The 288,358-nt window shown below is 36.7% G+C and overlaps 1 long non-coding RNA gene across 1 annotated transcript; it reads right to left on the reverse strand.

The window, feature by feature from the left end:
• Positions 1–108,875: 108,875 nt before the first annotated feature.
• On the reverse strand, positions 108,876–117,053 carry LOC130849378 (uncharacterized). The gene is made up of 3 exons (XR_009052728.1): positions 116,926–117,053; positions 112,550–112,693; positions 108,876–109,141 (listed from the first exon to the last, which is right to left on the reverse strand). It is a non-coding gene; the product is annotated as an uncharacterized LOC130849378 (long non-coding RNA).
• Positions 117,054–288,358: the final 171,305 nt, after the last annotated feature.

The raw sequence follows: 288,358 nt of genomic DNA on the forward strand, positions 1-288,358 counted from the left end.
TATTTCTCTTTCTGACTCACTTCACTCTGTATGACAGTCTCTAGGTCCATCCATGTCTCTACAAATGTCCCAGTTTCATTGCTCTTTACATCTGAGTAATATTCCCTTGTATGTATGTACCACATCTTCTTTATCCATTCATCTGTTGATGGACATTTAGGTTGCTTCCATGTCCTGGCTATTGTACATAGTGCTGCAATGAACATTGGAGGGCATGTATCTTTTTGAATTATGGTGTTCTCTGGGTATATGCCCAGCAATGGGACTGCTGGGTCATACGGTAACTCGGTTTTTAGTTTTGCGAGGAACCTCCATACTGTTCTCCATAATGGCTATATCAATTTACATCCCCACCAACAGTGCAAGAGCATTCCCTTTTCTCCACACCCTCTCCAGCATTTACTGTTTGTAGATTTTCTGATGATGCCCATTCTAACCAGTGTGAGGTGATACCTCATTGCAGTTTTGATTTGCATTTCTCTAACAATTAGTGATGTTGAGCAGCTTTTCATGTGCCTCTTGGCCACCCATATGTCTTCTTTGGAGAAATGCCTATTTAGGTCTTTTGCCCATTTTTTGATTGGATTGCTTGTTTTTGATATTGAGCTGGATGAACTATTTATATATTTTGGAAATTAATCCTTTGTCTGTTGATTCATTTGCAAATATTTTCTCCCATTCTGAGGGTTGTCTTTGCGTCTTGCTTACAGTTTCCTTTGCTGTGCAGAAGATTTGAAGTTTCATGAGGTCCCACTTATTTATTTTTGTTTTTATTTCCATTACCCTAGGGGGTGGATCAAAAAAGATCTTGCTGTTTTTTACGTTGAAGAGTGTTCTTCCTATGTTTTCCTCTAGGAGTTTTATAGTGCCTGGCCTTACATGTAGGTCTTTAATCCATTGAGTTTATTTTTGTGTATGGTGTTAGGGAGTGTTCTAATTTCATTCTTTTCCATGTAGCTGTCCAGGTTTCCCAGCACCACTTATTGAAGAGGCTGCCTTTTCTCCATTGTATATACTCGGCTCCTTTCTCATGGATTAGTTGACCGGAGTTTATCTCTGGGCTTTCTATCCTGTTCCATTGACCTATACTTATGTTTTTGTGCCAGTACCATGCTGTCTTGATCACTGTAACCTTGTAGTATAGTTTGAAGTCAGGAAGCCTGATTCCACCATCTCCGTCTTTCTTTCTCAAGATTGCTTTGGCTATTTGGGGTCTTTTGTGTCTCCATACCAATTTTAGGATTTTTTGTTCTAGTTCTGTGAAAAATGCCATTGGTAATTTGATCGGGATTGCATTGAATCTGTAGATTGCTTTGGGTAGTATAGTCATTTTCACAATGTTGATTCTTCCAATCCAAAAACATGGTATATCTCTCCATCTGTTTGTGTTGTCTTTGATTTCTTTCATTAGTGTCTTATAGTTTTCTGAGTACAGGTCTTTTACCTCCTTAGGTTTATTCCTAGGTATTTTATTCTTTTTGTTGCAATGGTGAATGGGATTGTTTCCTTAATTTCTCTATCTGATCTTTCATTGTTAGTGCATAAAAATGCAAGAGATGAAAACCGCCAGAGTAACGCGAGGTGAGAATTCCACCAGCCCTAAAAGTTCTCTCCCCTAGAATCTCCAGAAAGGAACACAGCTCCTCCAGTACCTTGGATTTAGCCCAATAAAACATCCAAACTACAGAAAGACTGAATATTCGTCTAATCCAATACTTGGACATTAGTCTGAGGCTTGGACAGTCTTCTATAAACACCTCTATCACCAGGACAAGCAACCCCAAAAGCTTGGACAACCATGAGGAAACAAAGAAACACCATGCAGGCAAAGGAGCAGGAAAAAAACCCACAAGACCAAATAAATGAGGAGGAAATAGGAAAAATGCCTGAAAAAGAATTTAGAGTAATGATAGTAAAAATGATACAAAATCTCGATAACAAATTAGAGAAAGTACAAGAAACAGTTCATAAGAACTCAGAAAAACAAACAGCAATGGATAACAAAATAACTGAAATTAAAAATACTCTAGATGCTCTAACCAGCAGAATGACTGAGGCAGAAGAACGAATAAGTGAGTTGGAAGATAGAATGGAAGAAATAAACGGCACAGAGCAGGAAAAAGATAAAAAAATAAAAAGACTAGAAGACAGCCTCAGAGACCTCAGTGATAACCTTAAACGTACCAACATTCGAATTATAGGCATCCCAGAAGAAGAAGAAAACAAGAAAGGGTCTGTGAAAATATTTGAAGAGGTTCTAGTGGAAAACTTCCCCAACATGGGAAAGGAAATAATTCACCAAGTCCAAGAAGCACAGAGAGTCCCATACAGAATAAACCCAAGGAGAAATACACCAAGACACATATTAATCAAACTAACGACAATTCAACACAAAGAAAAAATATTAAAAGCAGCAAGAGAAAAGCAACAAACAACATATAAGGGAAAACCCATCAGGATAACAGCTGACCTTTCTACAGAAACTCTGCAGGCCAGAAGGGAATGGCAGGATATACTGAAAGTCCTGAAAGAGAGAAACCTACAGCCAAGAATACTTTACCCAGCAAGAATCTCATTCAGATTTGAGGGAGAAATCAAAAGCTTTCCAGACAAGCAAAAGTTAAGAGAATTCAGCACCACCAAACCAGCCTTACAACAAGTGCTAAAGGAACTTCTCTAAGTAGGAAACACAAGAAAAGGAAAACACCTACAAATACAAACCCAAAACAATTCAGAAAATGGTAATTGGAACACACATGTCAATAATCACTTTAAATGTCAATGGATTAAATGCTCCAACCAAAAGACACAGACTGGCTGAATGGATACAAAAACAAGACCCTTCTATATGCTGCCTACAAGAAACCCACTTCAGACCAAGGGATACATATAGACTGAAAGTGAAGGGATGGAAAAAGATATTCCATGCAAATGGAAGTCAAAAGAAAGCTGGAGTAGCAATACTCATATCAGACAAATTAGACTTGAAAGTAAAGACTATTAAAAGAGACAAGGAAGGGCACTACATAATGATCAAGGGATCCATCCAAGAAGAACATATCACAATGGTAAATATCTATGCCCCCAATATAGGAGCACCTCAATACATAAGGCAAATGCTAACAGCTATAAAAGGGGACATCGACAGTAACACAATTATAGTGGGAGACTTGAACACCCCACTTACATCAATGGACAGATCATCCAAACAGAAAATAAATAAAGACACACAAGCTTTAAATGACACATTAGACCATCTCGACTTAATTGATATTTATAGGACATTCCATCCAAAAACGACAGACTACACTTTCTTCTCAAGTGCACACGGAACATTTTCCAGGATAGATCACATCCTGGGTCACAAATCAAACCTCAGCAAATTCAAGAAAATTGAAATCATATCAAGCATCTTCTCAGACCACAATGCCATGAGACTAGATATCAATTACAGGAAAAAAACTGCAAAAAATACAAACACATGGAGGCTAAACAATTCACTATTAAACAACCAAGGAATCACTACAGAAATCAAAGAGGAAATCAAAAAGTATCTAGAAACAAATGACAACGAAAACACAACAACCCAAAACCTATGGGACGCAGCAAAAGCAGTTCTAAGAGGGAAGTTTATAGCAATACAGTCCTACCTTAAGAAACAAGAAAATGATCGAATAAACAACCTAACCTTACACCTCAAACAACTAGAGAAAGAAGAACAAAGAAACCCCAAAATGAGCAGAAGGAAAGAAATCATAAAGATCAGAGCAGAAATAAATGAAAAAGAAAGGAAAGAAACCATAAGAAAAATCAATAAAACTAAAAGCTGGTTCTTTGAGAAGATTAACAAAATTGATAAACCATTAGCCAGACTCATCAAGAAAAAAAGGGAGAAGATGCAAATCAACAGAATTAGAAATGAAAAAGGAGAAGTCACAACGGACACCTCAGAAATACAAAACATCATGAGAGACTACTACAAGCAACTATATGCCAATCAATTGGATAACCTGGAAGAAATGGATACATTCTTAGAAAAATACAATCTTCCAAGACTGAACCAGGAAGAAATAGAAACCATGAACAGACCAATTACAAGTACAGAAATTGAGGCAGTGATTAAAAATCTCCCAACACACAAAAGCCCAGGACCAGATGGATTCACAGGCGAATTCTATCAAACATTTCGAGAAGAGTTAACACCTATCCTTCTCAAACTCTTCCAAAATATTGCAGAAGGCGGAGCACTCCCAAACTCATTCTATGAGGCTACCATCACCCTGATACCAAAACCAGGCAAAGATGTCACAAAAAAAGAAAACTACAGACCAATATCACTGATGAATATAGATGCAAAAATCCTCAACAAAATACTAGCTAACAGACTGCAACAGCACATTAAAAAAATCATACACCACGATCAAGTGGGGTTTATCCCTGGGATGCAAGGATTCTTCAATATACGCAAATCAATCAACATGATACATCATATCAACAAATTGAAGGATAAAAACCATATGATCATTTCAATAGATGCAGAAAAAGCTTTTGACAAAGTTCAACATCCATTTATGATAAAAGCTCTCCAGAAAATGGGCATAGAAGGAAATTACCTCAACATCATAAAAGCCATATATGACAAACCAAAAGCCAACATTGTTCTCAATGGAGAAAAACTGGAAGAATTCCCTCTAAGAACAGGAACAAGACAAGGGTGTCCACTCTCACCACTGTTATTCAACATAGTTTTGGAAGTGTTAGCCACAGCAATCAGAGAAGAAAAAGAAATTAAAGGAATCCAAATTGGAAAAGAAGAAGTAAAATTATCACTCTTTGCAGATGACATGATACTATATATAGAAAACCCTAAAGACTCTACCAGAAAACTGCTAGCACTCATTGATGAGTTTAGTAAAGTAGCAGGATACAAAATTAATGCACAGAAATCTCTTGCATTCCTATACACGAACAACGGAAGAGCAGAAAGAGAAATTAAGGAAACTCTCCCATTCACCATTGCAACCAAAAGAATAAAATACCTAGGAATAAACCTGCCTAAGGAGGCAAAAGATCTGTATGCAGAAAACTTTAAGACATTGATGAAAGAAATCAAAGATGACATAAACAGATGGAGGGATATACCATGTTCCTGGATTGGAAGAATCAACATCGTGAAAATGACTGTACTACCCAAAGCAATTTACAGATTTAATGCAATCCCGATCAGATTACCAATGGCATTTTTCACAGAACTAGAGCAAGAAATCTTACGATTTGTATGGAAACGCAAAAGACCCCGAATAGCCAAAGCAATCTTGAGAAGGAAAAATGGAGTTGGTGGAATCAGGCTTCCTGACTTCAAACTATACTACAAGGCCATAGTGATCAAGACAGTATGGTACTGGCACAAAAATAGAAAGGAAGATCAATGGAACAGAATAGAGAACTCAGAAGTAAGCCCAAACACATATGGGCACCTTATCTTTGACAAAGGAGGCACGAGTATACAATGGAAAAAAGACAGCCTCTTCAATAAGTGGTGCTGGGAAAATTGGACAGCAACATGTAAAAGAATGAAATTAGAACACTTCCTAACACCATACACAAAAATAAACTCCAAATGGATTAAAGACCTACATGTAAGGCCAGACACTATCAAACTCCTAGAGGAAAACATAGGCAGAACACTCTTTGACATACATCAAAGCAACATCCTTTTTGACCCACCTCCTAGAATCATGGAAATAAAATCAAGAATAAACGAATGGGACCTCATGAAACTTAAAAGCTTTTGCACAGCAAAAGAAACCATAAACAAGACTAAAAGGCAACCCTCAGAATGGGAAAAAATAATTGCCTATGAAACAACGGACAAAGGATTAACCTCCAAAATATACAAGCAGCTCATGCAGCTTCATACCAAAAAAGCAAATAACCCAATCCACAAATGGGCAGAAGACCTAAATAGACATTTCTCCAAAGAAGACATACAGATGGCCAACAAACACATGAAAAGATGCTCAACATCACTCATCATCAGAGAAATGCAAGTCAAAGCCACAATGAGGTATCACCTCACACCAATCAGAATGGCCATCATCACAAAGTCTGGAAACAACAAATGTTGGAGAGGGTGTGGAGAAAAGGGAACTCTCCTGCACTGTTGGTGGGACTGTAAGTTGGTACAGCCACTATGGAAAACAATTTGGAGGTTCCTTAAAAAACTACAAATAGAACTACCATATGATCCAGTCATCCCACTCCTGGGCATATACCCAAAGAAAACCATAATCCCAAAAGAAACTTGTACCATCATGTTTATTGCAGCACTCTTTACAATAGCCAGGACATGGAAGCAACCTAAATGCCCATCAACAAATGAATGGATACAGAAGATGTGGCATATATATACAATGGAATATTACTCAGCTATAAAAAGGGATGAGATGGAGCTATATGTAATGAGGTGGATAGAACTACAATCTGTCATACAGAGTGAAGTAAGTCAGAAAGAGAAAGACAAATATTGTATGCTAACTCACATATACGGAATCTAAAAATGGTACTGATGAACTCAGTGACAAGAATAGGGAAGCAGATACAGAGAATGGACTGGAGAACTCGAGGTATGGGAGGGGGCGGGGGGTGAAGGGGAAACTGAGAAGAAGCGGGAGAGTAGTACAGACATATATATACTACCACCTGTAGAATAGTCAGTGGGAAGTTGTTGTATAACAAGGGGAGTCCAACTCGAGGATGGAAGATGCCTTAGAGGACTGGGGCAGGGAGGGTGGGGGGGAATCGAGGGGGGGGCGTCAAGGAAAGGAGGGAATATGGGGATATGTGTAAAAAAAACAATTGATTGAACCTGGTGTACCCCCCAAAAAAATAAAATAAAATAATAAAAAAAAAAAAAAAAAAAAAATGCAAGAGATTTCTGTGTGTTAATTTTGTATCCTGCAACTGTACCAAATTCATTGATTAGCTCAAGTAGTTTTCTGGTGGCATCTTTAGGATTTTCTATGTATAGTATCATGTCATCTGCAAACACTGACAATTTTACTTCTTCTTTTCCAATTTGGATTCATTTCATTTCTTTTTCTTCTCTGATTGCTGTTGCAAGGACTTCCAAAACTATGTTGAATAGTAGTAGAGAGTGGACATCCTTGTCTTGTTCCTGATCTTAGAGGGAATGCTTGCACTTTTTCACCATAGAAAATGATGCTTACTGTGGGTTTGTCATATATGGCCTTTATTATGTTGAGGTAGGTTCCCTGTACGCCTACCTTCTGGAGAGTTTTTATCATAAATGGGTGTTGAATTTTGTCAAAAACTTTTTCTGCATCTATTGAGATGATCATGTGGTTTTTATCCTTCAATTTGTTAATATGGTGTATCACATTGATTGACTTGCATATATTGAAGAATCCTTGCATCTCTGGGACGAATCCCTCTTGATCAAGGTGTACGATCCTTTTAATGTATTGTTGGATTCTGTTTGTTAGTATTTTGTTGAGCATTTTTGTGTATAAATTTATCAGTGATATTGGTCTGTAATTTTCTTTTTTTGTAGTATCTTTGTCTGGTTGTGGTATCAGGGTGATGGTGGCCTCATAAAATGAGTCTGGGAGTGTTCCTTCCTCTGCAATTTTTTGGAAGAGCTTGAGAAGGATGGGTCTTAGCTCTTCTCTAAGTGTGTGATATAATTCACCTATGAAGCCCACTCATCCTGGACTTTTGTTTGTTCGAAGATTTTTATTCACAGTTTCAACTTCATGACTTGTGATTGGTCTGTTCATATTTTCTTTTTCTTCCTGATTCAGTCTTGGAAGGTTATACATTTCTAAGAATTTGTCCATTTCTTCCAGGTTGTCCATTTTTTTGGCATATACTTACATGTAGTAGTCTCTTATGGTGCTTTTTATTTCTGTGGTGTCTGTTGTAACTTCTCCTGTTTCATTTCTAATTTTATTGATTTGAGTTCTCTCCCTCTTTTTCTTGATGAAAATTGTTAAACGTTTATCAATTTTGTTTTTCTTCGCAAAGAACCAGCTTTTAGTTTTATTGATCTTTGCTATTGTTTTTGTTTTGTTTTGTTTTGTTTATATTTCATTTATTTCTGCTCTGATCTTTATGATTTCTTTCCTTCTACTAACTTTGGGGTTAGTTTGTTCTTCCTTCTCTACTTTATTTAGGTGTAAGGTTAGATTGCTTATTTGGGATTTTTCTTGTTTCTTGAGGTAGGATTGCATTGCTATGAACTTCCCTGTTAGAACTTCTTTTGCTGCATCCCATAGGTTTTGGATCATTGTGTTTTCATTGTCATTTTTAGGTATTTTTTAATTTCCTCCTTGATTTCTTCATTGATCTCTCGGTTACTTAGGAGTGTATTGTTTACCCTCCATGTGTTTGTGTTATTTACAGTTTTTTTCCTGTAATTGATTTCTAATCTCATAGTGTTGTGGTCAGAAAAGATGTTTGATATGATTTCAATTTTCTTGAATTTACCAAGGCTTGATTTATGACCCAAAATGTGATCTATCCTGGAGAATGTTTCATGTGCACTTGAGAAGAAAGTGTAATCTGCTGTTTTTGGATAGAATGTCCTATAGATATCTATTAAATTTATCTGGTCTATTGTGTCATTTAAAGCTTGTGCTTCCTTATTAATTTTCTGTGTGGATGATTTATCCATTGGTGTAAGTAGCGTGTTAAAGTCCCCCACTATGATTGTGTTACTGTTGATTTCCTCTTTTACAGTTGTTAGCATTTGCCTTATGTATTGAGGTGCTCCTATATTGGGTGCATATATATTTATAATTGTTATATCCTTTCCTTGGATTGATCCCTTGATCATTATGTAGTGTCCTTTCTTGTCTCTTGCAACATACTTTATTTTAAAGTCTATTTTATCTGTTATGAATGTTGCTACTCCAGCTTTCTTTTGATTTTCATTTGCATGGAATATCTTTTTCCATCCCCTCACTTTCCATCTGTATGTGTGTGCCTAGGTCTGAAGTGGGTCTCTTGTAGACAGCATATATATGGGTCTTGTTTTTCTATCCATTCAACCAGTTTGTGTCTTTTGGTTGAGGCATTTAGTCCATTTACGTTCAAGGTAATTATTAATATGTATATTCCTATTACCACTTTCTTAACTATTTTGGCTTTGCTTTTGTAGGTCCTTTTCTTCTCTTGTGTTTCCCACTTAGAGAAGATCCTTTAGCATTTGTTGTAGCGCTGGTTTGGTGGTGCTGAATTCTCTTAGCTGTTGCTTGCCTGTAAAGCTTTTGATTTCTCTGTCAAATCTGAATGAGATCCTTGCTAGGTAGAGTATTCTTAGTTGTAGGTTCTTCCCTTTCATTACTTGAAATATATTGTGCCACTCCCTTCTGGCTTGCAGAGTTTCTGCTGAGAAATCAGCTGTTGACCTTATGGGAGTTCCCTTGTATGTTATTTGTCATTTTTCCCTTGTTGCTTTTAATAACATTTCTCTGTTTCTAATTTTTGTTAATTTGACTACTATATGTCTTGTCATGTTTCTCCTTAAGTTTATCCTCCCTGGGATTCTCTGTGCTTCCTGGACTTGGGTGGCTATTTCCCTTCCCATGTTGGGAAAGTTTTCAACTATAATCTCTTCTAGTATTTTCTCAGGTCCTTTCTCTCTCTCTTCTCCTTCTGAGACTCCTATGATGCAAATGTTTTTACCTTTAAAGTTGTCCCAGAGGTCTCTTAGGCTGCCTTCATTTGTTTTCATTCTTTTTTCCTTATTCTTTTTCACATCAGTGATTTTCACCATTCTGTTTTCCAGGTCACTTATCCATTGTTCTGCCTCAGTTAATCTGCTATTGGTTCCTTCTAGTGTATTTTTCATTTCAGTTAATGCATTGCTTACATCTGTTTGTTTGTTCTTTTATTCTTCTAGGTCTTTGTTAAACTTTTCTTGAAATTTTTGATCTTTGCATCCAGTCTTTTTTCAAAGTCCTGGATCATCTTCACCATCATTATTCTGAATTCTTTTTCTGGAAGATTGCCTATCTCCACTTCACTTAGTTGTTTTTCTGGGGTTTTATCTTGTTCCTTCATCTGGTACAAAGTCCTCTGCCTTTTCATTTTCTCTGTCTTTCTGTGGCTGTGGTTTTCATCCCACTGGTGCAGAAGTGTAGTTTTCTTTGATTCTACTATTTGCCCTCTGGTGGATGAGGCTATCTAAGAAGCTTGTGTGTACTTCCTGATGGGAGGGACTGGTGGTGGGGGGTAGGGCTGGGTGTTGTTTTGGTGGGCAAAGCTCAGTAAAGCTTTAATCCACTTGTCTGATTTTTGGTGGGGTTATGTTGGTTGTTTGGCCTTAGGTGACCCAGCACCAGAGCTTACAAGTTCTTTGGCAGGGCTAATGGTGGACTCCAGGAGGGCTCATGCCAATGAGCACTTCCCAGAGTCCCTGCCGCCAGTGTCTCCATTCCCATGGTGAGACACAGCTGCCCCCCACCTCTGCAGGTGACCTAATGCTAGCAGGATATCTGGTTCAGTCTCCTATGGGGTCACTTCTCCTTCCCCCTGGGTCCTGGTGTGCACAATACTTTTTCTGTGCCCTCCAAGAGTGGAGTCTCTCTTTCCCCTAGTCTTGTGAAAGTCCTGCAATCAAATCCCACTGGCCTTCAAAATCTGATTCTCTGGGGATTCCTCCTCCTGTTGCCAGACCTCCAGGTTGGGAAGCCTGATGTGGGGCTCAGAACCCCCACTCCAACAGGTGGACTTTGATGGTATAACTGTTCTCTAGTTTCTGAATTGCCCAGCCAGTGGTTATGGGATTTGATTTTATCATGATTGCGCCCCTCCTACCATCTCATTGTGGCTTCTCCTTTGTCTCTGGATGTGGGGGTGTCTTTTTTGGTGAGTTCCAGTGTCTTTCTGTCAATGATTGTTCATCAGTTAGTTGTGATTCCAGTGTTCTTGCAAGAGGGAGTGAATGCACATCCTTCTACTCTGCCATCTTGAACCACCTCTTCTATAAGTTGCTTTCAAGTGCAGTGAAATGTCTGTGAATGCTGAATATCATCAAGAATGAAGCTGACACCATGTTATGTTTATAGACATCTGATTAAACCATTGTGAATTTCAACTTGGCAGATTTGACTTCATATTTTAAACTAGCAATTTGATTGTTTAATTCAAGACATATATTTTCTTGGTCTTTAAAAAGTTCATGGGCCTGAGCCACTGTGTGTATAATGCCTAATGAGTGCAGCTTCCTAGGTCATGTTGCTAGTTATCATATGCCATTCTCTGTGTATCCTGTTACATTGAGTTCCTCAGTGTTTGATGCTATCACTGTTATCAGTATCTGACACATAATAGTTGTTAAATATATTTACATATATATTAATAGATATAGATGACTTAGGTAGACATGGACATAGATATAGATATATGACATATGATATATGACATATGACATAGGCATGACATATGACTGAAACCAGCCAGTCTAGTCTACTGCTAACTATTGGAACCCAAAGGTTCTTGATTTCTATTTCCAGCTCTAGAAACTACGAAGCCCATTTTTTGCTCCCTAAAAATTCTTCATTTGTTTCCTGTGTTGTGTAGATTATTTGCATTATGTCAATCAAAATTGTTTTTGATCATTCAGTTGGTGCTTTAGAATGGGGCAGTGAACTCTATGGATTTGAATGGATTATTTTCTTTTGACATAGTATTCCTTCAAGAATTGCATGAGAAAGTATATTTTAAAAGGTTCTACTTGATGAATGATGTGTTTTTCCTGTCTTATTATCTTTATACCCTGAAAACATTTCCAGGAAATTTTTCTTCGAGTACCACATGAAACTGATACACAACATACGCATTCTCAGATTTATTGGCCTTATTACAATGTGATTATCCATTACCATCCTGTAGCCTTTTAGCAATCAGTGACGTGTCAAAGCAATAATTTAGATGATTAGCTTACATTGCTATCTTATATGGAGTTACATAAAAATTTGTCGTATGGTCCCTGCTAATTATTAGTGAAGTCTAAATGACAGAGTTCATACTTTGACATCACGTTTGACAGTAAAAAGTAATTGCAAATCCTATGACATCGAGCCTAGGTACTATTTACTTTTTCCTATCATTTAAATATGATGTCTATAGTTTTTATGTGGTAAACTTGTATACCTTTTTATAGTAACATGCAATGGGTATTGGTTTACAATCTTAAATTTATCTTAATTGAGCCAGACTAAAACTTGAGGTTGTATGCTAACCCCATTTTTACCTGAAAGAAGTGAGTAGAAAATTCAGTATAGGTCTTGGTATATTTTTAGAGTTGGTTGTGGGCTGCTGGATTATAACATTAACAATACTGGGATTGGAACATCTAAATTCCTATAAACAGTGATAAAATGATGTTCAGATCTGCCCAGAGTATGTTATTTAAGACTTAGCAAGCAGGGCTGTTCATTTCCCAGCAAGTTAGCCAATTATGGACAGGCTTGGCTGTGTTATTGACTGCTGCATTGCATTTATCAGAACACTTATATCCATTAAGCGCAAAAAAAACAAAGACTAAATAACATTATGGTTCTGACACAAATGAATGAAAGAAATGTGAGATCATAGCCAATGATCTGTACTTTTATGATTTGCTGGCATAGACAGAGTAAGTGAACAAGGTAGCTTAAATTGAAGGCAGAATTCCTATTTTGACTTAGTGTTTCTGCCATAAATTATGGTCCTTTCAAGGGGAAATTTAGGTACGTATGTGCCATACTTTCATTTAAAGGGGGCTTTAAACAATTCTCCATAGGAAATATGACTGTGAGGGTATAGACTACAAGATCCATGAAGGCAGGGAATAGGTCTGGCTTAAACGTTACTCTATTCCCAGAACCTAGTCACAGTAGAGACTCCATGAGTATTGGTGGACTTATAAATAATTCTATAAACATATACTTAGTCACAATGCAACTTTTTACCCATGTATTTCATCATGTGATGCACAGTATTAAGTGCTAGACATGGAGGATGCAGCAGTGTATCTTATTTCAAAAATAAGATTTATTTCTGCCCTCATATGACTTCCAATCTAGTAAGGTAGGTAGTCAGAAATCAAACAAATAATGATCACAAATTGTGTAATTACAAATTGTGAGGAGCGTGCCATAGAAAAAGAATTGGAACTTTGAAGGGTTATTACAAGGGGCGCTTATTTTCACTGAGGAATCAAAAAAAACTTTTCTGATGAAGTGTCATTTACCCTCAGGCCTGAAGGATAACTAGGAGATCACTTATTCCATGGTAGAGACTAGAACATTTCCAGCATAGGGAAATGCCTGTGCAAACATTCTGTGGTTGGAAAGAACATGGCATGTTCAAGGAATTGAAGGAAAGCAAGCCAGTATGTCTGGAGAATGGTGAGGGGGAGGGTGGCATGTGTAGAGGATGCAGGGACATGAAGAGGTCAAGGACGTGCGTGTCATGCCCAAGTTTTGGGATTGATTCCAAAGTTTCTGAGCAAATATAGAATGGCTTTCTGCAAGTGCCTAGGAGTACTACGACCTACAGTGGATTTTATAAATATCCTTCTGGAAGCTTTGTGGACAATGGAACAGAGGGAGGCTAGAGAAGAAAATAGGTATCACTTCGGAGGCAATCATGGCACTCTGAGAAAGAGATGATGGTGGCTTGGACCAAGAAAGTGAAGTTGGAGATGGAGATAAGTAGGCAGACTTGAGTTATAATTAGAAGGTAGAATCAATAAAACCTGCCCATGTTGGTATAAGAATGTTGAAAGAGAAGAAAATACCAAGGATAACTCATAGATTTATGATGTGATCATTTGGATGAATAGAAGTTAGTTTCAGTTGAGAAGAGGTACATGTCTGTGAGAGGCAGATGAAGTCTGTGAGATTTCTTTCCAAGTATACATGTAAAGGAGGCAGTTGGAGGTTAGGAGAAAAGACTAGGTAGGCTAAAGATATACATTTGGAAATAGCAACATTTAGAGACATTTAGAATCACATTGTTGGTGCAGTCCCTTAGAGAGGCAGTAGCATGAAAAGATAAGGGCTCTCAGGATTGAGTAATGACATTACCCAGGTTAACACAGGAAGAGGAGCTAGAAAATAAAAATTATTGCCAAAAGGTTTATATATTCATAGACTATATGAGCCACAGGCATTCCAATTCAATAATCGTAACTTGGGGCTCAGGGTACCCAGGGAGTGTGTCTGTGAGTAGGCATCAGGGAGGCTTAACCATGTGACAATTCTATGAGAAATTCTATAAGTTTGGACATGGATACTTTTCTGAAACTAATATTAATCCATAAAAGCTCTTTAGGTTTCTGTTGAAAACTAGATTTCATTTATTTAAACCTGGATTCCTTGATTTCATTTATTTCCCAAATCTTACTTCTTTAAATTTTTCATCCTTCAAAAACAGAGGAATTCTACATCTTATGTATTCTTGTCTACAAAGATAATCTGCACAGCACACTTGTGAATAAACATACATATTTTTATGCTGAGTGATGGATTGGTAACTTATTAGGGAAAGCACCCAGACCCCAGGACTTCTGCTTTAAAGAAAATTACTCAACTATACTATTCATGTAACTTTATAAAACACAATTTTAAAAAACTCCCAGCACTGTACTTTCATCATGGATTGCAGCATATCACATTCTAATATATATATGTATAATATAAATTAGACGTATATGATATATATGCATACATATGATATGTAGATATGTAGAAATCACCATTGCATTTTTTGCAGAATTTTCTAAATGCTGCTATATTTCATGAAGCTACAGTCAATGTGTCAAATTGAACGACTCCTGTGTGCCATGATATTGTTCTAGATTTACTTTAAAATGTTGACTACAAACAAGATAAAGCAGTTTTAACTTTTGGTACAATAGTGTTGATTTCCTTAATATGGCTGTCCTAACTCTAGTAAAAGTTTTGAATGAATTAAGGGTTAAGTAAATCAGTCCTTTCCAGGCACAAAATGACTCAAGGAAAAAGGGACCAAGAGTGAGGTCCCATGGGAATTCGATTAGCTCTCTTAGGAGAGAGGAAAATCTAGAACAGAATTGAGAGTGTGGCTATAGGCATATGAAGATGACTAGCAATAAACAAATAAGTAAACAAACCAGACACTAGCTAGCAATGTATTTCAGCAGATTGAACTATCAAAGGTGCTGACAGCCTGGATGCAGGCTTTGAACAGATTATTGCTGTTCAAAATGTAAAACAGCCTTTCAGTATATGCTCCTCTACTGGACTAAGAAAGGGTTAAAGGTACATTCTTATCCATATATGGCTGAGTAGATAATGAGATACGAAGACTCTCCCAGACTTCAGAACTGCTTTGGACCAGCACTGCTGCATTCTTCAAGGTCTTCTCCTTTCTAAAAGAGAGTGGTCTTGCTTTTGTTGTCCCTTTGTGGCAAATAAGCCTCACATACATGATGAACACCCGTTTTTTGTTTGTTATTTTCAATTCACAGGACTGTGAATTAAATAAAGCCACATTTATGCATTTTACAGACCAAGAGATCTGAGAATTCACCCCAATTCTGTGACTGCATAAGACCTTGAGAGTATATTCCGCAAGTAGAGGTTGAGTGAATTTTGTTTGTGGGAAGGCAGCCAATATTCCTTGTGTAAGTAGACTGCAATAGATCATATTGTTACTCATGATGATTTGTTACTCCTTTCCTTGTAAGATGATTACATATCCTCTTCCTCAACAATTGCCCTTTATGTGGGAAAGTGTACAGCTTTTCCCACAGATGTTGGGAGTGGCCAAATGGTATGGGTTTTTTAAAAAAATTATTGGATTATAGTTGATTTACAATGTTGTGTTAGTTTTAGATGTACAGAAAAGTGAATTGGTTATGCATATACATATATCTACTCTTTTTAAGATTCTTTCCCCATATAGGCCATTACAGAGTATTGAGTAGAGTTTCCTGTGCTACATAGTAGTTTCTTACTAGTTACTTATTTTATATATAGTCATGTGTATATGTCAGTCCCAATCTCCCAATTCATCCCTCCCCATCCCTTACCCCCTGGTAACCATACGTTTGTTTTCTACACCTGTAACTCTATTTCTGTTTTGTAGAGAAGTTCGTTTATACCTTTTTTTAAGATTCCACAGATAAACCATATCATATGATACTTGTTTTTCTCTGACTTACTTCACTCACTATGACAATCTCTAGGTCCATCCATGTTGCTGCAAATGGCATTATTCCATCCTTTTCATGGCTGAGTAATATTCCATTGTGTATATGTATCACATCTTCTTTATCCATTCATCTGTTGATGGACATTTAGGTTGCTTCTATGACCTGGCTATTGTAAATAGTACTGCAATGAACACTGGGGTGCATGTGTCTTTTTGAATTATGGTTTTCTCTGGGTATATGCCCAGTAGTGGGATTGCTGGATCATATGTTAGCTCTATTTTCAGTCTCTTAAGGAATCTTCATTTTGTTCTCCATAGTGGCTGTACCAGTTTACACTCCCACCAACAGTGTAGAAGTGTTCCCTTTTCTCCATACCCTCTCCACTATTTATCGTTTGTAGACTTTTTGATGATGGCCATTTTGACCAATGTGAAGTGATACCTCATTGCAGTTTTGATTTGCATTTCTCTAATAACTAGTGATGCTGAGCATCTTTTCATGTGCTTTATAGCTAGCTGTACGTCTTCTTTGGAGAAATGTCTATTTAGGTCTTTTGGCCCATTTTTTGATTGGGTTGTTTGTTTTTTTGATATGTGTTTATGCTGCATGTGTTCTGGCCAGGCAATGTGAGCTGGTTTGATTTAGGCCACATGCCAGCAGAGGCTTTTAGAGGTATCTCAAGTTTCCTCCAACTATCCTGCTCTTTTCCCTTCACTGCAAGAAATATATATCCTAGCAAGAGGCTGCTTGTTCACCTGGATAATGGAATCAGAAGACACATGCCATAGGGACACAGTCGCTGACCCACAGCCACTAACATGGGAAGTGAGTGAGAGCTAAATCTTTTTTGTAAGTTCTGGTGTTTTACATTGGTCATTAAAGCAGACTAATGGAAATGGATTATTCTTAGGTACCAGGACAGAGGATAAAATTTTTGAGCCTGAAAAACACTACTTGAATTTTAAATATCAGGAAAGGAAAAATTTCCCTATGGAATAGATGCCTTTTTCCCTCTATGGTATTCTAATCTTGCACTGTTTTCATTTAGGGGGTTTTATTTATTTCATTTTTATTTCTTTCTGGACACATTCCCCCTCCCCTAGAGTTTTACACAAGCTTATTTCCTTTGACATCATTTGCTTTCTTTTTTCCAGTATTATATGGAGGAAATATTTGTAGGCTTTAGACTTGGTTTTAAATCCATTTCTGCTACTTGCCAGCAGCATGACAACTGGGCAAGCAGAGGGCAACACTGAGCTCACTATAAGGACAGTATCACAATGAAAGGTGGTTGATCCATATGTGTAATTACTATTTTTCTTTCTCTAGGGATAACTTTGTATGCTTTGTAACCCTGGTGAACTTTTAAGCATATCCCAAACTGTCTACTTTTCAACAATCATTCCTATTGTAAATATTATATAAGGAGCATTTCAAGACGGTTTCTTTCTGAACTAACCTTTTTAAAGTGATACCTCTTCACCTCTATTCTCAGTATCTGATCTCCATTGTTTTCTTCAGCCCAGTTTCATTATAAGAAACAGTATGCTGGTGGTTCCTAGCTGTTTGGTGAGTTTTGCTCTTAAATTTAAAGTCCTTTTATTTCTTCCCAATGAAGGCTTTTGTTCTGGGGTAAATCTTATTCTATCAAGTCCCTGTATATCCATGTTTCTTTCTCTTTTTTCTTCTCTGCTTTATTAGCTCTGGAGACTTCATGACTCATACCTGTCAATACTCCCTGGAGGTTTTTGGTGAGATGCACAATGTTCTTGTATCAAGGCCTCTTTCCAGTGAGATAGCATGAAGATGCACTGTTGGGGGCGTGGGGGAGACATAAAGCCCCTAGTTTTTTAGCAAGATGGCTATTAACTCTGCTTTTTTCATGGTTTTTCTTATCTGTTTTTACCTCGGTACAATGGATGAGTCCCAGGATTTATGAGACTGAAAATAAATTTTTGGAATAACTTACTTAAAAATGTAACGTATGTATAAGAAGGCTTTATTTTGACTTAATTAATGACAGATTGTCTGCCTCAGGGATTTCTTCACTTAATGGGCAAATCATATTTTCCCTCCTTTGGCCTTTCTAAGAAGAACTTAAATTATACGTTCATTTAACTTATGTGAAGTCTGCTATTCTCATTCAGCAAGGAGAGACACAAAGAGATGACACACAGACAAGACGGAGATGAATAAATGCCCTTCATCGATAGAAGCGACAGTAATATATTTCAATGCTTGGATGTTGCATTTGCTGAGAGGTGACATGTCAACAACTTCCTAAAGGAATTTCAAGGGTAGTTTTTAACTTCTTGAGCTTTTTACCTGCTGTCCTAGTGCATTTGGGCTGCTATAACAAAGTAGCACAGACTGAGTAGCTTGGAAACAACAGAGATGTATTCCTTACAGTTCTGGAAGCCGGAAGTTTAAAATCAGGGTAGTCAGCATGTTTGAGTTAGGGTTCTCTGCCGGATCGCACATTTCCTGTAGCCTCACATGGCGGAAGGGACACTAATCCCATTCATGACCTAACTGGCCTCTTAAAGTCTCCACCTACAAATACTATCAGCTTTGGTGGCTACGATTTCAACATATGGATTTGAGGGGAATGCAAACATTCAGACCATAGCACTTGCTCAGGATAGGCCTCAACTCTATATAGGATATAGGTCCTCTGCACTTCATTTGGCACCAATAGAACCTTGGGCCTGTATGTGTCCTCTATTTCTCTCTCACTATGTATTTTGTAAGAATAAAGGTCATTTGGGTACTTCCTAGGTGACACAATGGTTAAGAATCCGCCTGCCAATGCCAGGGACACGAGTTCGATCCCTGCCCCAGAAAGATACCACATCCTGCGGAGCAACTAAGCCTGTGAGCCACAACTATTGAGCCTGCACTCTAGAGTCCATGAGCCACAGCTATTGAGCCCATATGCCATAACTACTGAAGCCCACGTGCCTAGAGTCTGTGCTCCACAACAAGAGAAGCCACCACAATGAAGAGTAGCCCCCGCTCGCAGCAACTAGAGAAAGCCTATGTGCAGCAAATACATAAATAAATAAAGCAATAGAGGTCATTTGTTGAATGTCTACAAGGTACCATGAACTTACACATATACATACATCATTGCTTGCCTTATAATGTAACTTATTTGTTCCCCCTAATAAAATTGAAACAAAGATATTTAGTAGCTTGCTCAATGTCACATGGAGCAAAATTCTTGCTTAAATGGCATCTTTCAAACTCACATATCATCATTTTCAGGTCCAGCAGGTTAAAGTGCAAGTCTTTTTGTGTGGCATACAAGAATCTTCGCAAACTCCTATTCCCTGCACTTGCACCCTCATCACCTCCTCTAGCTACATCCCTGACATATCTACTGCTGAGAAATATTCATCTTCTTTTCCCATACCAGGCTGACTCTGTCTACAGGACACGCCTCATTCTGCATGGGTCACTGCCACACATCCTTTCAGGTTCAAGACATTGTAGATGCAATTAAAGTGATTAAGAACACACTCAGTTCTGCCACATTTTAGTTGTGTGCCTTTGGGCAACTTATTTAATTTCCCCATGTCTCAGCTCCCCTGTTTGTAAAACAGTCATAAAAGCACACTACAGGATTATTGGGAGGATTAAATGAGTTAGGATATGCAAGAACCTGGAACAGTGTGTGGTATAGGGTAAAGCATTATGCAAGTGTTTGCTCTTATTAGATTTGCTTCAGACATCACCTCCTCCAGGAAGCTTTCCTTGACTCCTACTCTTCTCTCTACCCAAAAGGGTTTGGCGCTTCTTTTATAATCATCTACAATATTAACTTGCTTTATAATTGTCTCTTTAGATGTCTGTCTCTACCATTGTATATGAGTTTCTTGAGGTCAGGGAACAACTTATTTTTGAGCAGTCAACATCTAGCATATTAACTGATACATAATAGGTATTCAAAAATGATTGACAAATGAATTAAGTAATTATTAATATTCTTCAAATAATTATTCATATTCTCCTTCTTCTTCTTCTCCCTCCTCTTCTTATTATTAAAGCTAACCTTTATTGGCTACCTACTCTGTGTTAGGCACTATTTTAAGTACTTTGCATGCATTTTCTAATTTAACCTTCATACAAATCCCATGCAGGAAGGTATCATGATTAATTCCATTTTACAGAAGAGAATACAGAGTAATTAAATAAATTTGCACAGGGGCAATCCCTAGTGTACATGAGGATAAAAATTTAAACCAAGTAATCTGATCCAAGAATCCACATTGTTAGCTACTTTTAGTGGCTGCCTCCAAATGAATTTAAAGAGGGAAGGGAGGAAAGGAGGGAAAAATGAGAGAAAGGAAGAAAAGAGAATTGAACGCCCATAGCATTGGCAGGCATCACCTGGGTCCTTATGGAGTTGCCTTCATTGAGTTGTGAATTTATGTTACATCCTTGGCTTTTCACAGAAGTCACTACAAAAATGGCCGTGTGGAATCTACTTCTCCATTTGATGTGAAAAATTATTTGTGAGTTTTGCCCATTATGTTATTTAATTCTTCTGCATAATACCCCACATAGGAAAAAAAAAAAAACACTTCCAAGTTTGTTTCTGGTAAAACCCTAACATCTCTTGAGGCACTAGCCTGTTTCCTTCTATCTGATGATTAAAGTTGTGTAACTATCTTTGCTTTGGCTGCTGGGAAACTTAGAGCCAGGTTTTATGCTTAATCACAGAAATTTTACTGACCTTCTGATTGGAATGATTTGCTTTTCTCCTTCGACCGTCTTCCCATTCTAAACTTTTATTCCTATATAATTAATTGTATTATATTTCTCTCTTCTGACAGTTGGCTATTATTATTATTATTAGAAAGAGCTGGATATAGTGCAATTAAATACATCGAGGTAAATATCTGTATGAGATGATGACTTCCATTCTGTCACCTGTGGCTTGATGTCAGGTAGAACAGTACATGTGATATCCAATACACTCTTTGTAACCATCTTAGTAATAATTTGATGATAAAAATCATTTGTAGATAAGGTTCAGAGAGTTTCAGGACTTTGCCCCAAATCACAAAACTAATTAATAAGTTGCAAAGTCCAGGGACAAATTGAGAACTTTCAACCCTATTTTGCTGCCATCATGGCCATTATTTCTGGTCTCTTGAGGGCCATATCAAAGTAGGTGACTATGCTTCCTACAACATATTAAAATTCACTGTTAGAAATGGGGTGGTTGGTTTGATGGGACCATATTATGGCTTAGTATAGTGATAGTTAAGCTCTTACACAGTTTAAATATATTAGTTAACTAATTTAATTTCTACTTTCAGTTTTTTCAAAATTATTTTTGTATTGAGATATAATTGACATATAACATTGTGTAAGTTTGAAGTGTACAAGATTTGGTTTGATACATTTATATATTGTAACATGGTCCTACTTTTAGCTTTCAAAATTAAATTTATATTTCCTCTATCACAAAAGTTGTGAATGCCTTTTATAGAAAATATAGAAATCCAGTAAGTTAGAAAGAAGAAAGGAAAAAAATTACTAAAGCTTACCATTTAGAGTAAACCAGTGTCACACTGAACATTTTAAGTTTTTTTTTTCTATGTATAATTATTTTTAAACTCTTCGTGGTTTTGATCATTCTATTTTCTACTCTTCTTTCTTCCTTAAGATACCATAGATACTTCTCCATGTTATTATCAGCGCTTTACAATAGAATTTTAAATAGCTGAAGACTAATTAGTAAAGTAATTCATGATAATTCTCTTAGCCTTTCCTCTATTGTTCACCTTTGAGCCTGTCTTTAGTATTACTCATAATGTTGCAGTACCTGTCTTGGTGCATGTAAATTTTTTTGTATTTATGCTTCTATATTAGGTAAAATTAGCAAAGATCTAAGTACTTTACCAAAAGTGAGGCGGTGTGTTGTGGTGGACAAAGCATGGGTTTGGTGCTAGAGAAACTTGAACTGGAATCCTGCTTCTGTTTCTCTACTGCCCTGTGGCTTGCACAGACAACTTGACTCACAGATCCTTTGGGTTTTCATTTATAAAATGGGGATACTCATATCTGCTTCATAGTGTTGTTTTAAATATTACATGAAATAACGTACATAAAGCTCTTCAATAGCATGTAAGCTTTTGATGCCTATTATTGAATTATTCTCCAGATGGTTGCTCCAAGTTACATTCTTACAAGTAAAGTATGAAAAATTCCCATTTCATCATGCTTTTCCTGGCATTTGTTTTACAATAATTCTATAGATAGAAGGATTGTCTTGTTATTTTTCAAGTCCTACTGCTTTGCTTCTAGGAGAGAATGAAGATATCCCCGTAGACTTGTTACGAAGTTGATTGGGGTCACTTACTGACTTAGGAGAATTTTTTCTTCCTCAGAAAAGAAATTTTATGTTTGAAAGTATTATTCTTGGTTTACCTTTTCCTTTATCATGAATTTTAAAAAGTCTATTCCTTAACATAGTCCACATTTTTTCTTCATGTCTTTCTGTAAAGCCTTTTGATTACAGGATAACTCAAAGGGCTGTTCCTCTCCATACATGAGACATTTCATGTCTATGCTTAGTGGGACCTACAGGTGGGATCTAATGAAATCTTACCTTCATGATTCCAATCTTATCAGCTTACTAAGAGTCATTCACTATATGCAAGAAATTCTATCTAATACTTTGTGTCTACAGTATGGTTCTTTCGTCATGTTTATTTCAGTTTAGTGAATATTTATCGAATGTATACTACTTACCAGCTGTTGTGTTGCTTTCTAGATCAGGAGTTCCATGGACCCTGAACACTGTGGATAGAAACCAACATGATCTGTGAAACTGGGTAGGAAAAATAAATCTCTTTTTGCTACAAATTTCTTACAAGCTAATCATTAATTTTCCAGGTTGCAAATGTAAAGCAGCAAATTCCAGCAATATTAGCAGTATCTGTGATTTTTGTCATTAGAAATCACGAATATTTTATTATCAAATTACAGTTATTGTTGAGATCTAGAAATGTTACCTTTTTTACCATAGTTGACTTTTGAACAACACGGGCATTAATCTGAGTGTAGCTTATAGTCAATCCTCTGCATCTATGGTTCCTCTACATCCAAGGATTCAACCAGCCATGGGTGGTGTGGTACTGTAGTATTTACTATTGAAAAATATCTGTGTATAAGTGAACCTAAACAGGTTAAACTTGCCTTGTTCAAAGATCAACTGTATTTTAAAATTATGTCGGGGACTTCCCTGGTGACACAGTGGTTAAGAATCTGCCTATCAGTGCAGGGGACGTGAATTCCATCCCTGGTCCGGGAAGATCCCACATGCTGTGGAGCAACTAAGCCGGTGCACCACAACTACTGAGCCTGCACTCTAGAGCCTGTGAGCACAGCTACTGAGCCCAAGTGCTGCAGCTTTCGAAGCCTGTGGGCCTAGAGCCTATGCTCCACAACAAAAGAAGCTATCATGCGGAGAAGTCCGCGCACCACAACGAAGAATAGCCTCCGCTCGCCGCAACGAGAGAAAGCCTGTGCGCAGCAGCAAAGACCCAACACAGCCAAAAATAAATACATACATAAATAAATAATAAAACCAAAAACCTACTTCTTCTAGGCAGCTCCTTAAAGAAGAAGTACAAATGAGAAAACAAAATGAAACACATCAACTCCACCAGTAGTTAAAAAATGGATAAATAAATTAAAAAAAATAAAATTATATTGGTTACTTGATTTGCAATAAGATTTTATTCTGTAATGTATCACTAAAACAGAACACACATTACTGTATCATAAATTTTTTCTGTAATTATTTCTATGACTGGTTAATATAAAATATGCAAATATTTCCACAATTGTTTTTGCTTTTAATCCTATAAATTTTACTTATGCATTTAAAAACTTTATTCTGAGAATGTTATTTTCCACAGATTTCATCGGCTTGACAAAGGCATGGCACAGAAATGGTTAAAAACTCCTGATCTGGTGAATATAGTATTTATAAAAATAATGTCATCATAACTTAAATTCTTTGGGTTTTTCACATGCCTTTGTACTTAATACAGAGTTTCTCCTAGGGAATGGCGTTTCTTGGATATCCTTTACCCTTTCTAACATGACTTTTAAAGTCATAAACGTCTATTGGACTCCTACCATGTGTGTCAGATGCTTCACTTTACCTCCGTTATCTCATTTGATTCTTCAGAGCGTGCTATGAGATGGATACTGTTACTTCCCTCATTTAACCAATGATGAAACTGAGGCTCAGAGAAATTAAGTAACTTACCTATTCATGGTGTTGTTGAATGGAGGAAACTGCTTGGGCAGGTTCTGAGGTCCATGGTCTTAAATGTGGCTCATTAAGCCGAGTCACTTCACATAATTAATTTTAATCAAAGGCCACTGAATAATATGTCTTATCCTATTACCATGAGAATCCCCAGAATTAATAGGAGAATGACATGCTTCCTTTCTTCATCATGTAAAGGAATTTCTATGCTGGTCATTCTTCATTTTCCCTCCAGATTCTTTTTTTTTTTTTTTTTTGGCCCTTCTCATCCTTGTACTCTGCCCCAAAAATCTGAGCTCAAGAATGGCATCATTTGAGGTCCACTTTTCTCTGCTCCTAATTGGCTTCTGCTAAATGGGAGGCAATGGCAAGAAAATGGAGGAAGGACCGGGGGAGGGCTACCAATATTTCTGTCTCTACTTTCCCCTGCTGAGCCATGGTTTTTGTGTTCTTTGTTCCTTTTTCTGTCTACATATCCCATGTAGAGTTTCCTCTTCTTTTGCTATGACTTTTTTTGAGTACCAGTAACATCATTCCCTCCTCTGCCCCTTCAGGTCTCAGTTGATAACGGCTTCTTACTATTGCTAGTCCCTGGGTGCTCCATCATCTCTTGTTGTTAAACTTGACCTTCTTTCCTCTTTGGAAATAATTACTTCATTGAGCTTTCTCCAATTAACCCTTTGAATGGACCATCTGATTCTTAGCAGCACTGCAATTGATACAATTTCCTTTTGTAGGTGGAATGGCCAATACTTGCCCATAGTTCAAGAAAGTCAAAACCAGTTTCTCTTCACTAAACATCTGCATTCCTCTGCAGGAGGATTTTCACATGTGATAAAAGTATGTTTTGATGGATGAGCAGTTGGGCAGGGGAGAAGGATCAGTGGAAAGATGCTAGACTAAATGTAAAAACTATGTCTGCTTATTGTATCTGTCCATCTTCCTAATGTAAACTTGGACAAATTCTAGAACCTCAGTGAGACTCAACTTCTTTATCACAGCAAAGTCAATAAGGATGCCTGTCAGGAAGCTGTATGAGAAACAAATGAGATGATCCAATGAAAAGACTGTCTTCTATAATGATATGTATAAAGTAAGGTATTTTAAACTTGACTAATTGCTCACACATCGTGTTCATTAGAAAAAGATAATAGATATGGGAGCACTACAATAATTGGGCATTTTATAAATGTGACTTAATTCTGTATATTGTACATTTCAGAAATCTCATGGCTTATCATATACATGGGTATCCTTGACTCTTTCTAACATGACTTTAAAATATAAATGTGTATTGACCTCTTACCATGTGTGTCAGATACTTCACTTTATTTCCATTATCTCAATTAATTCTTCAGAAAGTGCTACAAGATGATTACTGTTACTTCTCTCATTTATCAGTTGATGAAACTGAGACTCAGGGAACTTGCCTATTCACAGTGCTCTTGATAGGAGGAAACTCATACCAGAGCTAGAATACTGCCTGGCTCGTATTAGCTGCTCAGTAAATATTTTGAGATATTCACCAAGTACCTAAGAAATGATGCCTAGTCTCAAATATCTCACTATCATTTTTTTTTGTCTTGCAAATAAAAAAGAAAAAGAAAAAAGGCTGACTGACACACACATGTAAAAAACAAGTTACCAAAATAATAGGGCACTTTTCTGACCAGGCAGAAGGAAAGACATGAGAGAATAAGATAGAATGGCAAATGGAAAATGATCTGGTGTGACTCTAACATAGGATGATTGTGATAAAGAGGTTCTAGAAATACTGCAAGCTCAGGCAAAGGTACTAAGGTGTAAATAGGAACTTAGATACAAAATAGGCTTTTAGGTCAAGATGGAAAAATTGGGTTGACTACGTGTAGGTGAGAAGCAGATGTTATAATCAAGGAGAAGTTCTCAAAACTTCCGACTCAGATTACTGCTTAGCACTCAACTGGCACAAGGATAAGCATTGAGGTTGGATGTCATCATTTGAGTTTGGATGTCATCATTTGAGTTCAGACATGTAATAAGAAAAATCCCTGGGATACATAAACAGAGATGTTTACAAACTCTTAAAAATCTGTATCTAAAAGTTAGGAGACTGGTCAGGGCCACAGAAATAGATTGATAATATGCTATTTTATGAATACTGCAAAGAAGGTGTTATTTTTAAGAGTTGAATTTTTTGAATAATAAGGGTTGATTACTTTAAGGACTAAAACTTTAAAAAAATCACTTAGTGATCTTTCTAAAATTTTATATTGCACATTTTTCTGCTACCTTAAATGATGCATCTTGAGTCAAATTTATTATTTTCTTGATGCTTAGGGTCTTAACTATAATCATTTGTTATGATAACATGCTATAATTCAGCGATCCTGTTAGAATAATTGAGATAGATAGAACTGTTTCCCCTTGTTAAACAATTTCAGATCATTATTGTGCTTTTTTTTCTAGATTTTCATTTTTATCATTTTTTTGATTTCTCATTTGCTGTCAGCTGTCATTTGCTGAGTTATCAATGTGTCACCATGAACTGATATACTGTATCCTTTCAATCACTTGCACTTCAACTAACAGTAGTTGGGAAACCTAATAATCGTATATACTCTAGCTATATCCAGGGCCTGCCTAGACAGTGTCAGAGGGAGGAACAGAGCAGCTCCCCAAAAGACTACATGAACTTTAATGAAATAGATTTGGGATACATCTTTTGACTCTTCAAAGGACTTCTGTATTTATTTTTTAGCTCTCAGTTGTGTTTTACAAAGATAGCATGGCCAGAATTTGAGTTCTGGATTAGTAAAATGTTTTTGTATGCATCCCCCCAAAGGATAAGATAAGCCAATAGTTCAGGACAGTACAGTTTAATGCATAGTTTTAATTCTCAGACATAGAATCTGCTCTGATTTTCATCAATTATATGGGATTAAGTTTTCATACTATTATTTTCAATTCATTTGCTACAAGAAAAAAATGTAGGCTCTATTTGATTAGTAGGTCTTTGGTGGTGTTTAAGATTGTGTAAGGTCAGTAATTTAAATTAGAATACTTTTTAAATTTTTTCAAGGTGACTAGATCAAAACCAGCCTATTGAATATTGCAGTGTTTCTGCAGGCTGAACTCTCACGTGTTGGTCCATGTGATTTTGCATTGTTTTCTAGGCAGGTTTTATGGATTTGTTGCCTTGTGTTTTCCTATGCTAACACCCTGGAACACGTGGTGGTTTCTTTCTCTAGTTAAAGTCGTCCTTCTCCATTCGTCACTGTGTGTCACCATAAATACTGCTTTGCAGCTCTTCTTCTCTCCCACGTGCACATTTGTTAGCAGTTTCTTGGTAGTGTCTACTGGGTTATTTGTCTCTGAGGAATATCATTTTCGGTTTATTTTCTCTGATATTCATTTAATGACTTGTCAATTTAACTCAAGCTATAATTTCCTGTCAATTACATTGTAAGTTTCTCACGCATCAGTCAGCATGTCTCTTGATGTTCCTCCTGTTATGTTGTCTCGTCTGCAGAAATTTTCTGCCCCCTCCCCCAGTGACCTTTGATTTCCTGAGAGTAGCTCCTTGTCCTCTCTCTACTGTATGGCCAGGAATCTACTGCCGATTTTTCTCTGGCCGTTAAAAAGATAGCAAGGCACATATAAGCATATGAAGCAGCTCCCCCCACTCTCATCTTTTGTATCTTTCAGTATCTAGACAGACATGCATGACAGAGAGAATGCCATGCAAAGATTGGAGTTATACTGCCAAAAGCCAAGGAACTAGCAGAAGTGAGGACTGAGGTCTAGAACAGACCCCTTCCTGGAAGCTTCAGAGGGAATACGGCCCTGCTGACACCTTGATTTTGGATTTCTACCTTTCAAGACTGTGAGACAAAACGTTTCTGTTATTTAAGCCAGTCAGTTTGCTGGTACTTGTTACAACAGTCATAGACAATTAATCCAACCCCCATTATCTGACTTTTTTTAAAAAAGGCACATACTATTTCAAAGAAAGATCCTTGGAGAATCTGCCTTGCACACTTCAAGAGAAAGACTCTATATTTTTTGTATTAAAAAATGAGGAAGGGCTCTCCATTCAGCTCAAAGAGCAACTTTCGAAGACAGTGGTTCCCAAACCAGAGACACTTGGGGAAACTTTTAAAAATGCAGATGTCTAAGTTTTACTTTCTGGAGATTCAGATTCAGTATGTTTGGGAAGGAAATTGCTTATCTATTTTGAACAATCTTTCTGGGTAATTTTTATGATTGGTTAAGTGTAGGAAGCACTGATCTACAGGGTTGAGTAATGAAGGAGATATTTCAATAATTGGGCATATAATTCTTGGAAAAAGAGATCATCTAATAAACTTTCCACTCTTTTGCCTCCAATTTCATTGATTTTAAGATGGAATAAGCTAATCAGAAAACCTCTACCCTGAACTTCATTCTTGTGAAGCAAAAGAGATGGGGACCTTGGAAGAGAGTGAATATAATAAACTTCTAGGAGCTTCAACAGCCAAGGAATGAAATTTGGGGGAAAGTTGAGTACTTTAGGAAATCAGATTTCATTCACTATTCATTCAGCAAAGTTACAGAAGCCCTACAATGAACCAGTTAATATAGTATAGACTCAGGCAAAGACGAGATATGCTCCTTTGACCAGAGCTTCCAAAAAGAGAGATGGCTCAAGAAGTAATGACAGCAATTCTGAAAATAGGACCTCAGGTAGGTACAGAAACCAGCATGGCTACATAAGGAGGCCTCTCATGCATCCGTATTCTAAAAATCACGTGCAAAAGATGGGAGAGGGACACACAAACAACAATACAAAAGAAGAGCAGGGAGCTATGAAAATTAGGTCAGAAAAGCTTGTAGTATCACAGCAGGTAATATGGTTTCCATTTATAGATAAATAAATGAAAACTAAGGAGGCTTAAACAACTTGTTTATCTCTTGGACCAAGACAAACGGTAGTGAGTCCCATTCTTCCCTTCCTCCATTACTCTGCTGCTCAAAGCTAACTCTGATGTTCCCTGTGGCATAAACCTAAAGCAGTCAAGTGGGGATTTTTTTTTTTTTTTTTGCAGAGAATAAACCCAGAATTGCCACTTCACTTCTTATACACAAAGACCTCCTATCCATAAAGGAAAAGGGAGTACTCATAAGTCTTCAAAATAATATTTCTAGCTAAAACCTGCCATAAGATATTCTCTTAAGAGAAAAGGGATGTCAATGTTCCTTTTTCTGATGCCCCAAATCAGGATGTGTCACTATGTTTTTGTTTTTTCTAAGTCAATTTTTATAACCTTCCGTATTTTTTTGAATCACCATAGTAAACTCCCTGATTTTGAAAGTGTGCTTGAATGTCTTTTAGTCCCATGGCTTGAGGGTCCAGGGATGAATCTCTTTTCATGACCAATTTATGACATCCTTTTTCTGTCCAGATACGGTTATAACTTAGGCTTTTAAAGATAAGTTTTAGTTTAGTTTTGATGAAAATGATTGACACCACACTGAATATAGATTTTTGGCTGTAAATGTCCCATTCTGGGGCTCTTAAAGACTTCCAAATCATTAGTTGACTGTTTGGTGTATATTGGACAAGATTAAAAAGTTTGGTAATTACCTAATCAATACTTCCAAGAAGTCTTTGAGATAGGGAGCTAATACCATTGAACTCATTTTGCCAGTGGGAAACCAAGGCACTTGGAGAGTGTACATTGTTGCCTTTTATTCCTGTTAAGAGCAATTCTGGGAAAAAAAAAAAAAAAAGACTTGCTTTCTTTCCCATCTTCCATCACTAGTCTAGAACAGGCTATTTTCCAACACATTATGGGAATAAGAATGAGAGAGAAAATACTAAATAGTAAGAAGCTAACACACAACCTGTTGGACTAAGCTTGAACATAGAAGTGAATTTTCTTTTTAGAAAATCCTTCTATCATCACAGATATACTTATAACCCTTGCCTAAAACATCAGAACTGACTGACATACTAAATTGTTGAATCATGGTCTATTTTTGAAGGGAGAGAGAGCACAGTCAGGATGTCGACAAAAATGCAAGTGGATGTTCTGTCCTATTTGAAAGGAATGATGAGGGTCATGACCTATAACTTACAGAGAGCTCTATGCACTTTTGTAAGAACTAAATGGCCAGCAGAAATACATCACAGGGTGTACAAGCAAAGAGCAAGGATATGCAAAAAAAGATCTTTCTCAGGAGATGTGAGATCTGAACCCAGTCAAGACAGTCAAGGGGACACCTGGGTGAGGCTGAAGGACCAGGTGGTTGTAAGGAACTAGTGACAGTCCTTAGCACGTCATTGAAATTCCCTGCCTGCGTTAGTCAGTTGCAAGCGTGTGTAAAAATGCTGTGGCAAGGTCTGATATTCACCACCATCTATATCAGGTGGCATGAAAATCACATAGCATCCTCTATGTGGGAGCCCACAGGGACCTTAGAGGTCATTTAGTTCAATACTGCCATCATACAGATAAAGAAATCAGGCACAAGTGAAAAGACTTGCCCAAGGTCACAGAGCTCATTAGTAACAGCCTATGGACCAGAGCCAAAGTTATTGAGTTTCAAAGTTTTTATTTCATGTGCACTACGTTGTCCCTACTTTTTATCCATTCATTCCTTCATTCGACAAACATTTCTTAAATGATCAATATGTTCCAGGCATGCTATGAGGCACTAGAGATTCAAAGAGTAACAGCACGGTTTTTGACATAAGACCTCATAGTCCACAGGAACAGCCACGTGTGTGTTAAGATATGGCAACAAAATGATGAATATCATGAGAGTGGCTATGGGGACAGAGAAGAGGGATGAATTTAGAGTGACGCAGAATACTTTTTCTTTATAGGCCTGATTCTCCAACATCGATTATTTATTTTGGAATTCTAATTCAGATCACTGATCTGAAATGAGAGCCTTTAAGAAAACTTAAGTTTAGATTTTTCTTTTCTCATGAATGTGAATCAGAGCCATCGTATTTTTGGAGGCTTGAATTTTTTTTTTTTTGGCTTTTATTATGGGTTGAATTGTGTCCCCCAAACAAGATATATTGAAGTCCTAACCCTCTAGTGCCTCAAAATGTTACCTTTAATGGAAATTAGGGTAATCAAGTTAAAATCAGGTAATCAAATGAGGTCCTCAGGATGGACCCTAATCCAATATGTGGATTATAAAAATGGATGTCCTTACAAAAAGAGGAAATTCGGACATGTGCAGAGGGAAGATGTTGTGAAGACACACTGGGAGAAGAGGGTGACTGACTGGTGATGTATCTACAAGCCAAGAAATGCCAACAATCCCCCATTAGAATTCCAGACATTTTTGATTTTGGAATTCCAGCTTCTAAAAGTGCGGGGCAATAAATTTCTGTTATTTAAAGTTACACAGCTTTTTTGTTTGTTTTTTACTTCGTTACCGCAGCCCTAGGAAACTAATACAGCTTCCTGGACAGTGATCAAAGAGCAGGACTGATTTCTATTTGTAACACCTTTCTCCAAGACTTAAATAAAAAATACCCTGCAGCTGTGCAGCCACAGTTATGAGGACTGTTTACTCTAGATCCAGTACAGTTAGACACTTGCACAGGGTTCTCTGAAGGCTGAATAGGGATTTGGGGACATTCACATCCCCCTACTTCACTCAAATCATTATTTGTATTCCTTCAGTAAGCTTTTAATGTTGGATTCTCTTTATATTTTTTTTATTGAAGTATAGTTGATTTAGTTGTGTTAGTTTCTACTGTACAGCAAAATGATTCAGTTATACATACATATATTATTTTCTTAATCTTTTCTATTATAGATTATTACAAGATATGGGATATAGTTCCCTGTGCTATAAAGTAGGACCTTATTGTTTATCTGTTTTATATATAGTGGTTTGTATCTGCTAACCCCAAACTCTTTTTTTTTAAGAACTTTTATTGAGATACAGTTAACAGACAATAAACAGCATATATTTAGAGTGTACAATTTGGTATCCCAATCTCCCAATTCATTCCCCCCCAACCCTCCAAACTTTCCCCACTTGGTGTCCATATGTTTGTTCTCTACATCTGTGTCTCTATTTCTGCCTTGCAAACCGGTTGATTTGTACCATTTTTCTATAGCCCACATATGTGTGTTAATATACAATATTTGTTTTTCTCTTTCTGACTCACTTCACTCTGTATGACAGTCTCTAGGTCCATCCATGTCTCTACAAATGTCCCAGGTTGTCTACTAACTTTGGGTTTTGTTTGCTCTTCTTTCTCTAGTTTCTTTAGGTGTAAGTTTAGATTGTTTGTTTGTGCTAACCCCAAACTCTTAAGAGGAAAGGGGAGAGCGATAACATTGGGTTCTTAATGTAGTCTCACAACTATCTCAGGTTCAGAAAAATTATAAACAACTGATCAAGCTAAAAAAGCTTCTTCAGCTCTCTAGCTTTAGAAAGTCAGGATTTTCACACTGAAATGACTGGGCTTCCAAGTTTCCATCAAAAACTTCTAATATGGCAATTGTGGTCAAAGTAAGCTGATATTTTAAAAATAGTTTTGTTGATCATGACTGCAGTACAGGGCACAGGGCTTTTTAAAACATATAACCACGACTGCAGGTGGCATTTCAAAGATATACTCTTTCCAATGTAAAAATATCTATGAAAGTTATTAGATAGCATCTTTGAAAGCTGTATAATTTTACATAGAAGGATGCTGCAATGGCTTAAGAACTAAGTTGCTTGCAGGTTAGGTTAGGAACATCAGTTGTCTATCCCTCTGCAATTGACCCGCTATGCACCTTATACAGTGCACTTCTCCTCTCTGAGCTGCCGTTTCATGGAGCAGAAAACCTGGGCAATGATATTTATTTCCTCCTTCCTTAGAGTATGTTGGAGGGTTAGACACTTGTGTCAGGGGTGCTTTTGGAACTCAACAAATGAAAAAAAAAACACTTAAAAATAGTTTTCAAAACATTCTCAGACTTATTTTTAACTGATGAGGGAGGGGAGTGAATCCTTTCTTGAAAGGCCTGTTGTATACATCCTCATGAATGTCACAAACTCATGGTGGGAAATGCTGGTGAGCAATATGTCGCAATGAGGTCACAAGAATAGACTGGGATCTAAAGCCTTGGTCCCCAGACACAGCCAAAAATTGTGCACAGCCCGTCCTAGAACTTGGAGACTGAAGCCTCATGTTGCTATAAGACCTGGTTATGTGATAGAGTAGAATCAGAATGTCTATGTTCGTACACTGGGACATGAATAGGAATAGAAAAGCAAATCTGGGAATACAATACTATTGAAGGTCTTCTTGGCTATATTACACAACCCCACAGAAGATGACCCTCTTAGAAATTTTTAAAAGTTAATTAGTTACCTGTTTTACACACAGTGAGCATCAAAATCTTGATTTCCAACTTCAGGTACAGCTCATCCTTTCCAGGTATATACCTATTTATATCCATAGATAATAATATTTAGAGTGGCATGTTAACTTGAGACTTCATAAAGAAAAACGTTTATTGAGAATGAACTCATCCCTATGGTAGGGAACTGTGTGTGGCTTATTCCACATACACATAAGGAGCCACACAGGGTGTTTCCAAGTGTTCTCATGTCAGTATCGAATTCTTCTTCACTAGCAAACTGGTGACGGTGGTTACCCAGTGTAAGCAAGAATGGCGTCTCTCTTCTGTCCTTGTCAGGTCTACATTCTTTTGTGGGCATTCCTAGCCTTCCTTGCCTTCTGCTTTCTGCCACGGGGCACTGTTTCTCATTTCAGTTCTCTTGGTACTAATCTCTTAAGCTTCTCGACCTCAAGGGTTGGCTCCCAAGTCTGCCAGATGCTGCAGCTCTCTGCCTCTTTAAACAGAGTGTACAGAGACCAGGTTCTCAGGGGGCAGTTGGAGTCTTTTGGTAGGAATGTTATTTGCTCTGTGCTTAGAGGCATTAAAATGGAGGCAATTAAGATTTATGGTGGAATTACTTAGGTTATGATGCTGGCCATGAGACAGTCCCAAGCGACTCCCAAGGCAGCACTATTGAATTCCCACTCTATCCCCTTAACAGCTCAGGGACATGACAATTCTGTGTTGCATTATAGTTCCTTTCCTAATAAACCTCTTCTGTTTTCTTTCTTTCCTCTCTTCTTCTCCTTCTCCTTCTCTTTTTCCCTTTAATTCTCACTGAGCATTTAGTACATGCTAAACACTCTACTAAGCACTAGGCAAACAAAGATACAATAACCATATTTATTGCATCCTACCCCAAGCTCACAATCTAGTGAAGGTGATATTCAAGTAGACAAACAGCTATAAAAGCGTGTGGTACATGCTGAATGAGTTACAAACTACCATGGAGATAATTAATATTGTTGGAGACTCAGGGATCTTTCACGGAGAAGATGTTACCTGAAATGAATATTGAAGAGAGAGTACATTTTTCATCAGAGACAAGGTGTTAGGCAGAATAAGAACAAATTATAAGGGTACCTCTGTATGTGATGTGCTCTCCACTGCTACTTTTCAGTCCAAGTCATCATCAGTCATAGTTATGGCAGGTGACTGACTACATTGTGTATATTCCACATAAAAAAAAAGTTTTTTAAATATGCACTCTAAATTTTCTTGCTTCCAGGGTACTCATTCCCAATTTTTTATCTCTTTTTCATATGATGGTTTGTCTTCCCTCTTCCTCTCCACACCCCACAAGTACACGTACATTCTCATTCTCATGCTCTTTGTGAACACGTTCAAGTTTGTCAGCAGCCTTTGTCTGAGAATGTCTGTGAAGCGAAGAGAAGAATAATTCCACTTGCCAGCCTACAGAGGACACACTAGCCTTCTTTACAGAAGTCTCCAGATAGACACTGATGGATCCTTCAGGTCAGTGCAATCCATTGTGCCAGAGAGCAGATGGATAGATCCATGGGCTGTTACTAGACAGAACTGTAAGAATATATCCTGCAAAATTGCTGCATTTTGCTTGCTGCTACAAAACTGTCTCCAGCTCTTCACTTCTTAAATGTTTTTAGGTACTTAAGTCTAGAATGCAGGTGGGGTCACTGCTAAGGGTCTCCATAGTTCATCATAATTAAAGTTCTTATATTGGTTTTAAAAGTTCTTTTTATTCAAAATAGAGTATAACAAATATTTCACTTTTGGTCTTGGAAGAAATTCAAGCAGGTATCATTTGACAAGATGCCTCAGACTATTACAAACTTTACTATAGCAACTAATTCAATGTAATTCAATAAATATTTGAAGATTATTACATGCATAGGCACTGTGCTAGCCTCTGAGGAAAGAGGGATGTAAAGATGAATGAGGCATGGTCCCTACAGGGAACTTATACCTACAAGGAGCTTATAATTTAGTGGTTAAAATAAATATTCACAGAGCAAATTGTATCACAGATACATAAAGAGCTTCCTATAGAAAATAAGGAGACAGAAACATTATTACACTTAGTAAATGTGTACAGGAATCAACAAAATTACACCATTTGAACTGAGAACATTCCAGAAGACTAATACTCACATTACAATTCCAATAATCTGTGGATATATTTGCCTGAAAAAGGAGAATTTGAACCCTGACTTGACCGCTTATTGCATGGCCTAATAAAAATTGTTCAACCATTCTTTGCTTTAGTTTTGTTTTACTTTTTGTCTATATCTTAATATGGAATAATAATATTAACTCATAGGTTATTGAAAGGATTAAGTAGGATATATGGGCAAGAGTGTTTTGCCAACAATAGAGAAGTTAAGAGTTTGTAATTATTATGTTTTTTTTGGTTAACCTTCATGAGTGAAATAAGAAGCATCTTCTTATAGAATACTATAAACAATCTACTTAGTTAAGAGGTAGAATTCATTAGAATTGCAGCTCTAATGTGAACCAGTGCCTTCTCCATGGCTTGTCTAATAGTAGAACAATGGTTGAGCCTGGATGGTCCAGTTCTTGGCTTTTAATGGTGTGATACAAAAGCAATCAGCTGTATTCCTCAGATTTCCTGCGATGTTTCTGAGGTTAGCTGTGTTGTTTGGAAGGACAAATTATACCCTGGTACTAGATACATTTATTTTATGCAGCACCTTCCAGAGCTCTACAAAGCACTGCACACTGAGAAATGGAACACCATGTTCTTAATCACTAGTGGAGATACCCAGGTCGGTCTCTGTTCACTTCTTATTCTGCAGGGGCAAACCAGAGCTCTTTTTATTCTCTCCATGATGATCATCAGAAACAGAGGCCTTTAGTAACTTTGCTGAAGATTTGTGACTCTCTGTATTGCACACATATTACTGAAGCCTGCTTGCTTTCCAAAGTGAGCCTGTGGTGTTGCTCTGGAGTCTCAATTATCTCCTCTTGCTATAGAACAGAGATGCCAGGTAACATTTCACTGCTTCTTGCCACCGCTCAGACAAATGAAGAATCAGCATAGCAAAAAAGGAGCGTCAGATTCATGAATGGGCTTTGAGGGTCACCAGCTGAAATACTACCTAAATCAGTGGGAGGACGAAGAGGATGAATTATAAGAAATGGGATGACATGCTGACGAGTCCCATCTCCATGAAAACAGATGATTCTGTAGGTTTCTGAACAGATGGACATTCATCTTATATTTTCCTGAGGCTATTGGCAAGTCACTCTGGCTGAACAGTTTAAAATAAAGGTAAAAAATCTTTCCGGTTCAGTAAAATCTCTGCACCGACCTTTCTTGGTCTTCTCCAAAGAATCACTTTGTGAAAATACAGACTATCAGTCCCTTGGGTCTTCGACCACTGAAAGTCTGGCATAAGCCAGGAGGGGCTCTGATCCCAGGAAATAATACTTACATGTGAATACCTGGCCTTTGTTTAGTTTTCTTTTAGTTTTATGCTTGCGGAATTAAAATCAACATCGGGGGGATTTCCATTCTTCTGTCTTCACACCCATGCAAACCAGTAGATTTTTCTCCTTTCTACAAGTGGATAGTTCCAGTTAAAAGAGATAATTTGGTGCCCTCCAGTGGCTCAACCTGACAGCCTTTCTCTTGACCTCTCAAGCTCTTTTATGCCTGTGGGAAGGATGCATCTTTGGAGGGCTCCTTGTTTGCTTACATGTAACCACCACCCTTAGGAGAGGAGCCCAGCATCCCCTTAATACTGTGTAATTCTCAGAGCAGAAGGAATCAGAGAACAAAGACAAACTTTCTAGGCTTTTCTTTGTAAAAAGAGCTGAAAACAATTAAATTCAAGTAATAAAACAAATCCCAGTCCTACCACCATTACTTTTAATCATATGGTCTCATAAAAGCTACTTACCCTTTTGGCTCACGTGTATTCTATGGAATCGTGGGGCTAGATGATCCTTGCCACTCAATGTTTCTGAAATCTTATGGAAGGGAAAATGTTTCTAGATGACTTTTACTTTTCAGCACTTGATAGAATGGCTTTTATTATTTTGACAACTTAATTTGCTTTAAGAGTTTAGAAAAGAAGTTGTGATAAAATGCCCACGTAAGCCATGCATGGTACACGTGAGTATGCATCTAATATAGCCAAAGATGCTTGTTGCTCCGGCCCTTTAGGATGATTAGACAGTATCTTAAAAAAGCATCAAGAGAAAGCATTCTGAAACATTTCTTCGTTTGATGAGAATGGAGAATATATAATTGCGTTTTTACTGCACTAAGTTACTGCGTGGTCCATTGTGATCAATAGATCACTAAATTAATGAACAAATGAATAGCAAAAAAAGGAATATTGGTCTTAACTCCTGTAATGCATAAACAGAGAAAGAAACTATATTTATGTTATAAGGAACAAGAAAAAAACCCACCTAGGCCTTAAATTATCCTTTTTCTTTCTTTCCCTGACCCCTAATTCAGCTGGAATCTTACCATGAGAGGTAAATTTATCCCTTAGGGGAACAACAGTCTATTTTCAGTGTTCCTCTTTATAGAAGCAGTTGTCTGGGAAGAATAACACTATGATGGGCAGCAGAAGCTCAATAAAATATTGGTGAATAAATAGAGGAATGTATCAGGGATTATTAGTCATGAACATTCTTGCAAGAATTGATTTGGAGATTAGCAGATCAGTCCTACAAAGAGAGGTACAAAGTGAGAAGAAGGTGATGGTAGTAGTGGTTGTAGTAGTGGGGGCTTGATGGTGTTGGCTGTAATCCCCTAGAGCGTGACAACTTATTTAAGGCAAGCAGCTCTGTTTGGAACTTTAAAATGGGGACATTGGTTAGGAAGGAGAATACACTTTTATGCTAGACTTTTGCTGCATAATACAACAGCTACTCACCACGTGTAGCTATTGAACCTTGAAGTATGACTAGTTCAAATAAAAATGGCTAGTCCAAATTAAGATGTGCTCTAAGAATAAAATACACACTGAGTTTTGAAGACCAGGATGTAATAATGGTAAGAAGTGAATGGATTCTGGGTACATGTCGAAGTTGGCACCCGCAGGATTTGCTGAAAGCTTGAATGTGGGATTTGAGAAGTAGGAGGCAAGAATGGACTCTACGGGTGGACTTACTATTAATTTAGATGAGGGAGTGTGCTCCAGAGTAGCTATGAAGAGAGTCAGGCTGGAGATGTTAAATGATTTCTTCGAGGTTACGCTGGTAAGTCATAGAGAAATAGAGTTCCTCAGGCTGATAGGGAACTCAGAGATCTGTTGTTTCATGTTTTTATTTTTAGATAAAGAATTTGGGGTCTAGTGAAGGAAGTGACTTGATCAATGTCATACAGCAAATGAAGAACAGAGCTTCTGAGGTAGATTTCCTGAGGATAGACTAGTGATTCTTTTCTTGCCATTATACTACATCTATAAAAATTAAAATGAAACCAGGTTTAACTATGTCTTTAAATACATGAAGAAAAGAAGAATCACTAAAGACACTTTTAGGGAGAACCTTAAAAATCTCCATGTAAAGCAAATTCCAAACTCTTGGTTGTTAGTACTAGCTAGGTAATTGGCTAACCCACTTGATTTTGGGATAAATGAATTACTCCCTCTTTAACACAAAGTCAAGGAGAACTTATCTCTTGGGAGACAAAGTCTTCATCAAGAGTAACAAATTTCTGCAATTCCCTGGTGGTCCAGTGGTTAGGACTCTGTACTTCCACTGTAGGGGCACTGGTGTGTTCCCTGGTTGGGGAACTAAGATTCTGCAAGCCATGTACCATGGTCAAAAAAAAAAAAAAGTAACAAAAATAATTCATCCTCAGCCCTTAGAACTCTCATGGCTTACATCAAAGCAAGGGAGACAGAAAAATATAATAGATCATGGACTACAAAGCCATATTTTTTAAATCCAGAATGAGAGCTCAATATATATTAAAGTGGTTCAGATTATTTATCTGCTTGAATATGAGACCCAGATGTGATTGCCTCTTCATCTATTCCTTATCCCCATTGATTTTTCTTACAAAAAATCAAACCAGTATAGTATTTAGTGTTTTGTTTGTTTGTTCGTGATGGACTTTTGGCATCAGTTGGCTATTGCCACAACCATGATGCGTAGCAAACCACCTCAAAGATTCAGTGGCCTACTGTGTAATGAAGAATTTGGCTGGCCTTTGTCCTCAGTTCCTAGGAGGTCAACACTAAATCCTTGCAATCTCCGGAGGGATAGGAGTGTCTCTGTTAGTCATGGTAGGTCCTGGTAGTTTATGCTAAGTCAGGATGGGGTCTGGTCATGTCAAAAAGACCAACCATGTGATTAGAGGGGTGGGGAAGCCATGTTATTCCAGCCGGGACTCTGGAGAGAAGAGAGAGACTGGTGAGTGAGTCACACAGGCAATGATTCAGTCAATCATGACTCTGTGAACATCAGTTTGCCTGAGCTCCCCTGGTTGGCAATATTCTGAGTATTTTCAAATATCCATGTGCCAGGAGGGCAATGTGTTCTGACCCGTTGGGCAGAGAGGACAACGAAAGTTTCATGTTTGGAAACCTCCCAGACCTCGCCCTATACATCAATCCCTTTGGCTGATTCTGATTTGAAGCCTTTTGCTCTAATAAAACTGTAATCATAAGTATAGTGCCTTCTTGAGCTTTGTGAGGAATCTTGACAAATTATTGAACTTAAGGGAGTAGAGGGGACCCTCAAATTTATAACCAGTTGATCAGAAGTGAGGGTATCCTAGGGATCCTCAACTGTGTGGCAGGTGTCTAACATGAAGGCCATCTTGGGGAGGAGTGTGACCTTAACCTGTGAAGTTTGGCTTAACTATAGATAATTGGTGTCAGAAATCATAGCATTTACAGATAGAAGCATTTTCATTTCTTGTCAATCGCGCATCTGAGGGTCACCTGGGATGGCTCTGCTTCAGAACTGTGGATTGTTCAGATTTAAGTGGCAGGTCTGACCCATGTACCTCATTCTGAATTTCAGGCTGAAGGGCAGTGGATACCTAGAGTATGTTCTCCTCATGGTGATGGCAAAAGCACAAAAGAAAAGCCAACTGCACAAGCATATTTTAAACATTTACTCATATCATGTCTAATAACATTACATTGGTCTAAACAATGTGGACCATCCAAACATTAATGGGTGGGATATACACCCAAGCCTATGGTGAGGCCATGGCAAGCGTGTGGGTGTGTAATTCTGCTATGAGGAGGGTGATGAATTGAGACCATTGTTTGACATTCCACACACTTACTGAGGATGTCATGGTGAGAGGAAGCCTGCACTGCATACTCACAGCAAACGCTCTCCAATGCTGTGCCATCTGATAGCTCTGATCTCAAGTTTATCCTCTCCCAAGGCATTGCACATGTCTTTTCTTAGGAGTTCCCTCCCACAGCACTCAGTGTCTCATTTGCTGCCCTGAGAAACTCTCTTCTTATTTCAAATATGCGTATTCCAAAACAACAAAAACAACAACAACAAAGACTCAAAGCCCTAGTGCTAACAGGACTCATCTTTCTTTAGATACAGTTTTGTGGTCATTTTGTGCCTGTTGTTGACTATCAACTCTTATTCCTATGCTCTCAAGCAAGTATATAACATTCTTTTTTTTTTTTTTTAACTTCTTTTTTTTTAGTTATTTTTTTGGGAGTACACCAGGTTCAATCATCTGTTTTTATACACATATCCCCATATTCCCTCCCTTCCTTGACTCCCCCACCTCGAGTCCCCCCCACCCTCCCCACCCTAGTCCTCTAAGAAGTATATAACATTCTTATGCCTTGGCTTTTTTATCTGTGAAATGGACATAATATTACCTACCTCACAGGATTGAAGTGACAATACAATGAAATAGTACATTTAATCTGCTAGAACCATGATTGAAACAGTCATTGTTTATTTATTATTATTCTTAATAATAAAAAGTAAAGTTTCCATAGAACTTATGTTAGACATTCTTCTAAGAACTTTACATGTGTGAATTCACTTAATCTTAAAAATAACACTATGAGATAGGTATATTGCATTTTGAGCTTCCATCCTCATTTTACGCAGGATGAAATTGAAACCCAGGGAAATTTAGTGATTGGCTTAAGTCACATAGTCTGTAGAAGGTAAAGATGGAATTTGAACTCAAGCAGTTAGGTACCTGAATCCACACTCTTAACCTCCATACACTATGCTGTCATCTCGAGAGTTCAATGAGTGTTGTTGCTGATGTCTTTATTTGAGCATGACCTTTAGATCTTGTGCCTGCAGGAACAGGCTTATAAAAGAAGTTCCTTCAAGCACATGCAGTGATATTCTTAAGAATACCTTAGGTAAATACAGCTTTTCCCCCATCTCTTTGCATTTATTTATTTCCACTTGGTTATAAGCAGGGTTCATGACTTTGAATATAAAAACATACAATATGACAAGAAAAACATAAAGAACTTTGGCTTAGAAAGGGACTAGTTTTTTCATTTAGTAACAAATTCAACTAAACTTCTTCCATGGGTTCTCAAAGGAGGATGTGTGTGATGTCTTGTAATATGCTGTCAATGACACAGCAGTACAAAAACAGTGGCAAGTTGTGATTGAACTTTTCTTACAGTGTCTGTCAACCCAACCCTCCAGCAAAGCCAAACACAGTATTGTATAAACAATTCCATGAGAGGCTAAATCATAGCTGAGGGTTGTGAAGCCTGGCAAACTGGTTTGAAGCATCTAGCAGCAATTCTCCTCAAGTTCCAAGTGTAATTATAAAATAGTATGATTTATTTTTTAATAAGGACATTGGAATTGTACATCCAAATGAGTGCTATCATTCCAAGTCATCACCTTGGAAGGTTGTGAACCCGTGCTAATTTTGCAACTGTGGCTCAAAACTGTTTCTGAAAATATGCATTCAATGCCAGCATAAGGAATCAAACAAAGCATTGGTTTCAATTTTTTATAGTCCAAAATTGCAACATTCAATTTTGTTCCCAGACATCTGACCCATCACACTCATCTCAAAGATAAAATATCTTTGACTGTTTCAAAATATAAAGACATCCTCAAAGAAGGTAGATTTGCTGCCAATGAAAATGACCAAAATAACTTGGTTGGAATTTCAGGTGCCAATATATTGCATCCCTATCTTCCATTGCATTGAATTTGGAAACAGCTTAGAGACGGATGTAGGAGTTACATAGTTTGAGAGCAACTTTCCACATTTTACAGTGTTAATGCTGATCAAAACATCTGACTTGAGATCTCTGGAAATGGACTGCCTTGCTGACCCATCAGCCCTGGTACAAGACATGATGATCCACCCGATCTGTGACTGACGGGGCAGAAGCAGATGTCTGGTGCTGGGGCAGGCCCCTCACCCACAGGGACCAGACCTGTATGCACATCTTGGGTTGCTCTGCATTAATGTAGGGAGGAGAGAAAAGAATAGGAAGACAGTTTGTAGGGCCTCCAGATTTTTATTAGATTCATTACAGCTACATGAGAAACATGGACCAATTTAATGGCACCTAACAAACAAGGAACTCACCCATCCTCCTAGGAGACACCACACTAAGGTAAGCAGCCAGCATTTTGACTCTAGCTGAGGTTGCCTCATGGAAACATGGGTCAAAGGAAAGGAGGGGAACCCCTAAATAATATCCTTAAGATTGTGAATGCAGAGAGATTGTGAGAAAGGTTCTAATTCTAGAATGAATATAGACACTCTCAAGGTGACCATTCTAAAGGGAATAAATTTATCTGTTTGAATAGAGTTTAGCATTTTAGTAAAGTGATAATTACAATGGCCTTATAGACTCTGTTTACAAAATCTAACACATCGTACATGTATACCACAGGTATGAAAGTCACGTTCAAAGCTTGCAAGTTGGCTAGGCTGATGTTGTGCAGGACCTAAAATGATGCTCCAGCAGTGAGGGGTTCCCATCACCTGAAAAGAGTCTCAGGTATTCATCCTCAGACATTAGCTGGCCTAATCACTTCAGGGCACAAGACCATAACTCTAGAATATGTTGGAAATACACAGAGAGGTTTCCTAGTCTGGTGAAATCAATGCTGGCAGGCCTCCAAATGTTTGTTTTTAACCCCATGGACAAGGTTATTGAACATGATGTAATGATTTATGAAGATTCAAAATACAATTATAAAAGTAAAGGTATAGAGGAAGAAAAAATGAAAAATTATGAGAGAAGGTATTTCTCTTGTATAAATATTTTTAATGCATCCCAAATGGATAAACACATTTGATAACTCCAGCAAATATTTATCTACACCAATATACAGTAAGTAGAAAAGTAAAATTCTTGAAGTGGATATTGTTTAATAAACTATAAAATTAAGGTCAAGATATATGTGTTCTAAATTGACTTCTGGCAGTTTAAGACATCTCCTAGTGTTAACAAATATTGTAGTATTTCTGAATATTTGAAGACTGGTTTACTGATCACCTAACTATTGCCAGTCCCTCTCTCCAACCACTGTTTCCCTCTATCTTTACCCCTATTTTACTGTTTCCATTTAATCACACCTACATGAGCTCCTTTGCACTTCTGATTTAGTCATTTACAGGTAGATATGGTGTAGTACTGTTTAGGTGATATAAACCTGACTCAGAAACAGGTAATTCCTTTACTGAGAGTCTAATCTCGAAAGGGAAAAGAAGAATAAATTACTCTAACCTAAACAGAGCGTGGCCAGTGCTATGGACAAAACCAGGAAATATGCCATAGAAATTTGGAGATGGAAGTCTTATTTCCATCTGGTAACATCAGGGAGGATTTCACGGAGGAAGCAATGTGTGAGCTGGATCTGAATGGGTCAGGCCTGATCACGAACCCATGGGGAGAGGGAGGCAGAGCCAACAGAATATACTTAGGTTTGGAAACATAAAATTGTAAGACATTCCTTAAGATTAGGGAATAATTGGTTTGCCAATGGGTAAAATGAGAAATAAAATTGGAAAGAGTATAGGGTCAGGTTTTAGATGATGTTGAATGCTTAATAAGTACCATTGAGCATAATCAAATAGGAGAGCAGACCTGTGTGGTCAGACCAGATCTGTGGTCCAGGTAGAATAATCAAGCATCCATGAGAAAAATGCATGGAGTATCAAAAGAATGAAAATGAAGGGTAAAGTTTGGAAGCTGTTGCAAATGTCAGGTTTAAGATAATAGTTTTACTCAGAATTCTTTTTTTTTCCACTTATGGCTTGCTTCACCCAACATGTGATAACCCACACAACTCTTTTGTGTTTCTCCTTCAACGTAATTCAGCTCCTCAGTGGCTGCAATGTAATCAGCCATCTGTGTACTGAGAGCCTCCCACCACCCAACATGCATATGTGTGCACACATCCACGTACATGTGGACAAAACCGGCTTTCTTCCAGTCCTATGGATGTCTGCAAGAAGACAGGCAAGCACTTATTCAGTTAGAGCATGACTTGAATCAGACCTATGATCTTTGTTTTAATCTTTACAACTTGCAAAGTTTATCTCTCACCAGTTTTTCTTGTTTTGTGTCCCTTCTTTCCTCTTTGAAACTCATGGCATATGCAAGTTACACAGAATGCCAAGCATAGGTCAAAAGACATCCTTATTTAAAACAAGATAGAGTCTGCTGTTTAATGCAAAGTAGTTTAATAGTTCAAATAACATTTTGATTTTGTAGTGGAGAGGCAATATGAAATGACTCTTGAATCTCTTACTTCTACTCAAAAAATTTGATCCTAACCAAGGTGTCCAATTCCATTTTTTTTTTTTTTTTTGAAGGAAAGACCAGGCCTATTCATCTTCATATTTCCAGTGTCTGGCACTGGCCTGGTAACACAGTAGGCACCCTCCAAACACTGGCTGAATGAATGGATGGATGAATGAATGAATTATTGTTTTTCATTATATTTTATAACATTATAAAAATAGCATTTTGTTGGGCTGTTTATACTTTGGTTTGGGCCATAGATTCTTTCCAATTCTCTGTTTTATTTCCTTATTATTATCTTGAACCATTTATTCACTCCTTTCCTTTGTTTTTTTTATAGGTGCATATATATATATATATATATCCACACTAAAATGCATATATTTACAGTGTACAATTTGGTATCCCAATCTCCCAATTCCCCCCAACCATCCCCACATTCCCCACTTGGTGTCCATATGTTTGTTCTCTACATCTGTGTCTCTATCTCTGCCTTGCAAATCAGTTGATCTGTACCATTTTTCTATAGTCCACATATATGTGTTAATATACAATATGTGTATTTCTCTTTCTGACTCACTTCACTCTGTATGACAGTCTCTAGGTCCATCCATGTCTCTACAAATGTCCCAGTTTCATTGCTTTTTACAGCTGAGTAATATTCCACTGTATGTACATACCACTTTTTCTTTATCCATTAATCTGCTGATGGACATTTAGGTTGCTTCCATGACCTGGCTATTTTAAACAGTGCTGCAATGAACATTGGAGGGCATGTGTCTTTTTGAATTATGGTGTTCTCTGGGTATATGCCCAGTAGTGGGATTGCTGGGGCATATGGTAGTTCTATTTTCAGTTTTGCAAGGAACTTCCATACTGTTCTCCATAGTGGCTATATCAATTTACACTCTCACCAGCAGTGCAAGAGCATTCCCTTTTCTCCACACCCTCTCCAGCATTTACTGTTTGTAGATTTTCTGATCATGTCCATTCTAACAGGTGTGAGGTGATACCTCATTGTAGTTTTGATTTGCATTTCTCTAATAATTAGTGATGTTGAGAAGCTTTTCATGTGCCTCTTGGCCATCTGTATGTCTTCTTTGGAGAAATGCCGGTTTAGGTCTTCTGCCCATTTTTTGATAGGGCTGTTTTTTTTTTTTTTTTGATATTGAGCTGGATAAACTGTTTATATATTTTGGAGATTAATCCTTTGTCGGTTGATTCATTTGCAAATATTTTCTCCCATTCTGAGGCTTGTCTTTTCGTCTTGCTTACAGTTTCCTTTGCTGTGCAGAAGCTTTGAAGTTTCATGAGGTCCCACTTATTTATTTTTGTTTTTATTTCCATTACTCTAGGAGGTGGATCAAAAAAATCTTGCTGTTTTTTACGTCGAAGAGTGTTCTTCCTATGTTTTCCTCTAGGAGTTTTATAGTGTCCGGCCTTACATGTAGGTCTTTAATCCATTTTGAGTTTATTTTTGTGTATGGTGTTAGGAAGTGTTCTAATTTCATTCTTTTCCATGTAGCTGTCCAGTTTTCCCAGCACCACTTATTGAAGAGGCTGCCCTTTCTCCATTGTATATCCGTGCCTCCTTTGTCATAGATTAGTTGACTGTAGTTTATCTCTGGGCTTTCTATCCTGTTCCATTGATCTGTATTTCTGTTTCTGTGCCACTATCACACTGTCTTGATCACTGTAGCCTTGTAGTAGAGCCTGAAGTCGGGAAGCCTGATTCCACCAGCTCCGTCTTTCCTTCTCAAGATTGCTTTGGCTATTCGGGGTCTTTTGTGTCTCCATACCAATTTTAGGATTTCTTGTTCTAGTTCTGTGAAAAATGCAATTGGTAATTTGATGGGGATTGCATTGAATCTGTAGATTGCTTTCAGTAATATAGTCATTTTCACAATGTTGATTCTTCCAATCCAAGAACATGGTATGTCCCTCCATCTGTTTGTGTCATCTTTGATTTCTTTCATTAGTGTCTTACAGTTCTCTGAGTACAGTTTTCTTTTACCTCCTTGGTTGGGTTTATTCCTAGGTATTTTATTCTTTTTGTTGCAATGGTGAATGGGATTGTTTCCTTAATTTCTCTTTCTGATCTTTCATTGTTAGTGTATAGAAATGCAAGATATTACTGTGTGTTAATTTTATATCCTGCAACTGTACCAAATTCACTGATTAGCTCAAGTAGTTTTCTGGTGGCATCTTTAGGATTTTCTATGTATAGTATCATGTCATCTGCAAACAATGACAGTTTTACTTCTTTTCCAATTTGGATTCCTTTGATTTCTTTTTCTTCTCTGATTGCTGTGGCAAAGACTTCCAAAACTACGTTGAATAGTAGTGGTGAGAGTGGACATCCTTGTCTTGTTCCTGATCTTAGAGGGAATGCTTGCAGTTTTTCACCATTGAGAATGATGTTTGCTGTGGGTTTGTCATATATGACCTTTATTATGTTGAGGTAAGTTCCCTCTATGCCCACCTTCTGGAGAGATTTTATCATAAATGGGTGTTGAATTTTGTCAAAAACTTTTTCTGCATCTATTGAGATGATCATGTGGTTTTTATCCTTCAGTTTGTTAATATGGTGTATCCCATTGATTGATTTGCATATATTGAAGAATCCTTGCATTCCAGGGATAAACCCCACTTGATCATGGTGTATGATCCTTTTAATGGGTTGTTGGATTCTGTTGGCTAGTATTTTGTTGAGGCTTTTTGCATCTAAATTCATCAGTGATATTGGTCTGTAGTTTTCTTTTTTTGTAGTATCTTTGTCTGGTTGTGGTATCAGGGTGATGGTGGCTTCATAAAATGAGTTTGGCAGTGTTCCTCCCTCTGAAATGTTTTAGAAGAGTTTGAGAAGGATGGGTGTTAGCTCTTCTCTAAATATTTGATAAAATTCACCTGTGAATCCATCTGGTCCTGGACTTTTGTTTGTTGGGAGATTTTTAATCACAGTTTCAATTTCATGACTTGTGATTGGTCTGTTCATATTTTCTATGTCTTCCTGATTCAGTCTTGGAAGGTTATACCTTTCTAAGAATCTGTCCATTTCATCCAGGTTGTCCATTTTACTTGCATGTAGTTCCTTGTAGTAATCTCTTACGGTGCTTTTTTTTTCTGTGGTGTCCATTGTAACTTCTGCTGTTTCATTTCTAATTTTATTGATTTGAGTCCTCTCCCTCTTTTTCTTGAAGAGTCTTGCTAGAGGTTTATCAATTTTGTTTATCTTCTCAAAGAGCCAGCTTTTAGTTTTAATGATTTTTGCTATTGTTTTCTTTGTCTCTATTTCATTTATTTCTGCTCTGATCTTTATGATTTCTGTCCATCTACTAACTTTGGGTTTTGTTTGCTCTGCTTTCTCTAGTTTCTTTAGGTGTAAGGTTAGATTGTTTATTTGGGATGTTTCTTGTTTCTTGAGGTAGGATTGTATTGCTATAAACTTCCCTCTTAGAACTGCCTTTGCTGCGTCCCATAGGTTTTGGGTCATTTTGTTTTCATTGTCATTTGTCTCTAGGTATTTTTGTATTTCCTCTTTGATTTCTTCATTGATCTGTTGGTTATTTAGTAGTGTATTGTTTAGTCTCCATGTGTTTGTGTTATTTACAGTTTTTTTCCTGTAATTGATTTCTAGTCTCATAGCATTGTGGTCAGAAAAGATGCTTGGTATGATTTCAATTTTCTTGAATTTACCAAGGCTTGATTTATGACCCAAAATATGATCTATCCTGGAGAATGATCCATGTGCACTTGAGAAGAATGTGCAATCTGCTGTTTTTGGATGTAATGTCCTATAGATATCTATTAAGTCAAGCTGATTTATTGTGTCATTTAAAGCTTGTGTTTCCTTATTAATTTCCTGTGTGGATGATCTGTCCATTAGTGTGAGTAGGGTGTTAAAGTCCCTCAATATGATTGTGTTACTGTCGATTTCCTCTTTCCTAGTTGTTAGCATTTGCCTTATGTATTGAGGTGCTCCTATATTGGGTGCATAGATATTTATAATTGTTATCTCCTCTTCTTGGATTGATCCCTCGATCTTTATGTAGTGTATTTTCTTGTTTCTTGTAATTTTTTTATTTTAAAGTCTATTTTATCTGATATGAATGTTGCTACTCCAGCTTTGTTTTGATTTCCATTTGCATGGAATATCTTTTTCCATTCCCTCACTTTCCATCTGTATGTTTGCCTAGGTCTGAAGTGGGTCTCTTGTAGACAGCATATATGGGTCTTGTTTTTGTATCCATTCAGCCAGTCTGTGTCTTTTGGTTGGTGCATTTAGTCCATTTACATTCAAGGTAATTATCAATATGTATGTTCCTAGTACCACTTTCTTAATTGTTTTGTTGTTGTTTCTGTAGGTCCTTTTCTTCTCTTATGTTTCCTGCCTAGAGAAGTTCCTTTAGCATTTGTTGTAAGCCTGGTTTGGTGGTGCTGAATTCTCTTAGCTGTTGCTTGCCTGTAAAGCTTTTGATTTCTCCACCGAATCTGAATGAGATCCTTGCTGGGTAGAGCATTCTTGGTTGTAGGTTCTTCCCTTTCATCACTTGAAATATATTATGCAACTCCCTTCTGGTTTGCAGGGTTTCTGCTGAGAAATCAGCTGTTAACCTTATGGGAGTTCCCTTGTACATTATTTGTCATTTTTCCCTTGTTGCTTTTAATAACTTTTCTCTGTCTTTAATTGTTGTCAATTTGACTACTATATGTCTTGGCATGTTTCTCCTTGGGTTTATCCTGCCTGGGAGTCTCTGCGCTTCCTGGACTTGGGTGGCTGTTTCCTTTCCCATGTTACAGAAGTTTTCAACTATAATCTCTTCCAGTATTTTCTCAGGTCCTCTCTCTCTCTCTTCTCCTTCTAGGACCCCTTTAATGAGAATGTTGGTGTATTTAACATTGTCCCAGAGGTCTCTTAGGCTGTCTTCAGTTCTTTACATTCATTTTTCTTTATTTTTTTCTGCATCCGTGATTATCACCATTGTGTCTTCCAGTTCACTTATTAGCCCTTCTGCCTCAGTTAATCTGCTATTGGTTCCTTCTAGTGTATTTTTCATTTCAGTTATTGTGTTGCATATCTCTCTTTGTTTGCTCTTTAATTTTTCTAGGTCTTTGGTAAACTTTTCAATCTTTGCATCCAGTCTTTTTTCAAAGTCCTGGAACATCTTCACCATCATCATTCTGAATTCTTTTTCAGAAGAGTGCCTATCTCCTCTTCCTTTAGTTGTTTTTCTGGGGATTTATCTTGTCCCTTCAACTGGTACAAAGTCTTTTGCCTTTTCATTTTCTCTTTCTGTGGCTATGATTTTCAGTTTCACAAGATGAAATACTGCTGCTACTGCTTGATTCTGCTGTCTGCCCTCTTGTGCAGGAAGCTATCTAGGAGGCTCGTTTGTGCTTCCTGATGGGAGGCACTGACAGTGGGTTGGGCTGGGTGGGTGGAGCTCAGTAAAACTTTAATCCAATTTGGTGGGTGGAGCTCAGTGACACTTTAATCTGCTTGTCTGCCAATGGATGGGGCTGTGTTCCCACCCTGGTGGTCCTTTGTCCTTAGGCGACCCAGCACTGGAGCTTACAGGCTCTTGGTGGGGCTAATGGTGGACTCTGGGAGGGCTCACACCAATGAGCACTTCTCAGAACCCCTGCTGCTAGTGCCCCTGTCTCCTCAGTGAGCCACAGCTGCCCCCCACCTCTGCAGGTAACCCTCCAATAGCAGCAGGTAGGTCTGGTTCAGTCTCCTATGGGGTCACTGCTGCTTCCCCCTGGGTCCTAGTGAGCACACTTTTTTGTGTGTCCTCCAAGAGTGGAGTCTCCATTTTCCCCAGTCCTGTGGAGATCCTGCAATCAAATCCTGCTGACTTTCAAAGTCTGATTCTCTGGGGATTTCTCCTCCCATTGCTGGATTCCCAGGTTGGGAAGCCTGATGTGGGGCCCAGAACCCTCAGGACTTCTGCAGTATAACTGTTCTCCAGCTTGCGAGTCACCCACCCAGCATTTATGGGATTTGATTTTAACGCATTTGCCCCCCTCCTACCATCTCATTGTGGCTTCTCCTTTGTCTCTGGATGTGGGGTGTTTTTTTTTTTTTTTTTTTGGTGAGTTCTAGTGTCTTTCTGTCAATGATTGTTCAGCAGTTGTAATTCTGGTGCTCTTGCAAGAGGGAGTGAGCACACATCCTCCTACTTCACCATCTTGATTCTTCTCCTTTCCTTTGCTTTTGTGTCTCCCTCAATTTTCCACTTCCCCTTTAAGGAGCATGATAAATATTAGTTATGTCTTAATATACAAAAATAGCACCCTCATTGCCTTTGATTTTTCTTTGACTTGTCCTTATTCTTTCCCGTGTCTCTTTTGATTTTCCATTATTTTTGTGAAGCTAAATCAATGAGCCCCCTTTTCTCATTTCATCTTCTCACTTCTTGCCTTTGAAATTGCCTTTTCTTTCTCTTTGCTTTAACTATTTTATTGTTCTCCTTGTCTTCAAGTTGTTTGTGGTCATATCTGTCACTTTATACAGGTAGCATCTAAATGCAAATATTCTCCCAGAAAAATTACAGAGTGGCAGAGGAAAGTAATGCTTTGAAACAAACACTGTATATTCAATTGGTTTCCAAATCAGCACCAGCTAAGCAAATGTCTAATAGCAGTCCTTAGAGAGACAAGATTAGTATACTTTGAAATCAAAATTTATCTTTTTCTCTTTCTCTAACTTCCTATCTTTTTTTTTTTTTCTTTTACAATACCATAACGGATTCTTCAAAATGAGTAAGGAGATTTCAGTTGAAACTTTTGACTTCTTATCACAGAGTGCATGTGTGTCTTTAGATGCACAGATAAAAAATGGAATCTGTGAGGGGGAACGTTAATTTGACTACCAAGTAAGTAAGTCATTTTAGACCAAAGAAATGAAGATTTTGTATGCCATTCAGTCCTTTTGTGTTGTATGTGACTCATGAAAATATTCTTAAAAAATTCAAAACCATGAGAATCCTCAGCTGTACTTGACTAATGTAAACCCCTGGTTAGTTAATGATGGAGTCAATGTTGCCTAAAGTCAGACTGGATGTATTCTTATGGAAAGAGAACAGGTGTGTAGACACCAAACTAACTTAAATGTCATTTTGGTATTTACTAGCCCTGTGGCTTTGGGCAAGATGTAACCTGTTTGTGCCCAAACTTCCTCATCTAGAAAACAAGGTGAATTCTAGTGACCTCAAAAGGTTTATGAGTGAAATGAAACATTTCCTACAAAGGGCTTAGTATCTACCACTCTTTGGAGCTGTAATGTGTAACAGTTGCACCACTGCTGTTACTAATAAGATACATGTAATAACTTTAAACACTCACTCTTCTTGAATATGCAGTGATCTTTCTCACATTCTTGCCTTTGCACACGCAGTTCTCTTTTCCTAAAATGGTCTCCCCTGAGTTCATCATTTAACATAATGAACTTTGTTTTTGGTTGGGGGGTGCTGCACCATGTGGCATGAGGAACTTCCCTGACCAGGAATCGAACCCATCCCCCCTGCATTGGAAGCATGGAGTGTTAACCACTGGACCCCCAGGGAAGTCCTATAGTGAACTTTTATTTGTCCTTCAAAACCCATCTGTTCATGGATCATCTCTTCAGGAAGTTTGTCTTGGCCTTCTTGAGGAGAACTGATGACTTCACTCACGGAATCGTTCAGCTAATATTTACTCAATGCCTTCTACTTCCACACAATATTCTAGCAAATGTGGATATGGTTGTGAATGAGACACTTAAAAAAAAAAAAATCCCTGCCTTACGGAGCTTACATTCTAGTAGGGGAAATAATCAAAATAAATAAGTGAAATATATAGAATGAAAGATAGTGATCAATACTATGGAGAAAATAAAGCAGGAAAGAATACAAGAAGCTAAGGCTGAGGGGAGGGGTAGTTTCAATTTAAACAGGTTGATCAGCAAAGACATGTGAAGGAGGAGAAAGAATGAACCACTTGGAAACTAGGGGAAGAATGTTCCAGACAGAGAAATAGTAAATGCAAAGGCTCTGGAGAACCATTTTTTCTTCATGCTACCCCTGTACTGTATCTACTTCTATTAATACAGTGATTAAATTTTTTGTGATTATTAATTATTAAGATTTTAATTACATATATTTTACATTATTAAAAGTATATATTTTAAAATTATGTATTTAAGTGTCTGAGGCTATGAGGATTGTGTCTTACGGATCTCTTTATTCTTATTATGTGGTGTAGGATCTGGTCTTCAGCACATGCTCCAAAATGTCCATTCAATTACATTTAATAATGGTGCGAATCTTCCTGGACAGAGTGAGTGCAGCATTTCAGTCGCTGACTGATCAGGTCAGGAAGTTTTATCATGAGGTGGTATTCTGCTGTTGGTTACAAAGAAGTGGAAATATCCCTTTGGCTTCTCTTGCATTTTCTTCCCTCTTTTGTGAAGTAGCTTCCTGGAAGTTTACTCAGGAGAAAGGTATTTGGGATGCAGGGGCAGCAATTGGCGTTGTACGATAGAATAAACAATTGATAGATTTTAGCTTTTTCTGTAGCAGTTATCACTAGTTTTACTGTTTGCAGTAATTAAATAGGAGGCATGGCATCTTAAGGATGGAAGGGTCCTAGTAGCAGCTAGTTCAGGCGTCATGAACTCCCATGCCTACGGTCAGGTAGGTGACACATAGGAATGGCATTCTGGCTAATGGAGAGTGACACGTTGCTTAAACATGACAACTGTATCTCAGATCCAGGCATTTGGCCTCACGCTTAAATGAAGTTTGACCATCTTTAAGGTGTTTTGAAGCAGCTGTAAATCTGTGTGTTGTGTGAAATCTCTTAATTTTTCAGTGTTGGCCACGTATCTAATTTAAAATATACATATGTGTGTGCTAAAACAAAATGCAGACAAAACATGCTTGAGTCTTGAATCCAGTTGTTTTTAGTCTTATATTTAGTTAAACTCCCTCATTTTATTGGTAGGGAAAATGAGATGTATAAAAACCAAGTTTCTTGTCCAATCACAGAGGTAGGGCAGGGGCAGAGTCAGGACTGGAAAGTCCCAAAATCCATTCCACGTCCTCAAATGCAGATCATGTCTACTTGTTTTAAAATAAACATGCAGCTCTGATATTCAAATGCATTCATAAACCTCACATATCCTTTTGCTTTCAGTTTGTTTGAAGGCTTAGTGCAGAAACAGCTTCTGTTACATCAAAGATCAAAACATCGGGATTTGGAACATTATATGCTCATTAGAGTTAGTGTCAAACCTATCCTCCAGGCTCACACCTACCTGCCGTTGAAGGGAAAATGTTTCATCAACTATTTAAGAAAGACCCCAGGGGCTTCCTCTTGAGAGAACCTGCATGTGTAATTTTCACCACTGCATGGCAACTGCCACATTTCCTCCACCTCTGCCTCTGCTCTCAAACAACCCTTTAATAGTCACTGATATTAACATTGATGTAAGTTTGACCTACCAAATTCATGATTGTAAGATTGGCTCCCTTAATTTTGCTCAAGGCCAGTGTCTCTCCACTAACAGTATATTACAGAAAAAGTGAGAATCCGGTCCCTACTCACACATCCATCATGTCGTTTTTTGTTGTTGCCGATACTAAGGAAATATTTGTTTCCCTTCCAATGTTCCAGAAAACTGTGTGTCTTTACTTGTGTGTGTGTGTGTGTGTGTGTGTGTGTGTGTGTAACACAGAGAGACAGAGAGAGACTGATCTTTCAGTTTTAATTTATAGACTAGTTATCAAGGAATAATTTACTGACATGAGAAAATAATAATGATACAATATCAAATACTAATTAAATGTTTTTCAATAACTTCAGTTTTCATAATCTGTAAATGTTTATTAGAAGTTAATTGTTTAGTTAATTTGATTAATTAATTAATACATTTCTTGGTCCTTTTTTTAGAAGTTACATTTTTTGAAATATAATTTACATTACTGTAATTTACCCTCTTAAGTAGACAGTTTGATGAGTTTTGACATATGCAAACAACCTATAACTATAATCATAATCAAGATTTGGAACAATTTCTTCTCCCCCAAATTTGCCTTGAATCCTTCTGCAGTCTATCTCCACCTCTCACCCCAACCCCTGGCAACCAGTGATGTATTTTTTATTCTTATAGTTTTGTCTTTTCTAGAATGTCAAATAAATGGACTCATACAGTGTGTGGTCATTCACAGATGCCTTTTTCCACATAGCAAATGCTTTAGAGATTCATACACAATGTTGTATTACCAGCAGTTTGCTCTTACTGTTGAGTAGTGTTCTATTGTATCAATATACCCCAATTTATTTATCCATTTACCAGTTCATAAAAATCTGAGTTGTTCCCAGTTGTTGGCTGCTATGAATATCACTCTTATGTGCATTTGCATGCAGGTCTTTGGAGACACAATTTTTTTCATATCTCTTGGAGTAGGATTGCTGGATTAGATGATGAATGTACGTATAACTTACAAGAAACGATCCCACTATTTTCCAATGTGGTCATATCATGTCCACCAGCAATGTATGTGACTTGGAATTGCTCCACAAATTTATCCACATTTGGTATTATCAGTCTTTTAAATTTTAGATATTTGGGATGGTTAATTTTATGTCACATTGATTGATGGGGCCACAGTGCCCAGATATTTGGTCAAACATTATTGTGGGTGTTTCTGTGACAGTGTTTTGAATGAGATTTACATTTAAAATGGTGGACTTTGAGTAAAGCAGATTTTCCTCCATAATGTAGGTGGGCCTCATCAAATCAGTTGAAGCCTGGAGTGAAACAAAAGGCTGACCTTCACTGAGCAAGAAAGACTGTCTTCATCTGCAGCATTAGCACTTCTTGGTTTTCCAGCAGCCTGCCTTTGGACTCAAACTGCAACCTCTTTCTGAGTTTTGAGCCTGTTGATGTTCTTCCATCAGATTTTGGATTCAAGACTCCACAATTGCAAGATAAAATTTCTTAAAATAAATCTTTTTATCTATATATATGCACATCCTATTGTTTCTGTTTATCTGGAGAACTCTGACTAGTACAATGTTGTGGTACATTTATGATGATATATTATTATAGTTTTAATTTGCATTTCTCTGATGAGTAGTGATGCTGAACATTTTTAATGTGCTCAGGGTCATTTGTATATTATCTTTTATGAAGTGGCTCTTCAAATATTTACCTGTATATATTTGGGGGGAAGGGAGAGAGCAGGATTGTTTGTTTTCCCATTATTAAGTTGCAAAACTTCTTTACAAATTCTGGGTACAAGTCCTTTATATTATATGTTCCTTCCAATTGTTTTCTCCTCATGTGTGGCTGGTATTTTCATTTTCTTAGTAGTGTCTTTAAAGGAACAAAAGTTTTAAATTTTGATGAAAGAACAAGTAATTTTCTTTTATGGTTCATGCTTGGGTCCTATTTAAGGAATTTTTACTTATTCCAAGTTTGCAGAAGCCTTCCCCTATATTTTCTTCTAGGCTTTTTATAGTTTAAGCTCTTATATTCAGGTTTATGGTTCATTTAGAGGTAATTTTTGCATATGTTGTAAGGTAAGGATTGAGAGCATTCGTGTGCACACGGTTATCAAGTTGTTCCAACACTGTTGTTGAAAAGGCTACCTTTTCCCACTGAAAGACCTTTTATTTTTCAAAAGAAGCAATTAATTGATATTTGTGGTCCTACTTATGAATTCTCTATTTTAGTTCATTGATCGGTATTTCTCTTCTTATACCAAGGATACTGTAGATTTATAGTGAATCTTTTTTTTTTCTGATCTTTATTGGAGTACAGTGGCTTTACACTGTTGTGCCAGTTTCCACTTTTCAATACAGTGAATCAGCTATATTTACACGTACATCCCCATATCTCCTCCCTCTTGAGCCTCCCTCCTTCCCATCCCTCCCACACTCCCTAGCCCACCCATCTTGAAGTCACAGAGTATAACTTTTCTGATTTTTTTCATTTTCAAAATTATTTTGGTTATGATAGATCTTTTGTATTCCCATAAAAATTTTATAATCAACTGGCAATTTTTGCAAAAACATGCAGTGATTATCACTGAGATTATGCTACACATGTAGATAAATTTGGAGAGAATTGATGTTTTAATAATAAATCTTCCAGTTCATGAACTCTGTATTTCTCTCCATTTCTCTAGGATTTTTAAAATTTTTTTCATCAATTATTTGAAGTTTTTGGTGTACAGATCTTGCACATATTTTGTTAAATTTGTCCCTAAATGTTTTAAGTTGTTAATGCTATTGTAAATGGTATTTAAAAAATTGATTTCCAAATGTTCACTTATTGTGTGGGGAATTATAATTGACTTTTGAATATTGATTCTCTATTCTGCAAACTTGCTAATCTCATGTATTAGTTTTAGTAGCTTTATAATTTCTTAGGATTCTCTATATAAATGATTTTGTTGTCTGCAAGTGACAATAGTTTAAAATAATCTTTAAATTAATTACTTAATGTCTTTCACCATTAAATATAAAGTTATATGTGGCTTTCCTGAATATACTCTTTTTCAAGCCCAACAAGTGCTCTTGTATTCTTTTTTTTTAAATAAATTTTATTTATTTATTTATTTATTTATGGCTTCATTGGGTCTAGAAAATTATAGTATTAATTGCAAATTGTTCTTTTTCATATGAATATTTCATGCTGCAAAATGCTCGTTGAGCGCTGCTTTAGATGCATTCCCACAAAATCTGATTTGTTTTCATTTTCATTCAGTTCAAAATATTTTTTAATGTTCATTGTTATTTTATTCTTCAAAATGCTTATGTGTTATTAGAAGTGTGTTTATTTTTTAACCATTTGTTTTTTGGAGACTTTCCTTGCATTTTTCTGGGAATGATTTTTAGTTAATTCCATGCAGGCACAGAACATTTGTGTGTGAGTGTGTGTGATTTCAATTTATTTATATTTATTAAGGTTTGGTTTATTTTTCAGAATATGGTCTATTTGAAGGTCTATGGTCTATCTGAATGTCTATAGAATGTCTATTTACAGTGAAAAAGAATATGCATTCTACTGTTATTGAGTGGCATGTCTTATAAATGTCAATTAATTCAAGTAATTTTTTAGTATGGTTCAGGGACTTTATATCTTTATTGACTCATTGTCTACTTATTCTTTCAAATACTGAAAGAAGAGTGTTGAAATTTCCAGCTACAATTGTTCATTTATCTATTTCTCCTTTCAGGTCTGTTTTGCTTTATGTGTGCTAAACACTCAATATGTATTATATTATTTATTCTTTAAGATAATTCTTTGCATAAGACCACTATTGTGGATAAGTATTATTATTTCCTCTTTGCAGGTAAGAAAACATATAGAATGAAAAGTTTTATAACTTGACAAAATAACATACAGCATTTAAATGGTCTAGCTAGGATTTGAACCCAGGCATTTTGACTCCAGGACTTACTTATACAGTAAAATATTAAGTAAAATTATAAAGCTAAATAACTATGTTAATTGTTTGAAAGAGAACAAGGTAGAGCTAGGAAGCCAATATTGGATAGGTCTCTGTGGTGGATTATGGGTGATTTACTTCTTTGTTATATAGTTCTGTATTTTACAAGCTTTCTACAATGAGCCTATACAACTGTTACAAAAAGAAAATGTAATTAAATCATTATTTTATTTGTTTTTACTTACTAGAATCATTATAAAGAAGGCAAGCCATTGGATTTTAGTAAATTACCATGATGTTTATTTGCCTGGTAATTTGCCATAATCCATTTAACTATATCCTTAATTTTCTCTTTAAAATGCTTCTAATTTTGTTGTAAATAATGCTGTGCTAAATACTATTGCATATAGTATTTAACTATATTTCTGATTGTTTCCTTAGTATAAATTCATAGGAGTGTATTAGTGGCTCAACTGCACAAATGGTACTATAATTTTTTTTAAGTTTATTGAGCCATATCAAGGAGTAGATACACAGAATAATTTCCTATCTTAAACACCAGAAGTTACACTGTTTTCATAGTTTAAACTGAAGGACCTATACAAGTGAACAAGAAGAAAAAAATAGAGATTCTGAGATCTTGTTATCTCTTAAATATTTAACTCATAGCCATGCTTTGAGATTTTATACAATTACCTGAAATATTTTCTTACAACATTTGACACCTACACTGACATAGGGTTAGATGAAATGATCTTCAAAGCAGATTAAAAAAGAGGCTATATATAGTAGTGATCTCCCTTATCTCCTTGAGCTTCGAGGGCAGGTGGGCTAGGGCTTGTGAACATCACAAGAAATAAAAGAATACAAACAGTACTTACTCTGTGAAAACAAGATTGAAGATTCCTATGCTTACAGGTATTCAAAATATTCAAATTAAGGGTCACCTGTTGCATTGTGTGTGGATTAATCCAGTGTTCCTGAGATTTCTTCAGATTTTCTCTTTCATTTATGAAGTTTTTACTCTTTTTTTAAATTTAAGTATAGATTTACAATGTTGTGCCAATCTCTGCTGCACAGAAAAGTGACTCAGTTATACATATATATATATGTTCTTTTCCTTTATGGTTTATAGAGATTGTGAGATCAACCACAAGTCTGATCTTTATGTTTGTGGGTCTGCTTCTGTTTTGTTAATAGGTTCCTTTTGTGCCATATTTTAGATGCCACATATAAGTGATATCATATGGTATTTGTCTTTCTCTGTCTGACTTACTTCACTTAGTATGATAATCTCTAGGTTCATCCATGTTGCTACAAGTGGCATTATTTTGTTCTTTCTTATTGCAGAGTAGTATTCCATTGTGTGTGTGTGTGTGTATGTATACCATCTTTTTTTTTTAACTCTTTATTGGAATATATTGGCTTTACACTCTTGTACCCGTCTCTGAGGTACACCAAAGTGAATCAGCTGCATCTACACATATATCCCCATATCCCCTCCCTCCCGTGACTCCCCCCCACCCTCCCCATCCTGGCCTTCCAAGGCATCTCCCATGAAGTTGATCTCCTTTTGCTATACAGCAACTTTCCACTAGCTATCTATTTTACAGCTGGTAGTGTAAATATGTCTATGCTACTCTCTCATCTCATCCCAACTTCCCCTTCGCCCCTCACGGCAGCCCCGTGTCCTCAAGTCCATTCTCTACTTTTGTATCACCACTCTTTCCTGTCACTGGTTTCATCAGTACCATTTCTTCAGATTCCATATATATGAGTTAGCATACAGTATTTGTTTTTCTCTTTCTGGCTTACTTCACTCTGTATGACACACTCTAAGTCTATCCACCTCATGACATATAGCTCAATTTCATTCCTTTTTATGGCTGAGTAATATTCCTTTGTATATATGTGCCACATCTTCTTTATCCATTCATCTGTCGATGGGCATTTAGGTTGTTTCCATGTCCTGGCTATTGTAAATAGTGCTGCAATGAACATTATGCTACTTGTTTCTTTTTGGATCATGGTTTGCTCTGGGTATATGCCCAGTAGTGGGATTACTACGTCATATGGTAGTTCTACTTGTAGTTTTTTAAGGAACCTCCAAACTGTTTTCCATAGTGGCTGTACCAGCTTACAATCCCACCAACAGTGCAGGAGAGTTCCCTTTTTCCACAGCCTCTCCAACATTTATTGTCTCTAGATTTTTTGATGATGGCCATTCTGACCGGTGTGAGGTGATACCTCATTGTGGCTTTGACCTGCATTTCTCTAATGATTAGTGATGTTGAGCATCTTTTCATGTGTCTGTTGACCATCTGTATGACTTCTTTGGAGAAATGTCTATTTAGGTCTTCCTCCCATTTGTGGATTGGGTTATTTGCTTTTTTGGTATTAAGCTGTATGAGCTGCTCATATATTTTGGAGATTAATCCTTTGTCCATTGCTTCATTAGCAAGTATTTTCTCCCATTCTGAGGGTTGTCTTCTTGTCTTGTTTGTGGTTTCATTCGCTGTGCAAAAGCTTTTAAGTTTCATTAGGTCTCATTTGTTTATTCTTGATTTTATTTCCATTATTCTAGAAGGTGAGTCAAAAAGGATCTTGCTTTGATGGATGTCATAGAGTGTTCTGCCTATGATTTCCTCTAGGAGTTTTATAGTGTCTGGCCTTACATGTAGGTCTTGAATCCATTTGGAGTTTATTTTTGTGTATGGTGTTAGGAAGTGTTCTAATTACATTCTTTTACATGTAGCTGTCCAATTTTCCCAGCACCACTTATTGAAGAGGCTGTCTTTTTTCCATTGTATATTCTTGCCTCCTTTGTCAAAGATAAGCTGCCCATATGTGATTGGGTTTATCTCTGAGTTCTCTTTTCTGTTCCATTGATCTTCCTTTCTCTTTTTGTGCCCATACCATACTGTCTTGATCCCTGTGGCCTTATAGTATAGTTTGAAGTCAGGAAGCCTAATTCCACCAACTCCATTTTTCCTTCTCAAGATTGCTTTGGCTATTCGGGGTCTTTTGCGTTTCCATACAAATCGTAAGATTTCTTGTTCTAGTTCTGGAAAAATGCCATTGGTAATTTGATCGGGATTGCATTGAATCTGTACATTTCTTTGGGTAGGATAGTCATTTTCACAAAATTGATTCTTACAATCCAAGAGCATGGAATGTCCCTCCATCTGTTTGTATCATCTTTGATTTCTTTCATCAGTGTCTTACAGTTTTCTGCATACAGGTCTTTTGCCTCCTTAGGCAGATTTATTCCTAGGTATTTTATTCTTTTTGTTGCAATGGTAAATGGAAGAGTTTCCTTAATTTCTCTTTCTGTTCTTTCATTGTTAGTGTATAGGAATGCAAGAGATTTCTGTGCATTAATTTTGTATCCTGCTACTTTACTAAATTCCTCGATTAGTGCTAGCAGTTTTCTGGTAGAATCTTTAGGGTTTTCTATGGATAATATCATGTCATCTGCAAAGAGTGACAATTTTACTTCTTCTTTCCCAATCTGGATTCCTTTTATTTCATTTTCTTCCCTGATTGCTGTGGCTAACACTTCCAAAACAATGTTGAATAATAATGCTGAGAGTGGACACCCTGTCTTGTTCTTGACTTTAGAGGGAAAACTTGCAGTTTTTCACCATTTAGGACAATGTTGACTCTTGGTTTGTCATATGTGGCTTTTATTATGTTGAGGTAATTTCCTTCTATGCCCATTTTCTGGAGAGTTTTTATCATAAATGGATGTTGAATTTTGTCAAAACTTTTTCTGTGTCTATTGAGATTATCGTATGGTTTTTATCTTTCAATTTGTTAATATGGTGTATCACATTGATTTGCGTATATTGAAGAATCCTTGCATTCCAGGGATAAACCCCACTTGATTATGGTGTATGATCTTTTTAATGTGTTGTTGGATTCTGTTAGCTAGTATTTTGTTGAGGATTTTTGCATTTATATTCATCAGTGATATTGTTCTGTAATTTTATTTTTTTGTGACATCTTTGCCTGGTTTTGGTATCAGGGTGATGGTGGCCTCGTAGAATGAGTTTGGGAGTGTTCCTCCTTCTGCTATAATTTGGAAGAGTTTGAGAAGGATAGGTGTTAGCTCTTCTCTAAATGTTTGATAGAATTCGCCTATGAAGCCATCTGGCCCTGGGCTTTTGTTCGTTGGGAGATTTTTAATCACAGTTTCAATTTCCGTATTTGTGATTGGTCTGTTCATATATTCTATTTCTTGCTGGTTCAGTTTTGGAAGGCTGTACTTTTCTAAGAATTTATCCATTTCTTCCAGGTTATCCAATTTATTGGCATGCAGTTTCTTGTAGTAGTCTCTCATGATCTTCTGTATTTCTGCCGTGTCCGTTGTTACTTCTCCTTTTTCATTTCTAATTCTGTTGATTTGCATCTTCTTCCTTTTTTCCCTGATAAGTTTCACTAATGGTTTACCAATTTTGTTTATCTTCTCAGAGAACCAGCTTTCAGTTTTATTGATCTTTGCTATTGTTTCCTTCCTTTCTTTTTCATTTCTTTCTGATCTGATCTTTATAATTTCTTTCCTTCTGCTCACTTTGGGATTTTTTTGTTCTTCTTTCTCTAATTGGTTTAGGTGTAAGGTTAGGTTGTTTATTTGATATTTTTCTTGTTTCTTGAGGTAGGACTGTATTGCTATAAACTTCTCTCTTAGGACTGCTTTTGCTGCATCCCATAAGTTTTGGGTTGTTGTGTTTTCATTGTCATTTGTTTCAAGATATTTTTTGATTTCCTCTTTGATTTCTTTAGTGATTTCTTGGTTGTTTAATAGCATATTGTTTAGTGTCCATGTGGCTGTATTTTTTACAGATTTTTTCCTGTAATTGATATCTAGTCTCATGGCATTGTGGTCAGAGAAAATGCTTGATATGATTTCAATTTTTTTGAATTTACTGAGGATTGATTTGTGACCCAAGATGTGATCTATCCTGGAGAATGTTCCATGTGCACTTGAGAAGAAAGTGTATTCTGTAGTTTTTGAATGGAATGTCCTATAAATATCAATTAAGTCGAGATGGTCTAATGTGTCATTTAAAGCTTGTGTGTCCTTATTTATTTTCTGTTTGGATGATCTGTCCATTGATGTAAGTGGGGTGTTCAAGTCTCCTACTATTATTGTGTTACTGTCAATGCCTCTTTTTATGGCTGTTAGCATTTGCCTTATGTATTGAGGTGCTCCTATGTTGGGGGCATAGATATTTACCATTGTGATATCTTCTTCTTGGATGGATCCCTTGATCATTATGTAGTGTCCTTCCTTGTCTCTTGTAATAGTCTTTATTTTAAAGTCTAATTTGTCTGATATGAGTATTGCTACTCCAGCTTTCTTTTGGTTTCCATTTGCATGGAGTATCTTTTTCCATTCCCTCACTTTCCATCTGTATGTTTGCCTAGGTCTGAAGTGGGTCTCTTGTAGGCAGCATATAGAAGGGTCTTGTTTTTGTATCCATTCAGCCAGTCTGTGTCTTTTGGTTGGAGCATTGAATCCATTTACATTTAAGGTGATTATTGACATGTATATTCCTATTACCATTTTCTTAATCGTTTTCAGTTTGTTTTTGTAGGTCTTTTCCTTCTCTTGTGTTTCCTGCTTAGAAAAGTTCCTTTAGCACTTGTTGTAAGGCTGGTTTGGTGGTGCTGAATTCTCTTAACTTTTGCTTGTCTGTAAAGCTTTTGATTTCTCCATTGAATCTGAGTGAGATTCTTGCTGGGTAGAGTATTCTTGGCTGTAGGTTTTTCTCTCTCAGGACTTTCAATATATGGTGCCATGCCCTTCTGGCCTGCAGAGTTTCTGTAGAAAGATCAGCTGTTATCCTTATGGGTTTTCCCTTATATGGTATTTGTTGCTTTTCTCTTGCTGCTTTTAATATTTTTTCTTTGGGTTTAACTTTTGTTAGTTTGATTAATATGTGCCTCGGTGTATTTCTCCTTGGGTTTTTTCTGTATGGGACTCTCTGTGCTTCTTGGACTTGATTAATTATTTCCTTTCCCATGCTGGGGAAGTTTTCCACTATAACCTCTTCAAATATTTTCTCAGACCCTTTCTTTTTTTCTTCTTCTTCTGGGATGCCTATGATTCAAATGTTGGTGCACTTAATGTTATCACCAAGGTCTCTGAGGTGGTCTTCCATTCTTTTTATTCTTTTTTCTTTTTCATGTTCTGTGGCAGTTATTTCCCCCATTCTATCTTCTAACTCACTTATTCGTTCTTGTGCTTCAGTTATTCTGCTGTTTATACCATCTAGAGTATTTTTAATTTCAGTTATTTTGTTATCTAGTACTTTTTGTTTGCTCTTTAGTTCTTCTGATTCCTTTTTAACTGTTTCTTGTAGATTTTGGATCATCTTTACTACCATAACTCTGAATTCTTTTCAGGCAATTTTCCTATTTGCTCCTCATTTATTTGGTCTTGTGTATTTTTACCTTGTTCCTTCATCTGTGGCATATTTTTTTTTCATCTCATTTCCCCCCCACTTTGGATGGGTGGGATTGTGTTCCTGCTGGGTCTTGGTGTTAAGTTGAGAAACTCTGAGAGACCTCATGGTAAAGGATATTTCCTGGGAACTGGGTTTCCCTGTTAGTCCAATGTTTTGGCCTCAGATCTCCCACCTCAGAATGCAGGCCTGACACTGGGCTTGTGTATCAAGTTTCCACAAGCTGTGTGGAGCAGGGAAAAAAAAGAAAAAGAAAAAAAAAAAAGAAAAAAGGTAGGAGAACAGGAGAACAATAGCAAGCTAAAAAATACAAAGTAGGAAACTAACAGATGTGTTAGAAAAAATTAAAAAAAAATGATGGAGAAACAACTGGATAGTAAAACAACTGCAATATCCTAATTGAGGGGGTGGGAAGGGAAAAAAAAAAGGAAAAATAAAGAGAAAAAAAAAAAACAAAGTAAAAAGCCAGAAAAGGCTTTGACTGTGGGGGGTCGGGGCTTAGACAAGGGTGAGGGTGGGGGGGCCAGGGCAGGGAGTTAGGCAATGGGCAGAGCCTACCCTTAGAGGAGGCCCTGGGGGTGGTGCGGAATGGGGCTTAGGTTCAATGAGGTAGAAGGGCCCAGAAATGCCTCTGGTCCTGGGAGCAAAGGACCAGGTTAAGGTACCCAGCGGGCTCCCTGGGCCCAAGTTGGTGGGAGAGATGCAAGCACCTCCCCTAGTCCTCCAGCCTCGGAGGATCCCTCCCCCTTGGGTTCTCTTTTTTCCCACCCCCTCTCTCCTATTTCCCTAGAACCCTCACAGCTGCAGGGGGCACTGAAAGGCAGGCAACCAGACTCTGACGCCCAACAGGCTTCCCAGGGCCAACTGGGCTAGGGTAATGCCTCAGCACTTCCCCAGATCTCCCCGTCTGGTAGGGTCCCTATCTGCCTCTCTTCCTCTCCCCCACCCCCCACTCTCCTAGGTTCTAAGCAGCTGGAGGGGGCCCAGAGAATGAAGGACCAGGTCCAGGAGCCCAGTCAGCCTCCCTGGCCAAGAGAGCAGGTGAAACACCCTCCAGCCTCCCCCAGCCCCTAATCTCAATGCTCCCACCCCCTCCTGCCTGCCTCTCCACCTCCTCGCCCCTCCTCCTTCCTTCCCACACCCCCAGGACCCAGGCAGCTGGGAGGGGGCCTTGGAGGGTGGAGGACCCAGCTGGGGAACCCAGCAGGCCCCCAAGCCAGGGAGCTCAGCAGGCCTCCTGGCCTCCTGGGCAGGAGAAACCCAATCGTGGTTTCCCCAATCTCCCCAGCCCCCAGCAGTCCCTCCAGGCAGGAACCTCTCCCCTCCACCACCACCCCCTCCCCTCCCCCCCCCCCCCCGGGCACCGGTCCGGTCAGGCTTCCCCTTCCCCACCCCCCTGACTTCTCCCAGGTCCTACCTGGTTGCTGCGGGGTTCCTGCGGTCTGCTTGGGCCTCAGGTACCCCACTGGCCTCCGGTAACTGTTCTATTTGTGGAGAGACACGATCTCCGTGTATCCCCACATCGCCATCTTGATTCCGCCCCTATACCATCTTCTTTATCCATTTGTCTGTTGATGGACATTTAGGCTGTTTCCGTGTTTTGGCTATTGTGAATAGTGCTGCTGTGAAAGAGAGACTCATGTTTCTTATTCCATATTTATTCTTTTTAGTAAGGAGCCTTTTGTTATCCTGTTTGTTAGAGAATAGTTGAAGACTTAGCAGAAAACAATTTTCTAATTGTTCTGTCACCCAAGAAAGTGCATGCAAATTTTGCCATATTTTCTTCCATCTTCCTTTATTCCTTACGCACGCTCTGCTCCCGGCCAGGTGGCATTTGTTTGGTTTGCACAGGGTTGTAATGACATTTATCTATACTTCTGAATCTGACTCTAAAAGAGAGAACTTTTAAACGTCTACTTTCTTTCCATTGTAAGTGTTCTTATGGTGACAGAAAATGAATCAAAACAAAATTCTTTTCACTTAGACTTTTTCTTTCCAGATGGTGTTGTGAGATATTATTGGTGCCTCAGTATTCTTGAAGATTCATTACTGGGGCCAATCCAGTCAAATTTATTTTATAAATTGATGTTTTTTGTTAGAACTTTGTAGTGAGCAGGTTAGTTTTTGAACTAGTGGATATTCGTACAGGAAAATCTACAATTTTTTATACTAAAATTTATTCACTATTCAGGTGTTAATTTTGTTCAACTTTTGGTTGGCTGATCAGTCAGCTCAGGCTGCTATAACAAAATACTGTTGACTGGATGGCTTAAACAACAGATATTTATTTCTCACAATTCTCAAGGCTGGTAAATATGAAGTCAGGGTGCTGGTATGGTCGGATTCTGGTGAGATCTCTCTTCTTGTTTTGCAGACAGTTGCCTTCTTGCTGTGTCTTCACAAGGCAGAAGAGAAAAGAGAAAGTAAGTGCTCTGATCTCCTCTTATGAGGGAACTAATCCCATCATGAGGACCTCACCCTCATGACTTCTTCTAAACGTAATTATCTCCGAATGTAACCCCTTCCAAGTAACATCACATTCACAGTTAGGCCTTCAAGATATGAATTTGGGGGGGACATAAATGTTCAATCCATAAGACACACATACATGAAGATACATATATGCAGAGAGAAAGATACCTATGAAGATATACCAATAGACAGATAAAGATACAAGAACTAAGGAACCATTTTCAATATATAAAATAAAATGTATATATATAAAATGTACCTATACATTTAATCTATTTAGTATATAGATATACATATTTATTAATATAATAAATATATGTTAATGTATAAATATTTATATGTAAATCTATTTAATATATAAATAATATATATATAAAATGTATCTATATATTTCGAAAATGCATATATGTGTATATCTATATCTTCCTATATATCTTTACATGTTTATCTGCAACCAAAAGTTGAAATATATACCCACACAGTCATATGTAAATATAAATGTAATGGTTTCTCAGTTTTCATATAACTTAGAATGTATTTTTCTTTCAAGCACAAAAGGGAATGTGGTAGAAAACTTCTTGTAAAAATCTTTCTCCTGTAGCCCTGTAAATGTTACCACATTGCCATCAGACTTTCAGCATTTCAGATGAGAAGCTGGAGGTTAATTATTTTTTAATAACTAAATTTAGTTTTTATTCCTATATAAATAATCCCTTCCCCATTTTGTCTGTGTAGCACACTTAAAAAAATAATTGCAACAGAAAATTTCTCCTGGAATGTAATACAAAAATTTTCCCAAAGAAAATATGTTTATTCTTTTCATTTTTCGTTTGTTTTGCCAGTAACTTGATAAGCCAATACCCTTGTATTAGTTTTCTATTGCTGCATAACTAATGACAAACTTAGCATCTTAATACAATGCCCATTTATTATGTCACAGTTTCTGTGGGTCAGGAGTTTGCACACAGCTTGATTGGATCCTATCTTACGGCCTCACGAGACTACACTCAAGTGTCGACCGCTTCCAACTCATTCAAGCTGTTGGCAGAATCCATTTTCCTACAGTGGGATGACTAAATGCTCAGGATTTTTGCTGCTTTTAGGCTGGGGGCTGCCCCCAGCTTCTAGAGGATTTTTGGTTCCATAGGCCCTCTCCCAACATTGCAGCTTGCTTCTTAAAACTAGCACAGAGAACCTCTCTTCATCTGCAAAAAAACAGGATTTTATATTATGAAGTGTAATCAAGAGAGTGTGACATTTCATCACCTTTGCCACATTCTTTTGGTTAGAAGTAAATGATAGTTTCTGCAAGTACTCAAGGGAGAGGAATATAGAAGAGTCACTTTAGGGTGTGTCCACCACAAACCCACTTAGGAAATATTTTCTTTAAGTCTTATGACTGGTTCTCCAAATATTTCATTTTCTTCCTTAGCAACAATAGTAATTCATAATTTTCTTTGGGATTCTAAATTTTAAGGACCTTTTAGATGCTAGTGACAGAATTTCAGTTCTAACCAGTTTAAGCAAAAACAGGAGTTTAATACAAGGGTCCTGGGCTAGGTTAAGGACCACAGGCTAGGCAGAGTTGAGAAGAGCAATGGAAAAAGTCAAAAAGTAGCAGAAACAATGGAAACGAGGAAGCTCTGTTCTTTCAGTGGTTCTTATCTCATCTCTGCCTTGCTCTACATGTTGCATGTTTGTTTCTCTCTCTTGCTCCACATGCTTTCTGTGCCTCAGTTCTCATGCTAGACACCAAAGGACGAAATGAGTTAGCAAACATAAAGCCATTGGAATACTGTTGGTACACGATTAGTGTCCGGTAACTGTTTTGTTCTCTTAGTATTGTTAGTTTTATTATTGTTGCTCCTTACATATTCTGTTGCACCTGGGGAGAAGCTCCATTGCTAAGTAAGGTTGGAGAATGCTGGAGAGGCAATCTCATAGCTCTTCAGGGGAATTTCAACGTTCTCATCTCTTCAGTAAACTTAATCTTTGTCTTTTTCTCGTGCATCCTCTAAGATCTCAAATCTCTCTATCACTCACTTTATTTTCCATTATATCAATTATACTAATCATTCATTTCAATTCAGAATTTCTGCAGTTAACTCCATCTTTATTTCTCCCCAAACTTTCTTTTCCAACTGTTTCCCTTTTCTTCACATGCTTTTGGTCTTTCTATCACAATCTATTCTCGCCTATGGATTTCTGCTTTGCTTACATAGAGGCCATACTGTTTATATCCTCCTAAGAATATAAAACATTTTCCAAAACATGTTTCTAGCTATCATAATACATATTTTTCAGAGATATGTTTCTCCTCTGTGCTGTTAAGATGAATTTTTTTTTCCCTAATTTCAAAATTCCCTACCCCCATGAGGTCGTGATTTTATGTTGAGTTCTCTTATGTAATGAAGATAGACCTCTTCACAATAGATACATAAGAGATGCTGTTGTATCCCTTCACTACTCTCTCTCTGGGCAGGCAAGTAGCTTCCTACCACAAGTATCTGGGATTCTGCACCTGTGGCTTCTCCAACATGCTTGGGTACAAAAGTGCCAGAGAGTTGGCATCCCTGAGGGTAGTCTTCATGTGGGTAGCCCATTTAACCCTCTATCCAAAAGAGCAGCATCTACAGAGAGATGGTCTGAGACCTAGTTTTTTAATGCATTCAATTCTTCATGAAAATGCTGTGTTCTGAGGTTGCTATGGTCAAAAGGAAAAACAGCAATTCTGCTCGAAAGAGATGCACAATCTAGTATTGCTTAATATGTAATCCGTAGACCAGCTGTGTCAAAATGATTTGGGGAACAGATTCCTGGCCTTTATCCCAGAGCTACTAACTCATAATTTCAGAAATCTGGGTACTTCTTGTGAACTCTAAAGTTTACTAAATGACTGATCTGGTGGTTAGTGTAGACTTTTTATTTAATTAAGAGAAACTCAGAAAAAGAAAAAAATTATCTTCTAAGCAAATCATTTTTTGATTCATTTTCCACTCATGTTAAATCATTTAAATTCAATGTTTAAATTAAAAAGAGTAACTATCTCCGTTCTCGCCCCATGTTCTTTGAAGAGACCATTTTGGTATCAGTTTCTCTGTTGGTGTAATTCTACGGCAATATACTCTCACGTAGCTTCTAAAAGTGGTGTGGGGCAAGAATTTCCTGAGTCCTTGATTGAGAACATTTTACTTCCAAATTTTATGGATAATTTGGCTGGATATAATACTCAAGGTTGAAAATAATTTTTTCTTAGTATATTTGTGGCACCGTTCTATTGTCTTCTAGCATCTGGTGTTGCTAGAAAAATGTCAGTCTGATTTTTCTTACTTTTGTGTGATCAGTTTTGTCTTTCTAAGAACTTTCAGGATTTTTCTGTTAACTTTGGGGTCTTAAAATTTTACAAATTTAAAAATCTGATGTGGTTTTCTTTTTATTCATTGTGCTGGCACTCAGTAGGCCCTTTAAGTTTAATGCCCTATATCCTTTTGTGTCTCTGGGGAAATGTCTGTCTCTTATTGCTCCAATAATTTATTTATTTCTGTCTTTTTTTAAAAATCCTTTTATTTTGGACATTGAAACATCTATATTTGTATTGTATACATCATACCTTTTATCACATATTATCTCTCTCTTATCTATTGTTTCTCCCTAGAGTCTGAGGATTTCTGAATTTTATTAGTCATTCTTTATATAGAACTTTGTTTATTTTGGCTTTTTCTTCTTCATGTTGCTGCTTTGGAAATTTTTTATTTTTAGCTCATATTTTTAAAATGCCCTGTAAATCCATGTGCATTTATTTTTCTTCTGTTGTATAGTGTGTATTCTTATTGACTTTAGTTAGTATTAATTCTTCTAAGAGTCTAGCAATAAGTTGACTTTAGTTTTAAATTTTGGTAATCTTGTGAGACTGTTTCATGTCTCTAATTGGAAATTTTCCTAGGAAACTTGGAGTGGCTACCTCAAGAGCCACTGGTCATATGCCAATGAAAACTAGAATCAGATCCTGTGTTTTTCAAATTAAGTTTACAAACTTGGCTCTTAAATTAATAAACTATGTAATAACATTGTCAGTGTATCAATTCCTCCCAACTTGTGTTAAGTACTCCCTCACTGGTGATTTCCTTGTCCACATATTAGCCCTAATTTAAAAAAAGTTTCTAACTAACAAAGGTGATGGGCTCATACTTCCAAGCCATTATTTGTACATCTGGGGGCAGTGGGGGGGGGGGGGGGTCTTTTAAATCAGAGGCTTAAAGCCAAGTGGTTTTAATCACCTGAAAAGGAAGTTATCCTGGGGTAATTTATTAAGTGTGTGTATGTGTTTTTTTTAATCTGTTTTTGTCCACTGGAATCCTTAAATAGAAGAGAAACCATCCAAGGCAGGTATTTTCAGGCTAGAATACCATAACGCACATCTGCCTAATAAAGTTGTTGTTGAACCCCTTCCTGTTGACTTTTAACCTCGGGGTCTGTGTAAAGTCCCTCATTCATTAAGCAGTTGATTCCATTAGCAGCAGGCTGTGTCTGGGATCCTGGGGACCCTGCACCTGGCCTGCTTTATTGCTGACAAATCATCTGATTTTATTGATAGCCACCTGGAAAATTACATTTAGGGCAGGGGAGCTCAAGCGCATAGCCTTGAACCCACTCCTCAGAAGAAGCTGCAAGAGGCAATCCACCCTGGTCACCTCTGCAGCCAGTCCATAGAAACAGGCATTTTTGAAGGAATGACTCAATATTACTTTGCCAAGTTCACTCTGCTATTTCTTCCTCTAAGGGGTATTTTAAATGAGGCAAGGTTCTCTTCCAGTTTGCATCGCAGAGGGGGCAAGGACAGGGCCCAGCCTGCCGTCAGAAGCCTTCAGCAGCCCCTTTACTGGAGTCTCTTGCCAACTCCTATATTATTCTGCCCCCCAGGCCTCACATGGTGCTTGTGGGGCGGTGCCTAGCAGTTCCGGAATAGCAGTGTTTCTGACCCCATAGCAAGTCTTCTTTCTGGCTGCCACATTAGATCAAAAGCTGTGTGGGATTATCCCTTCAGGAGGCAGTTCTCCTTTTTCAGTTGTTAGCAGGTGTTGCTGAACAGATTCACGCTCTCTGGGGAGATGGGAAACATGTCGGTGTCAGAGGGAGAGATTTGCTTTGGGTTAGCAGCGAGGATAGCACACCTACACACATTTCATGCAGCTCTCCGAGTTTCATCCAGAGCTCAAAAATGGCAGAGGCAAAATTGGTGAAAAGTGTTTTCCTTTGGGGGCAGAAGGAGCCAGAAACCTCCTAATTACTCCAGGGAAAGGAAGAGGCTTTGTCAATTATTTTCCCAAGAAGATGGAAAGCTTGAGGGCACTCCCTGAAGTTGAGTCAGGAAACTTATTTCGAACAGGAAAAAAAGAAGATTGCACATCGTCTTAGAAATGAAACCATCTATGATCCCGTTTCTTCAGGTTTGAAAAGAATGGAGTTTTATGTTTCTGTGGTTTTTCTAGCAGCTTAGATCTTAGGAGCTCAAGTCCTCAAAAGTGTGCTTCTCCAAAGCACTCTACAGTTGCATGTAACGAATCATCACTGACTGGAGCCGGGATTGACTTGGTGAGAAATCAGGGTGGTTAAATACTACCAAGAAACAGTAGCTTTTGCATAGATTATGCAGCCTTACTGCTTTCAAGAGCAAGCAATTACTCAAACTAGACCAAGTAAAGTATTGCAAAGCAGATCTCTTTTTTTTTAAACATATAACTTTAAAATGTTTATAATTCATACAACAAATAGCAACAATAAATGGTGTGATCCTTGTTTGCTTGCCCTGGCCTCTTGGAAAGAGTTTGGAGGGGAAGAAATGATACTTTCTTTGGATTGGGTGGACCTGGGTTGAAATTCCTTTTACACTACCTGTTCATTCTGAGATTTTAAGCCACTTAGCTGCTTAAAGATGTGTTCCTCACATCTCAGTTTGACAAAACTGTAACTATTATACATTACAGGGGTGTTAATAGGAGCAAATTTTTTAAAAGTACGTCCGTAATGGTTGAAAACTTTTAAAAATGCAAGTCAGATTCTCATTGCACTTGGAATGAAATCTGAACTCCATGCTACGAGCAAAGGACCTTACGTGCTCTATCTCCTGCCTCCATTTCCAAGTCATCCACTCACTCACCCTTTGCTTAGCTCCGCGTCCTCCTCAGCTTAGTTGATTCTACTATATTCTTCTGACATCAGTATCAATGGTTTCTTTTTATATAGGCACTGCAATATGGTGGTTCAGAAGAAACATATACTTGGTCATGCAGGTGATCGAAATATGTTTCTCATAGATATTTGGTCTTAGTCTACCGTTCTGGTTCACAGTTCCCAAAGCCCTTGGAATTTCCTTTGAAGAGAGTAATAAATGTGTCTTCTGTTATGTTAATGAAGTGACTTTGGAACTGTACCTGGGGCTGGGGGGATGATTGCGATTGCGAATCAACTATGCATTTTAGGGGCTTTGAGAGGAAGGAGGGGCTGGAGATAGAGTCAATCACCAATGGCTAATGACTTAATCAATCCTGCCTATGCAAGTAGGCCTTCATAAAAAGCCAAAAGGAGAGGGTTCAGAGAGTTTCAGGTGAACATGTGGAGATTTGGAGAGAGTGGACAGATGCTCAGAGAGGGCATGAAAGCTCTCTCTGCACCCTTTCTCCATAGCTTGCCCTATGTATCTCTTCCATCAGGCTCTTCCTGAGTTAGAGCCTTCTACAATAAACTGGTAACCTGGTAAGTAAAATGTTTCTCTGAGATCTGTGAGCTGCCCTAGCAAATTAATCAAATGCAAGGAGAGGTTGTGGGAACCTCTGATTCATAGCCAGTATGTTGGAAGCACAGGTAGCAATCTGGACTTGTGACTGATGTCTGAAGTCCAAGGGGGGAATCTTAGGAATCTCTAATTCATAGTCTGTAGTTCAGAAGCACAGGGGATCACTTGGACTTGCAACTGGCATCGGAAGTTGGGAGAGGGCAGTCTTATGGAAATGAGCCCTTAGTCTATGAGCCCTGATGCTCTCTCCAGCTAGATACTGTCAGAATTTACTTGAACTGTAGGGCACCCAGGTGGTGTCCAAGCATTGCTTGTCGGTATAGGGGAGCCACCTCCCACCCACATGCATGTTGAAACTGGGGACCAGAATTCAAATTAGATACCTTCCCTTACCACTTGTCTCTATGTAATATGGTGTCCACCGGCACTACCTCACTGATTCATTCATTTAACCATATTTATCAAGAACCCACTACATGCTGGGCCGTGTTCTAATAGAACAGTACTCAATAGTACTGTACTAAACAAGCCTCAATAAGTCCTTGCTTTCATGGAACTTTCATTCACATGGGGTAGACAGATAAAAAACAAGTAAATCGTAGGATGATTTTTACATAGTAAAAAGAACTATTAAGAGAACAAAATGAAGGATGGAGCCGGTATAGTTCGGGTAGTCAATGTCCCCAGTGAGAAAGTGATTTTGAGCTGAGACGTCAGCTCAAGCCAGAATCTGTAACAAATAGGGGGTAAGTCCCCATAAAAAGAGGAGTTTCGTATCCTGCTCTATGTTAAAGGCGCAGGAGGTTTTGTGAATAAAATAAACCTGGATAAAAATGTACGTCTGCAAGAAAAACTTGAGCTGTCACATCACTCTTTCCCACTGAGTTCCTTGACTTTAGGTGGGCAATAAAACTTTCCCAGGAAACCATTGTGATGGCTGGGAGAAAGGACCTATAATAGGGTCCAAATTTATGAGGTTTTACTATACACCATCTCAAAGGGGGAACTTTTAAAAGCGCAGAATTGGATGTGCAGCTATTGTTCTTCTCCACCATGAAGAAAATTGCACTCGCCTCCCCCTTTTCCTTGGGGGAAAGCAATCATTACGTGGCCAGCAGCAGGGACCTCCTCACTGAGTGCAGATGGGCTGTCCCCGAGGTCCAAGGCTGGTACCACTGCTTCTGGGTTCATTAGGCACTTATTCAGTCAGAGCCATCCCCATCCTGACTGTTTCCAGCCAATGGATCTGTCCACTGTGGCTATTTCTCTCTCTCGCCCTTAAAATCTCTCCCGCATTGCTTTAATATGTCTTCAGGGAGTTTCTTCTCTTCAGTGTGCTGCTGGGAGAATGTTTTTCTTGAGTCCTCACTTAAAGAGAATTATGAACCACTGGAAAAAAGCTCTTCTGTTGATTAGGCTTTTTTTCTCCATTTTGGGGAAATCAAATGACTGAAGTATAAATTTGATTTGAATAGTTCTTAAATATCTTTTTTTCAACATTGACAGGAATTTTGCCTCTGCATTTTGATTTTGTACATTTAAAAAGTGAGCCAGAAAGACTCTTAACCACTAAAAGTAGAAATTGCAAGAAGCAATCTAAATACAAACCAGCAAAAATGATTATGATAAAATGTTTTTTGCATGTCTAATCTGTAAACACATTTAATAGCCCACTCAGAGGATGATGGTATTATTATTGAAAGGAACATATTCTTGAAAGGTGAGTCCCAAATTCATTTTTTAACTGTTCCAAAGATTCGAAAAGTCTGTCAAATACAGCTTTAAAAATCGTAACACTCACATAAGCCTGCATTTTATATAAATGTAAAATTTGGAGGAAAAAAAGAGAAAGATGGGAAAGTATTTATACTGTTGCTAATGGGCTAGGCATGCATAAATCTAAAGAAATATTGACATATTTCATAAAAAACATAATACGGTGTTGCTCCAGATTTGTGGTGAGTTTCAAAACTGTTCTGTCTATTCTCACATTGTTCAGGAAATAAGAGAATTCTTTTCCTATGCCATCATTCCTACAGTATTCTAAATACTCTCATCCTCTGAGTGGTACCTTGGATGGGTTCCTTTCCACACAAATTAGTTTGTGGAGAGCCCTGTATAAGCGTCAAAGCAAGACACATCCCTCCAAATGAGGTGATCAACATGAGAGGGACTGCTGAGGATGAAACTTTAAGGCGACTGAAAGATCCACTAGAGATGCTTCAGAATGCAGCCAGTTCCCTTGAACTGTGCTCTACTTCTCTCTCTGCAAAATCTCACTGTTTTTCAGTGTCATCTTTTCCCACCTGAGTGCCTTCTCTTTTCCACTTTCCTCCATTTTACATCTTAATATCTAGACACTGGGAGTGAGGGAAACTAGCTCTGCCAGAGTACATGGAAATCATTTATCTCCCTTACATAGGCACCAACTGAACTTCGTAGTGGAGTTTCTGGTTGTTGTATATCTGATTCTAAGCTGTGATACTCACACTTTGCTCTTTAGGTTTGGGGATTGGCGGTAAGCAGGATGCAGCTAAGCAGAAGCCTTGTTGTCTATGGTGTTTACATAAATTGTAGGCTCCCCAATGATACTGTGTCAAAAACTGCTATTCTGTGTAAAAATAAGAAGAGATAGTCTGAGGACCTATAGCCGGGGGCTCACATACAAAAAGAGTGAATTAGATTCATTCGTCTCAACCTATTTAGCCACACTCTGTTGGTAATATTGCTACTAGATAGGTCATTTCTCTTTCTTGAAATTCTAAACTGTCACCTCTGAAACCTGACTGTTTATTATTACATGCTATGCTTCAAGTCCAGAACAAATCACAAGAGGAGACATATGAGACATTCTTTTAACGCTAGGATTTACTATAAATCACAATTTCTTCTTTTCTCTGGAAAAAGGAAGGGGCAGAAGACAACGATGATGGGGGCACCTGTGCTTAGTTACATATGATTCGAGACTAGAGTTAATAGCATGAAATATATTCATACAGTGAACTTCTGCAAATGTGAAATTTCTGTGCTTTGCAATCGAAATTCATTACCCATGGAAAGGTTTAAAACCAGAGAAAATGACTGGGGAAAACTGCTTGAAAACATAACAGGCTTGAAAAACAAGAGAAACGCAAGGTAGAACTAAAAAGAATGATCTGACATTAAGAGAGTTTAGTAAAATTTTATATATATGTACATGTATAAAACATCCACAGATGATCATGAATGTATGGATGAAACTATGATAGGAAAACGTAAAGGCTGAAATTATACACATATTAAAAGAAAATAATGGCAGCATTTATAGAGGAAAACTCTGTACAGGTTCAAATCTGTGTTGGCACTACCCATAAGACTTCTCTCCTTCCACAAATGTCACCATTTCAAAATCTTGGTTCAAATTCTCAGTACTTTAATTCTGACATGTAAACTAGCAAAAAAAAAAAAAGTGTTTTACCTTAGAGTACTTTGCAAATGATCTAATTAAAGAAACAGAAAACAGGGGCAATTTTATGACTTTTAAATTCACATAGTCTTGAGAGTCAGGCTAACATGTGTCAGCCCCCTCCCCCTGCCTTTCATCTAAAGACATTTATCGATACAGTTGGCACTGTCTCATGTTCATTCATTCACTCAATTGTTTACTCCATAACTATTTTATCAAGTGCGTATTCTGCGAAAGGCATCACAGAAGGTGCTCGTGAAGCCACAGTAAGAAAAAAACAGACTGTGTCCCTGTCTTCATGAAACAGACAATCTAGTGGAGGTGATGGACATTGATTAAAAGTTAGAACAGTGATGCATACTCTGAAGAAAAGGGACACAACTGCGCAAGATGATAGGAGAACTGGACGTGAGAAATCAGGGACGACTTCCCTGAGGCACCAGGCTCCTACAGCAACAGAAGGGTTAATCCCTGTGAGGGAGGGGTGGGCAATTCACCAAGAAAGAGTGTCTCAGGCTCAGAGGACGTCATGTGCGAAAGCAGGTCCTGTGATAAGAGGGGGAACTGTGTGCAGGGTGAATTAAGAGGAGAGGATGGCTGCCACTTGGGCTTTCGTTGGGATCGTAGAATCATAAACTGTTCAGGCTGGAAGCGCACTCAGGATGCTCTAGTTCAATCTCTTCATTTTACAGGTGAAGAAACAGACTCAGAGGGGTTAAGTGACTTGGCCAAGGCGACCCTGCTGATGAGTGGTGGGCCTGGGATCAGCGCCCAGGGCTCCTCATTGCCCTTTTAGTGCATCCTCACCACACCGTGCTGATTCTTTGTATCTGTGTTAATGAACAGATCAAGGTGCTGGGAAATTAGCATAATAATTATTTGTATATAAATACTGCATTTAAAATACTGCTGTATAACAGAGCTTACCCTTTACCACCCACACCTGCAGACTGTCAATGTATTAGTCCTCAATAGGTGGGTAATAATTGACGTTTCATCATACAAGGGGACAGATCTTAACCTAAGCTTGAGACTTGCGCGAGTTAACACAAATCCTGAGTTAAGGGATTCCAAATTAATGATATTTTACTGTAATTCATTACGTTACTCAGTACCTATAGGGCTGGGGCCTAGGCATTTGTGCTGGGGCTGAAATGGTCTCATTTTAGTGAACAGGATCCAGTTACTTCGTTCAAGGAGTTTGCAATCCAGTGACAGTACTGACACACAACTCTTTTTTTCTTTTGCATGTGATATCTGACATCAGTGTTTTGAGGTGAGGCCTGGCACCATAAGGATGAGATTTCTGGTCAGAATTTTGAAAGACTACCTCTCAAAAGAAGGTTGAGGGCCGATAACCATTCTAAGATGAGGGAGCTTCCAGCTTTGGGGTGGGGAGTGGGGGTTAGGGAGAGGGGCGTGGGAGGAGGTTGCAATCGTTGCTTAATTAGACCTTGGTTGGGTCTCCAGATTGATATTACCAATTGTATTCCTGTGACAGATTGCACTACATTGGAGAGCTGGTGATGAAACCTGGCCATTGAATGACGCTGAACTATAAACTTCATCTGTTCTCAGGTGTGTAGTGATTTGCTGTAATAATGATCACCCGTGAGCTGGACAGCTGAGGTTTTTTAAAAGCTTGATTGCCTTTGGCCTTGCACTATTAATGTCCTGGAAGAATGCAATGCATTTGTAGCAATTCTCAGTTTGTACAAGCTAGAATATCCATCTCTTACAAATGCTGGCCATTTAAGACCCGTGTGTCAGACCTCTGTGTTTTTCCTGGTGATTCCACATCAGAGCATATACTTTGGTTTTTCATTAACATAATTAGTAATATGCACATTGCTAAAATTTCAAGGGGATTAATTTGAGCTCTGTTTTATGGACAGAAGGGCCAAGAAAAGTCCCCAATGAAGGGTACATGCTGTCGATTTTCTTTGGTAAATGAAAGCCAAACGATTTCAAACAAACTCCTTTCTAAGAAATGCACTGCATACATCTATCCAAACACTCATCTGATGAGAGTCTAAAACCCCTCCTGAATTACACTGGATGAGAACCTCGATTCTTTCAAGATCACTGAAGAAATCGACTCTCATCTCTGATTCTGATACTTTTTAGTCCATCCATCTTGAAAATGTCTATGGAATGATTCTGTTGTACCTTCAGAAATGAAATTCATAGGCATGGATTTTCTCACACAGCAACTTTATATACAAAGATGAGAATAGCAGAAAGGTCATTTCCAAAGAAAGTGACATTTATTCTGTATTCACTGAAAAGCCAAAAGAGTTTTCTCATTCACCCACACCGACTGAGCCCTGCATCTCGCCCAGAAGAGGTGAAAGAGGCTGCCCCTATCTGCTCTCGCATCGAACTTCAGGCTCAAGACCTGTCCAGATGAAATGACTTCTTTCAAGAATGAACCCGCTGTGTTCATCAGAGGCTTGATTCAGTTTATAGTTCAAGCTTGTTTGACAGGTTTTGTTTACTTTGTTCAATACAACTAAGCAAAAGCCTACCTCCTTTCTAGATTTGTTTTGCAATAGTGTTTCCCTCCACTATTTCCTCTTATAAGGTAAGGCGTTAGCTGTGCAGATTTATACATATATATTTGGTATGCATATCCTATATATGGATATATGTCCATGTATGTTAGTGTGTATACACACGTGCACGTGTATGTGTGCATACACACGTACCATTCAGAGTCAGTGGTTTCAAAAGAAATGTAGCCAGGCATCAATTATTGATGCTAATGGAGACCAAGACCAAGAATAGTTGCATAAAGTCAAATCAACAAAGACGGTCCGAACCTCCTGTTCACCATGGTTTTGACCTCATTTGCAACAAAATCTTTTCCCAAACCTCTTGCTACCCAGACTACCTGCCTTGAGTTTGGAACAGCAAGGGCTGCAGAGCAGCTGCACCAGTGTGCGCGTGCTTTCCATGAACTTGAGGGGCGGTTCCCCCTGTCCCCAGTGCTGCTGAGGACGGGGCACGTGGGCGCTGGAGCAGAGAAAGGGGGAGAACGCCAGTGGGGTGGAAAGGTCTCCTTGCACCCTAATTTTTCCCAAGTCAGAGCTTTATAACCTCTGTCCCACATAATGAATAATTAAGAGCTTATTGTATTTTCCTCAGTCGAAACGTATTGCACTGGCAGACAGCGCTGCAGAAAGATTTAGCATGCAGACTCTGAGTGTGAAGCATGGCTGTGTACCCACCTACTCGCTGTGGAACTTTGAGCACACTGCTTCGCCTTTGTGCTTTTGAATCCTCATCTGTGAAACAAATCTCATGGTGGTCCTGCCTTATTGGGTTATTCTGATGATTAAATGAGTTAGTACGTGTGAAGGAACTGTAACAAGTCTTGATACATAGTAAGTGCTCAAAATGGTGACCCATTCGGGAATGCCCCATCAGAGTCAACTTAGGTTACTGGGAAATTAAAAAGTCTGAGAGGTGAGAGACCATGTTTTTAAATTTAGGACTATGACTATAAATCTGGCTGTTAAAATAATAAACAGAGTAATTCTTAGAGAATTAACAGCAACTCTTATGAAATTACATTTAAGACTTGAACCTTGCTTGAACTTCTTGAATGTTTAAGACCTGTAAATGTCAGAGCTCACTAATTTCTTTGGCTTTCAATAAATGCCAGTGACTCTGAGAATTTCTCTCCTTTGGCTTATCTGGCAAGAGCACACGCATAAAGGGTATACACGGGGGCAGTGGTTATAGTGATGACCCAACCTCTTCTCAGTAGAAAATACGGGTTACTGAGTTCAACAAGACTTTCAGGCCAGAGACCTTGTGGGGGAGATTTGTGTGGAGTCACTTGAACTAGGTGCTGAATGGGATTTCCAAGGGCAGAGAAGACACAACCCCTTCTGTTGAGTGCCCTATTTGCTAGGAGAAACATGGAGAAATATGTTGATATCTATAGATACACACACACACACACACACACACGTCTAATTCCTCTGGAATCTGCAGAGAACAAGATAATTTTCTCCAGGAAAATGTTTCAAGTAACCAAACTTGTCCCATTTGGGCCCCCAGAAAGTGATTTAAATATTTCAGCTGGAAATCTTCCTAATAGAAATTGAATACACTTGAGCGGAGACTCCAGAGAAGAATTTTGCATTCACTTAATAACGCAGGATCATCATTACGGACATCAATGATTAAACTGTGCTGTAGTGTAGGGGCTACTGAGGTATGAAGGACTGGTTGCCCCTGTCCTCAGTGACCCCAGATGGACATCCTTTTTATGATGGCCTTCTGTTTCTTTCCTTGGGGATATGCAGTTAGCTTGCTTTCACTTCCTTTCTTTTCCTAGTGGGTTGGATATCCAGAAAAGAAAAAGATAAAAAAAAAAAAAAGCAGATTGTCAGAATTCTGCCCAAAAGAAATTAATTAGGTCTACAATGTTGTGTTTTTTTTTTTTTTTTTAATACAGGTAAATGCAAGGAGACCATTATCTCTTGAGCACCTCCTGTGTGCTAAGCATTTCCACATACATCATTATCATTTAGTCCTCTCACAATTTTTGCAACATAAAGAAAGTTACTGGGGCTCAAAGAGTGTCCTAATTTGACCTAGATGGGCTTCTCAAAGTTTAATGTGCATAAGAGTCACAAGAAGAGCTTGGTAGAGCAATTTCCTGGACTCCATCTCCAGAGGCTCTGATTTAGTAGGTCTGGGGTGGGGCCCAAACATTTGCATTTCTAACAAGCTCCCAGACGATGCTACTGTTGAGGGTCACTGATTAAAGCTGCCCTGGATGATACAACTGGGAAGTGTCAGATGGAATTTCAGCCAACAAGTGTCTAACTTCAGAGTACATTGTTTCATAAAATCACACTGTCTTGAACAAGTTGCCACAAATTTTGGCTAGGGAGACATATTTTTGGCTTGGAGTCTGAATTATGCTACAAATAGGTCCATTTGGTAGAAAAGTCAATAACTCCAGACTCAGAGATCTGGTTACCTAATTAGCTCCTATGCTCTTATGCATATGTCAACATTTATTTCATTTCCATAAATATTGTTGGCCAGATGTTGTAGGTGCTGGGGATACAGCAGGAAACAACAGATGCACAAATTCTTTTTCCTCATGGAGCTTACATTCTTCAAAGGGGTGTTAGACATAAAAAGAAAAGCAAATAACAGAATAAGATAATTTCAAAACTGATAAATCTAGGAGGAAACTAACAGGGTCTGGGAGGACAGACAACAGTGACTGTGGGCAAGTTACTCTGCACGGGGCAGACAGGAGACGCCTCTCTGGGGAGCTGATATTTGAGCTCATACCTTAGTGACATGAAAGAAGCAGGACACTTGAAAATCTGTGAGCAAATTCTTTCAAAGTGAAAGTTTTCTGATTTGGGGCATTAGTTTAATGTGTTCAAGAGAGAGAAAAAAGTCCAGTGTGTTTGTGGGCTGTGCTGGGGGTGCGGGGTGAATAAGTGGGGGCCAGGAGAGAATTCGAGAGTTGGAAAACTAATCTTTGCACGAGTGCAACCTGGTGGGAAGGAGGAAAGATAAAGTCATGACTATGAGTAGAATTACAAAGAGATTGGGAGGAAGGCTTTGAGAAGGGCTACTCATGAATGAGGACCTGAAGTTTAGTAGGAGTATTTATTTGGTTGATGTAGGTATGAAGGAAACAACTTGGAGAGATTCATCCAGAAAAACAAATGCATAATGGCACAAGCAAAAGATTGAAGGTATTAATTCCATTAGATGTTAATATCTATTTATGATCAGCACTTATTAACAGAGGCCTGGCAAGAGTTAAGGGCAAGAGGAATGGCCTGAAATTTAGTTTGGTTATATGTACATATGTATTTAAATAGGGGTTAATGACAGCTACAAATTAGAATCAGCTGATGCTTAACGGATACAGCTGCCTGGACCCCTTTCCGGATAAATTAAATTGGAATCTGTGGGTAGTTGGGCCTGAGGTGATGTGTTTAGTTGGGAGGCACACACCACCCCCATTGGAGAGTCATTACCCTAGAGCAGGTGTCAGCAACCTTGTCTGCACGTTAGAATCACTTGGTTAAGCTTCAAAAAATAACCCATGCCCAGGTCTCACCCTGATCAATGGATTCAGAATCTTTGGAAGTTAGAGGGTATTAAAACAATGACAACAAGCCTTCTGGGTGATTCTAACATGCTGCTGCCTTAAGGGATACTGTCTAGGGCTACAAAGATAATGAAACCCTCTCCCTGCCCTCTGAGTTTACACTCTTGTAGGGAAGATGTGAATCAATGCAATGTAGTGTGCCCCTCGCAGAAACATTAAAAATAAAAAGTGCAGGAAAATTAGAGGTGAGAAATTAATTATGTCAACAGTGCTAAACCAAGAATTCTCCTGGTTTTAGCACTGAAATTCTGAGTCCCTGCAAACCTCATAGTCCTGTGCAAACTGGGATGGTTGGTCACCCTATGTGGTAGGTAGTAGAAGGCGCAGATGAGAGATTTGAATGGTTAAAGGAGCCATGTGCCAAGTGGGCCACATGGAGGTACAGGTTGGGGGGGGTTGGGGAGTCAGTTTCAGACTGTGTGGGCAACGTGCAAAAAGGCACAGTATCGGTTGAGGGCTTGGATGCATAAGGAGTTTAGTTTCCTTGGTAGAAACGTAGGAAGAGGGTGTGGAAGATGAGTCTGAAGAGGTCATGCAAGATCATCAAGGGTCTGCCTTATATGCCCAGAAGTTTTCCATTTTATCCCAAGGCATTGAGGGGGTCACTGATAATGTTGAAGAAATTGGTGGGAGAACGTCGTTGCAGTTTTTGCTTTTTGCTTTTCATTTTAGAAAGATCCCCGGATGAGGCTTTGGGGTTATGTGTTTATTTCCTTTGAACATTGCTGACTCATTGGGGGACTAACTCCTTTAACCCCTGTCAACATGCAGACTCATTAGGAAAAGGCAGGGGTCACCCTGGCACAGGGCAAACTTCAGATGAAAGCAGTTTTCATCATGTCTGTGGATTCTTCAGATGAAACAGCTTAGAAGCTGCCGAGCAGTCAGACACTGAATCCATGAGCTGGGTCTCAACCCATCCTGGCTTAGCCACATGCCCATAAGCTCATCAAGCTGAGTCTTCAGGCAGCAGCTCTGAAGAACAGAGCTTGTCCCCTAACACAGATCTCACTGGGAATATTAATGAAGGTTAGTTTCAAAGGGTTTTGTACTCTTGGAGGAAATTTCCTACATAGATGTTTCTTCTACAGTACAAATAATAGTAGAATTGCAGCAAAATGAAACATAATTAATTTTCCCAAATCAATGTATTTCCTTGCTGGGAAAGGCCACACCAATAATAATCCAATTTTAATACCTGAAGTATTGCAATGCAACATTAATGTTTGGTGGATGATTCATTTTGATGTCACTATTTTACCAATTTCTCTGTTCCTTCTCCACGCACCAGCCCATTTAATGGAATGGGTCTGGGGTTTATTTTTTGTTTATTTTTTTTTCTTCAGATCTTTATCAGAGTATAATTGCTTTACAATGTTGTGTCAGTTTCCGCTGTACAACAAAGTGAATCAGCTGTGTTTATAAATATAACCCCACATCCCCTCCCTTGTGAGCCTCCCTCCTACCCTCCCTATCCCACCCCTCTAGGTCATCAGCTAGCATGGAGTTGATCTCCCTCTGTTATGCAGCAGCTTCCCACTAGCTATCTATTTTACATTTGGTAGTGTATATGTGTCAGTGCTACTCTCTTACTTCGTCCCAGCCTCCCCTTCCCCACCTGTGTCCTTGAGTCCATTCTCTACATCTGCATCTTTATTCTTGCTCTGCCACTAGGTTCATCAGTACCGGTTTCTTTTAGATTCCATATATGGGCGTTAGCATACAGTATTTGTTTTTCTCTTTCTGACTTACTTCACTCTGTATGACAGACTCTAGGTCCATCCACCTCACTACAAATAACTCAGTTTTGTTCCCTTTTATGGCTAAGCAATATTCCACTGTATATATGTGCCACATCTTTTTTAACCATTCATCTGTTGATGGACATTTAAGTTGCTTCCATGTCCTGGCTTGGAATGGGTCTTGAATACACTCTTTGTTGACTTTCAACCATATCTCTTAGCTTTGTTACTCTCACCTAATTTAAAACAAAATAAAGAAATAGTGTACCATGCCCTTAGTTAACAACGATATGACAAATCGCATAAACAGCAATAATAAAAGTAAGTAAATAAATAATACAAAATTAAACTTTAATCCTTGAAGGAGATATATCTACATAATACAAATTATTTGGAATGCTTCTATATGAGAGATTTATTTCTTTTCCCCACTTACTTATGTGTTCAATCACTATTTATATCAGAATGGACACGGGTGTTTCTTTTCATTTCTTTGGTTATGTGAACCAGGAATCATGAGTTCAATAGCTAGGTGAGGCCAGTGGCTGTCATATTGGACTGAACAGTCACAGAGTCATTCCATGATTACAGAAAATTCTACTGGACAGCATCTGCTAGAATACCAGCATCCTAGGAAACAAGCAACATCCTTACGCAGGAGGTCAGCTTCTATATGCTACCTCCTTCCCACATCCCAGTTGAAGCTGTTGACTCCTCTTAGTATAACTGGACACCTCCTAAGAGAAATATAGCTCCTGCCAATACTTGCCACGGCATGCCAAGGATGCCCAGATAATGCCTTCCTGCATAAGTAAGAAAAGCAACCCATGAGCCCAGGTTTCGCTCTACCTTTTCCTTCAGCAGCAACGTAGAGTGGATGCATTCTGCTTTTCATTCTTGTCTCAGAATTCTTTCTTGTTAGTCTTGTAATATGGAAGCTTATCCAATTTACATCTGCCCTTTGAGGGCTTGTATTTGGTTGAGTTTTTTTTTTTTTTTAATCTCTAATTTGATCTGGGACAGATGTCAGATCATTTTCTCACAGCTCCAGTATATACTTCTTGTAAACGCACATCACCCACATCTGAAGACGGAGACAAGGGTGCATCTTCTTGGATAATGCAGACAGAGGTTGCTTGTGCAGTTGTTCGAGTATAGAGCTATCCTTTAACGAGAAGACGCTCAGTTCCTGAGTCAGAGCTTGTACAAACACGGGGCTTATTCAGATATTCGATGGAATCTGAAATGCTCTCTGAATTTCTAAATAAAAGCCTCTCTCCACAGAGCTGTCCTTTGGGGGCAGAGAAGAGGCGTATGAGTAGAGGGAGGAGAAACCATATATGGGCGGGGTGTGTCTGTGTGTGTGTGTGTGATCACATGTCCAGGATCCAGGAAGCAGGCAGGGAGCAAGAAGCCATGTGCCTCACTCCCTTTTACTGTTGTTATGGTTGTTGTGCTTTCACATTTCTCTTTTAGCAACACTGTGGCCAGAAGGCTGTGGGCTCACACTGAGCATAAATAGCAGAGCGGAGAGTGGTCAGTGTTGTAAAGGGCCTTTCCTGTTACGAGAAGTAGAGGAGTGAATATGCTGGATGGACTTGAGGAACGCTAGTGAAATGCCCTTGGAAGCTGAAAATGTTCAAGCCAGCTCACTTCCCGCACCTCTCTTTAGGGCTTAGTAGAGCTACTGAGATTTCCCTGACATGATAGTCAAATACGAAGTGATTAGAAGCAAAGGAGAAACAACTACAGCCAAAAAGATGAATTGCCTCAAGGAACTTAAACAGAACAATGAAGAAAGTCTCAAACATCATATCAGAGACCTCGGTCTCTGAGTGCCCTTAAAGCACCGGTTACCTGAGGTGAGAAACAGAAACCCAGGAGTTTCTTATGAACAACTTAAAGCAATGCTCAGACCCCTTTATAAATCTTCAATTCATTCGGGGCTTTCACTCTGAGGTGGAGTCCTGTGTGACTCTTTCCCCTGCTGATACTGAAGAAGACCTGCTTTGGAAACACCGCAATAAAACGAACTCAGATTCCCAAAGCAGAAAATGCAGAAGCAGACATTTATTTCTTCTTCAATATAGTGGAGATTTTCTATAAATTTAACTTCTGATTAGAAAACTTCTTACACTGGAAAATGTCAGCAATGAAATTTCAGTAATAAGCCAAATGCAGGTCTGCTTGAGGTCGAATGAAATTTAGATGAAAAGTCTGGGATTATCAAAAAGAATGAGGGAACTTCAAGTTTCTGTACATTCAAGGTCAACGGGTTGGATTCTTTCATTTTTGATTTTTATGGCAGACATAATTTCGGTTCCTAGTTGGCTCCCTGCTTTTTATAAGCAATAAATTTTGGGTTAAGATAGTAAACCTCACTTGCAGTGAAGCCGGTACCTCTCCCTATCTGAATATTTCTATAGCACCCATCCCTTTAGCACGCCAGGGATCACTTCTTTTTACAGAAAATAACAACAAGTGTAACATGATCCTTTGATTTTCTGGTAATAGTTTATAGCAGGATGTTATTAATTCAGTCATTTAGCTACTGAAAAACTGAGACATGACGAAGTAAGGTCAATAGTAAACAGCTCCTGTTGAACTCATCCTCCTGTAAAATAGGTTGCAGTACTCATGAAACATCAACTTCTACACATATTTTGTCATTTAATTCAGAGCACATAGTCTGTGTGCCCACTGTTGGAAAATCACTCTGGTACTGCCTGTGTTCCTTTCTATATTGTTGCCTTGAATTCTGATGTCATCACTGTACCTTTCTTATTTGCTCTTTTCAATCTGTTTGTGAATTAGTTAAGGGCAGAGATAGTGCCTTGTAATGTGTGTGTTTCTCTGTCATAATGCCTAGCATAAATACTCAAACACTGTCCAGTCCAAATGACAATTGTGACAAGAGATACCCACTGGACCATTGCTGGAGACCTCTAGTTTTTACTCAAGGGACCTCGCTTGTTCTGTGCCTTTACAAAGGAATGAGTAGAGGCTGATGATCTGGGGGGAAACCAGAGAGAATTCTCACTCTGCAAGACTTTTCCTGAGATGGGTGATGTATACATTGTTCCTCTTGTGGGAGACTTACCCTTTATTCATTCCATATTGAATAAAAGGAAGGACTCTACAGAAGGGATTTATGGCTGAAAGCTTCCTTAATTATAGGCTAGTAAAATAAGTCCTTCCACTCTCTTAACGATTGGGGAAATAAGAAGCTCCTTAATAGAAATTGACAGGATCCATTGTCATTGTGAAGAAGGTTCTGCTATGGTCTGGAGTACCCTGCCAACCATCCCAGGATTTAGGGTTCCCCAAAGGCTCTTTAACATCTCAGACCATAAGGTCTCCGAAGGAGGCACTAATGGTCCACCTCGTTATGTTCTGAGGATAATGACTGCATGACATCCGTATCCATTGAGATGATAATGGCTCTGTAAAAACTGTTATGATGTCAGCAGAAGAAAGAAATCTCATTTGCATTTTATAATCTTTGGTTTCTAATATACCATAGTATCTAAATTATACTAGAATTATTTTATAAATCTGTCTTAATAGAGGCAATGCATATGATGCTCTGAAAAAAAATCAAAATTCTCTCTTAAAACGGCTGTTATCACCCTTATATCACTGCATAAATGAAGGGTAAGATTAGTAATGCTCTCATAGTACTGAAATAGTTATGAGTAATGGAATAAAAAACAAAGACTTAAATTTCTCTAATCTACATACTCATTTACTCCTGGGAGTGAAACGCAGTTCTGTTTTTAGAACACCCCAAAACAGCAGAGGGCAAAGCCCATAGTAGGAATAATACTAATAGGAGTGACTCTCGACCCATTCTGAGTACTTACCATGCATCAAGTCCTATGCTAAGTAATTTTCCTGCAGCATCGCCTTTTTATCCTTGCAAACACCTCTCTGAGAGGGGCCTCGCCATCACCCTTACTGTACAGATGAGAACTGGAAAGCGGTTAAGCATCTCGTCCATGATCATCCAGACAGCCTGAAATCAAGGTGGGAGTCAGACTCCTTCAGCCAGACGTCAGAGTCCTGCCATGGCTGCCGGGACTGTGTGTTAGGAAGCGCTGTAAATCTCTGAATCAGGAGAAATGGACTCATGCTTGGCCACGAACTCACTGTGCGACTTTGGACAAGTGATTTCACCCCTCAGGACTTTTGAACTAGTAAATCTTGGGAGCATTTTTCAATTCCAACATTTTTACTGACAAGGACATCACAACAGCAGAGCTGAAATCAGAATTTTTCACATCATTCCCACAATAGCTGCCGCTATTTATCAGTGGGAACATCGTTGTTTCCCATCATAATCCAGCTTAACTGGACGGTTTTTCCCTTTGGTGCCAAATTGTGGATTTTAACATAGCCTAACTGTTTACGGCAAGCATATGAGAAAAGCTATCCTCCGTTATTGTTTAACTCTGTAAAGTATACAACAAACCATTTTCCCAATCAATTTCTATTTGACTCTAAACAAGGGGAAAATGGAAATGAATATAAACAGAAATCTATTAGTCAAATGCTAGTATTGCCTGTTTATAGCTCTAAGCATTTTCCTGTGTATAAACATAAGAAAGCAAATTAACATTTTAAAGACATTCCTCTATTGGGTTATATTAAATAAAACCAGCAGAAAAAGGGGAATCTTACCATTAAAAAAAATGTCTGCAGGTATTCTTGTAGCCTTAAGCTCAGTTAGCTACTTGTCAGTGCTGAAGCTGCAATACCCAAATCCTTCCACTAGAGGGGTGAAGTGTTCCTAATGAATGAGGCCTCAGTGTTTGGGGAGGGGACCTCCGAGGGCTGATAACTTGTTGACAATAATATTGTGGGCTCCAAAGATACACTTGGAGTGGCTTTCACTATAACATACCTACTCAGTGATGCTAGCTATAGGATAGAGAGTTCTTGAAAAGAGATTTTATATAGCAAGACCTAATGCACGTATAATCTCTTTTGATATGAAATTATTAAAGCGATGGATGGAAAGAATTTGATCATTATACCCAAGATGTACCAAAAGAAGATAAATTGGCTGCATGATGACATGTGAAGATGGGGACTGCAGGGGACCGTAGGGTAATTCTGAATATCTGAGGAGAAGCTCACTGAGAACCCCAAAACATTTATGGCTTCTAGGATTGTTTTGCAGCCAAAGAGTCATTACAGTTTTCACACAAAACATGATTCATTAGGACAACAATAGGTCTAGGGATACAGTCCAAGATACTCTACTTGGTTTTTGAAGGTGAAGGGGATGCCCTACTGCAGTTTATATCCTATTTGCTACTGTGATCGCCAGAGACGTTGAGCCTCTGACTGTAGCACGCAAAACATTGAAGGATAGACGTGCCCTAATCTGAAGGAATGGTTAAAAATGTATATTAGCATATTCTGACAACCACTGTTTAAAAAGTACAAGCCAAAAAGTAGTTTCTAATGTTCTGGCCAAAGCAGAAATGCTTTAAACAGATTTCAAGGTCTTTCCAGTCCAGTGTCGTACTTTGGCTTTATGTGCACAGAATGCAGTCATCCTTTTGACATTCTGCTGTTGAAAGAGATGCAAAGATATAAAAATTAACGGAAAGAAGGCAGTTCAAAGGAGGCATATCGTTAAAAGAAAAAAAAGTAGTATAAATGTTAAGAGTTTATTCTCTAGTAGTTCCCAAACTTCACAAGCTTTTCTAAGGATCCTTTCTTGAGGAAGCTTCACATGGAACTTTCCATCAGTACACGGTTCTCTCTGTTTGCGGCATAGCACACATACATAAAGAAATATTAGCTGGCACTGGTGATAGCTTTTAAATTTGTGACAAACACACACACAGAGCCAATCTTCATTATTCACGAATTTTGTATTTGTGAACTTGTCGACGTGTTAAAAATGTTGTTCAAACCTCACAATCAATACTGACGGCATATTTTGGTCGTTCACAAACCTGCACAGAGTGAAAATGTGAGTTGCCAATGTTCCGAGCTAAGTCTAATGTGGTGATGCTTTGTTTCCTTTTTTTAACTCTCATACTATAAGTAAGTGTCCTTTTTGTGGTCTATTTAGGTCACATTTTTCACATTTTTGTGTGCTTTTTTTTGGTGATTTCACCATTTAAAATGGTCCCCAAGCATAGTGCTGTCTAGTGTTCATACATGTAAGAAGGCTGTGATGTGCCTTAGGGAGAAAATCCATGCGTCAGGTCAGCTTCGTTCAGGCAGGCGTTACAGTGCAGTTGGCTGTGAGTTCACTGTTAATGAATCAATGATACTATTCAATAAGGTGTTTTAAACAGAAATACACATAAAACATGGTAATATATTAATGGGTGGACAAAAATATTGTGACCAGAGGCTCACAGGAACCCAACTCTGTATTTCTCCTAGGAGCAGTGGTTCGTAATTCATTGATTCAATTTTTATGGAGATGTTATGGGACACAGCGACTGTGAATAATGAGAATGCCCTGAAAAGAGAGGGGGAGAGAGAGTGAGAGAGAGAAAGGAGGGAAGGGAGAGAGAAAGGAGGGAAGGGAGAGGGAGGGAGAGCAGAGAACAGAGAAAAGAATCATAAATGTGAATATTAAAATGGTATTAAAATGTCTTTTGTTTTGGATATTCATCTCTGCTGACAAAGGCATTTATTTTAATTTTTGCATTAAAATCGAACTCAACTGAAGTAGATCAAATACTTCACAACCGTAAGAGAAGAAAAAAAAAAAAACAACACAACAACAAAGTCTGGTTTGAAATCAACAGCAGTTCAGTGTCTATTTCATAGCTGACTCTGAAGGAATTCCCTTAAATATGAGTAGTGAAATGTCAGAACAGAGAAGAAAGAAGCTGAAATACATCAGCAGTTATAAAACCATGGAGATGTGGATTCCACATTAAGGCTATGTCTGCCAGTAGCAGAGACTTAGGCTCTACGCTGAACTGAATTCCATCCCAGAGCTGCCAGTTACTACAACCATGATCTTGGGTGACTGATATAGAATCTTTAGCCTCAGTTTCTTCATATAAAAAAATGGAAATAATCATACTCTACTCAGGTAGTTTCTGTGAAGTTTATATAGTTTATGTAGCATGTAGCATAATGAGTATTTTATCTATGAGAATTGCTTCCCTTTTTTCCTTTTTCCTAATGCAGTGATTTGTTTTGTTTTGTTTTTTCATGAGTCACATTTGAAGGAAAATGAGACCATGATTCAAAACGTTTTATTTAGCATAAGTCACTTATGGTGTCCAGCCTCATCTAGGTCTGCAGCAATTCCCTAAAATTCCTGTGTGGGTCCTTTGTCAGCTCCTGTACACATTTCCTACAATAGCTATGTGAAACTATCTCCACTCTCCTCCCACATCTCCCCTACCACTTCCTCTGGTCCTCTGTACAGATAGCCTGGGTGCCTACTTCAGAGAAAACAAAGACTTTCAGAAGAGACTTCCCTCAGCTTCCCCTACCCCATCTCTTACGACCAAATTATATGCATTCCCCCCTATCATTTGGTGTGTATCTTTTATTAGGTTCTGGCCAATTTCTGGATGGTATGCTAAGTGCTTCACATATTTATCTTGTTTAAACCACATATCAGGTCTCTGTAGTAGTTATGACCCTTGGTGCTCCAGGTATGCTGAGTTGAGGAAGAGTCTAGCCTAAATCAGAGGATGAAGTGAAAGAGGTCTGTGCTAAATTACTATGTGTGCCGTGGCACGAGAATAGGTTTTGGTGGTCCTTATGCCACACAGCGGGCATCTCAATTCTTGCCAATGTTTCAGCCTGCTAATGGAACTCTTCTCTCTCTGCCTGCCCCTTAAAGGTTGGCATTACCCAGTGTCATGCAATACCTTTCCCTCTGTGACTACCACCTCAGTTGCATCAATTGACTCAATCAGCAGTGCCAGACACTTGCAGTCGTTCCCAAATTCTAGCTTCCCCATTACCCCACGTAGTCAATCACTCAAAAAGTCCTGTTGATTTGATCCAGGCGTTATCTCTGAGATCTGTCCTTTCTCTTCTTTTTCTCTGCCATCAACTTACTTCAGATTCATATCATTTCTTACCTGGCTTACTGTCACAGGCTTCTAATGGGTCTCCCAGCTTTTTATCTTGATCCCTGCAATCCATTCTCCCCAGTGCTATCAAATGTGAATCTTTCTAGAACAGAAATCTGATCATACCACTGCTCTACTTACCTTCCCACAATACCTCTTTATGACTCTTGCCTAAAGGAGCATCTGCTTGGCTTAGCTCATAAAAGTCTTTCTGGCCTGTCCCTTGCCTACCTCTACAGGTTTTCTTCTCATTATTTGCCTCTAATGCTCACTCCTTTTTTTTTTTTTTTAGGCACATCTGATCACTTCCAGCTCCTTAAACATGATAGCATACTGTTTCTTGCCTCCCAGACTTTGTGCTTATAATTCCCCCTTCCTGGAAACTTCCATCTTTTGCTTGTCAGCTAACCTTGTCATACTTTCAAAAATGCAATTCAAGGAGACTTCCCTACCGGTCCAGTGGTTAGGACTGTGTGCTTCTATGGTAGGGGCCCAGGCTCAATCCCTGGTCGGGGAGCTAAGATCCTGCAAGGCACATGGTGTGGCCAAAAAAAAAAAAAATGCAACTCAAATACCACCTACACCAGGAAATGCTCTTTGAAAAAAGCCCCTTGCAATCTGTGTTAAATACCAATACTTCCATAATATCCCACTCAACTTTTCTTTATATATGTATTTTTAATTTATTTTATTGAAATATAGTTGATTTACAATGTTAACTTTCTTATAGCATTTAACATATTGTTTTGTAATGGTCTATTCACGTGTCTGTCTCAGTCTTTGTTTGAGTTCACTCAGAGGCAGATGCCGACACAAGAATATAAGTACAAGCAGTTTATTATGAAGCTGAGTCCAGGCAACCCAGATAGGAGAGTGGAGACATGAGTCAGGGGGAGGGAGGAAAGCCAGTGAGGTGTGCGTCATCATACAAGTCACCATTGTGGCAACTAGAACATTAACCAGCTGAGAAACTCCGGGGACTCAACATCAAACATACGTCTCAGAGTTGTCTCCAACAGAGGGTGAGGGAGCTGGGGTATTTACACACCAACATCCACTCATCACTGGCGTGAGAGGCTGTTGCTAATGGTGTGAGGGTGTTGGTGGGCAGGAGATAATTCCAGGGCATCCTCAGTCTTCTGTGAACACAAGCACTTGGCAAAAAGGTGAAGATACGATGAGTTCGAAGTTAGGTAAGTGTGCACAGAAATATAAGGCCTGAGAGCATATCGACAGAAACTGATAACACGCAAATGTCTCACCAGGCAGTACAATAACCTACTTGATGACGAGGGCCAGATAACTGAATGCTTAATGTTATAGTATTAAATTCTCCAATATAGCACCTGTCGTAAAACGCAAGTAAATATCGCAACCCAGTTTTGTCTGACTTCAAATTCTGAACTCCTTTGCCCACAGCAGACAGCCACCCATCCCAACACCAAACAAGAGAGAGGATGAAAATGAAGGGTGTAAATAGAAGCTCACTATATAAAACAGGTACGCTTGGCAGCTTTAGGGATGCTAAACTGTGCTTGGAAAATTTCACTTCTGCTTAATTATGTGCAAGGACCAAGGTTCTTTTCTGTGATATCACAAGAATTAAGAGATGGCCTCATCCTTCATATGTCATAATCATTTATACATGTTTGTATTTGTGTATATGAGTCGGTAAGTGTGTGTGGTGGTAGAGTAGGCAGGCAGATAAGCCAGTTCAAGAAAATTTTCAAGAAAAGGGTGCCCACCCCACCAACTCAATTTCTTTTTATCTTTTAATGCTTCACCATGGACATAGACATTTTTCTGGGATGAAATTTGTTATCAGGGGCAAACCATAGTATAGTGAAAAAAGCAGTCAGTCAGGTGTCAAAGCCATGGATTCTAAGCCTGACTTGGCACCAAGTTGCTGTGTGGCTTCGGATTAATACTGATTTTCCTGGCCTCAGTCTCCTTATCTGTGGAATGGAGTGGTGGTGAAGGGACTTTATTATTTGAGGAGCTCTAAGGTTACTTCCAGATTTACAGCTGTCATGCCATGCCTTAAAACAAGCTGGAAGCCAGGCAGCATCAAATGAATATTTTTTCATTTCTTTTTTTCCAAATGAGTTTGACGGTTTAGTATTTACTTTTTCAAAGAATCTTTGCATTTTCCTTGTAATGATTAAAAGTAACTCATTGATATTCCAAACAGGACATTTGTTAAGCTTTTATTTCACAATATGACCCCTTGCACATTAATAGTCAGAAAACTAAGACTTAAATAAATAGAAATTACTGTTTGTCCCAAGGATTAAAGGAGAACAAGTTTGTTATTGTCAAATAGTTTTCACAAAGAATATTAGAAGGCCATGCATAGGCTTTATAATAGGACAGAACAAATTCAATTTTCCAAATTAAGGCCTCAGAAGAGAAAGCTTAATGTATAAATAATATACATTTTTAGAGTACATATATTAATTTGTAATTAATTATGTGTACATTTATATAGTGTATAAAGTTTTTAAATAAAAGAATACACACATATGCAAATATATATGCCGCAAAAGATGAATATTTTGGAGATTCAAATATGGCATCTTATGTTTGTCTGGTTTATTTCAGACCACAGAATAGCAATAAATGTTTAGTAGGCTCACAAAAATATTGTTGATTATTGATTGATTTTTTTTCTGGTGTTAGGATCACCTCTCCCCCCGCCGTGAAAAAAAACCCTTTCTATAGTAAGTTCACAAACTTTTAATTTCTCAGCATCTTGAGCTGAAAACAATTCAAAAATGAAAAACATAGACTTAGTCCCCAGAAAAAGAGAGGGCATATATATGACTAGAAATATTGAAATTATTTATATCATATATTAATTGTATATTTAATATATATTATATGTTATACATATTTTAGTATATTAAAAATGTATTAGAGGTGTTACGATTGCTCTCATGTAAGAGCCAATCTTATGTAAGGTCTTCTCCCCAACCTGTTTTCTGAAGGTTGCCTTTCTTTCTCAGAACTGCTCAATAATCATTATGTTTTAATTGCATTAGGAGGTCCCAGCTGGAGGCTACCTGTGTTTCCATCTGATAAACTGGTGGGTAGGGTCCATCACCAGAAGCTGATGTGTATTTTGCTTCCTTTGGCAGAGAGAGCCCTGCCTGGGAGAAAGAAAGTTTGGGAGACATAAACATGGCTGCTGAGGCACTAATTTCTGCCTTAGACCCTAGAATTCTGTTTAAACTTTACAAGAGAAGAAATGCAGACAGAAATCTAAGACAGTGTTTTCACATGCTACTTCCTCTATTGAAAAGAGCCCTTCCACAAAATCCCTGATCTCCTATCTCTTAGGTAAAATTATGCATAATTCAGGTGTAAGCTTTTGGGGCCAATTACTATGGGAAGTATTTCCCTACATCCTTCCCAATTTCTGATCAGAACAGGTATTTATGTAATTCACTCTGTAAGTTGCTACACTTCTCCATAATACTCATCACACTTATAATTGACTTTTAAGAGCCTTCCTCCATGACAGCAGCAATGAGGCTTATCTTGTTCCCTGGTATATCCTCAGAACCCAACATGATGCTACATTATGTTTGCTGAATGAGTGATGAATGGTCTAAGCCTGGCCCAAGGAAGAAATCCTATCAATTGAATATTTAATTAATCTTTGACCATTTCAAAAACAAGGAGGTCACTAACTTGTGAATAGGTCATTTTGATTTTGAATATTTTATAAAAATAGAAAGCAAAGAAAAATATAAAACCAGACCATCAGGAAATAAATTTTATAACAATTTAATTGGCAAAAATTAAAAGTCTGCTAATATCGAGTGTCAAATAAATTATAATTCAACAGGATCTCAAAGACATTGCTGATATAGACATATTGGAAGACAAGTTGGCATTATCTCTCACAGCCCAGTAGTTCCATTCTTACATACAGATGCAAGAGAAATACTTCCACATTTACCATAAAAGGCATGTATGAGACTGTCCATAAAAAGTGCTATGCATAAAAGCAAGAGACTGGAAACAACTAAATGCCCACTAATAGAAAGAATAAATCAATAAATTACAATATGTTTATATAATGAGATATTAAACAGCAGCAAAATAAATTCAGTCACATGCAAAAACATTAATGAATTTCAGTAATAGAATATTGAGCAAAAAAAGTCCCAGATGACATGCTGAATAATACCATTTATCGTAGTTAAAATTAAGGACCTAAGTAAACACATTTAATTGAGATATATCTGTGTACATATTAATATAATTCTGAGAAACAAAAAAACCCAGGATAGTTCTTACATCAGAGAGTGGGCAAGGCAGTCAGAGGGCATGGGGAGTGTTTCAAATCTTAAGCTGGATACTGTGTTCACAAATTTTCATTATAAAACCACTACAATTGGATGAATGAATGCACACATGAACAGATGAATAAGCCAACAAACAAATGAGCAAACAAGCAAATAAATGAGTGTGGAACATGAGTATACTATTATTCACAATCCAAACATACCAAGGTTTATGATTAACAGCACTTCGTGTGTCTGAAATCCATTAATACTTAGAGCAAATTATGAGAGATGTCTTTTTTTCTACTTTAATTGCCAAGATTTGATTATTTTTCTGATAAAGACCAAGACCAATTACCAGTCTATCAAATAAGCGGAAAAATTCCTGAAACATGATCTCATTCTATTCTTTTGGTTTATTCATTCATTTATTCAACCTCATTCTAGAAATGTTGACTGAGCATTACTATGCACTGGCAACTATATTCAGTATACTACCATCAAGAAGTTTATAAACCTAATCCCTAAGACACAAACTAAGGTTCCATCCCAGAATAGGAAGAAACCAATAATTATCATCATGGTAAATGCTTCAAAAGTAGAAGTAAAGCATGTCTACTGTTGGAAAATTCTGAATGCTTCCAAAGTGGAAACTCAAAGGTTAAAAATGATCTTAGCTATCCGAGGGAACTTCTCAGGTGAAAGAACATTTGAATTGAAACCTGAAGAAGGCGTAAAAGATATTTAGGTGAAAAGGAAAGTATTTCAGATAAATAAACAAAATGTTAGAACACCTGGAAATGAATTATCTGAAATAGAGTAAGTCTGGTATGGCCGGAGACAATGACAGTAGCAAGAGATGAAATCAGTGAGATAGGCTTAGTCATATTGATGAAAGCCTTGAAAATTATGTTATAAAGTCTGAACCATATCCCAGGAGAAATGAAGGTCCATTTAAATTTTACAGCAGAAATATGGTAATAGTGGATTTCCACTACTTAAAGATCTTGTTTTCTTATAGATGAAGAAAGAACTGGAAGAGGGACAGGAGGGGAAGATAGGAGATCAGTTAGGAATCTAACTGTTTCATGGGAAGGATAACAGACACTTTGATTTAGGCATTTGTGATGGAGACAGGAAAAAGTAGTCAGCTTTGAGAGATATATTAAAGGAAGAATATATAGAACTTGGTTTCTAATTAAGATTATTCTTTAGTTTTGTTTTTCTCTTATTATTTTAGTCTGATGTACATAAGTATTTCTAATTTCCATGCTTAAGATTCACTGGTTTTCCTGAGTCTCAGTGTATTAGCCAGGGTAATTAACACTAGCTGCTGTAACAAATAACCCCCAAAGTCATTGCTTTAACAGACTCCAAGTTTTATTTCTTGCTCATGCAAATTTCGATGCAGATGTTCTTGGGTAATGGATTTCCTAGGCTATTATCCTGTAAGTAAGAACTCTGAAATCCAGGTTTCTTCAAGTTTGGCATAAGTTCATCATGTTTAGTGAAGGGAAGGAGAGAGAGAGAGAGAGATCGGGAATGGAAAATGTGCACCTAATTGTAACTATATAAGTCAGAAAGTGACCATTTCAATTTTTTCTGCCTACATTCTTTTTCTGAGAATTATTTGAATGGCTATCCTAAATGCAGGAGGGCTTGAAAAACTAGTTTACTGCGCCAAGAGCACAGTCTCCCACACTGAAAATTAGAATCTTTGAACATTTCACAGCTATTAACCCTTCAAATATTGTCTCTATCTATTGTCTTGTCTCTATTCTTTGTATTCTCACCTTCTGAAACTCCATTTAGATGTATATGACCTCATTATCTTCCATATTTTAAAACAATGTTTCACATTTGACATCTTTGCTCCTCTGTGCTGGATTTTAGGTATTTTTTTTTCAGGTTTCTTCCAGTTTATTAATTCTCTCTTCAGCTGTGATTAATCTTATATTTAATAATTGTATTGAGGTTTTTAATTTTAATGATTTTATTTTTTATTTGGAGAATTTCTATTTTTTTCAACTCTGTTTTTGATAGTCTAATTTTTGTTATGTTTCATTGCACTTTTTATTTTTTTAAAAATGCTTATTTAAATTTTTTAGCTGGAAATTTCAGTATTAGTAGTTCCTGGGAAGTCTACTTCTACTATTAGTTGATTCTTCTAACTTTTATTCTGGTAGCCTATTTCCCTTTGTGTTATTAATTTTGAATTACAAATTCTTGTTCAAATAGTTGGGCTTTATCTGTAGAAATTCTGCAAGCCTTGTGTTAGAGTACATTTTCCCAGAGAATATCTATGTTTGCTTCTGCTTGACATACTAGAGTTCTACTAACCTGAAATCATTTTGAATTAATTATTTTTTAGCATGTAGTTTGTCAGATTATATAGATAGTACAAATAATTCCAACTCCACTTGAAGGAGGCTAGATTTAATAAATTCTCAGCAGAAACTTTTGTTTTCATCTAAGTCTGGGCTAAAATAGATGTTTCCTTTGTTTCTCCCTTTGCTTTCAGGCAGATGTTTTTTCTTCTGGTCCATACTTTCACATGGTCCCTTAAGGACTCTGGCTTCCAATTCTAAATCCTTAGCTTGAGTGAGCCCAACATAATTGAAACATAAGTCTCTGGGTGACAGAAGATTCATACATGCATTCAGAGTAGGTATAGCTTCATCACCCCACTTATTTTCTTATTTTCATCTTCTTTTATGATCTTGTCCCCCTAGAGAAACCTCTTTTTACTTGCAAGCTAAGCTATGTATTTTTTTAAATGTTTATTATATTACAATTCAATACTTCTAGGTGTTTCATAGCAGAAAAACTTTGGGGTATTTAGCTAACCATGTTTTCAGGAGCGGCAGTTCCTTGTCACTAATCAGATATGTAAAAAAATCCTCACAATATACTCCCACAACTTCATTTATATTGCTGACTGCCAAATCTGTGTGTTTTCCTATTTTTCTAAACCACTGACTAGTATTCCCAATTTCATAACAGTTACCTCAAACTCATTATATTTAAAATAGTATGTCTTGTTTTCCTCTTTTCCCACTTTGATTCTCCCACATCTGTCATCTGCCTCTCACATCTCATTCTCATAGCTACATCCATGAGAGCAAGCTCAGTTCTGCCATGTTCTTTGACATTATCTAGACTGAGCACTATGTATTTCTGGCAATCTAAGTGCCACCATCCAATGAAAATCATAATTATGCCACATTTCCGAGTCTTAGGATCAATAGTTCATTGCTAATGAAAGAACATTAAAGACACCCCTACCCTATGAATTAGCCTAAAACACTGAGTTAAATTTTCTCTTAGTATTCATTGGTAATACTGGGTAGGGATGCAGACAGAGGGACCCTTTTATTTCAAAAAGAACCATTGGTACTGACAAAGGGAGTGACAACAATGTGGGAAGTGATAGCAATGTCAAGTTCTAGCAGCAATGTCAAGGTCAAGTCACAAGGCAGAAAAGCAGCAGATTCAGGATAGTTGGTAGAGATGAGGTCGGCACTAGTAGCTTTATCAGAATTTGAAAGGCTGCCAAAGAAATCACATGAGGTACTTGGGACTCTGCCTAAAGAAAAAAGGAGATAGAATACTTATATATTTAGAAGTTATGTTGAATGGAAACTCAGAGTCACAGACCATATTTATGACTATCACGGATATTCTCTTTCAGGCTGGAATAATGAGTTATCTAAATATTACTCAAGTACACTTCAAGAGGAAAATTGCAATATAAATAAATAGAATAATACAAATAAGTGCTGTAAGAATATAGTGAGCTGGAGATGTAATCTGTGGGACCCTGAGAATAGAGAAAATTGATGCATTTTGGCCATTTCAACATGTAATATGAAGAATTAAATTACATGTATATAAAAACCCTTGGTTGGGGATTTCTCACATTGAGACAATTTGAAATGGTTATTCAAGGTAGGATTTTCCTAAAACAACAGTATGAAGATAGACATCATTATTTTGTAGCAGCCAAAAAAAAAATCAAAGTCTCAGAGGCTAAGCTCAGCTAAGTTTATTACTCGCTCAGGCAAAGTCTACTGCAAGTCTATCACATTTTTAAGGGCAGCCTTTCACAATTGAACTGTTTTTTTCAGTTCTGCCTGGGATGGTACATGTGATCATCATGCTAGATGCGTAAGAGAGAAGTCAAGTTGCCTTCATAAATTAGGGCTTAATTGGCTTTTAGGGCCTCAACTGTGGAACAACTCTCCTCCACTTACTAAGGCAGCGGTCCATTCTGAGGAAGATCCCATCATCCTATACCTGCATAGAACACATGACCTACTCAGTCAATGTGGTAGAGGAAGAGACAGTTGGAAAGGTATAGACCAGCTCTTTTATACTTCTGCCCAGAAAGTCACATGTTGTATCTGACCATAGCCACTGGCCAGATCTAGTCTCAAGAATTCCTCCAACTGCATAATGGCTTAAAATTAGAATGAAAGAAGAACCAGATATTGGTAATGTCTACAAAAATAAATTATGGCAATAGTTAAGAAATAATGAAGTCTGGCTCTGATTTGTAGAAGAAAAAATATCAGATATTAAATGCTTTTCAAAAGAATCATGAGAAGGAAATTCTTTAAAGATAATGGATTTTTGTACCAACAGAGAGAAGGCAGTCTTAGGATTTTAATTGTATGATGGGAATACATAATATGGCTACAAACTATTAAAAATACTTTGTGAAACCACATTTTTAGAATTAGTATGTAAAATGTCAGTTTAAAAATACATTCCGAGGCGAGTTACTAATCAACAAGTATAAAGTTTCAGTTAAGCAAGTAATAGGGTTCCAGAGATCTGCTGTACCACATAGCACATGTGATTAACAACACTGCATTGTACTCTTAAATTTTGCTGAGAGCTGATTTCATGTTAAGAGCTCTAACAACAAAAAATAAAAGAAAAAGAACAAAATTTGAGGGTATATGTCAAAATATTGTCAATGTTTATTACCTCAATGATAGGATGAATTTTCTTCTAGTTCCTTGGTATTGTCTAAATTTTTGTCAATGTTCATGTATTTATACACATACAATGGATTTCTGTAGGTAATACTACAATGTATATGTATTTCTATTATGTATATGTTTTACTTTTGCAAAGTGAAAAAAAAAGAAAAAATAAAAATTAAAAAATACATTCTTGATTCAAAAAATTAGCAGTGTGCAAAAATCTTTTAAAATATGGTTTAAATTTGCTTTTATTGGACTTTGCTGGTAGCACAGTGGTTAAGAATCTGTCTGCCAATGCAGGGGACACGGGTTCAATCCCTGCTCCAGGAAGATCCCACAGGCTGCGGCGGAGCAACTAAGCCCATGGGCCACAACTATTGAGCCTGTGCTCTAGAGCCTGTGAGCCACAACTATTGAGCCCACATGCTAGAACTACTGAAGCCTGCGTGTGATTTACCCGAGACCACACAATGAACATGCAACAAAGCCTGATGAAAATCTCAGTTAATTTTGACACAGAAATCTTTGCTCTTTCCATTATAACATATATGTATAGAGTAAATTAAAATATGTAATTACTTTTTGTAATTAAAAAATTCTGTTCAAATTAAATTATGTACATAAATGCACTTCAAAAAATTTAATACTGTATTAAAGACAAATATTATTCACATATTCACATATTCCTTTGTTGCTAAGGAGCCTAATGGTATATGAGAAGTCAGACACAAAATAGTCCTTGATTCCTCTCTTTCCATTTATTTTCTCGATTTATTCTGTCTTAAATCCAGGTTCAGCAATGATATTTCTTTATGGTCCCAAGATGGTTGCCTGCACCTCCAAGGGCTACTACATCATTTGTATATATGCAGAAAAGCAAAGTGCATCTCTTCTCTCAAGCATAGAACCAAAGTCTTGGACTTCATTTTGATTGGATCTTAGGTCATGTATGTATCACTGAAATAATTTTACTGTGGCCAAATGGCTGAGATTTTACAAGGCCCACCTCTATGGCAGGAAAAAAGACAAATTCTCTGACCCATGTGGGCTGTGAGGCGGAAGTATTAATATCTGAGCCAAAAGTAGAGTACTGTACCAAGAGCAGGGGGATGGATGCTAAGTAGCCCAAAGTGGCCAATATTAGTAATACAGGTGTACTGTGACGAGGACCTAGACTATGACAGGAAAGTGGGAAGACGGTGATAATTAATACACGGGTTTTGATGATGGCTTGAAATAAGAAGCAATAAAGACACCAGACTTAGTGATTCATAAAAAGCATTTGATAGCATAAAAATTAGGGAAGATGACAATGTCCATCTGCAGATTGGCAGATGTGTCACCTTGAAGGCGCTTGAACAAGAGTGAGAACAGGTAGCAATCATGCCCCCACTGGCCTATCATTTTTAAAGTTAAATATCAATTTTCTAAGCAGTCGGAGTTTGTAAATGATAGATTGTATAAACTAGTTTTAATGTAAATCATTATAAAAATGAACTATTCACCTACTTATCTTCCTATGAAGAGTTGCATTGAGATGTAATTTAAATCTTTCTCCATGATTTCAGGCCACCATTTCTAAGAGAAAAGGATATTGTATCTCTAAGAGACAGGATATCCTCTACCCTGTATTAGTCTGTTTTCCTTTGATTTCTCTGTCTCACTATGAGGCATCTGCTTTCTCTTTTTGCATCTGTCTCATGCAGTGTCCTACTCTCCTAATTTTCTGCCTCTGATATGGTACAAAAGAAAAAAAAATAGCCATGCTTGTTAAATTTTTTGTTAAACCAGTCAATAGACAGTGAATGAGGGTCAATAAAGACTGGGTTTAGGGTTGGGGCTATGATACAGCTACTATGAGAGCCTTGAAATATCGTAGACTTAATTCCAGATTCAAGCCTGCATTTGAAGATTAAGATCCTCTAAGACTTCTAATCAGATAAGCAAGAGATTGAACTGAGTTAGTACTGATTAATAATTAGTATTTATAACTGGGAATATTACTTCTTTCTATACCTCTACTGGATATGTAGAGAGGAATCATGCCAAGGAAAATATATAGGGTGTAGGAAAGACAAAAAATAAAAATATAGAAGAAACAGGCCTACTAGGTTTCAAACACGGCTTTGCTACTTGCAGGCCGTGTGGCCTTAGACAAGTCACTTATCGTCCCTAAGCCTCAGTTTCCTCTTCTGTAATGTGGGGAAACTAGCAACGTCTGCCTTATAAAGATGTTAGGAAGATATTAGGAAGATACAGAGTACATAAAAACATTTTAAAACTCATGCTCAATGAAAGGTAAGGTGCTACATGCACTCAGCCACCAAAACACTGTAGTGGCTCATGATATACTATCCTAGGTAATAAGAACACGGAGGTCAATGAATGCCCCTCATCAAGCTTACCTTCTGCTGTAGAAAACAGATATAAATGACAAACACAGATCAAAAGACAAGTGTCGGCAAATATGTGGAGAAATTGGAGTCCTTTCACACTGCTGATAGGAATGCAAGATGGTGCAGCCATTATGGAAAACATTACAGAAGTTTCTCAAATAATTAACAATAGGACTTCCATATGATCTAGCAATCCTGCTTCGGGATATTTATCCAAAAGTATTGAAATTGGGATCTCAAAGAGATAAGAGCACTTCTTTGTTCACTGCAAGAATATTCCCAATAACCAAGATGTGGAAACAACCTAAATGTCCATCGACAGATGAATGGATAAAGAAAAATTATTTTTGTATACATACAATGGAACAAAACCATTCAGCCTTAAAAAAGAAGGAAATCCTGCAATATGCAACAACATGGATGAATCTGAAGGCATCCTCCTAAGTGAAATAAGTCAATCACAGGAATAGAAATACTGCATGATTCCACTTATATGAAATATCTAAAATAATTAAATTCACAGCAACAAAGAGTGGAATGGTGGCTGCCAGGGGTTGGGGGTCAGGGAGGGAGAAATGTGGAGCTAACAATCAATGAACATAGCATTTCAGTCAAGCAATATGAATAAACTCTAGAGACCTGCTGTACAAAACTGTACTATAATCAACACCACTGTATTGTACGCTTACAAGGTTAAGAGGGTAGGTCTCATGCTGTGTTCTTATCACAATAAAATAAAATTTTAAAAATAAACACAGATATAAATATAATTGCAAACTGTGATAACTGCTATGAAGTGTTAGATTTTCTATGCAATGTTAACTATTTGGGGGTTGGATGGAAAGAGAAAATTGTATGTAAGACATGATTTTGAGATACAGATGAGGCTTCCAAGTGAAGATATCATAATATTTCAGAGAAAAGGAAAAGAAAAAAAGCTGTTGGAAAAATTAAAAATAAACTGTCTAGATGCAGGAAATCAACTTTTAAAATTGTAGTAGCCTAATGCACCATTTTCTCTGATTTACATAAATGCAAAAATCACAATTTTATTAAGATAGAAATTAAAACAAAGGAGGAGGAGGAGTCATTTTTTGGAGAGATTTAATGCTCAAGAGGTATTCTGCAGCTGGGGGTGGATATTACAATTTAAAGAACTTTTCAGGAGATTCTAACTAATGCATTCGTCAAATCATTCATTCACTTAACAAATATTTATTAAGCATTTAATATATACCAAACACTGGAATAGAATAATAAACAAAGCAGATGAAACTCCCTGATTTTCCCTTGGGGTGGGCATAGAGGAGGAAGTGACAATTAAAAATATATAAATAAAAAATAATATAGTGCATTTAAAAATTGTAAGTGTTATGATGCAAATGAAAGCACGGACATATTGCCTTGCATTCAAGTTCTCCCATATTAAATAGTATTCCATCATCAGTGGGATGGTCCTGAACAAGTATTTTATATTCTAATGCATCAAATATAAAATTCCCCTTCACAACACTCTGTAAATGCAAAGTGCAAAGACTTACTTTTCATTATTTCTCTATGGCTGAAATAAACTTAGTTCTCAAGGCTCCATTTCTCTCACTGACCTAAAACTGAATTTTGTCAATTCATGATCAGTTTAGGAACTTCCACTTAATGAAATCTCTCATTCAGGATTCTCCTGTCTTTCTTCTTTTTCCCTAAATTCTGTAGCAGAGTTTACCTATTATTCTGGCAAAAATGGAGGGTTGCGTTCATTTTGGTTGCCTCTGGGTTGGACCTGCTCTGGTGAAATTTGTTTTCTGTCACCAGCAGAGCTGGGTGAGGAGCTCACTCTCTCCCCCTGACGGCTGGGCTTCTGCTCTGGCTGACACTGGTTCTCTGAGATGCAAATCCCTGTGAATTTCATCTGGCACCAGGCAGGAGTTGTTCATCCCAAACCTTATCATAGCAAGCCCATGGGGCAGCCACTGAATCTCAGTTTTAACCACCATCTCCGCCACTCTGGATATGCAGGAACTTTTGTTAAATACCTCCCTCAGGGCAAGTATTCTTAATAAAAAGTATGGAGGTGATCATTTAACTAAAATAGGAAAGAATGATTCTTAGAGAATACGTTTTGAAGAATATCTTAATAAATTGTCTGAGTCAGTGATATTGATACTTGGAATATCCTCTGGGGTGTTTCATAAAGTAGGCCAGGCTCTTCTTTGTGAAGGGAAGTCATACAATTTTGGTGCTCTTAGTAACTGCTATTACGTTATTATTTTTGAGGAGACATTTCCCAGTGCTGTTGGAGAGAGTCTACATTTAAAGTTTATTTTATGTTGCAGGTATGAATAATTTTCAGATCTTATTCAAAAAAGAAAAAAAGAAAAATCAATGTTATATTTTTGAAATCTATCAATAAGTACAGATTATATGCCAGTGTAAATAGACAAAATTATGTTCATTTTTTTTCTTCTGATGAATATAGTTAATAAAGTGTAATGGAAAATATGAATTGATTTAGATATATGTAAAATGAAATTATTTAAAACGAGACAAGCTGGTTTTTCCCATCAGTTTGAGTCTGAGAGCTGGAAAAGTTTCTACTCAAGAGAAATTGCCTGAGTTGAAAGTTTGCCTGTGAGTAGTTATAATTCACATTTGTATTTTTGAAAGTCCCTCACAAAATAAAGTCATATTAATAACTGAGAACTTAGTTTCACAGTTCTCAAAAATAGAGTCTTGGGATACCTGTGAATCCCTGATGCTTTCAAGAGCACCAAGAGATCAACGGTATTTTTCATAATAGTACTAAGGTAGTATTTACCCTTTTCACTCTTCTTTTTCCATGAGTGAATAGCAGAGTTTTCCAGAAGCTGCATGAAATGTGATTAAAGGCATATACACACATATATTTTAGTATTTTAAAACATCTTTTTAAATTTCTAAAACACTAAATATTGATAGATATAATCCACATAAACAAAAACTTTTGCAGGTTCTCATTAATTTTTAAGAGTTTAAAATCTGATCAAAATGTTTGAAAATTAATGAATCTAATTCACTGAGTTGACATATATTTTCCCCTTAAATTAACAGTGATCACATATTTTCTTTAGAGCTGGTAACTCAGGGTTTGTTTTTGTTGTAGTTGTTTGCTTGTTTTTCTTTCTTTTCCACTCCATGTATCCTCTAGGCTGTGTTGTTTTTCTCTAGCTTTTCTCCTTTGCTTGGTGTTTCAAAATACAAAAGTGGGATCCAAGGAAGAAGTTCTTTTTCTAAGGAAGACAATATAATAGTTATAAAGAATTTTTAAAGGTGCTGAATTATTAAAACAGAGATTTGGATTAAGATGGGAACTTGTACATATCAGGTAATATCATGAGATGTGAGACTGAGCATCAGATAGAACTTACAGTAGCATCTAGGGAACAACCAGCAAACTCTCCCACCCATTACTTGAGGTATACAAAGGCATCAGGGGAATAATGGAGATGGGGAGCAAGATGTCTTTGAGAAACACTGTGGTATGAGGCCCATGCAACCCCCCAGGGTGAGAGGTGGGGTTACTTCACCCTTCACCTCCAGTCAAGAGAGAGCATCTTAATGGATGCCTAGGAGCCTTATGGGAAACTCCTGCATTTTGAAGAGGATGTATGATAATCTGACTTTCATAAGAGAAATGTGCAAGACTTGAGATTGATTAACCACTGATATCCTGGTGGATGGACCAAAGCAGAGATGTTCAAGACGGAGTGAGCCTTCACACCTTGGGGGAAGAATGTGTGAGTGATTCTATTGGCCCGGATATGAACATGCATATGTCACATATATGATCTATTATACTATGATATGCTATATTACAAAGAAAACAAATCTTGATGATAGAGTTTGACGGATGGAAGCCTACTCCAGAACAATTGGGCAGTAGACTAATATGAAAAATAACATTTCAGTTAAACTATGAAGAACAAGAAGGAGTAAGCCATGCAATGATCAACACAAAGCACATGCCAAGCTGAGTGAACAGCCAGAATGTGAATGGGTTCTGCATGCTCAAAGACCAGAAAGAAATGCATGGAGACTAGAGCCTAAGCTGACTTGTGCAAGATGAGATTGGAAATGGAGGCAAGGACTAAATCATGCAGGATCTTATAAGCCAAGGTAAGACGCACACAGCTTTGCTGATGTATTCTTCATGCTTTCTGTAAGTGCTGCAATAATTTTCCAGACCCTCAGTAAATTTGAGTTTCCATATACTTTTTTATCTTGGGGTTTTCAAGGAAAGTCACATCAGCTATAATTTGATGGGTTATGGGAAGGCTAAGAGTATCTGCCTCTTAAGTTTTATTAATATCTAGTTAATACCATAAAGTCCTCCAATGATGGTTCAAAATATTAATTTTAGCAAAGGCTATATTCATTACATGAATGCCCCAAGTAGCAGTAGAGATTTGGGGCCAGATTTTATCATTCTTATTCTATTTTTATTTTCCTGATCACCATCCAGTACATTTGGCCAGTACATCCAGTTTGGAAAACTTAATCCAAGTCAATCAATTTCCTTGGTAATATCATGATTATAACTTTACATTTTATATTGAAGGTCTTCTATGTAATATTTTTGAAGGATTTGAAGCACTCTTCATTTGGTATTGTTTTATCCAATCAGCAAATATCTCATCTATTTTTTCAGGTGATATTAAATACATATTAAATATACATATATAATATATATCAAAATATATATCAAATAAATATATATATAATATATTTATAACTATATAAAATAATTTAGTATAAAGTTATAAAGATCAAGAATACTATATTTAATAAAACCTGTAGAAACTGAGAGACAATGGAGCATCTTCCTTGAGGAGGAAAAATTTGAACTTGGCCTTGAAGGAATGATAGGCTTGGAATAAGAGATTGTGAGATGGATGAAGCATGTAGGCATGAGTTGATATAAAGGGTGAAGATGGAATCATATGAAGCTTATTTTGGTACACTGGGAATGTCAATTTGGAAAGATGAATATGTTGGTGAAAAGAATTGTGAGTAATAAAAAAATTGGAAAGGATGTTTCAAGCAGAAATAAGTTATATTCCCTGCTTTAACTGGGATGTGACAGAACATTCAGAAGTTACTCTGAAGAAATATTTTGGAACTGTTTGGAAATTCCTCTTTTTTAGTAGTATGTCAGTTACCATGAACAGCTTTTAAAATGCTCAATCAAGATTTCCCATTTACCCGTGACCTTTCTGAGAAGCCTGTTCACAAAATAACATTTAAAAGATTATGGACCATACTACAGAACCGGCAAAATTCTGTGGGATGATTATTTCAGCCCGACCATTATAAAGTAATGATTCAGCTTTGGAATTCACCAGAGTTATTTACGAGTGCCACAGATATTAACACCTGCTCTCAAGGCAATTCATCATTAAATGTCACATGAGGAGAAGAAGGATGAAGAAGTCTTGTTTTCTTTAAAGTCAACATATGTCTTTTTAAACTAACATTTTTGAATTGACAGAAAAGTCTATAACATGGTCATAAATTGGAAGAAAATGATACTTTTAAATTTAGGGTCCAACTCTCCAAGCTAGACTTGCAAGGACAATCACACACAGCTCTCTACCTGTGTCTTGCCTCAATTCTTGGCATCACAAAGTTCAAGCACTATTGTGTCTCCTAATATTCCTGATGAAAATTAGTTCCATGTGTTTTGTTTTATGAGGAACATTAATGTTGCCTTTAGTGTTGCTCTCCTTCAACTCTTTCTCTGTACTTTCAACAGAATGGTCTTTCTAAAATCTGCGGCAAATGCAGATCTGATTATGCTATATCTCGCTTAAAATCTTCCAGTGATTCTTGATTCTTTTCAGGATGAGAGTTAGACTAGTCATGGCAAAAAAGATCACCTCATTAGCTTTTAGATTTCAGCTTATTTATCACATCCTCAGGAAGGTTTTCCCTGATCTATTCAACCAGATCAATTTCACAGCACCCTGTATTTTTTTTTTACAGTTTTATCATGTATCACAGTTGTAAACATACAAGTGTGGCCGTGATTAATAAAATGCCTGTCTTCTTCACTAGACTGAAAGTTCCATGAAGGCAGGAACAAAATATGCTTTTCAAACCCATCCCATGCTTAGCCACTAGCACAGCACTTGACAAAGTGAAGGAACTCAGTACATATATATTGTTGGTGATGTTTCGTGAGTGAGTGAGTGGGTGAACCTATGACTTGTGTGGAAACTATAGTTATCATCTATTGCATTCACATCATCATAATGTGTTTGGGAAGAAAAGTACTTTTGAAACCTTTCATTTGAAATCTCTCACTAGTTAGGGAAATTGAAGCCTAGAAACCAATGACTTGCCTAAGATTGCACTGTTAATCACAATGACATAACTGGACTTAGAATCTAGGTTTTCACTACTACTCTGAATTCTCTTTATTATGTTGTAGCTCATCTCATCTAACCTATTCATCTAACCTATTCATTCCAAAAGAGCGAGCTGAGAGCCAGAATCACAGGTAATCAGTGCAGGAGTTGGGTGGCTTCAGTGTCTCCATTCTCCCTTACACTCAGGGGCCATCAAGCAGATATTTGAATGTTGGCAGTGTGGTGAAGTTGTTTTTGGCTTACTCAGTTCATGGTTCCAGGAACTCTTACCCTATGCTTTCTCAGTCTGGTCATTCCTGATGTACATATATCATGGTCATGGAAGAACTAGGAAACCGAGTCAGAAAAGAACAGGGCAATATCCATACTTCCAGCCAAAGAGCTCAGGTCCAGTGATGGTAATCCTAGTCCAGCCTGTTCACATTCAACGAACAACAGTCATACATGAGAACCTGGATCTATTAATTCACATTTTCAGCTTTAGTTTATCCATCTCTAAATACATTAACAATGTTCTTAATTTTAAGATGCTTCGATTCTGAAAATGTTTCAAGAACTTCTCTTCCTCGTCATTGCCTTTTTTTTTTCAACTTTGCCTTTTCCAGGTCAATTTCCATAAATCTGTGGCCTCTTAATTACAGCAGTGGAGCTCAGTGTGAACAGAACACCACTCAGTGAGTCCCCCATTCATCATAAGGTCCCATTACTGTGAGGGTCAGATCACCTAATGTCTTCGCTCCCTTGGGAAGCTCGGGGTTACCCTTAGGTAGTCAGGTAGAGTAGGAGGTTGGCCATTTAATCTCCCCCCATTCTCCATTTCACTCCCTTTCTTGTGAACACAAAGGAACTTTAAGCGATCTGTCCGCGGCATTGAAATGCCAACCTTAGTTGGTACTTTGAAAACTCAAAGCCTTTTACAAGATGAATAGCAAACTGTGGATGACAGCTCCTGTGGAGCCATTATTGAATTGCAGCCCTGATGACTGCATTACTTTGGATTTAGATAAAAGACTCCATACAAGACAAATGGTGGGAGGACATCAAACAAGACTGTGTCCATACAGTGACAGAAGCAATCCAATTGAAGAAGCTGTTGATTTCCCCAAGGCTCCATACTATTTCTTCCTGAGTAATTTATATTAAGGAAGTAAAGACTGTATATTCATCTTCTACTTATATTTTTCTCTAAAAATACGAAAGTCCAGTTGTCAAATCGAAATCTCACTTCTGCTCTTGCCTGGAAGTGAAATATCAATATAGGAACATGTTAATTATTTTGTATTGTGTTTTATTTAACCACAATAGAGTGTGTGTAAAGGTTATAGACTGAGAGTTACAATCTATAATGATCAGATAAAAAGATTAGTCAGCAAATCGATAGTTCCCTGTACCAACAGGAAGCTCGGTATATTCAAGGCAACAATGAGTACAATAAGTACAGATAAACACTGGGCACCTTTATTGAGATGAAAACTAATTCTAGAGAACTTCCACTACCTCATTAATTATGTACCAAGCTTCAGGAGGCTGAATTGGGTGAAGTACCATTAGGGGCTTTCGGAATGTGTTGAAAATGCTTCTGGCTCTATAAAAACTGTGTGAAATAAGAGCTTTTCTTTCTGTTGGTCTGGCAGATGTTCACACAAACCCAGTTCCTCAAAAGGGCACAGGTTTCATGGATAGAGCTTGCATACATTTTTTACATCCTAAACCTTGGGAACAAGAATGCACCAGGCTTTATCTTCAGAAGTACCGTCAACATTGTTTAAAACAGAAATTTAAATGTTAGTCTACGTAATAAGCAAATAGCATTCTTCATGTAAGTTTTATCCTAAAAATGCTATGTTGACATCTTTTTATTTTTAATTTAATCTTATGCTTTTGTGATGACACTGCTCTCATGAACTTTTACACTAAGTGTGTCCTTTGCTTTTCCTGCTTTATTTGGGATTATCTGCCTTTCTCCTACCCCTCCATTATGTAAAAGCTAATCTACAGATAAGTGGACTTGGGTTTGCTGAATTGTGGACTTTGAATAGAACGTTTGCTGTGGAATGGGGAGAGTTGTTTAAGATCTCTTCTGGAATTACACGTAACTTCATTCATTTGCATAACCACGTGTTTTGAACGGGGACTCCCTCCTTAGCATCTTTGACTTTGAGTATTTTCCAAAATCAGACTTGCTCTCTTCTGGACAATTATTCAATTACTGAGTAATTCATCAAGATGAAAGGAGAATGTCATTTGTTTGGAATAGGGTCACATAAAAGAACACGTTTCAAAACCTCAAAACTTAAAAATAGCTTCAGTGGTGTCTAAGAGGTGATTCCTGCTTGATATCAGTAATTAGTAAAAAAGAGGAAAGAAAAGGAAAGAAAAAGAACTGAAGAACTGACGTAATTGAGCTCATGAGAACAGTTTGGTTCTCTTGAAGCCATCTTCAGATATTACTTTGCATGATTGCTTTAAAATTTTTTTTTTCCATTTGAATTTTCCATGTTAGAATGGGCATGTATTAATTTACTTCTTCTGGGTCAGAATATACCTTAGATGTGCTCCTGAAACTCCCTCAACTGAATCTACTATGAAATACAGCCTATATTATGTTCCTTAAATACAAAATTCCAGAAGTGTGTGTATGTGTGTGCTGTCAGTCTCTGGGAACTTGTAAATAAACCCAGCTACTGCTGGCTGTCAGAAAAGAAACTGCACCACCTTTCCTGTTTCCTTTTGGGTGTGTATTTGGGAGCATGTTCTGTTCAGTGAGCTCACCTGGGCTGTGGCCATTTGTACAGCAATTGAACCACTGAAGAAGGGTTCTGATTAGTTTTCCGTAGAACCAATCAGCGGCCATCTGGCTGATTGGCTGGGACATGGCATACTGGGAATCCTATCACACCTCAGGGCAGACTAGCAGTTGTGATTGTAGTTTAATGAAACACTTTGACTTCAAATGTCTACTTAGCTGAAGACTCAATTCCTCTGTCTCCCTTCTCTCCCTTACTGTTTTCCTTCTGTTTCCCTCTCTCTCTTCTTCCTTTTTTTCCCCTTTCTTTTTTCTTTCCCTCCTTCCTTCTTTCCACACCTCTGACATTTTACACTCTATAAAGTAATTTTGCACTCTGCCACTGCCGTGCTTCAGGTCCTCTTTGTTTCTTGCCTTGATGGTTTCCGAAGGCTTGTAACAGCTCTTGTTCCTCCCCCGACTGCCTCCCACCACCCACAGGATGGCTACACCCCAGTGTTCCATCCTCCACCATACAGTCAGGGTGATCTTTCTAAAACACAGATCTGCTGACAGCGTCCTTCTGCTAAAAATACTGCCGTGGTTCCACACCTCGCCCAGGGTAATGATCAGACTCCTTCACGAAGCATCCAGATCCTTTCCTGGTCTGGCCCTTGCCGACCTCCCTGGCCTTACCTCCCGTGCTCGCACATGTACACGTTGCCAGGTGCACACAGCCTTCCCACACGTCCCTCTTTTACACTTGCGGTGCAGGGTCCCTCTTCCCTCCCTCATACCTTACCCTCGCCTGACCTTCTATTTGGCCGGGCTAATTCTCACCCCTCTTCAAGGCTGAGCTAAAACATTATTTACCACTGAGATCTTCCAAGCCTGACCTCCCCAAACTGCTCTCCCCAAAATCCCCTTTATACAGAAACACACACACAAGTACGTACACACACACACACACTGACCCAGACTGTGACATCATTCCTACCACAACATTAACTATACTGCTGCAGTAACATTAATTATAATGTATTGGAATTGCTGATTGACTTAAATATCACTTTTTCTAGAGCCAGGATTCTTAGCCCTTTCATACCATGGACCCCTTTGACAATCCGATGAAGCCCATAGACCTATCATCAGAACGTTTTTAAACACATAAAACAAAATAAATGTGATTAAAAACAAAACAACTTATAATGATATAAAGATACCAAAATATTAACAAAATATATTGCAGTATTTTATATGTTTTATATATATTTAATAAAAATATTGAAGTATTAATTAAGAAAGCCTAGCAACAAGTCCACTAACTATTATACTTTGGAAGTGGTGGTGAGTTAAAACAATACTTCAGGATTCTTCTGCCATTCTAATATGATATTTGTAATTTCTACTTGTGACAAAGTACTACTGTGGTTTATTGTCTAAATTCCTAATTTTTTAAAAATGCTAAATTTTACTAAAGGTAAATGAAACTAAAGAGATAATTACTATTTCAAACTAGGTTCATAGAGAACCTCAATTCTAGAATCTTTGTTTCAGTTTTAAATCATACGTTTTGAAAGGGTTTCATTTTAATATACCCAGGCCTTGTATAGTACTGGAACATGGTAAAAACTTAAATGTTTGTTGGCCAAATGAATGAAGAAACAGTTTAACATTTCATCTAACTTAAACTTTACAACCCCTCCCCCCATTAATTAGGCTTTATTCTTCCAATCACATATTCAGACATGGAAACTCAGAAAGGTTAAGTGTATTTCTCTAGTTCACAGGACTTTACAACATCTATTCTACCATAAAGTTGCCTCCCAGAATGCTATGTCCAAGCTATCAGATAATCAAGAGAAAGAGAACAAGGGTAGAAAGCTTATGCTATGAGTTTCTACAAGAAGTGATTTCATACCTTTGATAACTCTTGGCTTCCATTATAGTAATGTACCATGAAGTTGGCCAGTGGACTATGTGGAATTCATCTGGACTCGATGAGAAAGGCTGAGAACTTGGAGAAGATGAACTTGTCATCCTAGAGAGTCTGTCTCACCAGGAGAAATGCTTACTCGGGCTCAGAAACAATCTAAGAATAGCAGGGCTAAGGATGGAAATGCCACTTCCCCCACAGTGTGCTCAGAGAGCAGTGCTTGTGTAGACCTCCCTTTTTGTTTCATTAGCTCCCTTTGAGCCAAAGGATAAAACCAAATGACTAAAACTAGGACAACCCGTTTCACATTTCAGGATATGAATAGAGGACAGTTTGGGGCACTCTATTCTGCCCTGTGCATTGAAATACTCAGACTGTTGTGGGCCACAATGGCTCTCCTTTCAGGAAAGTAGCTTGTTACTGTGTCTTTCTGTTGCCCTGTTTCTCTCCTATCCTTTTGCCTGCTTTAGTTTTTTTCAGTGTCTAGTCTACAAAGAAACCACTCAGTAGCAATGCCTGGGCAGGCTCCTTAAGGAAAAGAGAAAGAGAAATTCTCTCTCCACTCCCCAACACACATGGGGGAAAAGAAAGAGAGGGAGGCAGTGTCAGCCCTGGGATGTACAAGCTATGTGCATCCAGCAGTACAAAGTCACTTTAACTACTCCAAGCCCTTGTTTCCCTGGCAGTGAGAAATCAAACCAAACAAGGAACAACTTACATTGTCAAGCTCTGGGAACTTGCTGTAAGAAGAGGTAAGCTTTTGACATCTGAAATGTCTCTGGTTTAGATACTTCCCGATCCTTTATTTTATGCCTATATGTTTGATGAGTCAAAATACGTATTCCAGGACTCACACTACGGTTCCTGGGGGTCTGCAACACTAAGATGTGTTGTATAATATTATGTATATAAGGCAGTGAGAACCTGAATCATTAAGATACTTTAGAACAGCACTAATTTAATTGTGAGGGCTTTGTAAACTTGTTTCATTGTGATCTGTCTTCAAATGGCATGCCCAATAAGGATTATCTAATATTAAGTACAACTAATATTTTGCCTACACTTTACTGTTTACAAAATATATTTAAATACATCGTTACCTTTAAGTCTCATAAATTCCAAGAGGTAGGTACCACTATCTTTCTTGTTTTATGAATCGGGTGGCTGAATCTTAGGTAGGATGCGATTTCCTGAGGGTCCAAGCTAATAACGCAGTACAGTAAGAACAAAAATTATCTTTAGGATTCCACTTAATTGGTTCTCGTTAATGGAAGTTTTACCTTAGATACAATCGAATCTCTGATGCGTAGAATTATTTTTCTTTTCTCATTTCTTGTAGTCACTTACATGGGCTATGAAAGGCTAGAGCTTTAATGTGCAGAATGGCGGTCTGGCAAGCTAAAATACAGATTTTTCTTCCCTTCCTCGTCAAGACCCTAGGAATTCCAATTCTAGAGATCTGGGATGGAGCAGAGCATTTGCATGCCTAGTAAGCTCTCAGGGGATGGAGAGCCCCTTGTTTCAGGGACCACATCTTCAGCAGCACAGCCACAGGTGATTTCACCATCAGCGGATATCTTGAGATATGTTTATTGCAATCCAGAAACCCCTTTGTGGAAAAAACTGCACAGCCATGCTGCATTGTGTATATATGTTATGTTTTGTGTATCACAATGCTTTGCCGTATTAGAAACCCTTTCTGGCCGGGGAGAGACTGTCCCTCCTGAGGCCAGCCAGTGCTTATGGAAAGCAAAGCACTCAGCTGGGAACATACCTTTGATATGTAAACTAACCAGTCCAGAGCCAACTCTCCTCTATCTGGCCCATACACCCCAGGAAACAATGTTCCTCTGAATGAATCATCCCAGGGTTATGTACCAGGCAGCTAGAGACCACCATTATTACCCAAAGCCCACCAAAAGTATTCAAACTAGCCAATCCTAACTGTTCTCTCTACCCTGTTCTGACTTTCGCATGGAAACACCAAGAAAGCTCCTGCCTTCTGCTGCTTGACCAAAACCTGGCACTTCCCTTCTGACTCTGCATGGCATGTGGGCATCCCCTCTTTACGATCTAGTGTTGCAGAAATCGGTCCCTCGAGAAACCAAGCACCACACTAGGAGGGTTGGAGAGCTCAGGTTTATTAAGCCGGCGGCACCAGACGAGCTAACGCTCCAAAGCTCTGGGCACCGAGCTCAGGGTGAGTTTTACTTTTATAGCGCACATGTTTACAGAGCATGGAAGTTTCCAAACAGAAACTTACAAGAGCAGGTGCAGAACATTTCATTTTTCCATTTTTTAGCAAACCATCTTAAAGTTACATTCGATTGTTAGGTCATCCTGTTTTTCTGTTTTTCTCAGCGCAGCAAGCATATTTCACAAAAGCAAAACAAGCATGGAGTTATTTTTAGCTGAGGGTAAGTTTCTAACTTTCCTCCTCACTAGGACTAGACTAAACTTGTTTTCTTCCCTCTCTTCCGTGTCCCCTCTTGTGGCTGCACCTAATTGACCGTTAACTGAAAGAACACGAAATACACACTATCTTCAGGCAAAAAGGAAGTTGCAGCTCTCTTTTCCAAATGAGTTATCCTGAGTTGTGCGTTTCTGGCAGTCATTCTGTCCAGCTCATAATCAGGCACCTATAGAATAATGTCATTAGGACACTGGTGGTCAAATCACTTCTGCAGATTTCAGGCATGTGTGTGGGACACAGCACTTTCCATTGTCTTCTGATGGCAATTTCAGCCTCCCGCTGCCCAGCCCCTGACTCTCTCTCATTAAAGCTCTGTGAGCAGCCCTGCTGCAGCCATGAATCATACACTGAGGGCTTCACACAGGCTGGGTTTATTGAGCTGCATTATAGGAGACTATATCTCAGATGGCCCCAGTGCAGCCAAAACAATCTGTCACTTTTAATTCTTCCTGTCACCTAATTAAGTATATGGCAACGTTAACAATAAAACACATTTTCACGCAGACACAACACACGCACTATCCCCAAAATATAACATTTCCTCCTCTTGTATTCAGATGTGGTTGTAAATATCCAGTCATGGAAAGATTCAGTGAGCAAACATGTGTGCCAGGGTACTGTATGCAACTGACAGAGGCAAAGAACAGTCTCTACGGACACATAAAGCAATTAAAAATAACTGTGCTTCAAAGCAGGCTACTATAATACAAAGGTCAGGCCCATAAATATGAACAGGATGGCAGTAATGTCTCTATCCAAATATACCCCCAAACACACAACTACAACAGGTCAGAACTCAAAGGTTAATGTAAAAAAAAAAAAATCTGAATTTATGCCGTCTTCTTCTTATGCCTTTTCTTCTTGTCTTTTCATCAAAGGTTAATATATGTGAATCCAGTGGAAAAATTGTATCAGGGCCAAGTGTGTGTCATCAGCTAGTATTTTATCCAATTCAAAATATTCATCCTTGTACACATGACAAAATGAAGGCGCTCTAGCAAATTTTCTGTGGAAGGTAAATGTCTATTGCTTTCTCTTTCATTTACTAGGTTGCTTGTTTTTACATTAACTGCACTGAACTTTGAATTCCACTCAAAGCTGTAGAGAGACTGTTCTGAGGACCGGGATAATTTTTGCAGTAACACACTGAGTGTGATAATAAGGTTTATGCGTGGCTGTAAAGAATGTGCTGACAGATGGAAAAGGAGCCACCTCGGTCTGCACAGTATTCACTTTTATATGTATTGAAAAAATCGTACTACACCTGACTCTGGTTCAAACAGCAGTTCTTCCTCCTGCTGTCTTCCTGGAACAGAAATATTTTAGTGTATATAGAAAAATTCCAACCCCCAGTGGACTGATGCGCTAAAATTTCAAGTTCTGTGCACATCAGAGTATCATAGGCTCCTGTATTACCATTCCAGGTGTCATGTGCAATGAAAAACTTATTCCCTTCAACAGGAATATCTGTGTAGTAAGTGCCTTACATAGTGAGCAAGTAAACGCAGCAAGGAAAAAGGGTGTGAACAGAATGGCTCCCACAATGAAGAGGCGCTTCCCCTCTGAAAAGCAAAATGCCGGCTGATTTGTCAAGGGTTAGTTTTCATCAAAAGAAATTAAAATATGAATGCAGATTGTATTCGAGAATTCAGGTTGTCTTTAGCCCTCCACCACATTGTGACATCTGAGAGCGTATTGATTAAAGTAAAAGAGCACAGTGAGGTAAATTCCTTACTCCTAAGGATGAAGAAGCAACAGTGATCACCCCATCCAGTCCCACCTCTTGGATTCTTTAAGGTATGGTGTCAGCTTTCTAGGGGAGAGAAAACCACCTCCCACTAGCTCTCTTCTCTTTCTTAGACCTTATAACTATGTTCTTGGAAAAGCCTATGCCATGCTAAAAAAAAAAGGAAAAAAAAAAAGGAAAAAAAAAAAGGAAAAACAAGAAACCCAACCACTTTCCATTCATCCTTTTAAATGTATCCGTATTTTCTAGGGCTGCCATTACAAAGCATCACAAATTGAGTCTCTTAAACAACAGAAACTTCTTGTCTCATAGGTCTGGAGGTCAGAATTCTAAAATCAGGATATTGGCAGAGTTGGTTGCTTCTGAGGGCCATGGAAAGGGAGCTATTCCATGCCACTCTCCTTAGCTTGTGGATGGCTGGCATTTCCCTATGTCTTTTCACATCATCTTTCCCCTGTGTCCAAATTTCCCTTTTTCCATAAGGATGTCAGTTGTATTGGATGAAGGCCCATCCTAATAGCTCTATTTTCACCTCTGTAAAGACCGGAGCTCCAGATACATTCACATTCTGAGGTATTGGGGGATTAGGACTTCAATACGAATTTGGGGGACACACCAAGTCAACCCATAATGACTCCTGGATGCCAGGTTAGTTGTGAGGGTGGACCACCCAATGACCTTCAACTCAAGTGACCTTCAACTGCAATCTGCTTGCACTGCCTAATCATTTGCATGCTCTGACTAGCCTGCACTTTGTATACATCCACCAGGTCTACAAATGTAAGTTCAAATGCTCAATTCTTTGACCATTATCTGCTCATATCAGTTTTCTCATTTCTCTACTTCCTTTCCATCATCAGTTACAGCTTATGCTATTGCATGGCATGGTAGTGTTTTAGTATGCTAACAGTGCACAGAGGATGATAAAATGGTATGTGGTCAAATACATTTAGGAGAATAGGGTTAATAAAAGAAACATTTCTTTACTGAAGGAATTTAGTACACTAACATTTATTCTGAATAACCAAGATTTTGTGACAGCTTTAACCAAACTTACATGAGCAACTAAAGAGTCATGAGACCTAGTGATCCACAGGACATCAGTTCACAAATTAGTGGATTACAACTGTTCTTTAATCCAGAACCCCTATTCCACTCTTTCCCTTCCTCCTAGTTATCTTTCTCCTCCTTAGGATTCTTGGCTATATCGCTTACTCCATTTGTTTGCTAAATAGTCCTTCCATCTAGTCTTATTTTCAAATCCACCAAGCAGCTCTGGGCTCTATTACCATATGCACATTCATGTTCTCCAAATTTCAATGGGCCTCCAGAACTAGAAGCAGGAGTATCCATGCTACATCCTTTTCCCCTCAGATAGAATATGTTTATTACTATTTAGTGAGTCGCCTGCTCACCTACCTCGCTCTCATCTCCTACATCACAGGGAAAAACGACAGCACTCATTGCTGTTAGGGTGGGATTTGCTCAGCTCACAGACTTCTCACTTTCTGTTGATAAAGAGTAAAAACAACATTCGGGACACATAGCTTCTTCCACTGCCCCCTCCATTTTCAGTGAAAATCATTCCTTCCTGAAGGCAAATGAATTCTCCCTGTCTTTATCTCTATTCCTCCTGCCACCTCAGGGATAACCTCCATCTTTTCCCCCTCTTTTTCTCCTGTATCTTCAGCTTGTACCAGTTCTTTCTCCTAGTGTATTAAACCACATCAAAGGGTCTTGTTTTAATTTTGTTTCCTTTTTTTTCACAACTTCCTTCTTGGGTTTTGATTTTATCTCACATTTTTTTGTTGTTTTAATTTTTTTTGTTTTGTTTTTAAATTTCTTTTCTTTTTAAATTTTTTTGTCTTTTGAAAGATTTTCTATTTTTTTGTTTTTATTTTTTGGTCTTTTTATCTACCTTTTTTTTTTTTTTTAAGATCTACCTTCATAATTTCCATGTTCTCACCTCCAATAACTTTCTCAATTTTCTGAAAAATCTCAGCTTTTCCATCAGCACTAGAACTGTTTTCTAAATATGTCTCTTATTTGCATATTCACTGGGCACAGAGAAGAGAGGAAAGTGTGCACCTCGGGTTTACAGTCTAGAATTTCAGTTTATTTTTAGCTTTTTAGCACTGTGATCACTGGCAGTTTTTTTAGACCCCAGGTTCAGTTTTTCCTTCTTTTAAGGGGCAATGGTCCCGCTCAACTTCATCTGAGCAGGATCTCTGGAATAATAAATTAGATATTATATGAAAAGCTTCCAAAAAAGAATGAAATAATACCATTTGCAGCAACATGTGTGCAACTAGAAATTATCATACTAAGTGAAATAAGTCAGAAAGAGAAAGACAAATACCATATGATATCATTTATATGTGGAAACTAAAATATGACATAAATGAGTATATCTACAAAGCAGAAACAGACTCACAGACATAGAGAACAGGCTTGTGGTTGCCGAGGGGGAGCTAGGGAGGGAGAACGATGGACTAGGAGTTTGTGGTTCGTAGATGCAAACTATTACATTTAGAATGGATAAACAACAAGGTCCTACTGTACAGCACAGGGAAATATATCCAGTCTCCTGGGATAAACCATAATGGAAAAGAAAAGAAAAAAGAGTGTATATATGTGTATAACAGAGTCATGCTGTTGTACAGCAGAAATCAGCATAACACTGTAAATCAACTATACTTCAATAGAAAAAAGTTTAAAAAAAACAAAACACCACTTCTACCAACACCACCAACAAAAAAGGCTACCAGGAGGTAGTCAGCAGTGTTAACTCCTTCCAGGCGACCCCCTTCTCCCTAACCCTATGACATTGTTTGTTATAGGCTCACTGAAATTCTCTCTCCCTGTTCATGGAGCTCCATCATCTCTTGAGTCTCTTCTTGGTGTTTTCATTGCTCTAATCTGTCTCCTTTCCTTCACACTTAATATGGATATCTGTCAAATTTTTTCTCCCCTGAGTTTTTTCTCCTTCTTAATCTAAATTTTCACAAAGTTTCAACTATCATTTTCTAAGGATTCACTCAAAAAAAAAAAAAAGTCTGCAACCTGAGCAATTTGTCTAACTCCAAACTAGTATATCTAATTATTTACTGAGCATCTCCCCTTGAATGTCCCATAGGAAATTCAAATATAAAATGTGCAACACGGAATCCATTGTCTGTTTGCACTAGAAAGCTGTCCCCTTCCTGTCCTTTTGTCTCAATAAGTAACGCCACTCTTGGTATACATAAGATAATTCTACGTGCTATACAACCATAGCAATAGAAACCATTTAATTACATAATAAAAATAGTACTCACTTCATTTTTGAAATTCAAATCCTTCAACTATGTCAAGGAGAAAGTTTTTGTTTTGGACTTAATATGTCTTTAGTGGTTCTATAGTACTCCAGAAATTCCCATTTTAACAAATAGAGATGTTTCCGAAACGTTAATGTGTTGGGCTTTGAGAGAGTTGACTTTGTCAATTTTATGCTTAAATTCTATTTATGCTAAAGTATTCTCATTTTACACTTATCGTATAGGTATGTTTTTAACCTAAATGTATTTCAATGATAGTCAATTTAAAGGAAAATATTAAATACTAATGCATTACTATAAGAAGACAGGGAAAATCTGAGGAGGATATGCAAATGATGGTATTTGGGAAACACAGTATAACTCGTCTTTTTCTCCTGAGACCCCCTGCTATTGCCTTAGCTTAACTTTTTAACTCCTGCCTCAACTTGTCATAAGTTTTTATATGAGACACTGCAAAGATTTTCTACTTGGAATCCTTTCCTCTTGTCTCACTTTCCTCCAATTTACCTTCTAAGTCACTGCCGGGGTAAATATTGAAAAGCCTGGATTACAACACCATGCTTTCTGTGATTAATATCCTTCATTGAGGACTTATTGATTTTCTTCTCCTCAGCACCCTACAGCATTTCAGTCAGACTGCTTCCTGCACTTGACGTGTCTTTACCTCCCAATGTGTCTGCCTGTCTCTTACTAGTTCTTCAGTGGTTCGGTCAGAATTCCTGAATAAAGATGATGGGATAAATACGTCCATATCGTATTTTATCCCACTACAGATTCTCATTAAAATGGTAAAAGAAAACCTAAGTAGAAAAGTGTGTTATGGTTGTTGTTGGAGAATAAAAATAATTGGAAAATACATAAAGGTCTCAGAAAATAAACACCACCCCCAGAGGTACCCCAACTGACAAATGAACCACCTTCCTCAAGACATAGTATTAGCTAAATAGCTGTGAGCAATAAACCAATAGTTTCCCAAACAGCTACTTTAATATGGGTTTTAAATTGCAAATATGAAAATACATTCTTGAAAGAGGCAATTTAGATACTGTAAAATGTCAAATAATAATCATAATCTAAAACACTAGATTATAAGAGAAAAAGAAGGTAATAAAAGAAAATGATTTTGTTTTAATTATCAAGGGATAGTGATTAGAGATATATCATTTAAAAAAATAACCTTTTTATTTTAAAACAGTTTATACTTACAGAAAAATTATAAAGATAGTACAGAGGATTTCCATAGAATCTGCATGGTTTCCTCTATTATTAGCATCTTACATTTCTTACATTTAATGGTGCATTTGTTATAACTTATGAACCAATATTGTATATTATCATTTAAGTCCCACTTTTTATTCAGATTTCCTTGAGCATTACCTAATGTCCTTTATTTTTGGGGGAAGGGGGGCATTCCAGGATCCCATTCTGGTACCATATTACCTTTACTTATTGTGATTGGGATAGTTGCTAAGATTTTCCTTGTTTTTGAAATCTTGACAGTTTTGAGCAATACTAGTGAGCTATTCTGTAGAAAGACGTGTCTGATGTTCCTTTTCATGACTAGATTAGGGTTGTGGGTTTTGGGGAGGAAGACCACAGAGCAAAGTATCATTTTCATCACATCATATCAAAGGTATATTCTATCAACAGGACTTTTTTAACTTTGGTCATCCAGCTAAGATAGTGTTTGTCAGGTTTCTCCACTCTAAAGACTTTTTTCTTCCCTTCATTCAATACTATATTCTTTGAAAGGAACTTGCTATGTACAGCCCTCAGTCAAGACTTGGGGAGTTATCATCCACTTACTTAAGTGTGGGTAATCTACATAATGTATGCAAATAAGAAAGTCATTTAGGTGGTTGGGAGAATCCCAGGATGGAATGCAGAATATGACAAAATCTGACTGTATTAAAAATTTAGGAAATGACCTCACTACAGGAGATGAGAGAAAATGTGATGATCTAAGTAACTTTGGAAATTAGTGGAATCTGTAAAACCAAAGTCAAAAACAGTACATAATTACTGTAATTTAGTTGATAATGTTGCTTCCTAAAGGGCTATTAGTTAAAAATGATCATACTGCTATACACGTATACAGGAATTGAACAATTAAGCAAGTGGATGGTAGATGGTGAAAGCCAGGTGGGAAGTGAGAATTTACAGACAAGCATGTTTTAATAGATTGGAGTTGAGGACATCACTATGAACTCATGTTTACCTTAATATACACAGATTATAGCATATAGAAATATTTACAGATATGTGTACATACACTGGTTAGTATACACATGTATATATTTCCTTGTTCTGTCAGCTGAGACAGTCTGGAAGCAACAATATCCCAGTATCAACAAGTATATCTGGTACCCAGGTCTTAGTTCTTAAGTATCATTTTTCAATAAAAGAATGTAGAGTTTCTTTGGAGAAATGGCTGTGTGGGGACTGGGGCAGGAAATATAAAAGATGAACCTGAAATATTTTGTAGCACCAGAGGTAAGGAAATGCTAAGAAAAAAAATTTAAAAACCCATTATGATGGGACCACATCAACGAACACAAGAGACATTGAAATAACTCCCAGTGGCCAAAGTTGCAACAATGTGAGCAAAGAAAATGTTGGGCTATAAAATAAATATCTGTGAGTATGCATTGGTATAAATAAAGTTTTGAATAAATAAATAAATGGGGAGAAGAGACAAGTCTCCTAAACAGAAGAGTTCCAAATATGTGTTATTTTGGTATTTGTAATTTTGTGAAAGAAAAGTCCAATGTTTTTTCTCAAATATTTTAAAGTTAACCTGGAGGAAAATATATGATGAAAACAAGATTTCCCAATTTCAAATCAGCATTAAAAATAACAAAAAAGCAGATCACAGGCAGCAAAACAGAATACTCATACAAGAAATTTAAAATGGAGGACAAAAGATCAAATTTATTATTCATTTTATTTTCCTATATCAAAAATATTAATTCACTAGTTTTATGATTGAGCTCAGAGAAGTTTATATTGAAAACTTGTCCAGGCTGTTACAAAGTATATTGGACATTGTGAGCTGCTGACATTAAGAAAATGTTGACAGATAATGAAGACAAAGAGATAAAGCACTTATGTCACATAGGAAATAAAAGGAATGCAGCCTCAACTACGGAGGGAACTAAAGATAATTTAAAATTTTATACATTTTTGAAAGTATCAATGAAATAGAAAACTTTCCAGAAAATAATTTGTTATAAAAATTGATATTTGATGAAGAAGCTTAAAAATAATCTCATATTAATGAAATAGAAAATATTATCTAGGCAATAATTGCCAAAAGATTATTCTTACCAATTTTATGTTGAGTTCTTTGAAACCAGTTTTAAACTATTTCTTCTTACAGTAGTTGATGAAAAGATTCCCAGTTTCAACTATGAACCAAGCAAAATTCTCTACCAAAACATGAGAAAAATGAGTCAATTAATAAAAGACTAAAGATCTTTAAAGCCATCATTGTGAAATATTAGCAAATCAAATGTAGCTGTTTATTAAAAGATAACACACCATGACCAAATAGGTTTTTATCCCAGGAATCGCTAATAATTCAATATTAAGAAGCCAAGTAATAACTCATGACAATAATCGATCAATGGAGAAGAAAGAAAAATTTTATCTTGATAGGTGCTGAAAAAGCATTTTAAAATAATTCAGCATCAATTATTGATAAAAAATGTTAGTCAGCTAGGAATAGGAGATAAGAATAAATCTCCAAGATGATGAAGGCTATCTATTTCAAACAACATTATAGCTAATTGTGAAAAAAATAGAATCTTTCTGCATAAAGTTAGGAATGAGACAAAGATCATTGTTATTGTTTTTTAGTTAATTTTTTAAAAAGTTGAGTTTATTGATGCATATTTTATAAAAATAAAATTCACTCTTTTAAGTGTATAGTTTGATGTGTTTAGACACGTAGTTATATAATCATCAATGATAAAAAAGAGTATTTTCTTCACTTCATAATGTTTTCTCGTCTCTTTGTTTTTCTCCCTCTGCTCCCAGACCTGACGACTACTCTTCTACTATATGTCCCTGTATATTTATCATTTGCAAATTCCCTGTAGATGGAATCATATAGTATATATCTTCTCATCATAATGCGGAATGCTTTTAAAATTCATCCGTGTTTTTCACCCATACATGACTAGTTCATTTTTATTGCCTAATAGTATTCTACTATATGTATGTATTACAAATTATTTTATTCATCTGTAGGTGATGCATATTTGTGTTATTCTAGTGTTTAGTTACTATAAATAAAACTGCTTTAGACATTTGCATACACGTCTGTAAGTGAACATATATTTTTAATTCTCTCTGCTAAATATCCAAAAGTAGGATTGCTGGATTTTGTTTTATTTTATTTCTATCTCTGCCTCTGCCTCTATCTACCTATCTATCTGTCTGTCTGTCTGTCTGTCTATCTGCCTATCTATCTATCTATCTATCTATCTATCTATCTATCTATCATCTATCTATCATCTGTCTATCTATATCTATCATCTATGTCTATCTATCTATCCACTTTATGAAAAATTGCCAGACTATTGTCTAGAGTGGTGTACTATTTTACATTTCACAAGCAATATAAGAGGAGTTCTAGTTTTCCACATCATCAACACTTAGCATTGTCAGTCTTTTTAGTTTTATTTCAGTAGGAGGTCGTGATATCTCATTGTGTTTTTAATTTGCACTTCCACAATGACTAATGACGATGAGCGCTTTTCATGCAAGTATTTGCCCTCTGTGATTTCCTGTGTCCACATTTACCCTAATTGTGAATAAATATAGTTTTTTTCCCCTTACTGTATCTTTATCTTAAAATCTTGACATCAGGTGGTGAGAATTATTTTTTTCTTCTCATTGAATTTCTGTATAAGTTTTAGAATCACCTCAGTTTCTCAAAACAAAACAAAAAAACCCAAGCCTGAAGTAATTTGAATTGAGATTGCCTTGAATCTATTGATCAACTTGGCAAGAACAGACATGTTAACAATATTTAGTCTTCAGACCCATGAATGGTATATTTCTTCATTTATTTAGGTCTTTAATTTTTCTCAGTAATGTTTTATAGTTTGTAGTGTACAGGCTTTGCACATATTTTGTTAAATTTATCCCTAAGTATATAATGTTTTATGATGCTACTAAAAAAAGTACTCAATTTTCTTTTTCAGTTTCCAGTTATAGACTGTGAGTATACAGAAATACAATCGCCTTTGTTCCTATCGACCTTGTATCCTGCGATCTTGCTAAAGTCAGTCATTTCTTCTTGGAACTATTTTTTTTTTGTAGATTTGTGGTGGTCTTCTGTGTAGAAAATTAAGTTACTTTTGAATAAAGAAAGTTTTTTTTTCTTTTTGTGAGCATTTTGTTTCTTTTTCTTACCTTATACTTTTTGCTAGAACTTCTGGTTCAATGTTAAATAGAAGTGGTAAGGGCAGACATAATTGCCCCTTGTCCATGAACTTAGGGCAAATCAGTCTTCCACAATTAATATAATGTTATCTGTGGATTTTTAATAAAAGCCAATTTTTAGTGTTAAAGTTTCCAACATTAAATATGAATTCAAATATAGTTTTTATAATTCTATGATTTTTATGTATTTAGTTTAAACTCAGAACTTTTATTATATTTTTGTTATATTTCCTTGATAAATTCAACTTGTTATTTTTATGTAATGTAATATTTATTTTTCTCAAGTCTAGTTTGTCTGATATTAATAAGCCACTCCAACTGATTAGAGTTTAGGAGGTATATTTGTTCATTCTTCTACTTTTCACAAATTTGTGTATTTATATTTAATGTTGACCTCTTTTAAGAAATTTTTGTCTTTATATTTAACAGTAGATCTTGCCTTGTAATCTGCTCGATAGTCTGTGTCTTTTTTTTTTTTTTTTTTTCTTAAGACTTTTTTTTTTTTTTTTTGATGCAGACCATTTTTAAGGTCTTTATTGAATTTGTTACTTTTTTTTTTTTATTTTATTTTATTTTTTTTGGGGGTACACCAGGTTCAATCAACTGTTTTTATACACATATCCCCATATTCCCTCCCTTCCTTGACGCCCCCCCCCCCCTCGATTCCCCCCCACCCTCCCTGCCCCAGTCCTCTAAGGCATCTTCCATCCTCGAGTTGGACTCCCTTTGTTATACAGCAACTTCCCACTGACTATTTTACACTTGGTAGTATATATATGTCTGTGCTACTCTCCCGCTTCTTCTCAGTTTCCCCTTCACCCCCCGCCCCCTCCCATACCTCGAGTTCTCCAGTCCATTCTCTGTATCTGCTTCCCTGTTCTTGTCACTGAGTTCATCAGTACCATTTTTAGATTCCGTATATGTGAGTTAGCATACAATATTTGTCTTTCTCTTTCTTAGTCTGTGTCTTTTAATGCAGTGTTTATACAATTTGTGTTTAGTATAATCTATGATCTGGCACCATTTTTTCTATTTGTCCCTTCTGTTTTTTGTTTCTCATGTTCACTTTCTGACTTATTTTAGATTGAGCCCTTTTCATATTCTTTTTATCTTCAATGTTAACTTATTTATTATACTCTTATCAGTTGCTATCATATTTACAATATATGTCTTTACTTTATCATAGTATGCTGCCAGATCATATAACTTCACATAAAGCACAAGAAACTTAAAATGGAGTATTTCAATTTAATCCCTCCCACATTTTGTGCTATTTTTTGTCATATATTTTATTTCTACATATGCTATAAGCTCCGCAATAGTTTGGTATTATATTTACCTTAGATAGTCACTTATCACTTAAAAAGATTAAAAATAATTTAAAAACATTTTATATTTACCCACATATTTGTTCCTTTTCAGATGCATTCTTTTTTTGTAGATTCATATAGTCTTCTGGTCTCTATCCTTCTGCCTGAGAACTTACTGTAATATGTCTTCTAGTGCAAGTCTTTTAGCTTGCACATCCTTTAACATGTCTTTATATCAGCTTTATTTTTAAAATTTTACTAATAAACTTTATGTTTAGAATCATTTTAGATTTAGAGACATGTTTAGACTTATAGAAAAATTGAGTGGCTGTATAGAGATTTCCCATGTACTCTCACACACAGTTTCTCCTGTTATTAGCATCTACATTACTTTGCTACAATTGGTATGATTCGTGAACCAATATTAATATACTGTGGTCCATAGTTAATTCAGATTTCTTCAGTTTTCAATCTACTATTCTTTTTCTGCTCTAGGATCCCATCTAAGAGCCCACGTTACATTTATTTGCTATGTTTCCTTAGACTTCTTTGGGTTGTGACAGTTTGTTGAACTTTCCTTGGTTTTTGATGACTGACAATTTTGAGGAGTGCTGGTCAGGTTTTGTGAAATATCCTTCAATTGGTTTTTACCTGATGTTTTTCTCATGATTAGTCTGAGGTTGTAGCACCTGGGGAGGAAGATCACCGAGGTAAAGTGCCATTTCATCACATCATTTCAAGAGTACATTCTATCAGCATGACTTCTTATCACTCTTGATGTTAGCTTTGATCACCTTCCGACATAGTGTTTTTCAGCCTTCTCTGCTGTAAAGTTACTTTTTTTTCCCCCTGTTTTCATACTGTCCCCTTTGGAAGGCAGTCCTTTTGTGCTGTCTACACTGAAGTAGTGAGGAGTCAGGATCCACCTCCTTTAGAGTGGACTATCTACTTGGAATTCTTCTGCATGGGAGATGTTTATCTTCATTCCCATTTATTAATTTATGCAATCATTTATTCATATGTGCATAGATACATTTATATTTATTTTATACCTTGGTTTATACTCTAACACTATTTTATTTTTTTGCTCAAATTATTCCAAATTTGCCCATTGGAAGCTGTTTCAGATAGCTCCAGTGTCCTTTTGACATATCCACATTAATTAAAGTTTTTATTTTAAACACTTTCTTACTTTTTACCATTATAAGATTCTCCAGGCTCATTTTGTACATTTCCTATGCCAGTCCAAGTACCAATAAGCCCTGGTTCCTTTTATTGAAATGGCATTAGAAACCAATATCTGAAGGCTAGATGTGCTCATTGCTACTAGAGTGGGTTTTTTCTTTTCTTTTGTGTTTTTTTGTTTTTGTTTCTCCCCCCCCTCAACTGACAAAGCAAGGAAATATATGTGTATATATGCTAACCCCTGTATGCACACACACCTATAAATATTCCCTTATGTAGGCATTTGTACCTGTATTAAGTTAAACATGAGTTCATACAGATGGCTCCAAATCTATTAAAACATGGATTCCAGCTTCCTCCCTTTGCTAATCTAAATTTCCACTCTAATAGTTACAAATCTAGCTTTTGCCATCCCCCATTCACTTACATCATTGTTCAATTCCAGTATACATTTATAGTAGTATCATATTTGTTAATATGTACTTCCATGGAAAACTACTTTGTCTACTAAAGGACTTATGTACAGTTCCTTTTGCCTTTAGTCTTGTGGACTCATTCATTTCCAATGTGATTTAAGTCAGCACCCTTCCCCTACCTTCTTCATTAAGGTCATTTCATACATTTGTCACATAATTAGATTCTCTTGTCATCCTCTGTACTCTCTACTAGGATTCTCTGACCTCTTAAAAGATTTTTTTTAATTTTCATACATTTTTTTGTGTGTGTCTTAAACTATTGTTGGTTCTGATAATGTATAATGTCATGCGTTCATGACTACAGCATCTTACAGTTTCACCACACTAAAAATCTCCTGTGCTTCATCTATTTATTTCCTCAAATTCAAACTCAAACTCCTGGCAACCACTGATCATTTTACCAACTCTATACATTTGCCTCTTTCAGAATGTCATAAAATTGGAACCATGCAGGTGGTAGCACTTTCAGAATGGCTTCTTAACAGTGACTTTAAGGTTCCTCCATATTCTTTTATGTGGCTTAATAACTTTTTATTTTACTATTTAATAATATCTTATTGTATGGATATATCACAATTTGTTTATCTGTTTGTTGGAGAAATATTGGTTGCATTAATTTTTAGCAATTACAAATAAAGCTGTTATTCATGTGCAGGCCTTTTTGTGGACTTGATTTTTCAACTCATTTGTACAACTCATTTGTACAAGGAACATGATTATTGGTTCCCAGGTGTGGTACAAATGTGTTTAGCTTTGTAAGAACCAGCCAAACTGTCTTGGAAAGAGGCTGCATTATTTTGCATTTCCACTGCTAGAGTTCTTGTCATGCCTCATCCTCATCAGCATTTGGCATTGTCAGTATTTTTGGATTTTAGCCATCCTAATAGGTGTGCAGTACTACCTCATTGCTGTAGTAATTTGTGGTTCCATACTGTAGGTATTTGAAAACTTTTTTGCATGCTTAATTTTTTTTTATTTATTATTTTTTTGGGGGTACACCAAGTTCAATCATCTGTTTTTATACACATATCCCCGTATTCCCTCCCTTCCTTGACTCCCTCCCCCTCAAGTCCCCCCCACCCTCCCCACCCCAGTCCTCTAAGGCATCTTCCATCCTCGAGTTGGAGTCCCTTTGTTATACAACTTCCCACTGACTATCTATTTTACAGTTGGTAGTATATATATGTCTGTGCTACTCTCTCGCTTCGTCTCAGCTTCCCCTTCACCCCCTGCACCCTCCCAAACCTCAAGTTCTCCAGTCCATTCTCTGTATCTACGTCCTTGTTCTTGTCACTGAGTTCATCAGTACCATTTTTAGATTCCATATATGTGAGTTAGCATACAATATTTGTCTTTCTCTTTCTGACTTACTTCACTCTATATGACAGACTGTAGTTCTATCCACCTCATTACATATAGCTCCATCTCATCCCTTTTTATAGCTGAGTAATATTCCATTGTATATATATGCCACATCTTCTGTATCCATTCATTTGTTGATGGGCATTGCGGTTGCTTCCATGTCCTGGCTATTGTAAATAGTGCTGCAATAAACATTATGGTACAAGTTCCTTTTGGGATTATGGTTTTTTTGGGGTATATGCCCAGTAATGGGATTACTGGATCATATGGTAGTTCTATGTGTAGTTTTTGAAGGAACCTCCAAATTGTTTTCCATAGTGGCTGTACCAACTTACAATCCCACCAACAGTGCGGGAGAGTTCCCTTTTCTCCACACCCTCTCCAACATTTGTTGTTTCCAGATTTTGTGATGATGGCCACTCTGATCAGTGTGAGGTGATACCTCATTGTGGCTTTGACTTGCATTTCTCTGATGATGAGTGATGAGCATCTTTTCATGTGTTTGTTGGCCATCTGTATGTCTTCTTTGGAGAAATGTCTATTTAGGTCTTCTGCCCATTTGTGGATTGGGCTATTTGCTTTTTTGGTATTAAGCTTCATGAGCTGCTTGTATATTTTGGAGGTTAATCCTTTGTCTGTTGTTTCATAGGCAACTATTTTTTCCCACTCTGAGGGTTGCCTTTTAGTCTTGTTTATGGTTTCTTTCACTGTGCAAAAGCTTTTAAGTTTCATGAGGTCCCATTTGTTGATTCTTGATTTTATTTCCATGATTCTAGGAGGTGGGTCAAAAAGGATCTTGCTTTGATGGATGTCATAGAGTGTTCTGCCTATGTTTTCCTCTAGGAGTTTTATAGTGTCTGGCCTTACAAGTAGGTCTTTAATCCATTTGGAGTTTATTTTTGTGTATGGTGTTAGGAAGTGTTCTAATTTCATTCTTTTATATGTTGCTTTCCAATTTTCCCAGCACCACTTATTGAAGAAGCTGTCTTTTTTCCATTGTATATTCTTGCCTCCTTTATCAAAGATAAGGTGCCCATATGTGTTTGGGCTTACTTCTGAGTTCTCTATTCTATTCCATTGATCGTCCTTTCTATTTTTCTGCCAGTACCATACTGTCTTGATCACTATGGCCTTGTAGTATAGTTTGAAGTCAGGAAGCCTGATTCCTCCAACTCCATTTTTCCTTCTCAAGATTGCTTTGGCTATTCGGGGTCTTTTGCGTTTCCATACAAATCGTAAGATTTCTTGCTCTAGTTCTGTGAAAAATGCCATTGGTAATTTGATCGGGATTGCATTGAATCTGTAAATTGCTTTGGGTAGTACAGTCATTTTCACAATGTTGATTCTTCCAATCCAGGAACATGGTATGTCCTTCCACCTGTTTGTGTCGTCTTTGATTTCTTTCATCAATGTCTTAAAGTTTTCTGCATACAGATCTTTTGCCTCCTTAGGCAGGTTTATTCCTAGGTATTTTATTCTTTTTGTTGCAGTGGTGAATGGGAGAGTTTCCTTAATTTCTTTTTCTGCTCTTCCGTTGTTAGTGTATAGGAATGCAAGAGATTTCTGTGCATTAATTTTGTATCCTGCTACTGCATGCTTAATTTTTATCTGTTTTTCTCCTTTGCAGAAGTCAGTTCAAATCTTTTGTCCATTTATAAGTTGAATTGTTTTCTTATTGTTGAGTTTCAAGTTCTTTGCATATTTTGGACATCAGTCCTTTACCAAATCTGTTTTGCCAATATTTTCTTATACTCTGTGGCTTTTCTTTTCATTCTCTTAACAGTGTCCTTTGCAGAGCAGACATTTTAAATTTTGACAAAGTTCAATTTGTTAATTTTTTTCTATCATGTTTTATACTTTTGGTTGTATCTGAAAAACGTGTTAGGAAATCTTAAGTTCACCTAGATTTTATTCTAGGTTTTTTTCTTGAAGTTTTAAATTTTTACATTTTTAAATTTAGGTCTATGATTAATTTTGAATTAATTTTTGTAAGAGGTTTAAGTTATGTATCTAGATTAGGTTTTTGTTTTTGTTTTTTTGGATGTGGTTATCCAGTACCATTTGTTGAAAAAAAAAAAAAGGGAGTCTTTCTTCATTGTATTACCATTGCTCCTGTATGAAAAATCATTTAATTATATTTAATTCAGACAAGTTCTAGGCTCTCTATTCTGTTCCCTGTTCATTTGTTAAAACCATGCTCTCTTTATCACTGTAGCTTTAGAGTAAGTTTGAGGTTGGGTAATGTCAGTCCTCCACTTTGTTCTTTTTCCTCAGTATTGTGTTGGTTACTCTTGTTCTTTTACATTTTCATATAATCCTTAGAATCATTTTGTCAATATCCACAAAACACCTTGCTCTTATTTTGTATGGATTGTGTTGTATCAATAGATCAAGTTGGGAAGAATTGATATCTCAAAAATTTTGAGCCTTCCAACCCATAAACATGGACTATATCTCCATTTTTTTAGATTTTAAAAAATTATTTCATCAGAGCCTTAACAATTTTCACATATAGATCCTTTGTGTCTTTTGTTAAATGTGTATCTAAATATTTTATTTCTGATGTTAATGTAAATGGTATGGTATTTTACATTCAAATTCCAATAGCTCTTTGCTGGTATAAAGGAAAGCAATTTAGTTTTGTATATTGACCTTATATCCTATGACCTTGCTATAATCACTTATTAGTTGCTGAATTTTTTCAATTAATTGGATTTTTCTACATAGAAAACCTGTCAGCTGTGAAAAAAAAAAGAGTCGGTTTTCTTTCTTTTCGATTTGTATACTTTTATTAATTTTCCTTGCCTTATTGCTCTAGGTAGGACTCAGTATAATGTGGAAAAAAAGTGGGGAGAAGAAGACATTCTTGCCTTATTCCTGATCTTAAGGGGAAATTATCCTGGTAACTCACTATTAAGTATGATGTTAGCTGGTGGTAGTTTGTAGATATTATTTATGAAAATTATTCTCTCTTCTTACTTTTCTGAGAGTTTTTGTCATGAATATATGTTGGACTTCATCCAATGCATTTTCTGCCTCAATTGATATAATTTTTCTTTCTTAGCCTACTGATGTAGTAGATTACATAAATTGATTTTCAGATGTGGAACTGGCCTTGCATAGCTGGAATAAATCCCACTTTGTCATTTTGTATAATTCTTTTTGTACATTATTGAATTCAACTTGCTAATATTTTGTTGAGGATTTTTGATCTATGTTCATAAAAGATATTGACACGTAGTATTACTTTTTGTAATGTCTTTATCTGGTTTTGGTATTAGTGTAATGCTGGCATCATAGAGTTAGGAAATCTTTCTTCTGTTTCTATTTTCTGGAAGAGATTGTAAAGAATTGGAATTGTTTCCTTCTTAAATGTTTGGTAGAATTCACCAGTGAAACCATCTTGGTCAGATGCTCTCTGTTTTAGAAAGTTATTAATTATTTGTTCAATTTCTTTAATAATTATAGGCCAATTCTATGATCTATTTCTGCTTTTGTGAGAGTTTGGGTAGTGTGTGTCTTTCAAAGAATTGGTCCATTTCATGTAAAGTATCAAATTTGTGGGCCTAGAGTTGCTCAGAATATTTCTTTATTGTCATCTTTACTGAGAGGGAGCCATGGGATCTATGTTGATGACACTTACTTCATTCATGATATTAGTACATCTGTGCCTTCTTCCTTCTTCCTTAATCCACCCAGAGGTTTATCAATTTTATTGATCATTTCAAACAGCATTTGGTTTTGTGAACTTTATTCATTTCTCTATATTGATTTTCTGATTTTAATTTCAGTGATTTCTACTCTAATTTTTACTATTCATTTTCTTCTATTTGCATTAGGATTAAATGGCTCTTCTTCCTTATTGATTTTAGATTTTTCTTCTTTTTTAATATATGCATTCAATGTTATAAATTTCCCTCTAAACACTGCTTTTGTTGCATTTCATAAATCTAGATACATTGTATTTTCATTTCATTTAGTTCAAATTATTTTAAAATTTCTCTTGAGGATTTTTTTTTATTTGACCTATGTGTTATTTGTAATTGTGTTTTTTAAACCCCAAATATTTTGGGATTTTCCAGCTGTCTTTCTGTTATTAAATTCTAGTTTAATTCTATTGTGGTCTGAAAATATATTTTGTATGATTTCTCTTCTTTTAAATTTGTTAAGGTATTTTTATGGCCAAAATGTCAACTACCTAGGTGAGTGTTGTTTTTGACCTTGAGAAGAATGTGTATTCCACTGCTGTTGACTGAATTATTCTACAAATATCAAATAGATCCTGTTGACTAACTGCAGTGTTTATTTCAAGCATACATTTTCTGATATGTAGCTGATATTTCTAGAGCCCTAATGGTGGATTTATCTATTTCTCTTTGCTTTTCTATCAGTTTTTACCTTATCTATTTTGATGATTTGTTTTTAGGTACATGCATGTTAATGATTTTTATATTTTCTTAGAGAATTAATTCCTTTAACATTATGTAATACTCTGACAATTTTCCTTGTTCTGAAGTTTGCTTCATCTGAAGTTAATATACTATTTCTTTTGATTAATGTTAATGTGGTATATATATGTTTCTCCATCCCTTTTCTTTTAACCTATTTGTGTCTTTATATTTAAGGTGAGTTCTTGTAGACTACATATAGTTAGGCCTTTTTATTAAAAATCAGTTTGCCAGATTGTCTTTTAGTTGTGTTTAGACCATTCAAATTAAATTTAATTATTGATATATTTTGATGAGTACCTACCATGTTTATAATTGTTTTATGTTTATTGTATTTGCCTTTTTCCTATCATTTTATTTTCTCCTCCTTTATTTTTATGCCTTTTCTGGTTTTAATTGAGCATTTTATATTATTCTACTTTTCTCTTAGCATTTCAAGTACAATTGTTTTGAAAGCTTTTTAGTATCTAACCTAGAATTTGCAATGTATATTTACAACTATTCTAAGTCCACCTTCAAATAATACTATACCAACTTCATGGGCAATGTCAAGTAACTTGTAACAGTTTCCCCAATTTCTCTCTTCTGCCTCATATAAATTGCTGTAGTTTCTTTCACCCATCCATATGTTATTATCACTCAATATATTGGTACTCTTATTTCTTTGAACAAACATTTCTCTATTAAGAATTTTTAAATATATGATTTTATTTTACCTATGTTTATTCCTTTGCCACCACTGTGATTTTTTTTTTTTTTATGTAGTTCCCATTTTCTACCTATATATTGCCCTTATAGCTAAAGAAATTTTAGTGTTTCTTGCAGGGTGGGTACTCTGACAATGAATTCCATCATTTCTTGCTTGTCTGAGTCTATTTATTCTTGACTTTTGAAGAATAACTTCTCTGAATATAGAATTCTAGATCAGTGGTTTTGTTTTCTATTCTACACCTTAAATATTGTATTTCACCTTACTCTCTTCTTTTTGGCATGGTTTCTGATGGGAGGTCCACTGTAATTCTTATACTTGTTTCTCTATAGGTAAGGCATATTTTTTCTCTTGGACTTTGTCTTTTTCCAAGGTTTTCTTTTTGTCTTTGGTTTCCTATCATTTTAATTTTATTTATTGCATGTAGAGTTTTTTGTTTGCTTGTTTGTTTGCTTTTTATATTTTTCTTGCTTGGCATTAACTGAGCTTCCTGGATCTATTGTTTTGTGTCTGCCATTAATTCTGGAAAATTTTCAGCCATTATTAAATAATTGTTCTGCTTATTTTTCTTATTCTTCTCCTTCTCATACATAACAATCATATATATGTAACACTTTTATAATTGCCCCACATTTCTTGTATTTTCTGTCTTATATTTTATCTTTACTTTGCATTTAATTTGAGAAGTTTCTATCACCTATGTTCAAGCTTACTGATTCTTTCTAGTCTACATCTGAGCCCATCAAAGAAAGTCATCATTTCTGTTACAGTGTTTTGATTTTTATCATTTCCTTTTTATTTTTTATACAGTTTTCATCTCTCTGCTTACCACTTATTCTTGCATGTTATATACCTTTTTCACAAGGGCACTTGAGATATTAATCGTGGTTATTTAAATTTCCTATCAGATAGTTCCAAAATCTGTGTCCATAACTGAGTCTGCTTCTGATGCTTGTTTTGACTCCTCAGATAACATGTTTTTTCTTGCTTTTAACATACTTTGTACTTTTTTGTCGAAAGCTGGATATAATGTATTACATAGTAAGAACCGAGGTAAAGATATCTTTATTGTGAGATTTTATATTAATCTAGACTAGGAGCTAGAATGTTTTTAATACTTTCTGTATATTTAGGTACTATACAGTCTTCTTCAGGGTTTATTTTCTTCAGGGTTTCTGTTTATTTTTTTTTCCTACCGTGTTGTCTCTGGTTTCCCTAAGAGCATCTTCTTAAAGGCAGTCTGTGTCTTCCAGCTCTTCCAGTTTTAATCCACTGTTATTACAACAGAGCCCTATTGACATAGTGGTAAGGATTGGGATAGAGGAAACATTCCATAACGTTATGATTAATTCTCAGTTTTTCAGTTGGACTGAATCCCTGGGTTGTGACGTTCAGAAATGTTTCTTAGTTTTTCTTCCCCTCTAGGTGTGTCAGGAAAGCCAGTGGGGGAGGGAATTTCCTAACTGCCCTAATTCCAGGTAGACAATGCTCTTGTATGCAGGTTCCCCTGGAGAGTGGACCTTTGCTATGAGGGATGTTCTGGATATGTTTCAAATTGTTACTCTTATCCTTCCCCTGCCTAAAACCCAAGGGGGGGATGTTTCTTGGTTCTTCAATTCAAGAAATTGATGGAGTTCCTGGAGGTAAATCCTACGAAAATATGTATATATGTAAGAAGTAGAGGGGTCTAAGGCTGTAACCCCTGGGAGTTTCTCATTCCCACACAAGGGAATCTGCAGTCTGTTAAAATTCCTTTTCAAGCATCCCTCTCACTTTATGGCTCCAGTGGCTTCTGCTAATGGGTAGGTGATCTTGGCTGTAATTTTCTGTCTTCTCCTGTCTCTCCGGCTTTGAGTGTGGCCGTTTTCTCTATGACCTCAATTCTCTGATGAGTCCATTAAAAACCATTGATTTTCAGTTTGTATAGTTTTTTCTTGTTGTAAGAATGAGAGGGATGACTTCTGAGCTCTTTACATGTTGGATCAGAAACCAGAAGTCTTGCCTTTGTTTTGCAAAGATATTTTCACCGAAAGTAAAATTCCCAAGTTGATAGTTTTCTCTCCCAGTGCTTTTAAGATGTTCCACTATCTTCTCTCTTGATTTGTTTCCAATGAGAAATATATTCTCATCCTTATCTTAGAACATATAAGGAGAAATAAAACAATCGGGTCTGAGAAGAGGGAGAAAAATCTTTAAAATCACACAAAGCATTTATTTAAAGATGAATTACCACATCTGGAACAAGAAAGATAGGATACTATGTCATTTTGAGGAGGACAACTATGGCAGATTAGCTGCTAGGCTTGTGATGATTTTGTCACCTTAAATACATTTTGGGTCCACAGAATTGAGTAAAAAGTGAGGTTTAAACATAATTTTCTTCCCATGCCTTCATGGATAAGATGGTGAGAGCCACTGATACCTGGGGAAATAGAGCACTCTTCTATAAGAAGTGAGAAAGAAAAGTATAGTAAAATATGGTCAGCTTTAGAAGAAGTCTCAATAAATCAAAACAGTCAGGCCCTAAGTTCAAGAACATGGCAGGAGAAATGACAGACATGACAGTGGTATTAAAAACTCTGGTTTTCCCTGAGAGAGAAAAAAGCAGAATCCTATAAATCAAGCATAAACTAAATAGTATTTACTCACAAATGAAACTTGGAAAGTAAGCAGAGCTGCCCCCAAAGAATCTGGATACTTAAAAAAATTCTTGCATTAGATGATATTTCCAATTATTTACCTATAAGTGAATTTCCTCAATTACAGGATTAAGTCTCAGAGATTTAAAACAAACTCATAAGCATAGTTTCTTAGACCAGTGACATTAAAGGGCACAACATGTTTCATCCAATCATTAGTGGCCATTCTCTTAGTGAGTTAAATGCACACCACATAGAATGCAATCATGATATGCTTAATTTGTTATAACATTTTGCTTGATGGCAGGAAAAGTTTGACATAGTCTCCACTTTGGCCTCCAAAAACTTATATAATAAGAACAAACAAAACTGACATAGGAAGCCTAAGGATTTTGGTATAATAAATATATTAATGGATAACCTGAAAACAGAGTATTATAATATGGGTCTCGTGGCATGAAGGCATACAAGTGAGAAATCAGTCCAGAGTAGAGCAGAACTCAGGAGAAAAAAGGATCTAAGTGTTTAGATTGGGCATGCAAATCATGCTTCTCTTTGTAGGTGATTTTATATATTCAACCAAAGTTATTGAAAATCTGATATATCACATACATTTCACTGGGAGAAATAATGATTCCAGATCTATTACTTTTTTTTGCAAGGAGTTTACATTTTGAAGGAATAGACTAGTAAACAGGCAATTAAATATAGAGGGTCATGTTCCCTAACAGGAATAGTTACAGGCTGCCATGAAAATGCATAAGAAACTCTGTGTGAATGAGGAGGGAGGAAAGAAGGTTATCTAATTAGAAGAATAAATGACAAAATGAAGAATAAAACTACACATATCTCCTTATCACTATTTTTATATGTTTCATGGTAAGCATAGGGAATTTTATAAAGATTGTCCCATGTTTATCAAAGTCCAGTCATCAGTAAGCCACCTTTTCAAATTTGGCCATGTCCTACACCAGCTGCACTGGTACTTCATATTTTTCTTTATATTGATTTACTTTTTTGTTTGTATCATTTTGTATAAAAAAGGAAGTTTATATTTCCAGTACAGATGGAAGTCAATTTTACATAAAGTAATCATATAAAAGATGAAATGAAAACATGATACCATTTTAGATATTATTGTTAGATTTATTGTTTTGCCTAGAAAAGGATGAACACAAGAATAAAGGTAAGAAGTTAAAATGTATTAAAGATGGACAGAATTAAACTGAGAATTTCTCCTTGACTTAAGAATTAAAATGAAAATTGAGGTGATTGTATCTTTCTACTTGATTTGAAATTTATGAACCACAAACTAAATCCATTACATATACTTGCTAAAAGCTTAAGTCACATAGTAAGTGTTGCACGTTTTGGGAAAGGCTGGGATATACACAACAAATATTTAGAAGGAGTAAGGTAAATCCTAAAAGTAAAGGAAGGAAACAAAGTCAGAAAGTCTTGTTTTTAAAAAATAAAAAATATTATTTTATTGGAAGTTATAGACATTGAGTCCAGCCACATATCGAGTATCAGGATGCATCTAATAGCATCTGTGTATTTTCATGTTACATTCTGACCTTTCCATTATTAGATCCTATATCATTATATTGAATTGAAGTCAGGCTGTATGTAATTCCCAGACACTGGTTCTATTGATAACTTCCTGAGTGACTCACAGTCCCTTGAGGATAACGGAGTGTAATTCCTCTTATACCGGATATAAATTCACCTGTATCTCTCTCAAAAACAAATGAATGAAAGTATGTTATAAGAATAGCCCCAATCTTCTCTAGTTTATAGCAAGTAAGACTCATCCCAGGCTTGTGGTTTTTAATTATTTTTAGTCCTTTGGGATTCACCTCCCAACTGGAAAACAGTGTGGCCCATTGGGAGATGTACGGGGGAACTGTAGTTCCAGGGCACAGAACAAGTCTATTTTTGGTTTCTCACTGCTTTATAAGGATCTGGAGAGCACTCTCATTTCCCCTAGGATTCTCCTTCTGGTATAAACATCCTCAGATACTTCAAGCTCTGATTTGGAGCTTGTTTTTATTACCCTTTACCCTTATCGTTTGGAATGTCCTTATTTAGTGGGCCTTGGTTTGCTAGTATCTCTCATTATCTGTGGTCTCCAAAAAGAATCCCAGCTCTGCAGCTGTTGTACAGCCATGGGACAGCCCCTTCTTGGGAGTTCTATTATCTCCATTGGTTACTACTGTCTAATACTTCATGTGATCATTTGAGTTACCACATTTCATTGTTGGCTCGTATAGAAATTGTCGTCAAAGAGAACCAAAAATATTTTATTTTATTTTCTCTTTTTTCCCATATGAATTGCTGGTTTTCTATAAGTTCCTTTAGGATAAACTTGGCTCTGTATCTGCTGGAATTTCCATACAAGAAACAGGGAAAAAGTAGAGGGAGGCTGACAAAAGGGCTGCGAATAAAGGAAAATAAAGCAGTGAATTTCAAATGTGACATATATTAAAATACATATTTATTTAACACACATTAAAATATAACTATCAGAGAAGAACAAGATGGTGGAGTAGGAGGATGTGGAACTCACCTCCTCTGGCAAATATATGAAAATACATCTACAGATGGAACAGTTTTCACAGAACACCTACTAAACACTAGCAGAAGACCTCAAACACTTGAAAGGACAAGAAAGATCTCCACGTAATGGGTTAGGATGAAAGGAAAAAGAGAAAAGAGGAAGTGAGACAGGACCTGTGCAGGTGGAAGGGCACTGAAAGGGAGGAAAGTTTCCCCCACCCTGGGGTGCCCCCTCACTGGTGGGGAGACCAGCTGGGACAGAACGGGAGCTTCAGAGGTTCAGAGGAGAGGGCAACAACCAGTTTGTGGCCGGCAGAACAGAGAGAGACCTTCACAGATGGTGGGTGTCACTGCCCAGTCTGAGAGGTGTGTCTGCTGGTACCTGTGGGGAAAGGGCGCGGGAACTTGGGATTCAGAGGACAGACCCAAGGAGAGCCAATACCAGGCCTGAAGGGGCTGGGGTATGCCAAACTCACAACAGGGAGTGTTTGCAGAAGAAGCCCGGCTGCCATAAAAGCAAAGGGCCGTTGTTAAGTGGCGCACAGAGGCGGAGACACCGCAGCGGCCTCTCTCCCCACGCACCGGCCCGCACCTTGCCTCTGCAGGCTCCAGGAGAGCACTGCCCAGCCATCACCTCTCGCGGGGCTCCCATATCGACTGCCACCTCGGCGGGCCCCAGAGCAGACCCCAGCGGTCCCCCATGTGCAGAGGCGGGGCTGAAACCACAGCCGAGCCCCAGGGGCCACGCAGCATGGGAAGCAAGGCTGAAATCTCTCCTCAGGGCTGCGTGAGCCATGGATTTACATCCCCTCTGTCAGCTTTGTAAATTCAGCACCTGAGGGACATCCGAATAAAAAACGGGAGTTGCCACATCGGGGAGGGGTCTGGTATTAGCAGTCGTGGGCTTTGTGGAGCGCGCACGTGGGGGCTGGCAGGGCCAGGGTCTGAGCGGCCTCCGTAGCTCTCACTGCAGTCCTGGGACCTGACTTCAGTGGCTCTGTGCGGGTGGGCTTGTGAAAACGATGCCTCAGGGGCACCAGGGATGATTGCCAGCACTGCCATGGTTGAGGCGGGGCTGAGGGCAGGGCCAACAACCGTGTGCTGTGGGAGCCTGCACAATGGGTGACAGGTGACACGACAGAGGACACTCAAAGGCCAACAGCTCCCGTGGAGAAATGCTCAGTGGCTTCTCTCCCAGGGGGAGCACTCCACTCCCACCTGCCTCGCACCACAGCTCAGAAATGCAGCTCAGAAATGGAACTGGGGGCTTCCACTCCAGCAACTAGGGAGAAGACCCTGCCCCTGACGGGGCAGTGACAGCCGCAGAGAAAAGAGGAGGCCCTGCACATCAAGGGCAGGCTCAGGTCCTCACAACACCAGTCGCACCTCCTCTCAAGGTAAAAACAGCCAGCATACCCTGAGGAAAGAGGCGGCAGGCATCCATACTAAAGACAGACTCCGCACCAAAGATATTAACCCGCACAGTCTACACAGGGACGTCCCAACATAAAAATAGCCCCCTAAGACCACAGTAGATAACTGTTTCTCCTAGACTCATAGAGCAAGAGAAATATAAGGAAAATGAAGAAGCAGAGGAACCACTCCCAATTAAAAGATCAAGCAAATTCCCCTGGAAGAACAAACAATGAAACAGACCTCTTCAGTTTAATAGACACTGACTTTAAAAAGGAGATAATGAAAATACTAAAGGAATTAAGGAAAGCTATTGCCAGAAATGCAGATGACTTTAAAAAGGAACTAGAAACGGTAAGGAGGAGCCAAGAAAAATTAGAAAATTCATTTGCAGAGATGAAAGCTGAACTAAAGGCAATGCATAGCAGAATGAATAATACAGAAGAACGAATAAGTGGTCTGGAAGATAGAATAATGGAAATCACCCAATCAGAACAGCAGACAGAAACCCAAATGAAAAAAAAAAAATGAAAGTAATATAAGAGACATATGGGATAATATAAATCTACACATAATAGGGATCCGAGGAGGAGAAAAAAGAGGAAAGGGGATTGAAAATGTACATGAAGGAATTATGGCTGAAAACTTCCCAAACCTAAAGAAGGAAACTAATATCCAGGTATAGGAAGCACAAGGGTCCCCAAAAAGATAAACCCAAACAGACCTACACCAAGACATATTGCAATTAAAATGGCAAATGTTGTAGATAAAGAGAGGATTCTAAAGGCAGCAAGAGAAAAACAAAGAGTTTATTATAAGGGAACCCCAATGAGGCTATCAGCTGATTTCTCTACACAAATGTTGCAAGATATATTCAAAGTCTTAAAGGGGAAAAACCTGCAACCTAGGATTATCCAGAAGATTACCCAGAAGATTATCATTTAGAATAAAAGGAGAGATAAAGAATTTCTCAGACAAGCTAAATCTAAAAAAATATAACAATACTAAAGCTATCCTAAAGGATATATTGAAAGGTCTTCTCTAAACAGGAAAGAAGTAAGAATCTATAGGAAAGAGAAAATCACAATTGGAAAGTAGATGACTTAAATAAGCCAGTATACAGATTAAAATAAGATCAAATAATTTCTGTAAAAGTGATGATAACCCCAATGAACAGGAAGGGGATGAACACGAAGGTGTAAAAGAGGACATCAAAATAATAACATATGGGGGAGGAGAGTAAGAAAATGTAAGTTATATTTTTCTAGAATGGTTTTGAGCCTGTATGGCTACTAGTCTGAAGCAAGTAGGTATAGGAAGGGGGTAACATACTTGAAAAACAGGGCAACCACAAATTAGAAACATGCAATAGATGAAACATACAGAGAAACCTGTGGTTTCACAGATATTTTTAGTTAGGATGAGTCTATGTTTCCAAAGATAATTGAATCATTAGCTAGCAGGAAAATACAAATCAAAACCACAATGAGATTGTACTTTATACCTGCTAGGAAGGCTGTAATCAAAAGTTCAGATAATAACAAATATTGCTGAGGATGTGGCAAAATTGATACCCTAATACACTGCTGATGAGAATATAAAATGGTACAGATATTTTTGCAAAACAGTCTGGTAGTTCCTCAAAAGATTAAACATAGAGTTACCATACAACCCAGCAATTTTACTCCTAGATATGAAAATAAGAAAAATAAGCACATTTATCTGCAGAAAAACTTGTACGTGCCTGGTCATAGCAGTAATATGCATATTGGCCCCAAAGTGGAAACGACTCAAATGTGTATCAATTGTTGAAAAACTGATCAATAAATGAACTTCTCTACAATGGACTACTATTCAGCAATTAAAAAGATTAAAGTACTGATATATGCTACAACATGGATGAAACTTGAAGACGTTATGTTAATTAAAATAGTCACAAAAGACCACATATTATATGATACAATTTATATTAAACATCTATAATAGACAAGATCATAGACAAGGAAAATAGATATGATTTTTAGGGGAACTGGTTGATGAGTGACTGCTAATGGATACAGGATTTCTTTTGAGGACAGAAAGATTTATTCTATTTGATTATTTTTTTATTTTTTTAATCTTTATTGACGTATAATTGCTTTACAGTATTGCGTTAGTTTCTGCTGTACAACAAAGTGAATCAGCTATGTGTATGCATATATCCCCATATCCCCTCCCTCTTGAGCCTCCCTCCCACCCTCCCTATTCCACCCCTTTAGGTCTTCACAAAGCACCGAGCTGATCTCCCTGTGCTCTGCAGCAGCTTCCCACTAGCCATCTGTTTTACATTTGGTAGTGTGTATATGTCAATGCTACTCCCTCTCAACATCCCAGCTTCCCCTCCCCTCGGTGGAGGATGGTAAAATATTTTTAAATTGATTATACAGCTCTGAATGTACTCAAAAAACATTGAATTATACACTTTAAATGGGTAAATTGTATAATATATGAATTATATCTCAGTCATAAAAAGTGAGCTGATTTGAAGTTGATATATATAAAATAACATACAAATATTATACATATAATAACTTAAGTGGATACATAGTATACATTTGCAGCAGTTCAGAGATGTTTCACTGCAAGCAAGACAAAACCCAAATAGTGGTGGTCTAACAAGTGGTCCAAGCAACTAGGTATTGGTATTTATACGTAATAAGAATTGCTGATGACCGATGGTTCAGAACTTGCTTCATTTGCTTAAACTCTATCAAGAAAAACCCAAGTATCCTTTTGTTTTTCCATTTTTGGTGTGTTGGTGGTTCATCCTTAAGCTTATTACCTTACGGCTGCAAAGTGGCTGCCATGTATTAAATGCTCCAGGTTGTCCATTCATTGTCTCTTTCCTGCTTTGCTCACTTGAATGAGAGAGAAAGAGTCACTGCCCAGCAGTCCACCCAGGAGGACAACACAACCAGGAATAGCCACATTGGACTTTGTGAGAATGAGAGATGCATTTTTTTTAAATATTTATTTATTTATTTATTTATTGGCTGTGTTGGATCTTTGATGCTGCACATGGACTTTCTCTAGTTGCAGCGAGCAGGGGCTACTCTTCATTGTAGTGTATGGGGTCCTTATTGTGGTGGCTTCTCTTGCTGCAGAGCATGGGCTCCAGGTGCGCAGGCTTCAGTAGTTGTGGCACACAGGCTCAATAGTTGTGGCTCTCGGGATCTAGAGTGTAAGCTCAGTAGTTGTGGCGCATGGGCTTAGTTGCTCCATGGCATGTGGAATCTTCCTGGAGCAGGGATTGAACCCATGTCCCCTGCATTGGCAGGCAGATTCTTAACCACTCTGCCACCTAGGAAGTCCTAGAGATGCATTTTTGTTTGCTAAGATACTAAGCCTTAAAATTTAATTTTTTCCTATGACATCATGTAGCCTTCTTCGACCAGTGCAGCAGTGGGAACATGAGTAGTGAAGAAGTGCTTCTGCCTTGACTGGGCTCCTTGACATCACGAGCGTGGGCTTTGACAAAATTTTACCACGCTGGTCACGAAAAGAATTTCTTCTTTCTGGAATAATGAATAAGATAAAGCCTGCTTCTCTTACTCCTTTCCACTTTATTTTTCCAGAGCATCATTTTTGTTTATTGATAGAGTCTAGCTATTAGAACATTGCCCCAAATCTAGAACATATACAATAAGCAAATGGTGGAAGAAAGGAGGAAGAAAGGAAGGTGATGATAAAGGATGAGTTGAACATACCAAGGCAGGAAAGCATGATGGTCAAGAACACCAAAGCTAGAGCCAGTTGTCTGGGTTCAAAACTCCAGTTCTTACATTTACTAGCTGTTTGGCTTTGGAAAAATAACCTCTCCATACCTTTGCATCCTCATCTCTAAAATAGTGAAAATAATTGTGCCTGCTTCATAAAATTGTTTTGAGGAAGTGAGTTATATGTAATATGCTTGAAACAGATCTTGGCATGTAGCAATGCTATATAAGTGTTAGCTATTACTATTACAGTGTGAAACCCAGAAGTACTCTTTCTAGTCTAACTCCAATAGAATACTCTGTGGGGTTTCTTATAAATGAGTCTCTCCTCTTATATACCATGAAAGCCAGAGTATAAAATAGGAAATGAAAATACTATTTCTAAAGTTTTAATCATGTATGCTCATTATGTGTAAGCTTATTTCTGTTTCTTCATTCTGTCTGCAATTAAAGCTAAGTTGTCAGGTTTAGGGCCTCCAGGAATAGAGCGAGAGAGAGAGAGAGAGAATAGATAAACAAGGTAAAAGTCATTGCCAAAGAGTAAGAGAATATGGAAAACTGGTCCTTCTGGCCTGGTAAGTGTGGGAAGGAAAAGCAAGAGTTCATAGCCTCCTGCTCTTCCTCCCAGAGGAAAGAAACATCGTAACCCAGGAAAAGGTAAAAGCAACGGTGCTTTGATGAGCTCCTCCTTATATTCCTGGGAGAAGCTCTGTGTGTTGTGCGGCCCTTCCCAGCATGAAGAGGTGGAATGAGCAGGGCTGGGCAAGGGTGTCCAGAGCCCGACACTGAGATCCTGAGGGGAATGGGCCTGACAAAGTGTGGAGCATGGGGAGTGATGGGTCTGGGGATGAAGAGAGCTGATGGATTGGTTGGGAAACTTAACAGGGAGCATTGCCGTGACAGGAGAAGGTTACTCTATAACTGAAGGCAACTGAGTAGCACCCAGACCAGGGATGGTCTAGTGGTCACAGTCTGGACTCTGGAGCCACTACAGCACCAGCAAAAAGTTAGACAAGGCTGAGGACCTGACCAAGTCAAATGGACAGACCACAAAAGCCCCAGGGGCAGACAGCAGCAGCACATCCCACCAGGAACCCCAGAGACGCAGCCAAGTGTACATTTCAAAAGATGCTTGACAGGTAGAGCTCACTCAGAGACCAGCTGCCTGGATGTGGAGAACGGGAGCCAGAGGGGAGATATCATCTCTTTACCAGCACATATAGGCTGAAAGCTTTCTCCTACACTCAGATACTATCTTAGTAAGGAGCAAAGGAAAAGAGGGTGGTGTTGATGGGATATTTGCAAGATAGAGATTGGCTTAAATTGAGAAAGAGGGATATATTCACAATTGGTAAGTTTTGTAAACCTCCCTGACTATCCATTGGTCAGGGTCTTCTGAAAAAGATTAGATGCATACAGAAAAATAAAGTTTTTCTTATCACCCATTTATTTGTTTGTTTAACCTCTGTTAAAATAATGCGGTAAATATAAAGTGCTTATTTCACGTGTTTGTATCTAATTTTCAGATTCATTTTATTGAAGGTTGATAGACCAAAGTAACACTCTCTTTTTTTTTCTTTTTCAAACATTTATTTCTGTCATAAGCTGAGGATGCCTGAGTTTTAATTGATATTTATTTTTATTTTATTTATTATTGTTTTGTGCTTTTTTATTTTAATTTTTTATTATTTTTTTTGAGGTACACCAAGTTCAATCATCTGTATTTATACGTATTCCCTCCCTCCCTCGACTCCCCCCCACCCTCCCCATCTCAGTCCTCTAAGGCATCATCCATCCTCAAGTTGAACTCCCTTTGTTATACAGCAACTTCCCACTGCTATCTATTTTACAGTTGTATATATATGTCTATACTACTCTCTCACTTCGTCTCAGCTTCCCCTTCACCCCCCGCCCTCCCAAACCTCAAGTTCTCCGGTCCATTCTCTGCATCTGCGTCCTTGTTCTTGTCTTGTCACTGAGTTCATCAGTAGTAACACTCCCTTTTTACACCTTTCTTGAGGTATCTGGATATTACCTTTTCATCACCAAATGGGAAGCAGTTCTGCTGTTAGGGAAGAGCCAGCAAAACCTCCCAAGGGAGAGTTGAAGTAAAGGTATTGTGTATGCTACCTCCGTGGCAAGAAGAGGGCTTGCCCTGCTTGGAGGGATGGGAAGGACCAGAGAAAGTGGCAGTTCACAGAGAAGACCCAAGGATAAGACCCTTTCTTCCCCAAATAAGACGGAGAAGATTCCAGAGAACTAAGATAAAGTAGAAACAGTGACGAGGGTCTGTTGAAACTAATGATGGGAGCCCCACCAAGCAGGAAGCAGGGCCCACAGGATAGGACTAGGATGGGAGAGTGGGGAGCAGCTGAGAAGATGCAGAACAGAAGCCACTTGCTTCTCTGAGAGCCTAGAATAAGTCTGGGACATGGATCTGCTACAAAGAATGTTCCTCGAGGGAGGTTTTCAATTTTTGAGGTAATCTACAGATTGAATATTTGTTATCTTATATTCTATTGAGTAAACCTCCGTGATAAATTTGTGTTTTGTGTGTTTGCAAGCAGAGAGCTTCAAGATAACCCAGTAGATTTTATTTTCTCAGCTCAGCTTGGTGGGGACTTTGCAAATTGAATTGAAAAAATCTCTTTTAAAAAGTGATGCATTTAAAAATCTCCATACTCTTTGAATGTAGTTCTTATTGAAAATATACTATTGATACGGCCTTACCACCTATTAATCCAAATGAGTGCCAGCAGATATGCCATTTGAATGCATAGCAGTCAAATACTAGACTTGCCTTGGAGCTAGTAAGTTCATTTTTTGAGATCCACTTTAAGGTCACAATATAAATTAGATAAAATTTTATAATATATAGGCTATACCATTAACACTAATAGAGAAAATGTTGGAAACAATCTGGTAGATTATATACACACACACACAAGACATTATCAACTATTTATATATGCACACATTTTACATACACATACATTTATCTATAGGTGTGTGCATATAATATGTCATATGTGCATGTATGTATATTTTTTGCACATTTCTACATATTTGTAAATGTATATATATGTTTACATGTAGGTATAGTATATGTTTTATATATATATATGGTTGTTTTTTTTTTAATCTCTTTATTGAAATATAATTGCTTTACACTCTTGTACCAGCTTTTGAGGTACACCAAAGTCAATCAGCTGTATTTATACATATATCCCCATATATCCTCCCTCCTGTGACTCCCTCCCACCCTCCCTGTCCTGGCCCTCTAAGTCATCACCCATAATCGAGTTGATCTCCCTATGTTATGCAGCAACTTCCCACTAGCTATCTATTTTACATTTGGTAGTGTATATATGTCTGTGCTACTCTCTCATTTCATCCCAGCTTCCCCTTCGCAACTCCCCCAACCCTCTGTCCTCCAGTCATTCTCTGCATCTGAATGTTTATTCTTATCCAATTACCATTTTCTTAATTGTTTTGGGTTTGTATTTGTAGGTGTTTTCCTTTTCTTGTGTTTCCTACTTAGAGAAGTTCCTTTAGCACTTTTTGTAAGGCTGGTTTGGTGGTGCTGAATTCTCTTAACTTTTGCTTGTCTGGAAAGCTTTTGATTTCTCCCTCAAATCTGAATGAGATTCTTGCTGGGTAGAGTATTCTTGGCTGTAGGTTTCTTTCTTTCAGGACTTTCAGTATATCCTGCCATTCCCTTCTGGCCTGCAGAGTTTCTGTAGAAAGGTCAGCTGTTATCCTGATGGGTTTTGCCTTATATGGTATTTGTTGCTTTTCTCTTGCTGCTTTTAATATTTTTTCTTTGTGTTTAGTTGTCAGTTTGATTAATATGTGCCTTGGTGTATTTCTCCTTGGGTTTATTCTGTATGGGACTCTCTGTGCTTCTTGGACTTGGTGAATTATTTCTTTTCCCATGTTGGGGAAGTTTTCCACTAGAACCTCTTCAAATATTTTCTCAGACCCTTTCTTGTTTTCTTCTTCTTCTGGGATGCCTATAATTCGAATGTTGGTACACGTAATGTTATCACTGAGGTCTCTGAGACTGTCTTCTATTCTTTTTATTCTTTTTTCTTTTTCCTGCTCTGTGGCAGTTATTTCCCCCATTCTGTCTTCCAACTCACTTATTCATTCTTCTGCCTCAGTCATTCTGCTGGTTATAGCATCTAGAGTATTTTTAATTTCAGTTATTTTGTTATCCATTGCTGTTTGTTTTTCTGAGTTCTTATGAACTGTTTCTTGTACTTTCTCTATTTTGTTATCGAGATTTTGTATCATTTTTACTATCATTACTCTAAATTCTTTTTCAGGCATTTTTCCTATTTCCTCTTCATTTATTTGGTCTTGTGGGTTTTCTTCCTGCTCCTTTGCCTGCATGGTGTTTCTTTGTTTCCTCATGGTTGTCCAGACTTTTGGGGTTGCTTGTCCCAGTTGTGCAGGGATCTTTATAGTCCTTTCCAGTGTCCAATGTCTTCTATTAGTGTTCAGTTGGTGTTCTGCGAGAACTGTTGCACCTATAGATGTATTCATGATGTATCCGTGGAGTGAGGTGAACTCCACATTCCCATACTCTTCTGCCATATTAACTCCTTCCAGATTCTGACAGAGGTGTCACAATGTCCTATATGGTTGTTTTTTATAAGTATTTATATCTATCTGTTTATATGAGGGTGAGTCAAAAATTATCTACACTCTGGCTGTGCGGCCAATAGAAGTTTTAATATAACTGGAGTGTGGATAATTTTTGACTCACCCTTATGTATAGGTATGTATGGGTAGATAAGTAAATAGCTAGATATATAGATAAATTCATAGATAGATAGATAGAATGACAGGGAGAAAAAAAACAGAGGCCAGAAAGAAACATATCAGAGTGATATGAACTGTGGAATTACGAACAATTTTTGTTTTCTTTATACTTTTTTAATCTAAATTCACAATATTTGACAAGCAATAACTTTATAATCAGAAAAACAGCCACAAAGGTATTCTAAAAACTAACTCATAATACTGTGGTAGGAGTTTCTCCAATCCACAGCTATACGAAGAGTATGAAAGTAAAAACTAACACACCAGAAGCTGAATCATCCCCAGTGGTGAGCAGGGCTTGGAATGTCTATCCCCTTATCTATCAACCTAACACACATCTCTGTGTTGCTAAAGCCTAGTCATCATGAATGTTAAGGGTGGGGGGGAACTCGAGGGAGGGTGGGGGGGGAGTTAAGGGAGGGAGGGAATATGGGGATATGTGTATAAAAACAGATGACTGAACTTGGTGTACCCCCCAAAAAATAATAAATAAATAAGTAAATAAATAAATTTAAAAAAATGGTTAGATTCGACCAACTTAGATTTTGTTATACCTCTGTAAATAATAAATTATTCTCTAGTTAAAGAACCTGGAAAAAAAAAAGATGAAGACATAAGGGTGAGGTGTCACAAACAAACAGAAAGGGAGTCCAGAACAATTATTGAGTGCCGACTGTGTGCTAAGTCCAACCCTGCAGCAGGTGAGTTCCCATTTGCCAATCATTTCATCCTCACAACCCCCTGGGAAATAGATGTTTCTCATAGGATTGAAATAAAGTGCAAAGTGCCCAAGGCCATATGGCACAGTAAGTGGCCAAGATGTTTTTCTCTTGTTTTTCCATTTCCCTTGAGACAATATAAAGAGGGGAGCAGTAGATGAACATCCTGCTTTGGTGCAATGGGAAGGAGCTTGCACCAACTGTGTGCATTAGCTTTCATTTTCTTTTTTGTTTGTCTGTTTTTGTTTTGAAAACGATCCCAGTGTTTTTCATTCATTTTATTTTTATATAGTATTTTTCATATTATTTTCCATTATGATTTATTACTGGGTATTGAATATAGTTCCCTGTGCTATACAATAGGACCTTGTTTATCCATTCTGTATATAGTGGTTTGCATCTGCTAGTCCCAAACTCTGAATCCAACACTCCCCTGCCCTCCTTCCCCCAGCTTTCGTTTCCATTTAACACCTCTTAAATCATTTCCACGCATTCCAGAAACTCCCCTCTGTCCAAAAAGAAATAGAAGATTATGCAATGATGTTCTAGCGCATCTATGTACGAGTTTGTACTTACCATCTGACGAAGAATGAAATAAGACAAGATGCACTTATTACAGGAAGTAATTTCCTATACTTGGCATGTGACATTGATTCCTGTTAAATTTTGAGGGAGGCTTATAGGTGAAATAAATGTATATATTTTTAGCCAGTTTCCTTCTAATCTGCTTTCATTATTTATTAAAAATCTAATGGTTAATAACTTAGATACTCAAAAGATTCACATATTTTAGGTTCTTAAATTTACCTGACTGGATTTTCTTTTGAATATCTTGTTTTTCTAATGCCATTTCCCTAATATTAATGCTGAACTGAAACCAAAAATAGCAAGGGGGTAAGGACTCAGAATAGCAGGAACTGAGAAGATCAGTGTAATCAGCAAATTAAGGCTATGTACAAATCATGCAATTGGCATCATGGGAGCAGCAAGGACCACGCCATGTGGAGAAGAGAACACTCGACGTTGATAACTTTGATTAGCATTAACATTGATCGCATAATTCAGTCACTTCCAGGATGTTTCATGATGCTAATAAATAAAAGATGACACTCTTTAAGAATGGTCTCTTCTATAGTGTTGTAGCCATAGACAGCTGAAATGTGGATACACCATACCCCAGAGCATCTCGCTCTCGCTCTTGCGCTCTCTCTCTCTGCAAATTTCAAAGCAGTTAAGGAATTTCCCCAAATCGCAAGGTCAGATCTCCTGCTGACTTAAGGCTTTATCTCTTTCCAGTACACTTCACCATTCTACCTCCTTTAGTTCCTTGTTCTCATGTACTAACTGGTATTTATGTGGTCATCATTGATAAAGATTACGAAGGGTCACAGAAGCACAAAACCTCCTAATTAAAAGTCGGTTTCTTAGAGAAATGCAAATCAAAACTACACTGAGGTATCACCTCATACCGGTTAGAATGGGCGTCATCAGAAAATCTACAAACAATAAATGCTGGAGAGGATGTGCAGAAAAGGCAGCCCTCTTTCACTGTTGGTGGGAATGTAAATTGATACAGTTACTATGGAGAACATTATGGAGGTTCCTTAAAAAACTAAAAATGGAATTACCATACGACCCAGCAATCCCACTACTGGGCATATACCCAGAGAAAACTGTACTTCAAAAAGACACATACACCCCAATGTTCATTGCAGCACAATTTACAATAGCCAGGCCATGGAAGTAACCTAAATGTCCATCAACTGATGACTGGATAAAGAAGATGTGGTACATATATACAATGGAATATTACTCAACCATAAAAAGGAACAAAATTGGGACATTAGTAGAGACATGGATGGACCTAGAGTCTGTCATACAGAGTGAAGTGAGTCAGAAAGAGAGAAACAAATATTGTATATCAACGCATATATGCAGAATTTAGAAAAATGGCACAGATCAACCAGTTCGCAAGGCAGGAATAGAAACACAGATGTAGAGAACAAACATATGGACACCAAAGGGGGAAAGCAGGGGGGGTTGGGGTGGGATGAATTGAGAGATTGGGATTGCCATATATACATTACTAATAAAAAAAAATCAAATTGTACATTTTAAATATATGCAGTTTATTGTATGCCAATTATATGTCAATAAAAGTCCTTAAAAAAATCAGTTTCTAGTGAGCTGGCCTGACAGTGATCCAATGAGTAAATAGACTTTTGGGAATTTATACCAAATCCAGGTTCCTTGTATGCTTCTAAGGATGAGGGGCTCATTACTCCTAGTTCTATCTTTGAATAGTCTTTTAAATCAGTTCTTAGAGTGTTGAAATCTGTGTCCAGAAACTTCTGCCTTATGATTCTAGCTCTGTATATGGAGTAAAATGATGCTATTAACTAATCTATACATTGCTTACTATGTCAGGACTGGTTCTAAATACTTTAACGTATATTAACTAGAGGAATATCTCTAAGAAGGTACTAATAAGCATATTTTAAGATAAGGAAGCTGAGCTAGAAAGGAAAAGTAATTGCTAAGAAGTGTCAGAGCTGCCAAGTACGTGGTTCCAGAGCCAACACACTTAGCCACGACCAATCACTACTCTCTTGTGATTGCTTTTAACGTCTACTACAACTGGACGTCCACTTTTGACACATAAAACACAACCATTTTCTTTCATACTTTGAAGTTAACCAAAAAGTCAACACAGTTAAGCTTTTTTTTCTTTTTTTTAATAGATCTATCAAAGCTTAGATAAAAGGCAGGGTATGGTGTGAAGACAGAATGCTCTTTGGTGAATATAGGCATTAAGGGTCTATACTTGAATCAGGCTACCCAAATTCCTAATCTGGTTTTGCTTATTTATCAGCAACAAAGCACTGGACAAAATATTTAGCCCATCTGTGCCTCATTTTTAAGGTAAATATAATAACACATTTACCTCATAGGATTTTTGTTTAGCTTAAATCAAACATTTGGAATATTGTCTGGCACACTGTCAGCACTCAAAAAATATTCGCTATTGCTTTTAATTTTGACCCGATTAAATAAGGTAACATTGGTAAGTATCCTATGACAGTGCCCGCTGCTTAGAAATCACCCAATCTATATTAACTTTCAGCATCCTATTTACTGTTTTTATTTGATGTGTTCACACGTGTACTTTAATATCCAAGGGCATAAGAAATATGAATCTGGGATTTCAGGGTCCATAGCACACCCAGGGGATAAACAGCTTCAGGTATACTGGACAGACTTTATATTATCCTCCCAGTGAACTCCCGATACCTCTTAACAACTTAGTTTATGGAATCACTATTTAGGTTCAGTTAAGATACCTGTACCATTTTTTCTTTCCTTTAAGTGTCAGAGATTCAGCCTCTTTTCTTCAACTGTCCAAAGTGACAGCTATCCACACTAAGTTCTTCACATACCCTATCTTTGACTATTATGGCAGCACTGCAACGTATGTCCTTTCAATCCATTTCACAGCTGAGTAAACTGAGGGATGAAGAGGCTATCCAAGTAGTTTAGGCAGTAACTCAGTGGAAATTCAGACTAACTTCAAAAACCAGATTCTTAATAGCATACTTCATGTTTCCACGTGCCATCAGAAAAACATTGCTCCGGTGCCCATCTTAGCTGGAATTCCAGCGACTGAGTCTGATACTGTGCTCTCTCTCCTGTGGAGCTAGAAACCAAGTATACTGAGAATCTGCCTGGAGAATGTATCCTAGTGCTATGTACTTTAGATATCCAAGAATAAAGATGCAGCAAAATAAAGATACAGAATAATATGGAATAAAAATGAGTCTACCCTGAAGACTACAGATACTGAGATGTGCTTATATTTTCACCAAATTAATGGGCATTTTTATTACCCATTGATAAGACATGATTTCAGATCTAGGAAAAGAGTTTAGATACTGAGCAGTTGAACTAAGTGAACTACCCAAGGTAGTAAATGATATAACTTGCCTATGACCTTCTCCCTGCCTTGTCTATCACTCTCCAAGTCCCAAGTGGTGTAAATAAAAATATTCAAGCTTAAAGACCAGAAATAACCCTTTTCAGGCCAAATTAAATAAAATTGAAAGGCTTTTCAGGAGGTCCAAAATTTATATAAATCATAAACAGGTATTGGAGGAATACTGAAAGTTAATTGCCTGGTTTGCCCCCCAAAATGTAATTTGATTAGATTACATTTAATGTGTACCTGAAAGAGAGGTACTGGATAACATTTGTGATTAGGCCTGCTTATACACACACACAAACACACACACAGACATTAAAATGGATTAAATCTTCTAGTGGCATATTGTTACATTCCTCCAAGGGCAGCATTTAAATACCAATTTGCTTAATTCCCTCAGAGGGTTAAAAATGACTCCCTTACATTTGATAATGGACGTGTACTTAGAAGTTCTTTTATACCCTGAGAATCTCAGGCTATACCACTAATGCTGCATAACACACCACGAAATACCAGGAGATCAAACCAAGTAGCAATTACTGAAAACATTTTTCTGGTATCTCCCCAGATTTTCCTATGGGGAGTGCTAACTCAGTAAGTGTTCACCATACATAAACAAAGCATAGGCTATAACTCTGCAAAAAACTTACTATAATCTTTTCTAAAGTGTTTTGCTTTGTTTGATAAAATAGTCTGTAGGGGAAACTCTAATAGACAAAAGTTAAAGATTTGAAGAAAGGAAATCTGATCCATTAGAAAGTGAATAGGGGGCTGCAGAGCAAAGTAAAAAAATGTGCTGGTGCTGACTCAAAAAGTGCTGACTTCCTTTGGTAGGCCATCTTATAGGTCTACCTTATACCACATAAAAGTGTAATTAAAAGCGCTGATGTTGGGTACCAGGAAGAATCTGCCCTCTCCAACCCCTGTTGAAGCTGTGATGAGTGCAACTTTGTTGGGAGTCACTCTGTTGAATCTGCGGCATTGCAATTATATGAATAGCCCAGGATATAATCAAACCTCATTAACTCGGATTCCACTAATTCTGAATTTACAAGAATTCAGATACGACTTAAGAATTGATTCTTGCTGAGCTAAAAAGCTCCAGATAATTTCTTCTTTTGTGAGTATCAGGGTCTTATTCACAAGACCAAGATAGTTAAATGCTGTAGTGGTTGCATCAAAAAAGAGCTTCCTAGTCAAAGTTTTGCTGAAGTTTTGGAATCCTCATTTCCCACAGAAACTTATTACTATGGGAAATAGAAATGTTAGGCAGGCCTAGTTACGTCAAGCACAAAAATTGGTGTTATTGAAATGGTTGTGCTGAATACACCACAAGGTAATTTAGTGTTTGAGTTTAGATAATGAGATTATGGATAATTCTAGATTCCACATTTCTTTATTTTCCAATTAAAATATAGTAGGTGTCATTGTATAATGTATAAAATCATCAAAAAGCAGTTTTTAGGAGTTAGAAAATGGTGGACATCTAAAAATGTGACTAATTAATGTTGTGATCCCCTCCTGCTTAAGTTCAATAATTATATCCATTTCATCTTGGTTTATAAAAAAATTTTGTGATAAAATACATTTTTATTCGTTGTATTTATAAATATGTCATAAACTGGTTTATTAAATTTGTCTTTCCTTTATAAAAGATGGCCCCCAGGATATGCTCTGACAATATAGTTGATAATCTTTGGGAACAAAATGAATAACTATAAAAGCAGTATTAACTTTTTTCAACAAAATGATTAGAAAGTATTCTCTTTCATATATATTAGGATATTTAGGCTACTAAATTATTACCCTATAGCTACAACTGTCATTGATCCTTTAACCTACTGCCAATTAAAAATCTAAATATTTTTCCATTTATATTCTTATCTGAGTCTTTCACAAGGGCAAGCTGAAAACTTCCTCCCTCAACTTTATCACACAACAGCTGCATAGCTTTTTCATTTGCTGGGTATGGTTCAGTGGAGCCAAATGATAGAGCACTTTACTTGCTGTGGATATAGACGCACATTAATGTTCCCAGGATGAACAGGGTGAGAATGATACACAGTCTATCTAATACATAAGCCATTCAAATGGGAAGATTTCTCCTCTGCCTCCTCCTCCACTCCTTCCTTTGCAGTAGCTTTTATGAACATGATAAGCCTATTCCCACATTTGTGTAACTTATATCAGAGCTGCTAGTCATGTGATCTGTGGACAGGAATTGGTATACACACTCTTTGTTACTGCTGTACAGATGAAGAGTCTAGAAACTTTTATTGCAATTTGCCATCACTGTGATGTTCAAGCTCACAGTCCATGGACTTGTGTTATTGAACTGGTTACAAATTAGTTTTAATGTTGTCTATCTTGTGTGATAGATTGTGTGTAGTATGAGCCACCTATTAACATCAATGCAACAAGTTAGAAAAAGAACTGGTTTCAACCCTGATAGTTTGAGAAACATTGATCCACTCACAGAGTATATGATGTACATACAAAGTTGAACTTCAGGTTGTATCTGAAAAGGCCACCTACAATAATAAGTGAACACAGGGGAAGGAGATCAAGATGATGGAGTAGGAGCACACAGAGGCCACTTCCACCCAGGAACACATCAAAAATATGTTTACATGTAGAGCAATTCTCATTGAAAATAAACTGGAGATGGGCAGAAAGATTCTTATCTAACCAAGGCAATAAGAGAGATCCACACAGAGTCAGGTAGAAAAAGAAGAGCAGCAATTAGGCTGGGACCTGTGTGTCAAGGAGGGGACACAGAAGGGGAGGAATACACAGGCTTGGAGATCCTCCCTGGGGAGTGAGAGGTTCAAATCACTTATTGGGCACACCGACCCTGGGTCTGACACCAGGAAGATGATTCTTCTTGGCTAGTATGAAGACCAGTGGAACTGGCAGGGAGGCTGTGAGAAACGCAAACTCTGTTCACAAAGAGTATGTACACACTTGCTTGCTTCTAAAACAAGGTGAAGGAATTAAACTAAGACTGCCTGTTACTGTGGCTGATTTTCCCAGACTACCCCAGCATGCACCCTGGCCCAGGTCGAGTGCTTGCTCTGTCCTGTCTTACTCTGCTGTGCAGCTCCCAACTAGGGAGAAGCCTGCTATTGGCAAGGACAGAGCCCTGTTGTGGGGAACATGTAGCTTAGACCTGGCACTATATCTGAACAGGGTGAGCAACCATTACTGGTGCTCTCGGATGTGGCATGTCAGGAGCTTTCTGGAGCTGTGACTGTGCTGGGATTGCCACAGCATGTGCTCTGGCCCACACAGGGCTCCCACTCTGGCGCCTTTTGCTCCAGCATTGGCCAATGGTTTAAGTGCTGAGGGTGAGGAGAGCACACACTTGGAATGGAGCAAGCTAGAAACCAACCCTTGGGGCTTCTGCTCCAGTACCTTTGGACCCAACCTCACCTTTGATACGGTGGTGTTGGCCACTGAACATAGCAGAAGCCTGAGCTTAAACGGGGTTCTGGCTCTGGCCTCTCCATTTCTAGCCCTACCTCCAAACAAGGTGATAGCTGTCAGCACACCCTGAAAGAACACATGACTCATTCTCACTTCAGATTGAGCTCTGCCACCAAAGCCAGAGGTCACACACAGACTGTAGAGGGAGGCTCCCAAACAAAAACACCACTTCAAGGCCAGAATAAATACGATTTCACCTAATTTAGGGGAAGACAAAGAAAGTTAAGCAAAATGCAAAGACAGATAAACTTGTTTTAAATGAAAGAACAAGAAAAAAACCTGAAAAAACAACTAATGAAACAGAGATATTTATTTACCAGATAAAGAATTCAAAGCATTAGTATTAAGAATGCTAACTGAACTAAAGAAAAGAATAGATGAACACAGTGAGAATTTAAACAAGGAACTAGAAAATATAAAAAATGAACCAGTAAGAGCTGAAAAACACAATAGCTAAAATGAAAAACACGTTAGAAAGAATGAAGAGCAGGCTATGTGATACAGAAGAACACATACGTTATGTGGAAGATAGAATAATGGAGATCATCCAATCAGAACAGCAAAAAGAAAAATAATAAAAAAATAAAAAAAAAACAAGAACAGTTTAAGGGACCTCTGAGACAACATCAAGCCTACTAACATTCACATTATAGGTGTTCCAGAGGGAGAAGAGAGAGAGAAAAAGTTTAAAAATATATTTGATGAAATTATGGCTGAAAAATTCCTGAACCTGAAGAAAGAAACACATAACAAGGTATAGGAAGCATAGAGAGTATCAAACAAGATGAAATCCAAGAGACCCACACAAAGACGTATCATAATTAAATGGCAAACGTTAAAGAGAGAATTCTAAAGGCAGCAAGAGAAGAACAAAGTGTCATATATAAGGGAACTTCAATAAAACTATCAGCTGATTTTTCTGCAGAACCTTTGCAGGCCAGAAGGGAGTGGAATGATATATTTAAAGTGCTGAAAGGGAAAAACCTACAGTTTAGGATTCTCTACCTAGCAAGATTATCATTCAGAATTGAAGGAGAGACAAGGAACTTCTCAGACAAGCAAAAACTAGAAAAACTAATCAACACTAAATCTATTCTAAAAGAAATGGTAAAAGGTCTTCTCTAAGTGGAAAATAAAAAGCTACAGCAAGAAGCAAGAATTTATAGGAAAGGAAAAATACCACTGCTGAAAGCCAATATCTAGAAAAGGCTGTGGATCAACCTTTATACTAGATATTAAACTAGTATAAATATTAAAAGATATGAAATTGTAAAATCAACCATAACTACAATAAACAGTCATGGAGTAACATGAAGACATGCTATAGGACATCAAAAACACAAAATATGTGAGAGGAGAGCAAAGAAAATATAGATATTTTAGAATGTGTTTGAACCTAAATGACTTCCAGTTTAAAATAAGTAGATATAATTGTAGGTGAACATATACGAACCCCATGGTAAACACAAATCAAAAACCTACAATAGATGCAGAAAAACTAGACAGAAGACACACACATAGTGCTAAAGAAAATCATCAGAACACAAGGTAAGAAACTAAAATAAGAAGAAAAAAGCCAAGAAGAAATACAAAACAATAAGAAAACAGGTAACAAAATGGCAATAAGTACATACCTGTCAACAATCACTTTAAATATCAATGGGCTAATTGCTCCAATCAAAATGCATAGAGTGGCTAATTAGGTTAACAACAACAACAAGACCCATCTCTATCCTGCTTATGAGAGACTCAGTTCAGAACTAAAGACACACACAGTCTGAAAATGAGGAAATGAAAAGGACAAGAAAGTAGGAATAGCAATATTCATATCAGACAAAATAGACTTTAAAACAAAATCTATAACAAAAGACAGAGAAAGGCATACTATTATGGTAAAGGGATTAATACAAGAAGAGGATTAAACATTTATTAACATATATGCACCTAATATAGGAGCACCTAAACATAAAGCAAATATTAACAAACACAAAGGGAGAAATTGACAATAATACAATAGTAGGGGACTTTAACACCTTACATCAATGGACAGATCATCCAGACAAAAAAGCAATAAGAAAACAGTAGTATAATGACACACCAGATTAGCTGAATTTAATAGATATCTATAGGACATTACATCCCCAAACAGCAAAACATACATTCTTTTCAAGTGCATATGAAACTTTCTCCAAGATAGAGCACATGTTAGGTGACAAAACAAGTTCAACAAATTTAAGAGGAGAGAAATTATATCAAACATTTTTTTCTGAACACAATTATTATGAAACTAGAAATGAATTGCAGGAATAAAATTGGGAAAAACACAAACATGTAGAGACTAAACAACATGCTACTAAAAATCCAATGGGTCAGTGAAGAAATCAAAACAGAAAACAGGAAATACATGGACATAAATGAAAATTAAAAAAAAAAAAAAACTGTTTTCCAAAAGCTATGAGATGCAGCAAAAGCAGTTCTAAGAGGGGAATGTATAGTGATACAGGCCTACCTCAAGAAACAAGAAAAATATCAAGTAAACAACTTAATATCATTTAAAGCATTAGAAAAAAAAAAAAAAGAATAAACAGCCCAAAGTCAGCATATGGAAAAAATAATAAAGATCAGAGAAGAAATGAATAAAATAGAGGTTGAAAATAAATAGAAAAGATTAATGAAACCGAGAGCTAGTTTTTGAAAAATAAAAAAAATTATAAGCCTTTAGCCAGGCGCATCAAGAATAAGAGAGAGGATTCAAACAAACTAAATAAGAAATGAAGCTGGAGAAAATATAATTGATATCACAGAGTTACAAAAAATCATAAGAGAACACTATAAGCAGTTATATGTCAACAAACTGGACAACCTAGAAAAAATGGATACATTTCTAGAAACATACAAGACCAAATTAGGAAATAAGCAATTAGAACAGACAATTAGAAATAGACAATCTGAACAGACAAATCATTAACAGTGAAATTGAATTAGTAATCAAAAATCCCAGCATACAAAACTCCAAGACTGGATAGCTTCACAGGGAAATTGTATCAAACAAGAAGTGATAATACCTATACTTCTCAAACTATTCCCAGAAATTGAAGAGGAGAGAACACTTCCAAATTCATCCTATGAGGCCACCATTCCACTGATATCAAAACCAGACAAAGACATTACAAAGAAAAGAAAATTATAAAACAATATCTTATGAGTACAGATGCAAAAATCCTCAACAAAATATTAGCAAACCCAATTCAATAATACATAAAAAAGATCATACACCATGATCAAGTTGCATTTATTACAAGGATTCAAGGATGGCTAAATATTAGCAAGTCAATCAATATAATACACCACATTAACAAAAGAAATGAAATCACATGATCATCTCAATAGTCACAGAAAAAGCATTTGACATTTGCCAACATCCATTCATGATAAAAATTCTCATCTAAGTTGGAATAGAGAGAACATACCTCAACATAATAAAAACCATATATGACAAACCAACAGCTAGCATCATACTCAATGGTGAAAAGCTGAAAGCTTTTCCTCTAAAAATCAAAAACAGGACAAGCATGCTCACTCTAGCTATTTCTATTTAACATAGTATTGGGAGTTCTAGCCACGGCAGATAAGAAAAATAAATAAAAGGAATCCAATTGGAAAAGAAGAAGTAAAATTGTTGTTGTTTGCAAATGGCATGACTCTATACATAGAAAAGTCCTAAAGATGCTTCCAGAAAATTACTAGAGCTCATCAAAGAATTTGACAAAGTTGCCATATATGAAATTAATATACAGAAATCTGTTGTATTTCTATACAATAACAATAAGCTATCAGAAAGAGAAATTAAGGAAATAGTCTCATTTACCATTACATCAAAAAGAAAAAATACCTAGGAATAAATCTACCTAGGATGGCAAAATACCTGTACTCCAAAAGCTATAAGACACTGATGAAAGAAATTGTAGACAACACAAACAGATGGAAAGAAATACTGTGTTCTTGGATTGGAAGAGTTAATATTGTTAAGATGATCATACAAACCAAGGTGATCTACAGATTCAAAGCAATCACTAATAAAATACCAATGACATTTTCATAGTACTAGAACAAATAATTTTAAAATTTGTATGGAAACACAAAGCATCTGAATAGCCAAAGCAATCTTGAGAAAGAAGAACAGAGCTGGAGGAATCATGATCTCTGACTTCAGAAGATACTACAAAGTTACAGGAATCAAGACAGCATGATACTGACACAAAAACAGACACATAGATTAATGGAACAGAATATGGCGTTCAGAATAAATCCACACACTTATGGTCAGTTAATCTATGACAAATGAGGCAAGAATATACGATGGAGAAAACACAGTCTCTTCAATAAGTGGTTCCGGGAAAACTGGGCAGCTACATGTAAAGGAATGAAATTACATTCATTCTCTGATACCATATACAAAAATAAACTCAAGATGGATTGAAAATCTAAATGTAATACCAGGAGCCATAAAACTCCTAGAGGAAATCATAGGCAGAACACTCTTTGACATAAATGGTAACAATAATTTTTTTGGATCTGTCTCCTAAGGTAAAGGAAACAAAAGCAAAATAAACAAATGGGGCCTAATTTACTAAACTTAAAAGCCTTTGTACAGCAGAGGAAACCTCAACAAAATGGAAAAAGAACCTACTGAATGGGAAAAAATATTTGCAAATAATATAACTGATAAGGGATTAAATGTCTGAAATACATAAACAGCTCATATAACTCAATACAAAAAATAACAAACCACCTAATTAAAACATGAACAGAAGATCTGAATAGACATTTTTCCAAAGAAGGCATACAGATGACCAACACACACATGAAAGATGCTCAACATTGCTAGTCATCAGAGAAATGCAAATCAAAACCAGAATGAAATATCACCTCACACCTGCCTGAATGGTTATCATCAAAAAGACCAGAAAGAAGAAATATTGGTAAGGATATGGAGGAAAGGGAACTCTAGTACACCAATGGTGGAAATGTAAATTGGTACAGCAACTGTAGGAAACAATATGGAGGTTCCTCACAAAACTGAAAAAAGGACTACTATATGATCCAGTAATTCCACTCCTGGATAAATTTCCATAAAAATAAAATACTAATTCAAAAAGATTCCTGCACACCAATATTCATAGCAGCATTATGTACAACAGCCAAGATATGGAAGCAGCCTAAGTGTTCATCAAGTGATGACTGGATAAAGAAGATGCGGGGTGTGTGTGTGTGTGTGTGTGTGTGTGTGTGTGTGTGTGTGTGTGTGTATACATACATGAAATGGAATATTACTGGGCCAAAAGAAAGAATAACGTTTTGCCATTTGCAACAATATCAATGGACATGAATGTTACTATTTCATGAAATAAGTCAGACAGAGAAAGACAAATACTGTATGTTATCACTTATATGTAGAATCCAAAAAGTAAAATGAGTGAGTAAAACCAAACAGTAACAGACTTACTGATGTAGAGAACAAACTAGTGGTTACCAGTAGGAAGAAAAGGGGAGAGGAGCAAGATAGGGTTAGAGGATGAAGAGGTACAATGTACTATGTATAAAATAATTAAGATACAAGGATTTTGTATAGTGCAGGGAATATAGCCAATATTTTATAATAACTTTGGAGTAAAATCTATACAAATATTGACATGATATCATACATCTGAAACTAATATAACATAGTAAATCAACTGTACTGCAATAAAATAAATAATATAGTGAACATAGGCAAAAAGCCACACACTAGATTCTAAGTACCACAAAGGCAGGCATCTCATTTGATTTATTCACCATTATGTCTTATAGATTGCACAGTGTTTGGTGTGTTAGATACCCAATAAGTTCTTATTGCATAAATGCATAAATAAATGACACTACAGCTTATGATTAAACAATTTTGACTCCTTGGATTAGTACACACTTCTCAAAATAGCTAAAGATCAGCAAGCATACAAAAAAGCAAAACAAAACAAAAGCCAAAAGAAAAGATGCAAAATATTTACATTCAATTGTGAATGAGTCCTAACTTCCTAGGACTTGACTGTATACAAAATTTCCAAGGTTGCATTAGTAGAATTTGAGGAGTGTTTAATTCTTTTCCCAGGAAACCTTCTCTGACCTCCTTAGCATTTTCTTATAGAACCCAATATTTGCCCAATAACAGCATATATCAACATAGAGTCAGGGGATGGGGTGTTGGCAGAATTGCCCACTAAACTGCCAGCTCCATGCCACATTCCTCAGCCCTTAGCACACTTGGTAGGGGCGCAAAAATTTAGTTGATTTGAATTAACGCTTACTTTATTTTTTAAGAACTTTTATTGAGATATAATTGATATACAATAATCTGCAAATATTTAAAGTGTACAATTTGATATTTTTTTCTTATTAGTAATGTATGTATGGCAACCCCAATCTCACTTTATATTAGAAACTGTGCTTTGTGCTTTATATGCACAGCCCCACAATATCCCACAGAGAAAAGTACTTTTTAAAACTTGTTTTATAAATGAGGAGACTGAGACCTAAGGAAGGTAAATAACTCAAAAAGACACATGCACCCCAATGTTCATTGCAGCAGTGTTTACAACAGTCAGGACATGGAAGCCACCTAATGTCCATTGAGAGATGAATGGATAAAGATGTGGTGTGTGTATATATATATATATATATATATATACACACACAATGGAATATTACTCAGCCATAAAAAGGAATGAAATTGGGTCATTTGTAGGGACATGGATGGACCTAGAGTCTGTCATATAGAGTGAAGTAAGTCAGAAAGAGAAAAACAAATATATATTAATGAATATATATAGAATCTAGAAAAATGGTAGCTATGAACCTATTTGCAGGGCAGGAATAGAGACACAAATGTAGAGAATGCACATGTGGACGTGGGTGGGGGGAAGGGGTGAGATGGATTAGGAGATGGAGATTGACACATGTACACTACTATGTGTAAAATAGGTAGCTAGTAGGAGCATGCGTATAGCACAGGGAGCTCAGCTCAGTGCCCTTTGATGACCTAGATGGGTGGGATGGGGGATGGGGAGAGGGAAATCCAAGAGGGAGGGGATATATGTGTACATATAGCTGATTCACTTCATTGTACAGCAGAAACTGACATAACATTGTAAAGCAACTATACCCCAATAAAAAAACAAAATCAAAAACAAACAGATCTTCAGCACACACACAAAAAGGGGTAAATAATTTGCCCAAGATCGTCCAGTTAGTAACTGATCGAATATCTTCTCACATATATTGTTTCACTGGAGCCTGTATTTCCAACCACGTTATTATACTGCTTAATGGTATCCAAAACTTTAGCCCAGTGGGGAACCCAGTTAGTTAGACCCGAGCTGCAGTTACTCTCTATGCCAAGAACTGAGTTATAAAATTCCTTTCTTCCCACAGCAGCAGGGTGGACACACATAGAAGCAGGTAGATAAGAAAAGGAACTGAGGATTTTGGGATTTTTTTGACAGAGGTCATTCGTGGTAAAGCAGTTAGCTAGCATCTCACACCAACCTGGATGAGAACTACATGGCTTCCAAAGCAGATCAGTTATGGATAAAAGAAAACAAAACAAAACAAAGCAAAACTCTGCATGAGCAAAGGTGAGGGAGAAAAATAATAATAATAATAGCTGAAGAGAGATTTTGGTTTGAGCCATTTTGGAGAATTACTCAATATTCTTGGGTATCTCTCATATTTACAAAAAGTGTACATGTTATTAAACTTCTGTTTGTTTTTCTTTTGTTTCTTTTATTATAGGAGGGTCTCAGCCATGAACCTAGAATGGAAGAGAGGAAATTATTTTCCTTTTCTACAATAAGAAACAAAGAGAATATCTAGAATTTCACAACTCCCTAGTGAAGTGGAATTAGGGATAAATATCAGAGAATTATTTGCCATATTAAGTGTATATATTTTCACTTGTTCCAACTGAATATCATTTATCATTTTTAGTCTATGAATATCATTTTTAGGTAACCATTAATCCTTTCGTCATGATAAAATCCCAAGTTTAAACACCTCTTAAAGTCTTGTGATAAATAGCTATAAAAATCCAATAAACCTTAAGTTAAAATTAAAATCTAGTTCTGTGCTATTCTTATTGGTAGCCACCAGGCATGTGTATCTATTCACATTTAAATTAATTAAACTTCAATAAATTAAAAATGTAGTTCCTTTGTCATATTAGCCACATTTCAAGAGGTCCATAACCGAATGTGGTTAATGGTTGCCACACCTTGGACAGATTCCACATACTGGACACATGCAAATAGAACATTTCCATCATTGTCCAAAGTTCTATTGGTCAGTACTGTTCCTGTTGCTTCTGCCTAAAGTGGACAAATCCAGTAAGCAATGTCCTTTGTAGAATGTTGCCATTCTCAGGATTATTCCATTCTTATATGCCAAGGATGTGATAGACCAGGGATACTCCTGTGTAAGCCTGTGGTCCTGGATAAATATTAGTAGCGATCCTTTTACTTTCAAAAATGTTCTGGTTTGGTCAATAAACTATGGCCACCCTAACTGCCTCATTGGACATTTCTCGCAATTATCATTTCTTTTAATTCAAGCTGTGTAACATGCAGCATGTTATTTTACCTTCCTAGGTGTCTCCTTCCTTGTATATAAAACGAGAATAGTAGTAGCTCCCGTACTGCTGTCTCCTACTTCCTGCAGTGATTAAGTGTATAAAATAAATTCCTAAAAGGCAGAACTTTTGCATCCTAGTGCTTTGTGGTGTTTGTTATATAATATTTTTACATAACAGACACTCAAAAGTGTCTGTTACATAATAGGCATTTAAAAAGCACATGATTCCTGAGGAAAGTTGCAAGGTGCATATTCTACCTCTCTCTGTCCCAGTACAATGATGGGTGTACATTTAATCCACCATCAATCAATCATGCATTCTCTCCTGGTACTTTGACTCTTGATCCTGTGGTTGCTACTGGTTAGAAAGTGTGTATTACAGCTGAAATGAGGGTGCATTATCCAAGGCAGTTCCTGCTGCCTTGCCCTACTCATTTCTCCAGTCCCGTCTTTTCACCCCTACACCCACCCACCCAGTAATTCTCTGAGCCTCCCATACCTCTCCATTAAATTCTATTTTTGCTTAATGTAGACAGAATCTCTTTCTGTTGTTTGCACCCAAGGCTCTAAACAATACAACAACCTTGAAGAGAACTTTAACTTGGAACTATCAGTGATACTAGCTGTGCTAAGCAACTCTACACGTTTATCGCAATTTGCTCGATGCTGAGGCTCACAGAGACATCACACTAACTCCACTCCAGATGTACATAATAACATCTATGTAATCATATGTTCCTCCACAAATTAAGATCGTAAGGTTAAGATTAGAGAGTTTCCTTCCTCGGAATATTCTTCTTCAGATATCATCACAGTTCCTCCAGATGTTTATTAAGCATATGTTCCCTTTATAATCTGCTTCCAAATGCAAGCCAGCTTCTGTCTGCTGATGCTCAGCTGTATTACTATGTGGGTCACAGTTAACTCTCCACATTTTCACTATCTAATTATTGTTTATGGCTTTCCTTTGGATCCTGTACTTCAATTACCTACTCTATATTGAACAAACATACTAAATTTCCCTCTATTTATTATATCTTCCATAAATTGTATCGCCCATCTACGATAATGGGTATTGCTTGCACATTTGTAACATTTCAAATAGCCTAAATTTCTTGATAGCTTAAGTGTAGGGTGTGCGACTGTGTGGCTTGAATACTGCATATTGGAAAAATGATAGACTTCTTGAGTTCTCCTAGCTGTGTGTTTTTGTATTAAAGTTAATTTCCCCCTTGGTAGAGACTGCCACACAGTCATGCCTATATCATTTAAAAGTCTATGAAGTAAAGGCATACTGTCCTCTCAACTGAAAACTCTTACACATTTCCATTTTAAAGGAAAAATCTAACTACAGAGAAAACCAAATTTGCAAAGAGAAATTTCATCAGCATCTGGCTGGTGGAGGGGGTCATTTCTTCCTTTGAAGGGACAGAGAAACGTGGCCACAGAGACTCAGCTCATCACATCACCTTCCTTATTCTTGAGATTTGTAAAGGCAGATCTGTAACTGCCAGGAATTCCCTGGGCTGCCTATTATAAACCGTAATCAGCTAGAACTGATTACTCAACTCTGGTCATTTTCATCTACAAACAAATTCACAAGTTTCCCAGACAAATATGGATGGGCTGGCAAATTTAAATTTCAAATGAAAAAATATCTTCCTGTAATGAGTTCACATACCTTTTATTTAGACTTCCAAATGCCAGCATAATGTGATTAGTTTTGATGTTGTTTCTTTCCACCACTTATGAGAAATCACATCATCAATCATATTATCAAAATTAGATGTGGAGAAGACCTAGCATGTCACCAGGACCCTCCCTTGTGCCAGTACAGACTTGTTTTAGCCAGTCTGCTGTACTTTTTAATATTTTCTACAATCTAATATTAAACTTCCCTTGTGATCACGCATCTACCATTTCCATAGTAATGACATAAATATAAAGAATGAGAGTTGGTTTTCTTAAGAGGATGCATCTGTGTTTATCTTCTCTGGCTTTTCAATAAAGAAAGCACGTGGTAAACACTTAGGAAATAAAGATAAATCCAATATATTGTGGTCAATAATTTCAATTATGATCAATAATGATCTCGAACATTTGCATAGAATTTGCACGTTATACAAATTCTGCACAATACCATAGTTGTTATATGAGCAACATTCTTTTAACAAAAATCTACTGGGTGCCCTTGCAAGCCTTCAATATGTTTTTTATATTTCATTGTTTTTAAAACAATGTATGTATATATATACACACGTATATAAAATACATATATATAGTATATAATATACATATTTATGCTTTGAAAATCAGTTTATTGAGAGTTTATCAAACACTTTTAACTTGTCGAGGTATAAATATGAGAAGCTTTTTTTTTCCTCCAGTATCTGTCTTCAGACTTGCTCTGCCAAATTCTCTTCTCACATCCTTCCATGAAAATTTGTGTACGTTTTGATTATTAAAATTTCAATCTAGATTACAATTCTAAACTCAAGCCTAGGAGTGCAGTTACTGGACCCATATTCTATTGACTTCAATCCCAGAACCACCAACTACTAGCTTTGGTTTCTTGAGTTAGTCACTCAAGCTCAAATGGACTTTCTTTCCTCTGCAATCAAATGGAGATAATAAACTAATCTATATTATATAGCTTTTCTATATGTAGAGAACTTGGAATATTGCCTGGAATAGAGGGAAAGAAATATGTATTAGCTATTAATATAATAATTGTTATTTTTATTATCATTTTATCACGTCCCCCAACACACACTTCTGTCTCAAAGAGATCTGATTTTGGGAAGGGCCATTACTTTCCCTCTTCATTCTATTCTAGCATCTGCCCCTTTTCAAAGCCTCTGGAGTGAGGAGTGAAAAGGGAGATAAGTGAGAAACCATTTTCCCAGACTTGGTTGCAGAAAAGCTTCCCTAATCTCACTCTGGCTTGGTACCTTCCATTCGTTGTCGGGGTCTCTGCCACCGTATTGGTCTCCGCATGGGGAGTGTGTGTAATTTTACTGAGGCAGCGATCAGCTGTAACCTAACACTTTCCGTTATGTTAGCCCATTTAGAGGGGGATACCATGCCTTTCTTCAGCTCTCACCAGCAATTCATGCCTCTAACATGTTCTCTTAGTTTTGAACACGTAGCCAGCCTAAGGTAACCTGCTTCTACCTCAAAGCATTGGGCTCTTTGGAATACAGAAGAGCTGTTTTCTTTATCAACGTTCTTAGAGGGCTGCAGAAAACTGCGATAGGGGGGAAAGTTGCCCTGTTCTTTTCCTAGGCATACTATACTGCAATCCCTTTTTGTCGTGTTGTCAAAAGCAAGCCCCTCACTTTTAGAAACCTCCAGACAATAACCAGACCTCAGTATCAGTGCTCTTGTAAGCCCCTAACCTTCAGAAAATGCAAGTCATTCTCTCTCAACTCTTTTATGCTAGCTAATTAATCATCTAGCGGGAAACAGAGATGTAAGTCCTTCCCCCTTTCAGACAATGCCAATCTCTAGGAAGGGATTTCTTCCTTACAACATGACTTAGCTTTGCGAAAGAGTGGAGGTGCACTTTCCTCCTAACCATAAACAATACCTTCCCTAGGATGGCAGCTAACTTTTCCTCTTTACAGTATTATTTTTTAACCAGAAGCGAATTGTGGAGCATTCTGTTTTTGGCAGCAGGTGGTAGGGCCAGTTCTGCTGTCTTAAAGAAAGACCTGGGAGGAGCCATCAGGATGCACTTGTTGCAAGTTCTCTATTGCATGTAGGCAGCTCAATACTGATTTTTCTTCAGCTTTGGGCATCAAGCTCTAAACCCAGGAAAAAAGGAAAACTCCCACTCAATTTTGTGTTATATATTTACGTGTGACTTGTAAATCTTAGTATGCAGTCATTAAGCATATGTCACATATTTGTCCAGATTAATGCCAACGTTTTAAAGACTATTAGATGGCTGGCATTGTACTGGACTCTCTACATATGTTCCCTGCTTAATCATCAGAACAATGTTATTAATCCTTTTTATACAGAAAAGAAAGCTGAAGCTGAAGAATGCCCAGTTCCAAAATTCAGATTTAGTATAGCACTTCTGTATATACATAAAACATGGGCAAGAATAATATATGGGGATAGATTCTTAAAATTCTATAGCTAATGCAATGTAACTAATATTTATATTTTGAGGTTCACATAAAGGAATCAAGTCAATGGATCAAAACAAGATCCTTGGTTCTGCTCAGTTTCTCTGTGGCCTTTAGTGAGCACCGCAGTAGCAGCCTCTTAAGTCTAGACAACTGAAGATGTAGTATCTGTTTCTCAGGCATCATAATCACCATAAAAATGAACACAAGACCTAGTCTCCTCCTTTTTCAGAAGTAAGAAATAGGAAGGACTCTTCTTCCTAAGTATAGCAAATCAACCATATTGGGAGAGGCAAAGGGGGGAAGAGTTTCTATTTGGCAAAGTAGGAACACTATCAGGAAATGCGTTGGGGTGTGAGAGTGAAGGAGATTTTACTCATTGTTAAGTGAATGTGACACTTCTTATAAATAACTAAATAAATGCATATATGCTTATGACCAACGTAAATATCACATACCATCCCTTGAGACAGAGAGAAAATGCAGCTCCAAAGCTTTGTAAGCCTAGTGATTTTCAATAAATCATAATTATACAAGTAAATCTGTGAATAAATTTTAGGTAAGCAATCAATCAACAAATACTCTTGAATGTGTAATTGAGTGCTCAAAGAGATGGTCATAATCCCCAGCCTAGGGTCAAAAACTTGTTTGGTGGCTCTCGCCAAAGTAAGAGTTAATTTCATTTCTCGTGGGCCCCACCTGCTGGAAATGCTGGCATGTTGGCAGAATACAATCATGTGCTCAATTAGGCAAGCAACTGCCAGTTTTACCCAGTGCAGTATAGGTGCGCCTTCTGGAAAAGAGAACAATTATGCAGTTTACTTACATCACAAGGATACTGTTGAAATTTAGTCAAAAAAATGAAGAGGGTAGAGAAGGCTATCAGAAGACCAAACAATGACATGAAAGGAATCTCAAAGTGGGGTGGGTTTTAACTATGTAAGGGTTAGAAATAATGTATATAACACACCTAGCATACAGTAGTTCCTCGACAAATGATGGCTGCATTATTATCTCATTAATTGTTCTTGAGCTTATATAACCTAAGTGACCTAAACATACATTTTCTCATTTTAAAGAAATGATTACAGGAAGGCCACTTCGTTGCCTATTGGGTAACCCAGAGGCAAATCACAGAGGAAACGTCTGTGTGAAAGAGTACTGCTCGCTCCATTTAACTGATGAGAAAATGAAGTAGGGGTCTGTTTTAGTCCTTTAGGGCTCCTATAACAAACTACCATAGAGAGGATAGCTTATAAATAATAGACACTTAAATCTCATAGTTTTGGAGGTTGGAAGTTCAAGATCAGGATGCCAGCACAGTTAGGGACTGAAGAAAGCCCTGTCCCAGCATCAGACTGCCGACTTCTCACTGTGTCCTCACAGGGGGAAGGCAGGAGGGAGCTCTGGGGGGTCTCTTTTATAAGAACATGAATCCCACTCAGTGACTCCCATTTAAGTGTGGAATTAACACTCCAAGGTGGTATAGAGAGCTGTTCCGACTCTGGCCTTGCTTTCCTTCTAAAATAGTCATTGCCTACCTTGTATGCCATGTTCATAACCCTCTCTATTTCTCACCTGTGTCTCTGTGACAAGGTAGCTGGTGTTCACTTAAGCTCATATTCCTCCCTGCACAGTATGCAGTTATCACTAGGATGTCATCTCCCAGACATGGTCTCCATCTCCTGCTCCATCTGCATCAAGGTACAACGTGACACCAGTTTTTGCCCATGGAATGTAAGCAGAAGTGTCTGGTATCACTTCTCAGCTAAAGCTGTTAGAAGCAGAATTGCCTTCTCCAAGCTCACTCCCCTTCCACTGGCTGGATGCAGAGGCCTCCAAGTTCCAGGGGATGCTGAGGTCATCAGTTGGAAGGACTCTTCATTTTAGAAGCTTTAAGTTAAAAATAGTGGATTCCTGATCAGGAATGGCCACTGTGGATTGTAATGTGGGTGAGAAATTAATTTCTATTTTGTTAAGCTCCTGGAAATTTAGGATGTATATTTAGTTATAGTAGCTGGTATTACCTAACTAATACCTTGCTCTATCTATCCAATCTATCTAGCATGTTCTTTCCACTCCAGGTATCCATCATTCAAAGATGAGCTTAAATGCAACGTCTTTTGCATCTCCTTCTAATTCCCTGAGTCACAGTTAATATCTTCCTCCATTATGTTTCACTAGCTGTTTGTCTTAGGTTATAATTAATTCTGTCCATGGAAGTATTCACTACTAAATTATGAGCTTCTATGGGTAGGAACTCTATCTTAATCACTCCATACCCTCCAGTGTGTCAAACACAGTATCTCACAAACAGTAGGTGCTCTATAAATGTCTGTTACATTAAGCCAAATGAAATTGAATTCATATATCTGAATGATTAATATGTTTCTTTCACTCAAGATCTTAGGGCTGGTATAAAAAAAAAAGAAGTCTATTACTTCAGCATGACTCTTTAACTTGGTAGATTAGAGTGAAATAAAAATGTGTCCTGGATAAAATAAAAATGCATTGTTTTACATAAGATATAGCAATTTTGAGAAATACATCGATTTAATGTACTTAGGCCAGTGAAAAATCTGTTGGTTTAAGCTAACTGCCATTAGTTTCAATTAAAAAGTATCGATTTGGGTAAATGTTGGTTAGGATAAATGTTGCCTGACTGTGGAAAAAAAACATTTGCTTAAGCTTGCCTTGGAGCACAGGCAGAGAGAAAGGAGGTGGCAGAGCTGCTGTGAGGGAGCAGGAAAGGAAGTGCGGTAGGTGGCCAGGCAGAATTCCTCGCTGGGCCCTGCTCCACGGGAAGAGGGCCGGTGCCGGTGGCCAGCTGAGGAGGCCACTGAACTTTAACTTGGTATCATCTACAATCCATACTTGAGGAAAGTAGCAAGGAGACAAACCCTTACTTACATTACAATGCTTCTACGAAAGGCCCGGTCAGCTCAATGCCATTAATTCAGTCAAGAACTGAAATCATTCAGCTGAGCTCATAATGACAAAACAAGTGGGTGTAGTTGGCAGAGAGACAACATTTCTCACTTTTTAACGAATGGTTTTAATGCTTTTGTTAGATTGAACCATATGATAAAGACAGGTTTTGTGGTTATAAAAAGGTAAATATTGGCAATTTCATATGGTTCAGCCCAGTAGATACTGCCTAAGGGTAATTAGAGAAAGAAAGAAAGTGCACTTTGTTTTTATTGATATTCTTAATTATTTGTTTCCCCTTCTGATCTTTGATGGCAGAGAATATACACATACACACAAGCACACAATATAGGCACATACGCTTAACAGACATATGTATGCCCTATCTATCTATCATCTATCTATCTATATCTACCTATCTATCTATCTACCTATCTATCTATCTATCTATCTATCTATCTATCTATCTATCTATCATCTATCTACCTATCATCTATTTATCATCCCTAAGTTTACCATCCCAAGGAGGTAAGGAACAAAACAGGTACTCAGTAAATGTCTGAGGAAGGAGGACGGAAATGCAGGCATGGTGATGTTCAGTGATGGTAGATATGATTAGAACAAAGGGAACAAAAATAATAAAGAATTTCAATTAATGTATTTAACCATTTAAATATTTTTCATTGGCAAAGTGAATATTCTTTATTACTACGTGTTTTTGATGACTGGAAGGAAACAGATGTCTAGCAATGAATACTGTGTAAAACATACATATATTAAGCAAGTGGGTAACAAGGAAGTCTCATGGTTAAGAGTGCAGAGAAGATGTCAATGAAAATTGGGGAAAGTGATGAAGACATCTGGGTAATGTAGAAGTAGGAAGTGGGAGGCTGGTAACTGTAAGGATCTGTGTGTGCGGTATCGGGACAGGCAAAGGTCATTCAGAGGAAGGAGTCAGAGAATACTCAAAATAGATGAAGTAAAATATTGCAAATAAAAATGAGGATACTTCAAACTATAAGCAGGAAAATAAAAAATTAAAGGTAGTATATCCGTAAATTTCATTTCTTACCTCTCTATCTTCTGTTTCTGAAATGGGATACAGTTATTGTTTTAGTTTGTTTTTTTTTCTGATTAATTGCAGAGACTATTTTACTTGTGAATCTTTCAAGCCTACCAAAAAAGTGTTATCTTAGCTGATTGTAAATGTCAAAATGGTTCATCAGGCCCAAAGTTTTTCTCCATAGTTACTAAGCAGCAACGACTCTCTCTTCTAACCCTGATGAGACTTAAGTTCTACCATTTTAGATTCTGAATACCTATTTCTTGTTAAAAATAACTGTACAGTGGAGTAGAAATTAGGAGAACTGACTTTTTGTCATAGGTTCTGTTGCTAATTTCTGGGCAACATTTGACAGGAGCCCCTTAAAAACTCTCTGAAGTATTTGATGTAAAAATTAGAGATAAACATAATTATTTTGTTTTATGATTGTTGTAAAAATAAAATGGTGTTCCATATTCAGTAGTATTCAATAAATATGAAAAATCACCACTGAGATCCCACAACAAGCTGGTGGTAATGCAGACCACTTTGGCGTACTTTATCTTATTTAATCCTAATGGCAGCCCTGTGATAGACATTATCTTCAGGCTTAAAGAAATGAGCCTCACCTGTCAGAAGTTAAGCAAGGTGTCCAAATGTAAGATAGGCACTTAGCAAATGTTTTATGAATCAATTGATGAATTACTCCCTAGTCCTCTCCTTTGGCATTCCTCATATTTAATTATTTACATAAAGTAGAACCTTGCCAATATAACATAGTGTGTTTAGGGGGAGATTATGCTAAACAGAAAAAGTCTGAGTTATGAAATATTTGATGAGTATAAATTTACCCAAATTTTCTTCCAATTTTAGACTTCTGCTTATTTGATCAACTTGATGATGTCCATGGTGATAGGGTGTACATGGTACATAGTGATACCAAATTTGTTTTTATCATTATAATTATTATCTGAGATTATTTGATATCTATTCATTCAGCCAATCAGCAAATGTTTAAGGGGCACTGTGCTAAATAGTGGGATTTCAGCAGGGAGCAAAACTGGGTAGTCACTGTCTTTGGAAGGTTTCTAGAATAGTGAAAAAGATGGATATTATTCAAACTGTTAGCAAAAACTTGTGCACTTGCCATTGTGGTAAGTGTGACTCTCCTGAGAGAGGCTATAAAAGGAGGGTTTACCTCAGTGAGAGGCACAAAGAAAAAGCTGAAGTGAAATATGAGAAGTGATAAGAGAAGGGAAGTATGACAGGACAGAAGGAATAGCATAGAAAAAGATCTCTAGCAAGAGAGATAACCCGAGTGGCGAGAATAAAGAAATTTCTCCTGCAACAACATTGGAAAAAACACAGGGGGTCAACACTGGCTTCCTCTGTCTTTTCCTTTTCTGCAGAACTAATCAAGAGACGCAGAGACAGCAGGTAGATGGAGATCAGAATGAGTCAGGATGGCACAAAAGCCTAGGAGTGTTACTCCAAGTAGGGTACCCTTCACAGGGAAACAGATAGAGCAAGGATAAATAACCCTCTCCTCCCAAAGTTGAAGAAGAGTGTTTTCAGGTAGAGAATAAAGATGGAGGCAGGACTGGACTGCAAAAATGTTGGTCTTGTAGGTGACTCTAAAGAAATCTACCTTTATTTTAGGAGTAATAAGAAATTAGTGAAGAATTTAAGAGTGTAGCTTGTAAATGACATTTTGAATATGTATTTCTAGCTGTTGCAAGGGAAAAAGATTGGGAAAGAAGAATAGTTAGGAAATGATTGTGGAAATATAAGCAAAGAGAGGAGTTGGACTAGGGTGGTGATGATCATAGTGGTGATGGGGAGACACAGACAGGCATACGAGCTATTTAGTACATAAGATGGAGAGGATTTGTTAAAGGGTTTTGAAATGGGGAGTAATGTGGATATCTACAATGACATGTCATGGGGAATGATGAATGGTGGTTTGATTTAATGAAATTGAGGAAACTGAAAGAGAACCAAGCTTGGGGAGGGAAGATTACAAGTTGGTGTTTGAGTCGATTGAGTACTAGATGCCTTTGAAATTGGCCAGTCATTTGCCTCCATATTAATATTTCAAAATTAATTCATACACATGATTTACCCCAGCCATTTTGTTTATACTACCTAATTACATGGCAAACTTTTTTCAAGTCTACCTGTCAAGTAATCATTATAAATTTCATAATAGTGGAATATGAATCAATGTGCCTTCAGTGTGCTTATAACTCTAAATTGATGCTCTATTCAGAGATTATTTTACGTTTTTGAAAGGTGATTTTTTTTTTCTGCATTTCTTATTTATGTATTTTGTTTCTGTGATGTAATTGCCATGCCTTCTGAAACCTTATAGAAACTCTGTTTGAAAGAGCATAATGGGGGACTTCCCTGGTGGTGCAGTGGTTGAGAATCCGCCTGCCAATTCAGGGACACGGGTTTGAGCCCTGGTCTGGGAGGATCCCACATGCCATGAAGCTACTAAGCCCATGTACCACAACTACTGAGCCTGGGCTCTAGAGCCCATGAGCCACAACTATTGAGTCCATACTCTGCAACTACTGAGGTCCGCACGCGTAGAGCCGGTGCTCCTCAACAACTGAACTAAGTCCATGCACTGCAATGAAGGTTAGCCCCCGCTCGCCACAACTAGAGAAAGCCCATGCATAGCAGCGAGGACCCAATGCAGCCAAAAACTAAATTAAAAAAAAAAAAAGAAATAGCATAGTGGGATTTGACAGCAATCCTTCTTGAGTGTAAACAGAAGTAAGTTCTTACAGTGTCGTACGTGTGAAGATTCATCAGCAATATCGTGAAGGTTTCACAAAAGCAAGGAATCCCATGCTGACAATTTTTTCAGGAAAAGAGGCTTGGAATGACTTGCATAGGACTGCTGAGTTTATTAGGAGCTGAGATTTCATCAAGCCCACCTTGCCTTCCAGTAAAGCCACAAGAAAAACATCTCGTTAAAGAAGAATGTGCCCTGTGTTTAAATAAGGCTTACAAGAAAAACTCCTTTACTTCTTTCCCTAGGTCGTCCCCCAAATTTATTGACTATTTGTCACCCCAAAAGCTTTTCTTTACCTCAAATCTAAGATCTACCTGCTGGTGGTGAAATTTATTTCTTTTTCTTCTCCTCCTTCTCCTTCTTCTATTTTTTTTTCCTGAGTGAATAGTTTTATAGAGGTAATTTTCTATGTTCAAATCTATCAACTGTTTAAGAAAAATATACAGAGCTAAAGAATATTGCATTTTAAGTGGAATGTAAAGAAAAATTTTCATTCACAGTAATAGCTTAAAATACAAGTATTTTCATAGAATTCTGGGGGGAATGTTCAAGTGCAAAGAAACATCATAATTTCTAAAGTAGTTCACAGAACTCAAACATAGATCACCCTCAATTACACCTACTAATGGAGGAAAGTCTGCATGGAGATATGAAGCCTCCAACCAGTAATTTCAAATGTCTTCACTAAAATTGTATGAAGGCAATATCTGAACTGATTTTCAAAACTTTTCTTTGCTTTAGCCTCTGCCCTTCTGGTTAAGGAGCTTCTAACAATCACATTGACATGGTTAATGTCAAGAAGAATAAAAGAAGGAAAGTGAAAGAAGATAGAAGGCGACTGTAAAAGGTGTACAGCCCGCAAATTGAATTCTAGGCAAAAATCAAGCTTCAGATCTATTTAAAATATGCTTAAATACAAAATATATTAAATACAAAATATATCAGAACATTCTTCTCTATCACATAGAAATTGATATGAGAAGACCCCTTATTGGACCTAGTAATTCCCACTTGATACCCTGAAACTTACAACTCTGTTGTAAAAATAATTCTACACTGGACTCGTGTAACACTTTCTTTGAAAGTCTTCCAGGGCTGAAAAATTTATGGTATCTCTATTGTTCTATTGTGATAAACACATTTTAGAAACACTTCAGCTTTGTTTTCATTTTTATTTTGTCAAAACAATAAGAACAACAACAAACAAAAATAGAAAGTGTGAGTACAAGATTCCTCAGGATCCAATCATTCTGATTGCTATTTCAAGGGCTGAGATACATTACCTGCAGTTACATGCGACTAAGTGGCTGCATAGACCAGCAGATTTGGTCTGTCTTAAAGATACCTTTACATCTTTAGTGAAAGCCATTGCCACGAAAATGATAATGAAACAGTGTTATTTTATTCTACGATACTGATTAATGCGTCATATATCACGTTTGAGTCCCATTAAGATCTGAAACCCATGAAATCTATGATTTCAAGCTTTAACAACACAGAATCATGATTTCTTAGAAACAGAAGACCAATCTTTCTTCAAGGAGCAATTCTTTGTGAAACATGCAGGACAAAATATAGCTGAAGGCTCTATTTGATACTTCCACTGATGGAGGACTTATTACTTCACCAAGCTAATTGTTTTTCTGCAGTATTACTGTGTCTCAAATGCTCTATTTTATGTGTATGCAAGTTTATCCTATCTGTTCGTCCTATTCCACTGGGGCATCACAGAATACATCCTTATTTCCATATGCACATTTTCAAATGTCAGAAGACAGCTAGTCTAGTTCCTCCAATCATTTCCTAGAAAAATAGGTAGTTTCTTCCAGGATTTTATGTAAGACATGATTTTCAGCTTCTTGGTCATTCAGATTTTTCCTGATCTAACCACGCTTTATTTGGTCAATGTCCCTCAGGGGACAAAATAACACCCTAGAGGTGGCTCTAACTATAGTCAATATTTTGAAGCTGTCATCTCCCTTACTTGGGATGCTAAAATGCCGTTAATATAAAGCAAAATCCTCAGGTGGTTTTAAAATTGTTCAAAACAATATATCTTTCATTTTTTTCTTTCTTATAGTTTGTGTTAAAAATGATGTGAAATATGCATGCATTAAAATGTGTAAGTACTAACTGTGCAGTGTTGTCAAGGTAAGACCTGTTTAACCAACATGCTTTCATAATATAAACATTCTCATCTCTCCAGAATGTATCCTCATGTCTCTTTTGAAACAATTTCTTCCAGCCTTAACACAAGGACAACCCCTGTTTTTGTGTCTTTATCTTCGTGTTTCCTGTTCTTGAACTTCAGATAAATTAGGTTTGCTGAGTCTGATTTTGCTCAAAATTAAGCCTGTGAGGTTCACCCATGATGGTGTTTGTATCAATAGTTTGTTCCTTTTGGTTCCCCAGCAGTATTTCACTGTATGATTACAACACAATTTGCCGATCTTTTCTCTGGTTGATAGATTTGGGTTGTTTCTAGTTTTCTATTATCATGAATAAAGTTGCTATGAATTTTTGTGTAGAAGTCTTTGTATAGACACACATTTTCCTTTCTCTTGGGAGTGACATTGCTGGGTAGAATGAAAAGTGTAGGTTTAACATATAAGAATGATGAAACTATTCTCCAAACCACCTGTGCCATTTTGTAATTTCCCACAATTACGTATGAGAGCTCCAGTTTCTCCACACCCTCCACAGAATTTGGCAATTGCAAATCTTTTTATTTTAGCCATTCTAGTCAGTAGGATGACCACACACACTGGTTTGGTTTGTCTGGGACAGTCCAGATTTATGTTTGATATCCAAGCTTAATTCTCTCTCTCTGTCTCTCCTTCTCTCTTTAGTGAGAACATTTAAATTCCACTCTCTTAGCCAGTTTCAATTACACAATAGTGTTATCAACAATAGTCAACATGCTATCTATTAGATTCTCAGACCTCATTCATCATATAACTGAAAGTTTGTATCCTTTTACCAACCTCTCCCTATTCTCCCCTCAATCTCCCAGCCCCTGGCAACCATTTTTCTACTATTCTATTCTCTGTTTCTGTAAATTTGACTTTTTAACTTTTTATTTATTATTTATATTTCACATATAAGTGATACCATGTTGTATTTGTCTTTCTCTGTCTGGTTTCTTTCACTTATCATAATGCCCTACAGGTCCATACACGTTGTCACAAATACCAGGGTTTCCTTCTTTTTTTAGTACTAAATAATATTACATTATGTATATATATATATATTTTTCTTTTTTCATCCATTGATGGATACTTAGGTTGTTTCCATACCATGGCTACTGTGAAATTGTGAATAATGAATGCTGCAATGAACACAGGAGTACAGATAACTCTCTGAGATCATTATTTTGTTTGGATGTGTATTCAGAAGTGGGATTGATGGAGTATATGATGGTTCTATTTTTGATTTCTTGAGGAAACTCCATATTGTTTTGCCCAGTGCTTGTATCAGTTTACATCCCCACCACAGTGTACAAGCATTCCCTTTTCTCCACATCCTTGTTAATATTTGTTACCTCTTGTCTCTTTGATAATGGACAGCCTAACAGGTGTGAGGGCAGTTTAATTCTTAATAGTACTCCTTTTTTTTCTTCAGAGTGTTCCAGTTTAGACAATGAATTATATGATCAATCTGGTTAATCAGGGACTCTGGTATGACCTATACCCTAATGGAGGTGGTAAAAGGGTCATGGCTGCAAGTACCAGGAGCCATTTGAGGGCAGAAGAAACATGGCAGGCCATATAACCCAGATATGCTACTGAGAGGAGCAGTTTCTGGAAACTTTCTCCAGTGACAGTCACGTGTGTTAGAAGCAGCCGAGCAAATTGCTAACAAATTTATGTCATTGGGTCATCACTCTTAGCGATGCAACTAGAATCAACAAATAGCGTCAGGCTGGAGATTCCTTAATAACTAAAGCTCTTTGTGAGTTTCCAGCATGGAAAAGAATGTTATTTATGCTGCATAGAAAATTTCCAAAAGCTCAGTGGCTTGAAATAACACATAATTATTATTGCACTGTTTTTGAGGGCAGCAGCCTAGCCATGACTTAGCTAGATGTTCTCCTTCAGGGTCTTACTAGGTGGCAACCAAAGTGTCAACAGACTGCCTTCTCATCTGAAGACTCAACTGGAGAAGAATGCACTTCCATGTTCACTCAGGTTATTGGTAGAATTCATTTCCTCACAGCTGTAGGACTTGAACTTTGGTTTTATTGCTGGCTGTTGGTTGGAGGTCACCAGCTCTAAGAGACTGCCTACAGTTCTCTGCCATGTGGTCCTCTCCATAGGCAGTTTACAGCATGGTCGCTTGATTCTTCAAGGCCAGTAGGAGAGCAAAAGCTTGTCTGTCAGCTGGCAAGATGAAGTATTATATAACATAATATGTGAGGGACATCTCAACATCTTTGCCTTAATTTACTGGTTATAAACAAGTCATAGGTCTCACCTGCACTCATACAAGAATTACACAAAGACATGAATTTCAGGAGGCGGGGATCATGGTACCATGTTAGAGTCAGTTCTCTTCCACATGCCACAATATTATCTTAACACGGCATTAGAAATTACTAATTTTCTGTTATCAACACTTTTATTAGAAGAAGAAAAAACAAACAGTTTTCCAGAAGGAAGGCTAATTGGGGTGGAGGCTTGAGCTATCTATTATAAATTTAATTTCAACCAGTGGCTTAGTTTTCTGGGGAATTCTGTCTGTCTGTCTGTCTGTCTGTCTGTCTGTCTGTCTACCTACCTATCTATCTATCTATCTATCTATCTATCTATCTATCTATCTATCTATATCTATCTATCTATCATCTATTTATCATATATTTTTCCATACTCAGCTTCAAGCTTATTCTTCTAAATGTCTTCTCCTAATATTTCTTCTACTAAGCCATGGTCAAATTGCATTGAACGTTTCTTGATTATCTTAGTTCACAGGACTTCTCTCTTCTGTTCAAGTCCGATATACATGGGTTTGATTCTGGCTCTATCACTTATTAGATTTTATGACCTAGGGAAGATTATTTACACTCCCTGAATATCAGCCTTTTTATTGGCAAAGTGGGAATAGTATTATTTGGTTCATCTTCTTCTTGAGAAGTGGAAATATAATTATACTTAAATAGCCTGGTCCACAGAACATCCTATCCAAATATTGTTGTCTTTATTCCCCTCCATTTCTTGCCTTTCTTTACTCTCTATATGGTCCACCCACATTCTCTTCCCAATCTCTGGAATAAGTTGCAACAAATCTATGAGATGACTCAGCAGGTTACCCTTATCCAATATTTGATCACTTTATCATAGAACTCATTTTGTGGTGTCTATCCTTATTATTCTGGGCACTGTTATATTCCAATCTTTGGCCTCTTTCTCTCCCATCTTCTTAAAAGCCTTTTGGAACTCTCCAGGGGGGGAAATGTTCAGGGTCCTGGTTTATGGTTTTAGGTAGCAGGTAGCTTTTTTAGGAGACCTGCCAGAAAAGTTTTAATTACACAAATTCCTCATTATATAATTCCAATGGGAAAACTATATTCTTTAAGGAACACTCAGGCACTTCATTTTTAAAGTCGATTTCTCTAAAATTAATATAAAGTAGCATAACATATTTCCCACTCAAAGAATAACTTTCATGAATTTCCCCTGAGAGTATTTAAAAAAAATACATTTCATTACATAAATAAGGGCATAGACTTAACCTTACCACTTTGTAATTTCAAATGGAATAAATAAGTTATACTGACCTGAATTCTAATTCCAGTTTTACAACTAAGTAGCTGGTTAGCCAACTACTGAGCTGGTCATCTTACCATTTTGAGCCCCAGGGTTTTTGTTTATTAACTGAGGAATTTAGAGAAGGTGATATTTAAGTTCCTATGGACTCTACAGTTCTATAATTTTGGGAAATTAGTTGCATTTCCATTTATTAATTTCTTTTTATAAAATTGCATTCATTCATATTTCATTGTAATGTTCAATTTTCTTTCTTAATTCTCAAGCTTGCGTACATGCTGGTTTGAAAACAGCATAAGTCTGTTAAAGTCACATCAGGAGTTTTTACATATAAATTTGTGCTGGTCAGTAGGTATAGAAAGATAGAGATTTCCAACTAAGAGTAGATAATTAGGGATCCCTTTTGAACAGATTTACTTCAAAGAGAATAGAACTTCTCTTTGTTATCAACACCAAGAATACGAACCAGGACACCAAAATCAATTAATAAGAATTTCAGAACTGAGACTAAAGAAAAAGTTTTGCGTTGCTTTCTCAGAAGTATGGGGGAAGACCATAGGTATCTTTTAACATTCAGGTGGCAGAAGTTTGCATTTCAACAGCAAAATTGTCTAGTAACATCTGAGGATATCCAGTAACTGACTTCTAAATTCTTGAGCTATAGACATTCTTCCTGAATGTCTAGAATATTAATGGATGGGAGATAGCCAGCATATGTCCATCACTGTTCTCGGTACTGAACACGCACACATCTGACAAAGCTGCTATCCAATCATTCAAGTGTGGCTAACGGGGCTCATTTCTGACCTGCAGTCTGTTCCATGCTGACTGCAAATATAGGTTATTTTCTGGAGCCAGCAGGGCCCCCCGTGGAGCCTGTCACTCAGCAATTGGCAGAGATACGAGCACTTTGCCTTCAAAGTTGCATCATATTTTTAATCAAATTTATGTTCTTTACTTCTGGGAAACGCATGATCTCCCTACTGTTCATTTCTAAATTTCAGAAGGGGATCCCTGTCTTCTTTGTTCTTTTTCCAATTGATAAGAACCAATAGCATCCTCAAATCCAAGAGCACCGGCACCTAGGTGACCATCTTCTACAGTGCCCTTATTTCATAGAATAAATGAAGAAAATCTCACACAAGGAAGTGACTTGCTCAAGGCCAAACAGGAAAAGGCAGAGATGGAGTGATAACTTCCATTTCTCGACTTCCAGTTCCAAGGGTTTTCTCTGACTTCGTGCTACATTGGTGTGAACTCTTGGGTGAGCTAAATTTTGATCTTTTTTTTATATGCATCCTGCTACGATTGGCCCAACATGACCTTCACAGCTCATTATTACCATTGATCCTTATGTGATGAACTTGATAAATGAACAAAAAGTAAGGTAAATAATTCTGGGTAGACATGCTGTCGTCCTTGTACACTGATTTTGCTCAAAGTAATACTAGTCTCATTTTGTAAGAGTATTTTGTAGAATTAAAAAGCACATTCACGTATTTGACCACTTTGATATATATATATTTTTTCCATTAAGGAAACTCTGTGAATTCAGCAAAACGATTGGACCCAAAGGCTGACAATGACTATGTAGCAGATCCACCTTGTCATACAAAAACATCTATATATTTAAGTGTAGATGTGAAATGGTTAATCCAAGCATCCTGATTAACAGAGTGATGCATTACATATACCATCCAAACTTTTTTGTTTATTTGTTTTTAACTTTTTTCAGGTGCATATATTTAAAAAAAATATTCAAAGCTGTTTCATATATAGAATTTCATTCAAACTCCCATCTCATCCTACAATCCAGTTATCAAAAGTTTTGAGTAATGCTGAAGTAATAGCATTTTACACTGAAATAAAGTGTCTGACATTTAATTTAATTTAGTATACATTTTACTTATTTCACGAAGAATTTTAAGCCATGTATAATACAAATAAAATATAAGTAGAAAACTAAGAACATGCAAAAATTAAAAAGTACAGATCATCAAGGCCAGGTTAGATGTCAGTTCCCATTCACCTTTCAGCTTCCAAGACTCAAAAGCCAAAAGAGAGAGATAGAGAGAGACAACATGTATGCATTATACTGTATTTCTAAAATATCAATATCGAAAAGAATCAGGCAATATCAAAACAATTTAGACTTCTAAAGACAAGAATGCATGGAAACAAACACTCAACACAAATGTATTGAAAACGCTTTACTCTTCCTGTAGTAATTGAAGGGCATTTGGAGTATGACAAGGCCTTAGCATGTTGTATTAAATGTTTCCTGGATAGCTGCAAGATGGAAGATACAGAACTCATATGCCTAATTATCCAAAATACTGGCATTTTTGAAAGAATAGATTATCTTTAATGTTTCTTTTAGTGCTAATTTAATTGACTCTGATTCACTTGGAAGCTGTGAGTGATTGACATTTGTGAATCTCAGATCTAGATCTCCTTGCTCCAGGCCTCCAAACAGTGCCAGACATACCCTAGCAGGGATTCAAGAAACGAGGCATTGATGGTCTTAGTGACCTCCCTGGATGGCTCTTGCCTTCTGATGTTGAAATCAGTAAAACCAGGGTCCTCCCACTTGGAGTTTCTTCATTTCTGGCAATTCCCGAAGCCCTTCCTCCTCTAGGATGCTCTCCTTCAGGCTCCAGAAGGCAAGCTACTGAATAAGTGCTTCCCAGAGGGAGGGAAAAGTTATTTGCAAGAGGCTGGACTCTGTCAGATAAGTAAAAACTTTTGTAAATACCTGGCTTGGAACTGAGAGAGAAGAAGGTTTTCAAATCAAAGTGCTAAATTAAGAAGCTTAATTTGGTACTTCAGCTGACTGAGTTGCTTATGGGAGGGTTTCTGCTAACAATTCCCCTGCATTCACAGGGGATCAAAAGCGGAAACTGATAAGATAGCTTCAGGGGGAGGAAAGTAAGGTCTCACTCCAGTAGCTCTGTCTTCAAGAAAGCTTGAGAAGTGCTGAGTCTGAGTCTGTTTCGGTCCCATGCTGGTGCAGAGATAGCTACAGCATACTGCCTTTCTCCATACTGTGCTCTCCTTGGAGGGACAGAACTAACACTTATGTTTCTTGTGGACTTCTCCAATTTATCAGTACAAATACAATAACGAAGAGAGAATTCTTCATTGGGGGAAGAAGAAAGACATTGGCTTTGAACATAAGGGCGCTAAATTGGGATTAACACTATGAATCTAATTTCAGATTCTAACAATGCCTTGTTGAGGAAATTACTTGCTTACTCCGAAGCAGTTTTTTTCCCATCTGAAGATGGAAGTTAGAACTTTTCTATGGTCTCCATCATACTCTGCACCTCTAGAAGTTCCTTATTATATCATTCTAATGTTAAATACATTTTGAGAATAGTCCAGTATATTTATGTATTGAAGTTCTAAAAATTAAGTTTGGCACTGGATTTAGTAATATTAATTTTGGAAATTTACATAAAAATAATAAGACATTTGTAGAAGTATTTATCTATCAGAATGTTTATTTCAACATTATTTAAGTGGCAAAAGTTGGGCCAAAACTAACCTCACAATAAAAAATGATTGAATGTATAAATTATTGTTGATACATATGAAGGTATAAGGTATACCTGTTTAAATTCAGATTGCTGAAAAATATTTAATGGCATAGAACATGTTCACAGTGAAATCCAAATAATAAAATCAGATTACAAGAAGTAAGAATATATCTCAATTTTGTTAAAGATAAAAATAAGTGTGTTAAAGATATATGTGTGCAAAATGGAATATAAAAAAAGCCTGGAGAACTCTATTTCAAAATTTCAACTGTGTTTTTTTCTGTTTAGGTAGCTGTTAGTACTTTTTATTTATTATTATAGTATTCTATAATTTTCAATATTTTTACAATGAAGGTTGATTACATTTGCAATCAGAAGTAAACATGATTAATTTCATTTAAATACTGCAGAAAAAATAATGTATACACCCTCCCTTTCTTCACCTTCCTACTCCCAATAGCTCAGAACCTTGAAGAAAAATCAAGCATTGTGACAAATAATATGCTATCTCAATAAGTTTCAAAAAGTTGAAATCACTCCATTTTTTTTGTGTGTGTGTGAACCATAGATGTCAGGGCTAAAGGAGACTCCAGAAGCCCTCTGATTTTCTCAGTTCATGTTATTGGGTCTCGGGAAAACTAATGACTTGTCAACTGTCATAAAACAATGATCCAAGTGGTTACAAATATGAAGAATGTAAATTTTTACAGACTTGACTCACAATGGGGTATGCAGCACAAAGCCATCTGAAAGGAATGTGGTAATGGAAAAGCAGTGAACCTATTAACTGATAGAATATTAAGATTCTTAAAAGTCTGGGACTATTCCCACCAATGTCAAGCAAAAAGCCTCGAACTACTTTCTAATTACGAACAGTACAAATAGAGAACTTTGGTTTCATAACCCTAGGAGAATATGAAATGGTCCATGCCTCTAGATTTCTGCAGAAGCATACCTGGATATCATGGTACCTGAAAAGCATTCCATTAAATCATTTAGTTATCTAACTAAAAAGATAGCTTTTCACAATTGAGTTTGGAAAATTATATGCATCTACCTCTGTCCATAGGCTCAGGATGCATTTCCTGATCACAAGCTTTTGCAGCTCAATGACTGTGCTTTGACCACTTGTGGCTGGTGTTTCTCCCCAGGACACAAGTCACATGGGGCACAACATGGCTAATATCCAGAATGATCACGAGACCCACACAACTGCTTTGTCACCCCTTTGAGAACTTGTCAGCAAGGAGCTTGTGACTGCTGACCAGCTGGTTAGAAACACTGGTAATAATTTGTTTAATATTAGAGTTAATATGATGTCTGTGAGTAGGAAGAACTTTGTGGGATTGTAATCTCCATTGTCGTCCATGTTAGGTAGACTCTTATTATTAGCTTTGTTTTCACTGCTCATTAGTTTCTGGGAAATTAATTCTGGGCTATCATCTTTCATAGTGAATGTTTTCTTATTAGAAATTGGAATTCAACTTACCTATTCTTCATAATCTTAAACGTTAGAAGACTAGATGAGTTACAAGGGTTATATAGAATTAACAAATTTTAATGCATCTGAGTACTTTAGAAGCTATAGGAGCCATTAGTCCTGAGTTTTTCAACATGATTGCAAGTGTGAAAAGTTCTTTTCAAGGACTTAAATATTTCAGAATACATTTACTCATTATAGTGTCTAGAAATATGTATACCTTAATTAAATGTTATCTAGGCTAGCATCTCATACCAAGGATGAAGAACCTGAAGCTTAAGAAGACAGTGGAACATTCCTAAGGCCATAGTGGCAGAATGAGACCCAGTGACTCATTTTATGGTCCCAGTTCCATGTGTTTCTTTTGGGCTGATCGTACTTGCTCACACTTCTTGAAAGGTTTTAATACGGCTCTTGCGGACTGGGGGAAATATGAAAACGTTTTTTGTTATTGTTGCAATTTTTAGCACTATTCATTTTATATTTTTATACAATTTTTAAAGGTTACACTCCATTTACAGTTACTACAAAAAATTGGCTATATTCCCCATGTACAATATATCCTTGTAGTCTATCTTATACCCAATAGTTTTTACCTCCCACTCCTCACCTGTATATTACCCCTCTCCACCTACTGGTAGCTACTAGTTTGTTCTCTATATTTGTGCGTCTGCTTCTTTTTTGTTACATTCACTTGTTTGCTATATTTTTAGATTCCACATATATGTGATATCATACAGTATTTGTCTTTTTCTGCCTGACTTATTTCACTTTGCATATTGCCCTCCAAATCCATCCATGTTGCTGCAAATGGCAAAATTTCATTCTTTCTTATAGCCAACTAGTATTCCACTGTGTGTGCATGTGTGCTTGTGTGTGTGCATGTATAAAAGATCTTTCTTACCCATTCATTTGTTGATGGACACTTAGGTTGCTTCTATATCTTGCCAAATGTACATAATGCTGCTATGAACATTGGGATGAATGTATCTTTTTGAATTAGTGTTTTTGTTTTTTTGGATATATACTCAGGAGTGGAATTGCTGGGTCTTATGGTAGTTCTATTTTTAGTTTCTTGAGAAACCTACATATTGTTTTTTGATAGTGACTGCACCATTTTACATTCTCACCAACAGCGTACAAGGGTTCCCTTTTCACCACAGTCAATATCTGCAAATCAATCAGTGTGATATACCACATTAACAAATTGAAGAATAAAAACCATATATTCATCTCAATAGGTGCAGAAAAAGCTCTTGATAAAATCCAACATCGATTTATGATAAAAACTCTATAGAAAGTGGGTATACAGGGAATATACCTCAGCATAATAAGGGCCATATATGACAACCCCCCAGCTAACATCATACTCAACTATGAAAAGCTGAAAGCATTTCATCTAAAATCAGGAAAAAGACAAGGATGTCCATTTCACCACTTTTATTCAACATAGTTTTGGAAGTCTTAGCCACAGCAATCAGACAAGATAAATAAATAAAATGAATCAAAATTGGAAAGAAAGAAGTAAAACAGTCACTGTTTGCAGATGACGTGATACTATACATAGAAAACCCTAAAGACACCACCAGAAAATGAGTAGAGTTCATCAAAGAATTCAGTATAGTTGCAGGATACAAAATTAATATGCTGAAAAACTGTTGCATTTCTAAAATAACAATGAACTATCAGAAAGAGAAATTAAGGAAACAATCCCATTTACCATTGCATCAAAAAGAATAAAATACCTAGGAATAAATCTACCTCAGGAGGTATAAGCCCTGTACTAAAAAAATTGTAAGACACTGATGAAAGAAGTTGAAGACAACACAAACAGATGGAAAGATATATAGTGTTCTTGAATTGGAAGGGTTAATTTGTTAAAATGACCATACTATCCAAAGTAATCTACAGATTCAATGAAATCCCTATTAAAATGCCAATAGCATTTTTCATAGAGCTAGAAAAAATAACTTTAAAATTTGTATGGATACACAAAAGACTCCAAATAGCCAAAACACTCTTGAGGAAGAAGAACAGTGTGGACTCATGAGCTCTGACTTCAGAATATATTACAAAGCTACAATAATCAAAACAGAAAAGTGCTGGTACAAAAACAGACAACAGATCAATGGAACAGGATAGGGAGCCCAGAAATAAACCCATACGTTTATGATCAATTAATCTAAGAGGCAAGAATTTACAATGGAGAAAAGACAGTCACTTCAGTAAGTGGTGCTGGGGTAACTGGGCAGCTACATATAAAAGAATGAAATTAGAACATTCTTGGGCTTCCCTGGTGGCACAGTGATTAAGAATCTGCCTGCCAATGCAAGGGACACAGGTTCGAGTCCTGGCCTGGGAAGATCCCACATGCCACAGAGCAACTAAGCCTGTGTGCCACAACAACTGAGCCTGCACTCTACAGCCCACGAGCCACAGCTATTGGGCCCACGTGCCACAACTACTAAAGCCCATGCACCTAGATCCTGTGCTCCACAACAAGAAAAGCCACTGCAATGAGAAGCCCTCACACCGCAACGAAGGGTAGTCCCTGCTCTCCGCAACTAGAGAAAGCCCATGTGCAGCAACGAAGACCCAAGGCAGCCAATAAAAAAATAAATATATTTTTTTTAAAGAACATTCTCTAACACCATAAACAAAAATAAACTCAAAATAGATTAAAGACCTACTGGGCATATACCCAGAGAACACCATAATTCAAAAAGACACATGCACCCCAATGTTCATTGCAGTACTATTTACAATAGCCAGGTCATGGAAGTAATCTAAATACCCATCAACAGAGGAATGGATAAAGAAGATGTGATACATATATACAATGGAATATTACTCCATTATAAAAAGGAATGGAATTGAGACATTTGTAGAGACATGGATGGACCTAGAGACTGTCATACAGAGTGAAGTGAGTCAGAAAGAGAAAAAAAAATATCGTATATTTACACATATATGTGGAATATGGAAAAATGGTACAGATCAACCAGTTTGCAAAGCAGAAATAGAGAGGCAGATGTAGAGAACAAATATATGGACACCAAGTGGGAAAAGCAGGGGGGTAGTGTGGGATGAATTGGGAGACTGGGATTGCCATATATACTTTACTAATAAGAAAAAAAATATCAAATTGCACATTTTAAATACATACAGCTTATTGTATGTCAATTTAAAATTTGTTTAAAAAATAAAGACCTAAATGAAAACTTTTAAGTAATAATTATATAAGAATAAAGTTTTAAGCAGCCCCAAGTTCATCTGGTTACAGGCCTGACTTTGTAGGCTTATTCTGTTGGTACCTTCAGATGTTGTCACTGAAGTACTCTAGCCTTAATTCTTCTATTATTTCTGCCACAGACTGAAGAGCTTTCCTCCTCCCTAAATTCCTGACCTGGGTTTCCATTTTTATCATTTCAAAACCCAGATAAAATTGGTGGTAATGGAAATAATCTGTATACTTTTATTCTTATGGAGTCTCTCAAGATGTGTAGAGTTACTGTGGCTAGGCTCTGACAGAGGAAACGTCTTTGGACGTGGAGAGAGAGGCAAGTATGGAAAATAGATGTGGCCTGCTGTCCATAGTTCTGAAATGTCATTTTCAACTTGCCCTGCCACAATGGGTAACTTTGGCAACATATCTCAAGAAATCTGAACAAGGTAAGGAAAATTTCTTGTGGAAGAGCATGGAGGAAGCATTAAATGAAATGAAGGAAGAGAGGATGTTAGATAGGAATGGTCTTTCTGATTGTATAAAGTAAAAACAAGAAATTATTCTTTGATGTAGTGGTCACATTTTTACAGTTTTGCAAAAGATTGTTTTCCCTCCAGGAAGCTGGTTGACATAAGGTATTCCCATTCCCACCCATCTGTATCTACCTCTCCTCTACAGCTTAGGTTTTAGTTAGCCAGGCATATTTTATCCAGATAAGACCATGGAGAAAACACTGATACACATTTCTCTGGATGTTCATTTTAAAATAATCATAGACTTTCTGATCAGTTCTCCTAGAGTTGGGGCACAAAGCAGAAGAGGAAATGACATGAGTAATTGGAATATGTCATTCTTAAGATGGGAACCGTAGAAAGGTGCTAGAGACACAAAAGTGAATAATGAAATTTTTTGTTGCACAGTTTAGAAGGAAAAGTAATCCATACAGTTAGTTTTCATTGACTTCTGAGCATTGTGGTAAACAATTTCTGTGCATTATTTCACTTGATAACCAGAAAAATCTTAGTTGATATTATTTTTACTAACTTTTTTAGGTGAAAAACTAAGACTAACAGAAGCTTTAAAGAATATCCAGAGATACATGGCTTATGGCAGAGGTCAAATCCAAACCTTTCTGACTCCACAATTCATGTCCTTAACAATTCAGCAATGCACAGGTATGTGTGACAATGGAAGATGCAAATAGTGCTGGCTTGTTTTCAAGAAATAATAAAACTATTGAACTCTTCTCAAGTCTGAACAAGGTGATGCATAGTAGTAAATTGAAGTGGAGGAGAAGGAAGAAGAAGACAGTGATATGAAAACTGAGCTTTGAAGGTTAAGATTATCAAGCATTGCAAATAGAGTCAAAGGCATGTGCAAAGTTCTAAAATAGGATGGTGTGTTTGAAGAACAATCAGTTGTCAATACGGCTTTACGACGATGCATGCTGAGAACATGGTGAATGTGAGCTATGGATTTTTCTTGCATTGTGACTTTGGACAAGTCATTAACCTCTGGGAAATCTGATCCTTTACCGGTTGGTATCACTCTACCTGAATTTCATGGTGTTAATCCCATAAGGTCCTTTTGAAATATCATATTTATACATCATTTTCCTTTCCTCTTCTAAAGAAGACAATATCATCTGCAATCCGCTCAGTTATCATGGATCTTACTATCCCATTTATGGATTGATTTTGTTCTCTACTTTTTCACTCTCTCTTCGCTGTGACCAGTCAGGTAACCATCTTATTGCTCATTTGCACCTCCACTGGAGAGAAGAGGTGTGATAGTCAAACCAGTCAACATTTTATTTCCTTGCAACGTTTGTAAAAAGTTTAGTGAAGAAAAAAAGCATTAAAAAAGGTAATGAATACAATCAGATCTGAGGATGTTCTGTACATTTCATTTGTCAATACTAGATTTCTTTCTCCTACCCTTGTACAATCAAGAGTTTGATTTATTTTTTTTTTTACCTTAAACATTACATTATACTGTGTTCCCCTCACTTCTCTATTTCATTTTCCAGATAATATTACTGAAGTGAATTAAATGTCAGGTGGATTCCAATAAATACTATATCAAGGTTTTGGCAGGGCTTTAATTAGAATCCAAATCTTCTAATTCCTTGATACAATGGCTCCAAATTCAGTTCTGTCTATACTTGCTAAATATTCTCTTAGATTAGACACATAAATCTAATAAGAAATGACTATGGCTTCAGGATGATCATGTAGTTCAACATTCAAAGAAAAGTACCTCTGGCAGTGAAAAGAGGTACAAATAAAAATTAATCCATGACAATAGGCCTAAACCAGATTTATTCCAGGCAATCTAGAGTGTACAGGTCATCTGCACTTCAGTGAAATCAGAGGACACCCTAATATGTGGCCCAAAAATGCAGATTAGAGAGCCTCCAGAGCACAATAGGTGCTCACTTGACCAGTATCGCTCTACCCAGGTTAAAACGGAAAAAAAAGAAAAAGGCGTGTGATGTGTAAAGGCAATTCCTAAGGGGGCCAATGGACCATTGGTATTCAGTTCGTACTTTTGAGGGCTGGAGTAGTTGGGCTCTGATTTTCCTCATACATCACCAAAAACTCCTAAAATTTCAACAGTGAGGCAGCTCCAGTCTCTATCCCGCAGTCATTCACATTCTTAATCTGCAGATGATGAAGGCAGATTAATAAAAAGATATTTACTGGGCAGAGGAATGAACGCCGTTAGAGTAATAAACTATGGTTTGTGGAGCACAAAAGATGGAAAAACATCCTTGCTATTCCCTGGGAAATTAGCCAAGACTACAATAATGAATCCTCTAGGTGGAGAGGGGAAAAGTAAAACAAAAAGACAGATATTAAATAACCCCTCTTCGGTATACGAGGTACAGCTGTGCAAGCTACTCACCATGCCCATTAGTGTGTGGCTAGGTTGTTTGAAGGGCTAGGGAGTCTGGGCTTTATCCTACAGATAATAAGGAACCATCAGTGCTTTTGTTTTTGCTTCAAAGCAGGTGATACAAACACACGTGTTTGAAAATGTAATTCTGCTGATAGTATTAAGGCGGGGAGGGGGGGAGGGGCTGAATCCATATAATGTCCTTCCCATGCTTGCATGGTTCTTTGGAAACCTAAGCATAATAATGTGCTAAATATTTAAACATCTTAATTACACTTAAGTTAGGTATTTGCGTCTTTTAAAAGATCCTCTCCAGCCTCTTTCCTCTCCTTTTGCTTCTCCTCTCTTTCATGCTCATATTCTCATTTTAAGCATTTTTTTTTTCCAGAATCCCATGTCTCAGTGCCTCCTTTTTAGGTTAAATCAGCATTCCTTCTGTCCTGCTTTTCCAGAAACCACACTTGGGATTTTCCTTACTTTGGTTTCCTTTTATTGACAAGATGAAGTCAAATTTTTTTTTTCTCTTCTTATCTTTCCTTTTGCTTGATTTCCACTCTTTCTTGTAGACTTTGATCAGAAAGAGAGAGCTGTCTGAATTATCATTAAATTTGCTGAGTCATTTGTAATTTTCTTTGAATGCTGAGGGCTTCAGTGTCATTACAGATGAGGTCCAATCTGGTTGGTTTTTGAATATAATTGAGCCAAATTACATATTCTAATTGTACATCCTAATTTTTAATGAAGCTGAAATGAGAAGGGGTCATAAGGGTGCATGTAGTTACAAAATCTTTCATGAGGTTATAGAGAAATAGTGATTCATATCTTTCAATATTGTATTTTCAGGGAGAAAAGCTGCTATAAAATGAAACCCAGAAGAAACAGATTAATTGAGAGACATATGGGAAAATCCAAACTTCAAAAGGGATGGTCTAATTTTAGAAGATAAACTAAAAGAGTTTTTTCAAGTAAATTATAGAGTCATTCTTTGCTTTGCAGAAGTGAAGTATATGTGTGTATTGTGGCATTGCTGTACCCAGTAGCCTTCCTTATCCCTTGTTGGACTGCCTTTACACTTCTAACGGGTATGGCCGATTTAAAAAGTGGATACAATATTTTTCAGCTCTTACAATTAGAAATATATTTCTCCCTCTTGAATCTTGGCTTGGACATATGACTTGCTTTGACCAAAAGGATATTAAGAAATATTATAGAAGTGAAGGGTTGAAAAGTGCTTTCTATTCTTCTTCCTGCTTTTGGAACCCAGCTACCATGCGAAGAAGACTGAGATAGCTTTCTAGATTCTGGAGAAAGATGGCCTAGTTGCCCCTGTTACCCCACCTAGTCACCAGAAATGTGAGTGAGACCATCTACTACCAAGATGCAGTCAACTCAACAACTCACCACAATTGTATGAGTAAATGCAGCTGAGATGATTGGAAGACCTGCCCAACTAAGTTCTGTCTAAATTGTCAACCCATAGAATCATAAGATAGTAGTCAGTTTTTCTCTTTTAAGTCACTGTAAGTTTAAGGGTGGCTTATGTGCATCAAAAACTAACATAATAGGTTAATGTGTCTTCAACTCTAATAGGTTGAATTCTAAGTTGGTCCCCAAGATTCTTGTCCCCTAATTGCCCTATATCATTGGGGAATAGAAGAGGATATCACTCTTGTGATTAGACAAAGATGAAAGGATTTCGCAGATTCATTTAAGGTTGCTGATCAGTTGACTTTTGAGTTAATCAAAGTGGAAATTATCCTAGGTGAGGTTGATTTAATAAGTTGCATCCTTAAAAGAGTTCAACAGGACCTGAAGCAGAAGCAGATACCCTTCTTTTGTCCTTGAAAAGAGAATCTGCAGTGTTGTTGAGATGATTACATGACAGGGAATGGTGAGCAGCTTTCAGAGATTAAAACAGCTCCCAGGTGACAGAATCTTAGTCCTCTAGCTGAAAACTTTCAGCAACTAAAAGCTTGGAAAAGGACCCAGAGCCACAGATGAGAACACAGGCCGTCTGCCCCTGGATTTCAACCTGATGAGACTGAACAAAGCCCCCAGATTCCTGGACTCCTGACTCATGGAAACTGTGAGATAATAATTTGTTTTGTTTTAAGCTAAATTTGTGGTAATTTGTTATGCAGCAGGAGAAAACAAATATACCCATCCAGTTCTTCAACTTTTAGATACAGTCAGAATTGTGACTTACAGAGATGGTCCACTTACGGGTTTCTTTGCCAGGTTGTAAATCTTGGTAAAAGAGAGAAGTGAGGCATTTTGACTTGAAGAAAGTCATTTTCTCTTCCTCTAGGCTCACTGAAAAATGCAGCCCCCTTCAATGTCATGTGAATATAATGCAAAAAGGAAGATTTTATCTGTAAGTGATGATCTTTTCAAAAGCTAATGTTCAACTGGAGTCAGAGGATTAGATTATATGACCTCTTGAGGGAATGTCTTGCCCCCATAATGTTGTGGCTCAGAATAATGTCATCTTTTCTTGTTCCTAAAAGTGCTGAAAGGCACTCGAAAGTATAAGTCAAAGTGCATGACTGATGGGCTTGTTAATGTGGAAAAGGAAAAGGCTTGTTCTCTATTATGACACAAACAAAAGGAGCATAACTTCCACCAAGGAAAACAAAGACTAGAGGAAAACTGTCTCCTGGTAAAATAAATGGCATCATGAAGCCAGTGAAAGTCCCAGCTGGTTACAGACACAGATCCAGACCAGCCAGATCTCCACGTGGCAGAATGGATGCAGAGCTTTCTCTGACAGAACAATGACACGAGATTTCAGTGAATATGCATTGATTTAGCAGGGCCTCGGACAAATCCATCTTTACTGAGTGGCATATACAAGTTCCCTGTCATTAAGTACAAATCAAAGCATTTAAAATGCATGCAAGAAAAAATTTTCAATCCTGCAAGGCTTAGCACCATGCAGAGAGCACCACAGGGCATCACATTTTTATAGTGTTATTCCTGTACCACTTGCCTGGATCCACCTGACTCTCTGCTCCCTCATTTGCACTTGATTCTTCTAACTTCTGACCTTTTGCTATGTTCACCCTGGCACTTTTGTAGTTATAGACTTTGCTTCCTTTCTTGATTATGATTTAAATTTTTCCCTGAGTATGGTATCTTTATCCTATAATGCGTAAAGCTAAGATCTTCAGCTTTTTAAGGTGGCCATCTTCTCCATTAAGAATGCTACTATTGAGTTCATACTAGCTCTTCAAACAAGACCTAGATAAAACTTAGGCACTGCCACATCCCATGCAAATACCACTCTCATTCTCATATAATCATTCTAATGCTTTGAAAATTCCCTAGGTTTTCTTCGTGGAGAATGAATACTTTGAACTAGGACTAGTGGGAGAAGTCATTCATTCATTCAACAAATTGTAATTCAGCACCTACTGCACTTTTGGCACAATTGTAGGGTTTTAGGATATGTTGGTTCATAAAACAAAGATCACTGATATCTTAAATTATTAAGATGTAATATATTTATAGGTGTCATGATACTCTAAAATTGGTAGCAAAAAATGGGAGATTGGAATCCATGAAAGCATTTAAGAACAGAATTGAGTTCTTATTAAGTATAATTGATCAGACTAGGAAATTTATATTGTCTGTCTCTGAATCCTTCTAAAAACCACTTGAAGTATCCATAGGTACTATTATCCTCAAAGCCATGCACACACTAAATGGTGAAATTTGAATCTGAACTTGTGATTAAGTGTTCATTATAGTGGGCTTCCCTGAAACCATGAATAAACAGTGTGATAGAAGTTAGCATAAAATTTCAAGGCAAAAAAGACCTAAAGTTAAAATTTTTCTCTGCTAGTTACTGGGAGTGTGATTTTTATGGCCTCTTCGATAATGTCCCCTGTTCACCATGATCTTCCATGGCCTAAACCACATTGATTTGAGACAGTTATGCTAGTCTCTCCCATTAATTTATATTTCTAGGCAGAATAAACATGAAAGAGCCATTTACATACACATAGCAGCCATTTAGAGGAAATGCTGACTCACAGAACCTTAAAGAACTTCTGCTGATTCATCTAAACTCTAAAATAAGGGTTTATCCCTCTCCCATTCTCACTCTCCATCATACCAACCCGTATCTTCTATTTCAGTGGTTCCCAAATTTGTAGCATGATAATAACCTGGAGACCTTATGAAAACATAGATGGTTAGGCCCCGCTCTCAGAGTTGCTGATTCAGTCTGTCTGGGGTGGGACCTGAAATTTACATTTCTAACAAGCTACCAGATAATGCCAATGCTTCCAGTCTGCTGATCACACTTGGAGAACCCTGTCCTATGCATTTACTTTTTCTTCTCACCTCATTCCTTTCTATATAACTTCTAACCCTTAATTAGATATATGCAAGCAATCTTCCCTTTGATGGTTCCCATGTGCATGAACTTTAGTTACCATGATTTAGTTAAAAAATATCAGTTTCCCACAACAGGGTTTACATTTTCATTACTATGGTATATTAGCTGTAAGTAACTGCATGAAGGACAGACTTCTATGACTAGTTCTTTAGTCCACAAATCACTGTGTGAATAAAAGACACGCATAATGTCCATCACATCAATTCTCTGAAAATCCACTGGTGGCTGTTACCATGGACATCACTGGCTGACCTCCAGACAGTAAAGCATTTAGTTGTTTTACCTCCTTATCTTCCAGGAATAAAGCAATGTGGTATTTTACAAAAATGGATAATCAAAAGAGAGCATTGGCTAACAAACATAAAAGTACAGTAAAGAAACGAAGTGATAAGATTGAAGTGAAGCTGGAATCAAATATAAATGGAGTTATAGAAGAAATTGCTGACTGAAATATAGACATTGTCGCTATTTGAAAGACTCTAGATAGGAGGCTAAAGGAAATTAGGGAAGATGAAGTTATCAACATACATGAAGAAAATGATGGATGAAAAACATGGCCATATCCCATATAAGAACCGCCGGAAAAAACTTCACATTAAAATACCACTCAAAGATATTTTGTGACACTGAAAGTGCAAAAGGTAAAATTTTGGAAGGTGATCCGAAATTAGAAAGGTATATGGCAATTTGCCAAGGCATAGAAAAGATGTTCACTTCATATCTTAAATTGTAGGACAAGAAGGAGAGCACTGTTCAAGCTATTCTTAATGCAAAGAAATAAAACACCTTAATTCTCAGTCTTTCCAATGTTTAAAATTACAGTGTACTAAAAAAGTACTAGTTTTACTGTAGTTTTTCTTTTTCACTCCTCTGTACACCTGCAATAGAGAGTAAAAAAATTTTAATATTTTGACAAAAATTTTTTAAATGTTACAAACAGTCATAATTTTCCATTGATTATTAAGATTGCCTTGCAGGGCTTCAGTTTGCATCACATTTTTACAGTGCTGCACTGCCATACAAATTGAGTATTGTCTATACCTGTTTTTCTCTTCCTTAGTATGTAAAGCTCTCTTTATGGTTACAGTGCATCAACTGGTAGCTATATTAGCACATTCACCAGAGTTCCCTGTCTTTAACTCTTAATCATCCTCCCCAGGAATAGTACTATATGATTGGAATTTATTGCTGTGGTCTAACCAATGACCTGATATTGGTAACTTGCAATAATGCAGTTCTTACTCAGCTTCATACTTTTGCACTCACCCTATGTGAAGTATGCAGTATGGAGAGCACACTCCCCACCAAGCCATTGCTATACATTTATTACTTGCTGTATTAGTTTCCTAGAGTTGCTGTAACAAAGTACCACAAACTGGGTGGCTTAAAATAATAAACAATAGAAATTTATCTCACAGCTCTTGGAGGTTAAGAGTCCAAAACTCAAGATGTTAGCAGGACTGTGCTCCCTCTGAAAGCTGTAGGGAAATCCTCTCTTACCTCTTTCTAGCTTCTGGTGATTTTCTGGTGATATTTGACATTTCTTGGTTTGCAGCTGCATAACTTTAGTTTCTCGTGATATCACAAGGAGATCTCTCTGCTTGTCCCTGTATTTCCAGGGCTGTCTTCTTATAAGGACAAAAGTCATATTGGATTAAAGGCCTATCCTATTCAAGTATGAATTTATCTTAATTATTTTAACTTATAATCTGCACTGATCCTATTTCCAAATAAGGTCCCACAACATTTACTTTTATTGTCGATGTACCTTATGAACCAGCCATAGTTCAAATACTTAGTCCATAAGACCTATCCTCTCTTAGCCTCCATTGTCTCAAAAGTATACTTAGGATATTAATTCCTGGTCACAAAGTAGTTTCAAGGATTAATAAACATATTTATAATGCATGTGTCAAAAGTTCATGGCTCCTTAAACATTAGTTCCTTCTGAATACCTCCCCATTGATGCATTTATAAATTAAATCACTCATTGAACACTTGATATTTAGTGCCTTATATTACTGATAAATGCCACTGTCTATGTTGGGTCACCTAACAATATTGCAAAAAACAGCAGCTTACTTATGTATTATTATATGATTTTGTATCTCCAAAGAACCCAGAAGACATGGCTGCATACAACAGAAATATTTTTAAAAAGCGTTATTGGATATTCCACCACTGAATAAAGTTTTTTTTTTTACAAACTTTTATTAATTTATGAATCACAAAAATAGCTCTTTAGCTGGGTGCTTAAAGATGTTTTTTGTCTTTGCAATTTCAATGGAAAAATCCAAATAAATTCAATCTGAGGAATTTGCAATGACATAAGAGCTCATCAGAAAACAGTGACCTAATCATTAAAAAAGTAACACAATAATTGTACTATTTTGCTACAATTGATTTTTGTAAGCTCTTTATTAGAATATAATTGCTTTACACTCTTGTACCAGCTTTTGAGGTACACCAAAGTCAATCAGCTGTATTTATACATATATCCCTATATCCCCTCCCTCCCATGACTCCATCCTACCCTCCCTGTCCTGGCCCTCTAAGGCATCACCCATCATCGAGTTGATCTCCCTTTGTTATACAGCAACTTGCCACTAGCTATCTATTTTACAGTTGGTAGTGTATATATGTCTATGCTACTCTCTCACTTCGTCCCAGCTTCCCATTTGCCCCCCGCCCCCCCAACCCCATGTCCTCCAGTCCATTCTCTGCATCTGCATCATTATTCTTGCCCTGTCACTGGGTTCATCAGGACCATTTTTTTAGATTCCATATATATGAGTCAGCATATGGTATTTGTTTTTCTCTTTCTGGCTTACTTCACTCTGTGTTACAGACTCTAGGTCTATCCACCTCATTACATGTAGCTTAATTTCTGAATAAAGTTAATTACATACGAATGTATGCTATGATCCTGGTTCCTGAATAATTAGATTAAAATAAAACTCAGATTTAATAACTGAAATTTGGAAAAAGAAATAAAAACCAATACAACTACCATATATACAACTGTTTTACTTTTCCTTTTTCTTACAGGATAGCATGGAAATATAATTATTAAACTTTTTCTCTGCAAAAGTCTTTTTGTTCAGGTGAAAGTATACATGTTATTACAGATTTGAAGGGAGAATGGTACCTTACAATTGAATGATTAAGGATGGAATTATGACAGGTTTTGATTTTAGAACTTTCTGGTCATAGGCTTTTCAAGACCATAGATTTTCTCATAAAGTGGAGTTGTAGGATTATTTACTGGGAGGTCTTAAAAGTCTAATGATAGAATATCTAGCAAAATATATAGAAAATATTAGTGAAACTAGATAAAAGAACTCAAAATAGCTTTGAGTATATACAAACAATCAATATATGAAAAGCGTGTCACTTTTTTCAAGGAAAAGAGTGATTTTTGTAATAAATAGTGCTGGTAAAATTTGCCATCCACTTGAAAGATAACAATGGAAGACAATAACTTTACACCATATGGAAAAAAATCAGATCAATTTAAGATTTCAGTGAAAATGTAAAATAGTAAAACTATTAGAAAAAATTAGGAAGATCTTTGTTTAAACCAATTTTAAATGTGAATGAACATATTAAGGATAAAGAAAGATGTATCATGCAAACGCTAACCAAAAGAAAGTAGAAGGATTAATATCACATAAAGCAGACTTTAGAACAGGAAATGTTATCCTGGATAAATAGAAACACTACATAATGATAACACAGTCAATTCTCCAAGAACACATAACAATTCTAATATATCTGTATTTATCAGCAGAGTGTTAAAGTACCTGATACAAAACTCATAGAATTAAAAGAAATAATAGACAATTGAAAAAAGAAGATAAAGAAATAGAACTTATTACCCTATAACCAACAGTCCCATGCGATATTAATAGATTTCATTCAACAACATCAGAAAAAACTTAATTTTCAAATATATACAGAACATTCAGCAGGATCACCTATATTCTGAGCCATAAAACAAATATTGACAAATTTTAAGATTAGAAATCATATAAAGTATTTTTATTGGCCATAACAAAAAGATAGCTGGAAAACCTCCATATACTTAGAAATTAAACAACAAGTGTCTAAATAACCTATAATTCAAATATAAAGTTTCAAGGGAAATTTAAAAATATTTTCGACTAAATAAAAATAAAAATACAACATATTCAAATGTGTGGGATGCATCAACCACGAAGTTCACTGTTAAATTTGTAAATTAAGTGCTTAGAATAGAAAAAGAGCAAAATAATCTTAACAGAAAAAGAACAAACTACATCTAAATCAAGTAGATAATAAAAGTAATAAATATAAATGACAAATAAAGATAAAAATAATAAAACATTAGATAAAATCAAGGAACAATTGATAAAATTAATAAATCTCTAGCCAGACTGAGAAAATAAGTGAGAAGACACAATTTACCATGTCAGCATGAAAAGAGAGGCTATCACTACATACCCCACAGACATTAATAGAAATAAAGGAACAAATGAACAACTCACAACACAGACCCACAGATATTAACAGGATTAAAGGGATAATATAAACAACCACTCCTATAAGTTTACAATTTATGGGAAATGCACCAATTCTTTGAAAACTACAAACTACCAAAACTAACTCAAGAAAAAAAAATAGTTGATCAATTAATTGCATATCAATTAAATAAACTGAATTTATGGTTAAAACTTTTCCAAAAGGGAAAATCCAGTCCTGGATGTTTTCTTTTATAAATTCTATCAAACATTTAAGGAAACAAAAATAATACTAAGTCTACAGGGACTTCCTAGGTGGCTCAGTGGTTAAGAATCTGCCTGCCAATACAGGGGACACGGGTTCAATCCCTGCTCCATGAAGATCCCACATGCCGTGGAGCAACTAAGCCCTTGTACCACAACTACTGAGCCTGCGCTCTAGAGCCCGTAAGCCACAACTATTGAGCCTGTGTGCCACAACTACTGAAGCCCACATGCCTAAAGCCCGTGCTCCGTGACAAGAGAAGCCACCAAAATGAGGAACCTGTGCACCACAATGAAGAGTAGCCCCTGCTTGCCGCAACTCGAGAAAACCCGTGGGCAGCAATGAAGAGCCAACACATCCAATAAATAAATAAATAAATAAATAAATAAAATTAATACTAAGTCTACAAAATATGTTATAGAAAATATGAGGGAGCACATCCCAACTCATTTTATAAGCCAGGTGAGCATTTTGATTACCAAAAGCAGATAAAAACATTACAAGAAAAGTACAGAATAATATCACTCATGAACACAGACATAAAAGGCTTGAGAAAAATATTAACTGACTGAATCTAGCAGTATATAAAAAAGATAATGTATCTTGAAAAAAGTGGGGTTTCTCCAAGGATGATGGTTTAGGATTCAAAAATTAATTGATGTAATTTATCATGTTAACTGATGAATGAAGAAAAATCATGTTACAATCTCAAGCAATGCAGAAAACCATTTGACAAAACCCAGCAGCCATTCCTGATTTTAAAAGTCCCAGCAAACTTGGCAGAAAAGGGAGTTATCTTAGCCTGATAAAGAATATCTGTTTAAAAAAACAAAACAAAACAAAGCAAAACAAAATAAACAAAACCAAGCAAACAAAAAAATGGAGCTAACATCATATTTAACAATAATGCTAGACTGAAATCCCCCCTCTCAAATTTGGGAATAAATATAATGTGTTCATATTCCCCATCATGCTGGATGTTGTTTGTAGTCTGTGCAATAAGGTAAGAAAAATAAATAAAAGGCATCCTGATTTGAAAGCTATAGAAGCAGGATATCTGCAATACTTCTACATATTAAATCTTAAGCTATGAAAAAAGGTCCTAGTGGTTAATAAGGTTATAGAATCAAAGAAAAAGTACAGAAATCAAATGTATTTCTATGGTCAAGCAACGAACAAAGAGAATTTGAAATTAAAAAGCAATCTATTGAGAAGATCTCCAGTTTCTCATCTGGCATGTAAGAAACTTGGAAGTCATCACTCTTGTCTTCCTAACAACAACAACAACAACAAACAAAACTGAAAATCCACCAACAACTCTTCTTAGATGTCAGAGAGTTAAGGTCACAGGGCAAATTGATGTCCTGAAAATTGGAGACAGACAGGTGGTTTCAGAGAATCACAGCTTACTGGAGCAGAAGCCCAAGAGCAGAAACTATTGCTGAAGTCAGTAACCAGAGTAGGAAAATTTAGATTTTGGCTAATGAATTGCTGGAGTTTCATGTGGACAATTTTGACATTTAAATACTCCAGAGTCAGTGATGCCCCTACATTGTCATGACTTTTACCTCCAGGAGCTGTACCAGATTTGCAGTGATGATCAGGAAAAAATTTCCTTGTGCTTCTGGTACTGGGAAAGAAAAAGTAGTCATTTTGATATACATCCAGAGTATTTTATCCTTTTTAATAAGATCTTTATTCCAAGGAAAACATATTATCAGAGCCTAATTTACCTGAGGGAAAGGAAATACCCAGTCCTAGCTCCCTCTAAACTTTCTGTCTCAACCAAGGGTGGGTTTGGGAAGAACTTGTAAAGGGCACAGGCTGACTAAAAGACTGAGATACACTTATAGGACCTTAGAACACTTCCCCTCCCCCATACCTTAACACAACCTCAATAGGGCTCCTGTATAACAACAACAAATTAAATAAGCACACATTGAAAACTTTATTTAACAAGATATCTCTGAGGAAACACAAATACAACAGGGAAGACAAAAAGAAAAGCACTAGAGGAAATTTTAGCCTCTGATAACTACAGATAAAACAAACAGTAAATGTAACCTAACTTCTAGTCACAGTAAACATAAATCCACCCTAAAGCCTTCTTACCTCAGTTCCTTCTACTCAGTACACCATATATGACTTTCAGTGAAAAATTATAAAAATACCAAAAGACAAAAAGACAGTTTGAAGAGAAAGAATACGGATCAGAACCAGACTGAGATATGGTAATGATTTTGGAATTATCAGACCAAGAATTTAAAACAATTATGGTTAATATGCTAAGAACTCTCATCAACAAAGTGGACATCATACAAAAACAGTTAGATAAAGTAATAAGAAAAATGAAAACTCTAAGAATCAGAAAGAAAAGCTAGAAATCAAAAACACTGCAAAAAAAATGAAGAATTCCTCTGATGAGTTCATCAGCAGACTAGATACAGTGAAAAAAGAATCAGTGATGTGAACTTGAAAAATATCAATAGAAACTTCTAGAACCAAAATGCAAGGAGAAAAAAAGTGAATTAGGTGGAACAGGATATTCAAGAACTGAGGAAAATTTTCAACAAGTTTAACATACATGCAATGAGAATACCAGAAGGAGAAGAAAGAGAGAAAGGAACAGAAGAAATATTTAAAGTAATAATAATTTATAATTTTCCAAAATTAATAACAGACACCAAACCACATATCAAGGAAGCTCAGGGAACACTAAGCAGGTATTTACCATAAGCAGGGTAAATATCACACCTAAGTATATCATATTAAAACTGAAAAAAAAACCCAAAAAAATCAAAGTAAAAGAAGAAATCTTGGAAAAGTGCCAGCGAAAAAAGCTACTCTATCTAGTAAACAGCAAGGGTAAGAAATAAGACAGCTCCTTAGGAATCAAGCAAGAAGAATGGTGAAATATTTAAAATGTTTTAAAAAAAAAACACACCAGATTATGATTCTCTATCCATTTAAATTATCCTTCCAAAGGAGAAATAAACACTTTTTCAGACAAATATAAGTTGTGGGAATTTGTCATCAGTAGACCTGTTTTGCAAGCAATGCTAAAATAAAATCTTTGGAGAGAAGAAAAATTATATAGGTCAGACAATCAAATTACATTGAAAAAGAAACAATATTAGATATGAAATAAATAAAGGTAAAATTAAACCTTTTTTTTAAATTTTAAGTTGATTTAACAAATAACAGTTTGTTCATAATATAGAAATAATCAATTCAATGATCACAGTTTATGGAAAGGTGAAATGAATGGCAGCCATGCTAAAAGGGACAGGAGGGAAGAATCGGGCATACTCTGTTATATAGTATTTGCACTACTTTTGAAGTGGTTTAGTGCTGGTTGAAAGTGCACTTGAATTAGTTGTAAATATATATTGCAAACTCTGGGTCAACTACTTAAAAAAGATAAAAGAAAAGGTACAACTAATATGATAAGAGAGGAGAGAAAATGGAATCATATAAAATGGTTAATTAGTATCAGAGAAGGCTAAAAAAGAGTGGAAGAGTATGGAAGGAAGGAGGGAGAAAAGAAGGAAGGAAAATAAAGAAATGACAAAAGACAAAGAATAAAAAACAGTAAAAAAAAAAAAAACAGTATATGTTAATCCAACTATATCAATGGTCACTTTAAATATCAATGGTCTAAACACATCAATTAAAAGAGAGACTATCACACTTAATAAAAAAATGACCCAATTATGTGTTGTGTACAAGAAACCCATTTTAAATATAAAAATACAGATAGGTTAAAAGTAAAGAAATGAAGAAAATTATACCACACTAATACTAGGCAAAAGAAAGCTGGGGTCACTATATCAATTTCAGACAAAGCAGACTTCAGAACAGGAATTTTTCCAAGGATAAATAAGGATATTAAATAATGATAAAAACTTTAGTTTTCCAAGAAGACATAACAATTCTTAACATGTATGCACCTAACAAGCAATCACCAAAATACGTGAGGCAAAAACTGATAGAAGTACAAGGATAAAGACAAAGCCACTCTTGTAGTTGGAGTCTTCAACATCCTTCTTATAGTAGTTGATAGAAATAACAGGCAGAAAATCAGTAAGGATATAGTTGAACTGAACAGTACCATCAATCAATGAGATCTAATTGACATTTATAGAAAACTTCAGCCAACAGCAGCAGAATATACATTCTTCTTAAGCTCACATGGAATATTCACCAAAATAGACAATAGTCTGGGCAATAAACACGTCTTAACAAATTTAAAAGAATGGATATCACACAAAGTATGCTCTGAGAAAACAACAGTGGAATTAAATTAGACATCAATAACAGAACATAGCTGTTCTGGAGATTAAACAACACACTTCTAAATAGCACATAGGTCAAAGATGAAGTCTCAAGAGAAATTTTAAAATACTTTGAACTAAATAAAAAATGAAAAATACAACTTATCAAGATTTGTGGGATGCAGCAAAAACAGTGTTTAGAAGGGAATTTATAGCTTTGAAAGCATATATTAGAACCAAAGAGAGATCTAAAATCACTTATGTAAACTTCCACCTTAGCAAACTAGGAAAAAAAGAGCAAATTAAGTCTAAAGTAAGCAGAAGAAAATAAATAATTAAAATTAGCTGAAATCAATATGATTGAAAACAGGAAATCAGTAGAAAAAATCAATGAAACCAAAAACTAGTTCTTTGAAAAGATAACAAAATTGCTAATCTTCTCGCCATGTTAACTAAGAAAAAAAGAGAGATGGTACAAATGAATAATATCAGAAATAAAAGAGGGGTCATCATTGATGATCCTGTGGACCTTAAAAGAAGAATAAAGGACTATTATGAACAACTCTACCCAGAAATTTGATAAGTTAGATGAAATGGACCAATTCTTTGAAAGATAGAATCTACCAAAACTCATACAAGAAGAAATAGATTATATTAATAGGCCTATATCTATTAAAGGTATTAAATCAATTAAAACCTTTCAAAACAAAAACATCAGTCCATATAGTTTCACCAGTGACTTCAACCAAGTGTTCAAGCATTTCTAGAAAGAAATTATATCATTTTCTACAGCCTCTTCCAGAAAATGGAAGCAGAGGGATTATTTGCTAACTCATTCTATGAGATTTGCATTACCCTAATACCCAAACCAGGCAAAGACATAAGAAGAAAGGGAACTACGGACCAATATTTCTCATGAGCATAGATTAAAAATATTCATGCAGTATTAGTAAATCGATTCCAGCAATGTGTAAAAAGAAATATACATTATAACCAAGTGGGATTTATTCTAAATATACAAGTCTAGTTCAACATTTGAAAATCAGTGAATGTAATCCATCACAAATAAGTATTTGACAAGATCAAAACCCATCCAAGATAAAAATGTTCAGCAGACTAATAATAGAGGAGAACTTTTTTAACTTGGTAAAAAAAAAAATCTACAAAAAACCTACAGCTATCATCATACTTAATAGTGAGAAAATAGATGCTTTCCCACTAAAAGCAGGAATAATGCAAGGATATTATATTTCACCACACCTATTCAGCAATATAATGGAAACCCTAGCTAATGCAATAAGACAATAAAATGTTTATAGATGGAGAAGGAAGATATAAAACTTTGTTCACAGACAACGTAATTTCTATGTAGAAAATCCTGAACAATCAACAACAATAAACTCCTGAAATTAATAAGCAATTATAATAAGATTGTAGGATGCAATATTAAAATATAGGAGTCATCTGCTCTCTTATATACCATCAATACACAATTGAAATTTGAAATTAAAAGCACAATATCATTTACATTAGAACCAATAAAATGAATACTTAGGTATAAATCTAACAAAATGCATACAAGATCTATAATGAGGAAAGCTACAAATTTCCAATGAAAGAAATCAAATAAGATCTAGATAAATGGAAAGATATTTTATGTACATGAACAGGAAAACAATATTTTCAAGATATCAAATTTGTAGGCACAGAATTGTTCATAATCCTCTATTATCCTTTTATTGCACAGAGGATCAGTAGTGATGGAACCTCTTTCTTTTCTGACAACAGTGATTATTGTGTTCTCTCCTTTTTTTCTTAGTTAACCTGGTTAGAGGTTTATCAGTTTTGTTGATAACTTGGGAGATAAGATAACCTTTTTGGACTTCCTGTGCCACGAAAACAAACAAACAAACAAACAAAAAAGAGGCCAAAACCAAGAATACAAATTACTATACTGTCTGGGGTGACAGATTATGATGACAAGGGGAAATTGGGTTACTGACAAAGTACGGGGAAAAGAGAACTATGTCTGAAACCCAGGGTGTTCTCTGGTATGCCGCTTAATATTTTAATTTCCAATTCTAAAAATTAATGGAAAAGTACAGTAAAGGGACTTCCCTGGTGGTGCAGTAGTTAAGAATCTGCCTGACAATGCAGGGGACACAGATTGGATCCCTAGTCTGAGAAGATCCCACATGCCGCGGAGCAACTAAGGCCATGTGCCACAACTACTGAGCCTGCACTCTAGAGCCCATGAGCCACAACTGAGCCCAAGCACCTCAAGGAAGTGTAGCCCCCACTTGCCGCAACTAGAGAAAGCCTGCACGCAGCAATGAAGACCCAACACAGCCAATAAATATTTTTTTTTTAAAAAAGTACAGTAAAAATAAAGGATGCTTGCAGCCTTAGCCCTTTCAGGAATAAAAATTTTTGTCACTCAACCATTTAAAGTATCCTGAGAAACTGTGATTCTAGCTGAGGGCAATAGAAATGTGGAATTAAGAGTGGGAAAAAGATGTCACAGATATTCACAGGGCTTTGTGAACAATTATTTTAAAAAGGAATTGTAAGCAAATATGCATGTTTTCTCGTTGCTTGCTATATGTGTGTTTATTTGTATATAATATCCTGTTTCTTCTTTCTTCCCATTTTTATTCTATATCCGGTCACTGGAATTTAAATTCACAATTTAGTTTTTATTTACTCAGCAGTTCTGTGAATATATTTCAGGAGTGATACATATAGTTATGGATACAACTGTTGTAATTGTATGCTTTCTTATTTTTCAGAAAACACAGGAAGTTCATCACATGTAAGCTGTGGATTGATCCCAGTGATTGGAGTGTTGGAGATGTTGACTAGAAATGGACAGGAAGGGAATTTAGGGGGTGATGGAGGTTCTTTATGGAGGCAGGGTGTCAGGCATATGCTTATATGCATTTGTCAAAATGCATACAACTGTACCAAATGACAGTGGCTTGTACTCTATATAAATTTTAAGAAATCAACCAGCGTATGGAGGAATGATGGAATGCAGACAGAAAACAAACAAATCTAATTATTACATTGAGTCATATCATCACTCTGAAGGGGTTGGGCAAAAAAGCTGATCTAAGAATGTTGGTAATAATGTCTTAACTGGATACTATAGGGCTAAAGACAATACTTGCGCATAAGCAGGGTACTTGCATGTACAAGTTTGTTTTTCATAAGGATATAAACAACTCTGAAACTACTTTATATTTTATTAGGGTTGAATAAATGAGCAAATTATGATAGATAATGAGAAACACTTTTCACAGTTAGAGGAATAAAATATGATTAACAAAATGAGGATGGTTAGAATGAGCTCTGCAGGGCTGGGTTGGAGTCAACTGAATCACTATGGACACAGAAGAAAATGCTTATGTGTGTGTGTGTGTATGCCTGAGATATTATATATACATATATTTTCTAACTCTGTTTACTAACAAAGACTAAAAGTGATGACATTCCCTGTAGCACTGAGCACACCTACTGCTCAGATATTGGTTTCTAAATGCTATTCTCCAATTTAAAAAAAAATAAATAACAGGACCCCTTGGAAAACTGATGGATTGCAGGAATGGGACAGGAAAAATACAAGATAAGCCTAGTGTATCTTGAAGTGCTTAAACAATGTGGACATGTCAAAAGGGCACAGGAGGCAACTGCAAAAGATTTGCATGTCCAAAGTTAGAACAATTTCAGCAACAAAGTAAACAATAATAGTATTGTATTCAAATCAAAAGGATAAAATAATTATCCAGCATTCCATATTAATATAAATAAATAAGTGAATTAGGGAGAAGGAAGAACTCTTCCTTACAGAATAATTACCATTAAATGTTGAAGGAATGAGAGAACTAGAGGATCAATATTAGAACGCAACAGTAGTAATTGTCACAGGCATTATTCCTCAGTGTTTCTTAAAATTAATAGCAGCAACGGACAACTGCATTGTCTCCAGTTATCCACCTCAAAGCATTTAGAGTTTACAAAGTAAAAAATAGTAACTTTACACTGAAAATTCTGGCAGACACCACCTTGACCAAAAGAACAATGTTACCCATTGCTCAGAATACATATACCCTCTGAGAAGAATGCATCACTTCTTTGATATTCTCCCCCCAAATACAAAATTTTAATTTAATCATGAACAAATACCACACAAAACCAGATTGAGGATCATTTCACAAAATAAATGACCATATCTTTGAATGTACAAGGTAGGGAAAGACTTTGAAACTGTCACAGATTGGAGGAAACTAAGAATATGACAACTAAACGCAACTTGGAATCCTAGATTGGATCCTTGAATAGAAAAAGGCCATTACTTAAAAAATTGGTGAAATCCAAATAAAGTCTGTAGTTTAGCTAATTTTGCCAAGGTTAATTTCTAACCAAATTTAGTTTTGATACTTTCTCAGTGCTTATGTAAGATGTTAGTGGCAGCTGAGTGAAGGCTATTTATCAACTCTCTGTAATATTTTTGCAACTCTTCTGTAAGTCTAAAATAATCTCTAAAAAAATCTTTAAAATATTCAGGGGCTCCAATTAGGTACATTTTTAAAAGAGCATATACAAATGGTAAAAGAAACTTAGGAAAAACATATTTAAACTCTCTAGCACTCAGGACAATGCAGATTAAATTAATAGTTTGGTGCTATATTTCACACATTGGGTTGGCCACACATATATTTCTGGCTAGAGCATGGCTTGTTGCAAATTTTTAGGGAGAGTAATATTCTATTATCTTAGGCCCCACACCTCTTTTGAGGAATTTATGCTGTAGGAATAACATTACTAGCATGCTGGGACATACATGGATTTTCATTGCAATGGTATAGTGGAAAAATAAACAAAGTGAAACTGAAATATGGAAACCTGGGAAAAACCTGAATGTTCAGCAATAGAGAGATATTCAAATCACCTGTGGTAAACCTACACTATGAAATATCATGCAATTATTATGACTTAGCTCCAGTCCATATTTCCGACCTGGGCAGACATCAATAAGAGTTTCAAGTGAAAAGAAAGTTCCAATGTTGTATATAAAATATGATCCCCAGGTTTGTAATTACAAGCATTGACAAGAAACATTCCTGTACATAAATGTTTGCAGATATCTCTGTATGACTATAGAGAAAGAAGAGGAAGACTATACCCTGAGCTGATAACAGTGCCCACCTCAGGGGCCTAGGAAAGCCATGATATTGTGTGTGTGAGTCTTGGGCGGGGGTAGATGAGTGACAGCAGTATTCATTAACATAGGTCTTCAGATGCTAAGTCCGTTGCATTTTTTTCTGCCTCTCCCACTAGGACAAACCAAACAGAAAACACATTCTTACCTCAATATTTTAAATTACCTATACCAATTGTTATCTAAAAGTAGAAACAAAAAGTAACTACATATTTTCTTATATTTAGTAAAAGAAAGACTATATTTTATCTTTCTTCTATTCATTGAGATGATTCTGAGAGAGTTTAAGTATTGAAAACAACTTCGTATTTTGAAATATTTTATATTGAATAATATAAATATAAAAAGTTTGTTTTCCACTTAGGCAAAAATTTCCCGTTTACTTTTTCACTGTGTCTGCAGCTAAATGAGTTTCCATTCAAAACATTGACCACACTGAGAAATCCCAAAGCATTTGTGAATAAAAGAAACTTTCAAATGTGTTTCCTGTATTTGTAAAGTTAAATGTTATTTTTCTATATGACACTTCTGTTGAAATTTGGCAAGAGTATGTAACTTCCTATTCACTCATTCGTTCATTCAACAATGATTTGCTAAGTGCGTATTAAGTACCAGGATCCATGCTTTTTGTTAGGGATTCTGCCTGCCTGGAGCTCACAGTCAGAAGACAGACTCTAAACCAAAAATCGTATGAATTGGCTATAAAGAGACTAGAATCGTTGGGTGCTGGCACCCATAATGAATTCAGGTCTAGAAATAAGAAAAGGTTTAGAGAAAGAGACTGAAGTTTAAGTGAAGGCCTGAAGGGCGAGTAGATAATAACTAAAAAATAAGGTGACAGAGAGGAGGTTCCAGGCAAAACCAACAGGACATGTGATGGTCCAAAGGGGAGAGAGAATTTGGCTCCTCTGAAGAACCGAAGGTACTCAGAATGCCTGGAGTCTAGAGGGCAACGGGAAAACGAAGATGGGTGAGGCCAAAGAGGGTCCAGAGTGTGGAAGCCACAATAGCTCTGCTAAAGAGTTAGGTCTTCAATTGTTATTCCTACACTTGCTAATGGACTAATTAAATATGCATATTTGAAGGATGTTTCTTGCTGCTTTCTTTGAAGTCTCTAATAGGTATGCTACCAACAGACTTAGCTTTGACCTTTGTATTTTGTAGATGCTCAACATATTTTACTTGAATTGAATATTTCATGGATAATTCTACTAACAATTTCCTTTGTTTTGTATTCAGAGCTTGCCTTCTTCCAAAAGGATTTGGGGCACAGTGCAAATAATAAGGTTAAGGTAATGTTTTTCTCAAAAACTCATGGGTTTCTAAAACCAGAAGACTGGCATTGAAGGAATTATTTACTTTCCCCTAAATAATGATTATGGGTTTCTACTAATTGTGAGCTCTCTGAGCCTGGGGATGATGCTTAGCAGATCTCAGTTAAGATTTAGTAACAAAGGAATAAATGAATGAATGTTCTACTGAAGATATAAGGTATGGATGGTTTGCATGCAGTGGCAAGTATTAGACCAATCACTGAACAGCATGGAGTGGGATGCACGACACGGTCTTTTTCTAAAGCCCCTTGCAATCAAGCAGGGGAGATCGCATGCCCACAGACACACAAAAAGGATTCACTCTATCACACATGCACCTTAAACTGAAGGCTGAGTCTGATAAGCCTTGTATGAGAGGTATAGTGTGTACATTCCGTAATGCAAGACAATATTTTTATTTGTCCTCCAATCAACCCAGTTTCCAAAAGTTCAGTTGCTTTTCCAAACCAAATCCAAATTCTAAAGCCTTGGGGTTTTCCCAGTCAATGCTTACATTACAGTTTTGAAAAATCACTGCAGGATGACTTAATTAATTGTCCAGTCTTTCAGCTTTCCATCGAAAGTAGATGAATACCTATGCATCTCACAAATCAATGAGCCCTGGAACTTCCTACAGATAGATTAGCACATCTGTAGTTTAAAGCCAGTTTGCATTAGGAGGGGAAAATATATTCCCATGAGGAATGTTTAAGGGATCAATTCATAAGCAAAGAAAACATGCTATTCTCAGCAAGGAAACAATATATTTTGCTTCTGTTGCTGTGATTAATTACACACCACAACACGGAGAATGTTTTTAAAGGGCCATAGTCAATCTTTTAAGACCCACAAGTTGACCTGCATTAAAAGCTGAGGAGGAATTGCACACTAATTCTCAGCAGCTTTGGCTAACAGGCCTGTTGCGTGAAAAATTATGGATAATAATAAAAACGCACAGCCTTTGTCTAAGGCTTAAAGTCGGCAGTGTTGCCCCACCTCTTGTGACGGACTCCACTAATGAATCACAGTGAAAACAATCAGACCTCTTTCCTGAGAGTCTCACCAATTACACTGCAGTGAAAATGAGGATGAAATGGCTTCAGTAAAATTTCAGGGAGACTCACAGTCTTCCAGATTCTTCCTTCTAACCAATGCATGCACAAATGAGTTTCTAAGAAGAATTATAAGAAAAAAATATTCATTTTATGTCTCATATTGTTTTTTTCCTGATTCTGTGTGTAAGACCTTATTCAATCATTTACACCCTGTATAGTCTTTCAAAGGCAGGACCCATGTGCAATGTCCTTCTCTTCTTACTACCTGGTCCTTCCACCTTTCACCTTCCCTCCTTTGCTGATCTCTTCACTCTCAGGTAATGAGACAGGGCTTCCTCCAAGTGCCACACCTTGTCCTGAAGCAACCTGGCAATCCATTATACCAACTCTGCTGTCTTCACATTTTGCAAAATGATGGTTCCTGGCCACATCTTTTCAGTGGAGTTTCCCACTGTGACCTCCTACCTACTCTGTGTCAACTTATTTCACTTGTTCTATCTTATGCCGTACCTGCAAGAGTAGGATGTGGACCCTAAGGGCTGATTTTTCACTCCTCATCTCTGAACAACTTTCTCCTACCACTCCAAGCTATGTACTCCTACCAAAGACTATATAAATAATAGTCAATTTGGTTTCAATTTCAGGCAGATGAACCCTGCCTTTACACAGTGACCCCTGGCAATCATAAGAAATGAAGCATGTGCTCTGCCCACCCATTTGTGGAGAAAGGTTGGAGACACCTATTCTGCCAGTTTTTTCCCCATCTTTCAAGCTCCATTGCCACTGGTACATTCCCAGCAATGACCTGGAATGGGACCTTGAAAAAATATAGAATCAATTCCAGTTTGTCTACTTCACAGACATCTGGATAAAGGGAAATTATTTGAAAACCCTTAAGTTTGAAGACCTACAACCTTACTATCATAAAACCTTAAGGCTTCATTTCTTTTTTTTTCCCAGATCTTTATTGGAGTGTAATTGCTTTACACTGTTGTGCTAGTTTCTGCTATATAGCAGAGCAAATCGGCTGTATTTATACATATATCCCCATATCCCCTCCCTCTTGAAACTCCCTCCCACCCTCCCTATCCCACCCCTCTAGGTTATCACCAATCATTTAGTTGATCTCCTCGTGCTATGCGGTTGCTTCCCACTAGCTATCTATTTTACATTTGGTAGTGTATATATGTCAATGCTACTCTCTCACTTCTGATGCTTCAAATCTACCACACTGGGGCAGTGCGCAGGCTGATGAGAAGAATTAGTTACCTGAAGAAGTATCCTGTGGTATGGAATGTTTCAGTATTTTAAATTTCTATTACCCTGATATCTTAATACGAGGCCTTCAAAAGCTTGGTGGTGCTCTGTAGATTGGTGCTCTGTAACTTATGTGATAGGTATGGTCCTTGATTTTTAAGAACTTAGAATCAAAGAAAAAAGCACAGATGTATACAAATACATTAAATACTCACATCATCTGTCTAATCTTAACGTGAGTCAGATAGCATTGAAGAGTGCTAACTCAAAGAAAAAATAGACACTGGCAAGGTTTCTATTAATAATTTCATTCCCTCTTGCCTCACTGATCTTGCCAGTCTACCCTTCATGTCCTTCCCCTTCCCTCTACTTCTCCTCCAGGAATTATCTTGGCTCCTTCTTTTTCTTAGGATTCTTTCTAGTCCAACTTTCTGTTCATAAATTTGGTTTATAAGTCCCACCTTCCCCAAAGTAAGCTGTACATAGCTTGGGTGGCACTTCTCACTTAATACAGTCATTCCTCAGTATCCCCTGGAAATTGGTTCCAGGACTCCACAGATACCAAAATCCATGGATACTCAAGTTCCTTGAAAAAAATGGTGCAGTCCAGTCACCTATCTATATCCGCGGGTTCTGCATTCATAGATTCAGTTTTGATCTGCATTTGGTTGAATTCGCAGGTGTGGAACCTGGGGATATCCAGCACCCACTGTAACATGAGTGCCTAATTCTATGTTGATTTCAAACCATAGACCTGAGAAGCTTGAGGGAAGAAACTTTATCCCATTCTTTCTTTTTCTTCTCTTTTCCTTTCATTGAACACGAATCTTCTCATATGCTGCATTAGTGAGTACTAGTTGAAAGTGCATCATGGAGTTGTGTAATGAGAATACGATACAGTAAATATGACTAGCACAGTAAGGATTAGAAGTGGGAACAAGTGGAGAAATAAAGAAAATGGAGATGGAAGAAGAATGATGCTTTGTCAGTGTTGGAACAGAGGTGTCATCCTTCACAGGACTGCTTTTTACTTTTTACCACATCTTAGTGAAAAGATGAAAACAAGAATTTTGTCAAACTTGCTTTCCAATTATAATAGCTTGGAAAACTGAAGATAAATAAAAGTTTTAAAATGAAGGGAAGCCAAGAAGAATGTGAAGAAATAAATCTGAAGCCACCCTTCCATGGAAGTGCAGGGGGAAAGGCCATTCTCCATAAACTTTGCCAGCATTTTTTTAACAAGTATTGGTAATGCAATTAGGCTAATGAGTTAAATACTTTGGTAAAAGGCGCATAGACAAGGCATTATATTGAGAAATTATACAACATATTTACCAAATGTAATAGCCTGATTCCATCAACATATTTGTAGAACAAAATAATATGTGTGCTCGACTAACAGGTATTTTACCTTAAAGTGTTTATCTTGGTGGATTACAAACTTATTTTCTGACACTGGTTATTACTTATTTCTACAGCCTGTATTATAGGAGCAGTTAAACAGTAACTTCCGCTCTTAAAAAGGTTGATTTGTTTTGTTCCAGGAAGGAGTCTGGTGTGAAATGTTGAGACAAGCTTTAGTTAAGGGCAGCTGCCAGGTAACGATGGCAATCACTCATTTCCATTGCATGCTACCTTTCCTTTTACTTCCTCATCTTTCTTACACTGCGAGTAATTGGTTACCAAGTCAGTATTCTCACTTGCCTATTTGCAGTGCTCTTTACTTAATTATTATTTTTTAAGCCTCTCAATTCAGGAGCCAGCCAGCGGTAGGCACATCCACGCATAACCATAGATGGTAGAGTGAAGCAGGGCACAGCATAATGGTTTTACCCATCTTTGTAGGCTGGATAATTTCCCCTTATGCATTGGCAAGTTGGGTTAATCTATTTCATTCTTTGGTCATTGCTAAAACATTTACCTTGTATGGACATTCATTATGCATTTAGAGAAATTCTTGAGTTTATAGATGAAAAGACTTTCATTCCTCATGCCTTAATATATTTAAAAATATTTTAGATATTGAGGTTTCTTGTACTTAATCCAGTCTTTTACTTATTCTTTCATGGGAAAAAAAGGGCAAGTCTAAATGCAAATTAACATTACTGTTTAAATATCACAGACCATTTTCTCTGAGCCCAGTTACAATAACTAGTAATTATAAAAATTGCTTGCCTTGGGCTTCCGGCTAAGCCAGTGCTAAACTTGTCCTTTTATTACATCTGTCAGACTGAGTTAATTATCTTTATGATAATAGATGTGCCTTACCTCCAACAAAACAAATACACTTATAATTAGCTTTTTAGTTAGAATTTTAATTTCTTTATAAAGAATGTTTGTTTTCCTTCTTTTTTTCTGCTTTGAAAGAGAGAGGATAGAGAGTGGGGGGTTTCCCGTTTATCAGGTTACCAGCCTGTTTACTAGTTTATAAAGGAAGAGAAAAAAAAGGACTCGTATTTAATCACCAACTCCAGTATTCAATAGCACATCACACCCCTTCCATGTTATATCAATTTAACTCCAAGGCATTTTATTTTATGCACAAACACAAAAGGAACACTTTTTATCTGCCTTCTCAACAGAGTAGTGTTATGGAAGCTATTATATGGAAATACTAACAAGTATGAATTGAAAAGCTTTCTGTATCATAGCATAGCTGCCTTAGAAGTCAAATCATTTTATACTGTCCCCACATATTTATGGCACTTGGTCCTCTTTCATCTATGCCCAGCATGTTTCAGACTATTACACAAATGCCTGCAATGAATTCTTGGAGGATATCTATGCCGAAATAGAGTATAAAGGAAAAAACATATGCTTTGGTGTCATGTCAAACAAAGCTGAGTTTCATCCTTGATTCTGCTATTCATTAGCTGTGTGACTTGGACAAGTTGTTTAACCTCTCTGAGCCTTGGTTTCCTCACAAGAGAGTAATGCCTAAGTTAGTAAGAGATGTTGGAGGAATAAAAGAGAATGTATGCAGAGGGCTCAGCAGGGTGCCTGGCACAGTTTAAAAGCTCAGTAAGGGGTGGTTGGTATTGTCGATATTAGAATCATGGAGGAGTGTAGTTGTCTAGAGAATCTAAAATTAATGTTCCAACCTAATAATCATTTCATAAGTTTTATTTTATATGGAGATATATTTTCTACTAGCTTGTGAAAACAGACACCCCCGATTATCTAGAAATTCACTCTGACTCAAATTAAATCATGAAAACACACTGCAGAGAAACAATTTCCCAAAGTTGCCATGATGAACTTCTACCTGTTCTATGCTGGAAATGGACTGCCTTAGCTCTCAGCCTTATTCTCAGCAGAACTCAGTTTTTTTCCTTTCTGTAAACTCGCCGACTCACTCATTTCACTTTGAAATCTTCCATTGGTTGAAAGCTCCCCTCCAGATACTTTTGATATGCCAAATACAGAGATCTTGGTTAGGACAGCAAACATTTTATTCATTCAATGTGGGTCCCAAAAATTTCCTAATATAAAGTCAGATTTGTCCAGTATAACATTCATTGTATTTGCAAGTCATTAGTAGTGATCATTACCCAACTTCCTGGCCGGAAGAGAGATTCCAGGGCTGGAAGTGATGAACCAGCACTGTGATCATGTAGCCAAGTGCTCACACGTCGACAAGAAAGTATGGGTGGGATGTGAGAGATACAGGCAGGGGGCAGTAGAAAGTCTCCTACGTCCTCTCAATCCAAGCATACTAGTCCCTTATCCTGGACTGATTTGTTTCTATAGCTACCTCAGGAGTTTGGGTGTCAAGAAGCCAGATGTGCTAATTCAGAGTCCAGAGAAGGCCCTTTGCTGTCAGAGCTCAATGGCTTTTGCACCCAGGTCCAATGCCTTCTACATCACTTATTCTCATAAAACCACTTGATGGTCTTTCTTATAACTCAGAACCATGGCAACCACTCTCAAATTGTTCTGTTCCATCATGAAATTATATGGGCTTTTTCCCTAAAATCAAAGGTCTCTTTTGTTTCTTTTTTCCCTAAATAGGAAGATAGGTCCGTGTTCCCAGGCCCTCTAAATTGTGCTGCCAATATGACATTAGTGGTACATGTCTATAATCTGTATTTTAGCCCTAAGTTCCTAGAACAGCTCATTCTTTTATTTAATAGATTTTTTTTTTTTGCCAAATCAGTGTGCTACATACAGCGCTCTGTATGTAGCACATACTAGTAAAATAGTACACACTTTTCCTGTTCTCTCTCTTTTCCTCTACGCCTGCATATTTCTGAAAAGGATGAAATGTGATGTGAAGATAGCCAGTAGCAACAACAACAGCATGGGGTTAGCACATCTTAGAAAAAGAATATTTAAGTTTGGGATAATAGCATTAGAAGAAATTTTTTATCAATCAGGTGCTAGATAATTGGAATTTGGAATGCTGTCAGTAACTCCAACATTTTTCAGTTAGCAAAGTCATTTATAAAATAATATAAATATTTTAGCAGCAAAGATAGGTGCTGAGTAAAGACACCTAAATTTTATATTCTCATGAAAATGTATACATATATTATCTATTCATTCAAAAATTGCTAATTAGGATGCTACTATTACATATCAGGCACTTATAGCCACTGGGTATTGCTAGCGAACAAGGAATTATTGAACAAAATTGCTGTATCATTGCATAGCCTTTTATTATATCTGTATACAAGGTGAGGTAATCCAGAAAGGCTCTCTCAAACCTGATCAACTTGCTAGATTAATCAACCATTCCATTCCTCCTCTAAAACATACTGGCCACTGCCCTCAGCACACTGAATGCTTTCAACTGCTCCTGCCTAGCTGGTTTATGAAGACCCAATTGTGTGTATTTCTAAATTGTTTTGTGTGCTAGTTGTGCTTTTTAGTGTAATTGTGTGAGTTAATTAAATACGTAAACCGATTATATGTGAGTGTAAAAAAAGAGAATTATAGATTCTATAAAACTAAGTGAAATGCTTTAAAGACGATGAAGATGAGTCACTAAAATACACTCAACGCTGAAATAAGCACGTGTACAACAAATGCTTATACAGGCTCACATATATCTGGTGAAGGGGGATGCCCTCTGGATATATGTGATATCTGGGTCTATAGACAGCTGAGGCCTGGAAGGTACAGTGGAGATCATAGGGCATTTGAAATATGGAAGCCTTCTTGAAGTAATTTTTATAAATATCCTAAAAATGATAAATAATAATTCACATTCTCAGTTTCACAAGAAATTAAAAATGTCTTCATTTATCCCTCATGAATTAATTCATGAATTAAATATTTTGGTGAAAAGAATTTTTTTAATAGCTTCTAGTAAGACTAAGTAAAGGAAATGCAGCTGAATGTAAAAAGACCAATCTTGCCTTCCTTTTCTTTCCTCTGTGTAAATCATTTGGGGCTTTTCTTTGCTACCGCTGTGTTCCAATGAGCCAATCTGATCTCCAAGTCATTATTACCTTTTTTGCCTGAATGGCAGGGCTACATACAAATAGAACTTGTAGTGTAATTCTACACTTGTATTAACACTCATTCCTCTCTCCTTTATTTAAAAGTAATGGTGCAGAGAGGTCCAAAAATAACATTAGACTCTAGTAGCTTGCCTGTAAATTACCATTCATTTTTTCGTATCCTGCATTTCCTGAGCTGTCAGTCCCATGGGCTTAAACAGAGATTCAAGCTCCGGCAGCTAGTTCCACTACTGACGCATTTTAGAGATTTATTAGCTAGAGGTGGTGGATGGTCTTTTATGTATTTAGTAACAAGTCCCATCTCCTGGTGTCTACAGTTTCTTTCTCAAATCTAAGTCTAGCAGCATCTTCTCTTAGTCACCTTTACATTTTCTGGCCACTACTTATTTCTGTTATGTCATCTCCTGAAGGGCACCATTCAGGCACCTTTCCAAGTTTGCGGGACAACTTGCAGAGTCTTCTGGAAACCTCATTACCAGGAGCTGTGTTCCAGGCAGTGGTGGGGAGAAAACTGTCTTTCCCCTTTAATTACAGGTATACTTTGATAGGTGGGTATCCATTCAGAGATCTTTGTGCCCCCAGGAATGTTCAGAGTTGATACCAATGCTTTTAGTTTACTGTTTTAGTACCTGCCTCTCCATGAGTCTCTGAGAGGAGTGTGATAAGATGAACATGAGATGCATTCAAATAAAAAAAAAATCACACATTACTTTTCTGTGGAAGATTCCTCCTCACTGAGCAAAGCTTGTCTACTTGACTCTCTTTCTATGGGCTAAGTGTAGCCTGGGCCTACAAATTCTAAGAGAGTGGATAAATTAGTGAGCCAGACTGGGAAGGGACTCTAGCAAAGACAAGAAATCACATTCTCTATTTAAAGGGAGTATCCTTCAGCTTGAGCCAACAGTTGTCATGCTAGGATGTGAGCCAAATATAATCAGACCTAAATTTTCTGGTAAAGCACAAATCTAGACTTTTATGTGTAGTCGCTTGATTTTTGAATCTTGGCAACTAATTCAAAAACTATTAAAAGTCTTGGCCAAGCACAGTGCATCTCCATTTGGTTCCTAAGTACCTAGTAAATGATGTCTAACTTAGATCATTATTTCTTAAGCATTTCCACCCAAATATCCCTTAGTTAGAGAAGGAAGCAAGTTTTCTCCTGGGAGAGTATGAAGTGATCATCCCCCAAAACAATTTTTTTAAGTAAAACGATGCCTCAGGATTCTATACCGAGTTTATCTCATGACCATGTACATGTAAGGATCTTCTATTTTATTTTGGGAGGCTCTTTACTCCTCTGCAACTAGATTTCTACAATTGGTCAACCTTACCGCTCAGAAAAACGTGCCCAAGCCCAAGATGTCTTACATTAATAAGATCAGCTTAGGGCTAAGCTAGACATTAATACACTCAGTAAATATATATGGAACAACTGTTTTGTGCAAATAACAAAATTTAGTTTGCAAATCTACTTCTTCAGGATTTTGTGACCTAGTACAATATTTAAGGAGGGTATAGTTAAAAAGGAGGGAAATTAAACTTTGCTATATGCCTGTTATGCAACAGGTACTTTGTCATTTCATTTAATTCTAGAAACCATCTTATAAAATAGGTAAGATGAAGCCCATTTGAAAGATGAGAAAGCTAAGTACTAAGGATATTCAGCTAGCATCAAAGTATAATTAAAAGCCCAAACTGCAGTGTCCAAAATCTGCCACTTGAATGTTAGGTATACATATATCCAATTTGATGTATTCAGGTATTCCTATATATCTATATATTTATAACTATAGATAGGTATAGATAATAGTTAAAGACATATATGTATAGATATAGATAAGTAGGAATCTCAAGTATATATGTATATATATACACACAAACCTATAAGATATATATCTGTATATCTATCATCTATCTATCATCTATCTACCTATCTATCTATCTATCTATCTATCTGTCTATCTATCTATCTATCTATCATCTATCTATCCATTTGATTTGCTGTCCTTCAGGCAAATGCAGAAAGGAATAATTACAGCTTAAACAAACCACAAGAGATCCCTTTCTCTTCCTTCTTTCCTTCCCTTACTTCCTTTATTCCTATCCTGGATTGGAGATTTTTGAGAAGCTGCATTCACTGAATATCTGTAGCTTGATGACCATGTCTAGCAATATTTACCTAAAATAAATATTTTGCTGTTATTGTAATAAACTGTGACTTTGTAAGATTTAGGCATCAGAGCATTTTTATCAAACTCCAATTCCACGCTCATTAGGACTATTGCAGCGGTCACATTAACCTCACGTGATCCATCTACTAGTCCTTAAAAGAAAATTATGTTTATTTTAGGTCAACTTAGAGAACATCTTCATATCTGGATTTGTTTCCACATAGTGACATTACAAGTGTGTAGTCAAAATATTATTGCAAGTACTAGATTTTCTGAAAGCAATGATAATGATTGATGTTTGATGGGTTCTGAGTTCAATAAATTAGGTTTTAAAGATTTCGATTTCTGTTACTGTGGATGTTTTTATATTTTTGGTGATAAAGACATTTCCAACAGATGTTTGCTAACTTTTTATGTGCCCCTCATGTACAAATAGCTCCTAGAATTAACCAGGGGAGGTAACAAAGTAGATGGTAAAGGCATATTATCCCCAAATCTTTTTTTGAAAGAAATTTATTGAGATATAATTGACATACAATAAACTACATATATTTACAGAGTACAATTTGATATTTTTTTTCTTATTAGTAATGTATGTATGGCAATCCCAATCTCCCAATTCATCCCACCCCAAACCTATCCCACCCCCGCCGCTTTCTCCCCTTGGTGTCCATATGTTTGTTCTCTACATCCGTGTCTCTATTTCTGCCTTGAAAACTGGTTGATCTGCATCATTTTTCTAGAGTCAGCATATATGCATTAATATACAATACTTATTTTTCTCTTTCTGACTTACTTCATACTGTATGACAGTCTCTAGGTATTCCCAACAGATCTTAAAGTTATTTTTTTTTTCCCCATGTCTTCCTCTAAGTCTCAGTGCAGTTTATAGTTTAGGTAATCTTTAGTCATCATGGGCTCTTGCACAAAGTTTTCAGGCCACTTTTGTCCAGCAGTAGAATATCATCCATTTGTGTCTTTACACCTAAGTAAGAGAAGATAGAGCATGACCTAGGAAGAATCCCTTAAAATCAGGTTTCAGAGATTACAGGGGTAAGACTCATCATTCCTCCTTCCCTCCATGTCACAGAAATAGAGAGAAGACACAAGGATCACTAGCTAAATGTGACAAGATGTTAGCTTTGCTAATGGCTAATCAGGTGCCCAATTGTCCTCCAGCTACAAGACTCCTGATAAAGTGTGTTGGAGAATGTAGATCAGAACTAAAACCTAATGAGAACTTTTTATTTTCATTTCAAAATAAGGCCTGAGGGGAGAGCTGGGTCAGCAAAACAGACTCCAATAATACAAAACCAGCCTGCTGAAAAGAGCTTAGGCCTGCCACACACATGGTTACCCGAGAATGAGAGAGAAAGAGGGGAGGACAGGCAGGCCTCCTTCAGCGCACTTATCTCACAGGAACAGAGAAGACAGAGGGAAAGCTCACCCCCCGTAAGTATAAACAGTGCCAAGAGAGCAAGAGCCCATGCCCGGCATGTGCAGCGATCTGTAGCACTGTGCCTTCACCCACGAGGGCAAGTGTAGTCTTAGCAAACTTAGGGTCTCACTAACCAAAGTTAGCTGTTCCCCTCCATCAAGGAGGCGGGGATAAGAGTGGGAAAATACACACAATGTGAAGAGTTATAGGCCGACATGCACACTGCTGCACGTGCATTTGTTATTGCAGTAGGATCCTTTCTTGGAAAGCCTTAGAATGGCTTCGTTTTCATCAGGGATAATGAAACTAGGAGGAGGGACTTCCCTAGTGGTCCAGGTTAAGACTCCCTACTTCCACTGCAGGGGGCGGGGGTGGGATCCCTGGTCAGGGATATCCTGCAGCCCATTCAGTGAGGCCCAAAAAACAAACAACAACAACGACAAAAAAGAAACTAGGAGGGAAAAGGTGATGGAAGAGAATGAGGTCACTGCGGCTTTTAAAGCTTTATTCTATTTGTAGGGTATTAGGTCTGGGACAGAACGATTGATAAAGTTCCTAAAGGTTCCACTGAGGAAATGTACCCAGACTCAGGGTTTCACAGGGCCTTACCTTCATGGGTTAGTTCTTGATGCCTTTATCCCCATATGCTAGTCAGTCTCCCTGGTGCTTGACCAGTTTCACTCCAACCCCTGCCTTCTTAAGGCCATGGAACATAAAACTTGAAATGAAATTGAGGACTCCTGATTGTCACTGACTGATTAGTAGGAAGGGATTGGGGGAAGGGAAAATCCCAAATTCTGCCACAGGGAGAGCCATTCTCTGAGGAGAACTTAATCATTTGCTTATTCAACCAACATTTATCAAGTAGAGTATCGTGATCCTCAGGGGTCTGCAGATGCCGGTTTGTGAAATGCTGCAATAAAAGTTAAGGACTGTCATGTTTCCTTGATACCAACATTGTTGAAAACAAACACAAATATGAGTCGTTGAAACATTATACCAGCACCAAATTATAAGGCAATCCTCAAAGATATGTTCATATTTATATTTAACATCATCATTGAAACTCAAACAAGAAATTTACGGAGATCATGTGGACCTAGAACAATTTATCTTAAGAATCCCAAAGACCTAACTCCTCAGTTTAGAAATGCTAGCATAGAGGGGGAATAAATAGTTTGGAGACTCAAAGTGTCCAGAATTTTAATTCTGCCTCTGGAATTCATGAAATGTTTTATTTTAGTCAGATTAGATGACAATACCTTTATATTTAAAAATGAGAATCATGCTGCTTATGTAACAGAGCTCTTATGAGGAAGACAGAGTGTGATGTTATACGTCACATAGGGTTTTACACACAGTAAACTCCTAATCAACATAGATTCCTTTTTACGCCCTAATCCCCCTTCATTCCCGTTGTGCCTAAAGAACCATGTGAGAAGGTACAACAATAAATTAAATATTATGTACAAGAAGATCTCAATCTAGTGAGACAATAGACATGTAAACACAATTATGATGCACTGAGATAAATATCATACCAGAAAAATGTAAAAAAAAAAAAGAGATACAGAGGAAGACTTTTTTCCTGATGCATCTAAAAGAAACTCTGAAAATTGTTTCCCAAGGAGCATAATCCTGGTGAATATTCAGTTAATGATAACAGTGATGGTGATGATGTTGATGACGGTAAAGATGAGGTTTATGATCATGTTGACAATAATGATGGAGATAGTTTACATTTATTGCATATTCGCTATGTTGTAGGAACTCAATTTGCATATATTACTTGATCCTCACAACACTCTAGTGAGGGAGAAATGTAATTTCCTTATTGTAGAAAATCACAAGGTTGCACAGGTAGCATGGGGAAAAGCTGGGACTTGACCCAGTTCTGTCTGATTAAAAAGCTCAAATCCTTAACCACTATCACGCATGCTCTTTCCATGAATTAATTACTGAATGGTAATTAGGTTCTATTTGAACTACAGTTCATTTGAATTTAAATAGGCTTTTGTGGATATATTGAGCACCTTTCCTTACTCTATCCTACTCACCATTTTCTTGGTTTTAGCACCCTAAATAGAATTTGGGGAAACAACACTCCAAAATTCCATACATGTCCTTCAGGAGGTGAGCACTTAACCAAAGACTCTAGGTATGGAACACAAGGCACACACCCAGAAAGGGAGAGCGCTAACTGCTCTAGGCACAGTGAGTGGTTCAGGGATGGGCAGGCATATGACTCAACCCAAGAAGCAAACCCTATCAGAATCAATACCAGAGATGTTGTGAGATCATAAACTGGGGTCATTCCTTCTCTCCTAGATTGTAACCTGAGAGGTTATAAAATTGGAGCTACTGCAGCTATACTACTACCACAAAGAGACTGAAAATGAAGCCAGTAGTTTGGAGAAAGCAAGAACCAGCAAAGAGATCAAATCTCCAGAACGTCATTTCCCGCCTTCAATTTCAGTTATCTGAACCAACATATTCACTTTCTGCTGACATCAGTTTGGATTACGCTTCTTTTCCTTGCAACCAGAGGACTCCTGAATGAGGAAGTAGTCTTGCCTTGAAGCCTAGTAAAAATATTTTAAAATTATTATATACTTTATATATAAGATATACATGTATAAGATATATAAATAAATCTTATATTGTATGTGTCTGTGTATGCATTCATGATATTATAACAAATCCTTATGTAATGCAGGCTGAAGAAACAGCCCGTTACCAAGGCCATTATAACACCATCTGCGGCTTGACTTTCTCCATCTCCATCTCTACATCGCGAAAATAACCAGGAACCTGAATTTTCTGTTTATCTTAAATTTGCCTGTTTTTAAATAACATTAAAATGCTACACTATTGTTATGAATTATACATATATGTGTATATATATGTATATAGTCTACATAATTTATTTTCACAATAGTATAGTACTCCTTTGTATGAACAGACCACAATTTATTTAAAACTTCTACTTTTGATAATCTTTAAAATGTGTCCATGGGCTATTAACAATGGGCTTTAAGAACATTCTTGAACACGTCCTCTGGTGCAAATGAGTAAGAATTGTCCTGTATCTACCTAGAAGAAGCATTTTAGGGCTACAAAATACTCATGTCTTCGCCATGACCAAATAATATCAAGTTTTTTTTTTCCAAAGAATACTCTCTGTGGCAGTGTTACTCCCATCAACAATATGAGAAATTACCCATTACTTTATGTCTTTGCCTATTTGGGGCATTGTCAAAATTTTAAAATTTTTGTTCAGTCTGTAAAATGATACCTATTGTGATTTTATTGTTATTTCTCTAATTATGCATCTTTTAATACATTTACTTACCATGTGTATATCATCTCTTGTTATTTGTTCATGCATCTGGCCCATTTTTCTATTGGATTGTCTTTTAATTATAGAGTTATAGGATTTTTATTACATTCTAGTCCTTACTAGCTCATGAATCTTCACCCCATTTAGGGCTTATCTTTTTACTCTTATGGTACTTTTTGAAAACTAGAAGCTTAAAAATTGTTAATATTTACACTCATTAAGTCTTTTCTTTTATGGATTATATATATTTAAAAATCTTTCTCTACACCAAGTCATGAAAATAATTTTCTGTATTTTATTCTAAAAATGTAAAAAATGTACCTTTCAAATTTATTTCCTAAACCAAAGAAAGCATTTGAGGTAGAGATATAATTGTATTTCTTTCCATATAGATAACCAATTGCCTCAGCAGCATTTATTGACAAGTTTGCATAATTGTATTCCATTTGTCTCTTTGTCCCAATTTGTGCCAATAACAGTGTCTTAATTATTATACTTTTATAACAAGTCTTAATGTCTATAATAAATCCCCTCAACTGATTCTTCTTCAGAAATCTCTTCTAAAGTGGGGCCTTTTTTATTCATATTTTATAATCAGCTTATCTAATTCACATAAAAATCTCTTGGAATTTTTACTAAAGTTAGATATAATTTACACATTAACTTGAAAAGAATTGACATTTTAAAATATTGAGATTTCTATTCATGAACATGGTATATCTCTCCATTATTTAGGTCTTTTTTATATTTAATAGTAAAATTTGAAATTTTCCCTTATAAAGGTCATTTTCTCTCTTTAAATTTTATTCCTAGGTAGCATATATTTTTATCTTGTTAAAATAACATTTTCTATCTCTCGCATCATAGTAATGAAATGTAACTGATTTTTATATTTGGTCTTGTATTCAGCAAATAAAATAAAATATCTTATTAATTTTAAGAAACTGCTAGCGTTTTCACATGTGTTTTCTATATAGATAATCTTATTAATTGTGGATAATGACATTATTGTGTATTCTTTTTAAATCCTTAAACTACTTTTTTTCAATGTCTTATGACTAGGAGCTCAGTAAGTGATGAAAAGGAGAGTAAATAATGTGAAGAACAGTTACCTCCTCATTCTTGCCTCATTTTTGAGTTTAAAGGAAATAAATGTAATGTCAGTAGTTTTTGGTTAGTCTTCATCATTTCTTTCTTACTTGCCTTGTTAAGAGTTTTTGTCATGGCCAGGGATTACATTTTACCTACTATAATTTATGTCTCTATTTCCATGTTTATATAGCTTTTTTCATCTTTGATATGCTAATAAGATGAATTATCAATACATTAACAGCTTTCCTAAAATTGAATGAGACTTGCATTCCTAACATGAATGCTGATGGTTCATTTTATCAATGCATATTTTTGAGATTTTTGTAGGTGTAACTATGAGTAAGATCAGCCTGTAATATTCCTCTCCAGGGCTATCTCTTGTCTGTCCTGTTTTAGTATCAAGGTAATGCTAACTGCACAAAATTTAATGGATTATTTCCCTGTTCCTTTTTTTCTTTTTCTGAAAAACATAAATGATGTTAGAATCACATTTCTGGAATGTTTAATTTAACTTGCTTATAAAATATTTGAGACTTGATTTTTACTCCATCAGAAGATTTTAAACTAGTGATGCATTTTTAAAATGGTTATAGCATAATTAGTTCTTCTACCTTCCAGAGAGAGTTTTGGTGAGTTCTAGTTTGCTAGAAAATTGTAAATTTAATGTAAATTTTCAAATTTATTGTCATGATTTTTCATTGTATGCTCTTTTTGTCTCTTGAATCCTGAATGTACTTTTAAAGCTATATTCCCTTTTCCATTCCAACAATGGTTTATCCATTTTTTTCTTCTCTTTTTCTTTTTTGATCAATTGTTAAGCAAGTTAGCCTACTTTATCAGCCTTTTCAAATAATGTAAATTGACTTTGTAAATTCTCATTATTGTATCCTTTATTAAATTTATTTAATTTTTGCTGAGTTTATTCTGCTGCTTTTCATCTAATTTCTAACATTTAGTTTTTTTAAATATAAACATTTGAGTTAATATATTTCTCTTGTATTAGCTCTTTAATTTTAGTCTTTGGTGATTGATGTGTATTATTTTAATTATCAGTCAGTTCTTAGAATTTTTACATTTCCATTTTGATATTTTCCTGTGACCCATGAGTTATTTGGAAATGTGTAGTTTTCAATTTCCAATTTTATTATCACTTTAAAGTTAAAATTCCTTATTTATTTCTTACTTAGTAGCATTACGGTCTTAGAATATGCTCTGAATGATAATGACTCTTTGAGATTTGTTGAGGCATCCTCCATGGCCAAGTCAGTAGCCAAACACCCTTACTGGGCATTGGATGCTGGGTTGTTTATATGTTCAGTTGATCAAATTGTACAAATCTTTTATGTTCTTTTTTTCAGCTTTATTGAGGTATACTTAATATACAAAAAATTACATGTACTTAATGTATATATTTGGATGAGTTTGGACATAGGCATACACCTGTGATGCCATCACCATAATCAAGGTAATAAACACATCCATCACCTCCAAAAGATTTTCTGTGTCTCTTTGCTTTTTTTAAGACTGTTTTTTAATAGCAGGTTTAGGATCACAGCAAAATCAAAAGGAAGGTAAAGAGATTTTCCATATACTTACTGACATCACACATCCATAGCCTTTCCCATTCAACATCCCCCACCAGAGTGATACATTTTTTACAGTTGATAAACCTACAGTTACATATCATAATCACTCAAAGTCCATAGTTTTCATTATGGTTCACTCTTCTTGTTGTACATTCTATGGGTTTGGAAAAATGTATAATAACATGTATCCATCATTATGGTATCATACAGAGTATTTTTGCTGCTTTAAAATTCCTCTGTGCTCCACCTTTTCATCCCTCAACTTCAACTAATCTTTTTACTTTTTCCATATTTTCACCTTTTTCAGAATGTCATATAGTTGGAATTATACAGTATACAGTCTTTTCAGATTAGCTTTTCTCAGTAATATATATTTAAGGTTCCTGCATGTCTTTTCATGGCTTGATAGCTCATTTCTTTTAAGCACTGAATAATAGTCCATTGTCTGGATATACTATAGATTATTTATTTATTTGCCTACTGAAGGACATCTTGGTGGCTTTCAGATTTTAGCAATTATGAATCAAGCTACTGTAAACTACCATGCACGAAGTTTTTGTGTGAATGTAAGTTTTCAACTCTTTTGGGTAAATACCTAAAAATAGGATTAGTAGATTGTATGTATTGTATGTTTAGTTTTGTAAGAAACCACCAAACTCTCTTCCAAAGTGACTGTACCATTTTGCATTATCAACAGTGACAAATCAGAGTTCCTGTTCTACATCCACACCAGCATTTGGTGTTATCAGTGTTCTAGATTTTGACCATTCTAATACATGCATAGTAATATCTCATTGTGGTCTTAATTTGCATTTTCCTGATGATGTATGATGTGGAACATCTTTTCATACGCTTATTTGCCATATATATATATCTTTTTTGGTGAAGTGTTTGTTAAGGTCTTTGGCTCATTTTTTAATTCAGTTATTTGTTTTCTTATTGTTGTATTTCCTTTGTGTGTGTGTGTGTGTGTGTGTGTGTGTGTGTGTGTGCATGTTAAGAACTCTTAACATGAGATCTACCCTCTTAAGTTTTTAAGTGCACAATACCATATTGTTAACTATAGGCACTGTGTTGTACAGTAGATCGCTAGAACATATTTGTTTTATATAACCATAACTTTATAGCCATTGAACTTTACTGATTTGTTCACTTGATTTAACAATTACCAAATAAGTGTGTGTTAAACACTCTTACTATTATGACACTTTATTTGCCCTTTTAATACTGTAAGTTTTTATTGTGTATTATGACACTATGTCATAAAGTTTTTACAAGTCTGAAATTGTCATATAGTTTTTTTTAGTAAAGCTTTTATTTTTATGGAGAGATACTCTATTCTTAGCAATGCCTTCTGGCTTAATGTCTACTTTTTTCTCTATCAATATAGCCATATTTTCTATATTTTGGTTAGTAAATGCCTGGAAACTTTTAGATGATGTTTCACTTAAACTTTCTGTTTTTCTTTGATTTAAATATGTCTTTTATAAGTAGTATATAACTGGATACTGTTTTATTTATATAGCATGACAAATTTTATCTTTTAACTATCAAGACTAGTCTTTATATAGAGTGATTATGGGGGTTTTTCTAGTATCTTATTTTGTGTTTGTTTTATACTACTTTTATTTATTTTTTAATTAATTTTTATTGAAGTATAGTTGTTTTACAATATTGTGTTAGTTTCTGCTGTACAGAAAAGTGAAAAAAGTTTAATATATATATCCCCTTTTTTATGGATTTCCTTCCCATTTAGGTCACCACAGAGCATTGAGTGGAGTCTTGTCCTACTTTTAAATACTTCTTCTTTCCTGACTTCTTTAGAATTTGGTATTTTTTAATCTTATTCTAGTTATCCTCTGTATTTTTGAAAGTTATGTTATGTATTTCAATTTTATTAGTGATTATTGTAAATATTTTAACAGACATTTTATTCTAAATAACAAAAGTAACCTAAAAATTTTTTGAGCAAAGGATCCCATGGCTATGATACATGTCAAGAAACTTAGTTCTTTTATCTCCATGTATTATACATTATTATTATTGTTTTACATCCCTTAGGTTTGTTTAGATTTATTCTTTTCATTATTGTTTTCTGGGCCTATCATTTCTCCTCAGAGTTTAATTTTCTATTTGGAATTAATTTTCTTCTTCTTGAAACAGGTTTTTAGAAATTCCTTTAGTGATGGCCTAATGGTGGTAACTCTTTCTTTTTTTTTGTTTGAAAATATTATTTTGTCTGCACTTTTGACAATAAAGTAGGGTTTATAATTTTAAGTTGGCAATTATTTTCTCTCAGCACTTTTTTTTTTTTAATTAATTAATTAATTTATTTTTTGGGGGGGTACACCAGGTTCAATCATCCGTTTTTATACACATATCCCCATCTTCCCTCCATTCCTTGACTCCCCCCCCCAAGCCCCCCCCACCCTCCCCGCCCCAGTCCTCAAAGGCATCTTCCATCCTCGAGTTGGACTCCCTTTGTTATACAACAACTTCCCACTGACTATTTTACAGTTGGTAGTATATATATGTCTGTGTTACTCTCTCGCTTCGTCTCAGTTTCCCCTTCACCCCCCGCCCCCTCCCATACCTCGAGTTCTCCAGTCCATTCTCTGTATCTGCATCCTTGTTCTGGTCACTGAGTCCAACAGTACCATTTTTAGATTCCGTATATGTGAGTTAGCATACAATATTTGTCCTTCTCTTTCTGACTTACTTCACTCTGTATGACAGATTGTAGTTCTATCCACCTCATTACATATAGCTCCATCTCATCCCTTTTTATAGCTGAGTAATATTCCATTGTATATATATGCCACATCTTCTGTATCCATTCATTTGTTGATGGGCATTTAGGTTGCATCCATGTCCTGGCTATTGTAAATAGTGCTGCAATAAACATTATGGTACAAGTTTCTTTTGGGATTATGGTTTTCTTTGGGTATATGCCCAGGAGTGGGATTACTGGATCATATGGTAGTTCTATTTGTAGTTTTTTAAGGAACCTCCAAATTGTTTTCCATAGTGGCTGTACCAATTTACAGTCCCACCAACAGTGCAGGAGAGTTCCTTTTTCTCCACACCCTCTCCAACATTTGTTGTTTCCAGACTTTGTGATGATGGCCATTCTGACTGGTGTGAGGTGATACCTCATTGTGGCTTTGACTTGCATTTCTCTGATGATGAGTGATGTTGAGCATCTTTTCATGTGTTTGTTGGCCATCTGTATGTCTTCTTTGGAGAAATGTCTATTTAGGTCATCTGCCCATTTGTGGATTGGGTTATTTGCTTTTTTGGTATGAAGCTTCATGAGCTGCTTGTATATTTTGGAGGTTAATCCTTTGTCCGTTGTTTCATAGGCAATTATTTTTTCCCACTCTGAGGGTTGCCTTTTAGTCTTGTTTATGGTTTCTTTTGCTGTGCAAAAGCTTTTAAGTTTCATGAGGTCCCATTCATTTATTCTTGATTTTATTTCCATGATTCTAGGAGGTGGGTCAAAAAGGATGGCGCTTTGATGGATGTCATATAGTGTTCTGCCTATGTTTTCCTCTAGGAGTTTGATAGTGTCTGGCCTTACATGTAGGTCTTTAATCCATTTGGAGTTTACTTTTGTGTATGGTGTTAGGAAGTGTTCTAATTTCATTCTTTTGCATGTTGCTGCCCAGTTCTCCCAGCACCACTTATGGAAGAGGCTGTCTTTTTTCCATTGTATATTCTTGCCTCCTTTGTCAAAGATAAGGTGCCCATATGTGTTTGGGCTTACTTCTGAGTTCTCTATTCTATTCCATTGGTCTTCCTTTCTATTTTTGTGCCAGTACCATACTGTCTTGATCACTATGGCCTTGTAGTATAGTTTGAAGTCAGGAAGCCTGATTCCACCAACTCCATTTTTCCTTCTCAAGATTGCTTTGGCTATTCGGGGTCTTTTGCATTTCCATACAAATCATAAGATTTCTTGCTCTAGTTCTGTGAAAAATGCCATTGGTAATTTGATCGGGATTGCATTGAATCTGTAAATTGCTTTGGGTAGTACAGACATTTTCACGATGTTGATTCTTCCAATCCAAGAACATGGTATGTCCCTCCATCTGTTTGTGTCGTCTTTGATTTCTTTCATCAATGTCTTAAAGTTTTCTGCATACAGATCTTTTGCCTCCTTAGGCAGGTTTATTCCTAGGTATTTTATCCTTTTGGTTGCAATGGTGAATGGGAGAGTTTCCTTAATTTCTCTTTCTGCTCTTCCGTTGTTAGTGTATAGGAATGCAAAACATTTCTCTGCATTAATTTTGTATCCTGCTACTTTACTAAACTCATCAATGAGTGCTAGCAGTTTTCTGGTAGAGTCTTTAGGGTTTTCTATATATAATATCATGTCATCTGCAAAGAGTGACAATTTTACTTCTTCTTTTCCAATTTGGATTCCTTTGATTTCTTTTTCTTCTCTGATTGCTGTGGCTAAAACTTCCAAAACTATGTTGAATAATAGTGGTGAGAGTGGAAACCCTTGTCTTGTTCCTGTTTTTAGGGGGAATTCTTCCAGTTTTTCTCCATTGAGAACAATGTTGGCTTTTGGTTTTGCATATATGGCTTTTATTATGTTGAGGTAATTTCCTTCTATGCCCATTTTCTGGAGAGCTTTTATCATAAATGGATGTTGAACTTTGTCAAAAGCTTTTTCTGCATCTATTGAAATGATCATATGGTTTTTATCCTTCAATTTGTTGATATGATGTATCACATTGATTGATTTGCGTATATTGAAGAATCCTTGCATCCCAGGGATAAACCCCACTTGATCATGGTGTATGATTTTTTTAATGTGCTGTTGCAGTCTGTTAGCTAGTATTTTGTTGAGGATTTTTGCATCTATATTCATCAGTGATATTGGTCTATAGTTTTCTTTTTTTGTGACATCTTTGCCTGGTTTTGGTATCAGGGTGATGGTAGCTTCGTAGAATGAGTTTGGGAGTGTTCCGCCTTCTGCAATATTTTGGAAGAGTTTGAGAAGGATAGGTGTTAACTCTTCTCGAAATGTTTGATAGAATTCACCTGTGAACCCATCTGGTCCTGGGCTTTTGTGTGTTGGAAGATTTTTAATCACTGCCTCAATTTCCGTACTTGTGATTGGTCTGTTCATGGTTTCTATTTCTTCCTGGTTCAGTCTTGGAAGATTGTATTTTTCTAAGAATGTATCCATTTCTTCCAGGTTATCCAATTGATTGGCATATAGTTGCTTGTAGTAGTCTCTCATGATGTTTTGTATTTCTGAGGTGTCTGTTGTGACTTCTCCTTTTTCATTTCTAATTCTGTTGATTTGCATCTTCTCCCTTTTTTTCTTGATGAGTCTGGCTAATGGTTTATCAATTTTGTTAATCTTCTCAAAGAACCAGCTTTTAGTTTTATTTATTTTTCTTATGGTTTCTTTCCTTTCTTTTTCATTTATTTCTGCTCTGATCTTTATGATTTCTTTCCTTCTGCTCACTTTAGGGTTTCTTTGTTCTTCTTTCTCTAGTTGTTTTAGGTGTAAGGTTAGGTTGTTTATTCAATCATTTTCTTGTTTCTTAAGGTAGGACTGTATTGCTATAAACTTCCCCCTTAGAACTGCTTTTGCTGCATCCCATAGGTTTTGGGTTGTTGTGTTTTCGTTGTCATTTGTTTCTAGATATTTTTTGATTTCCTCTTTGATTTCTGTAGTGATTCCTTGGTTGTTTAAGAGTGAATTGTTTAGCCTCCATGTGTTTGTCTTTTTTGCAGTTTTTTTTCCTATAATTGATATCTAGTCTCATGGCGTTGTGGTCTGAGAAGATGCTTGATATGATTTCAATTTTCTTGAATTTGCTGAGGTTTGATTTGTGACCCAAGATGTGATCTATCCTGGAAAATGTTCCGTGTGCACTTGAGAAGAAAGTGTAGTCTGTCATTTTTGGATGGAATGTCCTATAAATATCAATTAAGTCGAGATGGTCTAATGTGTCATTTAAAGCTTGTGTGTCTTTATTGATTTTCTGTTTGGATGATCTGTCCATTGATGTAAGTGGGGTGTTCAAGTCTCCCACTATTATTGTGTTCCTGTCGATGTCCCCTTTTATAGCTGTTAGCATTTGCCTTATGTATTGAGGTGCTCCTATATTGGGGGCATAGATATTTACCATTGTGATATGTTCTTCTTGGAAGGATCCCTTGATCATTATGTAGTGTCCTTCCTTGTCTCTTTTAATACTCTTTACTTTCAAGTCTAATTTGTCTGATATGAGTATTGCTACTCCAGCTTTCTTTTGACTTCCATTTGCATGGAATATCTTTTTCCATCCCTTTACTTTCAGTCTATATGTATCCCTTGGTCTGAAGTGGGTTTCTTGTAGGCAGCATATAGAAGGGTCTTGGTTTTGTATCCATTCAGCCAGTCTGTGTCTTTTGGTTGGAGCATTTAATCCATTGACATTTAAGGTGATTATTGACATGTGTGTTCCAATTACCATTTTCTTCATTGTTTTGGGTTTGTATTTGTAGGTGTTTTCCTTTTCTTGTGTTTCCTACTTAGAGAAGTTCCTTTAGCACTTGTTGTAAGGCTGGTTTGGTGGTGCTGAATTCTCTTAACTTTTGCTTGTCTGGAAAGCTTTTGATTTCTCCCTCAAATATGAATGAGATTCTTGCTGGGTAGAGTATTCTTGGCTGTAGGTTTCTCTCTTTCAGGACTTTCAGGATATCCTGCCATTCCCTTCTGGCCTGCAGAGTTTCTGTGGAAAGGTCAGCTGTTATCCTGATGGGTTTTCCCTTATATGTTGTTTGTTGCTTTTCTCTTGCTGCTTTTAATATTTTTTCTTTGTGTTTAGTTGTCGTTAGTTTGATTAATATGTGTCTCGGTGTATTTCTCCTTGGGTTTATTCTGTATGGGACTCTCTGTGCTTCTTGGACTTGGTTAATTATTTCCTTTCCATGTTAGGGAAGTTTTCCACTATAACCTCTTCAAATATTTTCTCAGACCCTTTCTTGTTTTCTTCTTCTTCTGGGATGCCTATAATTCGAATGTTGGTATGCTTAATGTTATCAGTGAGGTCTCTGAGACTGTCTCCTAATCTTTTTATTATTTTTTCTTTTTCCTGCTCTGTGGCAGTTATTTCCCCCATTCTATCTTCCAACTCACTTATTCGTTCTTCTGCCTCAGTCATTCTGCTGGTTATAGCATCTAGAGTATTTTTAATTTCAGTTATTTTGTTATCCATTGCTGTTTGTTTTTCTGAGTTCTTATGAACTGTTTCTTGTACTTTCTCTATTTTGTTATCGAGATTTTGTATCATTTTTACTATCATTACTCTAAATTCCTTTTCAGGCATTTTTCCTATTTCCTCCTCATTTATTTGGTCTTGTGGGTTTTTTTCCTGCTCCTTTGCCTGCATGGTGTTTCTTTGTTTCCTCATGGTTGTCCAAACTTTTGGGGTTGCTTGTCCTTGAGTTTTTTTTGCGTTATTCTGTGACCAGCAGAGGTTCCTTTATTGTTCGTCTGTAAGCGTCAGTGTGTGGGGAGGGAGAGGGTACAATAGTGGCTCCTTCTCCTGGGAGGGAGTGAGCAGTGGCGCACTGATGTCTCAGTCAGGCTTGGAGGTGCCTGTTGCAGAGGGCGCAGGTGGCTCAGACGTAAACAGAAAGTCTTAGAGTTGGGCCTCTCTCGGGGGTTTTTTTCTTTTCTTTTTTTCTTTTTTTTTTTTCTCTCGGCAGCCTCCCTGCTGCTGGCGTTGCAAGGGGTTTTAATCTAGCCCCACCCGAGTGCCTGAGGGTACTTGTTATCCCTGAGCGCCTTAGGTGGCCCGCAGGGCGTCTCTCCACTGCCTGTTGCAGAGGCGCGGAAAGAGAGAGAGAGGCTATGCGCGTGGCTCCTCCCAGCCGCCAGTGAGTCTGCAGCCTCCAGCCGCCATCATGGCCGGGCAGCTCTCAGGAACGGGCACTCCTCTCCGCGGACCTCCTCCCTCCTGTCCTCTCGGTCCGTCACCCTACCGGCAACAATGTTTCCCACACTGAACCAGCTCTCCTGCTCCCACACTCCCGCTCCTGGACCCTCCGTTCAGCCGCGGATCGATGTCTTGGTCCGGGAACGCTGAGCTGCGCTGCGGACCCTCCGAATGTTTCTCACTCCCTCCCGTCTGCCACAGCTCCGCCGCTTCATCCTCTTTGAGCCCTCGTAGATGCCTCCCTACCGGCTATGTCGGGCTCCCCGCAGTCCCATCCGGTGTCCGAGGCCGTCTGCTGGTGTTCAGCTGGTTCTCTGTGAGAATTACTGCGTCCTTCCGTGCATTCCCAATGCATCTGTGGCGAGGGATGCACTCCACGTCTCTCTACTTCGCCGCCATCTTTTTTCCCCTCTCTCAGCACTTTAATGTATTATTGTAAACATTGTACTATCTTCTAGGTACCATTTCTATTCTTTAAAGTCAATGTAATTTTCATATCTTTGAGGCAGGCTTTTTTTTTTTTTTTTTTGCCAGATATATTTAATATTTTACGTTACATTCCAAAATCTCACTAGAGAATAATTGAGTGTGATTTTTAAAAAATTCATCCTGATTTGTCTCCACTATGTTTCCTAATATCTTGTTTGATGTCATTATTTCAGGTAAGTTCTAAGCCATTATGACTTCAAACTACTACAACTCTCCTTTGTATTATTTCCATCTGGAAATTTGTTTAGATCTGTGATACGCATTATCATTCTGTTCCTTGTATCACTTAATCTCTCTTCAGATCTCTTTGCTTCATTCTGAGTAATTTTATTTGGTCCATATTCTGGCTCACTGATTCTCTCTCTAGTTAAATCAAGTCTATATTTTAACACATCCACAGGAGTTTAAATTTTGAGTATAAATTTATTTATGAAAAACATTTGGCTTAATGTGTCTCATCATGTTACAGTATTTTTGTCATTCTTATATGTCTTCCTTATTCATTTTTTTAAAAAAGTCTAATTATACTTTTGGGGGCTTTTATTTTGGGGAATTCTATGATGTCTATGTTTACAAAAGATTCCTAAAGAGATTATTTGTATTTGATTTTACTGAGCTTCCAGGAGAATTGTCAAAATGTTACTACCATAAAATATGTTCTCAACTTGGGTGTTTTTGGTAAGAATAAGAAATGTAAACTTGGTAAAGAATTTAGCTGTTTTATATGCACACTTATTCACTGAATTTTTTTCCTTTTCCATAATATCAATGGTGAATAGACAATGCTATTTGTCATCTCCTTTTATAGACATCTGTTCAAGTCTACTCTTTTCCTGAACATGTAGGCTTTGGGGGGTTGTGGCTTTGTGTAGAGGTCTCTCTCCAGGTTTCTATTTTGAGCAGGCTCAAGTATTATTATTTTCATGTGTTATGAGTAAAGGTCAAACTCTAGATTATTGTGCTTGCCTCTGAACCAAAGGAGCCCTTGGCATCCTTGCCCTTTTCCCATGCTGGATTTGCTTTTTTTTTTTTTTTTTTAAGCTCTTTATTGAAGTATAATTGCTTTACACTGTTGTGCCAGTTTCTGCTGTACAACAAAGTGAATCAGCTATATTTATACATATATCTCCACATCCCCTCCCTCCTGCAACTTCTTCCCACACTCCCTATGCTACCCCTCTAAGTCATCACCAACCATCGAGTTGATCTCCCTTGTGTTATGCAGTAGCTTCCCACTAGCTATCTATTTCACATTTGGTAGTGTATATATGTCAATGCTACTCTCTCACTTCGCCCCAGCTTCCTCTTCACTCTCCCCACCACCATGTCTCAAGTCCATTCTCTACATCTGCATCTATATTCTTGCACTGTCATTGGGTTCATCAGTACCATTTTTTTAGATCCCATATATGAGTCAGCATAAGGTATTTGTTTCTCTCTTTCTGGCTTATTTCACTCTGTGTGACAGACTCTAGGTCCATCCACTTCACTACAAATAACTCATTTTCATTCCTTTTTATGGCTGAGTAATATTCCATTGTATACATGTGCTGCATCTTCTTTTTTTTTTTTTTTTTTTTTGGCACACGGGCTTAGTTGCTCTGTGGCATGTGGGATCTTCCTGGAGCTGGGATCGAACCCGTGACCTCTGCATTGTCAGGCGGATTCTTAACCACTGCGCCACCTAGGAAGTCCTGTGCTGCATCTTCTTTATCCATTCATCTGTTGATGGGCATTTATGTTGCTTCCATGTCCTGGCTATTGTAAATTGTGCTGCAGTGAACATTGTGGTACAGGCATCTTTTTGGATTATGGTTTTCTCAGGGTATATGCCCAGTAGTGGGATTCCTGGGTCATATGGTAGTACTATTTTTAGTTTTTTAAGGAACCTCCATGTTGTTATCCATAGTGGCTGTACCTATTTACATTCCCACCAACAGTGAAGGAGGATTCCCTTTTCTCTGCACCCCCTCCAGCATTTATAGTTCCTAGATTTTTTTTCTTTTTTGATGATGGCCATTCTGACTGGTGTGAGGTGATACCTCATTGTGGCTTTGACTTGCATTTCTCTAATGATTAGTGATGAGCATCTTTTCATGTATTTGTTAGCCATCTACATGTCTTCTTTGGAGAAATGTCTATTTAGATTTTCCATCCATTTTTGGAAGTCAAAAGAAAGCTGGAGTAGCAATACTCATATCAGACAAATAGGATTTGCTTTTATTTTGGGTCTTGATTTGTAAGGATTTCCCTGGTACCTACTATCATTCTGTTCTCTGTATCTCTGAACCTCTCGTAATGTTAGCTAGTACTGAGAAGGAGTTTTAACACAGAATTTTATGAGCATATTTAGGTGTTTTGTAGCTGGAGAATTTGAGAATACCTGGAATTTCACAAAACTTAATAAGGAAGCTGGCATTATAGTTTTCAACTTCTTTGGCTGTGACATTTTAGCATTAAGTATAAATGATTAAACAATGTAAAATTTATTCTTGTTTTTATGGGATTAAGAGGCGTCAATCTCTACTTGTTCACCACTGCCATCTCACATAAAACTGGAGGAAGATAAGAGAGATTGCCGAAGTAGAACAATAGATCCATGGGAAATGTTTCCAAGTTGCTAAACTTCATATTACAAAGGCACATTTGGACAATACCCCATTTTAAAATGTTGGACCATCTGTCTTCATTTGTGACTATCACAGACCTATTGTGCTTCTGGACCATCTTATCATGGACCTGGATATTTCAGCAGGGGATGTTAGCCCTATGGATGTCAGCAAATCTTGTCTGCATATTTGAAGGGGACACCAATTCCATTTTGAGAAGACATACTTTACAGGATATCTGGAAACTAAACAAAAAAGATTGTTTTGCAAATGATTGAGCTGCTTTAAAAAGCATATGGACACCTTCTTCCTGCAATGTCAATAGCTTTCCATTGCAATGAAACAACAACGTGGATATCAAGATTTACCTGCATTTTATACCCATCAAATCAATATAAAAAGATGAGGGTAACATTTCTGCTGCTTCTGTGGAATGAGAATGAACCATGTTTTACAGTAATGCCAATAAGATGAGCATAAGAGCAAATGCTGAGGGTTTTTATTTAGGAGCTCTATCCTAAACGGAGTATGCATAAGATATCAAGTACTGAGTTGCAGTGCAGTTGTAGAAAATCTTGTTGGTATAAAACATTAAAAGGGTCTTTTACTCCCAAGGAGACTGGCTATTTCATGCACCCCACACAGTCAAGAGTAGTCTGAACTGCTTAGCAGAGATTTTAAATAGGAAAAAAAAAGAAAAGCCAGTATGACTTAAACTTGTGAGGTCATTTTAAAACTGACTTAGTGAACATCAAGATACAGGAGATGGATAACTAAAATGTAAGACATAGGGTTGCCTTCTCTAAAATAAAAATGGCATGACAACCCTAAGGAAAGTGTTCAATATGGTACACTTGGTCTTTACTACCTTTCATTTTTTGGAGCCCTCATCTTCTTTTTCTTGGGCTCTTGGTCCTGACACTGCCTAATGTTGCTTCTTGATTGTTAAAATTGATTCTGCACCCTGGCATGTGCCCCTTTCCCTCAGTTGCACTTGTTTCTTTTTTAAATATATGTTTCTCAATTTAAGAAATGACTTGGTGTTTTGACTAAAGCAATAGGTCATCCAGAAAGCTTCAATCCAAGTGAATTTTCTCAAGAGAAATTAAGTAATGTAAGAAATCTATTATAGAATTTTAAAGACCAGAGCATTTTTATGATAAACCACATTAACAGGAAGAGTAAATAATCAGCTTATAGAAAAGTTAAATGCACTATATATGTACTTATATAATATATTAATAAATCAGCATAAATATATATTTGTGTGTATATACATAGTGACTAAATGGTCATAGGTCATTGAGTTGGGAATGGCCTTAGCTAATAAATGCTAGGTCTGTTCTCTCCATCTTTTTTCATATCTGGAATTCAAGTCTAAAAGTTCTTTGTCATACATTTTATTCATAACTCTTTTTTTAGTATTGAAGTATAGTTGACTTACAATAGTGTGTCAGTTTCAGGTATATAGTAAAGTGATTCGGAGATATATATATGAATACATATATATGTGTGTCTTCTTCAGATTCTTTTCCATTATAAGTTATTACAAGATATTGAATACATTTCCCTGTGCTATGCAGTAGGTCCTTGTTATTTTTCTATTTTATATATAGGAGTGTATATCTGTTAATACTAAACTCATAAAATAACCTTTCTTTCAATCCTCATGTGACTTTTACCTTTCCCCTCCTCTTGAGAAGCTTGAGTCATTGGCCATATTCACTGCTAGTGAGCACCTCTATTTTGAGTCAGTGAGGCCTTTCCCTGCCTCTTCTTTTTAGAGACCTTCCTTTTTTTCCCCCAAAAACTTTGCTTTTAAAGGCATTTATTTTATTTTATTTTATTTTATTTTTTAAGAACTTTTATTGAGATACAGTTAACAGACAATAAACAACATATATTTAGAGTGTACAATTTGGTATCCCAATCTCCCAGTTCATTCCCCCCCAACCCTCCCTGCTTTCCCCACTTGGTGTCCATGTGTTTGTTCTCTACACCTGTGTCTCTATTTCTGTCTTGTATTTCCTTTTTCATACTTGTTAGCATTTGCCTTATGTATTGAGGTGTTCCTATATTGGGTGCATATATATTTATAATTATCTCCTCTTCTTCTTGGATTGATCCCTCGATCTTTATGTAATGTCCTTTCTTGTCTCTTGTAACATTTTTAATTTTAAAGTCTATTTTATCTGATATGAGTATTGCTACTCCAGCTTTCTTTTGATTTTCATTTGCATGGAATATCTTTTTCCATCCCCTCACTTTCCATCTGTATGTGTCCCTAGGTCTGAAGTGGGTCTCTTGTAGACAGCGTATATATGGGTCTTGTTTTGTATCCATTCAGCCAGTCTGTGTCTTTTGGTTGGTGCATTTAGTCCATTTCCATTCAAGGTAATTATCAATATGTATGTTCCTAGTACCATTTTCTTAAGTGTCTTGTTGTTGTTTTTGTAGGTCCTTTCCTTCTTTTATGTTTCCCGCTTAGAGAAGTTCCTTTAGCATTTGTTGTAGGGTTGGTTTGGTGGTGCTGAATTCTCTTAACTGTTGCTTGTCTGTAAAGCTTTTGATTTCTCCTTTTAATCTGAATGAGATCCTTACTGGGTAGAGTATTCTTGGTGGCAGGTTTTTCCCTTTCATCACTTGAAATATATTATGCTACGCCCTTCTGGTTTGCGGGTTTCTGCTGAGAAATCAGCTGTTAACCTGAAGGGAGTTCCCTTGTATGTTGTTTGTCGTTTTGCCCTTGTTGCTTTTAATAACTTTTCTCTGTCTTTAATTTGTGTCAGTTTGACTACTGTATGTCTTGGTGTGTTTCTCCTTGGGTTTATCTTGCCTGGGACTCTCTGTGCTTCCTGGACTTGGGTAGCTATTTCCTTTCCCATGTTAGGGACGTTTTCAACTATAATCTCTTCCAATATTTTCTCGGGTCCTTTCTCTCTCTCTTCTCCTTCTGGGACCCTTATAATGCGAATGTTGGTGCGTTTAACATTGTCCCAGAGGACTCTTAGGCTGTCTTCAGCTCTTTTCACTCTTTTTTCCTTATTCTTTTCCACTTCAGTGATTATCACCATTCTGTCTTCCAGGTCACTGATTCGCCCTTCTGCCTCAGTTAACCTGCTATTGGTTCCTTCTAGTGTATTTTCGATTTCCGTTATTGTGTTGCATATCTCTGTTTGTTTGCTGTTTAATTCTTCTAGGTTTTTGGTAAACTTTTCCATCTTTGCATCCAGTCTTTTTTCAAAGTCCTGGATCATCTTCACTATCATTATTCTGAATTCTTTTTCTGGAAGGGTGCCTATCTCCTCTTCATTTAGTTGTTTATCTGGGGTTTTATCCTGTCCCTTCATCTGGTACAAAGTCCTCTGCTTTTTCATTTTCTGTGTCTTTCTGTGTCTGTGATTTTCAGTTCCACAAGATGAAATACTGCTGATACTGCTTGATTCTGCTGTCTGCCCTCTTGTGGAGGAAGCTATCTAGGAGGCTCATTTGTGCTTCCTGATGGGAGGGAATGATGGTGGGTAGGGCTGGGTGGATGGAGCTCAGTAAGACTTTAATCCAATTTGGTTGGCATAGCTCAGTAAAACTTTAATCTTTTTGTCTGCTAATGGGTGGGGTTGTGTTCACACCTTGTTGGTTGTTTGGCCTGAGGCTACCTAGCACTGGAGCTTACAGGCTCTTTGGTGGGGCTAATGGCAGACTCTGGGAGGGCTCACAACAATGAGCACTTCCCAGAACCCCTGCCACCAGTGCCCCTGTCTTCTCGGTGAGCCACAGTCACCCCCCATTTCCACAGGCAACCCCCCAACACCAGCAGGTCAGTCTGGTTCAGTCTCCTATGGGGTCACTCTTCCTTCCCCCTGGGTCCTGGTGAGCACATTTTTTTGTGTGCTCTCCAAGAGTGAGTCTCTGTTTCCCCCAGTCCTGTGGAGGTCCTGCAGTCAAATCCCTCTGGTTTTCAGAGTCTGATTCTCTGGGGATTTCTCCTCCCGTTGCTGGACTCCCAGGTTGGGAAGCCTGATGTAGGGCTCAGAACCCTCCGTTTAGTGGGTGGACTTCTGCAGTATAACTGTCCTCCAGTTTTTGAGTCACCCACCGAGCATTTATGGGATTTGATTTTAACGCAATTGTGCCCCTCCTACCATCTCATTGCAGCTTCTCCTTTTTCTCTGGATGTGGGGTGTCTTTTTTGGTGAGTTCCAGTGTCTTTCTGTCAATGATTGTTCAGCAGTTAGTTGTAATTCCGGTGCTCTTGCAAGAGGGAGTGAGTGCATGTCCTCCTACTCTGCCTTCTTAATCCTATCTGTTTAGAGACCTTCCTTAATGTTTACTGGTATGCTTCTGTCCTGGGTTGACATAAAAGGAAAAAGGAAATACAACCCAGTAAGTGAAACACCAACTGGAAAACACAGACCTTCACAGAGTGTCATCAAATCCTATCAGAATGATGTAGCTCCACTCTGTCCCTCTCACAGTGCTCATTTCTTTGATGTTTATGATTATCTCAACTACCATCTTTCATTTGCTTGCTTGTTTACATCTGTGAAATCCTGCTAGAATGGAAGCTCCATGAGAACAGGAGCTTTGTTTAGTTTCTTCTCCTTCTGGAAAACACAGGCCAATAACAGAGCCCATCACATGCCACATGATCAAAGATTTTTGTTGAATGAATGAATAGCTGGGGAAGATGGATGTGGGCCAGGAACACACTTTAAATAATTCTGTGAAATATGAGAGACTTGGCAGTATTACTGAATTGTGCTGCCAACGGAAGATCCTAAACATTCTTCTGGGCAGTTTAAGCAATTTTATTTTGAAATTAGTGAACGTACATTTTTAAAGGTGTTGATATTTCTGTCACCTCTTTCCAAAATTGTGTATATAATTGATTAGAAAAGGAAAGGTACCTAGCTGCATTTCCTCTAATGATCTTAAGCTCTGTGGATAGGATTTAATGAAATAATAGACATGATAGAAGAATTTCTCTGCTTTTTTAAATCATATTTTAACAATTGGTACTCAGACTGAGTTTTTAAGTAAAGGGAGAGATACATGGAAGAAAGACAAAAAGTGAAAAGCAAAAAATAATTACAGGAACATACACAATCCTCCCATAATCTGCATTTTCCACCAGTTTTTCTTTCAGTGTAAAAGTTTGGAGTTGTATAGGCCATGCTGCTTTCAATGTGATGGTTTGGGTAATGACAACAGCTTTAGAGTATATATGATATATTTCACACATACAAATGTAGACCAGGTATCGCATACCCATTGTATAGGAAAAGTAACAGTTTAATGGAAGTTTACCACCATCACATCTTATAAACTCAATTATTAGGGCTCTACCTATCACATGCCTTCAATTTTAAAACCTTTTTTTTTTTTTGCCTCGCCATGGGGCTTGCAGGATCTTAGTTCCCTGACCAAGGATCAAACCCTGGCCTCCCACAGTGGAAATGCAGAGTCCTAACCACAGGACAGCCAGGGAATTCCCTATTTTAAAAGCTTCTAACAGAAAAAAATACTAGACACATTATCTTTTTTGTATCGTCTATTTATTACACATTGCCTTACATAATGGGAATTTCTGATATGTGTTAAAACAGTAAAAACATCTTTATTTTAAAATTATAGAGACCATGTATCCTTGAGGGTCTATCTTTGGTCAACTACTCTCAGTTCTCTTTTAATAATCTCACTTGCTTTCATTGGCTACCCTTTATCGGTTGATGACTCCCTAAACTTTATATTCAACTCAGATCTCCCTCCCAGTTTCAGGCCAATACAGCAATTCCAGCTAAAATACTGTGGATATCCTAAACTTAAGTCATTAACTTCTCCCAGAAGTTCACCTCTGTTCTGATTCAAGATGGTTGATCAGAAACATTTTTACTCTCTTTCACTCAACTCTCATCAGATTCATTGGAAAACTATAAAAATAAATTCATAGTACCCTTGGAAAGTTAGGAGGAGTGCCACTACCACAGCAGAATGGTGAGGATTTCTGGAGCTAGACAGTGAAGCCCAGCAGGTGTGGTACATCTGTAACATCATCAGGTATCAGGGAGGATTTACTAAACAAAGGATTTATCTGGAAGAATGTGAGGATAATGCTAAGAGATCTAAAGGGACAGAATCTGGAACAGGGATCTGAATGTGGTCAAATTTCACCTGGGAATTATTTGCATCAGTTCCCCAATTATAGAACATCTGACTCCAATAATTTCTCAGAAGCAGAAATCCCAAAGTAACTGTATAGGCATACAAAGTAAGCAAGTGATGAAAGTAGATGGAAGTGATGAGGAACTTCCCTGCTCAGAAAAGTAGTCACTCACGTGACAAGAGATTCAACCCACCCTATTTGAGGAAATTCATATTTTGTTTTCAGAGCTAATAAGAGGTTTCTGACTGAATACATTCATCAAATACTAGAAAGAAAAGGGAGAAACCCTAAAACAAACAAAAAGATGAGCAGAGATTATCTAAATGGCAGTGAGAATCCAACTGGCATCAGCAACAAAGGGAGCTTGTAGCAAGAAGCAATGTCCCAGCATTCTGGGGAAAGAGTGCATTGAATCTTGTTTTCTGTCCCCAGCCAAAAATAGTACTCAAATGTGGGACCAGATAAAGACATTATTATTATGTAAGGAAGGAACATTTTACACCCACAAATTTTTCTTAATGAATTATTTGAGAATATAGTCTTATAAAACCAAAAGTAAATCCAAGAAAAAAGAAGATGATGGACTTCACAAACATTATGGACTAAAATGCCTGTAAATTATATGACTGTCTAAATAATGATTAAAACAATAGTTGTGAATTTTAAGACAATGATTAAGGAATGATTTGTAAACACATGGCGACAACACAAAATTATAACAAAATCAAAGTAAAAATGTAGGTGATTTCAACAACATAAAATGGCCTTGGATACAGGAAAGAGATAATAGCCAGCTAAGAATTTTGTCTTGGTTTGTGGGAGAAATTGAAATATTTTAAGCATTGTGAATGTATGTAATATTTTCCAAGTGCTGACATAATAAATTATCATCAATGGGATGATTTAAAACAACAGAAATTTATTCTCTCACAGTTCTCCAAAAATCAAGGTGTTGGAAGTGTTCGTTCCTTTTGGAGGCTCTGAGGAATAAATGTGTCCCATTTCTACCTACCAGCTTTTTGTGGCAGCCAGCAGTTTTAGGTGTTCCTTAGCTTGTAAATGCATCACTGCCAATCTCTACCTCCATCCTTCCTCTCTGTGTGTCTTTCACTGTCTCTTATAAAAATACCCATAATTGGCTTTAGAGCCCATCCTGACCCAGAATAATATCATCTTGAGATTCTTATGCAAATTATATCTACCAACACGTCTTTTCCAAATAGGTCAAATTCACATGTAGACATGTCTTTTGGGAGGCCACATTTCAAATTCTACAATGTCTTAACATTTATTGAAAAACAAAAATAAATTTTTATAGTGCTTACAATATATCAAGCACTACATGTTTTATATGTATTAACTGATATAACCTTCTGAGTAAAACTATGAACTATGTGCTATTATATCTATATCTATATACTATTATATATTTACTGATAAGAAAGTTGAGGCACAGAGAGTTTAAGTAATTTGCCCAAGATCATACATGTAGTTAAGTGGCAGAGCAAGGGTTAGAATCTATGAGTTTGGCTCTCAAATGTATGCTCTTAATCACTATATTTGTTAAATTTAAATTCAACAAATGAATTTCATACAAGAAGAGAAGTGGAATGTATGACATCCAAACAACTAAGAAATTAAACTGCAACAAAGAGTACTCCATCAGTTTTATAAAAGGTGGGAATATTCAGGAGATCTTTCCAAAAAACGGAAAGCATGAAGAATAAATCAAAACAAGAAAGTTTATGTCAATTCAAGTAAAATATAGAAATTTTAAGAAGAACAAATATAATTTAAAACAAATTCCTACAACATGCTGTTCAAGAGACAGCTAAGTCAAGTGACATATAGATGTGGGAAGTAAAGTGATACAAAGAAATATCATAGTGAAATTTGAACAAAATGAAATAGTTGCAATGTTCTTTACAGATTGTCCAGAGAATATTTTTAAATGTACATCAGATTGCTTTATCCCCATGTTCAGAGCCCTCAAATGGCATCTTGCTGCCTTTTGAATAAAATATCAACTCCTTCAATGGCAGACAATGTCACAAATCATCTGGTTGGTCCCTGCCTAACTTTACACCTCATGCCCTCTCCCAATTTCCCTCACTCTCTATGTTCTTAGTCCACTGAAATTTTTGTTCCCCAAACCTGTCTGTGCACTTTCTCTTCGCTCTGCCTAAAATACTCTTCCTATGGCACAACTTTGACTTGGTTTCTATTCATCATTCAGATCTAAGGTCACAGCTCACTTCTTCAGAGATGTCCTCCCCAAATTACCTAAAGTAACCCATCATTACGCTCTAGCACTTTGCCTTAACCATTTCTGCCCCAATTACTTCAACTATGTTATCTTACTTGTTTGTTAAAGTCATCCACTTTACAGCATAATTACCTATTAAATGAATTATCCTTTAGTGACACTACAATAATGCACACTTCCAGGAATCCAGGAAGTCTTATACACGATGGCACCTAAGGTCAGTCTTAGAAGATGAACTAGGGTTAGTCTTCAAGTTAGGTAAAGAGTGGTAATTTGTGGTTATACATTTAAGTAACTTAAATATATTTATTGGGACTATAGAGAGAAGTTGGCTGAGATGTCGTTGACTCTCTTTCAATCACATTCACTGAAAAAAAAACACCAATGCTATTATTCCGAATATTATTTGTTTGACCTTTTAGGACTATTCTATATCCTTTTCCCTTTTGCTTGATAGGCATCAAATCTTTGGAGGGCAGACCAAATCTTGTTTTCTGGCTTCCGTTTGGAAGGCTGGGATATGCCAAGAGTACATACTTGATTTTTTCCGTTACAATTATTCAGTGCCTACCATGTGCCAAGACTGTTATAGACCACGAGGACACTGCAGTGAACCAAGTAGATAAAAAGACATTGCCCTTGTAAAGTTATATCCTAGTTGAAAATGACAATGAATAAGGTAAATGTGCAAAATTATATGAGACATAGCAGTAATAATTAAGAAAAAAAATAGCGATGTTGAAGAACTGACATTTAAGCAGGTCCTGAAGGACCTGAAGGGCCCCTGTAAAGAGTGTGGACTTTACTCAGTGTGAATAAAAGGAGAACACTGTGGGAACTGAAACTATGACACAATCTCATTTAACTTTAATTTGTTATTATTGCATTTGCTTTTTCTATGGGGTGTGTGTGTGTGTGTGTGTGTGTGTGTGTGTGTGTGTGTATTTAAAATAGACTAAAAGAGGGCAAGCAAAGGTATAAATAAAACCTATTCAAGAAGTTAATAGCAATCATCCTGGCAAATGTTAATGGTGGCTAAAACCAACTTAGTTGCAATGGAATTGTTGACAATACAGTATGAAATGGTCAGATGCAAGACATAGTTTGAAAGTAGAGTCAACATGATTTTCTGGTAGATTAATTCATTCAACACATATTTATTGAGCACTTACTATGGGCTAGGCATTTTTCTAGGTGCTTGGGTTAGAAGAGTGAACAAAACACATATCCCTGTTCTTTTAGAACTTAAGCTATAATAATATGCAGGCACTAAAGAGTGAACAAAATTATAAAAAACATGGTACTACTGTATAGCACAGGGAACAATATTCAATATCTTGTAATAAGCTGTAATGGAAAAGAATCTGAAAAGTGACTCAGTATGTATAACTGAGTCACTTTGTTGTATACCAGGAACTAATACAACATTGTAAATCAACTATATTTTAATTTAAAAAAATGAACAAAGCAAATAGATAAAAAGTATAGTATGTTACATAGTAAGTGCTATGGAGAAAAAAATAATAAAGGGCTCAAGTGAAGAGGAGCAACAGGGGTAATTAGAGTAACAAATGGTCATAATATGTCTGGTTGAACAGGTGACATTTGTGTGAACACTTGAAGGAAGAGAGAGAAACAGCCAAGCTGATATTTGAGGGAAGAGCTCGCCACGGAGAGAACAACTAAAGCAAAGGCCATAGGGAAGGAGCATGCCTGGGGGTTTAAGGAAACAGAAGAAGGCTGGTGGGGCTGAAACAAATTAGTAAGAGACAGATATTAGGACAGAATGTCAGAGGAGCAACAGGTTATAAACTATACAGGGTTTTGTAAGTCATTGTAAGGACTTATACTCAGTGCAACGAGAACTACTGCAGGGTTTTGTGTAGCAAGATCTAACTTTCATTTTAAAAGGAGTACTCAAGTTGCAGTATTGAGAACAAGCTCTGGAAGTCAAGGTTTGAAGTAGGTAGAGCTGCTGTGAGGTGGGGTATATGAAAAGAGACCAAGTCAATGACAAAGTTGCATTTAAAGGATGGAAAAAACTGGGAGGAAGTAAGTTATAGGGAGGACGATAGGAAGATTAGGATCTATTATTGGACATATTAAGATTGAAATGACTAGTAGAGATTCACTCTTCACCTTTCTTCCATGTGAAGGGACTTCTGGTCTCTATCATCCTACCCCAGGAAGTTATGTACCAACTGATTTAGGAAAAAACAAGTGGAAATGCTTAGTCATCCCTTTTATTCTCTTATTTTGAAACCACTTTACTTGCAGGAAAAAAATACAGTCTCTAATTCTCTGTAATCTGAGTTTGAAAAAGTCAAGCCCCCAATGAAGGTGTCCATGTCTGTTCAACAATTGTGTTTGACTAGATGAATAAACTTAAATCTTTGGTGAAGAGTTAGTAAGCCTTATTTGCTGCAGTTCCGTAGATACTTTCTCTAAAGCTCTTTATGTAGAATAAAAATTATGATTTGACTTTCAATATGATAGTCCCTATATCAATCTGTCAACCCTTTTGAAACTTGGGAGTGGGAGAAAAATGGCATTATTCTTTTTCTTCGACCTAAAGATTTAAAAAAATGAATATAGAGTGAATTTTACACTAAAGATTATTATTAAGAGGCAACCTTCACATCCAAGTCTTCTTAATTTTGAAGGAAAAATTGAATTTGACCTTTAACTAAAGATCAGTTCCACTGGGTAACCAATTTGGACTGATTCCACTGGAGATCACCTAAGAATATTCTGGCATTGTAAATGGCCATTAAAAGCCATCAGTGCTATAATTCTTTTAGAAACAGATAGTTATGAGAGAGTCATATGATGGTTATTGCTTTATGATTTAGATATTATTTAATGAACAGTTGGAAATATCTATCAAGCCTAACTTGACAAAAGAGGACAGAGAGGGCCACCATCTTAGCCAAGACTACTTGGGAAAAATGCTGTAATTTCCAAAATCATACCCTTCAAACTGACAATAATAGCATATTATCCATTTGCTTTACATATTTCACTTAAAATTATCAAAACACTGCAGTACCTGACTTCAGTCTTATGTATTAAGACTTATGTGTTAAGTCTTATATGTTAACTAGAGTTGCAGCTATAAATCATTAGAACTGCTCATCACCATCATCAGAGGTCACTCTAGGTGAGGGGTTTTAACCTGCTTGACCATGGACCATTATAGCAGTCTTTTGAAACTGTCTTAGAGTAACAGTTTTAAATGCATAGAAATCCGAGATAAGAACCTTAAAACATACAGCATTTTTTTTTCAAGTGTAACTAATTTCTCATTGTGCTTAAATGTTATACCTATTCACAGGTTCGTAGACATTTTTCAAGGAGAATTGCATTATTTTATTAGTTACTACCTAATGGCTTATCAAATTTTTTACTTTATGTTGCTCACAAAGTGTCACAAAAATTACATTGGTTATAAATATCTCATGGCTGATATAAACAAACAACTCTTTGATTGTCTGGATTTCTTTTTGGTCTTACTGATCCAAGTCCCTATAAGGTAATATTACTGGTACTTTACAATTTACAGAAACATAATTGTTTTTATGTCTTCCACCAAATAAGTGCACATTTATATTTATTATCTATTCAACTTATGTTTCTTGAGCACATTATCATAAGCCCAGACACTCTTCAAGATGCTAGGGATTCAGTTCCGAATAAGACTAAGTTAAAAAACGTAAGGGAAAGAAAACAAAACAATGGAAGAAGAATCAAAGGAAAGAAGGAAAGAGGAAGGAGAAGAAGCAAATATAATGTTAGATAAGGCATAATGAGAAAATAGAGAGTAACAGGAGCTGAGAGTGAGATAGGTGGTCAGGAAAGAACCCTGAGGAAATGACATTTGAAAAAAGAAGTTAATACGTCAACCTGATATATGCATTGTTTATTAAAATTTTGCTTGAACAAAGCTTGATCATGTTTATAAGCAAGGATCAAATGTTCTTCTTTAGACAAAAATAAAAAAATAATAAAAAAAAAAGGAAGCTCCCTATGCCTGCCATTCCCAGTGAAGCGACATTGAAGACATTTACTGCAGAGTCAAGTCTGGCAAATTTGAAGCAGTGGCTGCCCCACTTTTTGTCTAGATGTAAAGAGGAGGCACCTGGAGAAGAAATGGGCAGGCTCCACAGAAGCATTTGACTTGAATAGGTCTCCCCATGATTTCAGCTAAGCTCAAGGGACCTGCGCTACTATTACTTCATTTTCCCTTCCTTCTAGCTACACTTGCTCCAGAAAGTCAGCTCCTACATCAGATGGTAAGGGCCATGCTCCCTCTGGAATCTGTAGGGAAGAATCCTTCCTGGTCTCTTCTAACTTCAGGTGATTTGTCAGCAATCCTTGGCTTTCCTTGGCACACGGCTAATAGCACTTCAACTTTTGTTCCGTTGTCATATGGCGTTCTCCCTTCATGTGTCTGTGCCTTCACATGTCTTTTTATAAGGACAATAACCATATTGGATGAAGGGCCCATCCTATTCCAGTATGACGTTATCTTAACTAGGCACATCTATAATAATCCTATTTCAAATAAGATCATATTCTGAGGTACTAGAGGTTAGGACTTGAACATACATTATGGGGGGAACACAATTCAAACCACAATAGTCACTTCTAGAGTTCACACAAAAATTTGAAGTACTTAGCAATAAGACGGAGGAGAAAGAGTACAGGCTAGGAATTAGGATAGCTAATTATTTAACTCTGAGGATTACCATTTGTTATGTTGATATTAGGAAGGTTGCTAAAATGTCTAGACTCAGTTTTCTGATCAATAAAATGGTGGTATCACGTACTTTGCAGAACTGTTGTAAAGACAGAAATAATGTAAATAATATGGGAATACATAGAAACTCAAATTCCTGCTCAGTTGTTCTTATGTCTACTTTTGACATTCAAAAACTAATTATAAGACTAAACAGAAAGGTATTACAAATTGTCCATACTTAGGAAAAAAAAGGGGTCCTGAATCAAAATTGTATTTAAGTTAAAACCAAAAATAAATGTATTTTTCTATTTCAAGTTCAGAACTTCAAATTAAGATGTATCCTTGTTACACCTCCAGAGTAAATTGAATTGAATAAAACCCATTAATGACATAAACAGTTCAGGAATCACCAGAAAATAATGTTCTAGTTGTTGACCTGAAAGATAATAGTCAGTATAGTTGCCAAGGAGAGATCAGTATTTCCCAAAGAATTACTTATCTTGAAGTTAAAGCCATGGCCTGTAATTAAGAACATACTCTACAACAGGCCTGTGCTGACTAGCCAATATAAATTATGCCTACCTCTGGTAGTCTATCATAGCAGTTTGCTCTTTCCTTTATAGCATTGATCTCAATTTATAATTTATAAATTATATACTGTATTTACTTGTCTACTGTTTGTTTTCCACACTAGATCTTAACTGTCTAGAGAATAGGGACTATGTCTCTAACCCCTAACACAATGACTGTCACATAGTGAGGGCTCAATAAATATCAGTTTAATGATTAAATGAATTGGTGAGTTTATGGATGAATAAAAATATTATTACTCTCTCCAGACATTCTGACAGATTTGTCTTCAGCAAAGACAATACAATAAGTTGTACATTTATTTACATGTCCATTGCATAGTGGTATTGGAAAAAATATCCATTAAATATTGTTGGCAAAATACTTTAAAATTTCTGGTGAAAACATATTTTGTGTATCAATGATACCTGTTACTTTTTATAATTCTTTCTTTTGTATCCAAAGAAAGGTAGACATCAGAGCTTTGGTAATGTAATATTGAAACAGCAGGAAAGCAAAACAGACTAACAACAAAAACAGGATAGGAGAAGAAAATGAAAAAGAAAAAGTCAAATAAGGTATACATAAAAGTGAATGGCAAATTGAACTAAAATTATGAAAAAAAGAATCATATCATTATACAGATGGGAAAATAAAGAACCAACATCAGTACATAAATAAGCCAGTTTAAAAAAATTGTGTAACATTCCATATTTCCACAATTTGGCCCAAAGTAACATGTTCTACCATTTGCCTCCATTGCCAAGCTTGTTGATTAATATCCTCAGTGAATTTCTATCCTTGAACTTGACTCTGCCCTCCTTTCTGCCTAGAACCCCTCCAGCTGCCTATCACTAGACTTCTTGTATTCGTCTTTCAAGACTCCAATGAGTCACTAATTTCTCCATTACACCATTTCCATTTTATCTGTTGAAGAAGTTGAGACTCAGGGGTAAAGAGGCGATGCAAGGGTACACATCTGGTGACAGCACTAGGACTAGAACACAGAGGGAGTGTTCTTTGCACAGCATTACAAGGTCTATGATTTGTAGCATCCTTTGCTCCAAGGTTTGAAATAGTGTACATTATCCAACAGTTGAGCCAGATCATGTCAACATGGGTCAACATAAGGAACAGGAAATCTTAGAGGAAATCCACTAGATTATAGTTACTATCAAATCAGAGGTAAACACTATAAATCTGTCTACTGTGTCTTCCCAAGTACGCAGAATGAAGCAGGTGGAGGAAAACCCCAAAGCAGTAGAGTTGTTTAACATAAAAATGGTTTAAAAGTGCATAATACATGATAACTCTTCACATCAAAGGATACTTTAGCAGGGTATGCAAGAATATTTGATAAACAAATTCCTATTCAACGGGGAAGTGATTTGCAACACAGTAAGGAAAGCATAATTTTAAGAATGTGGTTTCATTTTTTCCCTTTAATACTGAACATAACTTTCATTAATTCTAATATGTTCCTTTCAAGGGTAAATATATCCATGGGCATCCCAGAGGCACTCAACAGTATTTTTAATTTAGAGAAGTAGTATAATTATACAGTATAAAATCAATATCTATTGGTTATTAAAACATTTTATTCAAGTTTGACATTTATAGGATTTCGGTGGCATTTTTCTTCATTTATGTTACTTGAAGATCTGAGAAAGTGACTATAAGCTATAGGAACTTATTTAGGAAGTACCTCTAAGGTCTCCAAAGGCAAAAACCTATCATTTCTTGATGTTGCCTATAGACACTTCCATTTACTTATTTGTTCACTTGTTTATTTCATAAGCACTTATTGGCATCCATTACTGGGCACCTCAGAAAAAAAGTCACAATTCCTATCTTCAAGGAAAACAGGGGCTTCCCTGGTGGCACAGTGGTTAAGACTCCAAGCTCCCAATGCAGGGGGCCTGGGTTTGATCTTTGGTTAGAGAACTAGATCCCACATGTATGCTGCAACTGAGAGTTCGCATGCTGCAACTGAGAGTTCGCATGCTGCAAATGAGAGTTCACATGCCACAACTAAGGAGCCAGTGAGCCAAAATAAGAAGCCCATGAGCCACAATTAAGGAGCACACACACCACAATTAAGGAACCTGCCTGCTGCCAACTAAGACCGGGCACAACTGCAATAAATAAATTACTTAGAAAATAAAAATATAAATACAACATGACATCTACTTAAAAAAAAACAGGAAAACAAAGCTACTGCGAGGAAATGTAAAAATATGACAGCAATAATAAAATTACTTTGAGAAAATTGTGAATGAAGTACACAGCATGCAGTTGAGGGTAGAACAGACAAAATTAAATCTGCAAAGAAAGGTCACCCTGTGGAGGAGTCTCAGAAGAGAAGAGTGGAGGCTGCAGAGCAAAGGTTTGGAGATTTGATACTGGATGGGCACTGGCGGTATCGCCAGCCCTGACACATGATATGAATTGAAAATAAAAACACTTAAAGATAAATGAAACTCAATGATTAAAAACAAAGCATGAGCAAATATATTTCCAGGTAAGTGTAAATGTCAGGTACGCAGAGGTCACAATATTAATATTTAGTCCAATAAAATTCAAGGCAAAGAGCATTTTATAAGGCAAAAATAGTTTTTATAGAAATAATATCACAATAATATACATTTACAATAATATAAATATCTCATAGCAAAAAAGTTGGCTTAAAATTTATAGAAGTTGAAATGCTATATTAATGAAAATTAATAGCACAATTATATATGTTTGACAAATCTAGTTAGTAAAATTTAATAAGGATATGAGTCATGAATTTATAATATTTATTATACACAACCTATTATTTTGTTATCTACTAAATATGTTCCAAAATTTAGCAACTATTACACTTATTATTTCATTATAATATATCGAATAGTATAATTGCTATTTTATTATATATAATGTATATACATACCAAACATTCTGTACCACAAAGAAAAAATATCTTGCTGGTTATCACAGATTTTTTACAAAAACTGTGCACATAGGAGGCCACCCAAAAAAAATCTCCATGAATTTAAAAAGAAATTTATGGGCTATATTATCTTGATTATAATGCAATGTAACTAAATATTAATAAGAAAAGTATATGTTTACAAATGCTTAGAAAATGAAAATATCATAAATAACTCTGAGGTCAAAGCGGAAATTAAATTTGTCACAACAACTATACAGACTACAATGTAAATGAGATTACAGTCTATTACTTTAATGGAATGCAGACAAATTTCCACCTAGATGAAAATGTATAAACCTAAATGCACATATTTATACAAGAAATAATGGAACCAAAAGAACTGAACAATCGGCTCAAGAATTCATGACAAAACAAAAAATAAGTGACTAAAGCAGAATAAAGGAATTAATAAACAAGAAATACAAACAGAAAGTAATGAGGTAGAAAACCAAAAAGTAGCAGAATCAAAAAATAAACATAAATAAAGATGAAAAAGAATAGTCAAATCTGGCAAATTGAAATAAAGAAAATGAGAGTGAAGGAAGTCGCAACTATGAAGCAATAGGAATAAAAAGAATTACATTAAAATCATAGACAATATTATTTTCAATGTAAAAACCATTGTAAATTAAAAATTGGAAAATATCTCATATAATATAAAAATATATTAATTATCAAAGGTAACTTGAGACAAAAATCAAATGAAGACGAACAGCAACTATGAAACTATTAAAAAAATGTCTCCTAAAAATGGTGCCAGGGAAAGATGATTCAGTTGATTTTATGGGAAAGTTATGTCCAGATCATTCTAATGCTATTTAGATTGTTTCAAAAAGTAGAAAAATAGTTTATGAAGTGAACAAAAGATGGACACAAAAAACCTTCAAATTAGCATATAAACATATACTATATTGGCACAACTTTAGAATCGTAGATTTGAAGATCTGAAAGGAAACACTATCAATTTGTGCCTCATATCATACTAAAGCAGCAGTATTAGATGATGAAATGGACTGGGTCCAAAAAAGTCAAGGGCAATTGCTTATCTTATACTAATATATTATGTGCATATATCATCAATTGTTCAAAAGAGAAAAAGCACATGTATATTTTCACGTTTGCCCAAAATGCATTTGATAAAATTAACTGCTTGTTTCTCATAAACATTTAAGAAACTACTTTCATATATATCAAAAATATAGACAAGACAACATAAAGAGAAATGGAGGCATGAAGACTGGCAAATAAAACACAAAATTATTATGTATAGATGACATAATTATGCAATAGAATCAAATGAAAAACAATTACAACCAATTGAAGTGCCGTTACAATTATTAAAATGCTTAAGTGGTAAGGTGCATTCATGTCTTATTTGTGGTTTCTGTGTGAATGCTCCACGCTCAGTATTTAAATCTGTCCAATTATCTACCTCTCCAAGATAGTCTCATCCCTTCAATGTCTCGTATTTCACTTTAATGATTGGTCTTCATTTGCTTCCTTTTCCTATTAATCCTCTATCTTTGTTAAAAAGCTATGCTACAGCCTCAACCTTTTGCCTGATTGTATTCTTTGTACCTCATTTAACTACAACTTGGCCTTTCCAAAAGGATTCCACTTGTTTGAGTGGCAGCTGCTATTTTTACACACTTGCAAAACATCTTAAAGTAGAGACTCAAGAGACCAACTACCTCTAACATGCTTCTTCTGATGTGTATGCCTTCATCTCCATAAGGGAAAAAAAAACAATAAAACAAAAACAAAGCCTCTTGCTTTGAAACGCATGCTATCTGGCTAAATCACTGTGAACTCCTCTTCCTTGCTATCATCCACAAATATCTGAGTCAATCCTCTTATTCAACTAAAGGCCATGGCCCTGAGTTCACACTTTTCCTTTCCATCTGAAATCCTGCCATAACCCAGGATGACTTCTAGTCCAGAGAGAGGACATGTTCAATACCGGCCAAGAGCCACAGTGCAGCTGCCACTTGGACCATTTCCCCATCCCGGCAAGACTTAACTCTGAAATAATTAAGTCAATGATTCCACTCTCTCCACAACCTCCCACTCCTTCAGCTCCTGAACTCAACTCTTCTTGCATCACTTCTTTCCCCTAACTGGAACACCCAAAGCTGTGACTGTGACTGGGACACATTCACATCACCCTGGCAACTTTAAGAAAATGTCCTATGATCTTTGTCCTACCAAAGATCAATTGTTTCAGAATTTCCAGGCTTTGGATGTAGGCTCTGGTATTTTATAAAAGCAATCCAATACTGTTCAGGCAGATTAGGAACCACTGCCCCGGAGTACTTACATATCTGCTTGTATTTCTTTCTTCACTGCCTTTCCTCTGCAGCTTGGATTCTAAGTATAATCACTTCAAATTGCTCCTTGGTCAGGGACCTCAACTCCATTCTTCTGTGATCCCTTCCATTGTTCTCACCTGGCAAAGCTGAGTCCTCGTTGAGAACTACTGCTCTGAGCTTCTAAGCACTGCTAGAGGAAAAACACAGTCTTGCACACTGGAATTATTACTCATTTGTAGTCATTGCTATAAAATGGCTCATAGCTGTCCTACAGTCCTACTGTGTCCATAATAAGCTCATTTTCCCTTTTCTCTATGATACATGTCAAACCATCTCCATTTACTTCAAATCTCTAACGCCATCACCTCACCCATCTCTCACACGTCCTTAAATGACAACTTCCAAGTAAGCACAGAATTCCTTTCATGGGAACTTCCTGAACTTTCAGCTACCACAGCCTCAAATATCCATGCTTCTGTACAAGATTACCTCTTTCCTTCTATTACAATGTAAGAAATGCCGCTCCCATTATCTAAGACTCACCTCTCAACTTGTGGGCTGAATCCCTTCCCCTCCTTCTGAAAGGCTATGCTTTGTTACTTAGCCATAGATAATTGGCTAATGGAGTAATCACAGCCTGGATTTGAACTATGACTTCTCATTAATTGACTGAGTGATCATGAGCATTTGACCTCACCTCTTCATACTCGTAATGTCTCTGTAAAATGGGGAATAGAAACATTCCTATTGCATAGAGTAGTGGTGAGAACTGCAAATGTTAATAATTATAAACACCTTAGATGAGTAGGTACAATGAAAGTGACTGACAAATAAATTATCCCCTTACTCTGATATATTTAATTTTTACCACTATATTTAATTCCTCCAATCAGCATTAACACATACCCTTTGGGAAAAAAAAATATCATCTCCATGTTCCTCTTCAGTAACCAATGTATTTTTCTCTTCTCATTCACAACCAAACAGATCAGAAAAGTCTGAATTCTGTCTCCACTTCTGCTTCTCCTTTTCACTCCACAACCTTCTGAAATCTGGATTCAACGTCCCCCACTGTGCTGAACCTGCTCTTGTCAATGTCAGCAATGATGGCCTTGTAGTTAAATCCAATAAATAATTTCCAGGCCTTATCTACCTGAACACTTGGCAGAGTTTGACACTATTGACTGCTCTTTTCTTTCTTGAAATGCCCTCTCCCCATGACTTATCTGTTACCGCACTCTCCTAGTTTGCCTTATACTTCCTTGACCGTTTCATTTTCCTCTCTTTTGTGAGCTTCCCTTTCTCCTTGGCCGACCCTTTAATTATTGGCAATCTTCAGAATTCTGCCCTAAGTCCTTTTACCTTCTTATTTTAAATAATCCCCCTGGCTAATATTTTCTGCTTCCAGGGTATCAATCTCCATCTATAACATGATGGATTGCAGTCTATAAATCTCCGGCTCAGGGGAAGGAATTGTGGAACAGTGTTTAAGAACACGAATTCAGGAGACAGTAGATCTGTGTTCAAGGTGTGCATTCTTATTCTGCCAGTTACTAGGTACGTGATGAGACATTACTCGTCTATGCCTCAGATCAACTATTTGTAAAATAAAGGTGAGAATAAGTTGTTTTACACATGAATGAAGAAAACATGTATACATTGCTTAGGAGAATCTGGGACATATGAAAAATACTTCAAGTGTTCTACCTGTTGCTCATTCATTGCCTGTCTACCTATGGATCTTGCTATAAGCCTGTAAGGCAACTCAGTATTTGACACCATATTTGATTGTCCCCAAAAGTCCTTAACTGCAATGTCAACATATTTTTCCAAGCCTCTTTCTCCTCATGTATTTCCTAAGTCATTGAGTGGCATAGTTACCCGATATGAATTTTATTGCCAACACTATCCTTTTCTTTAATATCTCTTCAATCTCCGTGCACTTGTAGTTATGTCAACCTTTAATTTCTAATATTGTTTATTTTTGCTTCTCTTTTTTTCTTTGATTAGTCCTCCCTGAGATTTGTCTATTTATTAGTGTCTTCAAATAATCAACTTTTGTGTGTTTCTAAAATAACTTTATAATTATTTTACATGTTTTGCTTCTACTCTTAGGTTTATTATGCCCTTTCTCTTTTTTGCTTAGGTTTTGTTCTATCTTCTTTAGTTTCACGTAACACATTAATATTTGGCTTTTTATAAAAAATATAAACACAGTAAATTTCCTTCTAAGAAAGTCTCAATATGCAGATTTTTATTATTATTTAGGAATAACAATTTTAGAATAATACACAAGTTATTTAGAAGTGGGTCTGTGTCTAATGTCTTTTTGCTCTTAGTGGCCTTGTGGTCAGAGACAGTCTTTATCTTGACTATATTTTGAAATATGTTGAGAACATTATTACCCAGTAGATAATTTTTGTAAGTGTTTCAGATGTTTGGGAAGAATGCATATTCTCTTATTCTTGGGTTCAGGGCATCATACAAGCAAGTCTATTAACTCTAGACTTATAATTTTGTTCAAATTTTCTGAATTTTTACTTATTATCTTTTCCAGTTTAATATGTCAAGAATTGAGAAAACTATGTCGTTTGCCACAGCATGAAGAATATATTACCTTTTCTCATTAGTTTTATCAACATTTTATTTACTTATTTTGAGATAGTTTTATTAGGAGCATGTAATAGATAATTATAAGAGAATCCTGGTATATTTAGCCTTATACATTAATTTATCATTAAATTTGCTATGGTTTATATCTCTAACAATGCTTTTGATCTTAAGATATATTTTTTCTACTAAAATATTTATGTCAGCTTTCTTTTGGTTAGCATTTGTTTTGTATACCTTTCCTATCGTTTTACTTTTAAGGCTTTCTGTATCTAATTTTTAGCCATGTCTCTATAAACAGCATATAACTGCACTTTCAAATCCACTTTGATAATTCCTGCCTCTTGATGAGTATAATACATGTATTTATTTCTGTGATTATGATATATTAGGTCTTTTCCTACCACCTCACTTTTTAGTTTATATTTTCCTTTTAACATGCTTCTTACTATTTTAAAATTGAATTCATATTTTTTTCCTCATTTCATATTTTCTTTTTCTGTAGACCCTTAAAATTTTATCATTCACATTTAGTTTTGGAAAGTCCAAAGTTAATCAATATCTTAACCCTTTCTGATAACAATTTAAGAACCATGGACTCTTTAAATCTGATCACTTTCCTCTTGACTTGCATAGTATACATGTGCTGTGTTTTAGTTTGACTTTCCTTCTTCCCTAAATGCATTCTATAGAATATTCTTTAGTTCAGTTTTCTTTGTGGAAACTTCTCAGTTGTATTCATCTTTACATGGTTTTATTTCATGCTTTTCTTCAAAGGTATATTTTGCTGGTTATATGACTCTAAGTCAGTAGTTATTTTCCTCAGCACTTTGCAGAGATCTTACGACTAATCTCTGACACCCAATGATGCTCTAATTATGCATCTGTTGGTCATGTGTTCTTTCTCTTTGGCTTTTTAAATATTTAAATTATTTTAATTTTAGGATTATAAAAAATATATATTTACTTTTTAAGTTGAAGATATTCTAACGCAGACCTCACTAGAATAAGGAATTAAAGATGTGTCACTTTTAAATTTTTATTTTATTTATTTTATACAAGAGACAATGTTCAGAGGAAAATGGATCTGGAGTCAGATGTCAGGGATTTGTGCTCTGCTATGTCCCTTCCAGCTACATGAACTTGGGCAAATCACAAACCTTCTAAAGTCCAGGCACCCTCTTTTTCAACTGAGAATGGTGATTGCCTCAAAGGGCTGCCGAGACAACTGAACAAAACAGCAGGTAGAAACAATTAGCTCAGGGCGTAGTTCAGAGAAGTGCCCAAGAGATTATTTGAGCTCTAACTTGAATTGCCAGTTATAGACTGTGCGTGAGCTGCTAGAATTGTCAAGGTCCAGGGAAGCAGTCCATAAAGTTACAGAAATTAATCGACAAAATAGCTAACATCATTGAATGTTTACTGTGTCTCTTACAGTGTTAGAGGTTTCTTTGTGTCTTCATTCTTCTGTAATTTCACTGCAACATGTTTCAGTTTCAGCTTCTTTGTATTTGTTATAATTTCCTGGATTTTGGGTCTATGTTTTTATCAAAATTGAAAAATCTATTATCACTTTAAATATTGCCTTTCCTCTATTCTCTCCATCTGGCACTGTTACATGTATATTAAAACTATTTATACTACCCTTTATATTTTGCAGCCCTTCATTCATATTTTCCATTCTTTTGTTTCTCTGTTTCCTATTAACTCTTTTTGGACATATGTTCTTCTTCACTAATTCTCCCTTCAGCTGTAAATTTTCTGCTGTTAATATAGTTGATTGAAGTCTTTACTTCAGATAGTATATGTTTAGAATTATGTAGTTTAAAATGTATTTGTTCACTTCTAATAAACTTTTAATTGAGGCCCATTAAAACTGCAGTTGCCATCTCATTATATCTCAAGCAGATGAACTTCTGTATTCTGTGTCTACCATTTCCATCAACCCGAGGGATTTTTGGTTTTATTCCTTGTTTTCTCTTTCTTGTTGGTGCTCAGATGTGAGGGATTGCTTTCTTCTGTTGAATTATGTGTTTGTTGTTTGAACTTAATGGTTTACAGCCCTATGAGCATAGGATTGGGAAGTTTTTGTGCTAACAGTCAATGAATTCCAGAAACCTGGGAACATTTCAGCCCTTTCAGAGGACTTAGGCTCAACACTGGAGACTCAAGCTCCCCTTCCAGCCTCTTAAAGTTTTCTGATGGCTTTGGTGCTATTGTTGATTCTCTAGTGATCACAATCATTGACCTTCCAGCAACTCTGGTCCCCGCCTAGCTTTTTAGCCTTAGCTCTGTGCTAAGTTAGTCCTGGTTTATATATATATATATATTTTAGTTAGTCCTAGTATACATATACATATGTTTCTTTGGTTGTATCTTCCTTTCTTCCTTCCTTCTTTTGTTCCTTCTACCACCTTCCCTCTCTCCCTTCCTTCCTCCTCCTTTCCTTCTTTCCTTTTTTAAAAATTAATTAATTAATTAATTTATTTATTGGCTGCATTTGGTCTTTGTTACTGCTAGTGGGCTTTCTGTAGTTGAGGAGAGCGGGGCTAGTCATTATTGTGGTGCGCGGACTTCTTATGGTGGCTTCTCTTGCTGCAGAGCTCAGGGCTCTAGGTGTGCAGGCTTCAGCAGTTGCAGCACGTGGGCTCCGTAGTTGTGGCTCACTGGCTCTAAAGAGCAGGCTCAGTAGTTGTGGTGCACGGGCTTAGTTACTCCGCGGCATGTGGGATCTTACCAGACCAGGGCTGGAACCCATGTGTCCTGCATTGGCAGGTGGATTCTTAACCACTGTGCCACCAGGGAAGCCTCCTTCCTTTTTTTTTTTAATAAGAAGAAATGGAGAATTTAGGAGCTGTCTCTACCTCTTGTAAAACTGGTGATGCTTCAAATAGTATGTTTATTATGGACTTTAGTTGTTTTGCTGCTGTCATTCTGACTCTTTCTTAATTCCTGTATACAATTGACTACATAATCATATCAATTCATCTTCCAAGCAAATGAACAAAAAATCAAAAGCCAAAACCCTTTGAAAGCTACTACATCTCCCCATACCCACTGTCCATATTCTTGTTATGATTACCATCATCTCCTGCCCAGATCGTTGGAACAATCCCCTAACTTTCTTCCTATTCCCAATCAGGTTGACATCCAATCTATTTTCTTCCATTTACTCAGAACATTCTTAACAAAAGCGCAAGTCTAAATTTATATTGGCTACTTAAAACCACCCAACAGCCCCTATTTCCTTCAAACAAAATGTCAGAGTCCTTCGTCATGGTTTCCTCCTATGGCTCCTGCATTAAGTGCCCATTGTTTACACTTTGATCATCTCTCTCATAACCACCCCCACCCCACATGTCACATTCTACACTCCATGCAATATAAACACTTCATCTTGTTTACCTGTGCTGTACAATCTCACCTCTCCTGACACGTGAGCATACTATTTCTTCTTCCTCATATCCTCCCTCCTTACAGATCCTTATTTGAATTTCAACCTTCCATTGCTAAGTAACTTCTACTGAATAGACTATTCACTCTCTATGGTTCAATTTAAATAAAACTTCTTTTAGTGAATCTCTGAACTCCCAGCTAGATTACACATCCCTTCTGGGTGCTTCCATGGAGCTCCACATTTCTTTTATTATAGCACTTAGTATACTTTATTGTAATTTCTCTTTACTTGCTTGTATTCCCAGCTAGACAATACACCCCATGAGAACAAGTACTGTCTACTTTGTTTTTTCTCATGTCCCAGATTTCTAGACAAATGTCTTGCCTTTGGATGCTCAATAAATATATACTGAATGAATGAAAGTAAGGATAGTTTTCTAAATAGTAAGAGAAGAGCTCTGAAAATGAACAGAAATAAAAATTTCAGCTATTAGCACACAGCCTCTAATTCTTACTTTTTTAAATCAAGTATAAACCTCACTAGTGATTTTTTAAATAAATGCCTTGCATATAATAAGGGCTCAATATTTTTATTAAATAGGTAAATAAAATATTCATTGGCTACAATTAATGATATCCTTGTACTTTTCAAAATAAATCTTTCAGTAAAAATGAAATGATTAAAAGTCCCTTGGTTAGGGACTTCCCCAGCAGTCCAGTGGTTAAGACTTCACCTTCCAATGCAGGGGTTGCGGGTTCAATCCCTGGTCAGGGAGCTAAGATCACACATGCCTCGTGGCCAAAAAACTAAAACATAAAACAAAAGCAATATTGCAACCATTTCAATAAAGACTTTAAAAATGGTCCATATCAAAAAAAAGTCTTTAAAAAAAAAATAAAACTAAACCTTGGTTACTTGATGTATTGACCTATTGTTTCCTTACCATGTAAATACAACATTGTTATTTTATCTTAGGTCCATTTTTGTACAAAATTATCCTAATTGGTATTTGAATCCTACTATTTTCAGTTTGTCATAGAGTCCAGCTTAACTACAGTTTCCCACATTCTACACCACCCACTGTCTCTATCCATTTTGTCCTGTCAGAGGCACATCAAGCAGCCTCTGAGTGTAATCGCATCAAAATCGATTTTCATGGCTGAGAGAAAAATAATGGAAATTTCTCTAATGTAGTAAATATATGTGTTCCTTTTGGTTAACCAAAATAGACTATACATCAGACCTGTCAAAATTATGTTTTCTTGACTCAGTGCTCTTCCACCAACTTGTATACAAATTATAAAAGCACACTGTGGAGCACCATGATGCAGTCTTCCTGCTCCTCTGGTCTACTCCTCCTGCATCTCTCTCAAATAAGCAATCTCACCAACTTATCAAGCTACCAGCCAGTCTGAATCCCCAGGCAACCTGCTCAGTGTTAGAATACCCTAAACCAATCACTGCCTAGATCAATGAAGTCTCCCATTAGGAGATATTCCCAAATGGTAACAATGGTAACATTTGGTTGGGTGCAGAACCAAAGTCAAATACCACCTTTTTGAACTTTTTCCAGATCCTAATTTTTTTTCCCTTCCTATAGCCATTTGACCCAGGGAATCACTTGATTAAATATTTGTGTTCATTTCCCTGAAGTCATTCAAGGTGATAAACTCTGGTTAAATTATATGCTCCCAGTGAGGTGGTCATCCTACATACACTTTTTCTATCATGTTCTTTTAAAGCAGATGTATCTTGCAAACAGTTGCAGAATTCCTCTTTTTTGATCTCTTGGTAAATATGGTCACAGTTGCATGATAATCTTAGGAAGAAATTTTAACCTGGATAATCCAGGTTAACTGCAATTTTGAAAGTATAATAGTCCCCTACTAAATTTTGACTACTAAAATAAGTGCTAAAAGATAATTTAGAATAATTGGCAATGTTTTCATTACTGAGAATGGAAAAGAGAGTCAACATATTCAAAAGCTGACCCATGATATATTTATGAAATTTGCTGACAAATAAGCCAATTTTGTTATTAGCACCCAGCTGCCATTCATAATCAGCAAGAAGTAAAGAAGTAAGCCAAAAACCACTTCAAGTTCAGTATCCCTAATGTATTACAGTGAAATTGCAGGATTTTATTTCTTTTGCCTACGAGAGGTAAGAATGAATATATACTGAAATGTATATCTTATTAAAAAATGCCAAGATGTGTTCCAAACAAACTTGAGGCAGTGTGGACATTCCCATAAAAAAATAAAGTTTTCCCAATATCCATCCTTTTGAAATCAAGGTTGTTTCTTAGTTCAGTTTTCTTTATCCAAAACTAATTCTTTTAAGGCTTGGATTAAACCAAAATAAATTCTAAGAGTTTGGTAGTCAGGAACAGTAATGGGAAATTGGTTTGCATGTCTGATAATGGAAACCTTATTAAAAGTCAGATTGCTGTTTTAAACTCCCGGGATTTTTTTAACAAGGTATCATGGGGACATATGAGTAGCCAGTGATAGTGTTCTTTATTTAACATTCAACTTTAGTAATCTTCAATTTGATTCCATAATTCATAATACTCACTAGGACTTGTCTTTTTTTTAATAGAAGGTAATATGACATACAAGAAAAAAAAAAACATGGGACTTGGAATTTTAAGACTTCTGTGCATCAAATTACACTTCCTAATTGTGGTCACCGAATAACTCTTAGCAGTGAACAAAGCCCCTCAGCTCTTCTTTTTAAATCTTTACAAAAGCCAAATTTCTTGTTTTAATTCTACATATGGCTAACACAAAATTCTGTATAGACTTTTACATTTTTAAAAACTTATAATTTTGTTGTTATTGTTGTTGCCATTAGTTATGATCTCTTTGAGGCATTTAGGATTTTAAACATCTAATGCCAGAAATTTTTTTGGATATATAATAATTAACTGGTAACTGAAGTGTAATCTAAACTAGGTTTTATAACATTCTCCTTCAAAAATGGATGAAAATGTTGTACTAAGGCCAACCTTATCAGGGTGATGAGAAATCCATTCATACCCCTTAACAGACTTTCAATTCTAGACAGTCCCGCTTCTGGGTGGCAAGTCTGATGGGATGCACATTAGCATAATCGATAGGGAAATTGATCCAGTACAAAGATGAGAAGGATGAACTGACAGCGGAGGATTTCTTTCTTGAAACACAGATTTGAAAAACATAACTCCTGGCTAGTATTTAACAGTAGAAATTTCTTTACCTGCCTGAGCTTTCATAATGAAAAATAACCTTCACAATCTGCAAACTTTTTCTAACTCAGCAGCAATATAAATTAATAGTTAACTGCCATTATAGTGTAATTTATTAAATTGCAAGTACTTTAGTGGTTGTATGGCTATATATTTCAACCCAAGTGTCCAAATCCTACAAGAACACTCTGGTAATGCCCGGCTAACTACTGTGTGAGTTCAATACATCAGCATTATAAAATAGATCATTGTATGTGTTTAACTCTCTTAATGAAGTTGTTCAATGGACATTCACTCATTCATTTATAAATATTTATTGAACATTCACTTTGTCAATCATAGTGCTAGGTGCTCTTTCCATATTAAGTTTGCAATGACAAGAGCTGAGCATATTTCTGATACTTTGCTACCTGAGTTTAAATTCCATTTTCATCTTATTTACTACATTGATTTGGACAACTTGATCAACCTTTTTGTTTCCTGCTTTTCCCACATGTAAAATAGGAATAATAAGGGCATGAAAAGTCACAGGAGCTTCTTGATGATTAAATGAAATAATACAAGAGTGAGTCAAAAATTATCAGCACTCTGGCTATAGAATTTATTTTAATTTTTATTAACTTTTAGAAAAGACAAATACATCATTTTTTGACATAATCTCCTTGCTTTTCAATCATCCATCTGTCAGTAAGCTTTTGTAGTCTCTCATTAAAAAATGTTTTAGGCTGAGCTGCGAGCCACAAATGCACTGCTGTCTTCACTTTCTCATCAAAAGTGTATCTTCATCCTTGTAAGGCTGCTTTCAGGGGACCAAACAGATGAAAGTCTGATGGAACAAGATCAGGTCTACAGGGAGGATGCTTTAATACCTCAAAATGAAGTTTTTGCAGAGTGTCGACAGTGTGGGCAGAAGTGTGTGGACGTGCACACCCTCAAGACCACAAAAAATGAATGACTGCATGCTGTTTTTCTTTCATGCAAATCAAAAGTGGGGCATCCATTTTTGCTCACACCACAGTTACAAGTTAGTGATGTAACACCTTCATACCTGCACAGCAGTGACTGGGAAGACAATAGCCTTGAACAGAAAGCACTGATGAGACAGTGCAGCCAACAAAAGTTTTAATGTAACTGGAGCATGGATAATTTTTGACTCACCCTCTCGTATTTTCAAGTGTTTAGCATAGCAAAGTGTTCTACATGGTAAGTGTTCTTATTGTATTCATTTTACTGAGGCCATAAACCTATTGCTTGGGGGCAAATAGGTAATAAGTAGAGAGGGAATTCAGACTGCATTTCTCTAAATTTCATGTCTTTACTTTTATCTTTTTAACATTTATTTTTATGAATATAATAGCTATGCATCATTTTTAAAAGGTAATTGATACTACAAGGTTTAAAACAAATGCAAAAGACAGCAACCCTCTCTTTTTCCTCTTCACTCCTAATTCTAATAACATACTAATATTTCTGTTTCTTGATTTATTGAGGCATTATTTATTATCTTCCTGTTATGAAATAGGACAACACCCAAATGTCCTAGCCATCTACTTTACATTTTTTTCATTCAAGTGATATCAAATTTATTCAGATAAAGCAATTTTTAATGTTTACATTCTGGTTGCTAAGTAATTATTTTTCAATCTTAAGCTGCATCAAGCACTATTTTTCAATTACCTTTCCTGTGCAATATTTTGTTTTTCCCAGACTTCAATACTTTTCTTGAGTTAATTTTGGCTTAACTGTCTATGTTCTTATCATTTTTCCACAAGCTCTTCACAAATACCAAACCACTTTCAAATTCTCTTTTTCACATGGTCAAGCACATTGGATTATCTATTTGTTTCTTCGTTTTCCCTGGAGACACTGTTCCTGAAGGTCCCCATGCTCCCACTCCATCCTGGACTTGTGTCTGAGGCTGGTTGCCGCTCTCACACTGGGACTGTCTTTCTTCTCTCTTGATGGTAGGCCCACTCTTTCCTGAATTCTGGGTCTTCTTCTTTCTTACTTACCTCTTTGTTTTGATGAAAGACAATCTGAGATGCTAGAACAATTGTCTAAAAAATTGACTTGCAATAAATATATTGAAAACGTAGCTGTCCAAAAATGTCTTTTTCTACCCTCACATTTGATTGATAGTTGCCTGGATGTAGAATTCTCTGTTAAAAAAAACTATTTTCAGGACTTTGAAAACATTATTCAATTGTTAGTTTCTAGTTTTGTTTAAAATATTGATTGCCTTTCTAGTTCTTCAGGCTTAACGTATGATCTGGTTTTTTCTTTTTTCCCCTCCATGAGAGTATTTGGACCTTAATTTACTCTAGTTTCATTAATTTTATGATGATATATCTTAGTGTGGGTATTTTTTACTTCTTTTTCTTTTCCTTTTTCCTCATTGTTCTGTATGCTAGTGGGTCTTTAATTCTGAAAAATTTCCTGGAAGTATTTCTTCTATAATTTCCTCTTTTCAATTTTTCTTTTTCATTTTTTCTAGAATTTATATTAGCCATAAGATGAAGCTCCTGAATTATTATTTATTATACTTTTTTCTTATCTACTTTTTAAAGAAATTTTGGCCTTTTGATTCTACTTTCTTAAAAGATTGCTGTTGAGGCCAAAAGATATATTAAGAAGATACCCAATGACACTGATCCTCAGAGAAATGCAAATCAAAATCACAGTAAGATATCACCTTACACCTGTAAGCATAGTTTTTTTTTCTCTTTCTTTTTTTAGCATTCATGAAATTGGTACACTTGCATCCTCTTGCTGAGAGTGAAAAATGGTGTAGCCACTATGGAAAACAGCATAGAGGTCCATCAGAAAAACTAAAAACAGAATTACCATATGATCTGGATATTCCACTTCTGGGTATTTACCCAAAAGAATTGAAATCATGATCTCAAAGAGCTGTTAGCATTTCCGGGTTCAAAATTAGAGTGGTATACACAGTAACCAGATGTATAAACAACCTAAATACCCATGAATGTATGAATAGATAAAGAAAGTGTGGAATATACACACAATGGAACATTACTCAGCCTTAAAAAAGAAGAAAATCCTGCAGTATGCAACGTGGATAGACCTTGAAGACATTATGCCAAGTGAAATGAACTAATCACAGAAGGGCAAATACTGTATGCTTCCACTTGTGTGAAGTATCTAAAATAATCAAACTCATAGAATTAAAGAATGAATGGTGGCTGCCAATGGCTAAGGGAGAGAGACATAGGGAGTTGCTAATGAATGTATGTAAAATTTCAGTTGTAGAAGATGAATAAGGTCTACAGATACTGTATTTCATACTTAAAAATTAATTAAGAGGGTAGATTCCAAGTTAAGTGTCTTTATCATAATAATTTTAAAAAGATGAAATTTCTGTTGAATTTTTAATGGAAGCTATCTTTTCAGGTCATTTATTGTTCTCTAATTATTTCCTTTTTATACAGCTCTATTCTTATTTCAGGAATGCAATATCTTATCTCTCCAAGATTAAAGTTCAGGGTAATTTGATTGTTTATTTTAAGATGTATTGTGCTCCCTGTTTGTTAATGACAACTTCTCTCTGTTATTTGCTTCTATCTCCTTATTTCTTGCTGAGGTTTTTTTGTACAAGTCTGATGATTCCTGACTACCCACTTATATTTAAAACTAAAGCACTAAAGAGATGACGGAAGCTCTGGGTGACAAGGCTTCACTGAAATGTGATTGGTTTGGAATGATAACACTCTTGACTGCACACTCTCTAGGCCCTACCTGCTTAGTAGTCATCCTCACATCTCCAGAGAAGAATCTTCCAATCCACCGCTTCTGCCTTGATATCTCCACAACTATAGGTAATTACCATGTTTATTGATTCTAAGATAATTTTTTAAAGTATTATAACATTTTTGGATGTGTGGAACTGTATTACTGTCATTTGCACTAGGAAAGATTGCATTTTCCAAAGACAGATGCAACAACATCTTCCATCCCACACATCCTTGTTTCAATGTGACTTTGTCTTTCTTCCATTAAGACATGGCATGTTTATCTAACTTACGGAATCTGGTTGGAAATTTGTGAGTGCCTCAACCAATAGTGTGGGGTGAAAGTGAGGCTATGTGACTTGAAGATAGGTTATAAGGAGCAATATGGCGCTGTCCAGCTCTCTCTCTTGGGATGTTTGCTCTCCTGATTCAGTTACCATGCTGTGAGGAAACCCAGGCTATGTGAACAGGTGTATGTAAAGGTCTTGGCCAATAGGTCCAGTTGAAGTCCCAGAAGATAGCTAGCAGGAAGCATCATTATGTGAGTGATGAAGCCTTTGAGATAATTCCAGCCCCAGCCGATATCTCATCACAACTGAATGAGAGATCCTGATCCTTCTAGGCCCAGTCAATCCCCAGAACTGCGAGAGATAATAATAAAATTGTTATTGTTAATTTAAGCTGCTGGGATGGTTTGTTACATAGCAAGAGATAACTAGACATTTGCAGTCATACATTTATAATTATATTTGTCAGGGATTTTTTTTTCCCCTTAGTGAAACAAACAAATGGTGCATCTTATAAATGGCATCTTTGATGGAGGAAATATATCAGTATTTTACTTTCTCTGTCTTGTTAAGTCCTCTTTTGCTTTTCATGTTCCAAAAATTTGTTGCCCCCCTTGGTTTACCGGTCGTTCCCCTGGTGGTTTTATACCCTTATTTTATTCTCATTTTAGCGAGATTTCTAGAAAGAGTGGTAGTAAGTGTGTTTAGTCTGTTATAAACAGCTGAACTCATCAACCTGTATATAAGGTTCTAAACTTATAGGTGTAGTTTCAACACTGACAGCTACCTAATGACAATGTTGTATCTTTTTTGCATTATTATCCAGGTCTCATTTTTTTCTTTTTTACTTTAGTGAAAGTTAGTGCTAACAAACAAGGTTAGTGCTTTGAAACCATTAGTTCAATGAATTCACTCTGCACAAATAATAAAACTATAATACCCCAAATGGACTGATAATAAAAATATAACCAAAAATGGACCACGATTATGTATGGAGTGACAATAAACAAGTCACATAACTTTCTGACCCCAGTTTTCATAAGCGCTAAATAGAAGTATCAGTTTTAACAGAAATTTTAGGTGATAATTTAATAATGCCTGTGAAACTTCTTATTACAGTACCTAAAACATGGTATATAGTGTATCCCTAATAAATATTGTCTCAATATGGATGCATTTAATATCATTTCATTATTTTTAGTGGGATGGTTATAAATTAAATTTTAAAAGCATAAACTATTCCTGAACTATTTATCATGCTTTTCATAACATTGTATATACTAATCTCTGATCATGAATGCATTTAAGCATGGGATTGCTTTATGTCTTTCCAGCATCTGTTTCCTTTTCTTCTTAGAACTGAAGCTCTACTTCTCTTATTGGTTACAGTTGTGGTAAACTGACCAAACACATGGCTCAGCCTGCCCACTGGCAAGAGGTAGATAAATGATTTAAGCTAGACCATAACTAAATTCTCTTCCAGGAATTTGAATATTGAGCTGAGCAACACAGAGATTTTAAATGGTCAGATTTCACTCATCCCAAGGAGAGCACTTTGAAGAAACTGCCCATTAATTCTTGTTACTTAGATTCCTGGCACTGCTTATTGACCTTGCTGATCCATGTTTCTTCTACTCTTCCTTTGAATCACTGAGCAATTCTATCTTCTTAATAAATTTCTGTTTTTTGCTCAAATTAACCAGAATTCATTCCTGTTGCATGCAACTGGAGAATACCAATTGATACATTGATATTCAGAGAATCCATTTCTAACAAAAAGATAAGCTACATTTGAAGGTAGACCTGACTTGATATAAATGAGTGTGGTTTAGCCAGCTTTTTATTTTTCATACACCTTCTGTAAAATATCTCCCTATTCTCAGAAAAGACATTTCTTATGTACATGAAAGCCAAGTTTATTCACTTTCCACTTCATTGAGATTTCAACAAATACAAGGATACATAAGGATGTATTTGGGAATATATGAAAGCAAACTCTAAAATAGAGTAAAGTTAAATAGCCATAACTTGAAAGCAAAATTTGTCTCAAATATGTAAGAAAATAAAAATTGCCTTCACCGGACAGGTAAACATATTAAATACACTGCTGCAGAAATTGGGTTGGATAATTTGCTGTAATGTGTTAAATCAACTTACAATGTTAAATTCACACATCATTTGGAGGTTTTCTCCTTCTGCAAGCATTTAGTTGGCATGGTGGTAAACTGAAGCCTTTTGTGAGCTATTGCTTAAATAAAACACAAGGGAGGCATTCATATGATGGGTCTCTGAACACTTTGCCAAATTATAATTATCCATAAACAAACACCAGAAACCTAGAAAAGAATCTATTAATGTTGCCATGTCTTCTTAAAGCTCTTCCTTTGATTATTTCTGTTGCTACTCAGAGTCACATTATTACCAGCTGATGAGTGGCACAGATGGCTCAGAGCAGAGAGGTTTGTTTCTGTCTTGGTCTGCACTATTTCTTCGTGCCTTTGCTTATAGAGTTGTGGTGGATTTCAATTTCATTTATTTCTTGGATAATCGTTTCACGGCTTTTGTTGTTGTTTTTACTTAGTCAGAATATGGTTATGTGAACAGGACATTTGACTGGCTCCCATTGAACTCATGGTACCTGGAGATGGCTCTGTTTATTTCCCTTCTGTTGTTTGTGGAAGATGCCCTGGACCATTTGGCTTTTATCATGTGGCAAGAAGCTGACCATGAGCTTTTCAGTCTGATGTCTGAGCATGTGTGCACTTTGGCTTTCTAAGGTTTTCTCAACTTTGGTTTACTCCTCCCTCTTCCCTCTTTCCCCTCCCTCTCCCATTCTCTTTCTCTCTCCATGTACATACACAGGTATTTTCACCATTACTATGTATGAGAGAAGTTCAATATGTACAGTAAAACTCTTAGCTCCAAACTCTCCTACTTGATTACTTTCCAGTGTCTACTTGTGCTATTTGTCTTTTTGTTTGTGCTATTTGTTTGTCTGTTCTCTCATTATCCTTATGAATTCCTCTGTATTGCTACAATCTTTAACTTGCCTGGGAATCTGACTGCAGAAAATTATAATAGAAGCTTCGGGCTGCTCCTGCATTCATGAATCCACAGAGTGTGTTAGGAAGACTTCAGTGACTCCATCTTTGCCCTGTTCCCATGATCTTTGATAGAAAATTTCCAATGCCAGCTAGCAATTCAGACTGATTTCTTTCCTCACAGACTTTCATCTCTTTTACACTTTAAGAATCAATTTTTAGGCCCTAGGATTATTTTATTTCACCTTCCTGAGAGTTTCATTTAATATACTCAGTTTTTTAAACTTTATATATATTCAAAAGTTCATAGGCAATGAATCTGTAGAACGTGTGCATATACAGTATTTCCATGTAACTTCCACCATATCCTTTATATGTGAGTGTCAAAATTATATTTCAGAGTAAGGACCAAAGAGGCTTTTAGGAGAATGGAATTTCATTAACTTACCTTCTGGCATTTTAACTGTTATCAGCTGTACAGTTTAGTTTTATTACAACAGACATTATTGTGATAACTTTCTACTTTATCTTTGCAATTTATTGAAGCAGTTAATTTCTCAAAAAGTAAGAGCATTTTTTCTCATTAGAAATTCCTTCATGGCCTCTTCAATACATGTTCCTTGCTATTTAGAACAACTGCTGATAAGTGATTTTGACTTGTATCCTCAGTAATGTGAGAAGTTTAACAGAAACTTGGCAAACCACTTAGGGGCTGAAGCTACTTCTTAAAACTAGCCCCAACTGATTAATTTCTGTCCCATTACGGCCACCAGCTTTCAGAAAGTTCCCATATAGCAATGGCCAGTTAGATATACTTATGAACTTCCTAAGGACAAAGTTCTTACTTTGTTTAATGAATCATTTTTTTCCCTAAGATTATTGTTTCTCCTTTTGATTTGTCAGATTTCTCCAAAATCTGACAGCATTGAGCTTTAAGGACTGACTTTGTTAACTCAAAGTAAATGAGTGAGATATCAATTATCCAATAGATATGTGCTCTGTAGAACTCCAAACCAGGTAGCTCAATCATCCAGATTATCATCTTTGACCAAATGAACCAGCAAAAGCCAGTCTTCCTTTCTCTTTGTCACGCTAAAACTAATCCATCAGTACGAATTTTATCCCTAATCTCTCTTTTGTATCTGCCTTTATGTTTTCATATATTTTCCTCTCTTTTGGACTTTGATTTCCTTGTGTTTGTTTCTCCAGTTGCTGTCTCCTTACAGAGCTTTAGCAAGATAAAGGAGAAGTATTTACAACTCAAAACATGACCCAAATGTGGCAGCCTTCAGAGAGTCTAGTAAGTGCTAAATGGGAAGCAAGAAATAGACAAGAATTCATGATATTAGCAGGACAGGTACTTAGAAAAGGAGAGAAAATGTTGACTGTGATGGAGAAATGAAGAATCATTTTAACCAGCCTAACATGAAAGCTATTTGTAAACATTATTCTTCAGATTTCTGTCATGTTTCTGTTTCCACAGGGAACATTTCTCTTACACATCCATGAAGTGGTCCACGTTTGGAGATCAGCGATTGCATATCCTACCTCCTGGCTTTATAAGCAATGTTTCTGACCAGTGAATATTTTCTAAGTCCAGTTGAGTAAGTTAATGTTAGTTAACTATATGATATTAACATCAAAAATGCCAACACTAATGGATGTCAACCGTATGCAGAGCTAAGGCTATTTTATACACATTATTTGATTTATTTCCTTCTGCGGTCCTTTAAGGTAATGATTGCTGTCCCTATCTTATAGTCGAGGAAACAAAGATGAGAAAGAGAAAGTAACTTCTTCAAGATCGTAGAGATAGTGACTCACCACCAGGTCTTGGAGTTTAGGTCTTTTCCATTCTGCTCTATCGAAATGCTTTCATGTGACTGCTGTGTTTCCTTTTCTCTCCTTGTTATATGTTCATCATCCACCAAAATTGTCCTCAGTGTTTTCCAATTTGGGTAAAAATGATAGTAAGATTTGGGTGCTCTATCAAATTAGTTATAATTTACTCTTATTTCATCACAGTCCACTTTTGACTGCCACCCAGATTTATAATACAATACAATTCATGTATCAGTAGTGTTACACATTTAAAAAAAACCTAAGTATTTTGAAAGATTTGGTAATTTGGTAAGTTTCACATCATCTATTGCAGTGCTACGTTCAAGACACTGGGTGATAAAAAAGACCCACAGAGTCCTGCTTCAACTAGTTTACACTAAGAATCCAAACGGAAAGGCACAACAGAGCCTGAAGTAAGTCATCAGCTGAGCACTGGTGAGTTTCATGGGCTTTTTCTGAACGAGATGCACTTCAAGGACGCTTCTTGAATATTAAGTAGGAAAACAACCCGGGTCTTTGGGAAGGCAGGAAACAACACCCAAAACTGAGTTTGCATGACACAGAAAAAAATTTCAGAGCGACTGTGAAGGAAAATGTAGAAAATCAGAATGGCTAGAGAAGAGGCAATCAAAGAAGCACCCCATTTATGCAAGGCAATCCAAAAGGGGTACTACACGTTCAGGAGGAACAAATAATTGATTGGCAGAATGGGAGACAAAAGCAATCTGGATAGCATTATTCTGAATTGCTGATGAAAGAGCCACACACAGTCACTGACATCCAAAGTCAGAGCATTTCTAAGTGGCTCCCACGCTGATGCTCCCTGAGTCTTGGGAGGAAGACTGGTGTGGTTCAACCTCTGATTCCACACATCAAACTACAGGGCACTTGGGCAAATCTTTATGCTTTCATAAATTTCTGAAGGTCAGAGCTAGGAGAGGATTTGTTTAGTCCAACTTCATCATTTAGCAGATAAGGAAACTAAGTTTCATGAGGTAAAGTGACTTGACTCAAATTACAGTGGGTGTGTGTTTTAAAATTGAATGCTTTACTATTTAGGTTACTAGCTAAGCTTCTGTAACACAGAATCCCTAAAACATACTGACTTGATTAACAGTCCAGACTAGGGAGGTCACAAGTTCATCCAGGGACCTGTTCATCTTCACCCTGTCTAGCCAGTGGGAAGTGACAATGTGAAACTTTGTCTGAACCCCCTGCGTCTAGAAAACAATGACGATTAAGAACTCCTACCTTCCTGTGTTCTGGTAAGTGGCCAGTGCAAAGAATTACCCTTCCCAATATGACTAAGATAAGATTTACTGATGCCCCGCTATTTACCTATGACTAGACACAGACTCTAAATTTCTATTTTTTGCCTCCTAAATAATTAACTGAATTGCTTATTGACAGGGATCAGTTGGAACAAAATATTTGCTACTCAAACTTTGGTTAAACTTCTCTGCTTCCCCCCAGGCCCTTGAAATTTGACCTACCCTCAGCCTGAGCCAACACACAGCCTCCTTCTGAGAATAGGCTGATTTAATATCAAATCATACAACTTGCATCCCATACTCGGATACTTTTAGACTTGTTCCCTCCTCTCTTTAAAAGAAAAACTCTTTTTTGCTTAACCTCTGACACACTTGCTGCTTTTATGGTCGGAGGATTTTCCCGATTGCACTAGTCCTTTCCTACACCCATTCCACCTCCAAATACAGTCTCTGCTGACTAGGTCCAGATTTCTTTTTATTTGGCAGAAGGTAGACACAAAATAGATGACTCAAAAATTTTAATATTACCTTTTAATCACATCCCGTCAATACCTGGGTTTGAATCTTGGTTCTGCCATGCATTAGCCCAGAGATCTAGGACAAACTATACCTTCTTTATATGTCAGTTTTCTCATTTAAAATAATTACAAAAGCAGAATCTGTCTCATAGACTTGGGGAAATACTAAAATAAGAAAATTCAGGTAGAGTCCTTAGCATATTATTTCCACACGATAATCACCCATAAATGATAGTTTACTACATACTAGAACAATGCCTGGTATTTTGATGTCTACTATCTTATACAATTCTAGCAATAAAATCGTAATAATATTGCAAAGCTATTATTATTATCATTTTACATAAAAGGAATCTGAAGCTCACTAAGTTTAAGGAATTTGCCACAGATCAGAGTAATGGGATAACTGGGATTCAAACTTTAGTTTCTCTGACTATAATTTCCATCTTTTTCATTTCCTTCATGTTACATCATGCAATTTCCTAATTTCTAGAGTATACTGCATAATTAACATTCCTCGAACACCCTTTGTATTATTGAGTCAATTGTACTGTAATGAAAACAAAGTTTTACAGAATAATGCATGAAGAGTCCTGCTTATTTTTCTCAAACTAAGTTATTGAACAATGCAAGTGTATGTAGACAATTTTATTGACGTTTTTGAATCTCTTATGCCTGGTCAAATGACCAATGTCTATGGCATAGAGTAGTCAACAAAGATTTGCTGAGTGTGCGGAATGGAAGAAGAAAATACGGCAGTATTTTTGAGAAAATGACCAGCGAATGTGACCACTGAATAGAGGGATTGGAAATGATGTTAATTCTTTTGTATGCAAAGGCAAAGTCATACTTCTCTTTTGTTCTTGGATTAATGATTACCGCAGACATTCTCTAAAATGTCTGATCTGTTCTTATTTGCCTCAATTTAATCTAACTTGAGGAAAAGGAATAGCATATTAAAATAGTTTAATGGGGGACTTGGGGCTGCTTTTTGATGAGTTTGAATGGAAAACAGGAATCAGTACTTTTGAAGACTTAAAAATCAAGCTTCAGCTAACGTAGAATAGAGAACCATTTCAAACTCTAAATATCCTTTTTTACTCTATCTTTAGCATCATGGTAAATTGTGGCATTACACCAGTAAACATAAATTGAAAAGAGAAAGCATCAGGGTTTGAATAGAGAAAAACATTTCCAATTAACTATGCATGTTTGATCTGCACTAGACAATAAGATTCATGAAGACAGGAACAATTTCTTATTCATATTTCTCTCTATCCATCCATCCATCCATCTATCCCTTCATCCATCCATCCATTCATCCATCCAAAAAAGTTTGCCAAAACCCTATTGTGTCTGTGCCATTGACTGAATGGAACACAGGGATGAGGACACAGTTCCTACCTTCAAAATGGCACAGTCTACTTGACACTCATATACACAACTTACAGTAACAGATGTAAACTATATAAAATGTCATAAGGAGGTAAGAAAAATGAGGATAATTGGTTAAAGCGAATGATGATTAGCTATGACTAAAAAATGAGGTAAGGTAAGTGTTTCGTACAGTGGGTTCCAAGGTGCTGATAAAAGCAAAGACTTATTGAATAACTGAGTGAATGAATGAGCCCTAAAAGACCCTCAGTCATGGTGCTGGTTTCAGGCTTGACTGAATCATTCATATTCAGTATTTTTT

Source organism: Hippopotamus amphibius, chromosome 3, assembly GCF_030028045.1.
Source record: "Hippopotamus amphibius kiboko isolate mHipAmp2 chromosome 3, mHipAmp2.hap2, whole genome shotgun sequence".
NCBI lineage: Eukaryota > Metazoa > Chordata > Mammalia > Artiodactyla > Hippopotamidae > Hippopotamus > Hippopotamus amphibius.